General features: G+C 37.3%; 1 protein-coding gene and 1 long non-coding RNA gene across 3 annotated transcripts; both read left to right on the plus strand.

Annotated features, from left to right (window-relative positions):
• Positions 1-5716: 5716 nt before the first annotated feature.
• LOC130432232 (MAM domain-containing glycosylphosphatidylinositol anchor protein 1) lies at positions 5717-146044 on the plus strand. Of its 2 annotated transcripts, none has more exons than XM_056761525.1 (18): positions 5717-6235; positions 7471-7560; positions 44144-44283; positions 56735-56909; positions 88639-88835; positions 89340-89472; positions 98520-98789; positions 100937-101266; positions 102463-102759; positions 107595-107861; positions 109384-109529; positions 118032-118206; positions 119945-119968; positions 120297-120449; positions 120530-120703; positions 127542-127672; positions 136343-136451; positions 141879-146044. In XM_056761525.1, exons 2-18 carry the CDS (start codon positions 7494-7496, stop codon positions 141968-141970), a joined length of 2880 nt encoding a protein of 959 aa, XP_056617503.1. In that variant the 5' UTR covers positions 5717-6235; positions 7471-7493; the 3' UTR covers positions 141971-146044. The 2 variants fall into 2 exon arrangements, with proteins under 2 accessions (XP_056617503.1, XP_056617504.1); XM_056761526.1 differs by having other exon boundaries at positions 120530-120691.
• Positions 146045-233384: 87340 nt separating this feature from the next.
• Positions 233385-235355, plus strand: LOC130432064 (uncharacterized). The gene is made up of 3 exons (XR_008908399.1): positions 233385-233620; positions 234364-234450; positions 234572-235355. It is a non-coding gene; the product is annotated as an uncharacterized LOC130432064 (long non-coding RNA).
• Positions 235356-288358: the final 53003 nt, after the last annotated feature.

Raw genomic sequence — 288358 nt, forward strand, 5'->3', positions numbered from 1 at the left:
AACCAGAGTTTGCATAAAGAGAGATAAGAGGAGTGTGTGAGTGTGTGAGGGATGCAGTCAAAATCTGCATGAATTTTTCATAAAGTGTGAAATGTGTTTCATTAATCTGTATTTTGGCTTTTGAGTGAAGTTCAATTAAATTTGTTTTTCTTACCCGACAGTAATCCAAGCAAAAACAGTTTGCCAACATCAGGGTTTGAAAATAAACTTTATTCAAGATTTGTTATCTGATAAACTTTATCTTATGCTCTTCTCAAGTGATTTTACATTGAGTATATATCTTGTTTTAAAGGAACACTCCAAACAAAAATGAATATTCTGTCATGACTTAAGGTGTCTTTTTTCCTATTTGGCTTTTGTTTGTACAGTGTCTCTGAAATGTTAGAAAAGGCCACTCAAAATGCTTGACGGAAGCGAAAAACGCAAAAAATCGACCCAGTTACAATTTTGTTTATGACGGACGAAAATATTGGAGGCAGTGTGTAAATGTGGTTGACATAACGTTAGGTCCATTTTATTTCTTAACATGGGAGAACTTCGGACGCAAATTTCGGACTCAATGTGCAATGGGCTTTCTTCACCCTCAAGTTTATCCAAACCTCTATTAATTTCTTTGTTCTGATGAACGGCAAGTAAGATATTTAGAAAAATGTTAGCGATTGAAATTTCTGGGACCTCATTGACAACCGTAGTAGGAGAAATTATTGGAGACATATTGAAGCTTTAAAGATGTCATGCAAGATGCATATAATTTCCGTTTTTTTAGCCTAACAAACAAAATAGAAAAAACAACAAATTCAAATATTGCAATTCAATTTTGTCTTGTGTTTTTTGACCAGTTGCCCTATATTTCATAAAATACACAAGAACCAATGATATTCATTGGTATCCATATTTGCATTTAGTCCTTGTTTTGGTTTTTATTTGGCTAATAAGCTCAAAATATGAATTGTTTTTATTTCATATTGCTTACATGTTGCATCAGAAAGATTTTGTAAGTCAAAGACATGTGGGATAGCATGAGGGTTATTGGTTTTTTGGTAAACTAATCCCATAAATAGTCAATGAATAGTTTTGGATTCACCCAACATTCCTCTCGCTTTCTTGGATGTTTTTTTCCTGAGCCAGTCGTTTTTTGCCAGTAATTTACTGTAGATTTAATTACTACTTAATATACTCCAATTAGTACAGTTTTCAATGACTTTAATCGAGACTAAAACACTTTGACTTTTGAGATTCAAAATGAGCAATAAGAGACTGACAATAGCACAACAACACTGCACGAAAACAACTTTCTTTCTAATCATTTTTCTATTCTTTTCTGTAAAAATATAAAAAACATCTTAAATAACAAGACATTTACGTAACAAGAAAAGTGACCCAAGATATTTAGTCTTGTTTTATGATAGAAAATATATCAACTAGGTAAGTTTATGCTTCAAACAAAATTGTACGTTAAATCTACAGTAAGTTACCTGCAAACCTGCTGCGAAATTACAGTTTTACAGTGTGTGATTGCTTTCTTTGAACAACTTTCTATTAAATTGGAAGACACTAAAATGATATAATATCACAGGGAATCATTTTCACATTCAAGTTTGCTGTGATGTCTTTGCAGGGTGGAGTTTTGGAGAGAGGAGGCGCGCGTGTGTGGTTTAAGTTTGCAAATTTACCCCCTAAGGCTAATGTTCTAGAATCTCATTGCGGTTTTCCTTCACCTGTGTGTGTGTGTTTGTGTGTTTTCTGAAGTATCGGAGCAGCACTGCAGACTTCTGTTATTAGATCTTTCAAGGCTCTGTGGATCAATACCCAACTACCAAATGAACGCTTGTTAATGAGAAGAACAAAAAAAACATATATACAGAAATTTGTCAGTGTCTGGTGCAGTGCTTATGGATTTTCAAACCTATGGGATTTTTATACAGACTCATTTTCCCGCTCTCTCATGCTCCCATTCTGTCTCTCTCTTATTTTCTTCTCTCTCTCTCTAAATCCCTTTCTCTTCCATGCTCGCTGTCTGTGTTTCTCTTTTTGCTGTGTATCTCGAGTTTTTGAGATGTGAAAGATTTCCACTTTTACACTTAGCATTTCTTTTCATTTTTTAGGAAAATATCTCTCCGACATCGCTTTAGTAAGTTCAGACAGTTCAAAATATAGTTTCAATGCTCTTTTTATCACTTGGGAGGCAATTTGAAGTTCTTAAACTTTCAGTGTGTGTTCATAGCGTGGTGAATTGTATAATCCGATTCCCCTTTAAGATGTGAAACTGTCCGTTCCTGTCTTTATTTGCTCCTCTTTGCTCACGTTTCTCCCTGCGCTCCTCATATTGCCCTCCTCCTTTCTCTGCACTTGTGTGTCCTTGGAACTGATATCCGAGTGTTTATGTCTCCGACCCCCCTCCCTCATCTAATGAGGATCAGTGTTGTTTTAAACATGAAATCGGAGTCTCGGCTGAGAGCAATCAATACGCGCCCATTACTCCTCTCTGTGATGAAGCAGTCCATCTCTCTCTCTCTCTCTTCTCACAAACCCGTCTCTTGTCTCAGCGTATTTTCTGGTATCGGATATTGGCTTTGAAGGGGTTATGAATTGTTGGCTCCCAAGGGCATCTCTGTGCCTCGCTGTGCCAATTACCCTTCTGAATAATGGCCCCTGCGGAGGCGGCTGACGTGCCCCAGCTGGAGCCTGATGCACACATACGAGAAAAGACGACCAGACCTGATCAGACCTGAAAGGAGACCGCATCAGACCTGGCGTCTGAGCATCACTAATATGAATATAGAGTTAAAGGTAAGGTGTGTGTACCGTAGGGAATTATGATTATTGATAATAAAAGTCTCATCAGGTCTTCCAAAAAGATCCCAAATGTCGCAGTCAGTCAATCTTCACACTTTTCAACCTGTGTTTGTAGAATCCGTTTTTTTTTAACATTTGGAATAGGAACATCTTACCCCAAATACTTATTATTCTGACCCTGTACTATATTCTTTTGTGACACAAAATTTGGCACAGAATATCTAATATGGAATATGAAAGTGAATAACGATTTATGCTCCCAAAAAGGACATAAATCCAACCTATAAAGTTTTCAGAACTCATAGCGTTGTATAATAAACACTGAAGTTTCAGACGTTATTCTGATAATCTTCCTCTTTTGACATCAAGCCACTTGTTCTTTCATGCCGAGTCATTGTCAGTGACATGGCAAGTTTAAATACACACGTGACTGCAAATGATATTTCAGAGAAGAAAACGACACGGTGAATCAATAAACAACTTACATTTCAATCTGTTCCTCACACAAAGCTTTAGTGCGGCTTCAGAAAAATACAGCACACGAGTTTACTTTTAGGATATGTTTATGATAATCCTTTATCAACATTTCTTTGCTCTGCTTAACACAAAGGAAGATATCTGGAAGAATGTTGGTAACCAAACAGATCTCATCCCCCTTTTACTTCCATAGTTGGAGAAAAAATACTATGGGAGTCAATGAGTGGTGAGATCCGTTTGTTTACTGACATTCTTCCAGATATCTTCCTTTGTGTTAAGCAGAACAAAGAAATGTATACAGTTTTGATAAATGTTGACCAAATTATAATTTATGGGTGAATTACCCCTTTAAGTGTCGACATCTGGAAAATCTCAAAACCTTCCTTTTCTTAGATCAGTCCAATATTAATGTTCCAGCTGTGGGCTGTGTGCATTTAGACAAATTCACAACCAATCCTCATACAATAATTTACAATATTTGTAGTTTCATCCAGGTGCTTAGCTTAAATATTGAGCTTTATGACTTTGGTATTTTTTGGTTCTTAAATGCAACATGTAGCTTTAGTATTTGGATAAACATTTATTCATAATTTCCTCCTTTTGTGTTTGCAGCAGAAAGTAAGTCACGTGTATCCGGCACAACGTGAGGGTGAGTAAAAAAGCCAGAAGTCATTTTTTCGTGATCATCCCTTAATGCACTTTATTGGCTGTGCTACAGATAGTATGGTAACTGCAATCTTAATTAATGTCCCGTGAGAAGCATACTAATGTCTGGCTACTACATGAGGAATCTGGAAGAGCTGACATACTCCCACACAGTGCTCGCTGACAGCGTTCCCCTGGTTCACACACACACTTGGACAGAATATTTCTTTGGATTACAGTGAGATCCAGTGAGTCCAAGTTCTGCTTTCATGTGCCATCCACTGGCCCCGGGCAATAGAGGACAGACCCCGTGGGCACAGCGGGCATGTCAGTCGCCAGTCGGGCTGTGCCACTCTTTCACATACATTTACAGTGACGAATAAAAATAAGGATGATGTTCACTTTACAATCCATGCCAAGCAGGGCTGGCCGTTTCCCAACAGGGGATTTAGACCGGATGACGTTTTCTTCCAAAGCGCACCTTGCATTAGAAATTACTTTATAATTTGAGCATTTTTCGACCTCAGAAAGTTTTACATCAGTGCTCATTTCTGTTTTGGACCTGGCCAAGAGATATTCCCAGGGGATTTGAAAGTATATCAGTTCTGTTCAGGTCACACACCATACTGTCCAAAGTCAAACAGAGCTTCTACTGTGTTTCTACTTCATCTATACCCCGTGAGATAAAATGTGAAATTTGTGGCGTAAATTCTTTTTCATAGCCTACTTATGTAACTTTGAGTGCATCTTTATGCTAATGTTTTCCTCAAGCAGATGACACATTGAAAATGCTTTCAATCTTTCAGTTCGGGGGAAATGGATGAAAATGTTGATGACTCATCTTGTCCGCAGGGGCGTATACACATTTTTGTCCAATAAAATGTCCTCAGAATGTCTCCTCCCTCGAGTATAACCGGCTTGAGCAAGAGCCAGCAGCATACATGTGCTTCATCCAGTAATGTCTAATCTATCTGTTTTTATTTAACATGACTGAATCAAGATGTTTCTGCAGCTCATTTGATAGAACATTGTGTTATCATGGGTTCGATCTCCATAGGGAACACGCATATACAGATCAAAGATGTAGGCCTGTAGATTGAATGTATTAAGTCACTGTGGATAAAGGCATCTGCCAAATGCATATAAAAGATAAACAGATTTAAAGTAAAATAAGTTTAAAATAAATAGCTCACCCAAAAAATGTAATTGTCTCATAATAAAACTAAAAAAAAATATTATTTGAAGGGTCTTCAAAATATACTTCACTGTGATAATTTTTTACTTTTCATATCAGGTTGAAATGTCACCTGGCCATGTTTTGTGAGATTTTCCACCAAACAAAGACAATCCACACAAGGGACTTGAATGCTGAGATGTCTTGAGGTAATATATGTATGTGACACTCGAAATGTATGTTATATGTATGCTTATCACGAAAAGGGTCAAAGTTGACGGCGGGCTCTCGCTTGAATTATAATTAGCTCAAACACGCCGCCTAGCGGCCATCAGATCAGTGCACCTTCGGTGACGACAGACATTGTGAGAAACTGATGGAAGGGGAGATAAGAAGAGAGGGAAAGGAGGAGAGAGAGAGGAATAGAGAGGAGGGGTGGCAGAGACATTGTGATTTTCTTTCTTATTTAATTGGTCCTCCGGGATTCGGGGCGAGCCCTCCGCGCGCAGCAGCGGAGCTTTAATTGGCTGGAGATCCACCAAAATACTATTGGAAAAAAGCGCAGAGTTTATACAGTTCAGACACCCGGTCCGTTCTCAAAAACCCACTCATTACCAAGTCAGAACAGGAGAGAGACTCTTCAGAAAGCTGTTCAGAGATCAGACGCGCATCCATCCGCCCCACGGCACGGACTATAAACTGTAGGCATCGGACCATCACCAGAAAGATCTCTGCGCGCAACTCTTCTCCGCCACTGGCAGCGCGCAAAGACGCGCAAGCTCTCCATCGACGAACGCGCAGCTGATAGAAAAGCATCATAGTAGAAGAGTTTAGATCAGTCGAGCAGAGAGATCGAATCGCATTCCGACATTCGCTTTCCACGAAGACGCCTTCGGACGCGTGGACGTGTGCTGGCTTTCTCGAGAGTTTCACGTCAGCTGAAGTTGCCTGTGAGAATGTGGTGGGATTTTGTGCTCGTTTTCTGGACGGAGATGCATCAGGAACACGCATAGGAACTACATGAGCATCTGGAACTCCAGCGCGCTACTGAAAGTCTTGTGTGAACGCTTTTTTCTAAAAGGGAATTAACTATTCAAGTATTTTCTCGCTCGTTTTGAGCAGGCTGAGCCCGCGCATAGGAAGGTAGGCTACACTTTAAATCTGTATTTCGTGAATGAGGTTTGCATCTTCAACGCAAAGACTGCGCAAAGTGTCCACACCCAAATGTCCAAAGCTTTGAAATGTTTTGTTGGAGTAACCTAAGTGATTTTAAGGTGAGGTTTTTAGAGTAGCTACAATTGTTCCTAATGATAAAAACTGCACATTGTAACTATATGCATTAGGCACAGACCCAGGAGAGAACTTTTTCTATCAAATGAGTTTAATGTTTCCTTTTAATCAAGCAAACTGTTTAGACATTTGAAGTAAACAATGATTAAGTGTTCAGAAATTTAAACTTGATTCGTATATCTTTCTAATGTTGGACAGTAAACATTTTGTGACGAATTTGCTATTTGCACGATGAAATGACAAGATCGACTCGTGTTGTATTTCCTGATGAAGTCTATTGATCAAAAACATGTTATTGATATCATGATATCGGTAAATGACCGGTGCAGAATTTGAACCGTTAACCAGCCCAGATCTAAAACCACTATGTCACCGAACAGCACATTATTTGAGATTGTGATTTATGCATATATGGAACTGCGAGAAAAGCACATCTCCAACTCACAGGGTCGCATCCAGACACGTCTCCTTAGCATAAAACTTGTTTCTTACAGTTACTTATTATTACATTTTAACTAGTGTAATGCCATGTTCTAGATTGCGCGTAAAAGTGTTCAATAATACGTGCGCAAAGTGCAGTATTTTTAGTAAGTAGATACTCTTTATTGGCTGTAGCATTAACACAAAAAAGGTATCAGTCGGTGCGTAAAAGTACGTTTCTCTCTCTGGTGAATGCATGCAACCACGATCAATCGGCTCTTTTGCATCGTGCTGTGCGTTTTTCTCGATCTGACCAACTTCAGCTAGAATTAATAAATCATGTATCTGATCGTCCCTAACCCTCCACCAATTTCAGAAATAACCCGCGATTGCTGCATCCAATCCCATCAAACCACAGCACTGCTTCTGTAATCTGCAGATAATCCAAGATTTGGAAAATGAATTGTGTGCCCTTTAACCCCCCATCCGCATGGATGCATTGGTAAAACGCAGGGATAAGAGCGTACCTGAATTTGCGAATAGTGTGTTGTTAGGCGACTTTAATCTCTGATAGAGATGATTATGAAGATGATGGGATGATGTAGGAGTTGTCATTTGCTTTGGTGTCGTGCGCAGGTGTGATTGTGCGTTTTTCTGGTTTCCCGCAGGTAATGAGGGATCGCACCTGAAGATGGAGCTTTTCTGGATTTTATTATTTTCGGTCCTACACCGGTACGCGCGAGCGCAAGGAGTTTACGGTAAGAACTTCACCGAAAGATCCGCGTGCGCTCTGAGACGCACCCTGTACTAGATCAATATGCACACAGACATAGCACTCCATAAAATCATATCTTTATCAAGTAAAATGAATGGTTATAATAAGATGCCTTGGAAATATTAAAGGTCCTAGATGCATTAAATGCATTCCTAATGCAAAGAGTCCTAATGCATGTAGAGTTACTAAAGCAAGGTTTCCAAATGCATTTTCTGCATTGCTAATTCATTTGGTTTTCATAATTAGACACATTTTCTCGATGTATTTCCCGTAATGTGCAGCAATTTATTTGGGAGGTGATACTCATTGCATCACCTCAGAGCTTGCCAAAAATAATTTCTTTGCATAATTAATCTTTTTTCTATCGGTGTACCCTTGCATGTACTGCACTTACTGTCAGATTGTGAAAGGATTTTAAAAGCTAAATTAAATGCATAGTGAGAGAGACGCACTTGTCTCAATTTGTAACACTGAGAGAACATCAAGAGCTTTCTAGAACATTATGCTGTTAAAAACAGGAAAAGCAAATTATGGCTGTTTAGTTTTTGTTTTGAGCGATGAAAGCTAGTTTTAGGGATGCAAAGCACAGTCTATGGTGTACATTTTTTAAAGTGATTTACACTTCTGGAATTATTTTTTAGTTTTTCATCATTTGTTTGACAGGAGAGCTGTAAGTGTGTGAGGTGACTGATGGGAGTGACTGCACAGGATTGAAAGAGCTTGGTCTTTCAAAAATAAAAATTCCGTCGTCATTTATTCATCCTCATGTCGTTTAAGACTTTGAGCACCAAAGAAGATATTTTGAGAGATGTCTAAGTGGTTTCATGCTTATACAATGGAGGTCAAAGGGAGCTAGTGTTGATAGCAAACTGGACCAAAAGGCTCATATGAGATCATTTCTATATAGAACTGGTTAGAAAATGGTTAGAACATGCCAAAATACTTCAAGACAGACGCTTGAAAATAATCTCGCAAGTTCTGCGCAGGATGTGAGTGCGTGAGTGAATGAGTGAGTGTGTGTGCCCTGCGATGGGTTGGCACTCCATCCAGGGTGTATCCTGCCTTGATGCCCGATGACTCCTGAGATAGGCGCAGGCTCCCCTTGACCCGAGGTAGTTCGGATAAGCAGTAGAAAATGGATGGATGTATGGTTCTGCGCAGGAATCATTCACAGCCGGGTGCATGCCGGCTAGAAATATGTTTTGAAACAGTCCAACTCTCTGGGATGTCATTGCAATGTGTACCGGCGTGCTTTTAAGTCAGGCAGACGCTGCAGTCTTAGGTCAGACTCTCGTTGTAAAGCTCAGTTAGTAATTCTGCCAAATTGTTTTCTTTCCAGCATCTCAACTCTCAACTTTATTTATAAAGCATTTTTAAAATATTCATTGTTACAATCTTGCTGTTACAATATGTTACATGAAACATATTGACTATTATAAATTATAAAAGTAAAACGAAAAAAGGGAACACGTCTGTTGTTGGGTGTGATACATTTGAGACAGTGTATATAATAATGTAAATTGCATGGATCTATATCCAATTTAACACCCTATGTCGTATGAAACTTGTATATGATTTATTCTTCTGTGAGACACATAAGAAGATATTTTGAGACATGTCACGGTGGTGTCCATACAATTGAAGTCAAAGGAGTCCATTGTTGTTTAGTTACCAACATTCTTCAAAATATCTTCCTTTGCGTTCTGCAGATGCAAAAAAAGCCATACAGATTTGGAATGACATGAAGATGATGATGATCCCTTTAAGACACGTACATGCATCCGTGGCCGGACGAAGCCTTTTTGGATTGCCTGCGTTTTTCACTTCATGCCCACAACCTCACCAGACTTTTAAAATGAATGTCATGTCACACGTCGCCCCTCCGATCACATCACACTTAGACAATGTTGACTGACCTTTTTAGTCCTTATTACATTTGCTGATGCAGGTGCGCTCAATTTAATTTTGTTGTGAGGGCCTCATAGCCAGGGGTAAAAAGCAGCGGTATGGTAAGAGAGAGAATGCCAGCTCAGTTAATTAAGGGCGTCAAAGCCCCAGAGTTACAGAGACTCCCTTTCAATTCCTCCCACTGCTTCCTTTCTTTGCTTTAGGGGCTGTTAACTCTCTCTGATCGAGACTTTAATCAGTTTGAGGATGTCTCACATTTGCTCTGCGAACAAATTTCACCCCAGAATCAAAAGCAAAAATCAAACAAGAGGTTATTTTGCATAAACAAAATAAAGCCTGTTTTCTAGATCATTTGTATTCTTGCGTTGTGACATTGTGTTCCTGATAATTAAAGAGTAACTATTACAATGTCCTTAAAATTACATATCATACAGTGTGTAATGTTGCTCAATGTAAGTCTGCCAAGTTGTAAAGTCAAAAGTGAATGAACAACAAAGTTATTGGCTTGGGATAAAAAGGAGTCGATTCTGAATCGTCGTTATAATTTCACTTCCGGGTCGTATTTGCCTCATTCGTGCCCGTCAACATTCCAATTGCGACACTGAGACGCTTGTACGCGATAGACCAATCACAGCAGACTAGACCATCTGACCAATCAGATCAGAGTAGGCTGACAGAAATGAGAGGATTAGAGATGAATCGGAACAAATAATTTTTTGAGTCAGTCAAGAAGTAAGGTAAGTAAAGTAAAAAAACGCCTATTGTTATTAGAAAATGAACAGGTTTTTACACCTTGAATGCACGTAAACTTGTTGTTGGACACCAATGTAGGGCCCTAAAAATCACAAACGCCCGGTTTCACAGACAAAAAATATTTACTGTTTAAGCACCGTCATTTTTGTTTCGGTACTACAGACATAATTCGTAGTTATTCCCATTACTGTAATGCAGTCATTTTGTTGTAATGCTAAACAAACTAGTAATAGTAGACGCATACAGGGCTACTTTTTAGTTGCCTATTTTAATGTTCATTATATTTATTACAGCAAAATTGAGTCTTTAAACTTCCTTCTGATTCTCTGTTTTCTCTTTCCACACATTTTCTCCTTTTGATATCGTCATGCTTACGTCTCTTACCCAAATGTGCTCGTATCGCTCCTGACTGTCTTCTCTTTGGATCACGTCTACGCTTCTCCACACGGTTGTATAATCTCGCTTCTGTCTCAACAGACGTCGTCTTTCTGCTTTGTCACTCTTTTCATCCGCTTCTTACTTTTTTCATCTCTCTCGTCCTCCGGCTCTGCTCATTCACTGTAGTATGATGTGTGTGTGTGTGTCACTTAAACGCTATTAACCCGTGGGTCAGTATGTTTACCCTGTGGCTCCCGTAGTTAAAGCGTTGGTGACCCATGCCTGGTCCGGGATCTCCCGGAATTTCCGGATGTCCTCCCGAAGCTGAATGTGGGTAGATTTTTGTCGGTTTAATCTTTAGTGTTATGTCATGACTTGGACACACAGACGTATGGGTTATAATGTCTTCGTGAAGTGCGTGTGCGTGTGGGTGACGTGTGTGTCCACAGGCGCCCGTGACAAAGAGCGAACAGTTGGCGTGCTTTGACTAATGCATGAGAGTTTCTGGGTAAGGGAAAGTCTATAATATACAAGCCATGCATAATACATAAAGCATAAAGTCTATACATGAAAGATATCTTTTGGAGCGTTTCATACTGTGCTTAACCCGGACAACTTTTAACATCGTTTCCTACTTGTAACATTGAAAGGAGTTTAAAGTAGCTTTAAACACCCGAGATCACGGAGCTCTGCTTCTTTTGCTCTCCGTGTCTGTTTCTATCTCGCTTTGAATACGCCAAGGCTGTGCAACCTAATGAAACGTGTTGAATGTTTTCTTATGAGAGCTCTATTTACACTCAGAGCTATCTCACATGGCATAATACGATATGAAAACGCCATGCTTAGAGATGTTAGTGACCGAGACCTCTCTCTATTTTCTCATAAATATCAGTTTATCTGTTCAATAATCCAACAAAACTCATCTCTCTTGCACACGTTTATGGTTGTATGTTGTAGGATTTTTTTTTTACAGATTTTATTCTGTGTTAAGCTGGCAAAGAAGTGATTTGAAATTTATGTGGAGAGATGGTCACAGGTACGATCGATCGATGAAAGATTGCGTATTAAGGTTCTCAATGCGTTGTTTTGATGAATTACACACTGAAACACCGCCTCATATAGCTGACATGAATAGTTCTCACAAAAATGAACAGAACTTGTAATTTAAAGACATTATGCTTGTTGGTTGTATTTCATATGTTGTTCGGTATTTCACTGTCACGACTCTTTCTTCTGTGAAACTCAAAAGAAGATATTTTGAGAAATGCCCATACAATGAAAGTCAATGTGGTCCAGTGTTGTTTGCGTTCTTTGAAATATATTATTTTGTGCTCTGCATACGAAAAAATGTCATACAGGTTTGGAACGACATGAGAATTTACATTTTTTGGTGAACCTATTCTTTTAAATGCTTTTTGTTTGCACAATGCTGTAGTTAAAGCATCTGCCAGCAGGGGTTGACTGCTTACACTAACCAACCAGCCTTCTCGGCTAGGCCACAAGTCCAAAGGAAAAACAAAAACTGACACCCCCGTATCTGTCCATCTCTGTGGGAGTGATACGGTCAACACTCTTGTTGTAGCTCCAACCATCTGACAGCCAGCACAGGGCCGATGGATGCTCGGTGAGATCATGATGAGGTAATGACAACCCACCGAACCAACATATGTACACAAGCTTTGCCTGACGGAGGCTAAAACTTTCTGGAATTGTGTTTTTAGGATTCCTGTCTACATGTCCTTCTTTCCTCCTCTTCATCGTTCACAGGAGCATCGTTCATCTATAATCCATTTGTTCTTTCTGGCATCTGTCAATGCTTCCTCTCCAAACGTCTCTTGCCTTCGGCTGGCTTGTTCCACATGCCGATCAGAGATTTTTTAACTTCTTTCCACATCTCATTCGTCTGTCTCTCTCTTCTTCTCTGTGCTGAACAAACACAGCCTCCTCCGAACAGTTTTGCATTATTAATGCTGTAGCATCAGTACAGCAGAACTGGGCCGTATTCAGGGGTTGGAGATCATTGGAATGTTTGTTTTCTGTTTGTGCCAAGTCTATTATGGCACGTGCGTGTTTAACAGAATGTATGAGCTTGACGCTAAGTTTTGCATGGTGTGGCGATACATCAGAGGTAAAGTTGTCGCATTGTAAGTAGTGAAGCTGTCTGAACTGGACCTGTTGGGGAGTTTTGTGTTTGAAATGCCATGAGAGTTTACTGAGAACTGAGTGCTTGTGTTGTGTCAGGCAGTGCATTCTGACATTTTGTCTCTCTCTCTCTCTCTCTCTCTCTCTCGTGCATGCTGGGAGCATGTTTGTGAGCGCGTTTGTGAGAGCGTGGCTGAGTGATCGTGTTTTTGCACGGAAATTGCAAGGCGCACCAACTCTGTCAGTCCGCAATGGGGGCAGGTGTGTACCTGACCCTGAGGTGACAGTAGAGGAAATGCTTCTCGTCATCGTAGAAAAAGTTGGCTTTGACAACATCGTTTCGGCCTCACGTATCAACAAAGCCGTGGTTGTATTTTTAAACTCCGACACTCTGGTTACTGAGTTGACTGTGAGCGGAATATGGGTGAAAGAAACGTTCTTTCCGGTAACTCCGCTATCTGGTCCGTCAACTAAAGTTACCTTCTCTAATGTACCACCTTTTGTTTGCAATGAAGCCACCCTCAAAAAGCTTCAGAGGTTCGGAAAGATCGCAAGCCCTGTAAAAACGATTCCCCTCGGTTGTAAAAATGCCGAGCTAAAACATGTTCTTTCTTTTAGACGGCAGGAGATACCTGGATGCAGTACTGCTGCTATTGAGGAAGATGTGAATAAAAGTGACGAGGCTGATGAATATGATGTTGATGATGTGTCTGCGGACAGCAGTGTAGAAAAAAATGGTGGTTCACAGGAAATTATTGTTGATGAAAGGGTGGATTGTCACAGTGCACAGACGATGGATTAAGAGATGATGATGAGCAATGGTCTGATGGTGGAAAAATGGATAACAATGAGTTACACACCCTTGAGCAAATTAACTCTTTTCTTGATAAAACAAAAGGAAAAGCTGGTGTTGAGATAAGTGCTCATTTTCCTGATATTGAAAAATGTGTATCTTCTCTAATGGTGGCTAGGAAAAGAAGCAACAACACTGAACTGTCACAACAAAAGCGCTTTCGTCTCAAAAAGCACTTGATTATTATGAGGTCAGGCAGAAAGATGGTTAATGCAAGGGGAAAAATGAAGTAATTATGATGTTTAAGTGGCCTTATTTTCTTCTTTACTGTTTCCTTTTTTCTCTCTCTCTCCTTTATGGAAGTCTTGAGTGTGGGCTCCCTAAACATAAATGGTTTGAGGGATGGAAAAAAAAGGAAGGTATTGTCAGACTTTATAAAGATAAAGAATCTGAGTGTTGTTTTTTGCAAGAGACCCACAGCAGTTTTAGTAATGAAATTGATTGGGGCTTGTGGTGGGAAGGGAAGCGAGTACTTAGTCATGGGACTAACTTTAGTGCTGGTGTGGCTGTACTTTTCTCCCCTGCTCTTAAAGTAAAAGTTTGAATGAAAACTGAAATAGAACCAGGTAGACTGGTAGCTGTTAGTCTTTTTTGTTTGTAAATATCTATGCTCCTAATATTGGAGCAAACCTATTACAGCTTTTTGCAAAGCTTGAGCAATTTTTAAAGCAGCAGAACAATGGGGATTCTGTTGTAGTTGGAGGTGATTGGAACTGCACTTTAGATTTCACCTGTGATAGGAATGGTGAAGAACCTCACATGCCGTCATCTTCTCGTCTGGCCAGTGTTATAAAAAATCTAAAGTTTTCGGATGTGTGGAGAGAACACAACCCGTCAACACTTGCAGTACACTTGGGTGAAATTTAGTAATGGAAGGGTTTCTGGAGCACGGTTGGACAGATTTTATGCATCACACAATATGAACAATAGGGTGGTGCACAGAGCTATAATCCCTACATCTTTTTCTGACCACAAATTCATCACAGTGGAGTGTACTTTAGTGAAAAGGACTTTTATTTTAGTTACTACTGGCATTTCAATAACAAATTATTGGAAGATAAAATTTTCTGTGAGAGCTTCAAGTCTTTCTGGGAAACTTGGAAGAAAAGTGTCTGTATGAAAGTGTTACCCAATTGGCACGGGTTCTCTTCCCGTAAGTTGTCAACGGGCTGTTTTAACTCTGTTACCCAAAAAAGGGGATTTAACCCTTTTAAAGAATTGGAGGCCTGCGGCAATTTTTGTTCCGAGTACAAAATTCTGTCTAAATCTTTGTCAAATAGGCTAAATCATGTATTACATACAATTATTCACAAGGATCAATCTTACTGAGTAAAAGGAAGGTTTTTGTAGACAATTTACATTTAGTTCGAGATGTTTATGACTTTGCTTCTGAAAATAATGTTAATCTTGGTTTTTTGTCTCTAGACCAGGAAAAGGCTTTTGATCGTGTTGACCATTCTTTTCTTTTTGAAACCTTAAAGGCTTTTGGAGACAACTTTATTTTTATGATTAAGCTTCTTTACAATGAGGCCACGTGTATGATAAAAATTGCTGGGGGTCTCAGTGTTCCTGTTAATGTTCACACAGGCATTAAGCAAGGTTGTCCTCTTTCAGGCCAACTCTACAGAACTCTTCTCTTGAACGTTAATAAGTTGAGCCTGTCCGGTTTAACATCCTTTTACAGGTCAGTGCCAAGAACATGGTCACTTTTTAAATTCTCAAGAGATGACAATGGTGTACAGAGTGTTTGGCTGAGGGAAGAACCATTGTTTTTTAACACCTCATTGGACTTGGATATTTTTAAATCAGATTCCCTCAGAGAAGCCTTGTGGTCTGGAAGGATCACCAAAGTTGGACATTTAATGTCAGAGGGAAGATGGATATTTGCTGAGGCTTTAGCCTTAAAACTGGGCATGAAGTCAGTTCGAGTGACAAAGAGACTGATAACTCAAATAAGGGATTTCTTACCAGGGGAGTATAGACTATCTTTAGAGGCATCGGAGGTGGATACTTCTGCTTTTCCAGAACTTACTCTTTAAGCGGACACGGGAGAATGGCAGGAAATGGAGGGTGAACTGCTCTCTTTCACAACACCTCAGCTAGGCTTTTTTGGTGATACGGGACGGAAGGCTCTCTATGTTCTATGTATTAAAGTGACTTATCTTCAAATGCTTGAAAACCTGAGGGAGTCCAAGTGGCAGGACATCTTTGGCTCAGGTGCGTCCCCTAAAGGTTGCTGGAGGACCCTGTACAAACCTCCATTGAGGAAAGGTCTGGAGACCTTCAGTGGAGGATAGTGCACGGTATAATAGCTACAAACAGACACAGAGCACACCTTGATCCACAGGTAGGGGAGGGGTGCCCTTTTTGTGGGTCGCAAGAAACAGTGTTTCACCTTTTTCGTAATTGTGTAAGACTGCAGTTTTTTTTGCTACAAATGGAAGGATACTGTCAAACGCTGGGGGAGGTTTTTACGCCAATCTTTTTTCATTTACGGACCTAAGTACAGAAGGACTAGGATGCTAGCTCATGTTTTACTTAACTTTATATTTGGGCATGCAAAATTAGCAATTTGGTTGTCGCGTAAAAGCAAACTACTGGGCTCAGGATCAACAGATGTTGTTTTGTTTTTTGGGGGACTGATAAAATCCCGCATTAACATAGAGTTTGCTTTTTACAAGTCCATTGACTACTTGGGTAGGTTTAGATTCAAATGGTGTATAAACCAATGTATTTGTGAAATTGATTACGAAGGTGGTTTGCATCTTTTTGTCTGAGAGTTCAATGTTTTTAAAACTAGTTGTAGTGTCAAACTATTTAAGGCTTCTTACTTTCTTTTATTTATTTTTAATATTTAAATAAATGCTTATGTAAATGTACCTGTAAATAAAAGAGATGTTAAAAAGTAAAAAAAGTCTCTCTCTCTCTCTCTCACTCTTTCTCTCTTTCTCTCTTTCTTTTACTAGCTCACTAACTCACTCACTCACACACTCTCGCTCATTTTCTCTCCCTGTGTGTAAAGAATTGTGGAAATACATGCATCTCTCTCTTTCTTTCTCTCTCTCTCTCTCTCTCTCTCTCTCTCTCTCTCTCTCTCTCTCTCTCTCTCTCTCTCTCTCTCTCTCTCTCTCTTTCACTCACTCACTCACTCACTCACTTAAACACTCACTCACTCTCTTTCTCTCTCTGTGTGTAATGAAGTGTGGAAATACTTGCATCTCTCTCTCTCTCTCTCTCTCTCTCTCTCACTCTGTCTTTTTCTCTTTTTCACTCACTCACTCACTCACTCACTCACTCTCTTTCTCTCCCTGTGTGTGAAGAAGTGTGGAAATACATGCATCTCTCTCTCTCTCTCTCTCTCTCTCTCTCTCTCTCAGACGCTCTGGAACACTCACTTACTCACTCACTCGCTAAAATAAATAATAATAAAATAAAATGAAATAAAACGTGATGCATGTAGTGCAAGTGGTTTATAATATATGTAAATATACACAAACTGAAATAGAGTATAGTTTAAACAAAGATTTACAAAAGCAAAATATACATTTAAGTAGCAGAATAAAGGAATATAATAATATAATATTATGTACATGATTTGGAAACATCAGGTCAGGGCAGATTCATTGATTTCTCTTTTGTTGTGAGAGGCAGACACATATTGTGCAGCTTACACACAGAAGTCCTTGTGTTCTCTTAACAGACGCGGCAACCGCCCACCCACCCACTCTCTCTCTCTATCTTTCTCTCTCTCTCTCTCTCTCTCTCTCTCTCTCTCTCTCTCTCTCTCTCTCTCTCTCTCTCTCTCTCTTTCCCTCTCTCTCTCTCTCTCTCTCTATTCGTTCACTTTTTTGTGCTCCTTTTCGCTCTCTTTTAGTCACTTACCCTCTTTCACACTTGGTTTAGTTGCATGATCTGAACCTGTGTTTGACTCCGCCCCCTCTCCTCTACCCCGCTGGTCTCTTCGCATCTCACCTTTGTACTCAAGTTATATTTGTGTCATAACTGTCAGTATCACTGCGAATAAAGCCACAGGTGTTCATCACTGTCAACTTGTTAATGACTCAAGGTTCACAGTGTTAGTAAAGTATTGTTCTTTTGAATTTACCACCAGAACTTTACATGCGCAAAACGGCACCTGTGTCGGCTGCGGATGCAACAGATGCGAACAATGCGAGCTGCATTCCAAATGCGGTTTATCAGAGACGTGAAGCCACGAGAAATGCTTTACTACAGTGAATCTGTCTGGGAGCATTTAACGGTGCAGTTTGTCTACTGAGATCTGTGTATGCGTGTGTGTGATTTTTCACTCATCACTGACTCTGTTGGACAGCCATTTCTCCTCCAACACACACATCTGATTAACAAACATCTGACAACAAGTGTTTGAGCAATGATGAGAGAGATCACATATACACACACTCGCGCGCGGCGCTGTCACAGCAGCAGGATTATTCGGTCTCATTGTGTGACTCATATCTACAGGATCGAAGGTGAATAAAGCAGTCTATGTCTATTTTTGGCAGAATATCTGAGACACAGTCATTCTGGATGTAGTTATCAGGGCATCGCTGTGACTGCTGTTGTGAAGTTCTGCTGAGTTCTGAAACAGCATGACGTGTGTGTGGAGTCAAGCTCAAGGTTGGCAAATGAGAAGAAGTACATTTTTCATGACACCTATCTAGTGTCCTTTTATTACGCATCTCCTTTCTTGCAGCATAAAATACTAAAATGATTCTGTCCACCTTTAGCCCCCAATAGTGACGGTCCTGCAAACGTGCCCATTCTTTCTGTGTGTGTCCTTGGAGAAGTGTGCAGGTGTCCATAATCGTTCCTGCGTCTTTGTCTCCTCCTCTCAGTTTGAGCTTCTTCTTTTCTCGTGTCTCCTGCAGGAGCTTGTCAATACAGGCTCCTCATTGATTATCTATTGTTTGCTGTGATTTGTCCTCGATGAACGAGGGGGATTCATGCCCGCTGCTCGCCAGGCTTGCGCATGTGATCCTGCACCTGCTTTGGGCTCAAGAGACGCAGACCGTCTCCTCCGAGAGCGTAAATCTCTGATCGGTAACTTTGAGAACCGCACGATAGGAGACTTCTGGCTTAACACGTGAGCTTGAGGGAGAAAATGAGGAGGCCTGCATGGTTCATTTTGACCGGGAATAGAATACACATTGTGCACAGCTAGGCACGCTTCACATCATTGCACCTGCTGTCTGCTGTTTGTGCACTCGCTCTTAAAGGCACAGGTCACTTAAAAAGCTACATGACATGACGCAGACTTTTGAAACATTTGCCAGGTTGGTGGGATAAAGTGTCTGAGAGGGATTTGGTATTTTTAAGGCACTTAGAAGCATCCAAAGTACAGTATATACCGTGTTTTTCAGTATCAGGATATGATGTTTGACTTCGCTGATGTGTGTTTGGGATAATACTTGCATCCCAATGTAAAGGCTTCGGACTTCAAAGGTCGTCATCGAGGTTTTTTATTTAATGTTTAATTCCAGATAAGCAATTGTGATATTTTAAGGTAAAAGGGAAACTACAGGGGTTATGTCTTTTGAGGAACATTTTATAATGTCTTTAACTGAAATAAGACAGCCTTGATGACGTATGCAACCTTCGAAGTGTGCGGCCTTCACATTGGAACGCACCCTAACGTAGGGATTTATCGTTTTCACATAATGGAGTAAATCTCTCAAAGCTGTCAACAAAAATGCTCCTTTGTAACAATGCTGGCTGATAGTATTGTACTTGTGTGAGTTTTATTGTCACTTTTATTGTAGTAGATGAAGGAAAAGCTGAAATAGAAGTAGGTGGTTGGTTAAGTGCATTGCATTGTGGGATAGAGTACAGTATTTTGGCAAATGTACTGTTGGTCATGTGACCTCATATTTTTTAAAGACTGAACAAAAAATGCTTAAGCTGTATGCTCACTGAATACTGGAAAAATAAAGTATAGTAGTATGATTATTTGTTTGTGAATAAATGCCAGACAAGGCTTAAGGCTAGTCCCAGACTAAAATGAACGTGTGACCTGTCTTAACTGAATATAACTTGCCGAGAAATATCTTAAAATAAATCAGTGCCATTGTTTTGTCTCGAGATGCACACTTGAAGTGTATTCTTCTAATGCATTTTTATGAAAACGACACAAATATCTTAATTCAATTTAGGCATATTCCGGGTTTAAGCTAAAACGTGTCTGTGAAACCGGGCCATAATCTCACTGTCACATCTCTCAAATTCTCTCATTGTTAGGAAGTGAAGGAAGGGAACAGAGTTATATCTAGAGTGGTTTGACTTTTATCAGGTCAGTAAAATTGCTTTGCCAACAAAGGATGCCTTTCAGGATAAAGTGAGAAAGTATAGAAAGATTTTTTGAGTGGTTTCAGCTGCGTTCAGCTGAAAAAAACTTTATGATGTATTTCAACACATGTGAATTGATTCTGGAACTGACACCCGGTGGATTGACCACTTCTGTTAGTCGGCCTATTATACAGAGATATCCACCGAAATAATCCAAATCAAACACACTGTCACAATGTGCCAACAGAAATTCATGAAAATAATGTGTGAATGTGAGAATATATGAGTCTTTCTACGCACACGCATGCACACACATACACACAGAGAGAGCTCTTAACGTCACGTCTCATAACACTGAGACACCCCATTGCATTTAAGGCTAATCTTCAGTTTAAGTGAGGCTTTAAAGCGCATTCTGACTGCAGGGCATCGGTACGCAGGTCTGCATGCCGCAGGAGCTCTCAAATCCCTTCTTTATTGAGAATTAACTGAACGCTCCTGAAACTTTGTAAGAAGCGGACAGGATTTCCTCCTTAACGCTTTTTCTCTCTTGTAAATGTACAGGAGACTTTGTCAAATATATGGATTAGCAGTCACAGCTGTAAAAATAAACTGCAGGCACCTGTCTGCCCTTAATGTGTGAATTTGAATGTGTAAAAGGTGTGTAGAATAACAGCTTCGATGTATTATATGTATCCTGGATGAAGAATAGATGTCAGATGATATAATGTGCAGTGTTCTCACTTTTTTAATTGCTTTATGTGCTTTTTTCACAAAGAGAATACTACATTAATAATGTTCTTTCTAGATGTTATAAAATAGATTTGGTTCAGTGTAATGTAGGGTGTTATTGGAGAATGAGGGAATTAAAAACTAAAGTTGTTGATTGCAAACTTGCAGCCCGGGCTGTTTTTAACTTCACACGTGAAAAGGATCTTTATAGTTTAAATACTGCCTATTTAATTATTAAAGTCTTGTTCACACTTAAAGATAACTATAATGTTAACTATTAGCTTCTGCATTCCAGGACCAGTTTATTCGCATCTAGTGGTGAGGTTGCGAATTGCAACCAATGGCTCACTTCATCGGTCCCTTTCAAAGCACTACGGTGGCTGACACAGGGCTAAGACATGGTCATGTTTTTGCTTCTTTGATGACAGAGATTACCTTTATAGGTATTTTGTACGTTTAGGGGCACTTTAGAAACAACATAATGAATTCCATGCAAGGGGACCTGCGGTGTACAGTATGTAGTTAAAAATAGTTCATTCTGAGGTAATAAAAACATTACGCTTCATTTTGTTAAGTTTTTTTTACACCTAGTTATTTGTGTTATATTGCATTTCTGTTTATAGATCCTCGTAAAAATTACATCCAGCTCTTTATTTTTGTTCAGATCTCTACACTGCAGTTTTTGTGCGAGCCCTTTAAATTCAAATGGATTTTGTTTTACTGTTCCACAGCCGGAGAAAATATAAAATTGAACCCAACAATATTGTATTTTCTAAAACTTTATAGTTATCGTCCTTTGTTTGAACAGGCCTTTAGGGTTAGAGAGTTGGAGGGATCGAATTTTTTTTTTTTTTTAAGAAAAGGATACAGAAAGTTTAGTAAAGGATAAGTGGACCTCAGGGAAAAAAATAAATCATTAAAAATGTATGATGTGACCCCTTTATATGTGGCTCATTTTTTATGGATGATGGTTTGAGAGACAGAGAGAGAACATAAGCACATTATTGGAGAAATGGAGACTGACGCACAAAGAAAGAGACAAATGAAGTGCAAAAAGGAGAGAGCACAAATGAAAAGATGATCGAAAGACATTCACTGTTTCTTAGTATCTCAGAAAGCTGAGAGAGAGAGACAGATACAGTCATTGAGAGATTAACGTCCCTTACTTAAAATTAACGATTGTACCTAAAATAAACTGATGGTGTTGTGCGTGTTATATAGAAGCTGTGTGATTTTCACGTGCATTTACTCATCTCTCCCCGATGTGCGTACGAGCTTGTACGTGAGTGTAATGTAATTTAAAAGCTCTGAGTGAAGCTAGCTAAATGTAATGTTAGATTAGACACGTGTAATGATATTGCAGCTCACACTTTCTCAGAATGCCGAATGAAACTCCCTCTAATGAATAGCTAGATGATCTCCGTGCATTAACTCTTATGAGCTGCTAAAAGCTGTTATTGCTTTCATCAGACTCTCTGTAGCCGTAAAACACTGAGATGAAAGAGGTTATTGAATTAACTTACGAAAGCTTTTGCTCTTTGGTATGACCATATCTCAGGTTATTTCATTTGACCCTATGCTCTTCGTGCCGGGAGGTTAGACCTACTTCATATACTCAGATACACAACCACACTCGTTCGTAGCTACGTGAGCTCAATTTCACGCATTGATGCATACCGAAAGGTTTTGAACTGCAAATAGAGCAATGCAAGTGTGCTTTGCTATCTGTGCATGAGCTTTCTATGATGGTCAGTTTTCTCACACGGGCAACAGTTTGGAATTGATTTTTAACCGAGCAATTTTTTTTAACTGATGTAGTTGTAGTTGATAGCATAAAGTGCTTATAATGTACGTTTTTTTTGCGTAATGAAGTGCCACTTTAAATGTCAACTAATCGAACACTTTGGATGGATATTATAGGTTTATACTGTGCCGGTATTATCTGAAAGCGATCAAATTCATCCAATCAAGATTTTAACCCAACTAAACCACAAATCAAAGTTCCCATTGGACTTTATTTATTGATAGCCACCCTTCAGGAATCTCTTCTTTTCAGCTCGCAGCGGTTGCGGTATGTTGTCACCAGAGGATAATTGTGTTGTTCTGATGTTGCTCTTCAAAGGTCTAGAGATTAATAGAATATTGTTTCAGATGTTTCTCCTACAACCGTTGACGTATGTAAAGAATAAAGAAGGATAAAATGAATGTGAATGGCATAGCTCAGATCATTTGGTTTTGTAAGAATATGATGAGTTTATGTTGACATCTCTGACTTTTGATTGCATGCCTTGTTGTCTTTATCAATCTGAGCATAGTTTGAAAAAATATTTTTTATGGATAAAATATGATAACATCTGATTCGTGCATGAAACTACCCGTGAAAGCAACACCAACACAATGACGTGTGTGACTGACAGGTTTTTTATAGTTGATTATTTTTCGATGATATGTTCTTCTGAAGTCTCTCTCTCTCTCTCTCTCTCTCTCTCGCTCTGGCTTGTACTGTATATTATCACCCCCAGCTTAATGCATATTTATGGCCTGCTTTCACTCGTCTCGGGTCTCTCTGAATTATAACCCTGTTTATTTGTGAATTAAGTTCTTTACTGTGTGTATTCATCAGTTTCTGTGGGACTCGAGTCACACCTCAGTTTGAGTAATTGCGCTGTCCTGTTTCTGCTAACACGTGTGTGTGTGTGTGCAGCTCGGAGTTAATTGGCAAGTTGTTCTCTGGACGTCGATGTTTTCTCACGCATTAATGAGCAGACATTTGATGGCTGTACCGGTTCAGGTGTTAACATGCATTAGATCAGGTTCTCAACTGGATTTGCTTAAGTCCAAGATTTTACGTTGCACGTCAAATTGCTCACCATACAAGTGTAAATTGTAATCCCTTGACATGAGAAATTGAGAAATGTAAATGTTATTGTGTATTTTATCCAGAACAATAAAGGTCCCCATTTACTTGTATGTATTTATTGGGTAGACTTGCCCTGTCCAATATGGCGGCACTATAAGACTTATTTTCACAGCTTAGTTTTTTTCACTGAAGAGGGTTTTTTTTTTATTTGGAGAAGGTTATATTATGCTTAGTACTGTCAACACTACTGTTTCAAAAGATGAACGTGAATTTGTTTGACATTCACATAAATTGTCACTACCACCTGTATAGCAAAACACATCCTACAGCTAAACATAAATTAACACACCATTCATTTTCATTTTTTACCAACATTGCTTACTTAAAAATGAAATGTAACACCCTTCTGATATTATCCACGGTTCCTTAAAGGTATAGTTCACCCAAAAATGAAAATATGGTCATCATTTACTCCCACAGATTGTTCCTAACAAACTGTTCTGCTAAATACAATGGAAGATGTTTGGAAGAGTGTCAGTAACCAAGCAGATCTTGCCCGCCCATTGACTCCCATGGTATTTATTTTCCCTACTATGGCAGTAAATCTGGTGCGAGATCTGCTCGGCTACTGTAATTCTTCCAAATATCTTCCTTCGTCTCTAGCACAACAAATACATTTGTACAGGTTTGGAGCAATCTGAGGGTGAGTAAATGATGACAGAATTAAATTTTTGGGTGAACTAACCCTTTAAACACATCTGTTCGACACCCTGTGAGGGACATCTAAAAGCCAAGCGCTGACACTTTTGACACTTTTCAAATAAATCTGGTTTGCAGCTGATCCATAGCGTTCCTTCCGTATGTGTGTGTGTTCTGTTTTGACATGGCAATATCCTTTCTGACACTTTCCTAAATAAAGCGTAATAGATATCAGGAAAAGCTGGCTTTCTCCTCATTCTACAGCCACAAACCATTTAGGAATCTGTCAGCGGTAGCATGCTTTAGCACGCCACGTCTGCAGAGGACACGCGAGCCGAGCCCGAACTCACATTAGCACAAAGTGCCTCTGGGTTTTTTCTACAGCTTCAGTAACATGTTCCAGCGAGAGAGAGCGATCAACATCTATAGAATACTAATATAGTTTTCATATCCGCGCTGAAAAGTAACGTGTGGTTTACAAGACAAGATCTGTTGTTGAAACAGACGGGTCAGTCATGTTGTCTGCTGCATTCTGAACTTTATAACTTTTCGAGAAGAAATATGCTGTTGTTGTGATTGAAAGATGTGTATAGCAGACAATGGCAAAGATGAACATGATGGATCGCAGCGTTTTGAGAGTTAGCTTATATGAGGGTGTCAACTTGAAATTCACGGTTTCTAGTTTTATTTATACAGGAATGTCTAAGATAGAAGATAGAATATCAAATTGCATTTTTTATTTCTAATATATTAGGGCTTGTATAGTGGGAATATGTGGTGAATGTTGAATTTCTGCCACACAAACTCTATGATTGAGCGGTGTATAGACACACATTTCTGGAGATCTTTGCTGATTCATTGGTTAAAGTCAGTGCTTATCGATCACATTATACACACATGCCCTGACTGAAGTTAAATTATTCAGAGCTGTTAAATAGGCATTCTTAATTATTCACAAGCTGCTCTGATGTAATTAATATTGTAGAGTTGTGTGACAGCACGGGTTGCATTTCTCTTTTTTCATTCCTTCCTTCTGTCTGTCTGTCCGTCTGTCTCTCTGTTTAACTTTCCTTCTTTTTTAATTTCTTCTTGTCTGTCTGTTTGTCTAACTTTCTGCCTTTCTGCTTGTCTGTCTGTCCATCTGTCTGTCCATTTGACCTATCGCTAAGCCCCGCCCCCATTAGATACTGTTGCTAACTTGTACAAACACAGAGTTCGCCAATGTCTTGCTGTCAGTTTGAAAGCCTTGTCCCCCCTGTTGAAAAATTGATTCTGGTTTTCTGGTTTGTGCTGGTTTAAGATGGTCATGTGTTCTCTTTACACATTTAGTTTAAGGGAGTCCCTGCTCCATGCATCTCTCATCTGTAGGGTCCTTGCCCCTAAAAAACGTTGAAGACCCCTGCATTAATCTAAAAGCACTTCTAATACACTTTGTAGGCGTGTATGTGTGTTTATAGTGGTGTAATGTCTCTGCTGGTTGTCGTGGTGCAGTGCATCTGATTTTTTTTGGAGAAATGATAATAAGCAGCACAAACATGCAGCATGGAGGCCGCCGTTAATGTTTGGGGAATACTCGTATGCCCACAGACTGGCATGCGAATGATGTCATCGTTTTTGGAAAACACAGCCTTCAGAGTTTAGACGGAAACAATAATTGAGTCGTTTTCAAAAACGTGCACTTTGAGACCTCTATTCAAAAGCTTGCATTTCAGTCCCTGAAAACGCCGTTTTTGTGTAAATGAACAGCCAGAACACATAAAACGGTTTCAAACAGGTGTAAACAGTCTCTAACATTTCTTCTTTGTCTATCTGTTCGTCTTACTTTTCTTTTGTTTGTCTGTTTGTTTGTCTGTTGAACTTTCCTTTATCTTCACTTTCTGCTTGTTTATCTGTCTTTTTTTTCTAACTTTCTGTCTTTCTGCTTGTCTGTCTGTCTCTGTTTAACGTTTCTTCAGTCCGTCTTTTCTGCTTGTCTGTCCGTTGAACTTTTTTTCTATTAGTCTTTTTGCTCGTCTGTCTATCTGTCTGTCTAACCTTCCTTCTTTCTGTCTTTTTTCTGTTTGTTTGGTTGTACGTGTAATTGTTTATGTCTTCTATCTTTAACAGCTAAGGGTGTTGTTTAGAGGTGTGTGCTATGATATTGATGTACTTCTTTGACTCTGAAGTGTTATTGAAGTGTGTTTGGTGGTCTTGTGGCAGACTCTTTTCTCTTTTCAGAATGCACGGCTTCTTTGAATGCTAGTTAATGGTCAAACATGCCTTTTCCAACATAATGTTGTAATAACAACGTCTAGATTACGGATGACAGCCGGGCAAACCCTTGAGTAGCTTTGCTGATGTATCCAGGGGTTTTTGGTGAGTTTCCGACTCATTTCTTGAACAGTCGTCTTATCTAGTTTTATTTTGATATCTAATATTTTCATGATTTATGAATAAACTACATTTGGGTTCACAATAGATCTAGCTAACCTCTACACGCCCGAGCCTGTTAGTTGTGACTGCATATTACTCTCTGGATCAAATCAAATTAATTTCTCCTCACTTTATCAAATGAGAACACCTGCTCAATGCGTCTGTACAATAATCATACGTCAAATGATTTCCTCCAACACCGCCAACGGTACTTAAAGAGACAGTTCATTCAACAATGAGGACTTACATTTTCGTCTGTTCTTCACACAAAGCCAGACAATTAAGTGTAACATAATATATCCTATGGATGATTATGACACTTTTTAATGCTTTTAAACATATTTTAAGTATGACGTAATATGTAAAATTGTGCAGGGTTGTTTACATGTGTAGATTTGAGATTTTTGTGTTGCAGATGATAACGTAGTTGAACAAAACTCAAAGACATTGATTCAAACGATATCTAGAGATCAGATTATCATACAGACTCGGCCCCAAAACACCTTAGCAACCGCATAGCAGTTCCCTACCTGTGTGTTAGCGAGAGGTGAGGCTGTCTGAAGACCGACATCATCAGCCCGCTCCACCAGAACGTTGGTGTAAAGTCAAGTCTCCTTTAGTGTTCAACATTTATTTTCCAACACGAGTCGAAGGCTTCACATCAAACAGAAATGGAAGAAAGCAAGTCTAGAAAAATAACAGAAGACTTCAAACACAGGGCCGGTTGTTTCCCTCCGAGTATGAGCAGATAAGACAGGAGATGACACAGCAGAGAACTATATGTGTTTGTGAGCGTAGACATCCTTGATCAATCTGAATATATTTACCATCTGTTTCAGAACTCTTTCAACAGTGTGTCCGGCATCGTAGACTATGTTTGGAATATCAGCTTCTGTACCTTTACAAAAAAACAACCATGATGTTACCACAGTAATCACTGTTTTACTTTCTGTAGTTTGTTTTATAAAGGCATTTTATTTTTATTTTCTAGAGTTAATCTGGTAGTTTACATATTGTAACGTGAAGTTGTTTTGCATTGATAATTTACTTGTTACGAACAATCTCTTTGTTTTGGTTGATTTAGTACATTTATTTAACAGAGACCAATCACTAAATGATGTTTTATTAACAAAGTTCGGGAGGAGCAATGGGCGCCTTAAAGGGGTGGAAGGTTAGGACGATTCTAAGGGCCCAGGCTGATTTAGGGCCCAGAAGAGCAGACCCCCTTTTTATTTTCCTATTTGTAGGGGGCCCAGAAATTTTGGTTTCCATAGGGCCCAGAATAACCAGAATAACCCGGCAGGTTTGCTACGACCAATCTCATCAATCATCCCATCAGCCTGGGAGCAACCCTACAAATAGACAAGCCACCTTTCCTTCACCATCTCTAGCACTCCTTCTCTTTGAATTTTATCGATTCCGATTCCAGTTACGATTCTGCTTATCAATTTCGACTCTTGTCGATTCCCAGTTTCGATTCCACAGTTGAAGTAAAACATTTATATATCAACCTGGATGGTCATCTAGCCTGCTTATTGACTAGTTTGCAAAAAAAACATATATCGTTTTGTGAGAATTTACGCATAGAAACTTTTTTCTGATTTATTACAATTTGTATTATCATTAACCGTCATCATGGTTAAACTGTAGTTACTATAATGAAACTATGGTTATTTGTAGTTCCTGTGCTTTCATGCAAATACTTTAGTTATATACGCAATATATATATATATATATATATACCATAGCAAATATAATATTTAACTATACTTACTGTAGTAAAAATAAAGTTAATTTTCATAAGGGCTTTTATTGAGATATCATCAGATCACGCAACTCATAATATGAACACCGTAATTGAGTATCTGATTCCTATTCCTCGATTCCTAGCCTTTCGATTCCGAATTGAAGATGGTTTTGGATTCCCAACCCTACCCGGGCCCTCTCCCCAGACAAGGGGCAGGCGCTCCAAGTTCGGAGGAACTACTGAGCTCGGCGCCCTCTCCCCGGGACAGCACGCCACATACGCACACTATCCGTTCCTTATTTTCCATACTTATTATCTGCGAGGCGAAGTCGTGAACTATTGAGCAATTCCATGCAACCTTAGTCAACTTTAACTTGAACAAAATATTTTTAACAAAGGTTTTCACCGCACTGATGTAGAAAGGTGTCAAAAAGTTTATAAATGCCCATGTTTTAAAATGAACGGTATAATGGTTTAAAAGTCCTTCCTCCATTTGTTGTCTATTATCACTTCTGATTGGTGCAAAATAATTTTTTAACATGGTATCCTTTTTTCACATTCATAAAGCATGTGTATAGACTGATCTTTTTCTGCAGGACAATATAAATAGTATATATTGGTAATAATTACATTCTCTCATAGATTATATTGACTTTAGATGTCACGTCCATAACGCTTGAATTACCCTAAAAGGCGGTTTTGTGCCAGTGCCTCCTTTTACAGAATGGTTTGTGTATACTACGTTTCATGAGATGATGTTCATTTATTTGGAAAGCATTTATCATACTAGGCTATCAAAAGCAGTTTTCATGGCTTTATTATTCTCTTGAATTGCAGGAATAGCAGCGTTGTGGTGTGCAGTATCTCTATAGTTAACATGATATAGCCTTAGTGTAGAGTTGATAGAAGATTTGGTCAGATCATCTTCACCTGCTCCGTGGCGTTGATGGTGTGTGTGCGCTTGTGTATCTCTGCACCGAATAGACCGGAAATGTCTGAGACAAGGTCAGGGAGAAGAAACGAGTGCACGGTGTTTTTTCTCCCTCGTCCTCTTTTTAGTGCTGCAATGGCCAGAAAATCTTTCCTTCTCTACCCAGGTGTTTTTCCACTGGATCGATGTAGGGCACTATAGAGCCTGTCATTTATCAAAGTTGATCTTACTGGATCTTTCGGCATAGACCCCGTTCCTACAGCAGAAGCCTTCCACCAGCTGCGTAACACACACACACCTTCACCTAGAGTTGTAGGCTTTCCAGGAGTAATGAAGTGCCGTCACACTGCATGTAATTACGCTGAGCGTTCACGCTGTGTTAGACAGTGAAAGCTGGGGTCAAGAGGCCATTGCTACAGGGCTGTGCCAGCTCAGTGCCCGCCGCTCGTGTCCGGATGTGCAATAAAACCGCCACGGTTTGTTTAGCGCTGTTTGAATGGATGATTTCGAAAGTGTGCGTGTGTACAGTTTGAAGGTGTATGAGGGACTCTAAGGGAGCGTGTGCTTGTGTCTGGGGTTTTGTGTTCTCACAAATATAGTAAAACATGTTGTAAACTGATTTTTTGTCATTTAAAATGCTTAAAATGTCGTACTTTAAATCGAACACAGGGTTCTTTGCGTAAATTCGATCCTTTAAGTGTGTGTACTCACAGTCAAGAGTCTCCATAACTTGTGCGTACGCTCCGTTTAGTGCCCATTTTGTGCATATGCAACGGTTGGTTTTCGGGTTCGATCGTTTTCGATCATTATCTTTTGTAAGAAACCCATGGCATAAACCTGACGATTTGATTTATTACATTTATTTTATGTGTTTTTTGCATTAAGTTGAGAATAGAGAATCGTGTAAGGGTGTGCTGTTCCATAGTACATTTAATTAAATTTCACTTGTTGAACTAAAAAACCCTGACACAATTGAAAGATTTGTCAACACAAAGTTGTATTATTGAGCCACGAAACCACGAAAAGGTCTCTTTATGAATTATCTTGAAAAAAGTGTTTGGATTTTAGGAGGAGACACTTGTGGGATTACTCTCAGAAGAACTATTTAAGAAGCGGGACGTTTAAGTTTAAGACTCTCAACGCTGCCTTAGAAAAACAATTGAGACATAAAAGTGACTTTCGTAGTCACTGAGGGCTCCGGAGAGAGAAAGAAAGAGACGGAGAAATGGAAATTCCTTCTGACTTTTTTGTATGACTTGTATCATGAGGAGTTTAGACTTCACCGTGACTCACTTTTTGGAGTTTGATTCTATGAGAAACTGTGAAATGACTGTATAGATGTGTGTACACGTGTGTGTGTGCGTGATCCGCTCCAGTTGCATTGTGGGATGGTGGCATTAGGACTCTGAGCTGAAGTGAAGGTCACACATTTTACATTATCAGTCATTGCCAAATGCTACTGATGCAAGAGCGTGTGTGTCTGTATGTGGGTGAGTGAAAACGTCCAACTGAGTGGTGTGTGTGGGAGTGGAAGATGAGAGAGAGAGTCATTGTACAGCATTTCTTTATATTACCCAGCGGTCTTTTAGAAGCTCCATACAATGCATGCACGCAAGCACAAACACACTTCTGAACTCTAAACAAACACACACATTCACAAATACCCACAGCTTATACGGTGGCAGTCGTGCATGGTATAGTTCTGTTCTGTTCATGGTTTAGTTCTGTTCACATTTTAAATGTTATTATTACCGCCAGGATATATGGGCCCTGATCATTGACAGTTTTTACACCAAACTATCAGCCGATAACCGATCGTGTGAAAAATCGATACCAATTATTGCCTGATATATTGGTTCACCTCTAATGTTTACATATACTTGTTTTCTTTTTTATTGTTTGATCTGTAAGTGTTTTGAAATTTGTTGAAATTATGTTGCTAAACTCAAAACTGATCATTCTGATCAACAGTCTGTGTTGACCATAATAAAATCTCTCACGTGGCAAAGTCATGAGATGGGAGTTTGGACATTGTACAATGACAATGTGCTCCAGATGTGACATGCTCATGTCCGTGCACATTTTCTGCTGTTTGCTGTTGAGCTTTTCTAGGACCAACACTGCTGTTCCAATATTTGAATATTTTTCTTGGTGTGTTATGGATTGTATTTTTAACCAAACAAGCTGTGGAGATTCTCTGGACATCACATAGTCTCCTGTCTAGAAAGTTGAAAAAAAAAACTTCAGTTGTACAAGTGATACTGATTTCATTGTTTCATTATATTAAAATATTCTCCAACTGATGGGTCTTACACTGCAGGTGTTGCTTTAAGGACCCTTGAACTTCCTAGGTTCCCCTCTGACCTCTGCTGTAGTTATGACACCTCCACCTGTCTCGTTCTCTCTCGTGCTGTCTATCTGACAGATGGTGAAAAAACCCAACACTCGTTTTCTTCTCTATATTCTTTCTCACCTCTTTGTGCCTATTAGACTCCAGCCGAGAGAGGGATTGACCAGAGGGCCGAGCATATGCCGCTTACACACACAAACACACACATTTACATACACACGGATGTGCGCACAATGCTGCTAATTTTAACCTGCGGCAGCTGTTCACCTCCTCAACTCCATTGTGATGCAGCTGAGACAGATGTGTGTGTGTGTGTGTGTGTGTGTGCACTGTCAGTGTGGACGAGCAAGTGGGATAGAGAGAGAAAGTTTATTGTAAGTTTATATTAAGCATCTCTTTTTTGATTGTCTATTGTTGTATATAATTCTGTTTATCTGCAGCCAGAACTGATTTCCATTTACACTTGAGAGTTATTCCATTCCATTTTCTACCGCTTATCCGAACTACTTCGGGTCACGGGGAGCCTGTGCCTATCTCAGGAGTCATCGGGCATCAAGGCAGGATACACCCTGGATGGAGTGCCAACCCATCGCAGGGACTTGAGAGTTATTATATAATTTAAATGAATATAAACTATAAATATATATATATATATATAATCTAATTATCATTGATTACTTTTATAAATATTATTATATAATTATGTTCAATGAAACTTTATTTGAAATCCTTGATCCATGAAAAAAAGAAAAACCAGAGAGAGAAAAGTACTCTTACCTGTTATCAGTGATATTCGTCATTTATTTATTTGTTGGGTGGATTGGTGTCTTTTGTTTTGTGTCCATTAAGTTGCAAATTAAAAGAGAAAATCACAATTATAAATTACTTTTATTTGTTCGTTTTTTCATTAGCTGGAATTTCCAAAAACAGGCTTTACAGCACGGTTATTAAATTGTCATATTTTTCATTGAATTTACGGCAGAAATAATTGAATTGTGATATACTCTTACCCTGAAATAAAATTACTAATAAAGTCAAAGAAGATTTTGGCATGTGCTCTAAATCCTGTCTTTGGAGCTTTCTTGTATTCGAGCAGGTGTGCGTCGTCTCTGTGAAATATAATTTTAATAAAGCCGATTTACTTTCAGGGCTGTTTTGGTGTTGGAAGATAAAATAGCAATAATACACACCTGTGACCACACATTATATATTAATGCGGCAAGTTTCTTTCTAATTTTGTCTGGCAAATATAAGCAGCCCACAGTTACGTTAGACTAAAGAATTACTGCCTGAAAAGTGTTTAATGCATTTTACTGTGGTTAAGGGGGTTACGGCCACATGACCTTTTGTGGTTTATGCTTTGAGGTAGCATAAGTGAAATTGTTTTTGTGGTGTGTTTGTGTGTGTGTGCAAATATCAAGCATTTTTCTAATCTTTGTATTTAAGAGTCAGATTTGAGCTGAACGTTTATGGTGATGTCTTAGACAATGTCATATCACCTATTGTAGGTCAGAAAAAAATGTCTTCAATCACACATACATTTATTTAGAACATATAGACTTTTTAATAAATGTACTGTAATATGTTAAATAAATACATGTAAAATGCTGTAGGATACTTCTATAGTATTCCATAGTAAACTATAGTGTACTATAGTAAACCATATTACTACTACTGCGGTTTACTACTATAGTTAACTGTTGTCGTTTACTATACTTAACTATTGTAAATTGTACTGTTGTCTAGTATATTCTATTTATTTTAGCTGAATACATTTACTATAGTATACTGTAGTATTAGACGGTTTATCGGACGCACGTGCCGAAACTGAAGATAATTTCTGTTCTGTATTTGGTTAAACTATAACATTTTTATTCATATTTTATATACAAATATACACTATTTTTGTATATTAAAGGTGGGGTGTCAGATTTCTCTTAGCCGTTGTTGATGTTCAAATCACCCAAACAAACGCACCCCTACCCCCTTTTTGCTTTCGTCCGTCCTGTGCACCTTACTGCTGATTGGCTACAAGGTTGTTTTTGAACTCGGCCTGTATTAACTTAAATAAAAACTACTGAACAGTTATTCAATCTTTGTTGAGGTCTACCGTAGATGAAGTTTGAGCCACAAAACGTTTTTTTATGTTGTTGCCGCTGAAATCGTCTTCAGTCATCTATGGTACTATAGTATCGTACAGTCATTTTTGGAAACTTGGTGAATCTACAGCTTTTGCACACACGCTCACACAATTTCACGAGCAGAGATTTTGTCAGTCTATCCTATTTCGAAAGGGACGCTGACATGCTCCACTCTCAAGAAGAATGTCATTCGATGGCACTGATGCTCTTCATCTTTGTTCCTCTCTCTCCGGCTCTGTCAGTCCGCACAGGAGATCTGAGGTGCCGGGTTTATCTCTCTGCACATTGTCCCTCTGTATCTCTCGTTCCGTTTCTGTTTCTTCTTTCTGTCTTTGGTCTAGGGAAACCTCCAGCTGCCCCACGTTTGATTGACAGCTTTGTGTCTGTAACATTCGCCACCCCGGACGATACATTACGGCTAAATTTGATCAGACGTGCCTTGCAGACGCGAGTCGGGAGAAATGTGTTAAGGTCGACTTAAAAAGCCATTTGTAACCTGGTTTGACATATTTCAGAAAGAAACCGGATGAAAAGTATAAGGCGGAGCTCAATGTTGGTGAGTTTGTATGCATTGCTGCATCAAATGAATCGCCTCGCTTGATGCGGATAGGCCTTTCAAATGCATTTCTCATTCGCTTGTTCATTTGTTGGCCGCACTCAGCGTCGTGTTTGATCAGGCCGCGTCTGACTCAACACAGCCGGTCTGAAAGGTGCCAGTATGGGCCGTCCTGATTACACGTGTTTGCGCGTCTGCCTGTGAGAGATTTGGATGCGTTTGTGTTATTAGGCGTTTGTAGTTGACTCGTTGTGTGTTAACGTTTGTGTAGCTGCAGATGTTTGTGTGTGGGAATGAAAAGCTATTTGATTTGGCAGAACAAGCCTATGTCACTCATTGAGAGAATCTTACGAAAACCAAGATGTGGATTGTGTTTTGCATGAAATAAATGAAAACAACTGAAGCCTGTTGAGAATACGAAGATCATTAATACAACAAATACTACGTTCTGCATTGTTTCCTCCAAAAGTCTCATTACTGTCCTGCATCTTTTTTTTTTAGCATTTCTATTTTTTGGGTGAAATCCCATTAGTGGTTCTCATAAGATTGCCATTGCTTTAATACAGTTGTTAATCTACTTTATTATACTGTTTAAAGTACATACAGTATAAAAAAAATGTAAAGAATAATTACATATTTTTTTTTATTTCTGAAATATTCAAAATATGTTAAATGCATGCAGTATGTTCATGCAAATGCAGATGCTTTTATCCAAAATAACTAACTGTGCGGCGTGCATTTAACATACATTTCAAAGGTTTGTATTTTTGGGGTAATGTTTTTTTTACCTGTTTCAATTAGAAGTCTATGTGTAGTTTGGATAGATATTGCTTTTTTTATGTTTTCAACAACAGATTTCAGTGTTTTATCATTCCGAATGAAAGAAGGACAGTTCCAACATTACCTCCAGGGCTGCGGTCGCTCTCGTCCCTTTCTCTTCACGTTGCTAATTTAATCACTTTCTGTCACTGCTAGTAAAACTGTCACCGTAGTGATCCCCCAAATTTACTTGCGTTCTCATCTTCTGTGTTGTTCCCTCACGAATCCTCACAGCGCCGAGCATCCCTGTTTACTTCTGCACAGCAGTAATGGACAGCCAAGCTCTCTCACAACTGAGATGAATGGCTTTAATACAGCAGGATGAGGCTGGTCGTCATATTACAGATAACATGACATTGCAATTGGCCCTATTTAGTTTTTTATACACTTTCTTGGTCTTAACATTCTAGATTTATCCGTGCGCAGTGTTCATAATTTAGACCACTTATTAATTCTGGTATATAATGCCTTCTTTTACATTCCAATGTCTAGGTATTAAAGGGGGCATTTGACGCGGCTCAAACGAATATTATTGTTTGCTTTAGATGTAATGTAATGTGTATACACGATTTACGGTTAAAAAATGCTGTATTTTCCACATACCGTGCATGTTTGTGTCTACTCTTTGCCCCGCCTCTCTGAAACGCCCTGATATTTTACAAAGCTCATCGCTCTGAAAAGCGAGGTGAGCCATGATTGGCCAGTTAACCGGTGCGTGGTGATTGGTCGAATACTGCATGGAAATGTAACGCCTCTTACCATATTTGGAACATCAGGTTCCAAAGCAACCTCACTTACGGATACATTTGGGTGGTCTAAGAAATATCGTGTTACAAACTGACGTAGATTCGGCGGGGTATTGTTACACAAGGTGTTTCAGGCAGGTCTGGGTGAGCATTCGCTTCTAGATAAAATACATCTTTTGTTCTGACAGTTAAATTTTTGCAATTTTACATGTGTTATACACCAAAGACAAAGAAAAACTTGTACTTCCGGCGAATCACCCCTTTAAATATTCTCCCAGAATATGTGAGTAAAATCGATGGTGAATAGTTTCATGTTTTAAAATATATAATCTCTGCATGGAGGTTTACCAACTGAATTAAAGTATTTTCTGGAGTTTTACACTAGTACGCAATGGTTTCGCTTGTAACATCTTTATGGCTTTTATTACTGTTAGTTGTTGACTTGACTTTGTGTGTACTGTGTCGTTCAGGGGGGTAAAAAATATTTTTTAGGGAGTCCAATTATTTGATGTGAAATATGCCTTAGGAAAGAAAAAGAGCTTTTGAAGGCTTTCAGGCTTTTGAATCACAGGTGCCATCATTTATATTGTCAGTCAATAAATTCTGTCAGGTGTAGTGTTGACAGAGTGTGTGGAGGTACTTATAACATTGACTTGACACACAGTAAACACGAGGCGGTGATACAGTAAAAACAGGGAAATTGACTGGAAAATTAATTGAGTTAAAGATGGGGTAACATGCTATCTCATGCATTCCGACTTCTATGCACTGTTAAACGTGCTTAACATGGTCAACTTGTTAAAAAAACGAATTGGACGTATTACATAGTATTTCTGTGCTCGATACACTCCCCTAGCACTCCAACTTGCTTCGTAAACTCCTGTTTCGTAACAGGGATCCTACTCCTTTTATGGCAATTCTCCTGGAAAAGCAGGCCCAAGCGTCGTCCACCGAGCGAAAGACCACGCCCGCGTGTTAGCGTGAGAGAGAGACCACGCCCACGCGGCAACCAGCCAGCGTGAGAAATAGCAGCAAGCCCATCAATGCCGCTTGACTCGGCTGATGGAAGTTCAGCTGTGTTTGTTTGCTCACTGCATTTCGGTGATGAATGTTACATTAACGGGCGATATAATGCTGGATTTGTAGATCGTTTGAAAAGGATTGATGGTGCTGTCTCAGTACTAAAAGATGCCGGACATGCACGGCACATGGTAAGTCAAACTGAGTCACATGTCTGTGTTTTATTGGCAACCGGCGTACGTAACGTAAACAACATGAATGGATAATGCGATGTTGTGTTGTGTGCTCGTTCCTTAGTTCCGTCCCCCATGCCCGCCTCCAGCAGCTCGTATTTTTCTGGAAATAATCGTACAGCTGTATCTCACTTTTATAAACTTGACCAAACTAAATACTCTTCGAAGAGACCAACATTCTCGTTCCCCGCTTTGCCGTTCACTCCTCTCTCTCTTTCTCTCTGTCTTCCCCCCTCTCTCTTTCTTGCTCTCTCACGCTCATGTTCTTTCTAGGTCTCTCGTTCTTTTTCTGTCTGTCTCTCTCTGTCATTCTCTCTCTCCTGGGACTGTGGGTTAGATGCAGTAGAGATGAAGAAGTGTGTGACTGCAGGAAGTGAGTGAAGCAGTAGATCTGATGAAGCTCCTCACAAGCGCACCAAGAATGATTTATGTGGCGAGCGTGCGCAAACAGGAGGAGAGTCAGAGAGGAGGAGATGCTCTAGAAAACTTTGAGCAACAGTTGGAGTCGGTCTGAAGCGCTGCTGAGATATTCCCAGGGGGCCGTGGGTGCAGGTGGAGCGCATAGCGGCTCGGGTCATCAGTCACAGCAGCCGTCCACACACCTGCTCTCATTTGTTGGTTGTAATCTTCTCCGAGCGATGCATTTTTCATCCTGTTGTTTGGGGACTTTATAAGCACAGGTTATCCCAAGATTAAATATTGTTCTCTCAGTTTGCTCCGGGGAATAAAGAACAAAAACTAATATAAAAGGGAATTACAGTTATGGGTTGAACGATATTTCGAGTGACGTGCTAATGAAATGTAGAGTTTTCATGACCTCATATTTGTTGAAACACTGCATGAAATATTTACACTTTTAAGAATCCAATTGTCATAGAGAAATCAAAACATCATCACATGCTTCCCTTACAGACATTGTTGTGTTTTCTTTTTTCTTTGAAGTTTTATTTCTTCTTCAATTTGTCATGCATTCCTGCTTCAGTTTTCTCTCTAGAGTTTCGGCTCGAATCACCTTCTCTCTTGTTGTGAGCTTGTGTGTGTGTATTCGGATGGCCGTGTTCATTTATTTGTGTGTGTGTGTCTCTTATTGATTTGTTTTTATATTCCATCTCACTATGCCGCTCTCCATTTGTTTTGTTTCTTTCTTCCCCCCTCCCTCCGGCAGTTCCCCTTCGCTGGCTTGAGACTAGTTTGATAACTCACAGAAAGAGAGCGAGAAGTGAGAGAGCCTTGTTTGCTTTAGATTTAGATGGATGGTTGTATGGCCGTATGGATGGATAGACGGGGCTGATGAAAGAGAAAAAAACTGAAGGCAGGAGATTGGTTCTCGTGGAGAGACCACATGCCCGGTTGGCGGTGACCTGGCCATAGGATATTGTACATCACATCTGCTTTACAATGCCTTGTTTTAGATTATTTGCGGCAATTTTTCTAAAATGGATGCAGAGAATATGAGCATTTGCAGAGCAAAAATCTGTTTGTTATTCACTGCAATTTACAGTAGTTTAACCAGCCACTAAATCGTCATGTTTAGTACATACATAACTATTTTTAAGTTCCTACTTTGATATATGGAGTGTCCAACAACAAGTTTATGTAAATATAAGGTGTAAAAACACTATTATTTCTTTATAACAGGCAGTTTTTCTTACCTTACTTCTTGAGTGACTCTCAAATGGTTCGTTTCATCCGTCTAATCCCCTCCTTTCCGCTAGCCTAGTCTGATGTGATTGGACAGATGGTCTAGTCTGCTGTGATTGGTCTACGGCTCACGAGCTACAGTGTTTGGAGGAGAAGAGTGACGTTTTTGCGGGCAGTCCTAGCAAAACGCAGGCAGAGATTATATGTAGTGATGTAAATCTACAGCGGTTCCCGAATCGGACTAGGGACAACACCGGGGGTGATTCATAGTTGACACCTTACAATTTGGCAGACGGCTTACTTTCAAACACAGCAAACTACATTACATTGTTTAAATAAAGTAGCTGTCATGGCACACATGCCTTACATATGGCTTCTTTCGTATCTGATTGATATCAAAGAGATGTTTGATTATAATTTCACGTGATTATGGGGTTTTATTTGGAATGATTCAGAAATGATAGATGGGGCTTTATTTGGGTACCTGGATATTGTACAGCCACATCAAATTAATGACAGCCGGAAAATATCACATAATGTTCATAACCGGACAGAATTGTGTCAATTTTTTTATTGAAATCATGAAAAATGTGAGAAAAAGTGATTGAATGGAATCCAGCAAATCTAGAATTGTAAATTGAACCTTGACATAAGGAAGAAGAACTGAGGTGGAATGAAATTACAAGAAAATGCCAAAAATATCATTTTTTGTTGCAAATTCGACATCTGTGTTGATGGCTGTGCTAGTTGTTTTTTAAATTTTGGCAGGAAACTATTTGTTTGCATATTTTCTGTTGTTGAATTCCTTAAACTCAATTTATTGTAACTGCAACTACCTGTAGTTCGTTCAAGATCTCATGAAACTACAGATCCCAAAGACACACACAAATTTGCTTTGTAAGCCATAGACAACAAAGCATCCCTCTGGTTTTGGAATAGAGCCGGTCTTAAAAACGTCTCATGTATGTTTTCTCTCACATCATTCACTTTTTAAGGTTGTAATTATCGGTGTTGTTGGTCAAAACTCAAATCTTAATCCAGACTACACGGAGGCTGCTACGATCTCTCTGATGTTTCATTCCTATTGGTAGTCGACCCACAGTGGTGTGGTTGCCGAGCGACCGCCGCATGCTGATGTGGAGATGTGTTTGTCTTCAGCCCACGATGCACTGGGTCAGTGTGACAGTGATGGATGTTGACCCGGGTGCAGAGTTAAAGAGCTCATCCCTGACGCCGGGCGTTCTTTCCTGCTGAGAGGGATACTGTGTCGAACAATCTGGGGCTTACACACACGCACTTGCGCGCGCGCGCACGCACACACAAAAACATTCACACCTGCTGCGAAAGGCCAGTGAGATGTGAGGTCCAGCCATCCACACATTATGTGGCGTACCCACAGCTGTTAACACGACGACCTCACACACACGGACGCACACCTCACGCTTAACGGATCAATAATAATCACATCAGAGAGAAATTCGTTGGCTCTGTCTATGAGTGGACCTCTTTATCGACCACACTTTTATATTCTCCTACGCATCTTTATGGACGGTCACGCAGTATCTTTGAGGGTTTTCAATTCGGTGACATAAGGCTATACAAACTATATTGAGTTATTTCAGAATGAATTTGAGATAGTCATTTGTATAATGTTTAAAAAGAAATGCCACGCTTTTTGTTTCTTTAACACAATCAAAATGCAATCCAACATTTTTGGGGGTTAAAAAATGAACATGATTTACAATGGTAAGCTTTTCATGATGAGTTATGATTTGAGCTGTTTTGTGTGAAATGTATTTTGTCCGTTTGACATCATTTGACTACATAACATGAGAAAATAAAAATGACATTTCATGCGGTGTTTAATGTTGCCGTGTTTGAAAGTAAGCCGTCTGCCAAATTGTAAATCCGAAGGTGAATGGATAACAAAGTTAATGGCTTGGAAAAAAGGAAGTCGACTCCTAATCACGCAAACGAGTCGTCCTTAGTCCGATCCGCGAACCGCCACGGATTTACGTCACAACATATAGTCCCCGCCTACATTTTGCGATGACTGCCCGTGAAAACGTCACTTTTCTCCCCTAAACTCTGTTCCTTGTGAGTCTCGTGAGCCGTAGACCAATCACATCAGACTAGACCATCTGACCAATCACATCAGACCAAGCTAGCGGAAAGGAGGAGATTAGACAGGTGAATTGCTCAATGAATCATTTGAGAGTCAGTCAAGAAGTAAGGTGAGAACAACTGCCTATCATAACGAAAGAAAAGTGTTTTTACACCTTCTATGTACATAAACTTGTTCTTGGACACTCCATAAACCAAAGTAGGACCTTAAAAATGCCTAGTTATGTACTCTTTAAACCACGTAAGGGTTGTAAAGTAACCTGCAATAACATGTAGCCAACAGAGATGGCGATAAAGAGGCGAAAAGTACAGGTTGCAGACGAAATATATTCATTTTAGAAATATCCTCAACTTTTTCCCATGACTGTTTTTTAACAATAACTGCTCTAAAAATGGTGTTTTCCAAGCGTTGCATGAAAAAAGGTTGTCTTGGAATGTCACAGAATTACGGCACATGTGCTGAGTAAAGGGTTTTTTAAAAGTGTGCGAGTCTCGTTCTCTTTCGGCGGTTGTTGACAGCGTTTGCACGAGCCTCATCGTGCCTCTAATGAGCGTCATTAATATAAGCTGGAGTCTGGCCTCTGACGTCCGCTCGACAAATGAAACGTCTCTGGTCATTTCCATACGCCACTCGCACTTCCTGTTCCAGGACTCCCTTTCAAATGCTAATGCCTCGGATTTACAGCCGGTGGGCTGTTGTAGTGGATACGTTCCTCTTCGCTATCAAAGCGTTTGCCGGGCAGTGACCGACGGGCTCAACCGTCCGCATCTCTGGCTGGTATTCCCGACGGTCTTGACTTTGAATTCTGCTCGTGGCTGAAGGGAGCAGCAACACATCCAGATAGCAAACTCCACTATGAAAGATGTTAAAGATGGTAGACTGCATTTCTGACTCAAGGAACATGGGAGGTTGTCGTCTCTAATCTGTATCACATATTATTCTGTCATATTTCTTCTAGTTTACACAAAGATTGATGGATAGGATATAGGGTGACCACCTGCTAATAAGCCCAAGGGGGGACAAGGGGTATGTTTCTGAGGGACAATGTGGGACATTGCATGGCGCGGCGGTGCCCCCACCCCTCGGACATTTCTAGCACATACCACCTTACATTGTATATTAATAATGTCCTATTCCCCTAAACATCTGTAATTGCTGATGTATGCTCATGAAAAGGCACCCAATGTGTATTTTTTTTTAATAATATTGTGGAGACACACACAGATGGGATGAACTTAAAAGAGATTCTCTAAAAACAGATTATTATAAAAAATACAAGATACTGCTTTACTGTTTTAATCATGATTGATTTTCTATAAATATTATCTATATAAATATTTATACCTTTTCAAAAAGTATAGTTGCTTTTGTTTTTTTAGTTTGGGAGATAACGAATAGTGAAATGTTGCTCACAATCATGTAAGGATACAGAGCCTGGTTTCACGAAGGCACGGATGAGCAGCATTTTTCTAACAAGCAACAAATAATTTTTTAGATAAGCCCAAAAAAACGCTACCCGCAATTTAGGATTTTTTAACTCGATTTGATAAAAAAACAAGCGGACTTGGCAACTATGTTCCCAGTGTGTGCATGTGCGCGCGCTGTCATGACAACAACGGAACAACCTAGTCAGCAGTTCAACTGAGGGGTGGGTGTGGCAACAGTAGCGTGCTGAACTGTCAAGTAATGTTCGTTTGGCTGCCTGGGGCTCGAGGATATAGAGCGACCAACTTTTTTTTGAGCAAGCATTGATTCTGCGTGACACGGCCTCAATTTGCGGGAAGCATGAATTGGGCTTCAAACGCTGTGCGCGCACGCGCTACGCGGGACGGGTGGTCACCCTAATAGGATATCAGCGGATAAATGAACATTTTCACACAATTAACCATACATGTGCTGCACATGCGTGTGAAAGTGCGAAACCATGCAAACTCTTTTTCTTTTAAATCTTTTTATTAAATATAATATCTCAGACGTGAATCCTCTGAATTGTCACTGAAGGACCCGATCACTCATTTGCTCGGCTCTTGGTCAACCTCGGTGTAGAGGTGCAGAACATCGTGTGCAGTGATGTCTGTATCTGTATATTGATTAATGGTAATTTCTTTTAATGTTTGTTAAAGTAAAAGCGTTTCCTCTGTTCCTCTTTTGAAAGGGATTAAACCTTTGAAATGAAATGGCAGAGGTTAAATGGCCCTGAAGTGCTTGAGAACTTAAAATGAATTAATTCGTGGACGGGCATGTTGAGCAGAAAGATTTGTTGTGCATCATTTCGGTTTTAACAAAACTTCATTGGTGACTCAATCTGAGCTCAGCGTTTATTTCTGTGAAAATTGCCTTTGAGGGATGTGCTTGTGATATGTGAGACAATGTGCCCAATCGATGTGGATGTGTTTTCAGTGCTTCTTGTTTGAAATTTGATGAAAAGGGTTGTTTGTGCTTTTATTCAGATTGAAACATATGTTTTTGTTTAAATCTAACTTGTGGAGATCTTTTTTTGTGAATATGTATACAAGCAAACACAGTCACTACAGAACGTTTGTGAGCATGGTATTGCATACATCCAATATCATATAAATATATTTGATATAAATGCACACGCAAAAGTATGCATACGAAATCTCACTGAAGTACAAATAATGGCCAAATAAATGTTTGGAAATGTAAACTGACATTTTTTATTGACACACTACATTGTGTATATAAATATCTGGCTTTAAAAAAAAATTGGGAGGGGGGATACTAATGCTTGCACAGTATAATGTATATTTCATGTTTTTTCTGTAGAGCCACGTTGGATGTGCACTTTATAAATTAATCCAGGAGTGTTTCTCTTTATTGATTTCATTCTGTCAGTTGTGCTGATGCATATGACACACGATTTCTCAAAACTCTTCGCACGTTGGAAAAAGTATCTCGTAATGTAGTACACTGCCATGATTCTGCCATGGTTTATTCTTATATATATTGTTCTGACCCCAAATTGACATGATGTAAAAATACATGGCTTGTAGATTCCTGAAACTGAATACGATTTGATGACAGTGTTGGACGAAACATGTTCAGGGTTCAGATTTTTGTTGATCTAGTAAAGCTATTTACTCCATAACACTTCACATTGACAACAGTTCATATGTGTGGAATGAAGTGAAAATGTCAGCGAGTAATCTCTCTCTCTCTCTCTCTCTCTCTCTCTCTCTCTCTCTCATTCCATCAGCTCCTGCATACGCTCAGATTGTGCATTCTGGTCAGGCATGTGTGGTGAAGGAGGACAACATCAGTGAAAGAATTTACACCATCAGAGAAGGAGACACATTAGTCCTGCAGTGTCTGGTGAAGGGTCATCCGCGGCCACAGGTGAACACAAACACACATTTCACACCATACGAACCATGGGCGGATGTAAGGCGTTCATCTAAAGCATTCCTCCAGATATTTCAAATGTGGGGCTAAAACAGTCTAACGTTCAATGTCTTCCATAATGATGACGTTATCTTTGATGCCTTTCATAATGTTTTATTCTAGGCTTATTTCATATGGGAGCTTAAATAAATGGATTCTGTGCATTCATTTAAATGTGTAGGATTAAGAATAAGTGTATATGGAAATAATGTAATATCCATATGTAATGTATTTTATACTATTTAATTTTAGACTTATTTAAGTATGTTTGTTGTGGTGGAAATTTTGTGAGTCGCATCTTTTCAATATATGTGACCCCACACCACAAGACCAGTCGTCAATATTTATGGTTGGTTAGGAAAGAACAATATTTTGCAAAAAAATCATAAAAAAAAAAAATCTGTGTGTTTGTTTCTATTAGTGACATGCCAATTATTACAGTTAAATATGCCATTTATTAATTCTTGACTTATGCTTTGATTATGAAGTTTTAGCATTGGGAGAAAACAGGTCTATGCCAGTACTGTTGACCACAATACAATTTTTTTTACTGAGCATCATATGTTTTTAACACATCACATACACAAGATTATGTAAAAACATATGCAAGATTTTACTTGTGATTTGCCAACACTGCCCCTCTTTGTGAGAATACCTGTGGGTAAGATATAAATGTATAAAGTAGACCTATGTCGTGGTGAAAATACTTCATTTTAAACGTAGAATAAATGTTAAAATTACTGTAAATGGAACGAGAATACAGACAAAAAGTAGGAATTCTGACTTGTGAGGGAAATGTTGTGTATTTTTCAAAATAAATGCACTAACTGAATGAAATACGGCATATACGTGCATATGTCTAGCTATGACTGGTTTTGTGGTCCTGGTTCACATATTTGCTTTTTATCATATTCTTTTACTAGTTCACTTAAAAGATATATTCGTATTCGAAACACCACTACCGCAGAAACACCGGTGACCCGTACCTGTCACATATCCTTATTTACTGTCCCTGAGATAAGTGAATGTGTAGCACTCGCGTGTGTTCGTGTATGTTTTATATAAGGTACGAGTGAGTTGATATAACAGTGGGAGGTGTGAATGTGTGACTCCCACAGGCACTCTGTCCACTGCTATCAGATCACTTATTAAAGACCCTCACGCACACACACAGCCCCCCAAATACCTGTCTACATATATTAGCCCTAGATGATGCGCCAGCAAAAATACCCGCTCTAAATTCCATCAGTTTGTCCTCTTGCTGTGCAGAATTGAGTCCTCAGAATTAGGGAGATTCTATTCTGAACCATGATGCTCAGTTTCCATTAAAAATGTCAGGACATTGCAATGAGAACAGACTTAATATAGAAGAATAATATAGAGTGGGAATCTAGTCACGCTGTCTGAATATAAACTAATGAGAACATTACTGAATGTCCCGTCGGCTGGTATCGCCCGCGGTGCCGGAGTTTTCATGGTTCACTAGATAGTGTGCATGTGTCTATGTGTATTTTTGGTTGCGTCTTTATGGCTTATGAATTGAATGTACATAGAATGTTTTGCCCTCCAAATTGATGTGTGGTTGTGTGTATAAAGTATAGAAAGTAACAAACATGATGAGATATAGGGCAAAATATCAATGAGGATATATCAGATTAGTGGTGAAGGTTTGATGCGAGACGGGAAAGCTCATTGGAACCGTATCAAAACGTATATATAGATAGAAACTGGTATGTTCAGCTAACCTTGAACTTCAAAAAAAGTTGGAATATGTTTGTTCAGAGTTCTTTAAGAATAGTGGTTGGATAAAATGTTGATGCTGAACAGACAGCATCAGCGCTTAAAGGGATAGTTCACACCAAAATCATAATTTTTGTCATCCACATGTCATTAACAACTTGCAAATATCCGTTTTGTGGAACACAAAAATGTGAATTGTTTTCATACTGTGAAGGTCAATGGGATCAAACGTTCTTCAAAATATCTTCTGCATAAAGTCAAACAGATTCGGAACGACATGAGGATGGGAAAATGATTCATTCATTTTCGAAAGAACTATCCCTTCAAGGCGATGATAGAAGTTTGGTTCTTTGCATGTGGATGGAGTAAAAGATAAAGGACGTTTTGTTGTGGTTTGCAGATGATTTGTGTAACAACTCACTGCATTTGGGAATCAAACCCACGGCCTTTAAATGATTAGTGCTAAAAGTGATGGTATTGGCAGTAATAGCAGCATAAGGACGATGAGGACACAGTTCGTGTGTTTGTGTGCCGCATCCCACTGGGAGTTTAAAGTTACTCGCTGCATTGGCGTTCTTGAGCTTCACCGAAAACATGATACCCCTCGCCTTTCTACCACATCATATTTTTTCCTCCTTTTTGATTAGCAGAGATGCTGTAAAGGTCAGCCGTCTTCATGACGATGTGTTCTGCTGTCAGAATGCTATCGCAAACACACCATGATCATTACGCTCCTAACCTATTTTCCGTAGTTTTAATTTTAATTACGGACTGCAAGAACTTGACTAGTATACATTCAGGAAACTCGGATACAGTGTACACTCATACAACAGTCAAGATGGAAAGTTCCAAATAAACTGAATGAGTATATTTACTAGAAACTTGGTCACAACGGTTGAGAAATCAATTAGTGAGACTGAGAAGTGTACCCACATTTTTGTACAGGAAGAGTTTGGTTCCAAAATGAGATAATTCAGTTTTTAAGGTTTTTCCAAAATCATGTATCTTTGTTGTGCATTCCAATTAATATGAATCAAACTGCAGTTGGTTTGATTTAAGCCATAATAACACAATAAACGCATGATAACATGTTGAGTTATCTCATTTTTTAACCAAACTATTGATATATATATACTGTATATATATATATATGTTTGTGTTTCATTTGCATGCAGACATACGTATACATATATGCATGTAAATGTGTACAGATGAGCACTGTGATCAAACATATATTTATTATTTATTGAGCTTTATATTTTTAGCTCTGCTGTAAGTAATTAGTTTGCTGTGCAGCATGGTTTGCTTTAGCTGTTACACAGTTTGCATGGCAAAATTCCTAATGGAAGACAATTTTAATTGTAATTAAAAAACAACATTTATTTAACAGCCACGGTGCTACAGTCCTGAATATACAGTAGTGTCCAACAGTGACAATTTACATCTTTGTCCATTATTCACATACTATTAAAGATGTTTGAAAAGGTTTGTATGCATACAGTATACATGTGCTTGTAGTGTAAACTGAGAATTTTTTCCGAGGCTTGGGAAAAAATAACACATGCGCATAGCTTATTAAGTCAAATCTCAGAAGAATTTTTTTATGCATTTTTCTGTATTAGTATAAAACTCATATTTCCTGAAATGCTGTAGTTTGACATTTTTGCCTAATATTTAGTCAAATAAAACTTTAACCTCACATTTTGATGGTTGATCCAACCTGATGGCGAAAAAAAAGCAAATATAGTTCAAATATACCCTCCAGATATCACTTTCGGCCACGATGGATTATATATTTACACCATAGACCTATGAATCTTGTGTGGTTTGGACCGAATGATGTGTTTTGTTCTTAAGATGCTGTTTCAAAAGCCCTTTACTCTGTTCCTTTCTAAATGGATTTTATTGGGTCAAGTAAACACGAAACCAGTCAAATTATCCAGGGCTCCCTTAAGACCAATCGTTGACTTGTTGTTCAGGCATCCCACAGACTGGTTGATTTTGAAAATGTGTTTTTGACATGTTTGGCACATGCCTACTATGTTCGAATGGTCTGATACTTGAATAGAGACTTAAACGAATCAATAGCAATTGCTTCTCATCTCTGTTTCTCTTTGTCGTCTCCAGTCGGGTGTGTGTGCTCGATTTACAGAGGCGGATGATTAAGGACAATGAGTCTGATGGAGTGTATATCTGATTTTGAATCAGGACAGATTGTTGCCCTTCTTTCTGATGATCGTGATGATGTTGTGACGAGAGTGACCAATCTGATCAATTCTCGTTCTTGTTTATTTTTTTACTCAACACATTTGGACTATCTTCGATAGCTTCACCAAAGAGACAATTCTGGTAAAGACATGGAGGTGTTGGTCCATTGCCTGGCAGAGCGCAGTGAAAGAAAATTCATCACGAGTCGGTCTTCTCAGCAAAGCAAACACATCGCGTGTAATGTTTTATGCATTCGGGACAAGTTTAGTATGGAATCTGCTCAATTTTTTATGCTGGCAGACCCTGGGTTTGCACATTGATCCTTCATGCTGGTAAAATTAACCCTCTGTAGTCAGGGAATGAGTAACATGTCAGGTAAATTCAGGTCAATTGCATCAGACATTGCCACGAGAAAAAAGCATTTCTTAGTGGTCGCTCTTTTAAATCTCCAGAGACATATCTTCTCACTTATCAGCTGTGGTTTGATTCATTTTTATATAATTTAAATGTTTCTTTAATTAACTTTTGTTCATTAGTAAAACTCTTTTTTATTATTTGTAATTGCATGAACTTTTTATTTGCTTTTTTTCTTGTTCATTTAAAAAATATAACGATGTCTCAGATGTTTTGTTTTGTATCCTAAATTTAATTGGGAGATAAGAAACAGACAATAATGAGGCAGATTAAAGTAAAACTAACGTAGTTGGCATAATTTAGATTGTTGGATCTTGGATTGAATTTGATGATAAATATTCCAGACTTGTTCTAGAATTGTTAAGACACAACAGAGATTGTGTATTTAAGGTCATCGGGAAGGTCTGATGTAGTTGGAGGTATAGCTGCACCACGCGGCCAACGGTTCACATCCTATATCGTTTCTGTCACACGGACGCTTTCGACTAAATGTGCAGCTTTTAGTAACACAATAGCACCCTAAATGACTTTTCTGAAACAGATCCTGCTCCGCACATTATTTATTCATACCGCTGGTCACTGCAACCTTGGGCTCCGATCAGAGAGCAAAGAACAAAGATGGGCCAAAAAAACAAAAGAGAATGTTGTAGAAGTTGGAGATGATGCATGCGAAGGGGAGGGGGTCGTCTGGGTTCGGTTTCTGTCCTTGATAGTTCAGATGAGAGGAATCGATACAGTTCAGAAAACAGAAAGATCATATGGCAAAAAACATCTCACCACCTTCTGATGAGGATGCACAAGGTCATACGACATAACCCCCAACCAAGAGCGAGAGAAAAGATTGAGGCGTGGATTAGAAGAAGGGCGTTGCTGAAATAACATTATTTATAACACTTATTATGGTTTTATAAGCACACTTTTATATTTTTTTCTTGGAATGTTTCCTATTGAAATAAGAAGTTGCGGAAGAACATGATAAGCTCATCGCATGGGAAATCGAATAGCGATGTTTCGTCTGGTTGTTTTTGCACTTTGCAAGAGTACGCTTTTCCGTAGACTGCCCTTCAAAAGTAGCTGTTTATAAACGAAATGTTATAAATCACAATTATATTAAATGTACAACAGACAAATCTTTTGCTTTTAAAATCTTTTTTTCACAATTTAAAAAAACACCTATTACATCACAGCACCTATGATTCATAATTCCTTTCTTTAAAGAATTCACTTGGGATTACATTTAAAGATTTACATCACCCTATTAATATTCATGAGCAAGTTAATAAGCTTTACAGTGTAGGCCTCGTCCCCATCTTTCAGATCATTCTTACGAGCCCGCTATGAAGAAAGAGAGGAAACAGCATAGAGGTCCAGATGAAGGGTGCGTTGTTGAGAGACACAGAGCAGAAGGAATATTAAAGCAGTGTGGGTAAAGCCCCCAGTGGTGGAGTGTTCCAGAAACTGCGCTTTTTTATTGGCACCTCAGTGTGCGCAGCATCTAAATGCATTACATCAGGCGGCTTCGCGCAGAAGCGCTGTTTAACAGCCTCTGATTGGCCACGAGAGAAAAGGAATTAGAGGAGGAGGGTGAGACGAGGATGTTTTAAATTGTAACAGATGTCTCGCTGTACCTTTGATCGTTTGGGTGCTGGAGAGGCTCTGTCAGAAATGTTTGATGTTTACGGAATGCTACCGTAAAGATTTTTTTATAATGAACGTTTAGGGGTATCCATTTTATATATTCATTATGAAATGTTTTTAATATCGTTGGGTGTTTTTGGTAAAGTTTTCAGCCATTTGTATATTTATACCATATCTGTAAAGGACATCCTGTCGGTTGGTATTTATATGTATTTATTAGATATTTATATAATAAGGATTATGAAATAGGGTATAAATATGACTAAAATTATGTTATGAAAAAATATATATATGTACAATATACAGCCGTGGAAAATTTAGAGACCATTTCAAACGTTCATTTAATCATAATGTCTAGATGTATTGCGGCCTTTCCAGTCCATTGTTTGTTGAATTTCAACAAAATCAAAGCTCAGGAGTGACAAAGCGATCCGCATGACAAGACACATGAAAACGGTTATAAAAAGCCAGGTCAACTTATAAAAAACACATTTTGAACTTTTCCTAAATACATGTAGAAATATAACTGTTGTATCGCTTAAAAGTGAATATGAACTTGTTTTCTTTGCAGTAGTTGAGGTCTGAAAATTACAGAGCATCTTTTCTGTTGTTTTGACCTGTTTCTCCAGTTTTCATTTTCTGCAAATAAATGCAAATAAACAAGAAATATTGTTAGCAGTTTACAGATTGAAACAAAAATGAGCATTTGACCTAAACGCATACCTTGAAATGGTACATTCAGAAAAAGTGAAGTAATTTTGAAAATGTCTCCTAATTTTTTCCCTATATATATATATATATATATACGTACGTAATGCTAAACATAAAAGTCCCTTTGAATAAAAGCTAAACAGTGTCTGAAAGTGAAAGTGGAAACCGAATCGCAATGATTATTGCAGTTTTGCATTTATTCATCATCATTGCGATCCAGTTTCTTCTTCCAGTTATTACTCTCTAAAATTGATCTAAAGGACACTGAATCCCTCCTCTGGTTGTTTGACGTGTTGAACTCAATATTCTGTATAAACGATTGCAGAACATCACTGATGTTACAGATACCTGTGTGATTTTGTCCTTGTGAAAGTAAAGGTTCTGCTTCACCTCTGGTCCCCATAACCTTCCACTCAAACACCAGGAGCTTCCAAACGATCAATGATGAGTTCATTTTTATTGTGTATTGAGAAGCTGTTTAGTCTGAAATTAGACATGAGTGGTGCTGTGCTCAAGGATATTTTGTTGACTCAAGTGTCTCGAACAAACTCTGGAATATCTTTGAATCATTCAGTGATGTAACCTTTAGTGAACCCAGTGACTGGTACTGTGAACAGACTGTGGGCGGGTAGTCTGAGGAACGAGATCATGATGGGTTTGTGTACTGAGGCTCAGAATTCTGTCTCATGAAACTTATTCAGAATTACCACTTTTGATTTGTCGTCTACCTAAAGAAAAGCGAGCATGAATGCTGTGAGATACGTGAAGTTGTGAAGGTCATTGTGTCCACGTCACACCTCTTGTTTCGGTGTGGGATGTTTAATCGAGCTTCCGTTTGTATACACATGGAGAGGTTTAAACCCTCGGCAGTACTTTCAGTTATTTGATAAGGATTGATTTCAGCGATCAGGGATTCAGTTCAGGACGACTGGCAAAATCTGATCTTTCTCTCTTTACTAGTTTTATCTTTACAGCTTTTTTTCATTCCTCTCTCTCTCTCATGGCTTTTCATGTTTTTTCTATCCCATAACTGCCTCTATAAATTAAGTCCTCTGCGAGTGACACCGTTTCAAGCGAAGCATCCGCAAAAAGACATTTATTGCTTAATGCCTGTCAAGCCTGCTTAAATCTGGACGGCGGTGTGCTCTTCAGCATTAGAGCGGGGTTACTGCTACTGTAAGCCTATTTAATGTTCGTCGCTGCGTTTTATAAGTGCAAGTTTTTTAAATCAGTCAAGAGTAATCGCGACGTACATAAACTGAACGTTTTCAGATTATCTTTACACTGTGTATTACTATAAAGCCTTTATCTCTCTCTCAGGTCCATTTTCTGTACGTTTGTATTGGCAAAGCAGTGAAATAAGAGATAATGTACAGTCGGACTAACTGAATGAATGGACTAAATATTGATTTGAGCTGAAAATATGATATTATGAATAAATGAATGAGGCATATATTAATATACACCCAAAGTGCTTTACATTCATATGAGGGGGTCTCTCCTCAACTACCTCCATTGTGCAGCATCCACTTGGATGACAAAGGGCACAACGGCACCAGTGGGCTCACCACACACCAGCTATAGGTGGAGCGGAGAGAGATATAGAGCCAGTTTTGAGGGTGGGGATTATTAGGAGGCCATGATCGAAGGACCTCTGTTTAACGTCTCATCAGAAGCACGAATTATGCGAGAACAAAGAGACCGTTGAGTGAAGTGAGAAACATGAAAATAACGAAATTATATAATATCAGTAGGCTTATACAGGGGAAAAATTTGAAAGAAAAACAAAAAATAGTGGTCAACATTTACTATATGTTATAAGGATAATTTACCTAATACGTAAGTATTAATTATTAAATTAAATGACCAAATTTTACAACAATCTGTTTTGCACAGAAATATCTAAATGAATAGGTTTTAGGAAAATAGGTAACTACATTATTTATTAGAGGAATAGTTTACCCACAAATAAATTCTCATTTCATTTGAAACCTGTATGACTCTTTCTTCTGTATGACACAGAAGAAGATATTTTGAGAAATGCCTTAGTGGTTTTGTGTCTATTCAATGGAAGTGAATGGGGGGGTTCAATAATGGAAAGGACCGGTGGATGAGAAAATGGGCAATTAAAAAAATAATAATTGGTGATCTGACTCTGAATCTCGTTCAAAGAGTTTTTCATAGTAGCAACAATATCTGCACGTTTTACCGTAAATAAGAATATGCAAGTACCCCTCCTTGCTCTCTCTACGATCTGAATTTTCAGTGCAGACAGATAAAGACTGTTACTGTACAGCTAACAGAGACTCATGGGAAATCTCTCCCATGAGCAGACAGCTGCAAAAAGGAGTCTTTGAAGAAAGAGAGGTAGAGCGAGTTGGCGTAGTCTGTTGGGATCTCTGGAACAGTAGAACATGTTGATGTGTGGCAGCTGTTGATGTAAGGAAGGGCAGTGCGGTCCCTTTATCGGTTCATTCGTTACAATACCAATTTCTTCATCCTCTCATGTGTTTCCTGTAGCTGCAACATATCTGCGTCTCTGTCTGCCCGCAACCCTCCTTCCAGATCTCCTCCCTGTCTCATCGCTGTCCTCTTTGCGTCAGTGAGACTTTCAAAAGTTTCAGCACCACTGTGACTTTCAGTTCCTGTAAGAGAGCCGTGTGAGGCCGCTGTAATGATAGCCTATCCAACGCCATCTGTCTTACATCTGCCAGTGGCGGCCCTTTGAGAGCCGTGATGAATCAACGCACTGATGGGCTGCTGAGAAAACAAATAGTAGGTTTTTTTAGAAAGTCACAGCAAACAAAGAGGAAGAAATCACAGGAAAACTGAAAAATGGTGTTGGGGTTTATTAGTCAATCACTGTGTGCAGCCATGTGAAAATAGCTTTTAACGGAAATATTGTTATGGAAATCCAACAGTAACAGAGTGTTACCTTATTTTCCGGATGTAAAATTCACATATAAATGATTTCAGCGGCAACAACAGAAACAAAGGCAATGTTGTCCAAACTTAATAACTGTTGAGTAGTTTTAATTGAATAAAATTAAGAAACAGTCAAATATTCATATTAATTATGATATACACTCACCTAAAGGATTATCAGGAACACCATACTAATACTGTGTTTCACCCCCTTTCGCCTTCAGAACTGCCTTAATTCTACGTGGCATTGATTCAACAAGGTGCTGAAAGCATTCTTTATAAATGTTGGCCCATATTGATAGGATAGCATCTTGCAGTTGATGGAGATTTGTGGGATGCACGAAGCTCCCGTTCCACCACATCCCAAAGATGCTCTATTGGGTTGAGATCTGGTGACTGTGGGGGCCATTTTAGTACAGTGAACTCATTGTCATGTTCAAGAAACCAATTAGAAATGATTCAAGCTTTGTGACATGGTGCATTATCCTGCTGGAAGTAGCCATCAGAGGATGGGTACATGGTGGTCATAAAGGGATGGACATGGTCAGAAACAATGCTCAGGTAGGCCGTGGCATTTAAATGATGCCCAATTGGCACTAAGGGGCCTAAAGTGTGCCAAGAAAACATCCCCCACACCATAACACCACCACCATAATTGCATTAATGAGAAATTGACCAGGTGTTCCTAATAATCCTTTAGGTGAGTGTAAATTAAATATAAAATAAATTGTTATATTACTAGCCAGACTGAAAACCGAAGTTAACCGAAAGATATACTTCCGGCCAGGTGCATACGTCTGATGAAACCATCTACACACCTGTAAATGATTTAACAAAATGTTAAATTTTACAGGTAAATCATTTTAATTATTTGCTGTTAAAAAGTAAAAATATGAATTGCCATACAGTGAAAGTCTGTATAGCATTCAAGAAGATGATCTATGTGATTTCAAAGTAAAATACATTTTATATCTTAAAAAAGGTTACATTTTACAATGAAAAGCAGTAAAAAAGTGTTTCCATAATCTCAATGTGACTTCACATTTTGTGACATTTAAATTGAAAAATTAGCTTTCTTCTTGATGAAATACATTGTATGTATCATACATTCTCCTGTATACAAAAAGAGTGGGATTTTTTAACCTACTCTTGCACTTTATAGTTTTATATAAGGTTTACATTTAAATTACTTTTATTTTGTATTCCTAAGTAATTTATGAAACTAAATACACTGTATAATTTTTATAGGAAAAACAGAGGGATTTTTTTTAATGACTTTTATTTTATATTCCTAAATTACTCAAAAAAAGTACAATATACCGTTTTGCCATCAGCTTTCTGTCCTTTGCCCCTAAAGGAGTGGTTATTCGCATCAAGAACACATTTCTGCCTCGCGCTGTGTTAATTTCTCACACACTACACATGATAAATGATCAGCGCTGCGTCCCAAATCCACAGGCAAATAAACCTGAATAAACACAAAGCTGTCGTTTACACAGGCCCGTGTAATTCCATAATCCCCTTCACGTACATCCTAACCTTTCCTCCGACCCGTGCGCTGCCAACCACAATCGCCTGCTCACCCGCGTGGCACCGTGTTCAGAGGTGACCCCTGCGATAATGCAAGCAGCTTACTGATGTCCAGGGGCTGTGAGGTGTGAGAGATTACAACGGCTTTGGTTTGAGATTTTCACTTGACCTTATACGCTCAATGCAAAGATTGTGTGAAGGAGTCTAAAGAGTGATTGAATGGATGAAAGTGTAATTATGGACACATTCTGACCGCTGTATTTACAGTGAGGTCAGACACATTCAGTTTCCCTTCAGCTCTCTAATCTGCACATTTTTTTTCATTTTTTTGCAGATCTGCATTTTCAAAAGCAAGAACATTTTTATGTTTAATTTTGGTACATGGATAGAAATCTCTATAACCTTTATGAATCTATGTTATTTTATTGTAGCGCTCTGTATTACATGTATTTTTTACTTAAGTGTATTATAAATACAAATATATTTATTGACATATTTAGGGGCGGTTTCCCGGACAGAGATTATCTTAAAACAGGACTAGGCCGTAGTTAAATTTAGATATTTAAACTCTGTCCGGGAAACCGTCCGTTAAAGTTTTAGTCTATTGATTGTTTTAGTATGGTAAAAAACATACATTTTTAAAGCAATAAAGATTTATTTTTGAAAGAAATTTTTAACTTTGGTTTAACAAACAAAGAAATAAGTTATTGGCAAAAAAACATATTTCATGTTTATTTAATATATAAACAAAAAAAATATGATTAATAAATAAAAAATAAGTTATTGCCAAAAAAAGTCAATTACAAATCAACAAAAAACTGTTATTTCAATAACCAAAAAGTCACTTTAATTTATAAACAAAAATATACAAAACATAAATAAAAACTCAGTTATTGAGCAAGTACAAAAAAATCTAGTTGAAAACATTCTTTAACTTCCTGATTTTCAGCGATACATTTTTAATAATAATTTATAATTTTAGCTGTTGAGTCTGATTTTGCGCGAAATGGCAGTTGGATGTCTTTTTACTTCAACCCACGTAAAGATAAATTTGTAGAGTAACCTAGAATTCTATGTTACAAACAGAGATAACTAACTACTGTACTAATGCAAAATGTTTTGTGTTTGACGTTGTTTTATTATATAGTCTCAACTTGAAATAATTATGAAACAAAGAAAACAGTGAAACCTGTTCTATTAAATGTCAAACTCATGAGTCTCTCATTGTCGCCCCCTGTAGGTACGGTGGACCAAAACGGCAGGCAGCGCCTCTGACAAGTTCCAGGAAACATCCATCTTCAATGAGACCTTACAGATCCCTAACATCCAGAGAGTGCAGGGTGGTCGCTACTACTGCAAAGCTGAGAACGGGGTGGGGGTGGCTGCTATCAAGTCCATTCGCGTAGATGTGCAGTGTAAGTGTTAGGGTCACGATCCCTCCCGTTCCCCGACCTGATCTCTCCCTCAGTCCTGACGGAGGTGAATCAGTGTGAACTCTCCAGAGCTTCTCTCCCGCTGTTGGTTTGGTTGAATAATGAGAGTACTTGGGCGTGCAATTTGCGTGGGTGGTTATGGAAAACAGGAGCGGAAACAATGCTCAATTGAGCTGCCAAGACAAATGAGCAAACGCATTAGCTCACCCACCGGTTTTGGGGCAGATTTAATAAGCTGTGATGGATAGACATATGGGTTGCGCTGGACAGATTCGCCTGGAGAGTTCTGGTGAATGAATTGGATGGATCCTGAGATCGAGTTGAAGCGATAGTTCATACGCGGTCACACTCTTGATGTGTGAAGGAAAACCCTGCGGTGCTGCCCAGCACCACTGACCCACTGTCCCACTGAGCCAAGGGTCAGGTCAGCGGCTCCAAGAGCCCACACGAAACACCCAGAGAAACCACACACTCGGAATTCTTTACAAGCACACTTTTCTTTATTTGCTTTCTGCCCTGATAAATTCAGTTCATAAAACATGAGCAGGTGTACATAAACACAGCACAAGAGAGATAACAGAGCAGGAAATGATTAGCATGGGATTCCCTGATAGCACACATACACCTCATCTGCAATACGTCTCTGAGATGTTTTTTTTCAGATGTCATTTAGACATCTAGAAGACGTCTGTAAGATGTTTTTGATTTTAGAATGTTTGCAAAATGGCTCTTACTAAGACGTTTATTAGATGTTTTTAACTCTTTCCCCACCAGCCATTTAAAAAAAAAGTTGCCAGTATATGCCAGCGTTTTTTGACATTTTCACCAAATTTGAATGGCTCCCAGTATATTTTCTGTAAAGAATAAATGGACAAACAATATGTCCAATTAAAGAACAGAGTCTCTTTTAAACAAAAGAAACCATATTCTTCTATCTTCATCTATCCTTTTTATCACTCCTTAGATGTGGGTAGGTTTCACCAAAAATGCATCACTTTGATTAAACAGCTGAGATAATTAAAGTTTTTTTGTCAAAGATTCCGCCCAGATTTCACTCAGAACAATCATTAAAAACCGATAATAAATATACGTTCTAGGTTCTGGGATTCTGTACTTTTCCCCAAAGGTGTGTAACAGCGCCACCTGCTTGTACAACAGCACAAACACTGATTGCCGTAATATCTCGTCTTTGGCGGGGAACCGTTTTTTTTTTTATGACGAGATAACTCGTCAATGGCGTTGAAAGAGTTTATGTTTTCCAGTATTCTAGATTTTAAGCAGACATCTTACAGACGTAGCTGTGCTATCTGGGCAAAAACAAAGCACAAAAGAGAGAGAACAGAGGAGAAAATGTATATATTAGCATAGCATTTGCTGATAGCCAACACGATCTCACGGAAATTCGTGAAATTGTCACAAACCGTGATCTATTCATTCGTGTTTCCTACGATGATATTCATATGTTTTGTTTTGATATGAATTTCCCCCTTTGACGTTAGGTTTAGGGGCGGGGTTAGGGTAGCCATTAAGCATTTCTTTGCCACCTCGTGTAACTAGCATTTTTAGCTAAATCAGCCTTTGCGGCTGTGGTTTTAGGATTTGGAGTGAGGTAAGGTGTTGGTTAGCCAACTTCTAAAGCATTTGCGACTTCTTTTGAAATCAGGTTGGAATATATATAAATGTACATACACACGCGGTCTTTGTAATGAAAAATTGTCGTGCTGGTGACACGGAAATAAGTCGTGCTGAGTGACACGAAAAAGGAGAAATTTGCGTTGATAAACACAAGTTAATAGATTACAATTCGTGACAATATCAAGAATTCCCATGAGACTGGGTTGTGATAGCACACATTCATAGTAAAGATGTCTATTTGATGTCTGCAGGACGTATTTTTTTGATTGCTTGCTCATCTGAAATACGCAAACCGTTTGACAATCCAAAGATGTCTGTCAGATGTTTAGGATTTAGATTGTATATGAAACCGTTGATCCGATTTTTCTACTCAGGAGATGTTTTCCAGATCTCTAGCAGACATCTTACCAGCCCCAGAACAAAACTTTATAAAGTGCTTCTTTTCTCCTCGTGGCAGTTTTAGCCTCCCTGTTGCAACATAACGCAACCTCTCAGACTGTTGTATGCTTAATTTACTCCCCACCATCCTCACATAACAAGACTCTGTCGGCGTTCTCCTTCTCGCCTCTGTGTTCGACCATCGCACGTCTCCCGAGCCCCCCCCCCCCCGCCATCCCTTCGGAGGATGAATGTGTTGTTCCGCAAGGTTCCCCAGGGGTGGATGATAATTGTGTAGCAGGTAAACAGGGCAGTCTGACAGCCGCTGTGAGTGGAAACACTTTTGACGGGTGATGTTTGTTCAATTTTCCCCCACCGGCTCCCCGCGGCTCTCTGGATGACTTTAGGAGAACAACACCGGCAATTAGACTCAGTCAGACCGGAGCGGCGAGGCACGGACCACCCACCCACAAACACACACACAACGCCCCCGTCCAAACCCTATTATAGAGTGGAGCGAGAGAACGACTCGAGCTGTGAGATTTAAAGGTGAGAGGTGCAGAAGGTGTGAGAGATAAAGATAGAAGTATTACAGAAGCAGCATTGAGAGGAAGTAGGCAAAGGCTTGACAATACGACCCACGAGATGACCTTCTTTTGTACGGCTGAATAAAACATCCAGCCTGCTTTTATATCCCTTCGCACACAGGCAGCGCGACACGATTGAGCTATTTAGAATAATTTAGTTTGAAGAGTAATGACAAATCTCTCTCATTTTCTTGTTCCCCCGTTTTTCCCTGCTGTTTAGCAGCTACGGGCACGGCTGGTTTTGATGTGTAGGTCGGGGAAAAAAGAGACTTTGATATCACCAGTCACCAGTTTGCTTGGTTTTTATGTCAGCGTATTTTGTCTATTTAACCTCGTCCTGGCAAAAGCTACAGAGGCAGACAAACTTAGTCAGCATCACAAAGAGAGACCAAGATAGAAACGTAGCACAGATTTTTTAAATTCAGCTTATTGGTGTTCAGTCAATATTTGGTGTCTATCAGAACTAGACCCTGTTAAAACACAAGTCTGGCAGACATCTATTTAATGTCTGCATTTACATCCGCAAGACGTCTTTTATTGTCTGCTCATCTGCAATACGTCTCTAAAACGTCTGCTGTCAGATATCATATAGACACCTAGAAGATGTTAAGCTCTTTCTAAGATGTTAAGCAGATCTTTTTACACCGCAGTTGTTTTCCAGACCTCCAGATCTTTAGCAGACATGTGCTATCTCGGTATCATACCAATGTAATCTCAAGGCTTTTTACATTTTAGCAAATTGGTAGCTAATCCTCATTTGTTCTCGCTTCTATCCTAATGACATTACAGTAGGTTAAGAGATGGACCTTCGTACTTGCTTTTTTTGTAATAATCATGTTTTTGAATGATTTCCACCGTACATAACACCCTATGAATTCTTAGTTTCCGAAACAGGTAGACGTAGCACATGGGAATAATGTGTGTTCTTTCCTCGACACGTCTAAAAATGAAAACTCATTGCGACCAAGAAAGCATAACTCAACGCTGGTGTTGCGTTGGGTGTTGCAGTGGTGCATAAAATCCCTTGTAGAGAGTAAAGAAATCTTCCACTTCAGTTCTTGGATGCGACAGAAGTGTGAGAACCCATGAAACACATGAAGACATTTCTCGGACACACAGACACATGTTCAGCAGGTGGGTCTTTGTGTGGGCATGTCAGTCTTTGACCGAGACACTTTGGCCAGTGAGACAGTGGGTAACTGTGTTCTGGGATCAGCATGCCTCTACTGTAGAGATGGACTTGGTTCAGAGACCCAGTTCTCACCCTTTTAATTTGGTACATTTATGTGATGACAAACTTCAGCTCAGGTAAGACGTTCATGATTATTATAGTGCTTGCACGGCAAACGTTGTGTTGACGTTTCCAAAACGTTTCTGCAATCAACAACACACCTTCTTTAGACTCTACAGGTCTTTGTTATTTTGTGCACTATACATTTTTATAGAAAATGTTTTCATTATAAAATGTTGATGTTGTCATTGTAACATTTACATTACGATATTGTTGATGTTCCTGCGTATGGTTGTGTGATCAGCCATCTGGCCACACCCTAAAACGACACTATTCATGTTTTCTTTGTGAAAGTAAATCTGCACGAAGAATTTCTTAATTGAAAGTATTATACTAGCACAAACATGAATTAATACATTATTTTACACAGTCTTCAGTTCTAAGTGCCACTTTCATAACTACATATCAGCAGCAAAGCCTGGTGGGATAATGAAGACTTCAAAGGGCCAACTGGATAAGGGATGTTTATGTTGAGTGTTTGTTGGAGTATTGAAAGCGTTTGTGTGTGACATTTGGGTGAAATAAGTATATCGCATTGACATACGCGTATTTGCAAACCCTGCTGAAACATCAATAGAACCCTGCACAAGACACAGAAACAGAACATTTTATGGATTTACTATAATGGGTATAGTGGGAATCGTATTGGACTTAATGAAAACTATAATGGTGTCTAGTGCTCTGTTATGGATTCTACATAGGAACCAATGGAACACAATTCAATCTATTGGAATAATGCACAAAACACACAAAAGATATATGTTTGAATGGTTTTAATGAAAAAAGTCAAATGTTCAGCATGTTTTTTAAATGGAAACCATTAGAACGTCTGTGAAGGTTTATATTTCAACACGGTTGCTAGAAGTGTAGGGCAGGTTCAAATACTTTGGAGAATTTGGCCTCGGATAAACCTGATAAAAATTTTGAACATATTAAATGGGTTATATGACACAGTTAAAACAAATATTATGGTTTGTTTTAGATGAATTGCAATGTGTATACATGATTTAAGGTTAAAAACGCTGTGTTTTCCACATACCGTGCATGTTTATATCTCCTCTTTACCCCGCCTCTCTGAAACGCCCTGATTTTTTACAAAGGAATACTGCAAGCGTGTAATGGAAAGTAACGCTTCATACCATATTTGGAACGTCAGGTTCCAAAGCAATTGTATGACAGGTACGCCCACCTCACGTGTGTATACATTTGGGAGGTCTTAGTCAAATCATTCCACGTACTGACGTAGATTTGTGGGGGTGTGGTTACACGAGGTGTTTCAGGTAGGTCTGGTTGAGCATTCACTTTTAGATAGAATGCATCTTTTGTTCTGACACTTTAAACAAAAAATAAATGACGTGTCTAATACATGCATGGGCAACTTATAACACATCCAAAACACGGAAAAACACGTATTCGCACCATATTTAAATAGCAGGCTTTGACCTTTTTGATTAGACTGTGTGTGACATTGTTGTGAAATGTCAGTAAAGAAAGACACTTTCTCTGTTTTTTCTCCATAATCTCATTGTCATCTTGGAGATCTCATTCTGTATGTGATGTTTCTTAACATGTGTACTTGTGAGACTCACTTGTTGAAATGCACTCGGCTATTGCTTATCTGTGGGCTGTTTGCTTTTGCTGGTCGAGTACTCTGATTCTTGTGGAGTGTGTGTGTTTGCGTGAGTGTGTGAGTGTGTGTTTGTGTGTGTGTGAGTGTTGGCTCCAGCCTCAGCCTCCCCGCTCATGCCAGAATCTGGCGTCATAATACAGTCCACAAAAAGCTCCTTGTGCTGAAGACATCCCAGAAACACGGGAGGAGAATAAAAATGAACTACTGACTCACACATTTCAACCAGCGCAGACACAATACACTAAATCTGAGTGCGGTAATTGGCTAAACAAATGACAAGAAATCCCTGTTTCATCACAGGACTTTAGAGAGGTTTCTGTCTCACTCATTTACAGTACACACACAGATGTGTTTCACTGCATTAGTGAAGATTCATAGTCTTTTTTATAGCAAGCCAATGATTTTTTCTATCCTCTTATCTTCCCACAAACATGTTTATTAAACCCGGTTATCATTAAATGTAAGGTGATTATGAAACATTTTAGTATGGAGAAACCAAAAGAAGTTTTATTTTACAATTTTATTTAAGTAAGAATTTGAATGTATAATTTTATTCTTCACAGGTATACTGTAAATTAACCTATGCAGGGTTGTATTTATTTACATTTTTTACATTTTTAGGCATTTGGCAGACGCTTTTATCCAAAGCGACTTTGCATTATCCTATACGTTTTACATAGGCATTTGCAATCCCCTGGGATCGAACCCACAACCTTGCATTGTTAACGAAATGCTCTTACCACTGAGCTACAGGAAAGCTCCAAAATCCAAAATGCTTTGTTGTTTTAACACATTGTTAGGTCATATAGTATATCTACTGTAAATGCGAAAAAATGAAGAGGCTATTACACATTTGATGTATTGTATTAGATGTATTGTGGCCGTTCCAGTCAAGTGTCTGTTGAATTTGAACAAAATCAAACCTCAGGAGTAACGTGAAAGACTGACATCTTGACAAAACACGGAAACTACGATCAAAATCTATGTTATTACAATATTAACTTCTCCTAAATATGTGTAGAAATATTTCTGTTGTATTGCTCAAAATGTAAATGAATATGATTTTGTTTTGTCTTGCAGTATTCTTTGCCGAGCATATTTTGTGCGGTTTCTCAAGTTTTCTTGTTCTGCAAATCAATGCAAATAGAATTTTTATACAATCTTTCTATTTGAAATTTGGAATAAATATTGTTTGTAAACTAAAATGATAAGTTTGCTAATAAATATAAATAGTTAATTCATAAAAACTTTTGAATTTTTATCTTAATTTTTCCGTGGCTGTTTTGATATGGATCATCTTAACGACATAATCAAACGTTACTGCGCCCTTTGGTCACCCCAACTGAACTTCCGGTACACGTTCACAAACAATAAAGTGCCTGTAGATTATTTCTGATAACAATCAAAAGAAACCAAAAAGAAATGTTACTTGACTAAATCTGTCTCTCCAATTTTTAGAATTAATACTGCGATACCAAGCCCAACCGCTAGATGTCAGTGTACCATACGCTTTGGTTAAATGCGACCGAACTACAGGACCCATTTAACTAATAGTTTATTTAATAAAATGAATATACAACAAAATTCAACATATCGTTTATTTAATACAATTATTAGACAGTAAAATAACAATACAAATTAATATTAACATAAATTAAATCAATTATAAATAGTTATATTATTAAACACTAGCCAAACACAAACCAGAAGTTAACTGGGGGTCAGGTGTGCATTCGTCCGATGAAATTATTTATATATATATATATATTTATATACAGTATAGATGTATAATTTCTGGTTAATTTAACCTAATGGTTGGGTTAGTTGTTTTTTTGATCCAGCGCTTGGTCGAAAATGACCTTTTTTAAGAGTGTAGACAAACCACCTCAAGCGCTTCTCTGCTTGAGGTGAAGGTACATTGTATTTGACCTTTGGGGGAATATGATGGTTCGTGGGCTAAATCTGAGTCATTGTGCTTTCTTTAGGTCCAGACAGAAGTGTGTGTGTGCGTCCACGTCTGATTTTCCTAAAGGGCATTTTAGATTGAACCCCAAACCAATTAGCTCACCGTATCTTCTCTGTTTTTGTCACTGTAGCGTTTTTTAAAACATGTCTTATGAAGAGAAGGAATAAGAGAGCAGGACTTTGCAGACCTGCACACAAAAGGCAGTATAACTCTGAGCCGAAAGAGAAACGGTAAATGAATCTGTGACAGCAGGAGGTGAGAGGCGAGGAAAAACTCACTCACTTGGCTTCTCTGTTGAGTAAGAGAGATGGTGATCCTTGATCTGCACTATTGTGACTGTATTCTCATATCTGCCCTTCAGTTCGCTCTTCTCTGACTTTGCGGCCCAGGAGCCTCTTCTCTAGTCAGACAATCGCGAACGAACCTTTTTTCTAATTGGCTGATTTGGGTGATGAAGGATCAGCCTTTTTTTTTTGATGATGTCACCTGAAGGCATGCCACCCCCTCGTGCGGAGCTGCCACGCGGAGCTTCAGCTTCCGCCTGCCGGTAGACAGCAGGCTGCGGGATGAAAGAGAATGCTTCACTCTGCATGAAAATTTCATGCACCTCTAATAAATATCTCCGGGCGGTCTGGAAGCCACAGAGTCTCCTTCGAATGGGTGCTGGCTCGTGCAAGCGTTTTCCCGAGTCTAGGGCATGTTGGAATAGCAAGCTTTGGTTTTCATTAAGATCATTTAGTGTTGAGTGAACATTGGATGTGGAGCGACTTCGAAGTGTTTGTTGAATGAATTTTGCCATAAGACAGGGATAGTTCAACTTTAATCTGTTAATGACTTTTTCTTCCGTGGAACACCAAAGGAGATATTTTGAGAAATGTCTTAGTTGTTTTGTGTCCGTGCAACGGAAGTCAATGGGGTCCAATGTTGTTCTTTTACCAACATTCTTTAAAATATTGTAATCTTACTTTTGTGTTCTGCAGAAGAAAGCCGCACAGGTTTGACATGAGGGTTAGTAAATGATGAAAGGAGAGATTGATGGTAGAAAGTTGTTTAGGTGATGCTGCTTCATCTGAAGTCATTTTAAACAGCTTAATTTGGAAAGAAGGATGTTTGCACATTTTTTCTGAAATACATTGAAAAGATTTTGATAGTCCAAGAGATGAGAGACACAGGAAGTCGGTCAGAGAACAGCATGGCGCCCTGAGAAATGCAATAATGTGAAAATGAATAATGAAGGATGGAAGATTTGCCCTGCGATTTAAAACCTTTCCTTTTTTGCGGTTGTGAGGTGTTAAACGTGTCATTGACATGTAATCTCTCGCTCTTCTCCTTCCAGCTGCTTTTTTGTCGACTATCTCACTAATGTGCTTCTTAAACCTTGCTATTCAGACATGGACTGTGTCTACAAAGCCCCAAAGCCAAAGGAAACGAATGTGACAAGGCCTCAGCATTTCTACTCCTCTGTCTCGCTCTTTCTCAGTAAATCTTCAGGCCGTGTGCTCCTTTGACATTTAAGGGTAACAATAGCAGAAATGGGCCATGCCCGCTAGTGCTCTTGTTGAGAATGGCACTTCATTTATTCGAGGTATGAGTTTGAGTAAGTCTCAGATCTGATCAGTCATGAGAAGGCTTTAAAATTATTTAAAAATAACATGAATTATTCATTTTGCAGATAACTGATAAGTCAAGAAGCTTGTTTCTTGCTGGATGACAAAAGCAAACACAGCCATAATAATAATAAAAAAAAGTGTCATAATTTTCTCACCCTCATGTCATTTCAAGTGTTTTAAAGGCAGGTTGAGTGATCTTCTCCAGAAGTTTTTTTTTGTCATTTTGGCAGAATTTTTTACATCCTGATGGCAAACAAAAAGTATAGTTGTCAGATAATAATTTATAATTATATATCGTCTACGATAGGCATAGGACCAAAAAATGTTCGCCCAATCAGAACGTTCTGGCTAAACGCTGTGACAGGTCATGTGTACATTTTCAGCCACTGTTCACCCTGTTCACGCAGACATTGTACGTCATCAGCGCGCTCACATCCGCTGTGTCAATGTAGGGAGAATGGTGGACAAACAGCAACAATCAAACTTTCCTGCGGAACCGACAACATGTAAATCTACAAAACGAAAGTACGTTTTTGAAAAAGCAGTGAGGGAAAAAAAAGAGAAATGTTTGAGTTCATGTGGTCTTCAATAATTGAGATTTTTGATTGCTGAATTGACAAATGATCTCAGTTTGAGAAACTGTTTTGTTCTCCATTTAATCTCATTGGCTTGGAGAAATAATTGAGGTACAGGATTTTTTAATAATAAAGTAAATGATTTTGTGTTAAAGAGATCATCTATGTTTCTTCAAAAAATAAAACAGAGGCACAAATACATTTGAGATATCTAGGTTCAACAGAAGCAGAAAATAAAATGGGATTTGAATAAATACGTGATGACGTTTAACGAGTGGAAAAGCTTAATATCACGGCAAGGTGTATAACTCCTTTAAAGCCTACTGTGAATGTACCTGTGTATCCTACCCGATTCTTTGATTTTTCTCTTCCTCACACTGAAACCTTATTATCCGGATCCAGTATGGCGTGAGAGATCCGTCCTTCCATAAACTCATTTAGACTCATTGTTATTCGCATACGAGCTACTCTGAGATCCAAATCAACACCTCTCTTTTTTGTCCTTCACAGGCCACGCGTGTGTGCTTTATAAAGATGCGTAATAACTTTCGGTCCGCTTTCATGCGTTCTGGCAGACATGTGTTTTATTGAAAAAATAAATGGGAAGATGTAACCAGAGAGAAGCTCTTGAAAGGAACACACCACCTACTGCCTTATGGGAAAAAAATTGTTTTTCAGAGCTCGGGGCTTCATTCATCAAAAAGGTACAAAATAAAACATAAGAATAAGCCTCTTTCTGTTGGAGAGGTATTCAGAGACTCCAGTCTTCTGTGAGCTTTCAGAGACTTTAATCTATCTATGGTGTTTTTTATAAGCCAGTCATTATCTGGTTGTGGCTTTTGTGTTTGTCAGTCTGTTTTGTGTTAGTTAGGTTGTGCTCTCTGAGCTGTATATGTCTGTGTGAAGCTCTTCTGTTGGTCACTGGTTGTCTGACATGTGGATATAAATAGACGGCAGATGCTGAGAGGGTTCGCTGTCGGTGTAAATGTCAAACATTTTTTAGTCTGTATGTGTAGAGAACATGATAACGCTGTTTCCAACAGATGACACTTGCAGGGTGACACACAGAATTGTTTTTTTTGTGTTGTGATGTAACGGATGAGCTAACACAGCTTCTGTTTTGTTGCATCTTATGAGGTGACAAAGGTGATAAAATAGGGATTATAAATAATAAATATTATACACTTTCTTTTTCTACACACCTCAATAATGGTATTAGCCAATAAACAGATCTTCCTCTTCTCTGCTGTTTTATTTAAAATATTGTGTTATTTATGTATAGTCGCGGAAAAAATTAAGAGACCGATTCAAATGTTCAATTAATCAGCATTTCTAGATGTATTGTGACCTTTCCACTCCAGTGTCTTTTCAATTTTAATCAAATCAAAGACCAAAAGCATGACATAACATCATTAAATACACATGGGCCTACAAATATAACAGTAGTATTGCAAAAAGTAAATGTGAAGTTGATTTCTTTGCAGTATCTTTTCAGTATCTGTATCTCAAGTTTAAATTTTCTGCAAATATATGCAAATAGAAACAATGTTTTGTTTGAAATTTTGGGAGAAATATTGTCAGAATGAAACAGAAATGATAATTTTTCCTAAACACATAGCTATAAATAGTAAATTCAGAAAAACAAAAAATAATTTTGAAATGGTCACAAATATTTTGTTATATATACAGTTAATATATAAAAATATTGTTCATTATCAAACAAATCTGAAGCAATATTTTACAAAGAGTTTCTTTATTTAACTTTAAACAGACTGTAGTATTTCTTAGTGGCAAACGCATTTTTACTTGGTTTTTAAGTAAAGCTAAGAAATATTATGACGTCAAATAAATAAAAAATATTTAATTTCTGTACTTTTTTTGTTTCCAAAACTTACATTGCGATTCTGAAGTTGCTCTTTCAGCTCAGAAAACTTGATTGATTTCTCAGTTGTGTTTCATTTAAATATCTTATTTGTAAGATGTTCCTCCTAAAATTGCTTTCGTTAGCAAAAGTTTCCATGTTATTCGTGATGGATTCAGACCTATTTTGACTCGCACGTTCATATCACACATGATGTTCATTGAAACCTGGTAGACCACATGTCTTTCGGCACATGCATGTTTCTGCATTTATGTGAGAGTTGTGTGGTGTGTTTAAATGCATTTGAATGTGTGCCCGGCCGTTTGTGCGTGTCTCTGCATGTATCTGGTGGTGATGTATTTACCTCCAAGTGCGACGCTCTATCCTGCTTCCTTTAATCCCCTGACTAAATAGGGCAAAGATTTATAACCGTGGTCTGTAATGAGACATTGATTGCGTTGAAAATAGGCCATTTAGTGTCTATGCTGCAGTATATGAGCCTCTTTCTGACGGACTCTTGGGTCCTCGGGGTAGGGGAGTGGTGGACACAGTCAGCTTTGTCTGCTATCAAAAGGACTTGTGTGCCATACACAGGGCGTGTCACACAGGAGAAAATTTCATCTGAAAACCGTTTTTTGATGTTATTCGGGTAGTTATTGAAAATTTTTTTGAATTGAATTATATTTAAGAATTTAAGTTTGATTTGGATTTTCTCATTGGTTTTGTGATTAGGATTTGACCCAGCAGAGTCACAGAGACCTTGATCACTGAACCAGCTCTCTCTCTTTCTCATCTGAAGCATGACAGCAGGATAATGTAGGTCTTAGATTCTCCTCGGCCTTCAGACTTATCTCAGATAGAGCTATTGTGCCACATTTGGGCTAATTAGTGCCGTGTTTATTCCAAACCCCTCGATACCAGGAACGTCGACCTTGGAATTACTTCCAGATATTACACAAAAGAGTCTTCCTCTCTTCCTCTCTTTCCTTCTCATTATTTTAGTCCTGAAGTACCGGCAAGAAAAACTCCCACGTTATGGGTTAGGGCATCTGAATAAAGTTTGTGTGTGTCAGGGTTGTGAGGCATTGAGATCTATATTGACAAATACCTTGAGCAAGACTAAGAAAGCACACAGGATGAAAAATTGTAAATCGGATTAAAAATTCATATGGAAGGAAGTGCAGTAACACGACACAAGGAAACGTTTATTTTAACTATAATAATCGATAAACTATTCTTGCCCATGTTGTCGGACTAATGAAAATGCTCTTTTGTGTCTGTGTTGATTTGATCAAAATGACAATTTCAGCTTTGTTGTTTTTCCAGTCGATTACAAATTTATCATCCTGTTTGCTATGGCCAGTTTAATTCAATTCATGACCCGAAAGACATCCAGTTTTTGGACTTTGGATTGTGCTTAGAGAGATAGTTCACCCAAAAATTATCTTATCATTTACTGACATTCAAGTTGTTCGAATCTGTATAAATATCTTCGCTCGCTATCATGTCAATACTTGAACAAGCTCCTGATTGGTTAACACGTCAAACGCCCAAAACGCTTAATTCGCACCGCAGGATGTCCTATCCCGTCCGTGCAATGACTTAAAATCTAAATCACCCACGCTTAGCGCTTCATTCGTGTTCGGTGGGAACACAACATAAGTCACACATTGTCTTTCTCTCAGAATGTTGGTCTTTTCTCTGTTAATCTGCTGGTTTTCGTTCCATAGACCCTCAGTTAGGAAACAGACTTAAACTGTAATACCTACACACGGACACACTACTGACAGCGTCCGCTCCGGTGTTTCTGTCGTAACATGATTCGTAAATTCTTAATACGTCCTGTAGTGGCATAAATAATGAAGTACTGATCTTCAACTCAACTACATTAACACATGATCCACGCTGCTGAGGACCGGCCTAAATTTAGTCCACATTTGTTTCTGTTCTGAGAGAGAGAAATAGGACAGCTGGAGTCAAAACAGGTATTGGTCAGATGATGTTGAGGCATTGTAAGAGTGGGAAAAGCAATTTCTGTCTTCACAGTGTGGTACGATAGGCCACCATATTTAAACTTCCCACATGAGACTGAGAAAATAGAAGATTTATTACCCGACTCCACTAGAAAATGTCGTTTTAATTGGACAAATGCACAAATCAATGAGAGCTTTATTGGTACAAACTAATAAAATAGCTCATTCCTGGTCGCTCCAACAGGTTATAGCAGCTGCAAGGAATGTTTTTGGGTTAAAAACTAGTTAATCTCTATCGATTACTGCAGGGAAAAATGTAGGCTATTCCCCTAGTTTGTAAACAAAAATAAAAAATAAAATTTAGCTTCAAAGCTCTTCCGTAAAACTGTAAATTCATTCTGTTTGGGTTATTTTATGATGGATAAAAAAACTTGATAAGCACATCTTATTATAAACCACAGGCTGTTTTAGGGCAGATTATTTAATTCAATAAGTGTTTTTAAACACAGTTTACCATTTTACCCAAAATAGTTCACCAAATCTAACTACTGGTAGTTTAATTAAATTTTATTCAAATTGATTTCAATAGCACTTTTCAGTTTTGCATTTCTGTAATCTTATTTTTTATCTTATTTCACTGAACAATAATTGTATTAAATGAACGATTTGTTGAATTTTGTTGCATGTTAATTTGATTAAATAAACAACACGTCATATCTCTGCGTGAGACATTGACATCTAGTGGTTGAGCTTGGTATCGCAGTCTAAATTCAAAATATTGGAGAGAAAAGTTTAGCCAAGGAACGGTTCTTGTCAATTTTTTTGGCTTGTTATCAGAAATAATCTACAATAATCTACTCTATTATTTGCAAATGTGTACCGGAAGTTAAGGTTAGTCCAGGAACGCGTGTATGCGCAGTGACATTTGTTTACGCTGTTGGTTTGAAACCGTCAATAGAATAAATTGTTTATAAAACAACAAGAGACTATTTTCCCAGCTCTCAAGAACAAATGAACAATGTAGAGAGGAAAATAACAAATACAAAATGAAGGCAAAGACAAATACAAAGTATAAACACAGTAAGGTAGTGCAAATAAAATAATGTTGTTTTATAATTAAATTATTATAAACTATTATATACAATACCAAATTAAAAAGCTTCAACGATTTACAACCATATCAAACTTTACTAGTTCGATAACCACACTTAAGTATTCCTTGTTCTTCAAAGCTGTCTTTTATGGACTCAGCAGTTCGGACAAGTTTTATCACTAAAGTTGTTTAGATGACAGCAGGTTCTGTCCACTGTGATGCACGATGTCATTCTCAATCAAGAGCAGAATCACTCTCAGAGATACTTCCCTTTAAAAAAAACATTGACATCTCACACAGACGCTTATTTAAGGTGACGATTTCATCCAGATCCATGCGTCCCCTGCGTTCAGAGTTGCAGCGGAGACACGTGAAGCGTGTTTGTATATTCCAGGACTGAATGTGTTGCGTGCTGATCACTTAAATGTCAGATGCTTTTAGAAACGCTGCCACGTGCGGCTGTGTTTAAGAAAGATCGCTCCCCGGAGACTGACCTTATAGACTCCCGGACACTTCCCGCTCTCTGAGAGCTCACTTTAGGACACAGAAAAACATTGATTTTCACCATCAGGGTAAATGATGGGAGGCTTACTCAAAGAGAAAACACAGATAGCCTGTCATTTTCAGCTCACAATAGTGTCATTGCTGACTCGATAGCAAAGTTTAGGTGCAAACAAAAAATCTGCAGTAATCGGATTTCTGGCTCAATTGGACCGAAAGGCCTTTAAGAAAAACAACATAATTGATCCGATTGAGCTCCATCCGAATGACATTTTGAATGGATTGAACAGGGTGGCGCAGACCTGAAATAATCAGATTGATAGGAGAAAATTCGAACATTATGATGCGGTAAATGTTTTTTGCATGATGCATTGTTGTTGCACGGCTATTATAGATGACTTTTTGACAAATGCTACGAGTCGTCCAGGTATTCAATTTGTACTGTGTGCACATCCTTAATATATCCTGCAGAAAATATTAAGAGTCATTTATTGCCAGTGCCTCTTTGTGTCTTTTAAATATGTCCACCCTGCTGAGCACAGATGGAGATTCTGAACTCCAGGGATATCTGAATTTAACAGTTCCCGAAAAATGATGATAATATTTTGTTGATAATAGCAGTCTGATAACACCAGTGAAGACGTCTCGTCCAAGAACAGTGCAATATGGCAACTCTGGAGTGGATTAGCTGTCACCTGCTGTGCATTGTGGGAGTTTTGCACCCTCTGTGAAACACTCTGCTCCCTTGAAAGGATTTACCTTCCTTTTAATAAGGAATAGAAATATGGCTAGGTGTAGAATTGTAATGGCGCTAAGGTTAACAGGACGTATTTTTGGTCTCGGTGCAGATGGCCGTCGCTGACCGCATGACGTGTGTGCTTGAGAAAATGATCGATGAACACGTTTGTTATTCTAATCCGTTTCCCGAAGCGTTTAACAGCGTAACGCTCTTAATCATCGCTAAAGTGCTTTCAAGTGCTGTAATTCTGCTCCATTGGCCATCAGTGGTTGGTATAAACAGCCCAGCAGGTGTGCAGCACCTGTCAGCATTAATGAGCGGGAGTTCTTTATGCGGCAGGATTTTGTTTTTTGATCCTAATGTAATTATAAGCGCTCCGCGCTTCTGAATTTACTGTAGATTCTCGTTTTTTTTCTCGTTCGTTGTACGAGCCTAAAAAGGGGTTTGCACTTCAAACGGTCTGTTTTAACGATTAATGTTGCTTCAGGGTTTTTTGGTGGCACGCAGGCTTCACAAGCTGAAGCAGACAACTCTTGGTGGGCCGGAATAGAACTAGAACGAAGCCAGGTGGTCCAGAAGAGGGGCGATTGAAAAGCAATGGGGATTTGTGATGTCGACTGTAAAGGAAAGTCATTTCAAGTTATTCTTTTTTGTGAAAGCTGATGGAGACATCAAACTTTGTTTCATAAATAATTGTATCTGTTCGGTACAATGCAGAGTGGAAACTAATATTAAAGGGACAGAATAAATACACCCCAAAATAAAGATTCCGTCATCATGTAGCCTGTTAACTGTCACCCGCTCCGTATATGGGACACCTCAGTTTGCGTCAATATTGTGCATGTAATTTCTTATTGAATCATGACAAACTGTATATCATTGGAAAGGTCTGAGACTCTAGAATACAGATTCCTTTGGTTATTTTTTAAATAATTTATTTAGGGAGAGTAATTGATTCTTTTTTATAAAGAGTGTTCGATTTTCTTGGTACCCTTTGGGACCCGTATTTTTTTAATGTATTTTTAATCAAAGAAATACATACACTTTTTTGATTAATTTTTTACAATAAACCTAACAACATACCTTTAAATTTTTTTGGTTTGTTTGTGATTTTTTTGTTGTCACAATAATCAGCTACTTTACTTTTTTCAATCGAGACCAAATGTAAGTCTGTATTCCAGAATTCATTAGTTACCGCCATTTTGGTTCCAACATGTGTTTCATGTGTAGGCTCAAAAAGGGCTCTGACAATCACCCTAATGTCATACCTAACCTGAATACGACTCTTTTTTTCTGTGGAACACAAATGTCTTAGTGATGTTGTCTTCACACAGTGAATCGGGACCAATATTGTTTGGTTTTCAATGTTCTTGAAAAAATCTTCTTTTATGTTGTGCAGAAGAAAGTTGCACAGATTTAGAATGACATGAGGCTGAGTAAATTTTAACTTCGGGTGAACTATCCCTAGTTTTTGGAATAACTGTAACAGAAAGCCACTCTGTGCCTGTTCACATGACGTGTAGGCCTAGTTAAAGATGTGTGTTTGGAACAGAGCTTTGCTCCCGTCCGCGGTGATTCCACAGCTGTAAAGCTTTGTGCGTGTGTCTGGATGTTTTGTTTTGATGTCTTGGGGTCAAAGTGGTTTATGTGTTAAATCAAGTGTGATGGCACTGTGTGATTCTTACAACGTTCCACCGGTTCTCACAGCCTCTGATCTCTACAGTACTTCTGGAAAACATGAAGCGTTTGAAGCACCGCAGACTCTTTTTGCTTCTGTTCTGAGATTTTTGATGCTGTATCTTGACCTTTGACCTGGTCATATATTATGAACATAGTTTGATTCAACTTTAGTTACACTTTGAATAGAAAAACACAATAGTCTTAAACTAATATTAATCTCAAATCCTAGCTGTCCTATTCTTTATATGCTGTCGACTATGTCCCAACATGCCTAAGCATATGTCAATGATATGTGAAGTATATGTGTATGTGTGATTGAAATATCTCCGACTGATGCAATATAGAAGGAGAATGTCCAAACAGACCACATTTCCATATTTTATATGAAATGTAGGGAATGTAATGATAAGGGATGAAGGGAGGATATGTTTTCAGATGTCTGAGATTGCCTAAGGCCAGTTTTGTGAGCGGGTCGGTTGTGTGAGATGATATCGAGCCCTGGATGCGCTCAATAAAGGCTGTGATCTATTTCACAGCACAGAATCGAGTCTCAAGTATTCATAAGATCTGTTCAACAGCAGCTCGTGAAGGTGGACTACAATCTGGCCAAAATGTGTCTTAGAAGGCAGCAGAAGTGTTAAGACTTTTCAGATCAAATATTGTTTTGCATGTTGATATTTACGTGGGATGAGATTCCTCATGTCATGTTTGGACATCGTCCAGTTCTGTATTGAGAAAGAAAAGCTTTTCATACACACATCCAGTCACTGCGACTCCAGGGACGAATAAAACCGTCTCTCGGCTTTGAGCCGCCGATAACATCAGTCTGAATGTCCATGTGCTCTTTTTTTATCTGAATTGTGTTTTTATCAGTAGGTCCTATAGGCATTTTCCATTCTGTGTGCATGTTATTTTTATACAACAGACCGCCGAGCCAAGATCAGCTTGACCTTTCTCCTGGCTTTTGTTAAGAGAGGAAATATAAAAAAGTTCAGAGCGAATGAATTGACACCTGGACCACCAGCAGGGTGTAGTCGGGCCGGCTCGCTCTATCAATCACATCGGCCTCCGCCGCTTGTTTGTTATTTCAATATCCGCGTCCAAATGTCTGGAAACAGAAAGGTTGAGGGTTGTCAGAGCTGTCCGTAGCTGTGCTTCAATCGTTCGCTGCACAGATTGACTTGTTAGAAGTCTAGACTGCGTCACTCTCCTGTCCTCAGTGCATTGCTATGGCTGGATCTATTCTTTTCCCACTGCTAAACAAACATACTGAGCCATTTTAAAGTTTTGTTGATTTGTGACATTTCCTAAATGAAAGATTGTTGCGATATTAAGCTTGTATCAAGGGAGGAATCCAAATGGATATGAGTTTGTATACATTTGATGGTTCTTGACAATTTTTGATTGAAGAAATGTTAAGCTATGTGTAGAATGGACAGCTCAGATTTGGCTTATTTATTATGGTGTTTTGCTTTCTCCCCTTAGTAAGGGTCTACCCTTTTTTTTGTTATTTGAGTATGAATGAATCACCAATGTAAGCATCACATTGATTACTAATGGCAGCTAAAGTCTGAAGTACTTCGTCAGTTTTACTGTACAAACCAAAATATTTTGTGCACACAGTGACACTGACTGCTGTGGTATATTTTCATGCGTTTGTACAGTACCAAAGTCCACATGAAAACACACTATAGATATATTATAGTACTAAAATTTCTTGAGTATACTACATACATACTATGCAATAATGTAAATCATATACATCCTATAAACATATACATATAGAATAAACATACTACATTATACTGTTTATGCTATTTCTATATTATATTAATGTTATATTATCGTAAATTGCATTGTACAGTAGTTTACTATAGTAGCCTCAATACTACAGTATGCTAGAATTTTTTTACATGGAGGTCTTTTTGACCTAAAGCCCCAGCTTTCAAACTCTAACAAATATCCAGATATTTAGTTGTATTAGCATTTTAAGGCTTGTATTGTCTTCTTCTAAAAATCATTTTTAGGTTGCCATTCAAACACTGTACTGAATATTTAAAAGGAACCTTGGGTGTAGAGAGAAGTATGGCTTAAAAAATTAAAAATTGCATTTACTTTATAAATTTGAAATGCAATTGCAAATACCTATGTAAAATGTATAGGATAAAGCAATGTAAGTCGCTTTGGATAAAAGCGTCTGCCAAATGCCTAAAATGTAAATGTAAAAAGATGGAAATACACCAAATAGCATATATTTTTTTTAAATATTATTTTAGCATTTTTTTAAATACACTATATTTTCACCTTATATTTACGGAAGAACTAATTTGTGTGTCTGTGTTCAGTTCAACCCATTTTTCGTCATCGAAAACGAACATGGTGGCCTGCTAAAATGAGGTTAAAATGAGTATTACATGTAGTTTTTATTAAGAAATGAAAATATTTGATGTGTTTCTAACAACAAATGCTTGTAGTGTAAGTCTATAACAAGGTATCAAGCCATACATTCTTCTAAACTTTGGGTTCCCCTTAACTTGAACAGGGGAAAGTATTGGCATCAACAAAATTGCATTTTCAATTTAAAGAGTTAATTCACGCCAAAATGGTCAAATTTTGCACGCTTTTAGGTTTTTACACAGAAATCAATTGGCATGCCTTCAGAGGACATACTGTATAGGTCATATACTGCCAACTACTTAGGTTATACAGGTTCGGAGCAACACGTAGGCTATTTAAGTAATTGACATTTGTATTTGGTGGGAACTAGTGTTTTATTGTCCTTTTCGTACCATTGATATCAAAATGATGCACATGCTGTCAAGGGAAGAGAGAAAGAAAATCGGAAGGGTTGAACTTTTTAAACAGCACTGCACATTTTTCAGATATAATGGATAGGAAATCTCTCACCGTCAAGGATTTGCCACTAAATGAAAGTGCGTGAGGACGGAAAGGGAGGGCAAGCGGCACGGAATCAAAACAGCAGAGAACAGAAAAGTATTTCCTGCTGGACGCCTTACCGACGTTTGGAGCGCAGCCAGTTGTTGTAAAAGAAAAGCTGCCTCCAGGAAAACCAGTAAATAAAGCAGAAACAGAGGAAAAGAAGATATAAAGGGCTCTTAGAATGAAAGAGGGGCTCTATATCAAGATAATCCACAAATGCTTACATTGCATGTCCTGCTCGCCTCTGCGTATGTGTATGCGTGCAATGAAGCGGCTGTTTTACGAAAGGTCAAACTAACACAACAGCGATGCTCCTCTCTGCCCTGTGCCGCTGCCTTGTTTTTCAGGAAGCTCCAGGAGGGCAGACCCTCGTGCTGGGCACACGCCTCATTGAGGGCCCGCGGGGACCCTATTGATCTCGAAGTGTTAAACCGCCACCTCCCACGCATTCACAGATATTTGCGTCTCGGTCTGTGATGAAAAGACGTATTAGAGACATAAGATCTCTAAAGCAGCTCATTTAAATGCTCCATCTGATAGACAGTCAGTTCCCGCAGGGATCCATGCTGTGACCATTTTACACGCTAAACACACACATTCTGGCTTCTAGTCAAGTTAAATTGATGGTATTTTTGAGAATGATTAAATACACAGATAAACACTTCAAATCTACCTAATGAGAACATTTTAGCCCTGACCAATAGCCAATGATCTTTCAGGGTTAAAATGACACACTTGAACACACAACAAAAAATGTGCTGTTTCTCAATGTTGATACTGAACACATAAGAAAGTTAATTGTTTCTGATGTAAGATGCTGATTGATTTACTCATTTTATACTTGTCTTTTTGCTAATAATAAAAAGGTGACGTACAAAAAAGTTGTTTTCAAGTATTCAACAGTGCTTTATTATTCACTCCTCAGATATATACTGATATACTATAGGTTATAAAACATTGTATACATGGAGTGCAATATATATATATAAATATATATATGTAGGCAAATGTTAAATTATACATGTATGCTACTTGTAGATTGAGATTATTGTATATACACTACATAAAGTATACTTAAAATTAAATTATAATTTGAATTTAATAATACTTAATATAATGAACTTGAAGTATACTTTTATAAAAGTTTTATAATTTCTCTTTTTGTCCTTTGGATTCTCAATGTTAAAGTCCCCGTGAACCGGAAGCTGCGTTTTTACTTCCCTATTCTGACACATTTCCGAGTGAAAAGGAATTTCAAAGGAGGAAAATAAGTGGGCGTGGCTTGCGTCATTTTGGGGCGGATGTGCATTTTCAGATTTTAACTGAAGATTATGACGGTACATGCATTTTAAAAAGAAAATGACCCACATTGATATTTCACGAACAATTTAGAATTGTCATTTTTAATTTCACTGGGACTTTAACTGTTTTTGTGAAAAAAACAGCATCTTTTTTATGTGAATTGTTCATTAGATATGACCGTTGTTGTTTTTCTGTGCTTTTTTTATTGTTAAGACAAAACAGAAATCCTTTTTCAACGTATTGACGTAATCGTCTGAGACACTCCAAGACTAATTTAAAAACTTCTTTCTCTCTTGTGGTTTGGAATTGATCAGGAACAGTTTGCCAAGACAGTTTTAATGGAAAACTTAACCTCTTCAACTCTAAAAATACCTTTCTATTGTTCGCCAACTCACAATTAATGATTGCTGATGTGGCTTGTACGACCATGGATATCATGCAGGCTCGAGAAACTAAAGATCACAGGATGTTCCTTTAATGATGTGCTGCTGGTTAAAATTTACAGAGTTGCCTGTCAATAACAGCTGATCAATGTCTGTAAATAATCAGTAAGATTGGAAAGGTCATCGTGAATAATTAAAGGGATCAAATACCCTCCGGTTACTCACTGATAATCTGATTCCAATTGATTATCTGATTTAATATGCTAACTAGGAACTTCTTGAAGATCAAAGTGACAGTTTATGATATCTGCAGTTGTCAATCAAGTAATGAGAGACATGGTGAGATACTAAAAGAGTGAATCTAACACTCGCCAAATGTCATATGTGAGAATTTTTTATCTTTTCTGTATAAATAAATTAGCTGGGAAATTTAGTAGGATCTACAGATCAGGTTTACATGGACTTGTTAGAATGATGATTTGAATCTTGTAACAGTTTATCATACTGACCTTTCTTTTTATCATTGGTACAGCCAATATACAGACATGCTTATTTAAGCGCAAGGAATTTATCGATTCGGTTACCATCCTACCGACAATTATTTTAACAGCTATCTTTTATATACATCTTATGAAAAAGTTGCTGCATTACATTCTAACAAAAACCATTCATTGCTTTATGTGACCCGGTCTTTGTAATCCAGGCTAAAGTCTCAATCTAATTATGAGATAAGGAGCATTAAAGTTAGTTTTTTTAGCTATAATATACACTATAATTTCAATATTTGAACTCTCTGTAAGTCGCTTTGGATGAAAGCCTCTGCTAATTGACTAAATGTAAATGTAAATTTGACATGGCCTTGATCACTCATAAAGATGTCAATTTTTAAAGCTGGGAAAAAAATAAGAATAATTACTATGTGTTTGTGTAAAGTGTTTCATTCTGTGAACTTGAAGTATACAGCATTTCTCCCAAATTTTAAAAAATATATATTGTTTCTATATGCTTTTATTTGGAGAAAATGAAAACTGACAACAACAGAAAAGATGCTTTGTATTTTTTCAGACCTCAAATAAGTTCATATTCCCTTTCAAGCAATTATTTTACATGGATTTAGGAAGAGTCCATCTAGAAATGCTGATTAACTGAAAATTTGGGCGGTCTCTTAATTCTTTTCCGGGGCTGTATTTTCACAGAATGTTCTTTAAATTATGTAACACAGTAAATCACCAAAAATGGCTTTTCTCGCTGGCAGCGTCACATTATAGTTCTGAATTTTTCTGTTTTCTATTATTTCTTTTCAATTTTTTCAATACTTTTTTTCTGTCTTGACCGGCCACTCTGCCATGCTTTTTCTGTAAAGCTGCTGTGCAACAATGCAACATTGTGAAGGGGTTTATAGAAATAAATTTGATTTGAATTGAATGTTGCTGATGCAAGTGATGAGGAACAATGTATTCAAGGCCTTAGTGATGATCTTGCAACAACGATCTTCCTTTTTGCCGGTTTTGTCTGCTGTCAACAATCTCAAACGGTTTAAGAGTAGTTTAAACCCTAAGCATAAGCAATGCTAATATTAATGGTCGCCCATTGATACATGCAGTCCTTACACCCAAATCATGATGTATCTCTACAACGGCAACATTCTGTCTCCGTGCTGTTCCAGGTTTTTCCAGCAGTAATTGAATGAAGTGTTAACCGATGCGTTAATCACATGCTGTATGTTCTATACATTGATGTTCTACATCCTCCGCAGACTGCCTCTCTGACTGTGCCGAGCAGCTGATGGCAACCAATACGAGCTGGATTTGTGGATATGGTGTCCATTATGTTATTGGGTGTTTAAATATTCCCAGACAGGTCGATAGCTTGTCCGGCAAGACAAATGGCACGGCTGCCGAAATCTTGCTAGAGCAAAAAATAAAACAAGACGAAGTTCTAACTGCAGTCATTACTCTGAAAGGCCAATTAAAAAACAGCATTACTGTACAACACCATCTGCTAGAAGGATGTGTGTGTGTAGTTTGTATTTACGTGTGTCATCGTCCCCTGAAAATCTGGGGCAATTAACAGAACAGTCAGAGCATCGGCAATTATGGCAAGTCTCTTATGTCGGCCCAGAGAGAGCGCCCGCCGCACCTTCGCATTTCTCCTCCAGAATTCTCATCCTGTTTCGAGGTGGCGACACATGAAGTGCCCGGATGGTTAGTGACCCTCTCAACCGGTAGACTTGTGGTCCCCGAATCTTGCCTGGGGTTTTTAATTAAAACGGCACCCTAGTTCAAAGCACTCTGAAGGTTCTTGGTTGTGTGCCAGTGGGGTTGACTAAATATCTCATTTCCCGCTGCGGGCCAGAGACGGGTTTAATTAGTGGATATAAGGCCGAGGAGGCTGCAGGTGTGTTGAGTCTGGGGCTTTTGGATCGGTATGGAGAATGCGGCTCTGAACTCCTCTCCCGAGTTGTTTATTAAAATGGCCTGAAACTGCTGATCTCTGGACAATTTAATCGAAGTCTTATAGTAGTAAACCACGCTGTTTAATATTTCATTTGTTTCTTTTTAACATCGTCAAAGATATATGGATAGCACACGATGACGTTTGCTTAAATCTCTCCCCCCATGGGATTTAATTTGAGAACTATGACTTTTCTGACTTTTTTGTGTGCACATTATATATTTTGTGTAGATGTTTGTGTATACATAGGCACTTGAAAACACGTACCTGAACCATACACATAAAACCTGCTTTGTTATTACCATGATTTAAAACGATTAGGAAACATATAAAAAAATGTACTCATCATTTATTCACCCTCATTTCGTTCAAAACCCATTTATGACTGTTTCTGCTGTGTAACACAAAAGAGGCCAACGTTCCTCAAATTATCTTCTTTTGTGTTGTGCAGAAAAATGAAAGTCATACAGGTTTGAAATGACATGAGGATGAGTAAATAATGTAAGAACTTGAAAGGATTTTTGGGTGAGCCATCCCTTTAATAGAAATGATTGTACTGCCTTTCATTTATGCTGATATGTTTAGGCCTGGTGTATAAAGAGCTTACACACTGAAGCGTTATGTTTTGATTACCTTAGAATGAGCGATTCATATCTATATACACCGCGGGTCCCCTTTCATGGAATTGGCCATGTTGTTTCTACAGTAGACCTAAACCGACAAACTGCTCTACAGTGCATGTTCCGTAAATACATTAACTTCTCCGGCAAAGAAGTGGAAACAAGACGACATCTTAGCCCTGTGTCAGCCTCTGTAGTGCTTCGAAAGGGAGGGGCGAGCGGTGGAGTGAGCCGTTGGTTGCAAATCGCAACCTCACCAGTAGATGCCGCTAAATCTCATACAACAGAACTTTAAATCTAGCGGGTATAAAAATTAGGATGGATTAGGTTTGGGCTATATTTACCAATAAGCACTGGACGAAGGCTGTAGTGAAAGATCACGATGGACGATGACATCGCCCTGCGACGTTTAAAGTGAGGCACGTCTGGCACAAGCTGCGCAGAGATGCATCTTTATTCAGAAAGAGCTGAGCAGTTATCAATTCAGGCATCTGTACAGCGCGAGCTTCCATTTATAAAGGCTGGCTTGGTTGTATTCTTATTCTGATGTTATATTCATTAAAAGAGTTATAAAGTGAGGTGCGTCTCATTTAACAACGCGAGCTGCGCAGACACACATCTTCTTTATACAGTAATAAAGTCAAGCCGGTCTGCGCAAACTGTGCATTCTCTTTCTAAAGTGCGAGCTACACGGTTATGAAGTCAGGTTAGTCTTATCTGTAAAGTGCAAGGTTTTATGCCTCTTATTCTTGGTCATTTTTGTTTACAATGCGCAGCACAGAGCAGCGAGAGTCAATGCGAGCTTAACATCATCATGTCTATCACCCATCGGCAATGGACGATGGCATCATCTATCGGCCCAAACTGGAAATTCTGCACCAGCACACAAAACCATGACAGACAGTGGACACAGTTTATTTTTGACATTTTTGCCAGGGGTGATTGGGGACAGGTGGAGTTTGGAACCCTTCCCTACCTCCAAAGTGGAGTTTGAGAAGCACTGCTCTAGCCTAAACAGTAAAGCAGTGCCAACATTTCCAGGGACTGCATGAACCTGATAAAAATGTTTACCTTGAATTCAGAAGGTTTTGGATAAAAGCGTCTGACAAATGCACAAATGTGAAAAGCCAAAACAACCTTTTATTCAGAACAGAATGAAGGAAGCAGACCTAAAAAAAATCATAAAATTAAATCAGTACACTTTTGTTCAATCTAACTGCCAAATACAGTAATGCTGGGTAGATGATGAGTCTGTAGACTTTAGTCAGCAGAGCTAGATCAGGGATGTTATGATTCTGGGGCTCAATCTACTCAAGGTTCTGTCCACAGGCTGTGGATTTCATTTTGGACACCAGAGCATTTTGTCCTGTGACCCGCAGGCATCTTTAGGATACAGTGAACGGTATGGATTGTGTGCGATGAAAGAAGATGCGGAATCTGTCACTACAAGAATGGCCGTAGCGATCATTTTGACAGCTTATACTAGACTGTACTGAATGTCTTTTTTGCAATGGAATATTTACATTCAAAGCTTCTATTGAGATTATAGAATGAAGCTTTAAATGTCTGTTATCATATATTATAATAATATCTCTCTAAAAAATGTCAAAATACTCAACCACATCCCCAAGTGCCAAGCGAACTCAGATGGGCGTAAATAATACGATCGTTAAAGTAAATCATTTATATTTTTGTATATTTTTTTGCAAAAGCTACGAGACCGTTCCCAAAGGTGTGTGCCTCGCTTTGTGTACGGTGTTCGGCTTTAGGACACCGGCAAGCGGAAGAGCAATGTTCTTTCAGCGCAGTGAAAATGTTGTTTTTGAAAGTCTAAACGGCAACAAATTTATATTGATGAAGAATAGATAAATACATATTGTGAATTTTAGAAATGATAATATCTATCCTTTTAGAATATATATTTCGACTTTTGGACTATTCGCACCCACCACTGGAATCAAATTGGATGAATAAATGGATGTTTTTTGTTAGGATATGTATTAATAAAGATAAAATATAATAAGTAATAAAATATGAACAATATGCATTTCTTTGTATAGTAAATACCTTCATAGACGTATATGGGCAAGCTACGTTTTTGCTTAGCAATAAAATGGCAGATAATAAGTTGCTAGGCAACAGTGGTGGAAATTTTTAATAACGGGAAAGAGTGCTGAAATGATAAATGTCTTTAATGCAAAAGGTCAATTTGATCGCCATGGCAGTTCGAGGTATAAATAACCTTTTGTGTTCTGTAATTTGTGTGTAAAAGTTTTGAGTACGCACCCAAGACTTTCACTCACTACACGTGGTGATGTGACAGTAAAAGTGAGTTGAGTTGTTAGAATAAAATATACATATATTCAAGAAAAGTCAAGGTACTGTAGTTACAAGGGTTTTATTTCACCAAAGTCAAAATGACTGTTTTGGTAGTTCTAGTGTTTAAGGGATACTTTACCTAAAAATACAAATTCTATAATCATTTACTCACCTTCGAATTGTTCCTAAGCTATACACATTTCTTTGTTCTAGAGAACACAGAGAAAGATATTTGGAAGAATGCTTGTAACCAGACAGATTTTGCTTCCCATTGACTCCCATATTAGAAATAATTCCTTTTTTTTCTGTTGAACACAAAAGAAGATATTTAGAAAAATGTAGGACAGAAATCAGTTTTGTGACACTTTTGACTACTATTGTATTTTTCCTAACTATGGTAGCCAATAGGGGGAAAAATCTGTCTGGTTACAAGCATTCTTCCAAATATCTTTTATCTGTGTTCATTAGCACAGATTTGGAACAACTCGAAGGTGCGTTGCATAGCATGCAGGATTCAATTTATAATAACATATTACAAACCTGCCATTGTATTGGCTTTCAGCCTTAACGTGAAAATCATTTTCATAAACATTTTCTGTATCAGTGCATTCAAACTGTTTTGTATACCAAAATGTGAAAGTGATTTACATGCATGCATTCACAGACATCTCCTCGCACGTGCACATTGAGACTGAGTTGAATTATACAGATATTCTGGTTTTCCAGTGAGAACAGAACAAGTGCATTGTGGGTCGGCTGCCCTCAGATTATCCAGTGTGGGGAGAAATCTCATGTTTATAAGATTAAAGATTAAATGCCGTACTCTCACACATTCACGTTCACATAATCATGCAATCCTAGCAGCACTGATGCAATGCAAAAACATGCGTGCGAGCAAAGCAATGCAAACCAGGCGGCGTGCACACGCTCTCGGTTCACGTGTGTGCTTTGAGAACAGCTACAAGGCAAATGTTGACACCTGTAAATGAAGTAATGAGATAAATTAGAGGGAAACCTGAAAACAGGTCTTTACCATCCTACAGTGCATTCTGGGCCGTGCATATGTGCTCATTATATCCGAATGTGCGGCTCGGGCTCCTGTGATGCTCCGTCTCAAGTAGAGTGAAAAGCACTTAATAATTCAGGAGATTCTGGTGGGATCAAACGCAGCGCCTGCTTCTGTTTGCGCTGTTCTGAATGCAGAAGGGGGATGTGTGTTGGTGGGATAGAATTAAGGGTACAGGGGTAGGCAATATTTGTATTCGATTTTATCTTAATTTTTCGCCTTTTGATGATATGATGTAATGTAAGTATATACAGCCACGGAAATAAATTAAATACTTTTCCAAATGTTCATTAAACAGCATTTCTAACTGTATTGTGGCCAGTGTCTGTTCAATTTCATCAAAATCAAACCCCAGGGGTGACATAAAGTAATCCAACAACGATGTCATCACATCATTTTTTTACTTTCCCTAAACACATGTACAAATAGTACTGCTGTATTGTTTAAAATAATTGAATATAAACATGTTTTCTTTGCAGTATTTGAGGTCTGAAAAATCGTTTATTTTGACCCGTTTTCATTTTTGGCAAATAATGCAAAATAGAAACAATATTTTTACTTGACATTTGGTAGAAATATTGTTAGTAGTTCACAAAATACACAAAAAAAATGATTTTACTTAAACACATACCTAAAGAAGTAAATTCCGAATAACTGAAAATATTTTGATAATTCAATTTTCATGGCTGTATGTTGAGGTGCATGCTCAACGGATCTGAAGTTGGCTACTGTGATCAAGATATGTTTAGTTTCACACACGCACGCACGCACACATGTCTGGTTTACTATCTCCGTGGGGACAGGCCATAGGCGTAATGTTTTTTATACTGTACAAACTGTATATTTTATCCCCTAACCCAACCCCTAAACATAACAATCATAGAAAACTTTTAGCAATTTTAGATTTTTTAAAAATATTGTTCAGTACAATTTATAAGCTTTTTTGCACATGGGGACCTCAATTTTGGTCGCCACCGAGATATAAAAACATGTCCACACGCGCACACACACAGGTCTGTATTACTGCACATCAAATCAATGGTTCCGCTCATTGGTGTATTGGGTCAGGTCCGTATGTCACTCATTATTTGCTTCTCTGGCCTCTGGCCGTCACATTAGCTTCACACCAACTAATAGAATTGAGTGATAATTTGACATGGTCATTGTGATGTGGGCTGGAGCACTCGCCGGATTGATCTCCGTGGAAATAGCAGGGAATTCCCTACGGGTCGACCCATTTCCCAGTCAATGCTGCTCTGACTGATATGACACTTTTATTTTTATTGCACCTCACGATAGAATAGACGCATTTCTCCATTTCTCTCTCACACACGCACACAGATAGAAGTGCATGTCCTGGCAGTCTATTAGACAGATGCTTGTTTATTGGAAATCAAAGTGGATTTGGAATCCCTCAGTAGGGAGAGGTCAAAGGTTAGACCTTGTTAGACTGTCACAAAGATTTAACCTTTACCCCTCCCTCCCTTCCTCTCTCTCTCTCTCGCTTTCTTTATAAGTTGTGTAAGGGTACATTTTTCTTTATTAAAGAATTAGTTTATCCGAAATTCTGTCATCATATATCATCCAACCCATGTGTGATGGCAGCCAGTGATATGCGTTTATTCTTTGATATGACAGCACAACCGACAATATGTCAACGACTTTGAGTTATCATCATCATTTAAGGAAGTTTTCTCTGCAATATTTCTCCTATATAAGCAATTACTTCAACAAAATAATAAGGCGACACGATTCATTTCATTTCCATTTTTAACAGATTGACAGCCCGTGATGTGATGTTCATCCACTAAACCTAATGATTTACTCAGATGGTGTTTTCTGCTCACCAATGTAAAGATCTGAACATTTTATGATCATCGTGCCCGTGAGCAGGACTCTATAGCTCACAATGCTTCAGGGTTTCTCCTTCTGTAAATAGGATATGCCAAGATGCTTTAAAGCATCAACACATGATGTTTAGATGTATGTTTGATTGAAGATGACTAGAACTGTACGTACTGTACGGCTTGTGTGAGAAATTTTAAATTTTTCGGAGAATGAATTCAAACACTGACTAACTTTGTTCAGCGGCTTACTGTTCTTGTGAATTCCCTGAATTGTTGAACATAACAGACCAACCTGCGGTTGAGGTATTTATCACATTAAGCTCTGTGGAAATAGATGTTGGTCATATCTGAGACCCTGAGATCAAGACTCCAATTCTGACAACTGCTGTGTCTGAAACCGCTCCCTTGTCACTCCTTCACGATTCCCTACATAGCGAATGACATTTAAGTGACTGTGGTGATTTCGGACACTGACGTATATAGCCTGCGTCTGACAATACTGTCGCAGACGTTCTTCATAGACACAACAATTAGCTTATATTTCACCTGTGTGGTTTTCTGGATCGTTTTTTAAAATATAAAAAATTATTTTCACTTTATTTGTCACGTTTATTGTATTAGTTTAATAGAAAAAGAACAAAACAACTGTCACATTCATTAGCAGTTATGCTCATATATCAATATAATAAAACAATTCATATAGTAAATATAAAACACTTCTGTTTATTACATTAATTTAATCTGCTTATTCTTAAAAAGTGGAAAATAGCTGTCAGCAAGGACAAACATAACACCGTGTCTATACAGGACGCGACAGGCGCGACGCGACATGACAACCTTCTTGTTCTTAATGGGTATTTTGTGCCGCGCCGCATCCAGTGTGGACAAAATTGCGTCTTTTGGCGTGTTGCGCCGGTCTCGTCTGGTTTTGATACGGCGCAAAGGTGTATGAACCTACATTCATGGCATTAACGGTCAGTGACCTCCAGCGGATTATATTCAAGCGGTCGTCTGCTGTTGTATCATGGGAATTAGGGAGCGAGTCGACATCGAGTGCACGCTCAAAATCAGAATGCATTGTGGGTAAAAAAGATTGAACGTATGTAGGGAATTAGTTCACTCATGCCGGACACCCAACATAGTGCACTGTATAGACACAGCTTATGTGTTAAAAGTTAATTTTCCCTCTAGCCTACAGGTTTCTCTATGAAGAAATGACATTTCGTCAGTTTAAGTAAAACATTTTTTTCTCTGTGATCAGATCTGGATAAACCCGTGCTCACTGTGCATCAGACGGTCGGTGATGTGAGAGGGAACTATTACCAGGAGAAAACTGTGTTCTTACGCTGTACGGTGAACTCCAACCCTCCCGCTCGCTTCATCTGGAAACGGGGAAACAGACTAATTGAACAGAGCAAAGACAACGGGGTGGACATCTATGAGCCTCTGTATACACAGGTATCACACGGACGTGCAGACACAGTTTCTGTTTTTTTTAATGAATATTTTCAAAGTGTCATGCGCATGTAAAAGAACAGTTGGAGTAAGGTGGATGGGAAGGACATTGGTGGGTTTACTAATAATAATTAAAATATAGAATTTACCTTATGGACTAATTTTCAGGAAATGGTGTCGTTTGCGGCAACATTACATCTGATATGTTTAAAATGATATTTTTACATAACGCAATGTCTTTTTGCTCACGACAGCATTGTGACTGTGTCATTTTGGAAATACGAAGTTTAGCATAAAGCTTTTTAATGTGATACTAATGTATTGACTGTTTTAAACACCTTATACGTCAAAAGGACATATTCCTCAATTTTCACTCCAAATCTCTACAAGCAGCCAGACCTGCACCCATACCATATTAATTTAGAAACACTTATACTTCCAAATCAGTCCATCAAAATGTCTAAACGAAGAACTATTTCCTGTGTGTTTTATCATCTGTGTGTACAGGGTGAGACCAAGGTGCTAAAACTGAAGAATCTACGTCCTCAAGACTTTGCCGACTACACATGTCAGGTGTCCGTACGGAACGTTTGTGATATTTCCGACAGCTCCGTCACCTTTCGACTGACCAACTCCACCAGTGAGTTCAGTGTTGACCTTTTAATTCGCCTTTTATATTTTATGTCTTCACTTATTCTAGTCTCATTCCCTGTTCTTTCTGCCCTGCCGTCTCTCTCTCGCTGTCAGGGGAGCAGAGACGTTCTGTGCTGAAACGCCGGCAGCAGCCGCATGCATGTCTTTGATCATGTTGGTCTCACAGCCTTTGTTTGTGTGTCAGGTATCTCCATGTGGATCTCTGAAGCAGCTTCACAATCACTCGTCTGTCAAGTGTGTGTGTGATTTTTTGGACACTGTGTGTATAACGAACGCTGCACGATGCGACGCAACACACGGCTTGTCCTAATAGGATTGACGCATCGCGTCGCGTCCAGTGTGGACAAATTAAACAATTATAATGCATTCTATTGTCGCATCGTGCAATGTGTAGACACGGTGAGAGAGGTGCCGTGGTGGTTGGCGTAGAAGTCCGCTGTATTTGACGTGACATTTTACCAAATATTTCTAGAAGATTTCAAAAGTCAGTTTCTATTTAGACACACTTCGTAAAGTCTTGGATCTTCATTTCTGGATGTTTTGTTTGAGGATTCCGCAACAAATTAAACTCACACCAAAGCCAAAAACATGTCTATTAGTGGCAGAGAAAAATTCTGTGCTGGTACAGCGGAAATAACTACAATGTTTAGAGAAGCCCTTATGAATTAGTCATGTCAAAAACATGTTTGTTCGTGTTCAAATTAGCAGCATAAAGAATTCATGAAATGAGTTCAAAGCTTGCAGAGAAAATCTAAAACTGGCCCAAAGTTTTCTGTATTTGTGTTACGTCTCTCTCTCTCTCTCTCTCTTTCTCTCTCTCTCTTTCTCTCTCTCCGGGTGATGAGTTTGAAAGACTCTCGAGTTTCCTCTCCGTCTGCATTCTTCACAAGAAAGACAGGTGTGTGGAATAGTCAATAGAGATGAGTGACAATATCTGAAGTCTTTACCACACGCACACACATACACAGATCTGCTCCATTGGTGTCCTGCCCTGTGGAGAAGCAACACACTGCCGTAAATTGGAATTTGTTTTCTGTGTGGCAGGAGCGCGCTTCTCACGTACACACGCGGCTCCTCGACGGAAGAACAAAAACACTGATTTGTTTTTCTGTTGGTTTTCATTTTCTCTCCACTGAGCAGAAGAGAAGGAAGGGAGTCTGATGAAATTGGAGAGAGCAGACATGTGTGGTTGCGTGCCGCTGTGCCGAAGTTTCAGAAGTTTGTCCATTTGGAGGATATAGAGTGAAGGAGACTGCGTCTGTGTCGAGGATTTGACACTCTGTATAGAATTACAGCTCGAGAGTGATGTGTAACTTCATACCTTGATGCTTACCGCTCGGATCTGTGAAGGTCAATTTCAGCGGGAACGAAATGGCCTTTGTGTTTAATAGATTATGATTCAATTTCTAAATCTTTCGAAAAAATCACATTTATACGTATATGGTGCTTCAGATGCTATAGAAATGGCAGAATGGTTCTTCTAAGATGTTTGCTGAGATATTGAATTGATCATATTTATTCTTATGGGTACAACATCAGCATCTCAGACAATCAGATCTGGAGTCTGAATTTTCAGTTCCGTTACTATTATCCAAACAACAAATAAAGAGTCTCAAAAGGTTCTTCGCAGTGATGCCATACAAGGAACTTTGGGATCCTCAAAGAACAATTTACTCAAAGGTTCCTCTAAGAACCATTTCTTTCTTTCTCTCTCTCTCTCTCTCTCTCTCTCTCTCTCTTTCATTCATTCTTTCTGTCTTTCTTCATGTTTCTTTCTTTCTCTCTCTCTCTCTCTCTCTCTCTCTCTCTCTCTTTCTTTCATTCGTTCTTTCTTTCTCTTTCTTTCTTTCTTTCTTTCTCTTTCTTTCTTTCTCATTCTTTTGCTTTCTCTTTCTTTTTCTCTTTCTTTCTCTTTCTCTCTCTTTCTTTCTATTTCTTTTTCTCTTTCTTTCTTTCTTTCTTTCTTTCTTTCAGACCTTGATCTTTCCTATCCATATTTTTCTTTACATCAACAGTTGCTGGTCTCATACTATTTACAGTCAGCCTGGGAAAGGGAACAAATTGCTCAAGCTTTCTCCAACACATTAGTATTTCATGTTCAGTCGAATGTTTATTTCATATTTCATATAGACATCCAGCACCATCTGCACAGATCGTTCAGTAGGAAACAGCTGATATAACTCAATCCCATCAGGCTCGAGCTCAGAAGAAGCTTTAATTGGATAATTGTACGGCTCAAATGGAGAGAGCTGTAGAAGTTTGGGAGGAGAGACAGAGACAGGGTCTATATTCAGTGGAGGAAACTGAACCTGGCACGCTTTTCTCTCTCTCTCACATTTTTCCTGTCTTTTCCTCTTGGTTGAATCCCGCTACACTTTCATATGATGACCTGTCAGGCGTTTTAGAAACAGGAAAGAAAAGGCACATGGGTTCTGTTACGATACAGAGTGAGCTTCCTACCAAGACAGCATTGTAATGCTTCATAGGAACACTAAGACAGTTTAAGACGTGCTTGACGTGTTTTGAATTTCTGCATAAAAACAGTCACAGTTGGTCACAATGTCACGGTGGAGTTAATGAGTTGCTTTTTATGTCGTTTTGATTCAAAGTAGTTTATCCACTGAGAGATTTTAGAGTTTTGGTAGATGTTTTATTAATCTGTGTCCAGTCATGGATGTTGTTGTTTTGTCTTTTTATTTGTCTGTGATTGGTAGAGGTTGAAAGATTATTGTCTCTATCTTTGAGGCATGGTTGCACAGGATTAGGTTTTTCCCAAAATGGGTTTGACGACACAGACGAGAACAGAACAGGTGGCGTCAGGTGGATTGATTTTTGTATCATAATCCTAAAGCATTATAGGACTTCATTCGACCTCTTAAAGTGCAACGCCTAATCCTCTTGGTCTAAATTCTCTTTCATGCAACACAGCTTGTTTGTATGTTTTGAGCTCACGAAATACATTGGAAATAGATGAATGTGATAGAAATCTACAAGCAATTTGTGATTTTAAATGCGTTAATGAATGTAATATCATATACATCCGTTTTTATATGTTCAGTCATGCTCTGTGCTTTTACATTGATGCATTTGACAATTTACAGATTCAAAAAATGTGATGAAAAATCGGTCAGGAATAGTTGGGATGCAATCTGCCATCTCAAAATCATACCCCAATATCCAAATTATTATAAATTTACGATATATTAAGATTTTTCATGTACATGTGCTCAATTGTGGTGATTTTTAACCAAAGAGTTTGGTCTTTCTTTAAAAGTGCATCTTTCATAAACATCTGAAGTACTGCAAAAAATTTGATCCTGCAATCCCGAAATTGAACTTGATGTTGACAAACCCAGCACAGCTCTGTTTTTCTTTTGGGTTCGCGCTGTTAGGAAACAAACCCGCTTGTCAGAATCCTCATTGTTTGTCAACACTTTCCCCATCAATCCACATTGAAACCGCATCCACTCAGTTAATTATAGTTTGTATACACGCTCATCCCTGACTGGCGCTTCTGTAAATCGTGTGTTTTAACTGAAGAGGTTTGTAATCTCCGTAATCTTCTTCTTTGTCGGAATCCGGAGTTATCAGACGCAGTTTAATGCCGACATTACGATGGTGAATTTTTCACGTCAGATTTACATGAATTGGTGCTTTGTGGTTTAATGTGCAGCACTTAACGTGCTGTAGGGTCAATGTCTTTGTGTTAGGGTGGCTCTAATAAAAGGGTTGGTTAAGCGTTAGTTAGCTGTGTTAAAGTATCTGGCTTTCTCAGCCATTAGCGTGCAGTAATTGCTTGGGTTTAATTGCATAAGCATGGTCCCCACGGTAATAGAGATGCTGGATGTCCAATCTCTCCCTTCTTGTTGCTTTGGTGATTCTCTCTCGGTCTCTCTCTCACGCACGCACACACACACACACACACACACACACACACACACACACACACACACACATATGTGTAAACACAGAGAAACTTACTGCTTGAATGGATACTTACACATTTCTTAGTCCAGTTGTATGCGTGTGAGGAAATAAACAAAAAACAGCATTTACAAAAAAGTAGAGGCTGTAAGGAAATGTAGAAATATGTACATTAATTTTTTGCCATTTTCATTGTCATTTTGTAAAGTCATTTTATTAGAATTTGTTTCTTTTTTATGTTTCTATGTTAGTTTTTCATTTCAGTTTTACTAGTGGTTTCGTAGTATTTCACACTTTTGCTAAACCTGTCTTTCTCTCTTTTTAAAGAAGCCAATCTTATGCCGGTTTTGAGGCTTTGATTTATTTGAGTGTTTAAAAATTAATGTTTGTGTTTCTAATTTAAAAAAAAACGCTTTATATTTCACATATTTCAAGTCTTTTGTTCACCGCTGTCCCTCTATTAACAAGACGACTTTATTTTTTCCGTTCTATATGAAGTCCCTCCATCCAAAACGCACTGATTTGTAAAGCTGACCAGGTCTGTCATGATTCGTTCCCTGCATGTCCCACCCATACCATATCAGCGAGCTTCCGCTTCTCAGGGTGTTATGATTGATTGGTCCCCCTCTCAGTGCACGTGTATTCACAAACTTTGAGCAATAAACAGTAACAATGGCGTCAACTTCACTTTATTACTAAAAACATGATGAACATAGAGAAATATATTTGTAAGAATGCTTATAACGAAACAGATCTTGCCCCCCATTGACTTCCATAGTAGGAAAAATGCCTTAAAACAAAAGAAGATATTTGGAAGAATGTAGCACAGTAAACAGTTCTGGGGCACTTTTGTCTACCATTGTATTTTTTCCTACTATAGTAGAGAATGGGGGGCAAAAGCTGTCTGGTTAAAAGCATTCTTCCAAATATCTTTCTCTGTGTTCATCAGAACAAAGAAATGTATACAGATTTGAAACAATTTGAAGGGGTGTAAATAATGACAGAATTTTCATTTTTGGCTGAAGTATCCATTTAACGACACGTCCAGACTTAGATATGAATAAATATGCATGTTTACTCAATCAACTTTGTTGGCTTTGACGAAAAGGCAAACAAAAAATCTAACCAACCCCCCAAAAAAGAACCTATAGCCTCATTGCCATCCAGATAGGATTTATTTAACGGCATTAATTGAGACAGGTGTTATTAAATCAGACAGGATAAATTGCTTTAATGATGTTATTGTCGTGACTAACATTATTTAGTGCTAATTACTTTTCATCTGTTGCCACGGCAGCAAGGCTCCGATTGCCCTGATAATTTGCTCCGCTGTTGCATTATTTCGGTTTCTCTGTAGCCATCGGTGATTGACGGGTTTGATTGGCATGTGCAACAGAAGTGAATGAAAATCCTTGAAGTGACACTCCAAAGAAGCGAGCGAATGGACATATTGTGAGAGAAGGTTTAGATTAGAGCTAAACCCTAAATATAATCTTCAAATAATAAAACAGACTTGATCAAAGATTTTACAGTTTTGATATGTTTGTTGAAGCATTAACGGCAATCTGAAGCAAACTGAAAATTCATCATATATGTATATTCTGCTTTGTTATGTTTTTGAAATTTTACTGTTTTATCATTTATAAATACTTGAATATTTGGGCTTTCAAACGATTAATCACATCCAAGTTTGTGTTTACCTAATATATGTCTGTGTACCGTGCATATTCATTTTGAATTTATAAAAATATACACATACTATACACAGGAAATATTTAAATATATTTATTTATATTTACTAATAATTGAAATTCTACATCAACGTTTATTAATTGTTATATTTTTCTTAAATATATGGATTTATGTGTATGTGTTCATAAATAAAAAATGAATATATAACGTAGACAAAACATTTTATTCTGCATTAGATTAACAGCCCTATTGAATACATTTACAATTTATAACGGTTTCTATACATTCAAAGGGGGAGGTTCTGTACGTGGCCTGTTATGATGTAAAACTTAATCCAATAGATCATACTGTATAGAAATTTCTTCTCTCCATCTGTATTCTTCTCTGTGATGTCTTTGTAAAGTACAGAAGATCATTGGTTTTATAAGGCGAGTGAATTCTGTAACGCGGCACAACAGAGAACTGTTCTTCTAATGTCTCCTTCATACCACTCCAGGAAATTGAAGCAATAAATTCTTTCCTCATCAGTCTGTCTCTCTGTTTCAGGTCTTATGATCTCTCTTTCTTTTGTAGAAAAAATAAGATTGTTGTATGGGCCAAGAGGCCGAGAGATGAGCGCTTGTAGAGCTATTGGCAGTACAGAAGCCCAAATCTTCTCTCGTCTGCTGTGTGTCGCAGTATAGCCATCAGGATGACTTTATCTACCTGTACCGTCTCTATGAAGAGACGTGATGTTTCAAAACATTCAAGTCATTGTACATAGTTTCTGTAAGAGCTTTGGTTGTGAAGAATTCAGGCCTTATGGATCAGAAATCACTCCAAATCAGAAGAGTTTCAATATTGAGCTCCAGTGTGTATTTTTTGGATATTAATTGCCAGAAATACAAAATAATGCACATAATTGTGTCTTCAGAGGTGTATTAAAGCCTTACATAGTGAAGCGTTATGTTTTTATTACCTTAGAATGAAATATTTCTATCTACATACACCTCGGACCCCCTTACATGGAATTCGCCATGTTGTTTCTACTTTAGCCCTAAACGGACAATCTGCTCTTAAATACGTTATTTCCTTGAGCAAAGATGCGAAACATGACGACATCTTAGTGCTGTTTCAGCAACCGTAGTGCTTCAAAGGGATGGGTGGAGTGAGCCGTTGGTTGCAGTTCCCAACCTCACCTCTAGATGCTGCTAAAAATTTTACACTGGAAACGTTCTTGAGCCTTTTTTTTAATTGGACCGTTGAGACAACAATCATCAATATTTGGGAATTATTCTGGTTTCATGCCGCTTATGGGACAGAAAATGTAAACCACGCCTGAATGTAGGTCTCAGTCATGTTAGCTCACTTTGTCTCTCTGAAGGGAAAGTATATTTTAGAGCAGATCTCTGCTTGTATTTTGAGAAATATAGGTCAGCATTTTAATCATGACCCTGGATTAAACTAAAGCATTTTCGCTTTTCAATAAAACTATCTATATAACTTTAAACGAGAGCAATTGAATGAAAAATTTGCGAAACGGGTGTTTGATAATAAGATTTGTTTTATGAGAATATATCTTGAGTTAAGTACATACCCCACCTGCAAATTGTTTATTTCTTGTTTTAAACATTTTATTAGATGTTTATTTAAAATAGAAAAACATGGCTGCAAGCGTCCTGTGGAAGTATTATACAATTCTGCTTTCCGGGTAAATTCATCTTGTTTAAAGGATGTCAAAAATACTGATTAAAATCATTTTCGCGGCATAAATTTGTTGGAAGTGTTTGTCTCTTTTGCGTTGGAACAATTCAGGTGCTTTATGATGAATTTTTAAAACTCAATTTCAGGCTTGTCACAGGAATAAAATGATTAATGAAAACATTACACTTTGGACTAAAACCACCCAAAACTGACATAAGTGTTTTGTTGATGTTTTTTTGTGAATATTATTTAACAGACTCAGTTCTGGATTAGTTTTAATTGGGCTCACATACGCTGCGTTGAGATTCTTTGGCAGTCATTTTTTTTCTTTCCTTCTTACAACTCTATTCAGTGCTCCAAGGTTTTTTATGGTTCAAATCAGCAGCACATCACCATTGACAATTAATTTGTAGATAAATTATTATTTTCACCGGATGTCACCTTTTCAAGTATTGTATGTTTTTTATTGTTTAAGACACTTCGGGAATGTTTTAATAAAAAAGAGATGTGGCATAGTGAAAAGTGCATTTAAATAATTTAAAATAACAATTTCCTTAAACAAGTCACTTAAAAGTAAACCGTTTAATAACGGTTAAAAAGGGTTTAGAAAGTTCATGCAAGATTCATCGCTTACTGCATTTGCATGCATGTTTGCACTGCCGTCCTGTAAGGCAGTGGTATGAGCATTGCGTTAACAACGCAAGGTTGTGGGTTTGATCCCAGGGGATTGGAAATACCTATGTAAAATGTATAGGATAAAGCAAAGTAAGTTGCTTTCGATAAAAGCGTCTGCCAAATGCCTAAATGTAATGCATGTGTGTGTTGTTCCAACTAAATCTTAGAACGAGACGTATTAATATCTATCCAGCAAATATATATATAGATGTACCTATAATATGGATGTACAATATGTACTTAGTGAAAACAGAATCATTGGAGCGAGTGAGTCTTGACTCTTATTAGATGAACGGACTTATGTGACAATAATCACCAGCATTATGAGACAAATTAAGCAAAGACTTTTTTTATGTGTGAAAGTCATTTCTGCTTTAATTGTTATTTGTTCAGACATGTGAAGATTATTTTTGTCTTATTAGATATCTCTTATTTTGTGAAAGAGGCAAACTAACATCAGAGTCCCTATATATAATACTACCGCATAATGCACGATCTCTTAGAACTGCGGGGGCCGACTCATTTACTTTATGTGCAGAACAAGTACTTTAAAGAACTATATAATACAACATCTTATTATCTTATCATGTTGAGATATAGGTTACAAAACGTTGGTAAACATTTACACATTAATGTTGTTAGAGCTGTATGACTTTGTTTTTGGCTGAACTGTGTCTTTCATCTTACATGTCTCAGCTCATAAGGATCTTGTCTTACTGGTTTAAAACGGAAAATGAGTGAATCAGATACTTTAAGGGCTTCGTCGTGGGACTTCAGTTTTGTGTAGTGTTGAGAATCACAGTCAATTCTTTACCCAGAAGCATGAAAGAGGTGATTTTTCACGAAGTGGTAGGATCAACGAATTGTGATATTGATTCTCTTGACACGTCAAGGCACTTTTAGCTTTGAATTGTTCATAACCGTCCAAGCAAGACCACCTGGACTCTTCATATAACCAGTTCTTTTTTGTTCTTTTAAAGCAAAACTCAATGATCTAGACATAAAAAACAACAGAAAGTCGGCAAATCATAAGTGTCTCTTTTCTTCGATTTTTCCCAGCACCCCCTGCTTTGAAGCTGTCTGTGAATGAGACATACGTGGTGGACCCGGGTCAAGACGTCACGCTGTCATGTGAGGTAACAGCAGGGTTCCCCACACCTACGGTGAGCTGGTCGCGGTACCCCGGGCCTCTCCCCCAGCGGTCTGTGGTAAGAGGGGGATCCCTCACACTTTGGTCCGTGACTGCCGCTGATGCTGGCGTCTTCAATTGTACGGCTGTCAACAATGTCGGAAATCCTGCAAGAAGAACCATCAACCTCATTGTGAGAAGTAAGTGTCCTGGTTTGTGTGTGTCCATGAGATTTTTACAAAAATGTTTAATAAATATAAATTGAATATCCGTCTGAAAACATATGAACTATTTTAATTTCATACCATTTTTATGGCTCGTAGATCATAGTTTGCGACCAGTGAGCGTAAAACAATTCAAATTTTTCACGGAGCTTTTCTATTAGTAGAGTTTTTGTAGTGTTTGCAAAGACCATTTAAAAAGCATTCATTGTTTTCATATTACAGTATATTTGGCACCATAAGTGGTGCATAAATGATTCCTTAAATGCTTATAAATTACATCAGTTTTAACATACAACTATTTGAAATGTAGAATCTGAGGGTGCAAAAAAATCTCAATTTTGAGAAAATCTCCTCTTTAGTTGACCATAAGAGGCCCTGTAGCAGGACGTTGCTAAGAAGAAACATGCAGGTTTATTTTAATGCTCTCTATTGGTTGACCACTGTTATGATGTTATGTAGAGTAGTTGAACCTGAAAACAGAAATTCCAATGTTTACATAGATACCAAACTTGAGTGGAAATTCCCAAAGTGCGGGCAGCAGCAAGTGAGGTTTGTAGGTGCATTTTTGGGCATTTTTATTATCGATTTTGCTGCATCCACTCACAAAAATAAAGCTTTGATATATTTATTGAAGGAAATGTACAACATATCTTAACTTAATATCCTAATGTTTATACGATAATATAGACACAATAATGTATTGTTGGCTACAAATATACCTGTGCTAGTTAAAGGGGTGATATGACACGGCTTAAACGAATATTGTTTTTTTTTTAGATTTAATGCAAAGTGTATATATGATTTAAGGTTCACAAAGGGTGTATTTTCCACATAAAGTGCATGTTTGTATCTCCTCTTTGCCCCGCCTCATTCAGATTTTTAACAAAACTCATCGCTCTGAAAAGTGAGGTGTGCTATGATTGGCCAGATAACCAGTGCGGAGTGATTGGTCAAATACTGCAAGCGTGTGACGGAAATGTTTTGCCTCTTACCATATTTAGAAAATCAGGTCCCAAGGCAATTTTACTGACAGGTACTCCCTGTACCTTGTATACTTTTATACATTTGGGCTGTCTTAGTCAAATCATAACACGAACTGACGCAGATTTGTTGGGGTGTGGTTACACAAGGCGTTTCAGGCAGGTCTGAGTGAGCATTCGCCTTTAGATAGAATGCATCTTTTTTTCCGACACTTTAATTTTTGCAATTTTACATGTCTAATACATGCATGGGCGACTAATAACACACCAAAAAACTGAAAAACACGTAATCGCGCCATATGAACCATTTAAGACTGGTTTTGTGGTCCAGTGTCACATTTGGTTACATATTGGTGTATAGAAGAATGAGTCATCTTTATCTACTATATATCTATACATATATCAATATATACACACACGATTAATTCTCATATATATAGATATGTATGTATATGGATTGATTGACATTTATTTAAATGCCATCTCACACTTGAAAGTTAAACTGTCAATGCAAATTTCTTCACACATGTGCGTGGGTGTATGTGTTTATTTGGCGTGAGGTGGCGGTTGAACTGTAATTAACACCCATGGCAGGTTATGATCATGTGAAACTCTTGTAGCCGAGAGGTTGGTTGAAGCACGGCTGCCATAGCGCCCTGGAGCTATTCTTAGCCTCTTTAATCATTTTTATTTACTCCAATTAATTTGAGAGGAATGGAGGTAATTAGCTGTAGAAGCGTCTTATTTGGATGAGGGTTGGATCCATCTCTGTTGACGGTAATGAGCTCGCATTGTGTCAAACACACACGCAGGTGCCGCGGCCGTGCGAACGCAGCCAGTCGTACAGGTAGAGCAGCCGTCTGTCGGAACGTAGGGATCCGAACATATGGCGCTTACGTTTCTGTACCCACCTGGAGGGTCGTTCTTTCATACAGTCAGAATGTAAACCAGTGGCTGAGCTGTTATGAATTGTGTCTCAGCGCTGATATTTCACAACAGTCTTTGGGTTGTACGGTGGATGCTCTAAACATCTGCAGCTGTGATGTTGTTTTTTTCTGCCCAAAACTTGTTTTGAAATGGGCCCAAATGTTCACCTTTCTTTAGCCCTGATCCTCGTGTCATCTTTTCCCTCTCACCATTCAGGCATGAAGAACTTAACATTCCAGATCACACCAGACTCCAACAAAGACAGCGAGAGCATACAGATGGGTCGAGACCTCAAACTTTCCTGCCACGTTGACGCGCAGCCACAGGATAAGGTGAACTACACCTGGTACAAGAACGGAGCTCCCATCTTCCCCACCGACACGCTCATCGTGCTGCGCAGCGACCCGGACATGCCTCCCGGTACCAGCAGCCTGGAAATCGTGGACATGAAGTTCAGAGATCAAGCCACATACAGCTGCGTAGCGAACTTCCCGGGGAGCAGCTTGCCTGAACTGCGTGTCGATGTCAACATCACGCAGAGCAGTGGTGAGAGAGGGATCGTAATGCTTAATGATACTGTTGTCAAAGAGCATTACATCTGGATGTTTAGTTCTCCATGTGATCATGTTGTTTGCTGTTAAGGAAAATTTGTGCTGCACCGTGAGATTTTTGTTGAGAGGCGTGTTGATCTGTCTGGGGTGTAGGGTCTGCAGAGCCTTTCGGTAAACCCAAATAATGTTGGAATGGTCATTCTGTTGGGTTAATGGTGGTAAACTCAAAATCTCTGGGAAAGCCTGGCGCCCTTACACATTTAAGACCTCTCTGATCTTCTCTCTTATCTCAGCATGAAACCCAGTTCCACTTTTCTCAAATTCTAGAAGTTCCATGCATTTACTTACTGTGTCTGACTGCGGTGCCCAGCACGATTCATCTCTTATTATATTTGTATAAATTTTATAGTCACTATTTCTAGGTATGTATTTTCTAGGCATGAGAAAAGGCAAGGACCAGTTATGATATGTTGAAATATATCATTGAAATATCCGGGGCATGATATGAAAATATTACCATTGTGTGACTTTATGTTGAGTCTTTGGATCTGGCAGAAGGCACATTTCAATTATTATAATAGAAGTAAAATTGTCTGTCGGTTGGCAAATTGGACATTTCTGTCACAAACTAGAGACACAAAAATAGTGTTAAAGTTTAATTAATAGTAAAAGTAAATTTGTTTGTTGTTATTGAGCTGCATTATCGCATTTATCAATATACTTCACCAAGAGTTAAATAATAGTGTTGATGTTAAATTAATCTAAAATAGTCGGCAAATAGAATAAAAGTGATAATGTTAAGTCCCCCAAATCTGTTTGTTTAAACTGCATTATTGAAATTGTATTTTATTTTATGGGAACACTTTAGTTATAAAACTCTTGCAGAAGAATTGTTGCAGAATCTTGCAGAAATTCCTAAATTTAGGGTCTCTGAAGAATATTTAAAATGTTTGAAAACAATATCATTATATCGTCTTTCCAAGCCGAGAAAATAAATTGATAGGACAGCGAGTAAATAGTGATCTGGTACTTTTCTATAAAGCTTTTTACTATCTCCATCTTTTCTTCCATTAATTTGTGGTCCATTGATTGTTCTTCTACATGATAGCTATTGTTCAATATATTTTATCATTTGTGCATGGTCCCAAATCCCCTCTCACGTCTACCTCTCCCTTTTTATCTCTTTTCCAGTCGTTCCTCCCGTTTTGACCGTGCCACTCAGTGGGGGTCTGGTGAATGCCAGTGAGGGCGGTAACGCAGAGCTTGTGTGTTTGGTCGATGGAAAGCCCCGCCCACCCGTTCTATGGTCTCGTGCCAACAAGGACCTACCCATGCCATCCGGCGAGTGGTTGGTGGAGTCGCGAGACGGACGCTTACGTCTGACCAACGTGTCGCGGGACATGATGGGAGCATATCGATGCCAAACCGCACCTTACAACGGCCTGAACATCAAACGCAGACAAGCACAGGTGCAACTCAATGTGGAATGTAAGTTGGCAAATCATTTGTCGCAAAATACTATTGTCAACTTAGTCAACGGACCTTGTACACATCCTAGACCGTTGAGTAAGGGCAATCGATGGCGTGATTAGATTTGATTTGCTTCTGCACGTTCTAATTTGAATCTAATCTCGACTATAATGCGATCCGGCGAGCGAGATTAGATTGAGTCCCAGAGAAAACAACCAAATGGGCCAAATTGCAACAAAGTGACACACGTTTTCCATTAAGACCCAATGGAGCGTTATCAATGAGTTTGATCCCGCTATCTTTAGATGAGGCCTTTTGGGGCCGACAGAGTGTGTTAATGCGCTCAGAGTTTTCATAATGCATTATGATGACTGCGTAGAGTGCGTTTGTAAGTGCCAAACTAAAAAGCCTTGAATTCATTAGTAGCTTCGCAGCGCAAGCCTCACAAAAGACAGGCGGATGACCCTGAAGCACTCAATGCACATCAGCCCTCTTCACACCAGCCATTAGCGGAGCGAACGCTCGACGCTCTCATAATGGAACCTGTGTGTTTATTGTGTTTCTTCAATACACACCATGTGATTACTGGCCGATGCTGAAGTTCATTCACGGTTGATTAGGATTGTCTAGCTGGTGATCAAGAGCTCATGTTATTGTGGTGTGGGATACTAGACAAACACTTGAAGCTGGTAACTGGGTGGCTGGTGGTTCGAAGCCCACGGATCACCGTTTACAGGTGACGCGTGTCATTTATGATTGAGCGTAGGTTTTCATTGGAAAAAGTTCGCAATTAGATCTGAATGTTTTATGCTTTCGCTGACACAAACAACTGGAATGTATTTTTAGAGCATTTATTATTCTATGTTGATGTTAGTTAATGGCATTACAAATGCTCATACGTGTTAACTATTTAACTAGTTGGTAGAAAACTTAAGTAGTTTAATTATTCTGTTCCCAGCTATATAGTTTTAGAGGTGTCACAGTGTACCGGTATTGACGATAACCACAATATTAAAAACCATGATTGTCGATATTGTGTTAATTACATTCATATCGTTATATTGTAAACTATTCGGCATTCGGCACCTAGTTCAAATTTTGCCTTTACACTCACAATGGTTACAGACGGTTTCTCTGCCTCCCTACACTTGTAGTTTGAATGTGATTGACGAAATAAAGATTCAACGCAAAATAAACTAAGTTGAAGATGAATCTGACTGATAGCATCATTTATTGCTTTAAAAAAGATATTATAATATCACGAAAAATATAACCACTGTGATTTTTGCCACGATCTCATTGCAAGCAGGGTAAAATTGTTTTGAAAGAGCTAATTTGTTTTAAACATTACATTCATAATGTCCTCCTGGCGCTGTATCATTAGATATTTTTATGGGATTTTGTTCGTGAGGTGGCAGATTTTTAGGGAATTATTTATCTTTATTGGTGACAGGTGATTTTTATTGGTACAGGTGCTGGTAATTCCTTGTTTTTCCTTTTATCGATCAGAAGCTGTTTGGTTATCATATTGTGTTTGACAGAGGTTGTCTCAGTTTGTCTCTTTCCGTCTGGCAGGTTGTGTAGCATTAAGTAAATGAGTTTGTCTCAAGCGAGCGGAGCATGTCATTGCTCCCTTATTATAACACCCTGTGATGAATTATGATAAACGACGACAACACATTTCTGATTCAATCTGTTATTCAGAGTGCAGTCAATGTCTACAGAGCTCGTGCAATCAGAGAAAAGTATGTGGCCTGTGACACAAATTCGGCAATATCAAAGTATTATGAGATCTGTACCACAAGGCCCAAGAGTGACATCCGTAGGGGATATTTGCACAATATTCCTTGTAAACTATTTAAAAAAAAAGATTATTCGACAAAAGGAAAAAAACAGGGAATCAGGGAATATGGGTTTAAGTGTAATACAGAAAATGCATAGATAAAGCATACATTGACTTTTAACACTTTCCAAACATTACCTCTGATGCACAGTGGCTGATTTGAATATAATATATACAACACGTGTAACACTGTGAACAAATATAAGACTTCTCGGAGAGGATTAATGGCCTGAGAGATCCCAGTATGCTGTGTCGCAACCACATGAGTGATGGCTTCATTAAGACCTCGTATGAACAGGCAAGCCATCACCCTCTCTCCCACACATCTATTCTGTCTTCACAGCCTCAATCCCTTCATTTCTTTCTCCCGTCAATACCGCCGCTTTAACAGGCCCGACTAATGCAGACTATTGCAGGACGGAGGCAGTTTAGATCCCACCGCCGTGCCGCGTCCCACGGCGCATCTGATTTATGAGCCAGGTGGCTGCTGTCTCACAGGAAAGGAAGACAGGGGTACGCTGTCTAACACCTCGGTCTGTTCCTCTGTGTCAGGAGAGACAGACAACATCTGCTTTGATTCTGAACTGCGTTTCACTTCTGGGCATTGCAAGGCTACGACTGAATTTCTTGAAAGCTGTCGGGTACATGCGCAGGTTGTGTTTTATTCCAAAATCAAGAAGTGAGATTTTCGTGAAGAATGTTTTTTGACCAGTATAACGTTATTTGCATAAAAATAAGCACATCTAGCCCAGAATTACCCTTATATGATTATGCACAAACGTTATAGAAGGCTTTTTTGACAGAAAAGTAGAAAAAAATTCTTTAATTTTAAGTTTACAGTTCAGATCGATCCAGTTCGTTTGCGAATCAACAGCACAGTATATAAAACACTCCATCCTACATCTTATTCTTGTAATTTATTTACGTTATTCTCTCCTTGATCAGCGTTTGTTTGGCTCAGTCTTGCGGGTTTGAGAAATTCGTCCTTTCATGTTAGATGGATGATTATGGTTTGTTTATGAGAACTGTTGTGTTGTGAAATTAAAAGAGCCTGGTAAAACCTTCATTATGGCGATAGATGGGAGGAAATCACCTCTTCCCCGTGTCTGACTTTAGATAAACGTTTGTCACAAACGGCGTTGAAATGCAAAGCTGATGATCGGCGTGTCACATCAGGGGAATTTATAACGCTGTACATTATTATTCACAACACCTTTTGTGAAGGATTTCACAGCTCCACTTGTCATTTATTTTACATCTGTCTGATTCTCTCTTTCACTCTTTTCCCTCCTGTCTGTCTTTGTTTCATTAGTACGTACGGATTTACATGTGCGTGTTTTAGATTTGTGCGTAATTTATTGTGTGGCTGGACATGTAACATCTCCAAATTTACAGATGGAAAAAGGATGGTATATTTTTCCTGTAGTTCAGAACCTTAAACCAATGTATATTGTTGATTTTTTTCTACTAATGCACTAGTTCAAGTTTTTATTTATTAAAATGCTTTTTTATTCAAATGCATTTATTGCTTAAGATGGCGTTTTAACATACGAAATGCACTTATATTTGTATATACTTTCTGTACTGTATTCTTGTGGTGACATATTTATTTATTATTTTATTATTATTATTATTATTATTATTATTATTATTATTTTATTTTATTTTATTTTATTTTATTTTATTTTATTTTATTTTATTTTATTTTATTTTATTTTATTTTATTTTATTTTATTTTATTTTATTTTATTTTATTTTATTTTATTTTATTTTATTTTATTTTATTTTATTTTATTTTATTTTATTTTATTTTATTTTATTTTATTTTATTTTATTTTTTTATTTTATTTTATTTTATTTTATTATTTTTTTATTATTAATGTTATTATTCTTTATTATTATTTTCTTTTTATCTTATTCTCTCGCCATCTGTCTTCGTTTCGTCAGGATATTTTAGATTCACATGTAATTTACTGTGTGCTTTGGCTGGACACGTAACTCCAAATGTACTTTTTTCTGTATTTATTTCACATTCAAACAAGAGAATATGAATGAAAATGTTTAATTACATTCTTGTTACATCACAGTTTGAGGTATATTGTTGATCACTCCATCCTGTAATGTAATTTCCTATCATGTCATTTCTTTCATGTTGGGTGTCTAAGCAGACCACAGTAGACTGAAATTAGTCTCCAGCTCCAGCACACTATATAGATTGATTCTGTGCAATTAGCTGAGACAGTGTGGACCCGTCTTATTGATTCAGCCAGGAGCTTGTCATTTGTCATGTGAGCATCGTGGACATGTGCGATGGATTCATGCGTATGTTGTAAGTGGTTTAGGGTGGGTTACGTGGCGCTCCGTTTCCAGTAAAATCTCATGAGTGGGCAGTTAAATTACTGTTCTTTTCCTTAAATTGATTTTTGGCCTGTTAGAGAAGAGAAAAAATGTTATTGGAGCATCTTTCTCTGAAGCAGCGGGAGCGTTTTACAATTGCGGAAAGTCTTCATGTTGTAATGAGTTACTTAGTGCTGTGTTGCTTGCCAAAATTGAAGCGCAGATGTCCAAAACCATTACTATTTGTAATAAATAACTGCAAAATAAAAGTTGTTCATGTACATGCGTAAGAAAAAGGGTGTCAAGCAAATGCATGCAAGTGTAAAACAATGGATCAAGCTGTCTCCATCGGTGGCGACATAAGATTTCCTTTTTTTTACTAATGCACTACATCAACTTTTATTTATTTATTAAAATGCATCTTTTATTCAAATGCATTTATTTCTTAAGATGGCTTTTTACCACATGAAATGCACTTATATTGGTATATACTTTTTGTACAATATTCTTGTGGTGGGTTTCTTTTTATTATTTATCTATTTCATTTTAAGGTTACTTTACTTTACGCATTAAATTATTTAAAGCTGCACGTCTTATCTCTCTGTTTACTATCTATCTCCATGGCAACAACATGTGAACATTAATGTCTCATTCTTTTCTCTCTCCATCACAGATCCTCCTGTTGTGGATCCAGTCTTGCTTGACGTCCGTTCTCCGACCTTCCAGACGGTCAATCTGCGCTGTGTGGTTCTGAAGTCCAATCCCAACCGGATAGCCAGCGTCAGGTGGTACCGTAACGGCGTAGCCATACGAACCCCGCCGGCGGACCCCCAGAGCATCCCTCAGCTCCGCTTTAAACTCGACCCCACTAATAACGGCACATACGAATGTAGAGTGAGCAATGGAGTGGGTACTTCAACCTGCACCTTTAATGTATCTGGTGAGTCTGCAAGCACTACGTGAAAGCCGTAGGGGAAGATGGCCTCCACCTGCATCTTTACCTTGTAGAGGAGCATTAAACTGAAAAATAGATAACTTTTATATGGGAGAATTCATAACCGTGCTTTCTTGCAGACTCTGGTTTACTGGTTTTGATGTAGGAGAGTTTGTAAAACTTTGTTAAAGTTTTCACGCAACTTTATTTCTGTTGTGTATATGGACAAGTACGTTCTCAATTTCATCCCTGCTTGAGAAAACAGATCATACTCTCCTAAGTGCTTGGTCGCCCACTTTAAGACCATCCAGATTGAGCAATACCTTCTGTCAAGTCAACCTAGACCCTTCTTGCTGGTTTTTAAACTGATCAACCACCAAAACCAGCAGCGATGAACTTGAACCAACTAACCAAGCGACTAGTTTTAGATGCATTTTCAGAAAGAATTTTAATATTATTTCCTGGAAATAGAATAGCAATAACAAAGCAATTTACATACTTCATTTAAATACCTCAGTCTGTCACCCCGTTGAGTTTCCAGCTTTGCATTTGTTGATGATGTAGCAGAAATCTGGCAGGAGATACTGTGACACTCTCTGCTACACGTCCTAAAGCTCCAGGTGTTGAAAGGAAAATATCTTGTTAGTTTTTTCTTGTTCTTTAGGGTTTCATCTTTATCTTTGCCAGCATATGGCAGCTGATAGGTTGTAATGTCATCATGTGAGCTATAGGTCATGTTAGCTTACAAATGTTAACAAACACTTATCTTATTGTAACACGTTGCCTTTCTCTTTTTCTGATTGTTATATTGAAGATATATTAAGAGACCTCTACATTAATGATTAAATAACATATAAATAAAAATACCAGAAAACTCCTGAAAATGTTCTAAGCTGTTTAAAGAAGATCCCATCAGTGTTGCCAGATTGGGTGAATAACTGCACAAATGCAACATTTATTCAAATGTGTAAAGTAGGCAAACAGAATTGGAGCCATTTGCAAGGATTTGTTGACCTGGTGTAAAAAATGTATTTACTTTATATTTGCTGGATATAAAATTACATGAATCTTAAACGTATTAACTTACAATAGATATCGCTACTGTCCTTCTGAAACCTTGTATCAGATTTTGTGTGATTTAAATGTTTTGCCATAAATCTTTGTTATTTGTTTATTATAAGTTTATAAATGTCTCTGCGTTCTGCAAATATCTAACCAATTAAAAGCATTTGAAAAGTATTTAATCAATTAAAACAATTTTTTGTAATTTCCTGAAATACTGTGAATTTGGACATCTGAGGTTTCAGCGATGATATACATTTTTGGATACATATAAAATAAAAATGTATTAAATAAACCCACATCAAACCATTCAATCAAATGATTTAGAATGTGTATTAAATGTGATGCTTGTACATTTGGCAGTGAAAGTTTGATTCAATGCTTTCTGTATGGGATACTTGTAATTTATTTATTGAGTATTTGACTTATTTTAATTGCTCTTTTTTGGTTTGTTTTGTTTGTTTAGCTCAGCCTTATGTCGCAGAATTTTACTTCGACACACCAAACCCCATTCGCACCCTGAAGAACAATTATTCCTACATCTTACAGTGGACACAGAAAGAGCCGAGCGCTGTTGACAAAATCATTGGATACTGGATCAATGTCCAGCAGGTAACACACACATACACAACAAGAAGAATGTTAATTCTTTCCTTTCTTTCTTTCTTTCTTTCTTCCCTCCCTCCACCCTTCCTTCCTTCCTTCCTTGCATCTTTCTTTCTTCCTTCCTTCCTTCCTTTCTTCCTTCTCTCTTCCTTCTTTCTTTCTTTCCTTTCTTTCTTTTGGCTAGGTAGGAGGCTGATGAGTGGAATAAGTTTGTTTGTAATAGGAGTCGGGGGAATAGTGTGCCCTGTGTAGGGAGCAGACGCTGGATCGATCACTGCTTGTACTGCATTAACAAGAGTCTCAGAACCCCACCGGACACAATAACACACACACATACACACACACATGGTGGTTGATTTTGTGTTAAATCCCAACGGGCAAAACAGGTCACACCAATCTAATGTGTTCAAGATGCAGTTCAGGCTCCCACGAAACATGACCGGCCAACCACCTCAACCAGACCTTCACCATATTGCACAAATTGTTTTGCACTTCATCCCTGGTGTACAAACCAGCTTGAATTAAAATCCAAGGTTTGTGGAGGTTGAACTGTGATATTTTGAGGTCACAGTCGTCCTCCAACACGACTCGGTCCTTGAACAAGTCTTTTGGAGCAGCTATGACCCAGCAGGACACTTTAGACCAAAGTAAAACTTAATTTTTGAAGCATTAAATATCCTAAATTAGAATTGATATGTTAATTTTTATGCCAGAAAAGATTTCTTTAATGTGTGCTTTTTCTCTTATTACAGTTTGTTTTTTAAAAGGAAGGATAATACCCCAACAATACATTTGAGGCTTTAAAACCTGGCAACCCTACCAAAAATCAAACACTCGCAAAACATTTAAGGCCGAACCAGTGGCGACAGTCAAACGTACCCCGCTGGGAGGGCGACGCTCTTCGCCACGGAAGCCTCGTGTGCTTTGTGACTCTTCATCAGATTTTTGATTCCAACGTCCTGATCATCTATTCATAGAAACCTGGCCCAGAGGGGGGCGGCAGGAACGGAAGAGCGCCAATGAATTATGGAATGAGGCAGGAATCAAAGCGAAATGAGAGGGGGAGATTAGCCACTTGTGTTGGTGTGCATGAATAGCTAATCTTCCCCTCTTTAAAACCTTACCTTAAGTAAGAGTCTACAGGGACCAATGATTTAACTTCCTGACTGCGGCAAGCATTGACGCATTAACTTTTTTGAGTGTGTGTGTGTGCGGTGGAGAGGGAGAAAGATTATGGATGGCTTTCTCTATAGACTCCTGAACTATGTGCATATTTGATCATAGTAGAATAACAATGAATGTCAGCGTGTGGGTTTAAGATTCTGTATTGTAGTTATTTCTATGTGTGAGTGTGTGCGGTCTGGGTTGTGTGTGTTTGCATGTAAGTGTGTGTATGCGTTTGTGAGGGGTGTGAACGGGCTGAACTGCTTTGTTGTGGTAAAGTTGAAAAATGTTTTTAAAGATGTTACTCTCAGAAATGTAGGAGAAGAAAAGGAAAAAAGATGGAGCGAAAGAGAGATAGAGGGGAGTAATGACCTGAAGAAAGCAGTTTCATCGTACAAAAAGAGTTTTACACTGGAACTTCATGACTCCTCATTACTCATCTCTTGTGTTTCCGCCGTATCAAGATATACAATGACGAATACAGTTAATGAACTGTTTAACAAGCAGACGCACACATATGGAACAAATATAGACATACACAGAGAGAAAGATGTGATGTACGGGTGAGATGAAGAAGCGTGGAGTTTACAAATGAAAGAGATTTTGTTTCAGGTTGAACATAATAGTACATATGGGTCATTCTATAACTGCGTGTACATGCGGATTGTTTTTTTATACATAAGCATCAATATAAATTTACAGTACTTATTTTTAAATCAAAAAATGACCGCTTAGCTGTCCAATTTTGTAAAGTTGTTCATTCGACTCTGTATTTAAGCATAAAATAACTTCAAAACTCAATTTTTTCTTCAGTAAGATAAGTTAAACAGGACATTTGGGTGTTTTTCAAAAAAAAAATATTTACATTGTGATATTTCTTATTTTATACATGTGCAAGAAGCGACTTTCAACTCTGTTGCCCAGTAGGTAAACCTTTAAAAAAAAAAAAAAATTGCATATTGTGATGTCATAGAAGTGTGTGAATGAAAGACTAGGAAGTATGTCCTCTTTCTTTTCCCAAATATTTGGTTAAAATGGCAAACATGTGTCAAGTGAATAAATGAAGAGATCTTTTCCAAAACGCTATAAATCCATTTGAATACTTTTCATGAAAATGTCATTTTTTTACCTAGACCCATACATTTTGTTAACATTCAATTTATCCTGTTAAAATGGTCTGTTGGCTCAGTCTGAACATGTTAAACAATGATTGTTAAATGAAACAACAATATTGTCGATTATAAATTCAAAGTTTATTTTTTTCAAAACGCTACAAATCCATCCTTTTTTTTCCAAAAAGTTTGGTTTATTTGCAACATATGGCATCAGGGACTCATACTATAAATTCATATAAATGCAAATGCATGAAATAAAAAACAGCCAAATAAAATAAATAGTAACAAACGAAATAGTAAAATAAAATTAATATTTTCAATTTCATGTATCAATATTTTCCACCACAAACAACAAATAAAAAAATAACACGCATACAAATACCACTAACGAGGGAATTCTGATTGGTCGAGAGGACATATCGTATTTAGGCTAAAAACAGGTTCGACATTTATAGCGTTTTGGAAAGAAACGCATCTTGCTGTACATTTTAAACAAGGAAATATAGCGATTTGGCATGAAACATTGATGGAGCAGTGAATAGGTTTAGTTCTTCAAATGTACTGTTCCTCAAATTAGAAATGTTAGAAATGATAAAAGACTGTTTAAGTAAAACTTGTGTGTATGTAAGTGTATTTCTAAACATAACATTCGCTCTGGCGTTCTTGGCTTCCGTGTTGAGTGTAGGCCTAACATGTTTTAAAATGTTAATATTCACTCTGTTACTCAGTAAATATAAGGGTAAAGGTTAAACAAATCCAAAACCAGGTATTCTGAAATTGTTTAACAGAATAAGTATTTGAGTATAAGGGTTTAATATGAGGTCATGCTTGTTTTTTGAGGGGAAATAAACATCACATTTTCACGTTTTCAACATGTCATGCCAGATGTAACCGCGATTATAAAATGACCCATATACACACAATATACAAAAATAATTAAAAACAGCATCTTTTATATATTTCTTCACACCTAGGAGAGGTGAGATACTCACACACAACTATTACAAAATAACATTTGCAGAAGCTGAAGAAGAACAGGTCACATTAAAGAGTTTGTAGACGATTTTGTGGTTTAATGTGTGATGTTAGTTTGAAGATGACTGATATCTAATGTGGTGACATTAGATATCAACCAGGGCTGTAGTCAAGTCAACTTTTGTCGAGTCCAAGACTAAGACTAGTCGAGAAAGAGTCAGGATCGAGTCTAAAGAGGTTCGAGTCCAAGTCAAGTTCAAAGAGGTTGGAGTCCAAGTCAAGACCGAGTCCATATGAGACCGTCCAGACAAAGTATATTTGAATACTCAAATCAGTCATTTAGTATAATTGACACACATACCTAATGAAAGTGAAGAGTCCAACTAAAGCAAACATATATGCTTCATCAATGGTTTTGTTTGGAAGGTGAAAATACCATCGGACTCAACTAGAACATTTGGCGAGTCCAATGACCGAGTCCGGGACAACTCCTTTTTCAGATACCAACGAGTCCAAGACAAGCCAAGACTACCGAAAAACGTCTCGAGTCCGGACTCAAGTACTACAGCACTGTTTGGAACTGTTGTTTACGTATCTAAATGCTCATTTTAGGGAAAGGCGCTTGTGCTCTTTCATAGATAGTTTTCTCGTCAGACTTGCACATAAAAGGATCCCAGAAAGCCTTTTTTCTCTGATCTTTTCCGGCAGAAGAACGTTCAGAGACCGCGAGAAACACAAGCTTTATTTCCGAGGCCGCGCGCTTGTTTACCGCTGCGCGAAACCGCTTCCCTGTAGAATAAAGCACTCTGACACAGTCGAGGAGAAATCTTTCATTACACATAATTATTTTGGGCCCATTTTTACACCTCAACAACTGATCTATCTTCAGACACATTGTTTAAATTTGCTTACATGTAACAAGCGCAGTTTCGACTTTTTAATATAATTCCTGGCATATGTTACACAGCCGCCCGAGACACAAACAGCTGTCTGCATCAGAACTCTGCACCAATGGCAGACCTCAGATCGGAGGGGTGAGAGAAACCGAGCGCTTGAATGCATTTACAGGTTTTTTATTGAGTCGTACCTGCAGGGGGATCCAGCGCAGTTCACAGGACTCTGCTCTCACACACCTGTGATATAAAGAGAGGGTGAGATCTTACAGCTGTATGCGTTTCTCGGTATGTGCGCGTCTGTAGTTTATAAAGCCCCTTGCGGTTTGCAGTAACCTTTGTAGTTTTGGTATTCTCTTAGTTCTACATGTTTAATAGTTCATGCCCGTAGTGCATATAGGCCTACAACACTATGGAAGAATGGTTGTTGGAGTCGAGACCAGACGCCCAAAGATCTAACTGCAGACTAAGACCAAGACTGAAGCATTCAAGTCCTGCATCCAGACAGAGACCAAGTCTGAAAACCATTTTAAAGACCAGAAACGACTAGTTCTACAGAAATTGACATTGGTGTGGAGATCGTTTTTTCTTGGGCATCTGAGTTGCTAGGGTCCTAAAAAGATCTCCGACATTCCCTCCCTCTGGACCGCCGTGTTTCTTATACAAGAAAATGAAAAGATTTGAATTAGGAATATTAAGGAATTCAAAAATGCATATTGTCCCCCAGTGAAAATGCGCAGAATTCTGTTTTAACGCCTTAAAACTTATTAAAAGCAGCTGAGAGTATCAAACACATATTGGTTGTTAAAATCATAATCCAATTCACCCAGATATTTGATAAGTGAACAGTCAAGGGCCAGAGATGTGAAGGACTTGTGAATAATAAGCAGACATCTGTGGACTGCGCACACAGACACACGCTCACAATTTTCTTGTAAGGTGTGCATAGCAAGTGTGAGAGAGGGTGAGAGAATGGCCAGAGAGGAGCAAATAACTGTGGAAAAAGACATTCGGAGGTGAAAAGATTGTGGGAGGGTTAAAGCACAGGAGCTGTGTGTGTGGGCGTGTGTGTGAGAGAGAGAGAGAGAGAGAGAGAAAACTAAATAGAAACTAGACTAATATTCTTTAAGACCAACAGTCAACAGATGTTGTAAAAAGCACCGATGTAATGGTGGTGACACCCAGAAGTGGACTAGGACAAACAATCGGCCCTGGCATTTTTTGGCCCACATCGGCCCTCCACCATTTCTGTTGACACGGGGGCTGGGTGCGAAAGGGGGTTTGCATGGTAAAGTCTGTCGACGAGGTGGGGGGGTTGTGGCATGCATACGTATCTTCTGCATTAGTATTGCGTGCATTCGTATTTGTAATACGTCCCTCTGATAGCAGCCCACCGGGAAAACGGCAGGTACGCCAGATGGCCAGTCCGCCCCTGGTGACACCGTAGCTTTAAACAAACCCAGTTAAATCGCTCATGATGTCTCTTATGAAGTTCATTTCAAGTTGAGTATCAGCCATGTTCTCGTACCGTCAACTTTTCTTACCCACGTTCTTTTTCCCTACCACCTCAGAAAAAAACGCTCCCGTCTGTGAGGTGATTTAGATGAAGGGAGATACACAGCAAATTCCTGTTAACAGAGAAGAGCAGCCAAGCGGAGACAATTTATCTGTGACTTTTACAAGCTGTGTATGTGTGTGTGTTAGGTATGGCTGTTAACTCTTGGCGTGCGCTCTGTTGGCTCAAATTAATTTAGTGTTGGAGACGTGGCGACACACCTCGCCGTATTAGCACGGTGAATGGGTCAGTAACAGCGGTTACTGTGGCACTTAATTAGACAGATAACTAATGCGTTTCATCTACCCATCACGGTTAACATAGATACACTTCTGCATCTGTATGGATGGAAGAATATAAGGAAGAAAATGAAGGAACGCTTACACTCGTGGAGGAGTTACTCGTGTGTGTCGTGTTCAGAGAGAATCGCTTCAGGTTTACTTGCTGCTCAGGTCTCCACGCAGAGCTGAAGATCATTTCTCATAGCATTATGCACTGATGTCACAGGGCTGCTTTCCGTTATTCTACGTGGAAAAGCCGGGACAGCCACAATGCCGAGGGCGCACACATCCTTAGGGACGCAGGAGCCCCTCACTTCACATACATTTCTTCACAGTTAATCGTATGAAATATACAGGGGTTATATACGTATACAGGGAAAATATACGTGTTCACGCTAGTGGCAAGGAAAGGATTGCAGTCTGTTTTTAGCATTCACACAACGCTTTTATTCCAAGCAATTTGCAGTGGATTAATTTCTATTATGAGTGTGTTTTCTAGGAATCGAACCCATAACATTTGTGCTGCGTGTTTGTACGACCAAACAGCAGATGTGCTTTGAGAACAGTCTCTATTTTTAACATTCCGTTCGGTTTGACTCGCGGCGCAGAAGTTACACACTTCACCTTTGAAGTTCTTTATTAGACGTAACAGCCCAACAGCGTTTACCGGGTATTACACACAGCTCTATCCTCTGCACTAAAAGCTTTTTTTACAAAGCGAATAAAAATCAAGGGTATATCACAGAAGCCTGGCAAACAAATGCATGATAAAGGATCTACAGAAACTTTTCAAACCCCGCGGCGTTCTGAGGCGATGCGAGCCGTCCCAGGGGAACGCTCGGAGGAGAGAGTGACAAGTTGCACTGTTTGCTAAGTGTTCTTAGTCAGCACGCTTGCGTTTTGCTTTGAGATCAGACTTAACCTTTTTTTGAGACAGGGGGCCTACAGAAGCTGACCTGGCACTCGGTAAATCAGTGATTTTGCTGTTTTGTAGGGAAAGGGATGTAGTACTGAATGTGACATGCTTCCGGCCTCAAGTGATTTCTCTGTCCCCACTGTAAAATGAAAGTGCAGAAAATGTTTTCTGAATTTCAACATCATTTCCTGGTGCATTTGAGAAGACACATTAAAGAAATAAAACCACTGATGTTTAGTTAGATTTAAAGATTAGATTACGTATTTAAGTTTAAGGTATATGTTGAGCATTTATTTAAAGTTTGTTTAGTTTAGTTCTTTTCTTCAGTTTTTGTGTAAGTTTATGTTGTTTAACTTTTTGAGTTTCTGTGGTCTCTATCGTTTTTAATATGGTAGGATATTGTCAGGATTTTAGTCATATGATCTGGATGTGTGTATTAAAAAACTTTATAGATACACAAGACTAAGTATAAATAAGCATATTAATTTTTTTATATTAAAGAGGATCAATTGATTTATGTGGTGATAAAGACCTGACCCACAGCATTTCTGAGTTTTTTGTAGGATGTTTATTCCAGCAAAACCTGAACCAACAACTGTCGTTTGACCCTAAAAGTCAAAGTAGGAGAACTCAAATAGTGCTAAAGTAAAAATGAAAGACAACTGAGAACTCCATGAGCTTAATATACTACTGTATATGTTTTTTATATTTTTATTTTTATTTTTTTTATTAGACATTTGGCAGACTCTTTTATCCAAAGTGACTTACATTGCTTTATCCTATACATTTTACATAGGTATTTGCAATCCCCTGGGATCAAACCCACAACCTTGCATTGTTAACGCAGTGCTCTTACCACTGAGCTACAGGAAAGCTGTATATGTGTGATTTTGTTACAAACCAGTTGAAAAGCATCGTTTGAGCTGATTTAAATTCAATGTTAACGGTGTTTTATGATTAGTTTCCCATAAATGTCAGAGCATAATGATTATTTAAATGATTAAAAATGCACCTTTTATTTTTGTGATTTATAAAATATTCATGTGTTGTGTGTAGTTACAGTGCCCCACAGATGATAACACAAATGGCATTTAATGTATTAAAATGACAATTAAAGCAATTTTGTCAACTTATTAAAAGGCATGTATCAGCGTAACTCGCATACTAATACAGTATTTACAGTTTTTAAGAAGAAAAAAAAACGTGCAACACCACACACCAGAAAAATGTGACAGGAAGTTTTTTAAAGTTTTACAAAAATGATCAGATCTGTCCGACACACCAACAACTTCCACTTTTTTGCAATCTATAAAATCTCACAGAAAATCATTTAAAAGTTCTTTCTGGTTATTTGCACAGTGATTTCAGATGAATACAACCTCCGGTATGCAAGAACATTTTTCTTGTGGCTGAATAAACCTTTTAAATCTTTACGGAAAATTTGATGGTGTGCAAATTGACATCCCAAGCTTGCTTTTGGTGTTGTTATCGAGGCCTCCTTTCTTCAGTCCATTGCGTAGTTATGGGATAGACATACTTAATGAAGACACATACTGTAAATGCACAATGAAATATTTAGTCTCAATCATTTCTTTTTCTGTTTTTGCAGAGCGGTCTGAAGATTGTGTCCAAGCAGATCAATACTAAAGAGCCAGTGAAGGGTGTCCTGATGTCCTACACATTGACGGATCTGCGCATTCCAGTGTCATATGAGGTCAGCCTGGCTCCCATAACCTCCTTCGTGACTGGAGATTCGGTCACACGCATGATCCAGTACTCAGAACGTAAGTCACCATAATTATGTCATCATAATTCAGTAATATGCAAACCGAATGACTAATTCTACAAACATGCTAGTACACCGTGTTACTTAATTTTGCTATTTTATGTGATATCCAGTAATATTTTAATGTATATATATAATACTATTTTATTTTATATAATGTATTTAGGAATTTAATATATTTATGATTTTTATTTATTTAATATATTATATTCATTCATTAGAATATATTTGACATACTATTTAAATATATACATACAATTGTGTTATAACATATTACATTTAACCGGATTTACATGCATTAGTGCTCCAGGGATACTACGTATTATTTTTTTTACATACATTCTTTATATGGCAAGTATTTTGATGTATAAGTTTCATAGGGCCATCACAAAGCATTGTTCCGTGCTAATATAACATATAACTTATAATACATGTGCACAATAAGGAGTGAGCCGTAGTCTCTATTTCTTATATTTTTATATATTTCTTATATATTGTTTTAACAATTTATTTATTATGCACAGGCCGGAGAGCATTACAATTTCATTGTATACCTGATGTACATTGACAATAAAGATTTTTATTCTTATTCTTATTCTAATCAAGTTTAGCACTCCTGTTTACCAGATAAAATCTTTACGAGGAGATCTTCAGGATTGATATCTGATATTTTGTCGTATTAATGCGCCGTGCTGTTGATGTACAACCACAGTTGTGCGTAAAGGATAATGTAGAAGCCTCATTAATTTTACTGGTACCAGGCAACAGAGAGTAATTGCCGGAGAGAATAAGCGTATCATCTCCATAAGTTATCTGATATGAGTTTTCTCCATCCAAGGTCAACAGACACAACTTAACTTTGTTCGGATGAAGTCAAATAGAGAAGATGCCCGATTCTTCTCCTTCAGCTTTCGGATTTCTTCTCAGATCTGAACTATAGAGCCGAAACTCTAGGGCTGGGGATCAAAAGCAGTCTGACTTTCTACACATTTGGTTCAGCCTAAAGATACACATTAGAAGATTTGTTGTAACGTATGGTACATTCAACAAAATAACATTAAATTATTCACATTGTTTCATTTGTAGTTGTAATCTATATTTAGATATGGCACTTAAGTAATCTTTCGTAGTAAAAACATCTATAGTATCAACAGATTTGGGATGAGGTTTCGCTTCAGGGAATTGAGATGTGTGGCCGTCATCATGTGGCAAGTTTGCTGATGGCCGCAGAACACCAGAAACACAAAAAGATGTTGAGTCGAGATCTCAGAAAGAGCTGATAACGTCTAATCCCATCGGATAGTCTATCATCAATTTCCCAATCTCAGCATTTTCACAAAACCACCAGAAATAGGTCCAGCCTCCAGATTAAGTGCTGGAAGATGTGCATGAGAATCCATTCTGCTGTAACGGCGATATACCATTGAATATTCAAATTTTTTGATAATTTATCTCATTACAGCGTTACATCTTTAAGACAGGTGATGTCTCAATAACATCTGATTTAATAATAACCTTATATTCACAATAGCGGAACTGATGGTTTCTCTCATTGAAATTCGTAGCAAACATCTACTGCAAATATTGAGTGATAGTCAAAAATATTGAAATATCGCTGAGGTTATGTTGCCCATCCCTGTTTGATGTTTATAATGTGATGGATTTGTTGTGTTGAATGTGATGAGTGTATAGATCCCGATGTCACTCTTTATGTTCTGGTTTCTTTTCGCATGCAGCCTACACTTACCCGAGACCTTCAGGTGAGACAGTCCTGTACTTTTACTTTCCATCTGTTCTCTACCTCACGCTCTTTCTCTCTCCTCCAAATCCTCCCTCTGCCTTTCAGTTCTCCTGGCAGCGCAGGCGCAGCGCTGTGCCAAATCAGTAACAAAAAAAAAGAATTAAAACCGACTTGAGAGGTTTAAGGAGGAGAACATTGAGAATGTTTCAAACCACCACGGCGTTCTTCTCCATTCATTCACTCTCTCTCTGTCTCTGCTCGCATTGAAAATAAATATATCAGCCGTTTAAAGTGTTAGTGTCGACTCTAGGATGTCTTACTTTCTTTGATGGGTTTCTCACATCTAGATCACGTGTGCGGGTTCGAGGACGTGCGGATATGTGGATTCACTCAAGACCGCAGCGACGTGTTCGACTGGACCAGACAGAACCATCTCACCCAGAACCCCAAACGTTCGGTTAACACAGGGCCTGATAAAGACAGAAGTGGGACAAAAGAGGGTAAACGCACACACATGTTGCTTATCCGCCATGCACTGGGCACACACGCACCCTAACATACGTTCTGGGCTGTTTTTAAGGTTTTTACATGTACATCGAGACGTCACGGCCACGTCAGGCGGGCGATCGAGCTCGGCTCCTCTCTCCGCTCTACAACGTGACGGCAGCGCGAGGGCCGACGGGGTCCACCAGGGCACCATACTGTGTGTCGTTCTACTATCACATGAACGGAAAACATATCGGTGAGTCCCCAGGTATAATTCATTGTCAACTAGGGACTTCAAACATTCAGTTCATACGAAATTATTACAATCAGAATTTTACAGTAGTTTTTGAGCAGAACAATGGTTTATTAAAGACCAGGACACCAATGCACTCGCGAACATGAAGTGTACATGTTATATGTTTGAAACATACTTAAAAGTATATACCATATTTTCTAAGGTTTCCATCGGAAAGCATGCTCTTGTAGTGTTGGGCTGAAGCTGTCTGTACTTTATGTGCAACATTCAACAGAAGGTCAATGACGGAAAGAAGGGAAAGAGACTATATTTAATGTTTCTGGACTTTGGCAATGTGAAGGCTCTTTTTACCATGCCAATAAAGCTATTTGAGTCCTTTGAGAGAGAGAGAGAGAGAGAGAGAGAGGGGAAAAGAAAGACAGTGATGATGTCATTCACACATCTATTACTTATGTATTGTGACTGTTAAAACATGAAGTTATGTTTCGAAGTGACATCCGTCCGTTCAAGGTGCTGCAGGACAGCGTGATGTATGCATGTCTGACACGTTTAAGCCGCCACTCAATAGTATTTTTAGAGAGAAGTGATTTGATCTTTCTTAAACAGACACACTTCTACGACAGCAATAATGGTTTCCGTCAACACCTCTTAAACCTCTACTAACACATTTTTACTATGTTGCCAGATGCTCCAAATAGGATATTTTATCAAATTTTACCTTTCGAGCTAAAGTAAAAAATCCCCCAAATATACACACAATGTGGTGTCGGTTGTTTTCCTGTAATTCCCCATAGAATACAGTTTAGGGATGACCTTAGAGGTAAATGATTCATAAAGTTTTTTTGTATTACAAAAGTGCACTCCCACACGCAGTGATTTATATCTCTATATTATATGGAGCCGAAAAGATCTGTGGCTGCTTTGAAAACTTTTAGCTCGCAGACGTGTCAATTCTGTAATTTCTGGTTACTTCAAGAACTGCATCGCCGAACTACTGCAGCTATAGTTTTAACAGCAACCATTTCTGTTTTCTCCATTTTCAGTTAGACAAATAAAGAACCGAACAAGCTTTTATTCCCACATTTTCTTCTAACTTAATCAGCGCATGAACTACGCCTTAATCCTGCCCCCTCCTTCTCCTCTTCTACATCCTCTTCGTCACTTTATCTCCTCTTTATGTGTGTGTCTCGCCCGTCTCTCCTGCTGTAATGAGACGGGCCTGTCTAATTATTTGCCTCGTGTCGCAGGTTGGTGTCGTGGCAGGGGGCGTCTGGTGAACACAGACAACTCTTCAATCTGTTCGCCTTTCCGCAAGCATTTAGATTCTCTGCTGCAGGCTTGAGCTGTATATTTCAAAGGAGATGTTTTATTAATTCCATTGCTATTTAGACGTTGGTGGGGACAGTGGGTCCTTAATGAAAATTAAAATTGAAAGACGAATCGCATTAATCACAATCACAATCACCCTAGGGTGCACTCTCTCTCTTTCTTTGTCTCTCTCACACACACGGACCTTTTGAACTGAAACTGGGAGTGTCTGCCGCAGATCTCTCACATGTGTCTCATTGTCTGAGAGTGTGTCTGGTTTTCAAAGACATTCAATATCATTGTAGCCGGTTTTGCTGCATATCTTTTTGCTAAAACAGTTGTTCTAGTACATACAAGTTTACATTAAAATTCGATTGTAGCATGTATTCCTCATGGAGAATGCAATCCCATAATGCATATTGGTGAACTCTGGTATGTTTCTTATGCGTGTAGGGTTCTCAGTGTGATTGTGTTCAATAATCTGTTAATCATCGTCTCTGTATTGGCATGTGGGCGGCGTGGTGTGTACAGATGCTCAAATGAGAGGGAGTAACAGCTGGCTTGGCTCTCATTACACGAGACGTCCCGCCACGAGACAGACGTCCCTGTTAGCGATCTTAATGTGTAGGACTGCGTTAGCTACCCTACGCCGTCCGTAAATTACATCCTCATTAACGATATGAGACGTTCGACTTTTATTTGCGCCACTGTGCCTACATTGCATTCAATTACATCTCAATTAGCAACTGGAGAGATTAGCTCTGCGTTGGCTACGTCACATCAGCATGAGGTAATGCCGTGCTAAAAAAGCTCATTCAGTATTTGGTCTAGCACTTGTCACAGATGGATGTCTTCTACATCTTGTTACAGTCAAACTAACTTATGCATGGTTTTGAATTGTGTGTGGTTAGTTGAAACTGGTCATTATTGAGCAAGTTACTTGTTCTGGTGGTTGATTGTAGTTGATCAGATTTGACCACCTTATGTTCTGAATCTACAGGATGATTGAAAAGTTCTAAAGAACTATTTATGTTTAATTATTTATGTTTTAAGTATATTGTTGTGGATAAAAGTGCCTGCAGTATGCATAAATGTCATGTAAAATTTGATATATCTTAACACTGTAAATCATTTTTGTTGGCTTAGGTTTTTAAGTATAATTTTAAGTACAAAAAATTGACCGAACAAGTCTATTTTTTATTTTATTTTAATGTCTTTAGTTCACTTTAAAATAAGCCTCCATTGACTTTCTTCAGTAGGAATAAAATTACTATGGAAAGTCCTTTTTTTATTTTCAAGTGAACTACTACTCGATTTCAACATTTCTATTTCAATTTTAGGAGATTTACCAAATCTACGATTTTAATACATAATACACGTTAATACTTTTTTATTTCACTTATTTTCTCATTTACTTATTTTTGTTTGACTTACATTAACTGAACCACTTGACAACATTTAAAATATTAAGTTAAAATGACCTATAAAACTATTTAATTGAACAGAAAAACTGCAAAAAAACATTTTACATTGCATTTATTTTAATTGGTATTTTGAGGTAAATAAAGAAGGTTTTAAAAACTTCAACACAACAGGTGCATTTATCAGGATGACATCCAAAAAGTGTAATTAAAAAAAAAGTTTACACTTTTGTTAATGCACTTACTTAATTTAAAATATATCTTCTTTAGCAGTGTGTGAAGACATGCGATAGAAACATTTCGTGCTTTGCTCACACTTAGACAACATTTGTACAGTAACTGTTTTTTTGCGCCTGTGACACATTACATTCACAGAGAGAGTGTGAAAACAAAGCAGGTGTGGGAATCAGAGTCTTTAACTCTGTGGCATGTTAGTTTGTTTACCTTTAACAGTTACATGCAGGGGCCAAAAATGTGTGATTTATAGTTATTTTCGGCAAAAAATGTCCATGTCCCAATTGCACACTAATGCAATGCATGGAAAATGAAATGTCACGTTTTTTGCGGTTTAAGACAAATCTTTGGTTTAATATGTGAGCGATTGATTTCTTTTCCGGACACATACAGCGTCATGTTTGAGCTGGTTTATTGACTATTTGGTTATTAAAATATTTGAGTACAGTCTCATATTGAACAGTGGGATCGTATCACCGCATGTGTAAGCGAGGCGTATCTTTGTTTAATCGTTTTACAGAAAAGCTTTGCGTTTCTTCACCGGATCAATAAATCTTTACTAGCAGTGATACGGAGAAATTCCCTCACTAGATATCCAAGTGCAGAAGTCTATTAGACACTTCAATAAGAGCAATGCTGTAGCATGTTCTGTTCGCTGTGTTAGAAGTTTATTAGGCTTGTGGTTCATTACGGAGAGATTCAGTTGCCAGTGGATTTAATACAGCGCCGGTCAATCACAGCACCCCGGGTACCGGTTCATTACATCCTTCACTCATTACACACAGTGACCCTGCTGACTGTAAGCAGACCACAGCATCGACTTGAAAAGATACTTTGTCACGGTTTAGTGATGCACGTAAACACACGCGTTTGTTTTGGGGGTGCATTTAAAGTATGCACGGCCCATTTTGTTTGGGCTATTATTTGCATTAATTTTTACACTCTTCTGTGGATGGCAATGATTCTGATTGGCCAATCTTAGCATAATATGAGCAAATATTTTCATATAGTCAATAAACTGCAAACATTTAAGTATATATTTCTCACAAATGTTAACAGATTTTCTTTATATCACTTTATATTTGATTTTGTCTTGTTTTTCAGTAGAGATATGTACATACACCAAATGCAAAAAATGTTGAGTTCTAAGAAGCAAATAGAGAATTTATCTTACGAGGTGTATACCCATATATTATATTATTTTATAATGCGTTTTCTGTATAAACTGGTATTTATGGAAGATAAAGCTATTTACTCATGATTAAAGAAAAAACTAATTCTCTTCAAATTCTCCATGTTTTATTATCTGTTTAACAATTTGTCGTCTTGCATTTATTTTGCTTCCTAAGAAAATTTTCCAGAGTTAAAGATATTTAAATATTCTTAAGGGAAAGCCAGACAAGCGATTAAAAAATGTGTAAAAACTGTTTTTAATAGTGATTTGTGTAATACGATTCCTTATTTATTGACTTTGTAGAAACGAGAATGAAAAAACATACCGTACTTGTGTATGTATACTGCTCCAAAACAGCTTGAACCACAGGCTAAGATTGCCTTCCGCTGTCCAGCGTGTGCTCATTATGAGGATGAATGAATGTTTGGACGCGTTCAACCTGTGTCAAGGTTAGCCGAGGTCCTCTGATGTTTAGATCCATCGCTTCTTTCCCAGTGAGTCCACACAGATCTGAGCTTTGGCCCTTATTTAGAACATCTCCCTATATTTACACACATAACTGATACTGTCAAGAGTTGGTTATTTTTAGTGTCTTGATTTTAACTACCTCGCATGTTTCTCACAAAAGATAACAAACAGTTTAACGTGAGTGTTTGTAATCACCTTAAAATGCACGAGGACACAATTTCTTTTTATGTATTAGCCAGCAGGCCCCTCTTCAGACTGATTGGGGTCATTGATATGTGACAGACGCTTTCAGCCGGGGCGGCGAGCTAATCGTGACATTTCAATACAACACTGCTTTCAGGGACAGTTCACCCGAGAAAAAAATACAGTCATCATTTACTCTACCTCGAGTCGTTTCAAATCTGTTTACATTTCTTTGTTTTGAGGAACTCGGAGAAAGATATTTGAAGGAATGGTTGTAACAAAACAGTTCCAGGCCACCATTGACCATAGTAGGACAACGGTATCCCAGGATTGTTAGCTTTCCCACAGAACAAAGACATTTATAAAGCATTTTTTCCTACTATGGTAGTCAATGGAGCATTCTTCCAAATATCTTTCTCTGTGTTCATCAGAACAAGAAATATATACCGATTTGAAACAACTCAAGGGTGAGTAAATGATGAAAGAATTTTCATTTTTGGGTGAAGTGTCCCTTTAAAGGTTCACTTATTCACTCTGAATCACTTTGATTCTTTGACTGTACTGTGTACAGATATTGTAAATATTATGATTAATGCATTCATATAAAATGGCATTGCCATAATGTTAAAATACAGTTTTAACATGGTACCGTCATAAAAAATAAGCACAAACTGTACCATTTTACATTTGTTAGTTTTACTTTAGTGCCCATATTAAAATTGTACATTACCACATGCTTACTGGCTCAAAATTAACTATTACCTGCCAAAGCAATTTGTATAATTGTAAAGGGATAATTACCCCAAAACTAAAACTAAATGTTATTCACCCTCAAGCCATTCAAAATATGTTCTTTCCTCTGATGAACACGAAAGAAGATGTTTTGAGAAATGTCTCAGTGGTTTTGTGTCCTTATAAAGGAAGTCAATGGGGTCCAGTGTTGTTTGGTTATCAATGTTATTCAAAATATCATCAAATGTGTTCCACAGAAGAAAGAAAGGACATGAGGGGGAAGTAATGATTATACAAAAAAAACATATTTGGGTGAAATACCCCAAAAAGGTTCCAATATGAAATAAATTACAATTATTAGCTTTCATAAAAAATAAAGATTTAAAGCCCTATTTATCTGTGTCTGTATTTATAGAGAATGTTGAGCATATCCGCTGGTCATCTGTCGGTCAGATGAGTAAAGATGAGTTAATTAGGATGTGTTTTGTACTGTTAACAAGGCACTTTTCTCACCCCACCATCTGTTTTGTTAAAACGCTTGTTCTACATTTGTTTCCTATTTTTTTTCTGCACTTTGTGAATAAATAAAGAGCATCCGAGCGCTGCTCTGCCGCACCGTCGGGTCTACTTTTGTCTTTTGCGTGCATCGATTGTGCAGGAAAAGTTGGGAAGCAATGGGTGTGTATTATTGTTCAGTCGCTTTATGCCTGGGCTTAATCTGAGGCTTCACAAACGTTCATCCTCACTTGATTTCTCTCTCTCTCCCAGAGTGCATGTGAATTATATATTAGCTTCCCTTAAGCACAAAGTCAGAGCAATAATTTAACGCATGACTCATAGAGGTGCCACTTGGCCTCATTGCCTTCCATCAAAAGCTTTTCTCATCTCATATGACTGCGTGTGTGTTTAATGTCTAAGCTAATCACAGTGTAGATGTTTCTGTGTTCTTGTCTATGGAGCGCTGCGAGATGTTTTCTCCTACATTAGTCTCGGACGGCACATCCGCGGACCACCTAATGCCAATCAAGAGCTTTCTTAAATCACAAGCGCCAATCTAATTTGCCGGCTTTTCTGTCCTCATGATAGACGGTTGTGGTTAACAAGGTATCAGTCTGTAGAATAATTAATCAGTGGATTTAAGAAAGTTTGGGAGGTTCACGCTATTGAATCTTTAATTCTGAGTTTGTCCCCGTCAGAAGGAGTAGTGAAGTGAAGCATGCCTGCAGTCAGAAGACGTCCTCTTTTGTCAAAGGTGGTCATATAGCTGGAGGAAAGAGTGCAGGTCACAGAAATACGATGTTCTTCTGATCTTTGCTCTGTCTGCCTGCAGGAACGCTTAATGTTCTGATGAGAGTGAAGAGTATAGCCACTGTGGATTCTGCCATCTGGACACTCTCTGGACACCAAGGACCCGAATGGAGGAAAGCGGATGCTGTGATCTATCCGAGCGGACCCTTCCAGGTATGACTGCAGTATTGTGCAGGTGTGTGTTTTTTAGTATGCTTGAAAGATTTGTGTGAGTGCGTTTAAGTTTGACAGAAATATATAAGTTCGATCAGGGCTGTGTTTAAGGGGTCATGATTCTGGTGGGTGGTTGGGTGCACATTAGGAATATTAAAACTTAAGACAGGTTATGATTATCACATTTTTATCGCATTATTATTGCAGCCGAAAGAACTCACATTGACAATACTATTAAAAGAGACCGAGAGAGTGTCAGTGACCAATTGGGCTCTTAAAGCAAAATGTAAAATTTACATCTGCTGCTGTATATGTATTTGAAATTGACCAGGTAAGGCCACGATAAAGATAGAAATCATAGTATAAGATGGCGTATCACAGACAGTTTCTGCCAGTGTCTAATTAATCTTGAGGACCTATACAGTAGTATTGCATAAGTCGTATTTTCGATGAGTAAATACAAATTTTTGATCAAATTTATAAAAGAGATACAGCTGTTCGATTATTTCAGGAAAAACACGAACTGCTGGAGGCGGGACTAGTGTTGAGAATTGGATGGAACCACAGCACGAACAAGCAACACATCATCGCATTAATCCCTTCGTGTTTTGTACATTATGCCCGTGCACATTGCCAACCAAAACACTGACGCATCACTTAGTTTGACTTACCTCGTGCAGTTCATGTCCGGCATCTTTTAGCACTGGGACCGCAAAATTTATCAGTTTCAAACGATCACCAAAACCAGCGTTATATGCACCGTGAGATATTCCATCACTGAAATGCAGCGAACAAACAGACAGACCTAAACTTCACGATCGCAAGAGTAAAGAGCTGCAGCGTGAATAGGATCCCTGTGACGACACAGGGAACCAGAATTATATAAAACTTTCTGAAACAAGTTGGAGTGCTGTGAGAGTGTATCAAGCACAGAAACACTACGTCATACGTTCAACTCGTTTTTTGACAAGATGTCCATGTAAAGCATGAGAAGCCAGCACGTTTAACAGTGTAAAGAAGTCAGAATGCATGACATAGTATGAGACCCGATCTTTAAATTAATGGCTGATGCTCCTTATCTCACAGATCACATATTCGAGCACCCCTAGTATATATATATATGGTTTATATCTAATGCATTTAATAATTTTGCAGTTGTAGCTCTTAAATGTAAAACATGATTTATGTGCCAATGTTTTATGTGGTCGACATGATACATTCTCTTTGAAGCTAGACAGAGCAAATACATAAATACATGTGATGCATGTGGAATATCGGCAGAAATATCTAGATGTTTTTTTTTTGTAGATATAACAGCTAGTCCTGTTGGGCAGGTGTAATGTGTCTTCGTGTGCGTGCGTGTGTGTGGTTGGAATGATTGAGGAAGCGCTGAGTCATGCTCTGTCTCTCTCTTCTCTTGACCCGTGTTTCTGCTGAGTCGAACTCTGAGCACAGCAGCTGGTGAGACCAAAAGACGTTTTACTGCTCATCACAGAGGAGAAAAGGTGCTGGAGACAGAAAATTACAAATTGGAAGAGATTGGAGACCTACAAAAGGGAGGACTGTTAAATTGAGAAAAATCAAAAAATGGACCTCAACTAGAACTGAGATGAAAATGAAAATAGAGCTAATTCAAAAAGCAAAGCTACCATCCAAGAGCAATACATAAAATGCCATATTCGCAACCTCCCACTCAGCTTTTATTACATCGGCAGAAAAGAAAAAATATACAGAGATTAAGATATAAATTACTATTACAATTTGATGAAAGATTACGATTTTTTTACTTGCTGTGATTTTTTGAGAAGCATGCACAAATGAATCATGCACAATAAGCACGCTTATCAAAGTCAATATATGAGATCTGGTTTGCTTTCCTGAATCGCGTTCCTGGTCTTATTGTGAAGGATTCATCCTTGCATGTTATCCCAAATAAAACAATGTTTGTTTTTTAATCTTTCATCAAAATGTAATAACCTGCTCAGTCTCTGAATCAGCTTTTGTTTTCGACTGACGTCATCAAACCCTCTTATTTTCAACCCATCCTCTAGCCACCTGGCTTTTCATGATCCAGTCCGATCCAAAGAACACGAAGCCCCGCCCTCTGATTAAATATCACCTTTGTTTTTTCTTGACAATGTGAGGTAATTTTTCAACTCTTATTTAAAGTCTCGCCCTTTTTTTTGTATCTGTGCCATCTCTCGTTCATTTCTCTCAGTAATCCAGCGTGTTTGACACATTGGAGAGGTAAATAGATCTACACCTCTCCTCTCTTTCTCATCCAGGCCCCAGTTGGCCGCCATCAATCGATGCTAAAGACCAATCCAGACGTTGCTGGTCGACGGGATTTGACAGGTCCTGCGGACAGCTGCGTTTCTTCGCTGTCTGTTTGTATGCTCTCTTCTCATCTTCTCTCTTTTGCTCCGTTGACTCTCTCCGTGTAGATTGACCAACTGCTGGGTCTTGCCGAGTTGAATTAGATTCCTTTTCCCACAGAACCGGAGAGGAAAAGCAACATAGACTTTGCATCGTTGCATGGGGCGTCTCACCCATCGCAAAGCCGGATGGATCATGCGGTTTCTGTCGAGCGTTACTTTATTTAAAAGCTTTACTCAACTGGGTGAATGCATTACACCGGCAATGGGTTTGAGGTTAATCCGAGCGAGACTGCTTGTTATGGAGTTTCCACAGAGATCTTCACAGAGTTTGGAAGAAGCTGGTTAATATAGTTGAGAAGTGGGAACTGGTTCTTATTAAGGATCTTTTCCATTTATTGAAAAAAATACTTATAATCTTGATGCTGCTGGAAGTGAAATCAGAAGCAGATTAATTTATTTACTTATTTTGTTGAGAAAATCTGAACTTTTCCCAAAACTAGGTTGTGTTGTAATGTTTTGCTTCATTTAACCCTTGTGTCTTGGTGGACCACGGTTCGTTGGCAGGATAAAAGTAGGAAAAACCCAGATGAGAACACACAAACACACATGATATTAATGAGAGAAATCAAACAATGCATCAGCTCTGATTGGCTCACTTTCTGAGTCGTGATAATCGAATCCACGTCCTCATTTAACAAGATATTAAGATGCAGATCATCTTGTGTTTAGGTCTTTTCAACTTTGCAAGTTAAAGAGCACCCTAACTTTATTACATTTAGACAATACACATCCAGCAGTCAGTGGAGGTCAAGGTTTTCTCTGAAAACTGAAAATAGTTTCATAAGAAAAATATTTTGTTTAAAGCATCTCTTACAGTTAAAGGTTAATTCATTTCCATTAACTTTCATTTTTGTGTTTTGTTTGAATAATTTTTTATATGTACAGTATACAGTGAAATGGGAAATGAATGCGTGTATTTTCTGTTTCTGTTTGATCGTGCTTACGATCAGTTATCTGTGTTTTTTATCGAGCTCTTAAATGCCTCCTGTCTTTGATTATGCTGTTTAACAACACTGTTAAAGCTTAATCACAATCTCATTGGATTCAAATTGAAATACTGTTTTACAGAACACAGTCAACAGTTTTATGTTGTTCAAGTTGTTGTTGACCATTTTTATACGTCTATAAAATTATGTTATATTTTACTTGTATTCATTTGAAATTGTAAAAGCGTGTTACATTAAATTGATTCGTTTTAGTACATCCAGTGTATTTGTGTCATGAAATACGCTGTGTGGAAGAACCCAAGTGCAAAGCAGCGTAGGGGTTAGCAAAAACACATGATAAAGAAAAGACCCACGATGGGGCTCAACACGAAAACGAAAAAAAAAGGATCAAACTAAAAACTAAACAAACTAAACAAACAAGGTCAATAATCAAAATATTAAGTCCAAACACGAATAGGGGAAGTCCAACAGGAACACAGAATATCAAGAAACACGAACCGGAAATATAATTCTATGGAATGCTCTCGAATTGTTCACTAACATTGAACCCTAATGACTTTATAAGAATAGAGGTGACTTTTGCAGTGGTGGGGCCTAAACTTTGGAATAGTCTGCCTTTATATGTTAGAAAGGCCCAAACATTCACTATTTTATAGTCCTGTTTAAAAACATTTTTATGGTTTGGCATTTAACTGTGTATGAGAGCTTGGCCATATTGCGTTATGGACATGACAATGCACAGAGAATGAAACTGTTACGAATATATTGAACAATCTGTTTATATTTTACAGAACCCTTGTTGATAGAGTCTAAACATAAAAAAATATCAGTCTTCGAAAAAAAAAGTAAAAAAATAAAAATAAAAAGGATGCGGTTTTTGGGAGACGATAAACTTTGTAGGATTTCTGTGAAATAGAATGCACAATCCTGAAGCAATGATACCCTATGAATGGAGAAGGGATGCTTCTTTATAGAACTTTAAATAGTTACTTTATTCTCATGTGTCCATGTATGAGGAACATGTAGCGTTATGGATGTGACAATCCTAAAAATGGCACTTACCTGACTATGAAAAATCATGCACTAAAAATAAAACAAATGCTTTACAAATTTGAAAAGATATTTGATATGGGTATCTGAACCTCCGAATGTTAAAATCTGTGCTGTAACCATAGTAAAAATTTTCATGGTAAGGTTTACATTTCCCAGAATTTCCCAGCTGCTACTTTTATTTTCATTTTCATATTTATTTATTTTACTTTTATCTTATCTTACTTACTAACTTTTTAATAGTTTGTCTTGATATTCTTATATTGTATTGCTTATGCTTGTACAGCACTTTGGCAAACACTAAGTTCGACTTGTCTTGACTCCCATTGTATGGAAACGAACATTTCTCAAACAATGTTTTGTGATCCATAGAAGAAAGATTCACATATAGGTTTTGAATGACATGAGGTTTAAAAAATGATGACCAACTTTTTATTTTGGGGTGAACAATGCCTCAAAATCAATGAGCAAATTTTTTAAACTGCAGACATGAACGATACCTCAAATCATGACACTTTTCTAGGTGATCACATTTTCCGCCGTAAAAGTAAAAGTCTAAATTCTACAGTTACCTTTACATACATCTAAAGTCTATGCATATGTTAATAGAAAAAGGTCACGGGAGTCAGAAATGCTCAGTGCGGCCATGTGATAGATGCCAGCAGGGAAACTAGAAGAGGACAAAAGCGCAGGAGCTTTACAAAAGAAGAGTTCAGGGACCGAGGGAGGGCTGCTAATTAGCTTTGCTTAATGATGATTTTCTGAAAAGATGGAGCCGGAGAGAAGCAGAGAAAAGCGTCCATTCTGTCGAGCGCTGATCCACTTTCACACAGCGCTTTAAGCTCTTTCTGAATTCCCCATCATCTCTTCTCTTTATCCTCTTTATCGGCACTTCCTCGACTCTCTGCTCATGCTCTCAGCTCTTTGTTGTGTTTGTTATCCATTAACCTCTCATCTCTCTATGCTTCAAATTTCCCATCATGCTCGGCTCTCGTGTTTCTGCTGGTGCGGCTCTTCAGTCACGATGTGCAAAAATACATGTTTTCAAAATCTGGGTTGTGTGAACGATTAGTCGACTACTCTGTTTTCCTGTCCGTGAGAACGATAAATCGCAGAAGAGCAATTATTTCAATCATGTCTTATAGATATTCATGAGATTAAATGCAGAGTTTTATTTCGTCAAGAAAAAGAGTCAGAAATCTCACAATGTCTCCAATAGAGTTTTCTCTATAAATCTCACAATATCACGACGATGTCTCAAACTCAGCTCAGATTTCAATATGAACTCAAACATTTCTCATCAAATTTACCCAAATCCAGATTATTTATCATCTACAATATACATTCATTTTACACTTCCATACTTGTATTTGAACCGCAGTCAACTATTTTGATTTTAATTTCGTCTAAGCAAAACTTCTCTGTTTGTGTTCTGTAATAAAGTCACAAGACCTTGGAAGGACACAATGGTAAATAAATAATGACAGATTTTTTATTTGGCTTTACCTCCCCTCGGTTTCTGTCTGTCGACATCACGCTCCTATCTCTCCCTGCGATGTAATGAATGTAGAAGTGGAGAGGCGTCTGGATGCCTGTGCCACTCAGACGCCACACATAATTGTTTCTCTCTGCGTCTCTTCTGGCGTGTAAGCTCATGTATGAGAGGTGAATAGTCTGTCATGCCCGTAATGAGCTCAGCCCACTAAACTGAACTGTGCTCCACCCGTTCCAGCGAGCCATTTGCATTCACTAACAGAGAAAACACACGCGCCGCCTCGCCTACCAATTACAACCAACACCTTCCATGGCAGTCAGCTCATCTCTGTGTTTGTGTGTTGATGTTTGTGCGTGTGTTGATGTTTGTGTGTCACAGTGACCTTGCGATTGAAAGTGTGGTTAAATATGTTTACTTGAGCGTTCGTTTGTGAGCGGATAATGAACATATATATTCAGGTAAGCAGGTATGGTCGCAGTACTTGATATTGCCTTGATGTCATGTCGCTCTGCGTCCACTGTGCCCCCCGCAGCCAATTAGCACAGAAAGAGAGAGTTTTACACACGCCGACAAATTAAATTACCCATCTGCTTCTTCCCTTGAATCCGTACTTCTCCTCTCGTGTTGTTTATTCAGAGGAGTGACTCGTTCTGCTGGGCATATAGAGAGAGACTGGGGTAATGATGTATGTGTGTGTTTATGAAAACACTAGGGTCATGAGGGTGTATACTAAGCTAAGTATTCTGTCTTCACTTGGGATCAAGAATGTAAACCTTGGATGTGCCTTGGTTGTTGTTTTAACTTAAGGGTCTCGCACCATATATATACCATCTGAAACAACAGGATTAAGCGCCATATACAGCTCATGTTCACAATTTGATTTGAATTTAAACTTGAATTGAATTTCAAAGGATTGTAAATTGGAATTTAAATTGGAATAAGGTTGGTTATTTATGTTATAGTGCAGACAATATGGGTATTTATAAAACCATACGTTATATTAATAATCATCATTTATTGGCTAAATACTTGTAAAATATTAAATGTTTTGATTATTATATATAATAAATAATTTAATATAGTAAAAACTGTATATCATTTATGATTATTTGTATTAATATAATAATAATATTAAAAAACACAACAACTACTATTTTGCTATTAGTGTTATTATAATAATATTAATTTAATTAATTATTAATACAAAAAACACTTTGTATTCCAGAATGCTCTAGTTTAACCCCATATTGGAAAACACACATATATATATATCTGTAGTCAATAATTTATAAGAACTATATATAATTATGGATTTATTTTTAATATTTAATGTTGTTGTTTTGCTTTATATGAACTGTTTAATAGATGGGTTCATTGTTTTCGATTGACCTGTTGACGTCATACCCTGAACCCCATTAGGAATTCATTGAACGCTGCAGATGAAGAATTGGGGGGGGTTCAGACAAAAAGTTTGCTAAAACTTTATTTAAGTGTAATACAATCAGAGATTTAAGGATTCTTACAATTCCTGCGCACATTAATAATATCTCCAAGTGTCCAATTCAGTCAAACGTTCAGCACAACTTATTCTAAAAGTTTCCAAATGTGCCAAATTGATTTAGATGAATTGCTAAGGTGCAGTGGGTAAAACTGAATGTGTGTCCAATAGCTCTGTGCACATTTGCTTATACATTTAAATGAATTGTGTGTTAGTCAAGCAGCTGGAGCTTGGAGGTGGTGCTGAGTGTATGTGTGTGTATAAAGGTGTGTTTTTTCGATGGGGAGGGGGGTAATTCTGTAAACTCCCCTTCGACTGAATGTAGGCTTTGACATGAATCTGATTAGGTCTCTGCGGTGAGCTTTAGATTCAGTGTAATTAAGCTGTCAATCAAACACAGAGAGGAAATAAACACCAGCGACGAGTAAAGATGGAACCATATTATTATGATTTAATGGACCGCTTTGCAATTATTTTCTCAATTACACATACAGTATAGTATATGATTTGTTAGTACGAGATAGTACAAGACATATAAGTCTGTTACATTCATGTATTTGGTTATTTTACAGTGCTGAATTCAGCAACAATGCTCAGCTATGACAGGTGTGCACCATTCTAAGTTATCAATTGAGATTCAAAAGGAATTCAATTAAAGTGTTAAAAATTGCAATTGTAGTTTTTAATATTATAATATAATTTTTCAGTATGAATTATGTAACATGAAGTATTTCCATATTTATAATCATCACTGCAACCAAGTGCACTGTTTATGTCATTTATCTATCTTATAAATATATCCTAAATAAGTTTCAGAAATTTTCCGTACACCCCTGATTTCAGTATTTATTTACAGTTTATTAAATCACCGTAGAATAATGAGGTGGACATTTATGTGCATTGATTTATTGATTGTAGGGAAAAAATTGGCATAATAAACTATGATTAATGATAAATCATAATTAATACATAATTGATGTGTTGTGTTTGGACCAACCATCTTCTGTTAAAAATGCAATAAATGTATTGTCTTGTGTAAACTCCCACAGTTTGATTTAAATCGTGAAGTGAATAAGAATCTCACCCATCACTGGTTGTGACATCTCACAAGCGCGCTGTGTTTCAGCATTTCAGTCCATCTGTGTGCTTTTGATGGACACAAATGAAATGAAAATTGACTAATGTCTGTTTTAATGTGGGTTTTAGCGAGAGAGCCGTCTAACTCCAGTGTGTCTTTGTCAGGTGATATTTGAAGGTATCCGTGGAAACGGTTTTGAGGGAGACATCGCCATCGATGACGTTTCGGTTACCAAGGGAAAATGCAAGCAACAGGACAACGTGGACAAAACAGGTCTGTAGCATCTTTAGTGCATTTTTACGGAAAGAAAAAGAAGAGCCCATAATCCTCCAGTAATGAATTTCATTATGTCTTTTGATGTAGAGACAGCTTCACTGGCAGTCTGAGTTCAGGTCATACTGTGTTTCAGAGACAAAGAGTCTGTAAATTATGAAGCAGCAGTGAGAACATTAAAAGTGAGACTAGACTGAGCAAAGAAAGAAGGTGAAATATATTTCTGTGGTGTTGAATGAATACATTCTTCAAAGGTTCCATTTTTGTGTTTAAAAAAGAAAAAACACTCAAACGGGTCTGTTGTGATGTGAGGGTGAGTAATGATGACAGAACTCAATTTTTTTGGGTGAAGTATTGCTATAACTCCATTAAAACAGAGATGATTTGGAAATGAAATGACAGAAAGTGAGATCTGCCAAGACTGAGAGCTTGCTTGATCCATGCCAGCGGTGTTGGTGTTAACGTAGAGTTCTGTCCTGTCGAGTGCTAAAGGCATTTGTAGTGTGCTACAAGGCCCCGGGCTCAGGGCCCGACTCTTCTGGCTTCTCCTCACCTCATGCAGCCCTCTGATGGCCCGAATCTTCTCCTCAATGCTTGTCCTGGCACAGGATGTGTGTGCACGGAGACAGGAAAAGGCCCATTGCCATACAGGGCGGTGAGACAGGGCAGCTTTCCAGAATACCATCCTACCTTCTCCACACAGCTCCACATAGATATGAGAATGAGAATTAGGTTGGAAAATTGAAAAGTTGGTCATAAAAATGTTACAATGCTACAAGAAAACTGTCCTTCATTCTCTTGATGCAAACTCTGATTCTTTTAATGGAGTTTGAAGAAATTGACATACATTTTTTAAGATTTACCCATATTTTACACTGTGAGTTTCGATACTGACCGTTTGTCATTAACGGAAGATAGAAAGTGTTTCCTCTGTCTGATAGATCGATGAACCACAGTACTGATGCCGTTATCTTCTGTGAATGAAAACGCTATTTTTATTCATGTAGCCTGTTAACTCTCACCCGTCCCGTATATGGGACACCTAAGTTCGTGTCAATATTGTGTGTGTAATTTCTAATCGAGTCATGACAAACTATATATCATAGGAAAGGTCTGAGACTCTAGAATACAGATTTCTTTGGTGTTTTTTTAAATAATCTAGAGTGTGCTTCGATTTTTTGTTATCCTTTCTTTTTTCAAACGAGACCAACCGTAAGTCTGTATTCCAAAGAATTCATGAGTTACCGCCATTTTAGTTCCAACATGCGTTTTCATGTGTAGGCTCAAAAAGGCCTCCGACAGTAAACAGGTTTTAAATGAAGTTTCCTACAAGAATGTGATGATGAAATCTTTATTTATTATGAGAGCTGTCAGGGAACCTCAACAACATTCCAAGATGTTCCAGAACGCAGTTAAAAATGCTTTTGTAACTAAAACACTCACACGTCCTTTATAAATAACCTTGAAGATTTAAACTCTCTCTGGTTCAGAAAATAAAAAATACATCTCAAACCTGACCCTTTGTACAGAATTACACTCATTAAAGCTCAATAAAAGCATCTTGAGAGACAAATCAATAGTGTTGTTTATAAAACCTCAGTGAAATATTTCAGCATTTTTACATTTTCATTAAAAGCAAGATTCTATCATCATTTACTCATCGTCATGTTTACTAAGATTGCACGAACACATTATGTTTTTATCTATTTACATTTAACAGTTATTTCTTGCACAATTAATGTGAAAGTGGACTATCGGTCGCTAACATTCTGCTCAACATCTCTTCTTTCCGCTCAAGGTTTTAAATCCCTTTTCTAAGGCCACAGTGATTTGAGTTTGATGAATTAAAGGCTGACCTTCTTGCTCTGAATGTTAAAAATGGCAAAAGCTTTATTCTTTCTCTATGAATTTTACAAAGGACGACAAGATCATATCTGGATTATATATTTTATCCACAAAGAAAGTAATAAAATAAAATATTTGAAAGAATAGAGCCTTATTTTAAGGACAGCTTATTTTATTAACAATTAAGCCCCTTACTGCTAATTTCTTTTAAATTTAATTGAACAAATATCATTGATTTTTGAAACGATATTCTTATTCGATTTGTGTACTTTTTAGACATAGTAGTTTGATGCATTACTTTTATTTTAATTTAGAGAAAAAAGAAAAAAACAATCACAGTATTAATAATATTATAATAAGAATGCATTATTAAGAATTGTTGGTTTTACTAAAGTAAATCAAATTAATTGTCAATAAAATGTTAGTGCCAACTATTAAGTTATAAACTTAAGTTATACATTTTTAAGTTTTGAAGTAAATGCGATCTGTACTGTAAGAGATCCTACTAACTTTGTTTGTAGCGGTACAAATAAGCAATTCAATTCAAGATCTTGTGTAATTCTCTCTCTCCCATTTTAAATGCATAGATGACTTTAGCCGTTCATAAATTAACTTTGCGAAACGGCTCTGTTGTGCTTTGTTTCAACATTTTTGCCAGCTCAAAATTCGAAGTCAATCCATTCCTAGTCAACTCAGATAATAGTAAGAGTTTGGCTCTGATAATTTAGTTTTTATGACCTATGACAGACAGTGAGAGAAATCTGTTGGAAAATAGTTTATACACATGTCAGTGTTATCATAGGTTATATTCATATTCACAGTCGCTCAACAGAAAGTTTACATTTCAGTACATCTGTTTGTGCCACGTTTTTAAAGATACATTACTATTCTTTGCATGTAGTGTGGCATCATTTAACAAAATGTGTGTAGTTGAACAATTGAACAAGATGTGCACTTTTTTCTTGTTAAATGATGAGCTTGTTGCTATAAACAGACCACGGCCAGTGCTAGAGCTTATAGGAAACAATCGGATGAAAACTGGGTGGCTGTCATGACACGACATGAGCCTTGACTCATCTGTTCATCTGTTTCCTCTCTTGTCTTTTTTGGACATGTTCTTATTTGTAAACCAGTCCCTCACAGCTACCAAAGCTCAGGTGTGATGTTTTAAAAATCTTAAACACCCCAGAAACCTGTCAAGGTGAAATGAAAAGGAAGAAAGCTCCACTCTTTTTTAAAGTTTTAATGCAACCTTGCCAAGTATCTGGCAGCGCACCGTCTCTCCTCCAGTTTCTGTTCCCGGGCAGTCATGAACGCTGTTATATCACATACACACAGGGCAAGTGCTGCCCACACGGTAAAACCTGTTCGTGCCGCCCACAGGTGCTGAACTGTGCTTACCCAAAGGAAAGTGAAGCGTGAACTGCGTGCGGTGCTCCGCGGGGCACAAGCAAAAAGCCAAATTAATGATTAAGATCAATCACTGTGAAAGCTCACAGAGAACCGAATAGATCGCTGATAGCTGTTGTTGGTTCTAGGAATGTGTATGTTTGTGTGTGTGCGTTGTTAGCTGGCAGGCTTTGTCTTTTACCCATGAGGCTTTGCACGGGATGTGCATTCATCAATGAAACGCTTCTCTTGGCTTTGATTCTTTTTTGTCTCATGCTTGTAATTCAGCACCTCTGAATTCTTTAAATAAACTTCAAAAAATTGCTTAAACTTAAAAACCTTGGTTAATGAGGTCACTTCCTAGCCCTAGACTACGATGTCATTAAGGAATTGGGTTTATTTAGTGTAACCACAAGTTGACCACAAAATATTCACAGAACGTTTCAATGTTATTTCTTTTTTAACTATTAGTTCAATACTGTGGTATGTAAATACAATATTTGTACTCCAGAGTCGCAGTGACTCTCCTCTTTTCTCCTCCATTTCTCCTCTTTGGCTTTTTCGGCTCGGGGTGCTGCCCATGGGAGCTCAACCATGAGCTGTTCTTTAGAGATGAATGATGATTGGCTCTGACGTCCCATGTGTTACCGCGTCCCCATAAATCACACCCTGACTGGGATTTGGCTGTAGGGCGGAGAGGTAGAATAGGAAGAATGGAGAGAGAGGGGGAGAGTGAGAGAAACTATGTGCAGACTTTGAAACAGAGGTGACGGAGTGACGGAACTGGGGGGCCGCAACCCACAACTCTGAAATGGTTTTGCAGACCGCTTTTATATATCTGATCACGCGTATGCACTGACCTACAAAATCTCTTGACCACAGCCTGTCATAGAGTCAGAAAATAATGGAAGTGAATGAGAGGAAACAATAACAGTGATTGTGTTTAGATGTACAGTATATGCAATACCTTCTCATATCTCAAATATTCACAATAACCAAAAGTTTGTTTGTATTTGCACATGTTCACGCAAGACTATTTCTAGTGGATAAAGTACAGACAGTTGTGAAATGTCACATTAATGGAGGAAGAAAGAGACTTATGCCATATTGCAATTCCAAAGTCCATTTGTGTTGTTGATGGATTTAATACGTATATTAATGAGGTACGAATTATATATTTGGTTTAAAATAAACAAGAAAAAAGATTAAACAAGACTGTTACGTTTCCCAAATTCACAATAAGGTACGATTTCATGTGAAATGTCAGTTTGGCTTTTGACTTCAGCCTATGTAAAGTAACCTGTAATTTTAGCTTTCAAACAGAGGTGGCGGTAGAGAGGCGAACACCCAATTTTTTTTATATTTATTTTCAAATTACCCTCTCTTTCTTTAAACAGAGATTACACTATCAGTGCTATTTACTTGAAAAACATCTTTAGTTACACAGGCGCACATGTAGTCTGTCTACACACATACACAACCCTTAGCCAGCAGATCCGTACACCCACTCTCGAAATTACCCACCTCCTTCAAAGGTCCTTGAGAAAGATGTCACGGCTCACCCAATCTGGTTCTTTATTGAAAAGGAAGAATAAAAAGCTTTATTATGAATTTATTGATTTCCTGCTAGCCGGGGAAACTCTTGATATAAATTCCTATTGATTTTTTAAAATACCTGCTCTTTATTTATGAAACTTATTTTGTTGGCAGCTTGCATGCATAATGAAATGCGTGTGTGTGTGTTTATGATAGCAGTCACTGTTGTATTAATGTTTAAATAACACTGCAAGCATGTCCTTTTCCTAGCAAGTTATTACTCAGCATTACCTCTGAGATATAATGACTTGTAATTGTCCTCACGCAGGTCATTCGTCTTCCGTAGCTCATAGATTTTAGCGCTTACGGGCCCTAGTTTAGTCACACGATGATGGCATTCGCTGTAACCTCATCCATCTGATCTGTTATTTTGTCCTAAGGTCCTTTTGCTCAAACAGAAACACAAACCATTTACAACAGCTGTTTCTACACAACCAGTCTGAAAAAAAGGTTTTGACCCCATAGTAATTATATTGATCAATTTATAAGTGTTTTTAACAAGATGGGTCAAAGTGTGAAGGAACCAATGAATGATGCACATGAAGGACACTTATTTCACGTTGACCTGTAATTTCTCTCTTGCGTTTATATTTACAGCAGTGCTCTCCGGGGCCGACCGCAGTCTCCGCCATCTTCCTCCGAGTGTCCAGCTCATCTGCACCTTCTGCCTGACACTCCTGCTCAGATGATACCGAGACCCCCGCACAGATACGCCTGCGTAGGACGCCCCCGTGGCAGCAATAAGAACTGCCCCAACATGTGACCACGCTTCCTGCCTCTGCCTTCCTCATCCTCATTTCCTACTGTGTTTCCCATGCCGTCGCTTATCCTCACGTCCCTTATGTTACCATACACATGTGCTTTATGAAACTTTAGGTTTCTTTGAATTCACTTGATCTTTATGTCCAGTTGTTCCTTTGAGCACGGCTGATGTATGTTTTATATAAGCATAATCTCAGTTAATGTCAAGCATTTACATCTCTCCACTGACTTCACCCCTGTGTCCCTCGTGTATGTATCTGACACTGCAAAGTGTCAACTCTGTTACCAAAGATGATGGAGGGCTTACAGGAAGAACAGACACAAGAACGCCCTTTTTTTTTCCAAATGAGCTACTCTTTCCTCAGACTGAAGTGCATGGAGATGTGATTTCTGTGGAATAAGCCGAGTTGGAAGACACAAAAAATGGTCACGAAGTTTGTTGATACTGACAGTTGGAACCGTATCTGTAAATTCACATGTATGGGAAATGTTAAATAAGCATCAAGGTGCAAAAGCCCAACTGGCCTCCAGTTTCTGGGACTATGACAATGTGAAACTAACGAAGCACAAATTTATATCTTTTTTGTAGTAATTTCAGTTCCTTTATGTGGTATTTTGTCGGTCTGGATTTGCTGTATCACTTCATGTCCTTTGGCTTTGTTTAAAGAAACCGTGCCACTGCTCCATCGCTGATCTCCCCAAGACAAGGTGATTCCCAAAATGACACAATGGGAACTTTGGAACAGACTGAAATCCGTTCCATCAATCGACAACATACATAAAGCACCTGAAGAAACTGTGGGAATGATCACTTTGAGCTTCAATCAAACTGCCGGGAGAGTGTCGACTCACTGTGTGGGTCTTCTCATTTAGCAATAGGTCCATACCTTTGACTAGATGTGGAATGTTCTCTTCTTCATTGATATGGGCACATGGACTCCAGGATTAAAAGAAGGACACCTCTGGGTAGTCAAACAGCACTTGGCATTGATGATCAAGAATGTAGTTTTGTGTAGCATTAGATAGAAATCGCATGATTGCAAGCTTTTCACAGATAGACATCGACAAACTTCATATTTTGGTTTGGAGGTTTTGACATGACAACAAATTGTGTTGAACGTGAAAAGAGTTTTGGCACAAAAGAGATCGTGTTAAAGTATCTTCGATAACGTTGCGTTCCATTCAACTAAGGAATTTCACTATTTTTTAGCTTCCAACTTGAAAAAAAGGTGTATTCGTATTCGATTTGAAGGGCTTGGAACTTGGAAACTCCAGCAGGAATCCTCAACTTGCCAAGGTGACATCATGCAAACATGGTGATAACCAGGTTAATTTACAAAGTTGATTAAATTAGTGGAAATACTTAAAGAATGAAATTTAAATTCATGACATTTATTTAATGTTATAAGTAAAAGTACATGAATATCAAAACATAAGTGATTTTCTCTGTTGATAATTGTACAACATCATACAGCGTTGTTTATTCTCTTGGATTTTTTTTTGACAATCAAACACCTTCCTAATACTGTACATCATCTCCGGACTGACTTTAACGTCAAGCGCAGTAGATATAAAGTGAATGGAACGCAGCGTAAGATGCAGACGCCAACAGTTTAGGATTCAGATGCAATATAAAGTTATGAGGGATTTTACAAGTTTAGCCATAGGCTACTTTTCAAAACTTCATCACAGTCAACACCATTGAAGGACATTGTTACAGTTTAGTAGCAAAATGTGATGCCTGACATTTAGGGGGTGTGTTTGATTCTCTTTGAAAGTTAGCGATTTCCTCCACTTCATCATATCTATCATCAATACAGGATTGTGTGAAGGATGAAGACACAAAATTATAGTAAATACTTATCGTATAAGAAGAATGGAAGGAACCATTTGTGCCTCTGGTTGAGTGTCCTTTATCAACTTTGCATAAGCTTTGATGTTCTCATGCAATCTTCTACACTATATAAATATGTATTTCAATTGCTTTGTTCTAGTATAACTCACGCTAAGTAGCTCCATCTCCAGTAAAGCTTTAAGGTAAGTCTGTTTACAAACATAAAACGTGCAAAATAATTTCTCGGCTTGTAAAATTCGCTCACGTTCATATTTAACCAGTTAATATTTAACCTACGGAGTAATGTGGCGTACGTCTATCACTGTTGAAGAGATTATCGTAGACTCGCTCCTCAGGTATTTCCATGGTTAACAGGTCCAGAGCCTGGAATGAATTCAACCACAATCCAGGTTCTTTATAGAGGAAAAAAACACTCCCACGGCTGTAATACTGTTCCGGTGTATGTTACCATAAACGCCCAGAATTCTTGCACAATGCCTTCATTACATGTCATTTAATCTGCTATTATTTATAATCCATCCTAATGCAGGACATAGTCAATAAGATTTAACGCAAGAAAGACGATGACGGTGAATAAATGAATATGAGGTTGTGACCTTTTATGTTGCAGGATAATGTACATTTTGTATTCAAGATGATTTTTTTGTTTTACATTTTAATGTGTATTTGGTGACACATGGTTATTGCTCATTATCTCTACAACCTTTGTGTTGGTTTTCTGTATTGCACTACATACTTTAATTTTAGATCAATAGTTTTCTCAGCATATCTACAGGTTGAAGACCAAGGCAGGATCAACATATTGTGTAACATACAAAATGATGATAAAAAACTCTTCTGGTGATGAGCAGATAAATGTCAATGAATGTCTCATTGCAATACATTAAATATGGCATTCATTTTGATTATAAAGATCACGGGTCAATGATAGCTCACGTTATTATTATTTCATTTTTTGTTATGATGTTGGACACATTTTGTTTTATATTGTCCCTTATTTAATGTTTTTACCCACCAAATGTTTTGTAATCAGGTTCATGTCCACAATTATGATGACACATGTACATCCTACTGCCACATGTCATCCTAAACAGTCCCATGGTTAATTTATTTGTCTTATTTGTTGACAGTAGCCTGTATGAGTGAATCTCATGAAAATGTCCGAGTCATATTTCACCCTAATAACTACAGAAATTGTTTGACATAAAGAAAGTGACGTTTTTTAAAGATTTGACTACAGATTTTTGTTATGGCTTCTTTAAATAACGAGCACATTTAAGATATCATTTTAGTATGTTGTGTAATTCACAGTGGTCATTCTCATTATTACGTTTGAATGTTGTTACAATAAAAACAATATTTTTTTAGAGATGCACCACTAATGGTGGAGTCAATAATCGGTATTGGTTGCATTTTTCGACATAATCGGCTATCGACCCATAGTTAAAAAACAGCCGATGTTCAGGGACGTTATATCCTGTACATACTGTAGAAAATGTTAAGAAACATCACAAGTTTGATGTTGAATATTAAAATTCATTATATGAATTAATAACATTTAGAAAGTTAATAAAGATTAATTTAATCTTCAAAATCGGTATCGGCAGATATCACTCTGAATAATCGGCTATTGGTGGAGATATTTACAATGGGTGCATATTTTCTACATCACAGTAGGATAAATTTGCATTATGTTCAAAATGAGAATGAATTTTCTTTGGCAAATCTAGTTTCTAATTTGTGGCTCTTGAAATGGGGTGAAATGTGACATGTTCTGGACAGGTTTCATGAGATAATAATGTAATAAAACCACATGATTCCTTGCTCCGACCTGAAGTTTATCCGTGAAAGTCACCAACACACATTGACAGACACATGCATTCATCTCACTGTTGAAGAATGTCTCTGTATGTTGAATGGAGAATTCTAGTAGTGGGCAGTGGAGCTGTGAGCGTCTCTGCTGTCGTATGCAAAGCGTTCAGACCAGAGAGAAAGACTTTCTGTTCTTTTCTTTGTATGTATATTTGTTTGTTGGTTTTTAGATATACCGGTGCACAAGTGAGAGAGAAGCTTGTAGTGCTGGATGTTGTATATTCTCTGTCATGTAATGAACTATTTTAGAGGAAAAATATATTTGAAATATGACTCCAAGATGTATAAATAAATAACCATTAAAAGATCTTCTTTTTGTTTTGTTGTCCGGAGCATGTTGCATTTCCTAAAGCTTTGCACGCTTGAAACCGCTCGCATTGCTATTATTATACAGAGTTATGAGCAAACACAACATTGTTACAGCATGAAATAAATCTGATGTTTGAAAGCATCACACTGCATCTGTTAAGCAAACGCAGACAGCCTTGTGAAAAGATTCACATTGACACCATGAGTACCTAGCAAAGGAAAATCATTACTGAGGAAATACAGATTTGCAGATGGGTTATTAAAATCCATATGTAGCCTACACATTTTTGTGTCCTTGCATCTTGAATAAGATAGTTATAAAGGCATGATTCTTTTCTTTCCTCTAATTAAATTCTAATAAGACCAGGTGAACTATGTGATTTGCATTACAGTATGTTCATTTTTTACAAATCCGAGGAATTAAAATAAATAAACCACCAAGTCACGCCATGAGGAATCGAATATTCTTAGTGTTTTGAAAGAGTTCATTGCACTATGAAATCAAACTACAAGTTCAGAGCTTCTCAGTCCAAAATGATCATTGAATCCAAACTAGATATTATTATATGACCTCCTGTAATATGCTATGTAAGTTTAAGTAAAATGCATGATAAAGATTCTTGATAATTTCTCATGCGTACACTGTAAAAAATTTAAGCATGCACAAAAAAAGCCTATAGGTTTTTCTTTTTCACTTCACCTTTGAGCAAGTAAAGGGTAGGCCGATCCATACTAAATTAACTAAATCATTTTTAAAAAGTACAATTTGTTTAACCAACTTGGTTTACTAGGCAACTAGCAGATTTTAAAGTTTACTTTACCCTGCTTTAAAGTCCAGCCATCTCGGGAGCTTACATTATTTAATTTAATTTTCTCACATTATTTTTATTATGTTATATACAACACAGAACATTGATCAAGTAACTGCTCGAAAAGTTTGTGTTGAAGAAACCTTTAGTGGTAGCAAGAAGCATGCACTTCAACACTCAACACATTACCTCGATCATGGTGGTGACAACAACAACAAAAACATCATCAACAACAGCATTAAAAAGTCGGCAAAAACATTTGTATTTTTTAAGAAACTGCTTAAAAACCTATTGAACATGGCACAATGCATGCTGGGAACTTTTTACTTGTTCAGTTTACACAGTTTGACAAGTTCGAAAACCTTTTTGGACAAAAACTTTTATACAAGTTTTTAAGTCTATATTAGAAGTCCTGTAAACAAAACACATAATTAAAAGCAACAATTTTAGACAAATCTTACACAATACACAAAAATGTATCGTTCAAGTAACTTTTTTACCTTTGGTATGAGACCATTTTATTGTTTTTACATTGATAGAAAAACATAATAGAAATTTGGAACAAAGAGTGAATGAATTTTAATTTCTTGGCAATAGTTTTCAAGCACAATATCTAAAGAATGAAAAATGCTGCTCTATTAAGTTTTGTTTTGTTTATATATTATCTCTCACATTTGGACACTCATTCGATCCTTGATTCTGCCTCTTTTACCCCTCCTGCCCCCCAAACACATGCCCTCATCATCAATTCCATCACTGACACCCCAATGACATGTACGTTTATTGTAAGACATCATGCTCAGACTCTTAATACCGGTCATGACAGAAGGAGTTGCCCACTCAAAATATTATGTCTTGTCACTAAGAAAAGAAGTAAAATAGATATTGTGCTCGTCTTGTTACACTTGACAGAATTCCAATTGAGGAGTATAATTGCTGGTTGGTATGCTGCATCAAGGCTGTGAAGAAACCAAAGAAGAGTCGATACACCTCAGTGGATACAACATCTCAGAGCTGGTTATTAAAGTGCTGGAAACCCAACGGCCGAACCTCGAAACAATCACGTCTAATTTAGATCGGCAAGAGAAACGCTCAAATTACAGCTCACGCCCCCAAAACAACATCCAACTGTCACGCGCAAATTAGCTAATGACTGATTCCTTCATTTCCATGCTAATCTGTCAAGTCACCCTGGAAACCACCAGACCAATTCCTTTTAGTGCCATGGCAGAATATTGGAAAAGCACTCAACTAATTACTCAAATCACTTGTTTATTCAAACCTGATGGTTTGTATTCAACTATACTTTTCTATTTCAGTTAATGTGCAGTTTAATTTGTAAGCCAGTCACATATTAACTTACTGAGATCATAAACTCTGTGGCTTTTTCAGAAAATTGCTCCATTTGTCTGAGCACTCATATACCTTCTTAAAGGGACAGATCACACAAAAAGAAAATTCATCATATTCTCACCCTCACGTCATTCCAAACATGAATGTCTTTCTTTCTTATGTAGAACACAACAGTAGATATTGTGAAGAGTGTTGATAACCAAACAACACTGACACCCCTTGACTTCCACTGTATGGACACAAAAACACATTTCTTAAAAATATTTGAGACATACAAAAGCACAAATAATTCTTTTAAATAATTAAATAATTCAAAATAATTCAGGAATTTTCTATTTGCTATGAATTTTTCCCTTGTTTCTTTTCCCTTGTTTTCTGTCTCTGGTCTAAGATGTGACCCTGGACCACAAACCTGGCATGAAGGTCAATTTTGTTTAAATTGGGAAAAAATCTGAACGGTGAATCAATAAGCTTTCCATTAAAGTATGGTTTGTTAGGATATGACAATATTTGTAATCTGAATGTGCAAAAATCAAAATATTGAGAAAATGGCTGTTGAAGTTGTTAATCAGAGGCGTTGTAGCAGGCAGTTGCGAAGAAGAAACAGGTTTGTTTTAACGCTCTTTGTTGGCTCACGGCTGTAATGATGCTGTGGAGAGTAGATGAACCCAAAAGCTGCAATTCTACGCTTTACATATGTACCAAACTTGAGTGGGTCATTCCCATAGAGCGGCGGCGAGTGAAATTTGTAGCCGTGTTCCCAGACATTTTTGTTGCATCCATTCACAAAAATAATTGTAATGTTTTACAGTAAGAAATTTCCCAAATATCTTCATTGAACAGGATCTTTACTGAATTTTGGCATAAAAGATAAAACCAAATATATCCGTTCCCCTTGTAATTAGTTTTTCGGTACAGGGTCACATGTGTATTTTCTATAAATTGCTTGCAAGTTGCAACAATGCAAAATTTGGTGAAAAGCGCTAAAGAATTGAATTTAAAGGGAAAATGAAAAAAAGTTTCCTGTTTGACAGCCAACAGTTATTTTCCAATTCAATTCTGTTCCACTGATGGCACAAAAACTGAACTTCAAAAGGTTGCAATAATAAATATATCTGAACAAATGAGAAACTGAAAAATACTCTTGACTCGAGGGGAGAGACCTACGTTTCAACTTATTTTTCAGTCATTACGTCCTTGAAACTCATCCAGCCGTTGATTTCCTTATAACAACCTGTTGATGGAACGTCTGCAAATCTCAATATCTGTTGGTTGGATTCAGTGTCCACAAGGCTGTGTGGTTTTTAAATGACAATGCTGAGTTTAAAAGACAAATTGACTGTCATTCACTTCAGGTTGATGAAAGTGTCTTTATCTCTCTATTGACTCTCTCTATTCCGTATGGAATTGTGCTTCTCCTGTAAAACACAGAACATGTTTTCTTTTGCCGTTTTCTTTTGTGAAATCAAGTGTTGTAAAAGTATTTGTACTGTACGTTCAAGTACACTATTCAAAAACTGTACATCGAAAGGTTCTTTGAATAAAAGAACCATTATTGGTTCCCCAAAGAACCATACCATTTCTTTCCAACTTTGTATAATCTAAAGAACCCTTTTCCACAAAAAAGTGGAAATCTTTTAATCTTATCGAAGTTCATCTTCGAAATGAAAGAGACGTTTCTCTCGATCCCTCTGGCTCCCTCAAGCAGGAGAACCGCTCTCAGGTTTCTCTCAGAACTTTATTAACAAAGATTTACTCCTGCGAGTCTTTGGCGGACCTGACTTGCATCTCAAACACTTTCGCTCATTCCCATGCCGCCTCTAAATGCCCCGCTGCAATCCTCCGTGCAGCTCAATTTCACCAACAAATGCATCTAACAGAGCCCGGTTAGGCGGACACTGGTGAGCCCAGGCCCTAAATTGAAGAGGAATTGGGTTTCTAACAAGACTCCAGAGCTCTGGTTAGCTTTGACAAGCCCCTCTGAAAACACAAGCATAAAAGTGCTCCACGGCTGACATGCACATTAAGACGGGCCACTGTGCTCTACAGAGGAGAACCGACCTCTCGGGAAAGGAATTGGGAGAGAAGCCAACCTAGAATGTTCAAAGTTATGCTTCGTTCTTAACACGACAGGCTTTTTGTCAAAGCAATTTCTGTCGGTTTGGGGATGCGCTGATATGTTTCCGCCACGACAAGATGTTTACGCAGTTGTCCCTAATCAAACATCATCTTTGGTTAAACATTCTCATTATGTAGCAGACACTCCTATCCAAATCGATTAAAATAACAAGCAGTTTGTCATTTCGGAGCCAGCGACATTAGCAATAAATGTTTGTAGGGCCCATTCACAACAATAACAATGACTATGATTATTATATATACAAAAATAAAAAAGCATTATAGGAAATACGTTTATTTTATGTGAAGCAATTTACACAAATTGTAAAGCTGTGAAAGCAATGAAATTTACTATTTAAATTATGTAAATGCAGGTACAAATTAAGTTAATCTGATTAACTCAAATTTTTCTTTTAGAATTCAACAAGAATTTTAAGTGAATATTAAAAATATAATTGGTTAGTTGAATACTTTTTTTCATTTAAAAAATAAATAAATAATACATTTTTGAGAAATTAACTGTTGGATTTTAATAAAAAATTTAATACGTCCCACTAAACATCAATTAAACGATTTTGGTAGATTTTATTAAGTTAATATAACTTTTTATTTTTGTGATTTTTACTAAGCACATTAATTATTTTTAGAATGGAGCAGAGTCCAAAATAAGTAATATAACAATATTGAAACAGAGGAATAAATTCATTGGGAACGCTTTCAGAGTAATTTTTTTTCGGTTAATAAATGAAAAGACATTAAAACCAATTCAAGTCCATTAATATAGCTGTAGTTTGTTTTTCGTTATTGTTTTTGGTATGAACAAAACTTAACACTGGATTTCAAGAGTAAACAAAAACTGGACCAAAAGTGTATATGCATTTTTTTGTTAGTTATCACATAAGTCCAACTGGAAAGTGATATTGTTGATGTAGAAACATCTTAGTTTAGTAGAGAATAGTGCTCCCAACAAAACTTGTTTTTCTTTAAAGCAATTTGATTAGAGAAGGAAAAAATTGGGAACATCTAGAGTTTTTCCTTATAAATTGACAGTTCTTCATTTTACAATATAATGCACAGCACTTGGGGAACAGACAAAAATGACCACAACCACTGAATCCGAGGCACTCAAAATAATACAAATTCACAACCATATTCCCATGATCCATCTTTAAAAACTGTAAGTTCATGTGCATAATTCACATTTTTTAAACACTATATAAGTGTCTCTTATGTAACTTGTTCCGTTTAAAATGATTTATCTAAATACAGATACGAGCTATCACCTGGCACACGAATACCCACGCTATCAGGCTCTTTACCCAAACGCGGATCAGTAAGTCAATCCATTAGCAGCCGGGGAATGAGGCAGGGTTACTTGTTAAGAGGTCATGTGATGGGGCTGAGAGCTTCTCTTCACTCGAACCCTCGACCTCGCACTGCATTATCTCTCCGGGACAGAGATCCCTCTTGGTATTCAACTTCTATTTTGAAACAATACACCAGAACATAAAGCACTTCAGAGATGACCTGGTAAATTTGACTCCATAAAAATGTGTCTGACTCTGGACAGAAGTATGTTTATATGTCATTATTTGGCAGGTGCTTTCATGCAAAGCGACACCATAAATAAGGACAGCAATTAGTATGATCACAAGATCAGATATTACAACATGAAGTCTCTAGGACAGTATGACACACACTTGAGTCAAAGTCAAAGTCTGCTTTAATGTCAATTCTGCCACATGTACATAGAGGATTGAAATTACTTTACTCTAAGAACCATGGTGCATAGAAATAACACTAACACAGAATAAAAAAATATATAAAAAATACAGATAAATGCCGATTATATGTAAAATACAACTTTACAAGCAGATAAGATTAGAGAGATAAATGTGTCGCTGTAAATGTAGTTTGAAAATTGAACATTTTAAAGAGTATTTGTGCGTCTTCTTTATTTTTCTATGCTCACTCTTAAAAATAAAGGAGCTTAAAAGGTTCTTTACAGCAATGCCATAGAAGAACCATTTTTGATCCACAAGAATTTTAAAGAACCCTCTCTTTCTTACTTTTATTATAATCAGATGTTAAAGGTTCTTTATGGAACCAAAAGGTTCTTTGATCCCAAAGATTAAACTTTTGGTTCCATGAAGAACCATTAACATCTGAAGAACCTTTCTGTTTCACAAAAGGTACTTTCTGGCGAAAAGAGCTTTTACAGATTATAAAATGGTAAAAAAGAGATGGTTCTTTGTGGAACCAAAATTGGTTCTCCTATGGCATCGCTGTGAAGAACCTTTTAAGCACCTTTATTTTTAAGAGTGTGAATGATCACGTGAACCGAGTGAATATATTGCATTAAATATTAGCATCTTTTCAACAAGCCACACGATTTGATGTACCATTCATGCCTGCAGCACAAAAGATGATGGGTACACACTGCAAAGTTTAGGTTCAAGGTTTGCCCAAATCGCAGCCTATGTGCAAAAGTCTTGTCTCAGCGTCACAAACAAATTGAGTAAAAAGTGAAAATCTAAATCCAGCTCTCAAATTGGCAACAGGGTTCCCTGCATTGAAAAACATGGCGGGCGTTAGAACAAATTTTGCATCTGTTTTGTATAATGTAGAATAGACAGTGTGACAGTAATCACAGACACAAGGCTGCTGTGATGTGCCAGCGTGGCTTTTGGTCTCTCGGGGAGACTCCTGTATTAGAGATTTGGAGATGAAGTCACGCACGCATCGAGTCCTCGCGACAGAAAGGAGGTTGAGAAACAAACTGAGAACTAGAGGCGGAGGAAAAACACCTTCCTGTTTAATTTGCGGACCCTCTAAAACAAAAGTGCAGCCTAATGAATTGGAAATGGTATTATTCACTGGAGAACACAGGCAAACACAGTGGAGCATGGGATCGCGCTACATGGAAATTACTTTTATCACTTCGGGAAAGACACACCAGCGCTCGAGTGTAAATGAGATTTCAGACGTGAGACGCTTTAAATATGATGAGATGGGGAGAGCATTTATAAATAAATAAACTAGCGTGGAGCTCTTTTGATTCGTGAGGTCTGATAACTCACCAAACTCCAAAACATGATCATGTGGGCTAAACACCTATTCTGATAAAAATCAACATAGCCGCTCAAAACCAACTGAACTTTAATAACTGACATATCTCAATTTGATTATTAAAAAAATTATAATCATGAATTAAGAGTGAGTGAATACACAGTGGTGGAAAACCATTATAACCGAACATTGAGCTTATCATACAGACAAACAAGCCAAACTCAACACAAACCAGACAATTTAGATTTATTTGTTAATCTTGTTCCATAACATAACAGAAAATAAAAAGAGATTAACAGTTTGTTACTGTAGGTCAGTAGAGGTTGTGGGTCCGATTCCAGGGAACGCAGGTACTGATGAGACAAGTATAGACTAAATGCACTGTAAGAAATTTTGGATAAAATCGTCTGACAAATGCATGAATGTAAATGTGTTACTTGTGTTATATGTGTTACACTTACAGCTTTTACATGTTAATACAATTTCCATGGATCAATGTCATTTTCCACTTGTTTTTTCTGTTTTATTATAAAATGTATGATGTTTTTTGTCTTTTACATTTTTTTATTTTAAGGGCAACTCTTTACAATATAGTCATTTAATTGAAAAAAAAAATGTTTTTATTAATTTAGATAAATTTGCTAGTAAGTGAAATAAGCTTACTTAAATTGAATGAAATTAATTTTCAGTGTTGCTTTAAGTTAAATTAACTTAATATTTAGTACAAAACCACTTGTAAAAGTAAGTTTACAATTTTCAAATAAACTTTGTAAGTCCTGAAAAAGTTTTTGGGCCAAAAAATGTTGTGTCAACTAACCTTTTTAAGTTGAAAATACTTAACTGAGTCCAAGCAAAAAGATAATATTTTTATTAAGTTGAGTTAAAAAAAATTATCAGTGTAAAAGCAACAATTGGGACTCATGGATAAAATACTTCTACACATTGTGGTTAACCTGTGCTTCCCAAACTTGCTACAATGGGCTACCCCTCCAAACTATACCTTATGTGTACCCCATCTCTCCAGACTCAAACACACAGTATATTAAATAAAACAATTATTGTTAATTGTATATTATTTTGTATGATATTTAACAATAATATATATTTTATTGCTAATAATATTTTATTAATATTATTTAAAATAGGGATTCTGGAAGACGATTGTGGCACTGTCTAGGTGAATTGTAGGATTGATGGCGATGCGAGAAAAGCGTTGAGTTGACTCAAGGCTTCATTGTTGTGCGTTTTTCTTTATTGAAAAGTATTCTCAGTCCTTATGAAAATTAAAGGGATATATTTGGATAGCCAGGTTTGGAAATACTTGATGGAGAGTAATTCATGACAGAATTTTCATTTTTGGGTGGCGTTTCCCTTTAACCATCGTTTTACCATGGTATTTGTAGTTAAATCAGAGTAAACACAAATTTCTCATTGTCTCACAATAGTAACCATATTAACCATGATATTTCAAGAAAAACCATAGCAAACACAAATTGAACATTGTCTCACTAGCTAAGGTAGTCAGTTGTCCTAAGACGGAGGTACAGTTGTTTGTAAATGGTTATCGCTCGATACACACTCACCTTGACCGCGGGTTGGGAACTATTGTCCATATATTACCTCATACATCATTGTTTATCATGGCCATACATGCTCCTTAAATCATAGCTGTGAGAGAAACAGTGGGGGTGAGTGAACAAGAGTTTGCTAAAATAATGAAAAAATAATCACACTAGATGATAGAGAGGTGTGTGTGTGTTTGAAAGTCTAACCTTTCTGCGGATCTTTAAATGTCACATACGATGTGAAGTGGTGGATGACGGTCTCTTCAACACATCTCTCAGAGGACTGCTTCTGTTTTTTAACCGTACACCCAAGACCTTCTAAACCAACCGTGTTGATGTAAAGTCCCATCACCTCTCCGGGTACCATCTCCAAATCTGATGAAAGATAGATGACACTTACACGAGTCCTTATATGTACATTTATTTTTATGATATTCGCATTTCTAATAGATTACCAAAACATTATTTGCTTACTTGATTTATACAGAACTTATTTTACTTGGTTTTTAAAACATTATAAGACTTACTGAACGTGTTTACAAATAAGTTGATGCTTTATCCAGGACGTACAACTTTATTTCAACATATTTCATGTTCAGGTTCATGACTGCAATATTACGCCTGATTGATTTTTAACATCAGACTTTGATCCTCAGAACAGCATCAGCAGGTTTCAAACTTTGCTCTAGGAAAGAAACGGGTGTTTGAAGAATGCCAGATGAGAGCAGTTCTCAGAAATGCAGAGAGTCTGTGGACTGATTAGATTTTGATTGATAAATTGTGGGAAAACAAGAAGCAGCTGCTTCATGCGGAGGTGTAAAGTGAACGTTCGCGCTATTTTTTTCCCTACCTACCACTATTTATTGTTTTCGCTTTGGTTTCTGCTGATTGCTCTTCGTCCATGCCGTAAAAATGCAATTAAAGATTGTGAGACTGATAGAGCTGGGTGGTAAATAAAAAAGCTATTTGCTTTGAAACGCTGCTCTGTTTTTCCGGCGGTAAATTCTTTCTTGTTTCTAGCAGGATAGCACGCGGCATCTGTTCTGTTGAGAACGTAAAGTTTAATGTTCTCACAGGTGAATTAGCTAAGCATTTGTGCCACTTCAGCATGTGGTATTTCTTAATGCTAAATCCGACGTTTATGTGCTGGCTATAGAATTGTGTCATGAATATTTAAGTTGTTGTTGTTTTGGGTAAATATGTCTCCGTATACAACATGCTGTATTTTTTTAGTGTTATTTAATGTTCCTTTAGATCAGTTTATTGAGTTCTTGGAGAACGCACAAAAATGTAGAGCTTAAAATACCCTTAGTTGCTTTGGATAAAAGCTTTTGTCAAATGCATAAAGGTAAATGAACTGACAAAATTAAAGCTTTGCTGTTACTGTCCTCGAAAAATGAAGTATTTAAAAGGGATGTTTTTGTACATTATCTAATAACCATGGCAGCTGTAGCCAGCTCACACAATACTTTGCAGAGAATCTTCATGTATGGTCTACCTTGCTCTGTTTTTGTATTCCTCATTTATATGTTGCTCAAAAAAACAAACACACACATCTGCTAAACGAATGAATGCATAATATAAAAATTTGAGACACCATTAGTAAGTGTTATATAAGCTAATTGCCATATAAATTACATTTGTGGAATGTGCTGCATTAAACTAAATTACATTCTGACATCCATTAGAGTTATGAATTAGCAAACGCACAGCATTTGATTTATTTATACATATTGTTATCGTGAGTCATTTATTTTAAAGAACATGGGAAGAAATTATCACATCACACAAACCCGCTGCGTTTGGGCACATTTCAATAAATGCCACGGAAATATAAAAAAGAAAGTATACTTTCAGTCTACTTAAAATTACGCTTAAGTACAGTATACTTGACTTATACTGACAAGACAAGGCATATTTGCCATATTCTTCTACTCAATATATTGAGCAATTAGAATTTAAAGAAAACTTAAGTATGTTTGCATGGTAAAAACTCATATTTTTTTACTAAAATCGGTGCAAAGGATTGAACTAAACTCAGTTATTTTATGTGAAAAATGTACGCATTTATATGTACGCAAATATAATTTGTCAATTAAATACTTATTTTTTCATTAAATTAACTTCAATAACATTTTAGAGAAATTAACTGTGGATGTTCTACTGAAAAAAATCAGTTAAAGGGGTCATATGGCGCGGATACGTGTTTTTCTGTTTCTTTTGTTTGTTATAAGTTGCCCATGCATGTATAAGACATTTAAAATTGCAAATATTAAAGTGTTGGAACAAAAAATAAAGTAGGCCTATTTCTCAAAGCAAGTGTTCACCCAGAACCCCACAAATCTACGTCAGTTCGTGGTATAATTTGACTAAGACCTCCCAAATGTAAACTCAAGTAAATTGGTACCTGTCAGTACAATTGAAGAGGAACCTGATCCAAATATGGTAAGAGGTGTTACATTGCTGTCACACGCTTGCAGTATACGACCAATCACTACGCACTGGTTAACTGGCCAATCATAGCACACCTCGCTTTTCAGAACGATTAGCTTGTTAAAAAATCTGTGCATTTTAGAGAAACGGGGCAAAAATACAGCGATTTTAAAACTTAAATCGTTTATACAAATTGCATTATATCTAAAACAAAATAAATGTCACATGACCCCTTTAAATGATTTTTAAAGATTTTATGAAGTTTATGTTTATTTTTGTGATATTTACTAAGGTATAAGAATTATTTTGTAAATCTTTTGTACAGTGTATATCTATGAGGATTGTTACATAATAACCCAATGTTTTATAGAACTTTCAGGTTTTGCCATTAATAGCTCTTTTCTTTTTTTTAGCTTGAAAGAAAACCAATTAGAAACCCGCCTTTATGATTTCTGCCAGTACTTATGTGCACCCTGATGTCCCAAATGCTTAACAATCGCAAGATTGATTTTCCTTTTGCACCCACAAAAAGTGACCCAAGCTAGTTCTGGTAGACATTTATCAGCATTTTTATCTTTCTTTCTTTTTATCTTACATAATCTGCCAGCGTGATCGGGTAACACATTTAACAAGCTTTCTGTAACGTAGATCTAAGCTCAGTCTCAGTTTAGTTCTGGATCTAATGAATTATAGAGAATAATAATGATGGGTGGAGGAATGCCAGAGAGAAATTTTGCAGAAGCGAGCTAAGTTAGTCAAACTTTGACATCAGTGAAAACTGTTTATATGGTTTCCACCCAGGAGATTATATGTAGAAGTTAAAAATTAAATAATAAAGATAAAAAATCATCTTAATTTTGTACTATTGATATAGCACAAAAGTTCTTAAGATAGAGGTCTTAAAAGTAGGAGGTCAAGTGATATTGGGAAACCTGATGTGGCATTAAAAGCCGGATGGGATGTTATAGTGGTGTGTGATGATACTGTAGCATTGGATTGGATTTCTATCAGTTGACCGAGGTAACGCTGACAGCCGTAGTCCCCAGACACTTTGTAAATAGAGAAGCTTTGGACGCATGTCAAAGCTCAATAACAGAGACAGGCGGATACTTCCCAGGACAGCGGCTAAATGCCAGAAAATCGAGGAAGGACCCCCTTGACCCAAACTCAAAAACTAAGTGAGCCAAGGCTGTTAGTTTAACTCGCCACACAAAATCTTGAATATTGGAAAATGTCCTTCTTTCGGATTTCTAGGGTTAGACGTCAACCTTCACCCCATAATGTCTTCATGTATTTCAAGAGGACTTTAGTGGATGAGATAAACACAATGATGTGGAACCTTTTCATAACAATGGGCCCATACTTAAGATGCTCTCTAAGCATGTGAAGAATGAGCACGATGAAATCACATTTATTGTACACATGCGTGCAACTACACACAAGAAAAGATAGGAACTTTGCTGTATGAGAACCATGTTCTGTGCTGTATACTGTAGGTCTATTAGCTGAACACAGTGATGCCAGATCGACTCTAGCATTTCTGTTCTTTTACCTCAGAAGAAATAAGTTAAACTAGAGTTGCTTCAGCATTTTGGTCCCATTCAAGAAGATAACATGCTGGAAAAGAGATCATATACGCAAGGGTGAATTATGAAAGAATTTTCATATTTTATGAGAAAATGTTCATTATTTTATAACTAGTATAACAGTAGCTGCTCAGTTTCCTGTAAATGCGTTGGGTTCTCTCATTTCTCTTCGTCTGACCACATGACAGTTGGCTTTAATCAGCGTAATCTGAATTTTAATTCCCTTTCCCATTAACCTTCTGCTATCATTTGTTTTACCATTACAGACTCGCTTAATTGCTTTCAGGACTAAATTAGAGTTTATTTCCAAATCATAGCCAAGATAGCTTTCGTTAATTAGCGGTTTGGTATTTTTCTCACATCGCACAGATTGGCCCAGAGGTTTGTTGTATAGCCTGAAGTGGGCAATCTGAGAGAGGGATTTACTCGGCTAAACTCTTAGATGACACCATCTAAAGTTGACATTTTCACAGAGACGCTGAAGAGGACTTCATAGCACATTATACTCAACCAGAACTAGATGCTTTTAAAGGCAAAGTTCACCCAACAGCAATGACGTTCTCTCCCTCATCTTTTCCATAAAAGTGAATTTAAAAAGTATCACTTACCTGAACAATGTCCATATGAGTCAAGCACAAAACTTTCAATAATCTGTAGACATACTGAGTCATTATTTATTGATCGTTTTTGTCTCTGTCATAAACTTCAAACTGCCCTTCAAAATAAAAGTTTAATATTGAATGTTTTATAGTCTTGTCTATCCTCTCAAAAATATCAGCAGCAATAATGTGCAGGTAGCTGAGAAGAAAGACTTTAATCCCACAAAATAAAAAGTCTAATCGAATTTGTACTCCCCCTGAAGTGGTTTCCGTGTGCTGTGTGGTCTTAACTGATGTTTAATCAATCAGACTCGCAATTTATACTTTATTTTTGGTGAGGATATTGGATTATAAATTGGTTCTTGGATGCAGATGATACTTATACAAAATTCAAGTTGAATTTTCAATGGGTTTAATGTCATTTCTTGTAGCTGTACTTTGTCCAACTCGGATGAAGTAATATTACTTTCTGACTCCTCATGAATTGATCAAGAACGTCTGCTTCAGAGAGACCCAATACAGATTAAATTGAAGTAAACCATAACAACATTTACCCCCCCGTTGACTTCCATTGTACAAACACAAAACCACTGCCACGTTTTTCAAAATACCTTCTTTTGTGTTCCACAGAAGAAACAGTCGTACGCAGGTTTTAAATGACATGAGGGCGAATAAATGATGTTAGAATCTTTATTTTTGGGTGAACTATCCCTTAAAGGAAAAGCAGCATATATGGGAAAACCAATAGAGTTTAATGAAACAGTATGAATCTTATGAAGCCGGCTGAGAGAATGCCTGAGGTGTGCAGAGCTGTAATCTAGGTTATGAGTGGTTACAATGAAAAATCTTAAATAGTTTTGTAGAAATTGTTTAGAAGATAGATTTGTTTAACGTTTTTGTTCCTACAGTGCCAACCCAGTATCACGCCATGTACACCAGTATAAATCATGAATTATAAAAACGTTAGAAAATCGCCCCGTTCTGCTAACATTACACCACCTTCATACATGCGTGTCAGTGTCAAGCTTTACCACTTCTAGGCTTGAACATGACACGCATGTATGTAACATAAGCAGATTTTCTAATCTTATTATAATTCATGATGTGTACTGGTGTATATGGAATTTTGTGTACGCATTTTAGCACGTAACCCGACCCCACCCCTAAACCTAAACCTAACAGTTTGTATATTATATTATATAAAACACAACACATAATAGGCAGATACGGCTACAGATGCTATTTATTCAAAAAGCGCAATTATTCCAAGCGTTCCGACTATTCTCTGTCCGGCGTAAAAACCAGTTCCGGTTCTGTACAATGTAAATGTATTCTTTCCTGGAACGCAGTCGCTGGTGATTAAAAACTTGTGTGCTCACGCAATGTATGGCTATAAAAGACTCGGAATCCATGCGACCTGTTCGTATTGTTTTTATACAGTTTTTTCTGTGTGTTTTAATAAACGCCCATGCTCTTAAATATCTTTTATATAAATACAAATAATACGTATTTATAAAATTGTTTTAGTTTTACAAGTGCAATGAACTGAATGTGTCATGTTCACACCTAGTGGAGGCAAAGCATGTGACGCATTTTCGAGTGGACCAGCATGTTTGTTACACACTTTGACAGTAAATAATTTACATTCAAAAATACTTTCATTGCTTTAGTAAAAATGAGTGATAATAAAAAATTGGTATGTGTCCAAAACATACCTCTGGGTTAATGAGAAAGAGAGTTTTTTAAAATTCACAAATTAAGAGTGAAAACTTGAAAGACAAAGAGCAAGAGTGAATTAGAGGAACGGAGAGAGAGAGAGAGCAAATACCAAAAAAATATCTCAATTTAAAACTGTATTTAGAGGTTTCTCAGGTCAGTTAACAACACAACATAATTCTGTTTTTCATCTCCTCTCACAGAATTACAGCTTTTGAATCTGTGTTTTTCTCTGACCTTTAAAACCCTTTTTGCTCCTTCAGTTTGGTAAAACACAGCCATTAAAAATAAAACTGATAAAACTGATAATGGATCCAAATATGGAACTGCTTTTCCTCAAAGTGGAGTCAGTTTAACCATCACAATACCATTTTGTAATGCATAAGCATCTGGCACTTACCATTCCAAACACACTCAGACTCTAAAAAGTACTGGGTTATTTTCAACCAGTGTTGGGTCAAACGGGATGAACCCAGAGGCCTCATTTATAAAATGCTGCGTCGATTTTATGATCTTTTCTCAAAGTGCGTACATCACGTGTGATTCATGGAACGTTCGCATCTCTTTCAGATGTGAAATCGGAAATGACATTTCAAAGTCCAAATCCTTTGCGAACGGCAGGAATAGGATATATTTACAAAAACATGAAGCATTTGAACAATCACATTTACTTGCGTCCGCGCAGACCCTGATGTGGGGTACTTTTTCCCCATTTTAAGACCATTTTATAAATATGAATTTTAACCCCAGTCACTGGGTTAAATTAACCCAGAAAATGTTTATAATCAAAACCCAGTGGTTGGTCCATCATTTTTTTTAAAGTGTAGGCTGTTTCCCAAATGTTTAAATGCTGGCTTAAAATGCAGCATACAAATGTAGAAAGAAGTGTTGCATTTTCAGTGTACCACTTTTCTGAACAAACAGTGAGCTTACCAGTGCAATGTTCAAAACAGAAAAGATGTTTTGAAGAAAGTTGGTAACCGAACAGCACTTGACCCCATTCACTTCCATTGTAACCAATGCAGGTGATTGGGGGTCAGTTAACAACATTCTTCAAAATATCTTCTTTTGTATTCTGCAGAAGAAAGTAAACGTCATACAGGTTTGAAATGTCAAGAATTTGAGTAAATTACAGAATTAGTATTTTAGGGTGAACTTTAAATTTATTCTAGAGCAATGTTGAAAGCCATTGTTGAAAGCCAATCTGTTTGATGAAAGCCAATTTGAAACCATCTTCATCAGAAAAAGCACCGTCTATTAGAAAAAGGCAACATCACACATTCTGAACTCAAGACACCTGCAGACTGCACAGCCTCAACATACTATAAATCCTATACTCTCGAGATATCCTGCGTACTGTAACTTATAAAATAAATGTATAAGTATGAAACACATTGAAACATGCAGCATGTAAATGTAAAAGACTGCTGTGGTGGAGTCTTTATGTCTACCTCATCACATGTTTGTGTGTGTTTATGAGAAATCACCGGCACAGACTGATAAAAGGATGTATAGAGGACATGCCGAGTGTGATTGAATGACAGTTTATGCTGCTATGATAAGCCTCATTTATAATGGCTCCCTAAATGGGGCCCCTGGGCCCTTCCGCCATCAAAAGAGTCCCCATCAGTACAGACTGACTGATGAGAAGATGAGCCGAGCCGACATCATCCTCTTCATTTTAGATTTATGATACGGTGAAGTCTGACGGTTTTCCGGCTCCTCTGATGAAGGCGAGCCACATAGCTGATATTCATGAAAGGAGCTCAGAATTTCAATTCACAGAACAAAAGCATCGGTAGCGGAAACAGAATTAATTTATTTACACGTGTACGTCAGTCTTGCAGACTATGCAATATAAAGTACGGGCTGCGTTGAACTGTTCTCTCATTCGAATGCAACGCCTGAAACTCATTTCAGTGAATCAGTAAGTGAGGCGGTCTGTAGCAAAACGCTTGTTTACAGCAAAATGAATTCTCATGTTCATTAGTTTGTTTTCAATTTGTTATTGTAAATTAGCTGTCACACTAATGGAGATCTTCATTGTTGTCGTGCGAGATAAATACTGCTGCGATTGTAAAATTAAATAGCATCATCTGAAAGTATTCCTGAATATTAAACAGTAAATATTGCCTCTTTAAATACCTTCAATGTAGTTCATTAAGTAAATGATGACAGACTTTTTGTTTTGGGGTGAACTGTTCCTTTAAGTTCACATAAGAAAAACCACAAATGAGATCTCAATAACATTTCCATTATTTTCTGTATTTCTGTCATCTCAAACCTGCATGACTTTCTTTCTTCTGCATAACACAAAAGAAGATATTTTGAAGAATGTTTTTAACAGCCCCCCCATTCTCTTGATTGGTTTTGTAATCCATAAAACCGTAGGGAATAGGGAGCTGTGCTGTTTTGTTACCAACACTGTTCAAAATATCTTCTTTTGTGTTCTGCAGAAGAAAGAATATATTCTAAAAAAGGTCGGTGCCCATTGACTTCTGTTGAATGGACACAAAACCAATGCAAGTAAATGGGGAGCAACAGTTTTTGGATACCAACATTCTTCACAATATGGTGCTCTGCAAAAGAAAGAAAGTCATATAGGTTTAAAATCACAAGACTGTGAATAAATTATGACAGAAATGTTTTATTTTGGGTTGAACTACCCCTTTGAGGACAACATTTTGGGCTGTTTTATAAAAATATTGGTGTTTTATACACAGCTCCTATTGTTGGCATAATGATTTACATGAATGATTCAGATTTAGTTTAACAAATAGAGAACTGTGGTAATTGCAATGCACAAGCTTTCTTGACCTTTTCTGCTTTAATCTCATTGTGAGGCTTTGCTCTGTTGGATGTCATTTCTGAGATCAAAGTGGAAGGATGTGTTTTTAAAAGCACCAATTAGCTGACTCTTTTGTTTTGGACAATCTATGCATTTCAGTTGGCAAATAAGATTTGCTTACTACTTTATTTATTCTGCTTCTCATTCTCACTTCAAAGTTCATGTCTTGAGTAGTAATTGTACGCCCAAGGCTTGAAACATACTGCATATGTAAGCGCAAGCACTTCCAGCAAGCATGCTTGATTTTATGCGAAACAAACGCAAAAGATGATAATAATATACATTGCACTCTCTACACTGCTATGAGATGCTGTAGACCACAGATCCAGTTTGGAGAGAATCTCTGCCCGTTTATTTAAATGTGTAATACAAATATGAATAATAAGACAATAGATATGAATAATGGCAATGGAAGGTGACTCTATCGCCCCCTAAAGTCTGTTTCCTAGTGCAAAGTTTTTTACCTCCGTTTCTCTGATCAAACAGCCCGAGAGCTGTTAGTTAGAATCTAATGCAGTGTCTCTCTAACTTTATTTCTCTTTTCTCATTTGTGGACGCCCCACAAAGGTTGTTCGTTAGAAGGCGAACGTTTGTCCCCGGCGTGCACGATAATCCGTCCGTATTTCACGCCTGCTATCCGTATCTGCCACGAGTCCACCCGTGCTGATTGAGTTGGTGTGCTTAATCAGATCAGAGCCGCTTGTTTACAATGTGTGTTTAATTGAGATAAAAGTGATGGATGTCCTCAATATGTGTGTGTGAGTGAGACCTGTAAGCCAGACGTGTTGTGAAGTGTCTCTTGTCTTTCTGTTAAGGAGTCTGATGATCTACATTAACAGAGGCAGCGGGCGTTCGGAACCCTGCAGAGCGGATTCTCTGTCTGTCTGGTAATAAGAGAGAGTCTTAAGATGACACTTGATGAGGTAAAGATTGCTTTCATTTTTCGTTGTTTGTGTTTCTCAAATGTGCAAACAAAACAGAACGGAGCAACAGAACAGACAATAGAAGGGAACTTCAGAATGTGCTTTTCTACATTAAAAAAAAGAATAGAAAAGGTCAAAATAGAGCAGAACGAATGATAATAGATCTGATTAAAAAAAAGGAAAGATAAGGAAAGGAAAGGAAAAGATAGACAGACAGACAGACAGACAGACACAGACAGACAGACAGACAGACAGACAGACAGATAGAATAGAATAAGATATAGAATAGAATAGAATAGAATAGAGAAGAGATTAGAATAAAATAGAATAGAATAGAATCGAAAATGTAAAAACAGAGCAGAACGAATGGAAAATTGATTAGAAAAAAGGAAAAGGAAAGGAATCGATAGATAGAAAGAAAGAAAGATAGATAGATAGATAGATAGATAGATACATGGATAGATAGATTGAATAGAATAGAATAGAATAGAATACACAAACAGAACGTAATGGACCGAAACAGACCAGAAGAGAACAGAACAGAACTGAATAGAACAGAAAACAATAGAACTAAAAACAAAAGAAGATAGAATAAAATAAACCAGAATAGAATATGTTTGATAACTCTGCTCTTAGCGAGTGTTCTTCTGCCCACTATCCCTTGTGATTTAATTTCTTTTCCTACTCAGAATGCATAACCATCAGTCAACCTTGAGCCTTTATTAGAATATTAAAAGAGAAGGATTAGATTGGGACACAGATAAAGCACAAATGACACCACAGAAATGAATGATGGGTAAGGCGAGTATTAGAGGCAGAAAGAGAGAGAGAAAAAACCAGCATGATGTTTATCGAAAGATGAACTCAGAATCACGGTCACGTGACCTTTTTTAATGACGCCGGGAAACAGATGAAGAACTTCCTGCCAAACGTCCTGCAGCTCAGTTTTGCTTTCCCTCATTACAGAAAGCTCTAAGGGCCGCTATGTAGCGCTGGGGTTGACCTGTTTAATTTCTTTGTGTCTTGAGCTCAGTGCTCCATGTCAAGCAGGGGCAGTGTTTGGGCTCCTGGGGGCCAATAACTCCACATGCAAGCTTAGAGAAACTGAAAGACTGGAAACACGGATGGAGCGGGGTGTAATTAGTTACCAGAATCTCCAACGCTTCTGTTTGGGATTGTGTGTCTGTTTATCTACACGAGATATGCAAGTTAAATCCTGGCCCTTCTTACAGTAGATCATTCTTTTTTAGTCATGTAATGTTAGCCAACCCGGTGATTAGAAATATTTCAAACTGATAGCTAATAATCTAATGTGCACACACATTCTCACATTCATCTACAATAGCGTGTCCCATTCGTTTCTTATTTCTCCGTCTAACATGTAAAATTCCCATCGACAGCTTTAATGAAACTTTAATGGTCGCTGAGACGTGTTGGCCTCAGAACTTGTATTATACAGGAGACCGTAAGAAATTTAAAGAACATTTGGAGAGAGAGAGCGAAGCCCAGCTGCGATGGGATACCCAGTCGAGATCTTCTCCGATATTCAGCATTTCACAGGGCAGGTCAGTGTCAAACCGCTTCAACGGCCGGGTGCGTGTGTTTTTACAGCAAGGGCTCAGTAGGAATCTGCTTTAATGAAACGCTTAACACATGCAAGATTTTGCAGGGAATAATTGAATGATGAATATTGATGGGTCAAGCATTCCACAAGCACGAATCACACCGCTGGAGTCAGAGTGCAAAGATATGGTATAAAGTCTATTTAAAGGCTTTTCATTGAGTCTGATTAGAATTATCTTTTGGGCAAAGCCACTTTTAAAAGCCAAAGTCATTCTGAATCATTAATTATAGTGAACGGACAGCTTATTTGCATAAAGTGACACATGCATTTACAGCGGATTAAATATGATGCAAGGCTTTTGAAGAACAAGGGGTTTTCTGCCTGTTTTCAACACACAATTTAAAACTTTACTTGCATTTTTTTTTTTTGCAACAATTAAAACAAACTTGTACTCTCTAGGTTCAAACAAAGAAATCTTTTTCAATTGACACCCCCAAACATGAGAAATTTTACTTTTTTTATTTACCGTGTCTGTTATGTTTATCCAGGTATTGATTCTTGCCAGTATTGGTGATTGGTTTAATATACAAATGGTGTGTTGTTTTCACCCATGGTCAGGTCAAAAATAATAAACCTAACCCCTGGGTTATAATAACCTGGAACGCTACCCAACAGTAGACTGTTAACCTTTGCTGTAGCTTTGCAGGAGGTTTGCCAGTAACTTACTGTAGATTTAATTACTTTCTTATTAGTACTGTTTTCACATAGAGTTAAACTTTACTTTAATCAGAATTAAAACACGTTTAGATTCAATATGAGCATTAAGAGACTGGTCTCATTACTGGCATTTGTACAGCAATACTGCAAAGATAATTGAAAGATATTTAAAACTTCTTAAATTAAGATACATTTACATAACAAGAAAAATATATTTAGTATTGTTTCATGAAAGAAAATATAAGAAATAGGTAAGTTTATGTTCAGAACTAAATTGTAAATTAAATCTACAGAAAGGTACTGGCAAACCTGCTGCAAAACTACAGCAAAGTTTTAAAATGGAGATTGTCCTGATTTGACCAAAACATGGGTTTAATCCAAAAACAGTTTCATTAAAGGTCCAAATGTTTCATCATTTTGGAGGCTCTTTTGACAGAAATGCAGTATAATATACATAAGGTGTATAAAGACCTTTCAAGCTGAAGCGTTACGTTGTTTTTATTATCTTAGTATGAGCTATTTCTATCTACACACATGGTCCTCTTACATGGAATTCGCCATGTTCTTTCTACAGCAGACCTAAATGGACAACCTGCTCTACGTTTTTTCTGTCGGCAAGAAAACGTGATGACATCTTTGTTCTGTTTTAGCCGCAGTAGTGCTTCGAAAGTAAGGAGCCATTGGTTGCAATTTGCAACCTCACCACCAGATGCCGCTTAATTTCATACAATGTGTGTTACGTTTATGTTTATTTCTTTTAAATTGAAAAGTAAAGTAAAATATTTATACATATAATAAGCTGCGCAACCGTGCCATTGCCTTTCTTTGATGATGTTGCAGGGCATTCCAATGAAGCAATTTTTTGTCATTGAAGTCACATTCAACGGATCCTGTGCTCAGGGAGTAGGGAGCAGTGAACACCGCGGATCGAGGTACTTTATCAAATGAAACGCAGCTAAAATGTAGTAAAAATAACACATAATGTGTTAAATAGCAAAACACAAACAATGTGTTAACCACCAACACCTCCTTTTTCAGAAGAATGCAGATTGGACCCCTGACCTGTACACTGATAGAACGGGGCACCAGCAGTCAGCTTTTCGGCAGCCGGAGTGACCCGCAGTCTTCCGGTAGCCGTCTCATCTTCATTACAGACGGCGCTCGGTCGAGACAGTGGCGTGGGTAGAAGGGGAGGCTTTTTAATTGGCCGGGTTGATAGAGGGAAGCGTTCCTGTTGGCTGTGTATGCGAGACATGGATCTGATGCAGTCCCAAGTGAGCACGAGAGGCCAGGAGCTTTTAAATCTCAGAGCAATTTAAGAGCCAACAAAAGCGAGCGCCGTCGGATAACACAAGACTTGCCTCTGCCTACCCAGATGCCTATTAGTTGCCATTTCTCTCTCCGTTTGCTTCCCTCCATCTTTCTCTGACTCGCTCACATTCTGCTATTCTCTCTCTCTCTCTCTCTCTCTCGAAAGCAATGCGAGCCGTGGAAGAATAATTCACAAATGCTCGAGAAGCAGATATATTCACAGCCTCAATCATTCTCGGCTGGCGTCGTGCGTGCGCAAGCTCTTTTCCGCCCATCCGTTTCTCACGCTCGTTCGCTGGTTAATTCGTGGTGTGGCTCACAGGATGCACCTTGACCTGATTGATGAAGTGTCTGCTCAGAATGAACCTGATGGATGACTGTCTGGGTCCTTACTCTAAGAAAAAAAGACAAACACGGTGATGGCTCACGGGCAAAGAATTGAGCTGGTGGTTGTGTGGACTGCCAATTCAACAGTATACTATCTTAAATCAAACCCAATTTCTTGCATTCGTTGTCAGCGTTAAATGGATTCTTTGAACTTAATCTTCCATAAACAAGGAAAATTATTGTTTCTTGCAGATGAGACTGAGCCATGAGCAATTAAAATGAATATTAAATAAAACGTGCGAACATTAATACCATCAATGCTAAATCACAATTTTTTCTACATTATACCATTAATTTTGTATATTTGTGCATGAATTCATTTAGTAGATGCCTTAAAGGAGACTTATGTTTACAACCGCTCAATTTATATCCATGCTACATTGAGTTTCATTCATCCAACATCCATCACGTTACTTTTGTAATTCACTTGAGAAACTTGGAAGGAATGGCAATGTTTAAAATTCAACTCCTCTCGGCACCTTCGCCTTTCTCTTGCGGCACGACAGACAGCGAGCGATATGTTGTCTCTGCTTTTCCTTCACCAGCGGCACCGGCGACATTGAAATTCCTCTCGTTGGGCGTCTTGGTTTGCTGTCACAAGCCATTTGTACCGAGGGAATGGAAAACAGCAATCAAACACAGAGCAGGCAGCGTTGCAAATTAAACCCAGCAAATGTATATGGATGTGAAACAAGAGAAGCATTAAAAGGCACCGGTGCTGCGCGAGAGAAGCCGTGAAACTAGGACCCTTCATTTAAAGAATTCAATGAACAATCCCACCAACTTACCTCCCCACTGGGAGAGGGACAGCCGTTACCTTGACAACCACAGTGGAGTGTTTGTGGAATAGCTGGAGAGATGGGACTTTGGTTATTAAAGGGCCACTTCTCGTGTCCGATTTGAAATACAGAACAATAATGCACTAGGCAGAGAACGCTGTGCAATAACTACTATATAGAACTCTAAAAATCCAATAAATAACACAATCCAATCAAAGACAAACAAGCGGTGTATAGAGAGCTCACATCCTGGCCGACAGACTGTGTGTAATATATATTAAACCAAAGAGGCAGAATCTTTACTGTTGGGCTGTTTTCACTGGGTTTATGTTGCATATACCGGAAAGGCTAACAGAGAGATTTGTGCACCGCAAACTACTGCTATACAAATGTATATGTAAAGAAAATATCCAAGTGTTTAATGCTATAAGGTGCATTTACAAAACAATTTGTTTTCACATTTATAAACATTTTCGTGCCTCAAGGAATTCAGGATTTTATTCTAATTTCATTATACATGATGGAAATTAAACTACGAAAAAAAGTTAGTACAGTAAGTGTATATTTACATGTCATATAGGAAAATAGAATAAGATAGTAACTAGTAATAAATAAAAATATAACTGAACAAAAAAACTACAGTTTAATCCTAGGATGCAACATCGATGACCTAAAAAAGAAATTAATTAATTAATTAAATTTTCATGTTCAGAATTCAAAGATTCAATTGTCATTTCATAACACGAAATAATAACATGAACAAACAAAAAAATAAAAATAAAAAAATAAGGGGGCTAATAAATCTAATAAAAAACAGTAAAATCTTGGTTAGGACTAGACAGTCCATTATACACATTAATAAATAAAAAATAAATAAAATAAAAATCTGCATGTCTAAAGCTAGGGTGCAAATAAAAACAGCAATGTACTAAAAACTAGGCGAAATTAAAATATATGTTTTTTTGCGTATACTCTCGGCTGCCATTATGTCAACATGATCTCCGTTCACATGGATCCATGAAAACGACCAATACAAAGCAGTGAATATAACAGTCAAGATGCTGAAATCATCAAGCATTTTGGGGGGATGGACAATAGGTTTGCATATAATTACAAGTGACCTTGGGCTATTAAATGGCAAAATATCAGAAAAATATAGACTGGGAGTCATGCCAGCACAAACAAAGTCGAGTCATTCTTGTGTGCATTGCGCACAGCGTCAGCATTTTCATGATACAATAACAGTATAATTTTCAAAATGCATCTAAATGAACGCACCCCAAAAATAACCAAAAATGAAACACATTCCTAGAGTCGACCATTTAAGCAGCAGTTCTCTATAGGCCACATTGACTTTATGTTATTTAAAACACTTTTAGAAACATTACAATGTAAGCAGTCATATCTTTTAATTTATCTCTAAAACACATTCTAGTGAAGCATTATGGGATATGTCACGCCCATCATTGTCAGTTTCACACACATGCACAGTATTCGTGAACCTAGATAGAGTCTGTGCTGATTCATATTTGTAGCGACATGATTCATGCACAAAACTAACATCCTCATAAAGGTTTAAAATTCAATGCTTGATATCTGTGTTGTTTTGGCTCAGCAATTGTATTGATTTACTAATGCAACAGATAAATTAGCAATAATAAATGTTATTCATAATGTTTTCTCCCAGTTGAGCACTCATACACTAATATGTGTTCAAAACTGTATAATTCCAGCATAATTGCCTAATTACAGCAGTGTGGAAATTCGTGGAATGGCAAATGTGCGCTTCTCCGGCACAGCTGCACCGGTGTGTGCTCGTGTACACAACTCACTTACAGTACGCTCAAAGTAAATCTCAACACTTTATGTAGGAAGTTTTAACTAATATTTATACTTCAAAGTGTACTATTTCTATGCTACTTGGGACTTAATGGGCCCACTTTTTTGTTTATAAAAGTGTACTTTTCACAAGCATGACAGTAGTAATCTTTGAGAACACAACCAGTTTTTATTTAGTTTTAATTTATACTGCATCTAAATTATACTAAAAGTGAATTTATGTACTGATAGTTCAATATTAGCAAATTCTTTAGTTGTGCAAGTACACTCTGAAGTATACTCTTAGTAAACAAATAGTTTAGTGGTTGTATGCTTAAGTATAGATAAGTTTAAGTCTTCTTTAACTGAACCTAACTTCGTGTCGATATATTATTTTGTCACTTCAAGTATACTACTAGGTATTAGTATTTTGATGCACATTTTGTACTTGCCTTTAAATGTATTTTTTAGGTATGTCTCAATCGAAAGATAAAATATACTTTTCTGTGAATATAAGTACACATACAAGAAATACATAAAAAGTATGTTCTAGTTTAAAATAGTATACTTACAGCACACTTGAACAAGCTTCACTTTCTAAGGGTGTAGATAAATTCCAAACATTGTACATCCTCTTCATAAAATATATTAATGCCATTTTGATGTATCCTATACTGTAAATGTTGGTAACATGCACTAACATAGACAGAGTTTACTGTCACGTGGGCGAAAAACAACCCCAACATGATTTATTTTTGCTGTGACAGATAACATCTCCACTGTAACCATTGATCTGCCGATCTATCCTATATCAAAGCCTAAACCCTTGTGATTGGCTATAAACCCGAGAACAGGAAACAATGTTGCATTTGCAGGAAATCAATGGTTCTCTGGAGTCTACTTACATGATGTCAGCTAAAGAAATCTGATCACACTGTAACCTCAACCGTACCTGAGGAAACGCTGCAGAAAACACAAACCCTCCTGTTCTCTGGTTCATGCTTCAGTGGCTGAGTGATTCATTTAAGACATTGACTGAGTCTTCCGTCGACACACCAGGATTTCTCACACCACAATCGCCCACTTTTTTAGAGATAATGACAAAGCAGTGCCACGCGCTCTACCTTTAGTAACTCATGTCTAGACAAGATCTTGTGAGCATTTTGCTTTATCAACTCTTGTGGCTGCTTCACACTGTCTAAAGATGACAAAATATTATAACGTTTGCAGGTATGCTGGGAAACATAAATGTCATTTGCACAAATGTACTTGACAAACAGAAACTACCACATGGGGTAATGCAGTGATCCAAAAAATACAGATACAGGTACATTTAAAATTTTGAAATTACTACATAAATAGGAACATTTGTGCAAAATATATATAAACAATAATTTACATTCTAAACTATAAGTATGTGATTAAGTTCACAAAGAAAATGTTTTCTTGCAGTATAAAAACTACTTAACTAGTACTTTAGTTTACTGAAGGTGTACTTCAATCGCCCTAAGTAGCCTAAACTTTATTTAAGGACACTTGCACAATGTACTTAAGTGCTATAATGTCACACTTTGTTTGTACTTAGAATAGTAAAAATATTGTTTTTCTTCTTATATCATGGTGTCTCCAATTTTTTAGATCTCTTTGGAAGTCCTTAAAATATTTTTGTATATTGAGTACAAAATAAATAGGGCACTTTGATTACATTCAAATGTATTTTACTGCACTTTTTTTCGAACTGGGGTAGGATAGTTGCAGTACAAAACAAAAAAGGTAGTTTTAAACTAATGTACTCAAAGTTTACTTTAATTAACTTAAAAGTGAGCCAATGTTATCTCAAGTAGTAGTGAAATAGGTATACTACTATATTTGTTTATACTACTTGCTATATCAATAAAAAAATATACATAAACTTTACTTAAGCAAATTAATTTTAAGTATTTTTTTTTCTCAGAAAATAGACAAAATTCTACTCTTATTAATGTTTGGATGTCCATTTTATAATGACCCAACTGACTGTAATGGTGGACAGATTGGGGGCCGGATTCACAAAACATTCTTAAAGGGACAGTTCACACAAAAATGAAAATTCTTTCATCATTTACTCATTACCTCAGTTTGTTTCAAACCCGTTTTAATGTATTTGTTCTTCTAAACAGCAGATCTTGTCCTTCATATACTGTCTTTATAGGGAAAATAAATACTATGGGAGTCAATGGGGGAGTGCTCATTCTTTCAAATATCTTCCTTTTTGTTTAGCAGAACAAATACATTTATACAGGTTTGGAACAATCTAATGAAGACATAATTTCATTTTTGGGTGAAGAAAATTCATCTTAACTGCCATATTTTTCTTAAATTCTAATTTAAGAGAAAAGTTGGGAATGTTATATATTCCCAGACAAAAACTGTTAATAGTTTTTTATATAAGATTAATATGTACAGTTTCCTCACGAGCAGGTGAGTGTAATCATTAACAAAGCATATCATTTCATTACTATGAAAATCATTTTTTTTATCAAATATTTAAGAACTTTTTAAAGAAATGTTTTAGAATCACACTTAGGAACTTTCCTACGAGCTTCCTATAATTTATCTTGAGAACAATCGTATATTTTTTCTTAAGAACCCTTTCGTGAATCCAGCCCCCTGACTCAGATGCTCATGATGTGTACCTTAATGGATTTAATTCACAGTGATGTGTTTTGGTGTGATCATTTGCCGGCTGATTGTGAGGAGCTTAAGACCCCCACTGTCAAGTGTGTCACATAACTGAACAAACAGCGGCATGAGAAAAGCTGACGAGAGACGTTGAAGCAGATCATTACAGTTCTAACAGGCACTTCAAGACTACTCGGACACACCATTCCAAGATCTTGAGTTATTCAAACAGGTTCCAGATTGATTAAACACACCGCGATCATATCTTCAGAGGTGACCTCTAACACACCGGATGTGTTCGGTTTCATTTCTCTAGGCGTTATGTGGAATACTATGTTCAACAAAGTTTGCTCGGTTTTCAAATCATTGTTTAGTCATCGGGTCACAGATGGGCTGTGGAGGGTGTCAGACGGCATGTCAGGGTTTTGTTTATCATTTCCAACCTTATTTGCAATTTCCATCCATTTACAATCTCTCCCCAGCGAACGCGAACACAAACACAGTTTTGAATGAATCCACAATGGATAATTTTCCGGCTGGTTGGCTAGAGGTCGGCGGCGTGTAAGAGAGCAGGTCTCGACTCCACCGGGTAATGCGAGCGCCGAGCCCGGATTACTTTGCCTTATTTACCTGCGGCTAACAATGTCGTAAATAAAACAAGGATGTTCTATCAATCAGGGCACGCAAGCTTGATCTATGTTAATAGACGCCCGCGTGTGTGCCTACCCTCCGAGGTACGTCAATGTCACACTTCCATTATAATGTGTTAATGGGCCTTGCCACAAACGCTAACACTCATGTGTGAGAAATGATGCATGGCCTGATGTCATTACAGAGCAAATTGTTCTCCATCTATAAATAACATCATGCACCTCAAATCCCCTCTGAACGAAAGAGCAAAACCTGTGATACTCATACCCAGCCTCAATATTTGCCTGCATCCATCCGTTCATTCATATCCATGTGTAAACGGATCCAAAATTCACAAATGACGAAGTTCTTGCTCTCATTACAGTCTTCACCCTCGGGTGGAAGAGATGAAACTTTTGGCCCCGAGGTTAATCCTGTGCTAATGCATTCTTGAAATAAGTGTAATTACAGTCACCGTTTGACAAAGTGACCGTATTATCATTTATTCATCGGGCAGGGAGAGAGATCCACAGTTTGTCTCTCACTATCCCATCCATTAGCCCTCGTGACCGAATGGATTATGGTTCAGATATTGACCAGTGTATATTTAAATCCCATTGTGGCCGGTTAAAGTACTGCTTGGCTCAAGGAAAATGCATTCATTTATTTCAGTTCAATTTAAATGCATTTCTACAGGACAAATTTGCATAGTTGCAAAGTTATATTTGTGCGGACAGTAAAGACAAAAGATTAAACGGTTTTACAATAGAAAACAGGAAAATGGTGAAATATACAAAATGCATTATTGCATTGTTAATGATACTAGTGAACACAACTTACTGCCAGCATAAATTTCATCTATATTAGTATAGTATCGCATGACGTGTTTACTTTACTGTCTCTTACATCTTAAAGCATCTGTTTAAAATCAGGATAAAAAACTGCATAACAGACTGAACAATTGTATAAACATGCAGAAGTGTTTTAATGACTGCAATATACCGCTGTGAAGGGAAAGCCAGGTAAATACTGGTCTCTTTACAGTCTCAAAATGCCTCTCAGGCACACCATACAGTTTCCGCTAAATGCCGTTCATCGACAGTCACGATCCTGGACCACCGATCAACAGTGTTTAACAGGAGACTGTGAAAGAAGTGCCGTTTCTACGGTAACGCCTCTCAAACCTCCACCGCCAGCTGAGAAGAGAAGATAGAGGTGTAGTTCTGCAACAGTCCCCGCTGACCGCCCATTCAGGGACAGGGGAAAATGCTGATGAAAGCCGTGCTGATAAAGAGAAGTACAGAGCACTTGAGAGAATGACATTGTACACATTTACGTCAGAAGACGAGTTCATTACGATCTTTATCAGACACTTGCATTTGGTGCCGCAGAAGGAACTCAAAAGGGTCGATAGCGACCAATCGCTGTATTCACAAACTTGCATGATGAGACACAGGGTTTTGAGTAAAGGTTTACTGTAAAGAAGAGAGAGGACAATGTTATTTCCCAGATAAAACACTATAAACGTCACAGAAATGTAAAAAGATGGTTGTAATGGGAATTGTATTGGGTTTAATGGAATCTACAGTATGATGATCTCAATGGGTCTCTGCTGGGGTTCTGTGGAAGGATGTTATCTAGAAGATGGGAAACGATAAACGGCTTTAAATCCTTCCTATCAATATGGAAGTTAACCTTGATTTTATTTGTAGTAAAACCATAGTAACCACAAATGCATTATGGTCTTACCAAAGTAGCCATAGTTTAACCATGGAATTCATATCACTGTAAAAAAACATCTAGTAGGATTTACTTCATTTTTTGTGTTTATATGCGCAGGTTTTGCACACGGTTTTCTTTGTATATTTTACTTGAGTTGTCTTTTCACATTGTTGAATTGAATGCAGTCAGGCAGCTGGATTTGGATTACGCTGTGGAAGAGTTTTCTTCCAAGGAAATCATGAAAGAGACCTCTCGGCTAATTTAAAACCAACATTTTTATAACATCGAATGCTTTGGTGATTGATATTGCGTAATTTGTGAAGCATGGACTGTTAAATGCTCATCTTCTTAATTCAGAAATGATTATGCAAGGAATATGACTATCCCCAAATATGAGTTGGAGAGGTCAGAAGCTTTTAGGTGTTGAGTACTGCGAAATATGAATAAACTAATTTGTGTTGTTTTTTGTGCATTTTACACAGAAGACATTTTTTTCTATTGCTGAACTACTTTTCTGTTGTTTTTCTATGTAAACACTCTCTCGTTGGACGTGTTTAACTGTTATGCCCACGTCTCGCACTGCTTGCAGCGTCTCTCACATTAGCGCCATGGTTTTAAAGAAACAATACAGAGTTATTCGACCTTAAAATAAATCTCTCTAACATTATGGGAGCGGTAGGACAACCTCTAACTGGACGAATTTTACTGGCGCTGCAACCTAAGCAGCCCTCTATCGGCTGAAATCACACTTGTAACTTTGGTGTGCGGGTATGTTCACAAGCCCCGCCCACCATCTGCTTTACGGCATACGTCATATTTTACTCATAGTCTGGGTGATCTTGTTCAACTCAAAAGGAAAAGCGAGTGAGTGATCGGATCTGAGCCCGAAAACCAATTAATATCTGATGGATATATACTTGGTGGCGCAAGCTGCAAAACAACTGGTTGCAAAACGAATGGAGACCTAGCCTTCCTGCCACTGGTTTTGCAAGTCTTTTATGTAAATTTTCTCTTTTCTTAGTTATTAGGGTGTGCTCAGGTTGTTTATTGGCGCACTAACGAAACTGGTTCACAATTTATAACATTAGGAAGACTAGAGATAATGTAATGTTGCTGGGTATCAACATCTTACGTAGCATGATCATGCCTCATCACGAATTGAGTGTTATGCTTGTAAACAATGACTACTAAAATAGTGCTTTTGTACATGGACAGTTTATGAAGTGACACGATGTAACAGCGAATTTACGTGTATTGCTCTACCCACGGGGAAGCTTATACAGTATTCACGACACTGAACTTAACAGGCAATTGCGCTTATCAACCAAACGGGGGATCCATAAGCAAAAGTTATCTATTGTTGCTTTAAGACGTTGTGTCAAGTTGAAATAATTGAAATTTTTACACAGCGAAGCCCATCAATGTGGACCAATCAGAAGGCAACGAAGGCGGGACAAGTCTGTTATCAAAACATTGCCACGAGACCTTCGCGGATGCGCTGCGCTTTTTCAAACCATTTATCAAGATTGTAAATATAAACCTCAGCAAGCGACAGACTTTATTAAAAAGCTCAAGGGGGTATAACAGCAGAGTGTTAAAGAGGGTTGAAGGACCCATCAGACTGTTTAATACTTTGACACACAACTCCACACATACTCTACGAGGTGATAACAAGGAGCAGGTTTATTCCAGTGTAAATGTCAACAGGCCAATTTAAGTTCCCGCTACAGTGTGTTTTTCCACACCTGTCATGCCGTGCCAAACACACTGTTACTCCCGAGTTAACACGACGTGAAATTGCTCATACATGATTAAGGGCTAAATGAGAGTTTCAACTATGATAGGACCCAGGAGGAAGAAGATTATCTTTAGAGTTAAGAGAACAATATGAAGCTAGAATGTGATTATTAACAAACTAAAGTGAAGCGGACATATCCATTACTAGTCATTTGTGCAGCGATATAAATTATGCAGCGTTTTATGGTGAGAATAACAATCAATCGTCCATTAGATCAACAAGCTTAGAAATCTAAATAAGAGACGTTTTACTAAATGTTGCAAAACTACTTTTAAATCAAGAAAGCGTTATTGCAAACTTCTGTTTTCCTGTACTACACTTAAGCATACAGACAGAAAAGTACATACTTTTACTTGATGTACTTCAAGATATACTCCACATCTTAAAGTACAGTTACAAATATATATATAAGTATACAAATGAATACCAAAATATGAACATAGTAGTATACTTAAAGTGCAAATAAATATATAAATGACATACTATATCATTGTATATCCTATTACACGGTATCTACACCGGACGCGGCGCGATGCGGAAACTAAAATAAAACGCATTAAAACTTTTTCATTCATTTGATTTAAATGTTTCCAGACTGGATGAGTCACGACACGACAATCCCATTGGAACAAGCCGTGAGTCACGCCGTGTTATGATGTTAAGTTTTCTTAATGAATACATACAAGTATACTTTATAGTTAAAGCTGTATCAACACTAATAAACCAGTAATTTACTGAAAGCATACTTCAAAGTGTACTACACTAAAGAAATGGGATTGAACTAGTTCAAATCAGTCTATCTGTTTGTTTACTTGTGTACTTGCAGTACAAACAAATTACGACATTGTGAACTAGTTGTTTACTGAAGTAATTATTTACTATGGTGATCTAAATGATACTATAATAAAGAAAAACAATTGACCAATTTAGTCCCAAGTGGTATTGAAATACCACTCCCAAGTAGTGCGCTTAAAAGTATACAACTACTAGATTAATATAAGTATACTACAGTCCAGACCAGATTTTTCGCTTAATGGAAAAAGCATGTGATGTCCATCTCAATGGTTCAAGTGATAGTCAAGTGATAGTCACCCAAAATTCCCAATTTTTTACTCACCCTCAGGTAGTTCCACACCAAACCTAAACACAAAAGAAAGAAATTTTTTAAAAAATGTGAGTAACCAAACAGATCTCTTTCCCTACTGATTTTCCCTCATATTTATTTTCCCTACTATGGCATAAAATGTGGGATGAGATCTGTTTGGTTACTGACATTCTTGCAAATATATTTTTCTTTGTTCATCACAACAAAGAAATTCATACAGGTTTGGAATAAGGACAGAACTTTCATTTATGGTTGGACTATCAATTTATGCATACTTAATGAAGTATACTTCAAATATTTTGAATGGCTCATCTGAGTATATTTATTTTTTCTAAGGGATGTTTTCAGTGCAAAAGGAGGAAATAATTATAGATAATTAATATTAATGCTTGAGTCTTTAGGGGTTAAGTGAAGTCTCTGTGGCTGAGGACATACCTGATGTTTTTGGCATCAAAATGCAGAAAGGTAAATTCAGTCTGTATACAATCTATTAAAATAAATTCATTATTAACCCCGTCTTCATTAAATTGACCCCTGGAGATCATATGGATAATATCACGCTGTAAAAGCGGAGTTGGCTTCCGTTTTAAAGTATATTTGAACCACACAAGCTCTTACCTGAATAATGTTCGTGCTACACGCACTCTGCTTCCCTGGCCGCCAGATAATAGGGAAGTAAATTCAACTTCCAACTTTGTGACGCTGCCAGAAAAGTCATCTAAAGATCACATTTCGTTCAATGCTCATTAAAACCAGCTAATTAAAACCCAAGGATCTTTATCAGAATGCACCGTTTCACAACCTACACGCAGTGGCTCTTGTTTTAATTGCATTTTCTATGCTAATTCCAAATATAATCCAAACATTTATTAGCAGGGACTCCCTTCATTTCATGGGGGGTTGCTCTTGCTTATTCAGGGAGAGATGTGTGGAGGATAGAGTGCTTGAGAAGTGTGGAGGATGTGTCTCTTTGGGTGTTAACACTTGATCTAATTATCAGTTATCTCTGATGCTCAGTCTTATATACTCAGTTTCCGGATATCAAACTAAATGGGAGCAGTCTTGTACATGAGACGCTCAGTCAAGACGCTGAGACGTTCACATCGTGAACTCTGAGGCTAATCCTTACAAACAAAACAAGCACGCTTTTTATTCTAATTATTATTATTAAGCTGAAAATAAGAAAGTATACTTTTATGTACTATATACGTTAAAGTACACTTAAGCTTGCTTGACAGATACTGATAGAACAAAATCTTAGTATATTTGGCCTGTACTCAATCTTTTAATTGACATGTCTTTTAAATCTACATAAACAACATTTAAAGGTTGATTTTAAATGTTTAAACAATTCCTATTTTGGGAAAAAATATATATACTATGATGCGAAGTATACTGAAAGAAGTAGCCTACTTGCAGTACAAGTATTATACTGTACTTGTAGTATAAACTAAACTTGAACTAAAATACTATACAAATGGTAGTTTATTGAGAATATACAGTACACACACTAAAAATGTGCTGCGAGTATTAGTCAAGTACTTGTATACTAGGTATACTTGTAGCATACTAAATTTATACAACTTTATTTGTGTGCTCAAAGTATACAGCAGTTACTTTTAAAGCATACATTTATAGTATAGAAGTACACTTACTTGTATGGTACTAATAATCAATACAGATATACTTACTATATAACTTACAAATATACTGAAATAAAATGTACATGAAGTAGTTTTGTAAGTTAATTTGTAAGGGAATGCACAAAAATGCTGGGTCTCATTTCAAAGGCTGCATGTGCTAGAGGTCGCATTTGTCGACCGCATAAATCATTGAGGTTGTTTCATTTCAGCTAAAAAACATGATTAAGCTAACAATTATTTTCTTAAGATGTAATCATTGTAGTTTCATTCTTAGCCTGAAATGTATCGGTTGCTCTCCTGAAATAAATCCTTGATGACGTATACGGCCGACAAATGCGACTCAGGAGGACGCAGACTTCGAATCAAGACGCAGCTAAAGTTCTAAAGTCATCTTCTGATTGGTTGAATCCTACAGGATTTCTGGGAGACATAAGGACATCAACATTTTCACACCAATAAACATGATGTTGAAGAAATCAAACTGTGATTGTTTGCTTAACTTAGCAATCAGGTGGATTGTAAGGTGGACCAGACCTTCCAGCAGGTTTGACTACTTGGAGTAAATTGGAGTAAAAAAAAAGGATTAATTAATCCTAAAAAGAGTAATTAATTTGATGGTGAAAAGCGAGCAAAGATTTTTGTGGAAATAAGGTGGAAAACGTTTTTACATTTTCATGAAAGATTATAGAACCGGTGACAGAATCAAATAGATTTTAAAGACAGGGTCTTTAATTGAAAAGCCTGACATTTTTCTCTATCAGAGAGAATAAAAGCCTCAGAAACTTCTGAACAATCTCAGCAGCAGGTATTATAATAAAAGATTAGTGTGTCGACTTGCCCCACAACAAGAGAGAACTGCCTTCCTTCCCACAATGTAAATGTCTGAAATATGTGAAAAAATGTGCGTCCTTAATCAATACACTCCTGGCAACACTGTTGAGATACATTCATTAGGCCTTACGCTAAACGTCCCTTTCAGAAGTTGAAAAATGAAGAGAACTCCATTAAAATAAATTCATTATTTCTCCTGTCTTCGTTAATTTGACCCTTGGAGATCATATGGATAATATTGTTCTCTAAAAGGCGAGTTGGCTCAAAACTTGAGGAGTAATTGAACTGCAAAAGCTCGAAGCTGAATAACCAAACATTTCAAAGACGAATGATGGGAAAGTCAGCCAGATGACAAATACCTCTGACCTGAACACTAAATACACATCAGGAGCCTTTTCAGTAGGTGAGAGGAGACTTTGTTTGCATTCACTTTCATTTCAGGGGTCTGATAAGGGTTCACAAAAATTTGGCTTGGAATTACCTGAGAGGTCTAAAAGGTTTTAGTTGTTTCAGAGGCAATGACACAATACCACACAGGATTTGACAAACTTATTCAAGCTCATGACATGACAGAGAGAAGTATCCTTAAAAGCATGTCAATACACATTAAACAAAACTCTTTTAAAGGTATAGTTCACCCCAAAGTATAAATATCATGAGGGTGAATACATGAAAAAAGAATGTCATTTTTTGGTGAACTATTCATTTAATGTCTCAATATACTGTATGAAAAATATTTCTGTTGTTAATAATAACCATTCAGATTATAGCTATAAAAATATCTCATGTGGTCAATAAGCAATAGTGTTTCTTGATTGTTGGTTGAGACCCCATCATAAATAAAACAACTTGTCAACAAGGATAGTTATTATAGAGTTATTAAGAGTTATTATTGTTTTGATTTTAGTATTAATTAGCTAAATTAGCTTTTATTTTCAGATTTCTAGTTTTTGTGTTGATTTCAGTTCAAGTTATAGCAATTTTTGTATATCTTTTTTCATTTTATAATTTATTGGTTTTTTTTACGTCGCTATAAGATGAATACAGTTTTAATTTAATTATTTATTATTTACATTTTGTTTTATTATATAAATGTTAGTGCTTTAAACTTGTTTCAGTTTATTTTTGAGGCAACATTTCAATTTTTCCTTTAGTTTAAGTTTTTCCTATAATATTTGATTTAAATGGACAGCACAGGAACGTTTTCAACGTTTTAAGTTTAGTTAACTAAAATAACCCTAGAAAGCATGCATAAATCACCTTTAACATTCACAGTTCTGTTGGTTATATGACATATATTTTTACAGTCTATACAAGAAATAAATTGCCTTTCAGAACTTTTTTAAAACCTTTAAAAGAAACCAAAATGGTTAATATATGGCATCATAATTTTTTTTGGTCACACTCATTTTAAGGTTCGGTTCAAGCTATTAACACATCTTTAACTACATCTTTAACTAAACCTTTTACCTCTATAAACTCCTAACTTGTTGCTTATTAATAGTTAGTAACATAGTTGTTAGCTTTAGGTATTAGATAGGATTAGGGATGTAGAACATGGTCATGCAAAATATCTGCTCATAATAGGCATGCTAAGAAATAACTTAATAGTGAGAATTGGTCCCTTAACTTTGTTTGCAAAAGGAACATAGTTCATTTTCTTTTTGTTCATTTTAGGACCCATTAATCATCGAGTTTTGTTCTTTTAAGAGGATTCAAACGTAAAAAGACACTCAATGTCTGAGTTTTCTTTATTTGAAGTTTCTTTCAAGCTCACGTAAATGAAAGTGAAAATCATTTTCCTATCTAATTATTTTAAAAGTACTCCTGAAGAAAACGGTTGGCCCTTGTCACCTTTTAATAGAAAATTAAGAGCTTCCTTTTTATAATATTCACAACTATTGTTCAGAATAATTGTCTTGTTTATTGTACTGCTTTGTGACCTTTCCTGCCGCTGCAATGATTTCACATTTACAGGAGTTAGAGACAGTGATGTAACCGCAGTGGTCTGAATCAGTCTAAAGAAATCAGACAAATGGGATGAAAAAAGTTCCCTTTCTTGTCTACACCATAAAAGGCTTCAGAATTTGCCTTTCACTAAACGCATTTTCTCATTTCAGGTTAACATTTTTAGCTCGATCAATCTATCTCTAGTTTTCCTCAAAGCGTAATGTTGGAGGGTCTCAGACTGGACCACATGCCTAAATCCTCGCTCTTCCAGTGTGGGATTGAAGCATCATTACCAGACAGACAATCACAAAGCGAGCTCCACCTCCAATCACTCCAGCGACGCTGAGCAGAAGCGCTAGAGGAGAAATACACTTCTTTACTCGAGAGCGTGCAGCCCATTTCCCCAAAGCTCTCACAGAGCCGGTTTTTATATGCAATCGAGTCAGAATCTGCTCTGTCGGGGAGAGGAGTGCCCCCCTGTGTTTCTTTCTCTAGCGAGAAGTCAGAAACATTCAGCCCATTCCAGATCCATCTCATTTTCATTCTTTCCTGCGTATTCCCTTATTTGTATTCATGAATATATTTTCATTGACAGCTGACACATCTAATTATCTTAATAGGCAACATGTACTGTTATATATGTTCAAGAATTAAGGCTTCAAACTTGTGTAGTGGAGGCTCCTCTGAGATCACACATGTGTTATGGCTCAAAGGTCTGTCCTCTCAGTTAACTTAAAGAGTTGTGACCACATACAAATACAATTAAAATTCTCATGTGGGGAATTAGATATTTCAAAATTCATGTGAATAATGTATGTGAATTTAATAAGCTTGACTGAATATTTGCGCCTTCAAACGTGTTGTTCTATTAAATTAATGTTCTATTAAAGGGATTGTTCACCCAAAAATAAAAAAAGATAGTCATTAATTTTCACCTTCATGTTGTCAAGCATGTTTATGAATCTTTCTTTTCTGTGGAACACAAAACAAGATATTTTGAGAAATGTCTCAGTGGTCCTGTGTCAATACAAAGGATGTCAAAAGGGAAGACATATTTTTTGTATGCAAACCCCAGAAGCGACTTAGCATTTTAGGACTTCCAGTTCCATCGCTCCAAAGTCAATGGTTTTTTTGAAATGGGTTTTTGGTAAATCGCCCTAATAAGGTCTATGGTTAACAAAACCTCTAAATATTTTCAGGTTTTATTCTATGACATAAAACACACCAATTATAGCCCGCTTGGGATTTTTAAAGCCTTGTTGTGTTTTAAAAACGGAGGTTGCTAACAAGTTGATAAAAGCAACTACTTCCGGGGGCGTTAGACGTCATCATGCATATAAAGCTCACAAATAATGCAACATGGGCAAAGATCTCTTAAAATGTTGATACGGATTAATTCATGGCGCAATTACTTTCCAAAGAACACATTTTTTATAAAGTTTGAAAGAGTTGTTGGTGGCTTGATGAGGGTGACGTTGATATTGAGCGACCTTAAGCGTACTTGGTTTATAGCATTGCTTTTTATTTCCGCTGATTGTATTTCGCTTTAAAAGTACCAAATGTGGCGTTCATTTGTGAAGATTATCTTGATAGACAAAACGTTTAAATATCATAAAACTTTTTAATCACAGAGCTTATTTTTTGCGATCTTAAAGTTGATAAATGTCTCAGTGGTCTTGTGTCGATACAATGGAAGTCAATAGGGAGGCTCAATAAATGCTTTCGGTCGAGGGAACCAGCGCAGCACTTACATCCCGTGGGTTAACCTATAAAAATACGTCATCTCTGAGGTTCTGGATAGGAATCAATGTTTTTTGGTTATCAATGTTCTGTAAAACATTGTTTGTGTTCTGCAGATGGAAGAAAGTCATACAGGTTTGGAATGACATGAGGGTGATTCATATTTTTTAGGTCATATATCCCTTCACATAGTTTTTTTTTTATTTTTCAAAAAATAGCAGAATTTAAAATGGGGAAAACATCACAGATTTGGTCTCGGATGCTTAAAATCTACTGTAAAAATGTCACTATGACTACGAACTAACAAAGTGATGCTGTTTTTAATAAGCACTTCCATGATGATTTTAAATTGCTTATCATTACATCAAGTAAACATGGGTAACATTTCTCCTGTGTTTTCTCAAATATATACAACGTGGAGTAATTGAACTGAAGATAAAGAACAGTTGGTTTGCATGCAGTACTTATCAAGATGCTCCGTATATAAAGACACACTTAGGGGTCGTTCACACGCAATTTATTCTGCACTGTTTTATAACGTCTGCTAATGTTTTGTGCCAAGAGCGCTGTTTAAATTATGCCGTGTCAAACCGGGAGACATCTCGAGACCTTTGCATTTTGTTTCATTCCCCATCCAGCTTTGAAAAAAATGATGTCCTGTGTGAACGACTCCTTAAACTCATCCAATGAAGTATAGCATGAAGTCTGCAGGACTGTTTCTATCGTGAGCACAGAGATGGCTCTCGCTGCTTATTTTGTCCCTTTCAAACAAGAGAAAGACAAGAACTTTGGTTTTGGTGTGAGGCCAGGAAAAGTCTGGTCTGTAGACTGGCTCAGTGTTTTTCTCCTGTGGTCTGATTAATTCTCCTCCTATTTGGAAGATTACCAGATTACCTTAGAGATAACCAGGTGGCATTTTTTGTTGGTTGGCATTTGGCCCAGCCATATGTAGCTCTTAGAGCATCTTCCAGAGAATGATAGAATGTGTCCCCCTACAGTACAGTATCTTTCTGGAGGATGACATCAGCGTCTAGGTAAACAGAAAATCCCAGTGTTGGGAATGCAGGCTGATGTGCATCATCTATTGGAACAAGATTGATTCCCCGTGTATTTTAAAGTCAAGGACATGGTCTGTATCCACTTGGACAGCTTTTTCTGGCTCAAGTCACTTGCCAAGACAGTATGTGTCCTTCAGAAGCTAAAGGGATGGATTTACATCTCACCTAAATATACAATCCAAAAAATTAATTACTTTTAACCTTGAAGCATCTCAGGATCATGTGATGATAACCCGTTTAAAAAACAAGTTTATGCATGTGTGCTTTTAGTATACTTCTTTTAAACTAAAACTAAGAATGTGAACTTTCAGTCTACTGTACCTTTTATGTACATCTCAGAAATATAATTAAAACACTGTTTGGCCTAAACTGCATTCAAACTCCATCTTTTGATAGATATACTAAAAAGCATAATCAGGCTTTTTTGGAGCTACTAAACTACTAGTGTTCTTAGTTTACTACCGCTACACTTAGCCTACATATAAAGTGAGCCAATACAGTCTGAAGTAGCATTGAAATACACATACTATTGTTCAAATGCAGTACACTTATATTAGTAAACTTACAGTACTACATAATACTTATAATAATAATACAGTATACTTATTTTGTAAGGGCTGTTATCTTAGAAGTCGTCTTGAAGAAATAAGAGAAAAAATAACAGCGATGCTGTAGATCTGGGGAACATTACCGACACATTCAAAATATAGAAACCGGTTTTATGCTCTGCAAGGAGAAAAAATAGAACATTATTTATACCTCAATGCCCTCAAACTTTACAGATTTAGCTCCGGATGCGGACTTTAATAGAATCCACCACTGACACCTTCCACCCCACAAGTGTCAAAATCTAGCAAACAAAACATCTACAAACTCTAGTTTATGCCACAATTCTTGATTTAAAATGATGTGAGGTGTCACCTCACAACCAGCGCTGAGTGGACCCTCGCAAACCTTACACCTTGTTACCACCTTGTTATCACCTCACAGCGCCTGCAGCCTGCAGCCTCCCCACGTCTGCGCTGCTGTCTCTATCACAGCTACTGAGAGACTGAGCCTGGAGCAGATGGAACAGTTTGTGTGTGTGTGTGTGTCTCAACATGTCCATTTCAGTCCAGCAGACACACAGTGTCATCTAAAGATTGAGAAGAGAAGCTCTAATACACATAACTCTAATGACTCATTTTGTCTCTTATGATGGTAAGGAAGCTCTATAGAGGAGTTCAGTGGCAACAACATGTACAAACGTTACTGTTGAGCAGTTTTAATTGAATTCTATACAATGAAATATACCATGAAATATTAATATAAATGAATATTGATATACACTAAATATAAAATAAATTGTTAAATCGTAACCAAACAAAGACTGGAAGTTAACTTCCGATGAAGCAGTCTATACAGTATGGATATTAACACGTTATTAATGTTATTTTTGTTTCATCCTTATCCACTTTCGGTTTTAAAATTTGATACTTTTAAACGATAGATTAAAGTTTAAAAAATAAAAGTTTGAAATCAGTGATAGAATGTTCAGCATTTAAATTGTAACTGTGTAATATTTTCATTACAAGTTTCTAAAAAAAAACGTTTTATTTGGGAGTATTTCTGTGTCGCAAATGAAATAAGCACATATTTGGTATTACAGTACATCAAAATGTTAGCTTTAAAGACACTAGGTCTTAAAGACAGAATAAAACAGTTTTAAAACACTAAATAAAAACATTTTATTTACAGTATTTCACTTTAAAATTCCTTAAAGGGACAGTTCACCCAAAAATAAAAATTCTGTCATCACTCACTCACTCTCAAGTTGTTGTAAATCTTCATAAAATTCTTTCCGCTAATGAACACAGAGGAAGATTTTTGAAAGAATCCTAGAAAACAAACAGTTCTTGACCACCATTGATCCCCCAGTAGGAACCATTACAATAGTGCATCAGAACGGTTTGCTTTTCAAAATTCTTCAACAAAACAAAGATATTTTTCCTAGTAAAATGAAGGTGACGAAATGAAGACAGAATGAAGACAGAATTTTCATTTTTGTCGGAACTGTTCCTTTAAATCTCTCCTGCAGTCGATGTTGCAAATGTTGTCTTTCCATATTAAAATAAATGACATTAATTAATTTGCTTATTTCGAGCTCATCAGGACAGCGTTTATTTCTTCCCAAGACTGACTAGGCAGCGAGTCGTCTGTCTTCAGTCTTGACTCTATCTGTATCTCAATAAAACGTGGTGTTTTTATTTCAGCAGTTTTTACAGGAAGTGAGGTGGTGGAGTGGGTATGTTAATCTGCCGAGGTAATTAGTACCTCACGCCCAGAAGACATTTAACTTTTTGGGTAAATGAATTATGCACTTTGTACATACCAAAATATCCTCTAATTTATAAGAAAATACACTAACGAGGCCTGAATCGTGTTTTCGTTGCAAAAACGTGTAAAATAAAATATTGGAAAGTAAGTCAAGTGTGTCACGGCTGGTTCTAAGGTTTTATTTTCCTGAGGTCCTCTCTGCACTCTGCACATATGAACATGATGTAACGCATTGTTTAATATTTATGAAGTTCTGGCACATTGGGCAGCGCTATGTTAATATTAAAGCAATAGTTCACACAGAAATGGAAAGTCTGCCTGTATTTATTCACCCTCGCGTTGTTTGTTTTGTTGAACACAAAAGAAAAACTGTTTATGAATCTTTTACAAAGATCTTGACCATACAATGAAAATTGATAGTGACGGTCTTGTAGCATGACCACATAAGGTGACCTTCTGTCATCATTTGTTCTGATGAACCCAGAGAAAGATATTTGGAATAATGCTTATAACCAAACAGATTGTGCCCACCTTCGACTCCCATAGTGAGAAAAAATATTTTATCATTTTTTGGTTCTGTTGAACATGAAAGAAGACATTTTAAAGAATGTAGGACACCAAACAGTGCCGGGGCACTTTTGTTACCATTGCTTTTTCCTACTATGGGTGTCAATGGGGGGCAAAATCTACCTGGTTATAAGCATTCTTCCAAATATCTTTCTCTGTGTTCATTAGAACAAAGAAATGTATCCAGATTTGGAACAACTTGAGGGTGAGTAAATGATGACAGAATTTAAATGTTTGGGTGAAGTGTCCCTTTAAGAATCTGTGACATGTCACATGACCTAAAACTAAAATGACCAATTTTCGCATTGGTAAGATGCTTTTACTCAAAGTGTATTATAGTGTTTACATTTTTAACAGTACCTAAACAATGATCATTTCTTTGTTTTCTATTCTGAATGTTCCCATCGTGATGTCAATAGGCGAGATTTGTTTTCTCACATTTCCTTTGAATGTCATCATTTTCTTTTCCCACAATCGTTCCAGCATGTATTAGACTCCTACTACCATACACAAACACAACGCAATAAATCACGACTTCTGTTCTAATAGTGAAGTATAATTGCCTAATATTGTTTGCTGAATCGATGCTCCAGTAGAGCTGGTGGGAAAGTGTGGACACATGAACAAGCAGGACAGGTCCACGCTTAGCAGGACAGCTAAAAGTCGGACCACCAAAAATGAGTGCGGTTTCAAAGAAATCCTAATAAGCTGCGGTAACTGCTTTAATGGCAGGACAGACCTCATCCTACGGGTGTCTTGGATATGATGTAATATGCAGGACACATTGTGAAACATATGGAGGATGTGTTTAAAGAGCAACATGCTCGACTCAGGCAGGCGCATTTATTTATGCACTTACTGTATTATATTCCATCAAGTCAACCACCAAAAGTCTAGCTTCATGGATTCAAAAAAAAGTGTTTGTACCTGACAGATATTGCTGAAAAACACTGTGCTGAGCAGTTGGTCCCTGTGAGGGTCTGCATAAAGAGTAGAAAAAAGGTTAATCAGACAACTGACAAATAAGAAACTCTTAACCGTGGACTACTTTGCAAGTGGTTGGTTAAAATCAGCAGAATAATGAAAGTTGCCAATACAACAAAACTGAAGTAAAAGCAACAGCGGTGTAACAGATTAGACGTTGATTCACATTATGATGCGGATGTTCTATTTAATGCAGCAGTGCAGATGGCAGATGGGCTTCTCTCATAAAAATGCATTCTCCAAGTTCTTCAGTTTTGTTGACATTGACAAATTCCACCTGAAATCAGGTCTGGACACCATTGTTCTGGTATCTTCTCAAAAACATTCACATGCCGTATAACATAAGTAGGTTGGCACTCCTTGTGGAATTCCGAGCAGGCACTAAAGCTGGAATGAAGGGTGAACGCTCCATCCTCGAGATTTCTAGGGATACGTTCTAAACTTAGACAATCTGTTTACAATTCCAGTCAGCGCAAAAATGACACAGGGATCGACACGGGGGCCAGAAAGCGTGTCTTATTCTTGTGTGTCATTTGCCAGAGTCAATGGTCAGGTTTATTTATGTGGTAGCGCTCAATTCATCTTGGTGCTGTTTACTGTAGGGCGGCCCTGGACACAGTCGCAATGCGAGATACGGGCAGAGGTGCAGAGCCTCGCCATCACGCTGTTTATACACCGGGGGGGGTTCTGTCACTCACACTCAATGCAAATACTGAGATGAGACTCAATTTAACAAAGGGGAGAGGATAGAGCCAAATCAAGTTTATTTTAGAAAGGAGAGTGATGTGCGTGTCATTCATGCAGAAAAGGCTCTTTTACTATCTGCCTGTAAAAGAAGAGCATTTCAATAGTCAGGTCCCTTTTTACATTCAAACATTTCTGGGCCGTATAAGATTTATAAGCCGTTTGTAGTTCAATGGGGAAAAAGGAAGTTTTTAATGTTATATTATACTTGTTTTTATCAGGGCATAAGCTTCTAGGAAAATTAAATAAAATCTTTGTTTTTAGTATGAACATCTTGTCTTAAAGGTCCAGATCACCCAAGGATAAAAAATCTATTATCATCTACTCACTGTCATTCCCAACCGGTTTGAATTTCTATCATCTGCAGAACGCAAAAGAAGATGTTAAGTTGGTAACTATGCAACAACAGTACCCTTCAGTTGACTTCCATTGGTTTTGTGTCCATACTATAGAAGCGAATGGTTACCGCCATATTCGATTACCAACATTCTTCAACATATCTTCTTTTGTGTTCTGCGGAAGAAAGTCATGGCTTGAATGTCCATGAGGGTGTGTAAGTGATGACAGAATTTTTATTTATGGGTAACCTATCCCTTTAAGGATATCCACAACAAGCGGGCTCCAAAATTCGCGTTTATTAACATATAAAATTAAATGTAAGCATTCAAAACGTACACTCTCTTCCTTTAACCAATAAGAATCAGATATGTGTGTGACATCATTCTGCACTTGATATTCTCATCCGATTTCAGGCTTTATGGGAAAACTAAACCTTGCGGGTAATTGGATTATACATTTTTTTAAATTGAAACTCATATAATTCAAAACCCAACATTTCCAGGCCTATCTTTCTGTTTCAGTTGATTCGAAATTCAAAGCAACAAATAAACTTATGCATGTTTTGCCTCTTATCTTCACTGGGACTTTAAAGCACCAGCACACTGATATTTAAGTATAAAACCCGAAAAAATATTCTTCTGTCGACTCAGCCGGTAAAATGCTTTCTGGGTTTAAATAAAAAAAGATTTTCTTGTACTTCTATTACTTTCAATACAAAAAGATTGATATAATGCAAATCTATGAATAATATAATCTAGTAAAAATATTTTATTTAATTTAATATTCTTTCTATACTGAAAAATGTACAAATATTAAACGTGACAACTCGCATGGAAACAGGTTCTTCTATGTTACTTTTTGTAGATGTGAGGCGTAATGAAAGCTGAGAGGTAAGGCCTGTCCTCCATCCACTGCTTGAGGTATTATGTGGAGGAGATCCATGCTGACACAAGCTGCCCACTACAGAGACACACTGAGACCGGTCTGTTCAACAGCGGATGGGCGTCTCAGTCGGGTGCCTGATTAGAAATATGGTTAATTTTCAGCGAAATCTGCCACTCTCCTGCACAACCAAAACACACAGTAACAGGACGACCCCAACAGCTGAGTAATGGATGTTATACTGTGTATTGAATGTAGATAATGGGAAGATCCAGAGACAGAAGGTACATCTCTTGAGCATTGCTTTCATGTTTCATCATTCAAGGAGTAACGTGTGTTCCCGAAGCTCAATTTGTAGACCATTGCGTTACCAACGCAAAGGTCATGGGTTTCATCCGCAGGGAACACACATATTGTAGTACAAACAGTGCAGTGCTTTGGATAAAAACGTCTGCCAAATGTGTAAATGTTTAATAATAAAGGATAACCTACGATCCCCACAACCTACGATCACTCTCTCCTTCCCGCTTATCCTCTGCAGTCTCTGCTACTCTCCCACCCGCTAAACAGTTCTCTCTCCTTGATGCTAACACTGCCACCAACACCCTTTGCTCCACACTAACCTCCTGCTTAGACATCTTATGCCCTCTTAGATCTAGACCATCTCGTGCATCTCCTTCTGCCCCCTGGTTATCTGAAGTTCTCCGTGAGCATCGCGCATCTCTCAGGTCTGCTGAGAGAAAGTGGCGCAAATCAAAAGAACCCACTGACCTCTCTCTCTACCAGTCTATTCTCTCTTCCTTCTCTGCGGATGTCTCCTCTGCGAAAACCCAATACTACCACACTAAAATCAACAACTCTCCTGACCCTCGTACTCTCTTTAAAACCTTTTCTGCTCTCCTCTGCCCGCCTTCCCCCTCACCTCCATCGGACTTAACAGCTGACGATTTCGCATCGTTCTTTTTAAAGAAAACGAGCACCATCAGCAATCAATTCTCTGCGCCACCGCCTCTTGACCACAGTCAATCCCCTGACACATGCTTGTTCCCCTCGTTCTCTCTCCTATCTGAAGAGGAAGTTTCCAAGGTAATTTCTTCCAAACACCCGACTACCTGCCCTCTAGATCCCATCCCCACACATCTCCTCCAGGCCATCTCTCCATCGGTTGTTCCCTCTCTGACTCACATTATCAACTCGTCTCTCACCACTGGCACATTCCCTACACTCTTCAAAGAGGCCCGTATTACCCCACTACTAAAGAAGCCTACTCTTAATCCTGCACTGTTAGAAAACTATAGACCGGTATCCCTACTCCCCTTCGCTGCTAAAACTCTAGAACGTGTTGTTTGTAACCAGCTCTCATCTTTCCTCTCCCAGAACAACCTCCTGGACAGCAACCAGTCTGGGTTCAAGAGCGGTCATTCCACTGAGACTGCGCTGCTCTCTGTTATTGAAGCCCTGAGACTGGAAAGAGCCTCCTCTAACTCATCTGTTCTTATCCTACTGGATCTATCTGCCGCCTTTGACACCGTTAACCATCACATCCTCCTGTCCACCCTCAAGGCGATGGGGGTCTCTGGAATGGTGCTACAATGGTTCAGGTCTTACCTCTCGGGTAGGTCCTTTAGAGTATCTTGGAGAGGTGAGGTGTCGGAGTCACATCATCTCGACACAGGTGTGCCTCAGGGCTCAGTGCTTGGTCCGTTGCTATTCTCTGTATACATGACATCCCTTGGCTCTGTCATTAGGAAACATGGCTTTTCCTATCACTGCTATGCGGATGATACACAACTCTACATGTCTTTTCGCCCTGACGATCCGACTGTCTCTGCACGCATCTCAGCTTGCCTAGCCGACATCTCGCTCTGGATGAACGCCCATCACCTGCAGCTGAACCTTCCAAAAACAGAACTGCTTGTAATCCCGGCTGACACGAAGACTCATCACAACCTTTCCATTCAACTGGGCTCATCAACCATCACACCTTCCAGAAAAGCAAGAAACCTGGGAGTGGTAATCGATGATCAGCTCAACTTCACAGATCAAGTTGCCAACACCGCCCGGTCCTGTAGATTCATCCTCTACAATATCAGAAAAATTAGACCCTTCCTATCAGAGCATGCTACACAGATCCTTGTCCAGGCTCTTGTCCTGGCCAGACTGGACTACTGCAATGCACTACTGGGAGGACTTCCAGCTTGCACAACCAAACCTCTACAGATGATCCAGAATGCTGCGGCAAGAGTTATCTTTAATGAACCAAAGAGAGCACACGTCACTCCTCTACTCATTAAGCTACATTGGCTTCCCGTAGTCGCTCGCATCAAATTCAAGACTCTGCTCCTGGCCTACAAGACCACTACTGGTTCGGCACCACCTTATCTTAAATCGCTAATGCAGACATATGTACCCACCAGATCCCTACGCTCTGCAAACGAACGACGTCTTGTGGTGCCATCCCATAAAGGTAAAAAATCTCTCTCGCGCACCTTCTCCGGATCTGTTCCACCTATGTGGAATGATCTGCCCGCTGCTACAAGATCTGCAGATTCTGTAGCCATCTTTAAGAAACGCCTGAAAACACATCTCTTCCGCCAACATCTGACTGATCTGTTCTGACTCTTTTCTTCTCCACTCTTTTCTTCTCTACTCTTTTTCTTCTCTACTCAACTAAAAAAAAAAAAAAAAAAAAAAAAAAAAAAAAAAAAAAAAAAAATAAAAAAAAAAATGTATGAATGAGTGAATGGTTACGTATACTGTGTTAGGCTATATGAGACTAGTCTTCATTTTAATTGCACTTATGCTTTTGTTGTACTTATGCTGTCCTAATTGCTCCCATTACCTACCCCACTTGTAAGTCGCTTTGGATAAAAGCGTCTGCTAAATGACTAAATGTAAATGTAAATGTAAATGTAAATAACTGGTGTGAACTGGACTTCATGTTATATCGTGTTATGTTTTGTTGGTCCTAGAGCAACACATGGACTCATGCACACATTTCGACACGGTTTATGAAGACTGAATCAATGTCAACTGTTGATGTCAGCTGTTGCTAGTCTCTCATTTGTGACCATCTGCTGCCCAACACCACCCACATGTCCGGCAAAACCAGAACCATCATATCATTCAAAACCAGTATGACTCCGTGGAACACGAAAGAAGATCATTTGAGAGATGTCTCCGTGGTTTTGTGTCTATAGGACAATGGAAATCAATGGTGGTCAGGTGTTGTTTTGTCAGCATTCGTTAAAAATATCTACTTTTGTGTTCTGCAGAAGAAAGAAAGTCATACAGGTTTGTGGTGTATCTTGATTTAAGGATGAACTATCCCTTTAAAAGGAACAGTTACACCCATATGAAAACTATCATTCATATTTTAATGAACAAAGCTATGTAAACATTCTTGTACAGAAAGAAAACGGCTTTGGCATGACATCATTTTGGGTTAATACATGGGCCATCCATGTCACCGGAAACCCTGAAACGGGAAGTAGACGCTGAAAGAGGCGAAGAGGAGCAGAGGGTTAAAGAAGTGTCTTTCCAAACACGATTCCCCAGCCTTTCTTAATTACATTGTGCAGTACAACGTGAAAAGGTGTCAGATAGCCAGAGAAACAGACCTGCCCTAATGAATGAAAACAGATGGACTGGCCTGCGAGAGAGAGAGAGAGAGAGAGAGAGACTGCCAAGAGAATTGGGGAGGCGTAGAGAATGAGGGAACACGGAGATCCACATACAACATGAGAATAAAAATGAGGCAAAATACACCGAAATGAAAATAAGGGGATGGCAGAGAGAAAGAAAAATGTAGAATATGTTGAACCTCATGAGAATATCCCAACAGAATAATAAAGCGATACCAGATCCCTGAGCCTTGAGGCAAGAGTACCACCTCAAAAACATGGCAGGAGAAAAACAAAACGATGAGAGTGATGGAGTGGATGAGGAACCGGAGACCGAGGCTGTAAGTCTGAGAATGACAGAAGAAAAGAAGCCGGAGAGGAGGAGACACGAGGGGCGTCCGTGATGTGAATTAGCCTGAGTTGAGTGAGCTCGGGGATTAGGACAGCCGGAGAAATGAAGCTGCTGTGTAGATGAGGATGTCGTTTTTTGACAGCATGATCCTTGGTGGGTCACCTCCCTAAACACAAAGACAGACACAATTGGGGGTGCTATTGATTTTTTAAGGATTTGAAAGGGTAGCTCTGGAGAAGTACTTTATACCACTCACATATTAGTGGTGTTTTCTTCATGAACGCCTCTGTGGTTTTGTACAAATCTTTAAAGTTAACAAATCGTTCTCGTTTTCTTTTCGACGCACAGAGTGGTAGTTTTCATTCTCTGTCTTGTGAAGCGTGTGACTGTTTCTTTAGCTTTTTGCTTCCTTCAGAAATGAACAAGTATCAATAGCGTGTGGGGTGTGAAGGTCTATTCATTGTTTGGACCCAAAGGAGTCAAGGTTTGTTCAGGTAGCTCTGTTGGTTGATGCCGTACTGTAATACATTTCTGTCGCCACAAGGCTGTTCTATATATTATATAATGTTTGGGCATGTTCTAAAATGGACTTCCTTTAGCAAAAAATAACCTGAAATTAAAATCGTGATGACACTCAGAGCTTAAAGTTGCACTATTCAAACCCAAGGTCAGGTTAGCTCTATTCCTTACAAGTTATATTTTATTTTTAAGATATAAAACTTTGAGGCCATTTTAAGCAAAGCATTTTTAGGCCAGTACAGAAACCATTTAAAAAAAGTAGATTAACAATTTACAGTTGATGAATAAATATCATTGTTCATTTTCACAATGTGCATTATTTCAAGACAACTTTAAAGAACACATTTTCATTCAAGAACAAATACCTTTCCTTCATAAAACACGTAAAAAGATTACTGTTATTGATTAAAAGTAAACATGACCTTGTTTTCTTTGCTGTATTTGAGGTCTGAACAAATACAGAGCACCTTTTCTGTTGTTTTCACCTCTGTCTCAAGTTTCATTTTCTGCAAATTCAAAAAAAATTATGGAAATTTAGGAGAAATATAGCTCGTAACTCACTGAATTAAACAAAATGATAATTTTAGGTAAAAACACCTATAAATTGTACAATTAGAAAAACTGAAAACAACTTTAAAATAGTTTCTTAAAGGGGTCGTATGACACAGCTAAAGGGAATATGATCGTTTGTTTTAAAAGTGATGCAATGTGTCTACACGATTTAAGGTTCGAAAACGCTGCATTTTCCACATACCGTGCATGTTTTTATCTCCTCTTAGCTCCGCCTCTCCTTCAACGAGCAGATTTTTTACAAAGCTTATCGCTCTGAAAAGCGAGGTGCGCTATGATTGGCTAGTTAACCAGTGCGTAGTGATTGGTCGAATACTGCAAACATGTGACGGAAATGTAACGCCTGTTACCATAGTTGAAACATCCGGTTCCAGAGCAATTGTACTGACAGGTACGCCCACGTTACTTGCGTATACATTTGGGTGGTCTTAGTCAAATCATTTTCACAAACTGATATAGATTTGTGGGTGTGGTTACACGAGGGGTTTCAGGAAGGTCTGAGTGAGCATACGCTTTTAGATAGGATGCATATTTTCATCCGACACTTTAATTTTTGCAATTTTACCGCCTTAATACATGCATGGGCAGCTTTTAACACACCAAAGACACAGAAAAACATGTATTTGGGCCATATGACGCCTTTAATATTTTCCTCATCTATACAGTATATATGTATTTTTCTTGACGCTAAAATATGACAACGTTTGATTTATATACAGTATATATATATATATACATATATATACATATAATGTATGACTCTAAAATATATACAATACTATAATACTATAGCATTTTATATATATATATTTTTTTTAAATCACAGAAACATTGCGTCTTAACTTTCCCATCACCAGTGAGATTCATATTTTTTGTGCACATTGGGATATTCTGCACATTGGGATACAGCTCAGGTAAAGGCAAAAAGAACGTTCTCACCTGCTCCAGGAACCAATCAGTGAATGATTGAAGTGATCTGTGCCTAATACAACCCTGAACCATCAGAGGAGACTGAACCAAATGACCCATTTACTTCTGAACAGAAGCCTATCACAGTTCTCAGCTCAACAGCACCATCAGGTACAGAGAACAGAGGGACGTCTAGAGGAGAAGACACAAGCTGGATGTTAAACAGGATCACAGTTTAGTTAGATACAGTCATATACTATATTGTTATGAACAGTTATGATTCCTGAGTGTGCTTCACTGGTTACTCATGATCATTCTTTAAACTAAATAATATAAAACCAAACTCAACATTACAACAGCTATCACAGAAGTAGAAAGCAAAACTGTAACCTTCATCTTAGCTTGAAAATCAGACTGCCCACAGTACATTTACTTCGAATATACACAGCCTTGTTTAAAGGAAATATAGATCAGAGATTTCCAATCTGTGTTCCCTGGTGGGCTGTAGCGGTATTGGGAGAAAGCCTAGACTTTACAGTAGTCAAAATGATAAAATATTCAATAAAACAGAGTTATGAATTTGAAAGCCATAGTGAACTGACTATCTAGCATTTGTTACACAATCCAATGTCATATGTATGACTGTTTACATCATCTTACATTCACCCGAATACAATTTGCACGTTTCATTGTTTTTCATATTTCGCATTAAACCATTGCAATTTAATGTTAAAGTAACAATTGTGTTGATCATCCATTCATACATACATATAATCTCTTTAAAAAAGTATGTTTTAGGTGAACCTAACCCCTCTTAATGTTTGGGAATAGATAAGTACGAATCACCTGTTGAATACGTTTTACCGCACCAAAACATATGCACCAACCTGAACCTCGTAAAGTTACTTGCATCCCTCGTTACAAGTATTGTGCACAGCCTGAGCTGTCCAAGGCTATCGTGCCTAATAAACCATAAAGTGAATGTAAACCAGCGAATCATTAGGCGGTATTTCACACCAGCCCCTTCATTTGGCTTCAATATACAGCTCGAGAAACATTATTACAAACAAACAAAGACGAGAAACAAATAGAATGGCAGAGGGTGCTTGGCAGTAATGAGAGTGTTGGGTATGAAGCCGGGCCTCTTGGGCAGCACTGCTGATTCAAACAGACTCCATACATCCTTCTCTGTGCTTCATTTGTTCAGCTCATTAAATATTGAGCAAGTGGCAGATTTGTGTGATTGCCAATAAAATGGCTCCCTCAGACTGTGAAATGGCTGTAAGTATGCAAAGCACCACCCGCGCTTTCTGGCTTTGTCTTTCCGACGCAATAACGTGCATTCTTCCAGGGAAGTTATTTTATACTTTACGGCTGCATTTTCACTTTTAACTGTACTCATCTCTGCCTGTCAATTTGCTGGAGTATACGTTGGCATTTGTATATAATGTGTCTTGAAAAATGAAAAATGAGCATTGATTGAACAAACACACCGCTGTTTGTACTGTAGTATGCAGCACATACATCTTTATGACCACACTGTATATGAATCACAGAACGTTGCATACTGGGAATGGATGACATCATAAATAATGAGCAACTCTGTGCACAGCCATCATCCGGCGTTTTCGTCCAACACATTCGTATGAGGAAGGAAACATAATAAACGGAGCTATGCAACCTGCATTATTAATGAAGGCAACTAACAGACCAATGAACAAAAAAATATGAAGATGCAAAGGATGGAATCGCATATCACATGAAATCGCAAACGCTTTTCCATACACAGTGCTTTTGCCTCTTATTCAGTGGGGTAATTTAAATGTAAATAGTTATTTTACTTAAATGTCGTAGTAGTAAAGATATTAGTAGTAAAGATATTAGCAACATTTACTCTCTACTTGACTACATTTTTGAATAAGTATGACTCTTTACTCCACTACATTTGTAATGACCAATGCAATGACACATTATATTTTGCATGGCACGTAATTTTATCTGCAGAAGTTTATTTCTGCTACAGAAGAAGGAAAATTGCCATTTAAAGAGCATTGAAGGTATTTTAACTTACTGAAACGTAAACATGGCTTCTCGATGTGAATGCGGGTGAATTATCAGGTAGTTGACATCGCCGGAGTTTTATGTGGGAAGAGGACATGACTGCAGTCGGCGATAAGGCCAAAACCAGCATGTCTAGTGCTAAAGGCTTAGACTTATGTAGTTTTACTTACCATTATTTTATTTATCAGTTTTCCTAAAGAGAGCTTTTTGAAGGATTTTGGTTTCCGGATGAGCACTTGAGCTTAACTGAGACTTGGGTGTTTGTAATGGATGTAGGCTATGGTGTCGACCTCGATTTGTTGCAATTTTGAGGTGTTCAATTTGATTGCGCTCCTCACGCATCAAAAGTTTCTTGTTTTTCACTGAAATGTCTCTTAAGTGTTGAAGACTACATGCAGATACTCTAAGACTTTTACTCAAGGAGGTTTGGAATTCGTGACTTGTGACTTGTAACTTGTAATGGAGTCATTTTCACTGCAAGGTATTTGTACTTTTACTCAAGTATAGTTTTCAGGTACTCTTCAAACCTCATCTCCTATTATTTGCAGAATGATTGGAAGGTTTTCCAACATTGTTTTGGGGCTAGACAGAAATCAAAAAACGTGTAAAATCACTCTTACTCTACTTATTCTTCAACTCTGGGTGACAAAAAGAAAAATCACACTTGTTATTATCATACAAAGATCTGAGAGAACTGGTAAACAGTCAAGTCATCAAATTAAAATTAATTTGCATTGAAGTCGTCTACTTATAAGATGTCATGTTACATTTAATTACATTTAGAAGATGCTTTAATCCAAAGCAATTTACAAAAGTAAAGAAAACTATTAATTATTATTTAAATTAATAATATTACACATATTATATAATTAAATAATTATATTATAATTATTTATATAAATATTATTATTATATACATGTTAAAGTGTCAGGTTTTATTTTTACCTTCAAATAAATTTAACCAAGTAAGTTTAAGCATTTTTTTCTACTGGAACAAATGTTTTGAGGTTTTATCTTCACTAAGCAGACAGCCACTGATGGTCAGATTCGGGGTCTATCAACATCATATCCGGGCCGGTTTCTGTTTGATTTTCGGTCTCCTCCAACAGCCTTTTCCTTTGGATTGTTCAAGCTCTATTTTGCCAGTGCTTTACAGTAATGACCACTCTAGGCGTTTGACCACTTTTCAAAAGCGCAGGAAATAGCTGCACTTACGTATAGAGCTAAACTCTCTTACCGCATATCTGACCCTCGACAGAAGCAGGACCAGATGAATAAAAATAGCTCCGTCTGGACACAACAGTGTGAGAACATTCATTTTGTGAAGGCCTTTTTCAACTCAATATTCTTCTTGACACAAACACACATGAACTAAAACACAATGTCAGGAGAACTTACGCACAAGATGTAACAAGTCTTGGGTTTGATTTTTAAAGCAAAAGATGTATGTAAATCTTTACGCTTTTGCAGCGAAACAATACACACTCTTTATTGGCTTCGCTGACTTTCAGTATTGTTTTTTATCAGATCGGTCTTTTAGTAAGTGGAGGGATCTCATGACAGCACTGGGAAATCTCCGTCTGGCCAGCGAGTCCTTCAAACTCCAATTTGTCACTCACAAGAGCATTTGAGAGAAGCAGCTATTGTTCATTTGGACATGTTGGACTGTACGGAGAGAGAAGCTACAACTACATCAAACCTCCAGATGAGGATCAAAGCGTCTGTCTGGTTAAATCACCACAAGAGACAAAGAGCCCAGCGATTTAGCACTTTCAAACTGTTGAAACTTTTTGTTTCCCTTAAACATGAATTCCAAAATTTGTCTCTTTGATGATGTGAAAATTACCCGCTAGACAGGGTTTTGAAAACCTTCTCCTTTCATTCACCCAAAATTACACCTCTCTCATAATTTACTCACCATCATCCATCTCTGATATTATGCACCTTTTAAAATATACTTTTACATTCTAATAATTTCATATTTAATCTCCAAATTAATGTAGCAACATCAGATTTCTTCAATTACATCTTTTTGTGAATGAAAGCCAACATTTCATTATTTTATCAATAATTATAGCCGTTCAACAGTGAAGTACAGTTTAACTGAGAGCTCTTATGTCTAAAAGGTGGAAATATGCAGAACTATACAGAAATGTGATTATCGAATAGATAAATATTTTAACGCGTCAATCCAAAAAAGATCCCTACTTTATATACATACATATATGTCCAAAATACTTATGGCCACACATCTGTTACTTCAAATCACTGATTTTTACATGTTTTAAATCTTCTTGTTATGTTTCGTCACACCTGGACATTATCGACATTTCATTCTGTGACTCTCCATATGACATATACTGTGTCTGAAATAATATAATAGCTCTAAAAGACCACATTCTAAGCTGCATTAAGATTAAAAACAGCGCATCAGATGTTGTCTAGAAGTTTATCGGTTCGTACGTCTGCGTTTAATAACGTAAATGCAAAATCCCTTTGAGAAATGAGAGAATACGCCCAGTGATTAAAGTGATTAAATATACGTCTGGTCCTTACTGTCATTTCAGAAGACTTTACTACGTCACTATCTAAGTCATTAAGACTTTCTTTAATGGTATTTTTATTAAGACAGTGACAGAAAAGGTGAACTATTCCTTTAAGCATGACTTCTGTTCGTAGGCCTTTGTCTGTGTATGTGTCACTGCTTCGGTTTTATGGAGCTTTTGGTGTTCCAGAACATTCCACCGTTGGTGTTCATCTTTTCAGTACACTTTTTAAATACCAAATGTGTCATGCGTGCGTAGGGTGGAAATTTGAGCGAGCCATTCTGCCCTTTCATTAGCTCTACACCATGCAGACAGAACAAAACTCAAATCTCCATTCAGTCCTGGAAAACCAATGAACCGAGAACAACCTTTTCACGACTTTTTTTCACAAACTTTGAGAGTGATTTTAGGGAGATAACAAGGGGCAAGTTGTCATAATTTTTAGTATATCCCGAAATCAAAACCATACACACTGTAGGTCTACAAAAAATATCAATTTATTGAGCACAAGGATCTTTTGTGAAACAATAGTGGGGCATGTTGTCACAGTATAGTATGTGACAATAAATAGCCTATTACAAGGTTTTTACAATAAAATAATCATGAACGCAATGTAACGACATAAATGTTACTAGTTATATGCAAAAACATCAATCTTCTGTAAACAAACAATTTACTAAAATTTAGTTAAAATTTTACATCGATCTAGTTAAAATTGATGCAAAGAATAATATGTAATTATATTATATTAATTATAAATTATTATATTGAGAAGCAGTCATGCATAATATTATTATTATTATTATTATTATTTTGCTTATATATATTAATAAAGGTAATCATCTATTCAACAACATTGGTCTTATGAAAAATCTTTTGCACTGTGCCATAATATAATTTAACTGCAGGGTTAAAAACCTCATATATAGTTGAAGTGCACACAGGAAATCACATTAGATGCATGTAAACATCAGCTGTAAACAGTGATCAGTCTCAGCTCTGAGAATCTCCGGCCATAACCTCCCTAAACATCTTACACACCATCCCATCATCATTCCTCCCAAACCACCGATCACTTTGTAAAAAAAATCATTGAATTGGTTTTCTTATGACCTTAACGTTGTGTCCGCAACATCTGAGCCAGTTTGATATTGAAATGAGCTGCCTCTCCAAATCCCATCCAAGAAGAGAGAAACAAAGAACATAGAGAAACAAACCATGTGTATCAGCGGGCGGCGCGATGGGCTGAAGATACCATGGCAGATTTAATCGTAAGATCAGACAACCTTGTAAAACAAGCAAACTAGAGGAGAACCGTCTGAGTACAATGGAGACACCAAAACAACATGCCGTGAGTACAAACAAATGTCCCTGATTTCAGCGCCTAACACAAGGGTCCGCAACAACACAACAGAAGCATCAACACTGTGACACACCACAGAAAACAAACACAAAAAACATGAATTTTCGTATTTCAGACTACATGTCTTTAAACAATTTACAGTTCCTTGAGTGGCAACACAATCTATACGATGTTTGGTCATTATTTCGATCAGAAAACACACTTAACATCTTAACTAGACAAAGTGAGTTTATGTTTAAAACAATAAAAAGGTCAGCCAAGAGGTCAGAAAAATCAACTTAATTTACTTCTCAAAAAGAACTTTATTTTTGCACCAGTGCTTATTTTGTCTTTTTAAGCATAAATTCACTTATTTTGATCACTTCTTTCAAAAAACAAGACTTAACATCTATAAGGTTCATGTTGTTTCTCAAGCAAACGTATCTTGAATCAAGATAAAAAAAAGGATAGCAAGAAATTATTTTTTTTGGAGTGCAGGTTAACGTTAACAAACTATATGGTGTAAGTTTTCACAATACTAAAAACATCTAACTTTCTGAGTCTTGAGCAACACAAACTGCTTTGTATTGAATTTATAAAATGAAAACCCTCACACACAATTCCAACTAAATTTAAAACAATTAAATATCAAATACTTTCCTGTCAAAGTCTGTTGTTGCTGTATGTCAAGTAAACACATTTCTATTTCCTTTGGAAATAAATATGTTATGCCGGACACTATAACAGAACATCAAAGTCTCTTTCAAGCTCTAGAAAAGCTCAGGGAAATCTCGTACTCGCTGACCGACTATAACATTTCATTTGTCTTGTGTCTTTCAGGGCAAAAGATTTCCTCACATTATTCTGTGTTAAAGGAACAAGACCTTTTGGATCAATACTCTCTCTCTCTCTCTCTCTCTCTTTCTCTCTTCTACTCTTGGTCTCAGTGCAGACAGAACTCATTGCATTACATAATGTCTCTTCACAGAAACTCAAAACTGAATGGCATGACCAACGATACAAAATGTCAATTTTACACCGTTTAAACTGAAGTAGATATTTTTTTGAACGGCCAGAAAAGCGTAACATGCATCCACATGAGAGTGAAACACACAAGAAATGTGGCTTTGTGATCTGTATAAGCAGGACGGATTAAAGTCTAGACCTCATAAGGTCCAGGCATGACATATTTGTACACATAACGCTGCATCACCAGAATGCAAGTCAATGACACATTTATAGAGATAATTCACCCAAAGATGACAATTCTGTCATCACTTGCTCAGGTGTAATGAAGGTTTGTGTGTGTGTGCTGTTGTTTATCTGCCGTGGAGGTGCAGGGTCACATTTATGCTCTGCTCTCAATAAAAGTCCAGATATTGGAGAGATCAGGAACAGGCCAGCATGTCATCACACCGCAATATTACTACAGCTCAAATCTGAGCAGGAAAACCTCTCTCTCTCGATGTCTGTAGGCCTCTACAGTCTCCTCATTCATATATTTTTATAAAACAAAAACAAGGATCTTTATAAAGCAAGAAAAAGGATGCTTTATTCGCATTTACCAAACAAAATGATGTATTAAGTGGTTTTACAATATAATTGCAGTAATATAGAGCTATCATTATGTTCATTATATAGACTGGATAAATTCATCTGTGAGAGCTATGAAAAACATCCTACATTTGTATTACATAGAAAACTTTTGTAATGGATGGCAGCATTATAATGAGATAAATTGATCGTGCTCAGTAAACAACATGGGAACTGTTTGAAGCCACAAGAGCGTGACTTTGGAGTAAAGGAAGGTTGTTTGTATTTTGTTGGCTCACATCAATGCTTGAAGAGCGAGAGACGACAGCCATAATTCACCATAGCCTGAAGCAACACCAGGGCCACGGCAGATTATTTTTACCCTGTCACCACGGCTCAGTGTGTCACCTTAATGTCTAAGACAATGCATGTGTTCTTGTCAAATTGTTTCGAAGATTAGAGAATAATGGACTTACACAGTTTACTCACATTAATGTTGTTTCAAATCTGTATTCTGTACATTCATTTATGTTGAGATTTGATATTAGACTTGATGTCAAAACATTAGTGCCCTCTGCTTCTTTCTTTCTCACTCTCTAACAATCTGCATCTTTTTATCTTTGAAGTTGTTTACATTGTTACCTTTTAAGGATGAACCGCTTTGTTGTTTTCCAGACCTTTCACTTCAGATAAAAGAGTTGAATGTGAACGCGTTTAATGAGCAAACAATTTTTATTTTTTGCACAGCACAGCACATAAGTCACATTAAATATTTCATGCTGTTTATTATTTGAAAGACAGTCTGAAAACGGCAACACATTTCTTGAGAAGTACATATTGAGAAATGTATCATTTAGATCTTTTTTTTCTTCAAAACATTCAGAAACCAATAAGCACATTTACTTAAGTTATCACAAACAATAAGGTTTTCAAATGAAAACACATAATTGACTTTCAAAAGGTTCTTTCAGAACAGAATTGAAAACTGTCGAATTTAACCAAATTCAAGTTTTCCAGAAGCCCGTAATTCATTGTGTTTATGTCAGAAATGAGCATAGGAACCGGATCGGTTCCACCTATGTGGAATGATCTGCACGCTGCTACAAGATCTGCAGATTCTGTAGCCATCTTTAAGAAACGTCTGAAAACACATCTCTTCTGTCAAAACCTGACTGATCAGTTCTGACTTCTATTACTTCTCTACTCTTAAAAAAAAAAACTCTAACTTAGCTCTGTATAATGTGTTAGGTTATATGAGACCAGTCTTCTTTTTTGATTGCACTTTTTGTTATACTTATGCTGTCCCAATTGCTTCCATTGCTTACTCCATCAGTAAGTCGCTTTGGATAAAAGCATCTGCTAAATGACTGAATGTAAATGTAAATATAATGCTCTATAATGGAGCTTATGTACATGAAGTCAGCTTACAAGGGCTTGGAATAAATTCAGTGAATGTACCTTGCGACTACAAATTTGTTGAATTCCATCTGGTTTATCTTTTGACCCACATGTCTGCGTTGATTCCGGCCACCTGAGGCTCCTCCTGCCTGAAGTCAGATGTTTAGTTCTGGGTTAAAGCGGGGTCGCTGTGTCTGGGTCGTGTGGAGTTTGTGTCTGGCTCTCTCATGACTGGCTGAGGGAAGAGATGAGAGGTAGAGAACAATTTGTCAGTAATTGTTCAACAGGGCAAAGTAGATAACACAGAGTTCTAACAGTGCTTTACAAAACAATGGCAACAAACAATTAATCTGAAAACCAAACTCCAACTAAACAAACCTTAAGAGGGAAATAAGGTTACTCAACAGCAATGTGAAAGATTAAGAATGTATTGTGTTGTTTAAACATGGCTAAGAACTTTGTTTTCTTTTAAGATCTGCAGACATCTGTTTTGAGATTTTGTCCAGTTTGTCTCATTTCAATTTTCTGCAAATAAATGCAAAAAGTGATATAATTATAGAGAATATGGGAGAAATGTTATCAATACACAAAATGGAGCAGAGTTAAAAATGTAACTTAAACAATGAGTATACAGAAAAAAACATTTATGCTTTGGAGTGGTCTCTTATTTTGTCCTTGATGTATATTGTTCCTACGTTTATGTTCACTTGAACAAAATGTTCTTCATGGTATGATGGAATAAATGCTTAAAATGCACTTAAAAAAACTGTGCCAACATACTACTTTCTTACTACCAAATAAAAAAAAAAAAACATTTTTAAATAGACCAACTGGTAAACAAAAAGCAGTCGTTAAGAATCTTCTTCAACACCGTTTAAAAAGCATCTCAGGGTTAGACCTAAAGATGCTAGTGGACAAAAATGACAAAATATAATTTTCCTTTCAAATCAATGACTACATTAAAAATGCTAAATTTGAGGATTTATTTTGAATTGTATTAGCCAAAACATAATTACAAATGTTATTTTATACTTTCCTATATATATTTTATAGTCATGTAATTTTATTGTTTTGAAGAATTATCTATTAAAGGTCTAATGTGTAATTCTTCGGAGGATCTATTGACAGAAATACAGTGTTATGTTGGTTGACATTCGTAACCTCGACACTAGATGACGCTAAATTTAATATACTGGACCTTTAAAGATTTGAAAAAAAATACATCAATAAAGAATAAGTGATCTAAAAACAATTCACACTTACAATACATTACACTGAATGAGCATGTGATTTCACCGGGAAGGAAACCCATGACCTTGGCTTCCCTAATGGCATGAAAGCTTAGCTGTTGTAAATCAAAGTTGTGCTTTCTTGTGTATACGCCATCAGAGAGAGCTTTGAAATGTCCTCCATGGCAATAATGCTATTTGCGTGTATGAGGTGTTCTTATCAGATTGAAAAACAAAGTTTTTTCATGTTCTCTGTAGGGCCAATGAAATCCCATGACCATCAGAAATCAAAAGCCCAGGAAACATCACGATGAATAGATGAGAACAATTTATAATCAAAGAAATTGTCGCCTCAATAAAGGCGATCTGACCCACACACGCTCTCCTGCCCACCAAAGACATGCTAAACAGAGAGGCGAGGCGAGCTGCCAATGTAATTAATTTTACACAATAAGAGATTACTATCTCAATGTCACATCAGTCGCTTGTGAAGTATGTTGCTTGGCAGGCACCTTGACCGCGTCCAGAATCACAGAACTGTTCCCTGCTGTTTTAAACCGAACAGTTTATCAACAAATAAAACAGATTTTCAGACCCATGTTTAAAAGAGCAATGTGGAGATTTTAGCGGCTTCTAGTGGTAAGGTTGCAAATTGCAACCAATGGCTCACTCCAACCCTCCCTTCCTTTCGAAGCACTACGGTGGCTGACACAGGACTAAGATGTCATCACGATTTTACCTCTTTGCAAAAGGAGATAAAATCTTTACAAAGCGCGCTCTGTACAGCAGTTTGTTCAAAATGTTCCAATGTCTCATCCAATCAGAATTTTCTCACAAATACAAACCAACACAAGATGACAGTCACAGGCCGATGCCGTCTTCTCAAGCTAAACGCATTCACATTCAGCACACACTTCTGACGCGTCTTGTACAAAAAGATGAAATCTCTCACACTGAGGGAAGTCAGCCACGGCGACTGACGCAGAGGAGAGAGAGGCACAGAGATGACACATGGACGGATTTTTCCCAGCTCGCCCTGCGAAGACGAGAGAACATTTATGACACATTCCTGAAGGTACGACACACGATCAATGGTAAATACCAGAGAGTCAAAAAAACGGCGCTGCACTTTTTCTCCGTACGGGATGAAACCCTTGACTCAACCACAGGGAACGTGTCGGAAACCTTATGCGGTTGATACGCACGTTTCTAATGTCAGCAGTCAATATTTTACCTTAAAAGTCGGAAACATACCTCATTTTCAGTTCAAAGTATGTTTCATTAAACATTTTTGTGACGCCTTGCATCATCTGAAGCTCAGATTTATCAAGCAAAGCATTCGCTCAGTGGTCGGGAATCGTACGGCGTGATATCATTTACCATTTCAAGAACTTCAAAGAGCAAAACTATTCATGAGATGTTCACTTTTTCTGAATTTTTTGGAAATGTGAAGGTGCAGGAGACAGATCCCCCCGCTTGAATGTAATAACCTGACCAACCGAATAAGCGGCACTCTGCGAAAAGCTATGATGTGAAATGAGAAACAAGGGCACTTGTATAATGTGAATAATCTTTAGTATCTTTGCTTAAGGTGAGCGAGTTTCCCTTCCTTGGCGGAAACACAGACAGGGGTCGAGCGGCCTCAACGTGGCTAATGCTCTCGGATGGTTGGGGGGGTTCCTGCCTGCGCTGCCAACAGCTTTCAGACCTTCCCATAGCTTATTAATAAAGACACTTGGCAACCGGCATCGGATCCAAAGCATCTGCCCGTTCAGAACGCAGGGCCCGACGTCAGAATATATCATTCTTATATGCAAAATGACCTTGGGCTGCCCACATACATACAGCCATATCTAATGCACGCTATCTCAGGACATCGCAGATAGAAAGCAAACTGCAAATCAATTCGAATTTCGCCACAGGTTTCCTGGCGGCCATTATAAAACAATGTCACCTTCAGAGGGAACACGGAGAGCTATGGCGCTCCGTCGAGAAGTATTGTCAATATTCAGAGTGCTTTTACTCACCTGCTTGCGCTGCAGGTTCCAGAATTGTTTTTCTGATGGGACCGAACGCAGGCCCGGATCATAACCATGCAGGCACGAACGCTATATTGCCAATTCATAAGCATGGGACAGTAATGAAATGTCAGTTTGTGGCAATTGATCCTTCTTTGCTCTCCATCTCGCTACTCTCCAGCATCCTGCGACGATATCCGAGCACTTTTTCCCCTCCACGTCCCTTACCGCAGCAGAGCTCAAGGTTACACAGACTAGATTCTCATTTCAGGATGAACTTAAGCCTCTTTATCTTTTTGTTTGTTTTGCTGGAAATCTCATGTCTGCTCGAGAGGGTAAAGGGTGTCTCTTCTCTTAAACATTCCCAGACCCCTGCTTTACAATCTCTTGGCTGAGTTTCCCCCGGATATTCGGAGAACACTTCGATATCTGTGAGTGTTAGAATGTAAAGCTCAGGCAATATTGGGGTTTTGCAGCCTGTTTTTCTCGATACCATTAACCCACACAACACCACAACAGATCTCAGGATTTCCATGTTTATGAACACCAAGAAAATGTGTGGAAAAAAGTTATTGTAGTGGTTACCGATGTTGCTTACACTCATTTATATGGGTATACAGTAATGACAAAAATATATATTGCTTATCTTTCCTTTATTTCATAATAAATTGATTTGGTATGTCATAAGTCTTGAGAAGAATTTAAAGGGACAGTTCACCGAAAAATGAAATTTCTCTAGTTGTTCCAAACCTGTATACATTTCTTTGGCAGTCAATGAGGTCCAAGAACTGTTTGGTTATAAGCACATCCTTCTGTGTGTTCTGTGTTGTACAGATTTGGAACAACTCAAAGGTGAGTATATGTTGACAGAATTTTTGGGTGAACTATCCCTTTAAGAGGCCTTGGCCCAGAAAAATAACTACAAAGCTTTACAACAAGAGAGGATCAACAAATATTATTAACAGATAAAAAAGCACTCATTTATGTGAGCTTTCAATTTTCTATACATTGTTTATACAGTAAAAATAATTCATGCTGCTTAACTATCTCATAAATAAACAGTAATGAACTTAATCTTTTTTTTAAATCATTTAAAATATTTTTTGAATTTTCCAGTTGTTAATTTCTATAATTGACATATTTTACTTCAGTTTATTTAATAAGAAATAAATATTTAGTTGACAAATTTTATAATTAATATTTGCTTAATATTTTTGGTAAATTCTTATATAAATATTTGAGTTACTCAGATTTGTCAGTTTTACTCACTATACACAATTTAGGCAGTATATTTCACTGATTTCACAGCTTTAAATTGTACAAATTTTTGGTTTGTAAATTGATTCACTTAAAATGAAGCTAATTTAAAGTCTGCCTTGCAAAGCAGCGCTTCACTCACTGCTCTCTGTGTGGGGACCCCTCTGGGAGTTGTGTGAACTTAATTTAAACAGTATATTTCACTAATTTCACAGCTTTAAAATGTAATCAATTTTTGTGAGTAAATTGATTCACGTAAAATTACCATTACATTTTGTGTATGTTAAGATCCAACATCCTTAAACCACTTTGGTTTGGGTTTTTGCCAGTTAATTTTGAATAATAAATACATTACTAGTTTTGTGTTTTGCCCATTTTATACCATGGGCCTACACCTCATATTTTTATGGTTCAATCCAATTTAAGGGAGCATTAAAAGCAAAAAAAATACAAATATACAGACATCGCCTATGGCCACTACTGTGCACAAAAAGTAATTTAATAAGGGATGAAATCAAATTAATGATGAAAATAAATATTGTAAAGAACATTTCACCCTCAAAGTAAAATAATGTTTTGAGTGGTTAACTAACCTTCATGTTATTTAAAACCAGCTTACTGCTTTTCTGCAGAAAAAAAAAGAATACAATTTATAAATAGTCCTAGTTTAATAAGCCTCATAAATATAACAAAGCCTATAACAATGATAAATGTAGCCTGTGCCAAAGCTGTGTGAAAATCAGAATATTGTAATTCACATGTTTTATTGATCATATCATTTTCATTTGTGAGCCATTCCCTTCATTAAAAAAACTTTCTATACTTAACACCAAACAATGTTACAAACTTTTTCATAATCTTGGCAATGCTTATTATGATAATTAACGTAATATTTTTTACACCTAAATTCCACATTTTCTAGTTAACCATGTTTTTATTCTGCGTGCACGCTGCATTATGACCATAACTCCGTGAGCTTCCTTCCTACTGCAGCTTTTTGAAAATAAACACAGAGACGATTCAAACGTTATGAAGCTAATTTAAAGTCTGGCTCGCATAGCAGCGCTTCAATTACGCCGTCCTTGTGATTGACAGGGTGATCTCCCTCACTGCTCTCTGTGTGGGGACCCCTCTGGGAGTTGTGACTTATACGGGGATGAGACTCTCGTCTGTGCCGACTCTTCATCAGATAAAGCTAGACGACGAGAAGTGCGTCTCATTTAAATGTGTGAAACGAGCACAGAGGAGCACAGCTAAGAACAGCTCTGATACATCCATCTCTGATTAAATTAAATTCCTAATTGCATGTATAAACACACGAGCAAGGTGAAGTTTAGTCATTTTGAACAAAACATATCTCACAGCATCTGATGTATAGGTTCAGAATCAAGTCTTATGAGAAAAATAGGCATACCCTTTTATAGATAGGCTGCATGCTAAACGCCTGCAAAAATCTGATGTGTATTTGTAAATGTATGTATACATCATATAAACACTATAATGAAGATAAAGCGCTCCAGTGTGTGATGTGTAGTAAGATGTGGTTGTATTCAACACGCTGGATTTTACAAATCTACTCTAGTTTTGAGCTACAGCAGAAATGATATGGATTAGGGGACATTATGATTTAAGGCCCGTATCAATCACTCGCCAGGGCCTAACAGGGCTTTTTGGACCAGTCGCAAATGCACACAAGCCATTAGACAAACAACAGAACAAATTACCATTTGGTTTATTATGTTTACTTTCTACAAGGAAGAAGAGCCAAGCAATTACATTATTAAACTTCTTATTTTCTGTACACACTACAAAGTGTTTTTCTTGCCTTTGCTGGAATCAGGAAATATTTACACGGTTTACAAGTAATGATTTAATGTTTACAGAGTCTTGTATTTTTAACAGAGCTGGTGAAGCAATAATAATAATTTCAAATCCATCAGGAAGCGTTTCAGTGACTGATCCGGTTGAAATGTTGCGCAGAGGGAAGACTCCAAATTCCATTATTTTATTTAAAGGAACAGTTCAAATAACATTTTAGCATAATTTTCTTACCCTCATGCCGATCCAAACCATAATATATCTGTGAAACACATGTCAGATCTTTATTCCACAGATGGTGATAGTGATGTACGAAACAGCCAAAGGAAAACACACACAGCACACACATCAGCAAATGTCATAAAATGTATTTGTGTACGATATTTCAAGTCTTTTAGTCTTTCAAGCCATTTAACAACTTTTGAAACCGGTAAGTGAGTTACCGTTTCCATTTTTTGACAAAATGTTCCTTTAAGAGATAACCAAAAGCCAATCAGAGCAGTCGGCCTCCCTTCAGAAAGCACATTAAACGCAGACATATAACACGGGACATTTTATAAGTGCTCAACCTCAGTCCCTAGCGTGCTGTCAAAACTACTGTATGTATCCTGGTCGTGATAAAGCATAAAGATCACCAGAAAGCACAAACGTTAAAAGTTTCTAACGTTCTTACAGACTTTAAAAAGGACGCCATGACTCTAGTCCCGGTGGTCCGGCAGCAATATGTTTTAAATGAGGTGTTTGTGTTAAAGGGGCCCATGTCGTGTTCTTTTAATGGTCTGGAAGCCACACTCCAATATGGTGAAGCATTATTATAGCCTTAAATCAGTGGCCAGAAGCTGAGCTGTGTGGGAATCCATTAATCTTGTCCTGGACGTTTCTATGAATCCATTACGCACACACATTTACATACAGATACATAAACTCCAGATATTTGAAAGTATTTCGTGAGCAATGTGGTCCGGCTTGGTCATAAGGACCGAAAAGCATGAGCACGGCCTCTGGATCGTAGCGGCCACAAAAATGAAAAGGGATTTCTCAGAACGGCACGCTCCAATCTGATTGGCTGGTTTCACACAATTTCCGGACGCGCGGATTTTTATCGGCCTGCCAGGGAGCCGTCATGTTTATCTATCAGGCTGTCTGAAGAAAGCCAGCAGGAGCTCTAAACACGACGATAGAAATTTTAATTCTCTTTAAATTACGATTCAGGTTCATTCTCCAAACAGAAGTAATGCCGTTTGATGGTGAAGGTCCTGCGCGCTCTTCTCCTCCCTTCGGAATCATAATACAGTCATTAATGTTGGGATTAAGGTCATCTCTTCGGTCACCGGCTCACTGTAATTACTCACCTCGGTTAGAAAGCACATATATGAGGAGGAATTATATCGTGCGTGTGTGAAAGTGGGAATATGCTTTAACCCTTTCCATGGAACAGTCAGCATCACAAGTCCTGAATGCCGTGGAATTCTGATATTTTAATATTATTTGACTGTTCATACAAATTATGCTGAATTGTTTGCATCATTACTGCAATTCTGCTGGGATTAAAACATTGAAATAGATGTTGAGATGTGCACATTTAATTCCTTGTCAGAGTTAAGGCCATTGCACATCGTGTCCGAAATTTGCGTCCGAAATTTCCGCACATTAAAAAATTAATTCGACCTCGCCTTGTGTCAATCACATTCAATCACTGCCTACAATATTTTCGTCCGTCATAAAAAATTTTTGTCTGCATTCAATTTTCTGTAGTAAAAAGCATTGCGAGAGGCATTTGACCATTCATTTTAGGTTGTCACTTTCATGATTTTATAAATCTTGCTGGAATTATGATGCAAAGCATAACAAAAACAGTCAACTTTTTACTGCTTAATTCTTGAAAGTCTTAAAAATAAATAAATAACCGAGATGAATTCATTTCGGTTCATTGGGCAACGTCCACAAGACACAACAGAGAGATTAGAGAGATACAAACTTTCACATATACTTTCAACAGAACATAGAGGACAATTTTACAGTACCTATAGGAGACACAAAAATGTAGTTGAATTTACCTATCAATTTTGTCCATGCTGTTCAAGCGTCCAGTCCTAAATGTTAATTCCGTTTAGCTATGCTTTTCAAAATCTAACTGTTAAATCAATAACCAAACAAAACCATAGATTACTCACATATTCAAACATGGATTTTTACTTCAATTTGTGGCTGATTTCTACAGTAAGCACTGAAACTCATGGTCACGGTCATTCTTAAACATCAAGATATAGTTTGTCAATAAAATGCTTTGTGCATCTTGAGTAATGGCGTTCAGTGCATGTCACGGGGTGTCATTATGTTGTTAGTCTAAAATTGCTTGTGATGTACTAGACACATACGGGGACATGATGTTTAAGCTATTAGTACTGTTTAATGGAGCATTCTGCCTATTTAAAGGTTATTCATTGTTCTGTTTACAAAAGTAAATGTTACAATTTCTTCACCATATTGGAGCTTTTTTATTAGACCACACACAATTATGAGGTTTGGCATTTAACAATGTTAACAAAAAGGGAACCTTAACTATTTTCACATTTTTGGAACAAACATTTATATGGCAGCAGTGCTGTACATTATATATAGAAAATTGGTTACATTTATTATTATGAATGGGTCGAAAAGGTCTAAAAGCTCAAATGTTTTGTCATATTTAAACTAGATATACTTGAAAACATGTTTTGAAGTTAACACTTACTTTATATCTTGGTAATTTAAAATGATTATTATACTGTATGTTGCAATGAATAAATGTCAGATTCCTGAGTTCCTGACTCCTGATGTACATTATACAACAATGAACCAAACTAAGCCTGAATTTGAAGTCTTGATGTCACATTGCACTCAAAACACGTTCAGACACTACAAACCAACTACCGTACGTTAAACAAATTGCATCCCTGCTTCATCATCTTCACGCAAACAGAACTAGACAAATAAATGAACGCCAGTCATGTATTTCATTCTGCAAATTGTTTTTCTGGTCCTTTTGCAAACCTCATTATCAAAACAATTGTATTTGCATGCTAATGACATTCTCTCCCGACATGCTGTGTATTTAAACGTGATTAGAATGATATTCATTAAGAGAGGTTAGAAAGATGTCACAGCGGCATCTCTCTCTCTCTCTTGTGAACCTGTTTTAACCTCTCCATCTCTTCTTCCAGATCTGTAAAATTATTTGATTATTAAATCATGCCAGCTTATGACTAACTAATCAAAATACATTTTCAATTTTCCAATGTAGTCTTACTTAATTTTTTCTTTTATGTACACAAAAACAAACAACTACATATACTGTTTTTATACTTTTGCGGGAGTTTTTCTTTTATTTCTTGATCTTTTTACACCAAGTAAATTCTATTTCATATTTTGTGTCAAATGTTTGTACAAACTACTTAAAAAAAAACAATGCACAAATTATGCGGAATTTTAAAGAAAAAATTAAGTAAATCTTACTAGTTGTTTTTTACAGTTTACTTCAATATTAAAAATTGAAGACGACAGCACCTTTTTTAAAGTATACTGATTTTTGTATCCATTTTAATTTCATAATTCTTTATTTCAATATTTTCTCTTATAAGTGAGCGCTTTGATTTTTAAGTGGCCTACTTAAGAAATAGCTAGAATAAATCAAGTTAAATTACCTTAATTATCTAAGCATGTATCATGATAAACTTAAAAAATCAAAAGCGTAAATACTCATTTGAGCATTGGTGTTAACTTCTTGATCTTTTTCAACTTAAAATAGTTAAGTAAAGATCTTTTATACAATTTTAAGTGGGTTGAAAATATATTTGTGAATTTAGAATTCCGAGATTTCTTCTATAATTTTAACAAAAACATATTGGTCAAAACAACAAGAACACAATTGTATCAAGTAAAGTTTACTCAATTAATTTCATGAAATCAACTACGTCATAATCTTTTTCACGGTGTAGGTTTTAATGTAAAAATGACTATGTGATTCGAAAAATGACCTTCATACATGTTAAAAACATACATTTCTGACACTGGTTGTATTTATATCTAGCATAAACGGCAGCAAACTCATATGCTCATATTAGCACACATCTTACAGTTCATATCCTACCATCCATCACCATCCACGAACTCCAGCTTACGGTTTGTTGAAATATTATTTTGCTTCAGTAATGAGTTTGTGTGTGTGGTCTCAAAGGCGCACGGGCCATCCATTCAACTTGCTTCTAATTGTTTCTTTCACACCTTTATTTAGATGTAGAGCGGAGCATGAATACAGATAGATCATTGCTGCTGCCAAGCTCAGCTCCTTCCACACGCACACAAAGCGAGACTGGGTAAACCTCTAATGCATCTCTGAGGACAAACCTTGGCTAATTTAGAAAGCAGGAGTCATGCTGTCAGATGTTGTGTGGTACATAAGGGACGACTGTGTTCATTGGCTCCTAGTACTGAAATCTCTGGTGTACTGTCTTATGTATACTGTGGAGTCTGGAGTTTGACCGTACAGTTAAAAAGCGTGAAATGTTCATATATATGCACAGTATCACAGATTTTATTTAATAGGCTTTACATACTGAAGTCATATGAATGACTCATGGACCAGCCTTTGTGTTGGAGTGGATCTTTGATACTTGAAAATGCTATGTGGTCAGCTCCAGGGATATAGAGGATTTCATTTATGTAATTATATCTAAGGTGTTCAATGCTTCAGTGGGTTTGAGCGAAGACGTTTTGTTTCACACATCTACTCGCTGTCATCACAGTTATCTTTAGTACTGTTATTACACAGAGACGCTGTCAAAATCACTGTTACTATTCGTCTAACAACAGAGGCTGTCATTGCTCTTTATACATCATGGTTTTTCTAATATCTCTTCACTGTGTGCTGCATATAGACTCAATGCCATTTACTAAAGTAGTTATGATCATTACAATTTCAGACAATGTACAGTACAATGTCTTGTTAGTGAGCAATATCTCAGCTGGTCAATAGTGCCCGGGCATAGTTATTGATTTACACGTCATTGATCAATTTACAGTAATGACATAATTCTGTGCCTCCCGACACTATACTCCACGCTTTTAAAGGGGTCATTTGGCGCGGAAGCGTGTTTTCTGTGTCTTTGGTGTGTTATAAGTTACCCATGCATGTATTAAACACGTAAAATTGCAAAAATTAAAGTGTCGGAACAAAAGATGCATTCAATCTAAAAGCAAATGCTCACCAGGACCTGCCTGAGACGCCTCATGTAACCACACCCCGGCGAATGTACGTCACTTCGTAATATGACTTGATTGAGACTTTGCTACGGACTAACGTCGTGTTTGTGGTGTGTTTTTGATCTGCAACTATAGACATGCGCGCAACGTGAAAGACAACATAAGTCCTGATAATCAGCAATAATGTCCCAACTAGAGGCATCAAATGTGGTGTTTATAATGGGGCTTACTGACGTGGCGTAACACTGGTTGATTAAGAAGGGGCAACAAAGCGCTCCCGTTGTTTATTATGTTACTATTCCCTGCTGTAATGCGAGCTTGTTTCTATCTCACACAAACTCTGTGATGTATATGGTTGTTTGTTTATATTCTTTATAATGTCGTATATAAAAGGTAAAACAGTTAGCTATAGTTTAAACTATTTAACATATTTTTTTAAATAAACCCTTACCAATCCTTTACATCCTTTACATCAGATTCGGGCTCGAATTTATATAAGGAAGTACCGATGACATTTTATCACATGTCAGTTTAATTGCTTTGGAACCTGATGTTCCAAATATGGTAAGAGGCGTTACATTTACGTGAAACATTCTTGTATCCATTGGGTCCATTTTGCAGTATTTTTTGGAGGATCTTTTCACAGAAATGCATTAGAACTGCGTCTTCAGAGGTGTATAAAGGCCTTTCCTAATTAAGTGTTGTTTTTATTACCTTAGAATGAGCCTTTTCTATTTACATACTGTCAGCCCGCTTGGATGAAATTCACCTTGGACAAACTGCTCTACAGAGTTTCATAAATCTGTCATATCTTTCGGCAAAGAAGCCTAAACACGGCAAACAAACCCGTCTTTGTTCTGTGAGAGTCGCAGGGAGGGTGGACGGAGCCGTTGGTTGTAATTGTCAACCTCACCACTAGATGCCGCTAAAAGATGTCTCTTTCTTTAACTCAAGTAAAAAACGTATTGACTTCTTCTAAATGTAAAAAATACTTGTAAATAAACATTTAACTACAATATACATCATATATCTTATACTCCACTACCTAAAGAAATTATGTTTTAATGTGCTTAAGCATTAAAGGCAAAACACTTGTGTGAGTACAAAGAATAATATACTATGCTTCACATTGTAGTGAATAAAACATTTTCCAAAGTATTATTTATAATTTATAAATGTACTACAGAGTAAAACACTTGTTCAAAAGCCTTCCAAAAAATGCATCTCTCCAGTTCAGATGACTGACTGCAGTATAAGTCATCTTTGGCAATGACTGTCTGGTTGGACGAATGTTGGGTGACCAAACTGCAGATGCTCCTGAATATTCAAAGCTCAGTTTCTCGGTTTCAGAATCTACCTCTTGATGTCTTCTGTCAACAGAAGAACTCTAGATGTCTTTTAATACAGCATCTTATCTATCATGGAAGATGATTAGCCACTAAGGTCACAGGTCATGAACTCTACTGATGAGATGCATAATAGAGTTATATGTGATTACTGTGCGCTCTCTCTCTGATTTAAAACCTGAGATCTGCATTGATAAGTGCTCATACATATTCAGGCTCTTGAATGGAAATAAAAATTCTGAAATTAGTAATTTATCTGAAACACACCGAATGTGATTAAGAAACGATAGAGACACATATAGAAACACATTTTTTGCAAGCATTAAAATAGGCCTTGAAATCTTAAAACTATGAATGAATATAAATGGACCTATGGTTATAATGCCTTAGTCCAAAATTTGCAATATCAACCAGCCTTTTAAAGGTTCCACCCTCAAATCCATTTCAAACTGTAGTAAAGGTGTTTTTTTTATTAATCCCCGTCAAAAACAAAATGCAATTAAAGAAATGACTGTTTGCACAATTTCGAAAATTAGAGTACAAGCCTATATATAAAAAAGTTTGTAAGATCATAAGAAAGATTTTAGGTAAGTGACCCTAGACTTTTAAATAGTAGTGTACATACAAAAGTATGGCCTTGTGCAATAAATAAATAAACATAATAAATCAATAACATAATAAAAGGCACTTAAAAGACAATGGTGATCCAGTCTCTCTCTGTTGTAAGTGGGCAGGCTGATTCCTCCTCACCTTATCAAACCTGTTATTGAGGGAAATTTCAGCGGTGTATGACATTATAATATCCACACACGCTCACACCAGACAAACAAACAAACAGTTCCTCTATTTATTATAATGATTTGCCCGTAGTTTTCTTCCGAAGGATAGGTTACCGCCCTCTGTTCAATCAGGGATTATGATCTCAAAAACACATACAGCACATAACCTCATATCTGACTGCACCCATAAATCGGTCATCTGTACCACAACCCGATAAAATCTGGCCTGAAATGACATGCAATCGCCCATGAGGTGGACTGTGTTCTCTTAACTGATGGTTTTACTGTATCTCTTCCCTGCTCTTTATTTCAAGTGTGCAAGGTCGGAATAATGCAAGTTTAGTATTATTGTCCCTTCAGCTAACTTTGTTATTAATGTATCCAAAGTGAGTACTACAGTTGAATTTTAATAAGCACAGAGCGTGTCAATATATACATTTACACTGACACACGCAGACACTAAAGAGACCTCATATTTGTTGCGTTTACTTAGTATTTGCATATTGCGGAACCGGTGCAAACGGCATCATTTCAAACAGAGCCATAGGGCTGGTTTAGGTCTATTCCAAAAGGTCTAGTTGAAAAGTCACGTTGTAAATGTGGAAGAGAAGACACTTGAAAAAAGTATAAAGAACAACAACAGTCTGCGAGAAGCTCTCGAGTAATAAGGATACCGGCGGCTACAGGACAGAGAGGGCACAATAAGAGACTTGGAGTGCCCACCTCCCAATCTGAGTTTGCCGCTCGCCTGTCATTATCCACATGAGCGCTCACATTCAGCAGACTGATTGGTAATTGTTGGGTGTTCAGTTCGTGTCACCGGCGAGCATCCGCACATAATTATAGGCTGTCAATGCAGAGGCTGGTTTAAACATTCAAGAGCCAAGCTGTCCGACAGTGCCTGTATTCAAATGAGACTTATACAAACAAACAAGTGTTTGCCTTCCTTCTTTACGCGTGTTGTTTTATTAATTGAAGATTGGCGGACAAATATTGTGTTTCTCAACACGCCCAATTCTGCTTTCCAGTCAGGTTGAACTCTTTCACATTCATACGGATTTGTGCGTCTAGTGCAGGGGTCGGATCTTCTGCCTCCCTACTGTGGCTCCCTGCAGACTTTATAATATCCTGTTTAAGCCTGGTATTAAGATGCGTTTTGGTCGATCGGATGACAAGTGGACGAAAGAGGCACATACCCATTTAAACCTGTTGCAGGCTGCGACGATACCTCAAGTAACTTGTATAATTTGAATACAAAAAATCATCGAGGCAAGCAATTTAACTACAGTACACACGGAGCACCGCGTTTCTCCACGGACCATGATTACTGACGCAGGGTCCGCAAAACTCTGGACATGTTATGTAAACACAGAAGACGCTGCAAAATAGAAAAATCTAATTTGAAATATAATAAATTAAGCAAATTTATTAAAAAAATAACCATCAATTATCTGTTTGTCTCTATCCCAATATTGAAATGATATGAGTGCAAGAAAGACATTTTAAACACAAATACCTAATGAGGTCGTGTATTCCTGTCATCAATCGACTGTTCCATCGGATGCATGTGGTGGCCTGAAGTTAACTTCGGGTCTTTGTTTGGTATAAAATGTATGGTTCCGTTTTTATTCATATTCATTTATAGTGACATTCTATTGTATATTAATTGTATCACATCAAATTTTTATGAAAGTTATGCACTGCAATTTCGAAGCAGGTTTGCCAATAACTTACTGTAGATTTAATTAACAATTAAAAAAAAGTTGTGTCTACATTTTTGTTCATAAAACAAGACCACATTTCTAGGGTCACTTTTCTTGTTATTTAAATGTATCGTAATTTAACTACAGCAAAGATTCTTTGCGGAGGTCTATCGGAAGTTAACTTTTGGCCACTTAACCTGAATTCATGTTGTTGCCACTGAAACTGTCTCTGGAATAATAATAAAGAAATATAAAGAAACATGTTACGTCTAAAACCTACTCATAAGTATGTCGGAAGAGAGAATGTGTCAGATTTGAGAGTCATGAAGGGATTATGTTGGTTTTCCAGATCCTCCCGACAGTTTACGCTCAGCCCACCCTCACAAAGGGCTGCCCTTGGCTAAAAGGGAGTGATTTTATCATGACTCACTGAGTATTAAAGCAGGATTAAACCTGTTTGAAGATAAAGTGTTTGACAGCTACCAGGAGAGCCAGTCAGCAGAGAGTGTGTGATTGAGTAAAATACACTCACGGTAATGAAGTGCAGGTCACAAAGGTGTCAGGAAGAAAATAACCCACAGACTACCTGTTCATAAAAACAACTTAAACCATCCTAAATTGGTTTGCAGGTCTTCTAGATGAGATGCTCAGAATCCTTATAAAACCAGCCAAAGAGACCAAGAAAACCAACAAATCGGTGTTAGATAATCCACACAAAGCAGAAAAACAGGAACACTTTTATAGTTCTTTTTCATACTTTCATATTCGGCGGGATACAGCGATACATAATGCAACACAATGGGGTCTCTTGACCCTGCATGTAAAAACCCCAACACTTCTGGTGCAAGACGATGATAGTCTGCACGTGTACACAGATCAGACTTAGATAATAAAAGCAGCTAGAATTCATTAATGTCCACTAAATCAAACTCATGCAGACTGGATTTCAAAATAAACGATTGTTTATGATCTAAAGTCAATTTTGGTCCATTTTCTGTCACAAAAATGCAATAATGTTTGCATTATCTTCAATTGTGGCCTTTCTCAGCAAATATTGACATAAATAATAAAAGATCAAAAGGAATAATTTCGTAACACAATAATGCACATCAGCAATCCAGCAGCGTAACGATTTCCTTCCTGTCTCTGTTTTATAATCATGACAGCAAACAAATGCAGAATGTATATCGCATTATCACCTGCCTTTCAATGGTATTAATTTTTACACATGGTTACCTTTCCTAAAATTGCTTTCAGATTTGATAAATCGCTTTGCGAGTGTCCTTTAATCCATTTGCATTGATGCCTGCTGATATTTTAGACTTGCATGCAGGATATGAACACGTAAACCCTGTCAGGATGTGTTATTTGAGACGGCAGAAAGATAAAATGTTTGGTAGGCTATGTTAGTAAACTTTTTTATACAGGCAAAATCAATGCAAAGTATAGATGCAGTACAGATTGTCCATGCAGATTATTCCATCCAAAAATGAAAATTCTGTCACCATTTACTCACCTGATTGATCAAACCCGGGAAAAATGCTGACACAAAGGAAGCTATTTGGAAGAACATCAGTAACCAAACAGACCTCATCCTCCATTGACCCCCATAGTATTTATTTTCCCTACTATGGCAGTAAATGGGGGGTGAGATCCATTTGGCTACTTACATTCTTCCAAATATCTTCATTTGTGTATAGCAAAGAAATGCATACAGGTTTAAAACAACCTGAGCGTAAGTAAATGATACCAGTATTTTTATATTTGGGTGAACTATCACTTTAAGAACGCGCTGAGCTACTGGACTCTTATTATAGCCCTTAAAGGAGACCTCAAGTTTGTTATGGTGTCCCGTTCCCTGCATGTATGTGAGAAATTGAGCCGTTCAGATTTCGCTCCGGTTGTGATGTCTAAAGCGGATTTTAGTATAACGTTACCGCCCCTTAATCTACACAGCTCCGCTCACCTCGCTCCGCCATTGTTGTTTTCACAAGCGTGAGCGGTGTACTTGCCGCCATGGCTAAAGTTTGTGGACAACATGCAATGAACTCGCTGCACAGAGTCCAAATTCCTCAGAAACCATAAGTAAAACCCTGCTTGTTTGCCCTACTATTTATCAACAGTCTGAATTGACGTCAATGTAACGTATATATAGGAGGATAACGTTAGCATATGATAGCGAAGGGTATGATATGTCAGTCACGGGCTAAATAGAACATTCAAAGCCAGTGTTAAACTTGCTGTAAATAAGTGCAGATGGACACTTAGAGTTTAGCTGTATGAATGTTTATACATTATGTGCGTTAATATGTTCAGCTGCTTTGTTTGTTATGCTAATGAACAGGGGTGAGCACTGCTGGTTAGTTTCATTTTGAACCTCTCAAATCATTCTTGCTTAGGCTGAAAAATCATTCACAGCTTACTAGTTATGCTTTCACGTTGTGTGTAACGTTATAACTAGTCAACAACAAACGCCTATATCCACGTTATTCCTCTGAGATCTGCAGGTGCGCAATCCGTGGATTTTAGACAAGCATAAACGCACAACGTGAACGCTGTTTGCTATGACAGATTTTTTTCTCTCCGGGCGAATAATTTGAGACGTTTAAGACGAAACAAACCACAGAGTAATTCAATAAACATAATTTAGCTAATTCATTGCCATGGCAGTACTAGGCGTGTGTTGAATAGCCGGACAGACGGGTTTCGCTGTAACTCATCATTTAAAGAGACATACACCAAAACAGGTTGCCTTGAACAGAGCTGTTTTTGACGAGGCGAGAAGGGTTTTGTTTACACAGCCATTGAGTGTTTTTAAGCAAAATACGTTCCAGACATTTCATGAAGACCCTAATAAATCATACCTACTTGTTACAAGTGCTCGTATGAGGAGACCTTTAATGCTACGATGCTAAACAGCGACCGCCAGTCTTCATGTGATATAAGTCATTGAGGCAAATCTAAATAATACTTGTGACTTTAAATGTGTGAAATCAAATCAGATTTGGACCAATCATTCAAAACCAATAAACACAGGGTAAGTACATTATCAGGGAGGCAGACCCACATCTCTATGCATGGCAACTTTAATCTTAGCGAGCAATAAGTCAAGCGTGTGATGGGGTATAATGAGAGGGGATGCAGAGAGGGAGAGATTATTTATCTGTTATTGTGCTTAATCAAACTCTTATGCAACTTTAACAAGCAGATAATTAACCCCAAGCAGCTGAAAATAACTCAGAGGTGCATTATTAATGCAAGACATATTACAGTCATTAGCGCCGTGTGAAGGTTTCTACAGTAAACGCATTGCAGCAGGTGAGTATCTCAAACCACAGCAATGGGGAGAAGAACAAACAGGGGGACCTCCAGAGAAGAAGCTGTTTGTGAACACCACGGATATATCGGCAGCAAGTCAACCTTTTGCACGTATATGACATTTTTTTGACTTGCACGAATAAAACAGAGTATGGATATGCAAGGAATACAGACAGATAGTGTATGTCATACAAATGATGCTGATGACAGACGTGTGGTGACAAATTTAGACTGGTTGATTTAAGTGTTAATGCATCTATACGATACGTGTTTCATCTAGAACAGTCATCCTCAATTAGCGGACCGAGGGCCAGATCCGACCTTTTCTTGGTTGCATCCGGACCGCGAGGAATAGGAACCATTTCAATTATCAGACTTCTATTAAGAGGGCATTCCCCTAAACCCACAGAGCCTACAATACATACAGACTGTGGATATCAAAATATATATAAATGGACTGATAAAAATCATATATTTAATACAGTAACCTATATCCAACTGGACTAAATTGATTACATTTTTATTTAAAAAAAACATTGCCCAGATCTCCATTCGGAAGGAAATATGAAGACCGGACCTCTTTAATTTAATTGAATACCCTGATCTAGAACGAGATCAGCAGATGTTGGTGTGGTTTGATCTGTATCTCTCTCAAGCAATGTGAAAGAAATTGTTTCTCAGACATAACACTGATTATAGATATACGTTGAGGGTTCACATATGATCGACTAACAGATAGACAGAGACTGAATGTAGTGTATATGAATATGTCATGAATATACAGTATGAATGTGAGTATTTATAATCATAAACATTAAAAAAACTAAAGAATAAATGTGCACAGAGAACTAAATGTGATCTTTGTGTAAAGGGTCAATAGGAATTTAATTAGAATTATGTTTAACTGTCCGTGAAGTACACTTCAATTATAGACGTTTCAGCAGCAACAACATGTGGCCCGAACTTAACTTCCGGTAGACCCCTGCAAATAATCAATGACTGTTAAGTAGTCTTAATGCTATTTAATACAATTAATAAATATTATAAATAAATATTAAAAATAAATTAATATTATTATAAATGCATTTGAAACTAAATTAGTATTGGAATATAATTTACTTAACTTTACTTATAAGTATATAAAAGTGTGGTTACTTTTGTATGGGTGAATGGGTAGTTGGCAAATATATCGAACATGTGTCCTATTATGTGACAGTAAAAAAATTGAGAACAAACTATTAAAAATATATTATTAAATTCAATAAATATTTGTATTATTATATAAAATGGCATTAGAGAGAATTAGAATTGTTGTTATTTTTTGCTGTCACAACAGCATTATTTGTCATTTACCCATATAGTGCCATCCATTGTAAAGTAATTAAATTAGAGTAACTAATTCATTTTAACTAGTTACACCCAACACTGGCCGTACGTTACATTTAGTAAAATCCAAGGTTAGAATAAACCTCAGGACAGGAGAGTTGCCCTGAAGGAATGGATTCCAACAGTTCAAAAGAAATACTGTCACGTAGAGAAAAATCATCTCAGTGCATTTGTGTTACCTCTGTGTTTAGATTTTTATGCACAACAGTCTTACATTCTCCTTGCATCATCTGTGAATCATCATCTGCTGGCATTCATATCTCTGAGCGTTTCACCTCGTGCATCTGCTTACTGTTCATTGTCATTTAATTTTCTGAAAACATTTCATAGACACAATTGGGCCCGATTTAGTTGGTTAGAGCTTCTATTGATCAGCTGAAACGTCTATAATAATTGCTGGACTGACGTGTGTTATGTACATATAAAAAAATAAAATCAATATTTGAGAGAAAATAAACCAAACAAGTTTAACAATCCACTTTAAAAATCACAATATAAAAAATGGAATGGATTGAAAGCAGAAAAATACACTTTCAAAAAGGAAATAAAAATCAGGCAATAACTAGCAGCTATAGCAGGTTTTGCATTTATAACAATTTACCAGAGTGCTCTTATTGGCCTGATAGCCAGAGAAACCTATATAAGAGATATCTGCTCATAATGCTTTGGCTCGAACCACTTTCACATAAAAAGGTTTTAGTTGGCCATGTGTGCAAGCTCAGGCCTGGACACGAGTGCGTCTGGATGTTATTAATATAAGGATTGTCCCCTCGACTGCAATAGCCCAGAAAATGAAAGAATTTTTATCATCTAACATCAGGTCGGTAGATGACAACCGAGGGAGGTAATATGCTATACTCCTGTCGTTGCATTTATGGTATCCAGGACTTTATTGTTTTAAAGGAATTGTTGTGGGTTAGGTTGTAAGAATGGGAGAGGACTTTGCTATCGCTCTATAATTGTGTTTTAAGATATGATACTTGTGTTTGAACAGACAAAAAAGAATTTAGATCTCAAACGAATGTCAAAAGTGAAATCAGAATGGCTAGCTTACATGTAAAGCAACCAATGACAATTTGTTAAATCCAATTTGAGGGCGGGATTATCTAAAATGAAACTTTTAGGAAACCGCTTAAAAGAAAAAACGTTACAGAAAACGTGAATGCAAAGATGTTGTTTTCACGATTTATATCTGTAATTTTAAAAACTAGAACTAAAGCAGCTCATGGATTTTTATTTAACCCAACAATAAAAGTATTCACCACATAATAGATGTCACTAACCTGCACTGTAAAAATTGTTTTTACAGAACTTTACAGGTTTTTTATATAAAACATTTTTCACGTATAATGTCCAAAGAAAACTGTGATTTTACCAAATTTTTGTTTAACAGGTCTTTCTGTATGTTTTAAATATGTTCCAAAACTATCACATTACAGCATAAATTTACTCGAAATAAAAAATTATGATTATGGGAAAATCAGTAAATATTACGTTAATATCTGTTAATTTATTTCTGGCGCCCCTGCAGCTGGGCCATTTTTTATGGGATTTTATGGGATACAATCTATTTTGAAAGACTCAACCAAATAACAGAAATAGACAGCAAATTTACACAAAAACTGTGAAAACCATGTAATTTTATGGGATATTTTTTATTTTACCGAATATTTATAGCATCCCAGCTGCCAATTTTTTTTATTTTTACAGGATTTCTTTATAAAGTGTGCCAAACATTGGCAAATCTCGCAATTTATTTTTATTGAAAAATCGCTTGCTGTTTCAACCCTACGGCTGATATTTCTGCTACATCTAATAATAAATTATCAGGCAGAATTTGTTTTTTTAGGCCAAATCACAAAATACAATTGTAATCTTTTCATAAAGACAGATCCTTCTGGCATCTGAACATCAGAAAGTCTCAAAATGATCCTCTCGCATTCATGTTTGATATGGCTTGTCATTAAAACAGAACATAACACAGAAGCATCACACTGAAGTAAAACTCAAGGGCAGTTCCGCCTCCTCTTACTGAGGCTTGTGATTGGCTGGCGCGCCTGTCCATCATCTCAGATTAACAGGAGAGTTTATATAACGATAGTCTCCACGTCTCACGAGCTGGCTCGCTCACCCAGTAAAGGGCCATCAATTAAGGAGATAAGACATTAATAATTCATCACAGATTGAATTGGAACAGTTAAAGACATTATCAGGGGATCAGGAGAGCAAAGAAATTGAGCGATTTATGCAATGAGATGCAAACAGGCTGAATATCTTACAGTGAGTGTCAGAGAGCAATTCATAATGCAACAAAAGTACACATCACAGTTTCGGCATAGCTGCAATCTTAAATTTCTGATTATAAATGATCGTGTCAGAATCGATTTGAGTCACTCTTAAGGATTTAATAATCAGCGTGTAGGCCAAGAAAGAAAATGTTATAAACTGTCTTTTATAAACGACTTCACCAAATGTAAACACTGGTCTAGACGCAATTTTGGTGTATTTATATTACTTTTAAAATCTCACACATGCAATTAAATGTTTGTTTAACATTTTGATTCAGTTGTAAAGGTTCTGTTGGTTGTATTTTGTTCAAACATGTGTGTAATGTTTTAAAACTGAAAAAAAGTTTGAAAACATAAGAATAAGATCACACAAATTCATAGAAAGTAGCCACATCTTTAAATAGCTACGAATTGCCGTGGGATTGTGTTTCTTTTCTAGGTATTCTGCAATGATAGTCACAGTGTTTCAATTTGGCCTTCATCACACATCTCACGGTCAGAAACTTGCCAGTCAGTCAATTACGGCGGATGTCAGAGTGAGTGTCGGGGATTTACGTCTGCAATCGTTGACACAGGCGCATAAATTCCACATTTCACTTTTAAGGCTCTGTTATGTCTTCACGGATCCCCAGACATCTCTCGACCTTTCTCGAGGAAAACTGTCAACAGAATCTAGCTGAACTCTGTCGTTTGAAGCTACTGCACCAGTTAAACACATACGGTGGAGGCAAACCGTGCATTTCTCTCTCACACAAGCACACGGATAAACATGCGTTGAAAGCCTGGTTGCCTAGGGCTTTCTGATTGGCGAAAGGTCAGTTTTTGAGTGCGAAGGCGCGTGTGAATAGGAAAATATAAATTAGGAGTCTGAAGCTGTGAATGCGATGGAGGGGTGTTGCCAGCGGGACCGCGACTCTCTCACCTTTAGCTCCCAAATACGGAGCCCTCTGCACGCCGGCCATTCCAGACCAGCGCTGCACAGCTGTCATACAATTCTGTTTCCCTTTCCATCTGTTAAACTCCACTCACCTGGAGAGCCATAGAGAAAAACCAGCAGGAAGTGGGATTCTGTGGAGAACAGCCAAATAGCTCGAAGGTTTTTAAGTGGTTTCTTTTTTTAAATTAGCATTCTCTCAACGGTGGTAAATTTTATTACAAGTGGTCATGGTTTTAACCAGCAAACTTCTATTCCAATATAATTGACCTCTCTGAGATTTACAGGGCCGTTTCGAAACTTCTGTCAATTTATTCCGATGTTGGTTGTAACTAGTTACTAACTAATTAGTTACTGTAATTGAATTACTTTTCCCGTGAGTAATTATTCTGTAGTTTAATTACAGTTACTTCTGATGTAATTGAACTAAATACTGTGTTATATATTCAATAGTGGAAATGACATCAAAATTATAGGTCTAACTTTAAAAATGTATGCTTTAATGTATCCTTCTCACATTTGTGTACTTTGGTCAGTTAATACTAATTATTTATGTATATTTTTTTAATTAATTGAAGAAGCCGTTTTAATGTCTATCCTTGAATCAATCCTAATCAAGGTTGATGTATGATATAACAAGTATTTAAATACTTTTTGGAGAGAGTAATTTGAGCAGCAATGTAATTAGTAACTAGTAATTCATTACTTATTCAGAGTTACTTACCCAACACTGATTTATTCACACTTGATATCCGCCACTTAGCTCTAAAAGGAACACTTCAACCGAACATTGAATGTTTTACCCCTGACTCAGCCTTACGTCATGCTTTTATTTCTATGAAAGACAAAGGGAGTTAAGGCAGAAGGTCAAACTCTCTTTTCAGTAAAAAGTAAGTATATGGTTATCATTTGGACTAAAAGCACTATAAAACTAGTGTACGGTTGTGGCTGTAATATCTACTGAGGCCTTGTGTGAGTAACGGACTTTAATAGGACTTTTTGGAGTATAAAATCACGATCGACTTTCATTGAATCTAAATGAGTCAGAGCATTTCTACATAGGACATCCACCTCTTTGATTCTGAACAAGGATTAGTGCTGTCAATCCTGTTTTCCATGTCCCCACCTACAAAATCAGGCCAATAGCAGATTTTTATTCTACTCTTAAGCTTTGCACGTTTACAAGCTATTAAATCGCAGCTATAAATGCATTTCCTGCTGCTGGTTTACGTATGCACACTCAGTTCTCACTTACTCCAAACGCAGCCAAATTCTTCTGTCAAAATCCTTTCCTTTCCAAACAGTCGGCACCTTCACGGCATACCGCAGTGAGATCTGGACAGAACGATGCTAAAGAGGACTCGCGCAGAGAGCTGGTTCAGAGCCAATCATAGTCAGCGGGTGCAGACGCAGGCAAGAAAAGATACACCCCCAGACGTCCAGACAGGCTGGGATGACATCAGCATAAAATGTAATTTACCACATGCCTAAGAAGTGCATAACTAAAAACACAGATGCTGTTGTCCTGTGTACAAGCCATTACGCTTCAAGTTATGTTTGTAGCATGTAGCGATGTTCAGAATGGAATACTAACATGCTGCAGTGCATACTGCTTTGTATACTATTTTTGCCATAAATAGCATGTGAAACAGAAAAAAATATGCGATGGTAATACAATAGTTGTATATAACATTGTTACAAATTGGGCCGTGAGACAATAGAATGCATTAGAACCAATTATCATTTTAATTGTGTCCACACTGGATGCAGCACAACACGAAACAACAAACCCATTAATACATTTTATATAATACTTAATAAAATAGGAATATAATGCAATATAATAATCAATTTAAAAAAACTTCACCCTCAAGGGATCCTGACTGAATATGTTTTTCTTCATGAAGAATAATGCAGTTGGAGTTATAAAACCATACCAAGCGGTCGAATGAAAGTGACTGTGTGTTGGCTCAAAAAAAGTGCATCCATCGATCAAAGAACTGCTCGACACAGCTTTGTGGTCAACAACGGTCTCTTGAAGTGAATCTGTTCATTTGTTTAAGAGAAATATCCATATTGACAACGCTATTCACGTTGATGTCTAGCTTCCGTCATCTCACGAATGCCCATTAACCAGAGGCTTGTTTTTCCGGGAAAGATGACCCAGTAAGTACTGGTGACAAATGCTACATTTTTAGTTTAGTTCAAATAGGATAGCATCTACTCTGGCGGGAACTTTTGTCACCGTCATTTGCCGGAAAAACAAGCCTCTTCACGTCACGTGCATTCGAGAGATGACGGAGGCTAGACATCAATTTTAATAGTGCTGTCAATATGGAAATTTCTCTTAAACAAATGCATCGATTCACGATGGTTAATCCAAGATAACAACCGCTCAAAGCCAATAACACACGTTGGATGCAGCAATTCATTTTAACATGTTTTTTTAAATAATATACATGACAATATATTTACAAATGGCCTGTTCGTGACATTTGACGTAACTTAAAAAATGCAACCTTATTGTAAAGTGTTACCATTTAAATAAAAGTTACACTCTAAAAAATGCTGGGTTATTTGTTTAACCCAACAGCTGGGTTGAGCCTGTTGGGTCATTTTGTTGGGTTATTTTCTCAGTGTTGGGTCATTTTTTGAGTAACCCAAACGCTGGGTTACCAGTCTGGTCCAATTGAGTGACAGTTGAGAGAGTAAACCCCTCCCACTCCTCGACGCATCAGACAAACTTTACCTTCGCGGGCATTTTGATCCACTTTATCTCGGAAAGCTGTTATTCGGAGAATAAAAGGTATGTTTTACGAGTTTTTAATGTATAAAACTATTACTGTAAAAAAAATGCAAGAGTATGCAAAATTCGGCTGTTCGCATTAGGTTTGAAAGTAACGTTACAATCTAGCTTCGTTAGCTTTGGATAGCTAGTCTGTAACGTTATGCCCACGTTGTTCTAATTTACAGCTTTTTAATCATTTAAACTTCCTTTTTGGTGAACATTTCCTCTGAAATGTGTGACTTGTGTGAGTCATTTAGTTCAGTAACTTACGCAACTTGATATTAGTTTAAGGTAGACAAGAGAGCGTCGTGTCAAAAGCAAACATCCAGCTCATTTTTTTTTATAAATACCGCTAATGTTCGGTGACGGAACTTAGATTTAAGAGTCTTTTAGACGAGAATGTTGTTGTTAAGAACTCAAATACGTGATTTATATATAAACATAACGCCTCTTTGAGATTTTGTTAAGACGCTGTCGGAGGTGTGAGCTTCAGGCTGTCAGCGGTCGTGTCTCCGTGGAGAGCAGCTCTATCTCGGCCATTGCCTCGGGAGTAGCCGCTCTTATAACGTTAGTGGTTAACAATGCGATATAGTTAATTTTGGGTATATGAGACGAACAATTGTTGCTCTTTTTAGACTTCTACTTATTCCCGAGGGGGTCGAATTAGTGAAGGGTTGTTTTAACGTTTATAATATTTTTTTTTAAGACTGTATTTCGCTTTCTGTACTATATCCCACTCTTCTTTTTTCCCCCACTGACAGGTTGCAGAATAACAGCTAATATTAATGGGTCATTCTATTCAAGAGAATGTCAACTGGAACGTGGATGTTTTCATAACAGGCTTAAAGGTAAACATTATTTAGGTAAAATGTTAATGTACTTCTTTATATGTTTATTATAATCCATTGTGCTCTGGGTAGGCCAGTTTCCTTACATTCTTCTCTTGTCTCTTTTCTTGTCTCTTTATAGATGAACAAATTGATAAAGAAACCCTCCTGCTGGACATCCACTTCCAAAAGTGCACACCACACTGTTGTCTACAACTCTCAGGAAAAGAATCCTCTTCAGTAAGACTGCTCCGTGGATATATCAGGTTAAGCAGTGCTGAAACCGAAAGAACTAACACTATTTAAAATGTTTTGTGAGTTTATATGAAGAGGAAAGTTACGGTGTCCCTTTTTCACATCCATAACGCTTGTTTATTTCTTTTTTTATAGAAAACTTGTGCATAGACTTATATTTTATCATATAAATGCGGTTCTATCAACAAGGGTTTAGTAAAATACTTTTTATAGTGTTTTGAAGTGTTAAGTTGTCTAACTATTTATATTTACTTGTGCCACTTTAATAACCTTGTTAAATGTATATGTTAAAATCTAAACTAATGTAATTTATTGAAGTTAATTTTCTTTAAATATGTATAAACATACATTTCATCAAAGTGTTTTATATGCCATTTTATTGTTCATTGAGCATAACATATTGCATGTTTTTATGAATTCCTTTTGTCTTGCATTTTGATCCTTAATAAAACTATTGATTCTTACTGATGCCTCGAGTATTTCTCTGTGATTTTGTTATTATTATTTTTAAACATTTCGGGTTTGTTTTAAACCATCAATGTAATTTTTAAGCAAAAGTTGATTTAAATAAAACAACCCAGCATGTTGGGTCAAAGATTTAACCCAACTGGCTGGGTTAAAATAACCCAACGCTGGGTTTGTCCATATTTGACCCAATGTTGGGTTACCAAAATAACCCAAATTGGGTTGTTTTAACCCAGCCTTTTTTTAGAGTGTATGTTTGGTAGTAGTAATGTTCTTAGTTGATCATTTATTATTCTCAATGACCTCACAAAAGTCTCTCCAGAATATAATAAACCTCCAGGATGTAATAAACACCTGCGAGATGACAGATTCAAAAACTACTTAAAAGAAAAGAGCCGGCCTACACAGATTTCACATTAACATTCTGCTCTCATCACCTCAATAATGAGAACACATCATCAATACAGCAGCATAGATTCTGTAATTATAACACATTGTGAGGAAGAGCATTTTGTGAATATCAGGCTGATCGAATTACTGTGTTTGGATTCTTATTATATAAAATTGGCAGGTCGTTCCCGACACCTCCCACATAAAAAAAATATGTCAATACCATACAGTCCAATCTGAATAGTTTATGAGGGCACCTTGGCCCTTATTAAAATGCTTTGTGGAATTAAGGTCATCTTCAGCTACTGTGAAAAGAAGCCAAAGCATTCAATACGAAACAACCACCATAGTTTTGCTCCCTTTGACTACTAAAGTCATCTTATGACTCGTTAGTAAAAAAAATTAATTGATTTTTAAAATAATTTTACTGATGATTACAAGTATTTTAAGAGAACAAAAAACATTCTGGACCCAAGCAGTCCTTGTGATTTTAAGTTAATTTAGAATCTCTTCACAACAGTTTTTGGATATTAAATAAGGAATCATGTACAGGCAAGTGTTGAGACAGCCGATGTATAAATTGACTTACGTTTAAGGAAACTTTTAGGAAAATGAGACAAGGACTTTTTACCATCAGTTGAAAACAGATAAACCTTATTTAGCGGTGACTACAAATGATAATATTACGGCAACATCCCGTCTGCAATGATACAAACAATAACAGCACCATGGCACGAGTCAGCTTTGTTCGGGCCGTGTTTGATGAAGACTCCAGCTATCCCACAGAGCTAGTGAACACTGTAGTAAGAGGCAGTGATATAGAGTGGTTAAGATCCATGTATCATTAACTGCTTGAGTGCGTTATTAATTTGTCTTTAGCTCTTGTGCACCACATAACGTGAATATTAAACAAGGAGGAGAGTAAGGAAAAAAGAGAGTGAAACAGAGCAAAGTGAACGAGAGTGAATTAGAAAGTGTACGAGCGAGTGAGAAAGAGAATTGAATTTCAAAACGTCTTAATTAGAAATATTAAAACATTGTCCAATCCATCAATACGTCAATTTTTTTTGTCATAACAGGTTGTCTTCAATAACCCCACACAAAGACCTCTATTGACGGTTTCACGCCTGGAAGAAATTAACTTAAACCAGTCTGTGTTTGTTTATCGGTCTGGCTTGTCGCTAATAATATAACTATATTTTAATTTACTTATAGATGACCCTGGACAACAAAACCAGTCTTCTGGGTAATTTTTTCGAAATTGAGTTTCGAATCTGAAAGCTGTATAAATAAGCTTTCTATTGATATACGCGTTGTTGAAAAGGACAATATCTGGCTGAGATATAACCGTTCAAAACTCAGGAATCTGAGAGTACAAAAAGGTAAAAATGTTTAGAAAATTACCTTTGAAGTTGTAAATCTGAGGCACTGTAGAAGGCCATCCACTCACAAAAATAAAGATTTTATATATTTAGGATAGGCAATTTACTTAATATCTTCATGGAACATGACCTTGACTTAATATCCTAATGATTTATGGCATAAAAGAAAAATCTATCATTTTGACCCATACAATGTATTTTTGTCTTTTACTAAAAATGTTCCCGTGCTACTTAAGACTGGTTTTGTGATTCAGGGTCACATAATAATAGTAGTTTATATAATATTTTATTGTGTAATAAATTATTAAATAAATAATTTTTTGTATTTTATTGTAGTTTTTATACAAAAATATATGAATTTGATCAAATTTGGTGAATGGGTCACAATTAAGTTTAGCCAAGTACCGGTCTTTCATATCCCAAAATAATACAGACATACTTTGACTTCCACACATTGTGTAAGCGACATACAACAGTAATGCGGTATATTACAAATTCCTATAATCACAAAAATACTCACCGGTATTCAGTATGAACCGGTATATCGCCCAGCACTAGTTTTAACTTAACCATGTGACCCCTTTTAATGGTTTATAAGGGTAGGTCTCAGATAAAACGAAGCAAAGGTCCAGATTTGCCCCGCGGTCCATCAACTGAGGATGACTGGTCTATATCAACTCAAGTCAAAAGAAGATAAAGGGAGCAAGAGAGTGAGATTTAATGAGAGAAAGAGAATGAGTGAGAAAGAGAGAGAATACGAGCGAGCCAGAGAGAGAGAATGAGAGATTGAGTATGCAAGAAAATTCAGTGAAAACAGAGTTTAGATAAAATCACATGGGTCGGTTCTGACAGAGCTGTACATGTTTGTAACACCTTTAAATGGCAGATAAATGACACACAAACACTCACATCATCATCCTCTTTGCACTCCAGTCATTCATTCACACTGATGCTCATGTTTAGAACAGTGCTGCAATAGCACCTCCACTCCAACGCCTACAAAGCTTAGCCTAAACTATGGTCTCCCAGCTGAGCTGTTTGCGGTTTCGCGGGCCAACCAGTAAACTACAATCTAGCCTTGAGCCCTATGGGTTCTTTACAGCACCACCTTGTGATCAAATCTCACAACACCGGCAGGTGAAGGCTATCTGAAATCGCAGTGGTTGGTGACTATTTCTGCTGTTCAGCCTGTATTAAAAGGATCAGGGTCAATTCCCTGGAAAGCTTGAATCCATTTGAATCCAGGGAATATGAGACACGTCTCTTATAGCATGAAAGCTGGGTCACAAGGTTAACTTGGATCACAAGCTCTCTTCTGATTGGTCCCCATGTCAATTACAGCAGCTCCCCTGATACCGTTGCCTCTGAGGTCTATCCTCATTGATGGAGACATTACACAAGTCTTTTTCTATGTGACGGAGGGGGGTGACTGCTCGACTCTACACAGTTATCACCATCTCTGTCTTCTTTACCTTTGATTTTAGTTTCATTAGTCTACCCGTTCATTCCACATTAATTATCCCGCATGATAACAGGAGCATCTGCATCGATGGCTTCTGCCTCTCTGTCCTAATGAGCAATCACAACATCGTCTGCCATGCTGCCGTGTTTAATTGTCGCGGGTAAGCGTTCCGCTTTTCAAGTGCCTTTCATGATCGAAACAGCTTTCAAACGAAAGAGGAACAAATTTGGAAACGAATCCGAATGCTGTATATTATGAAAACTGTGCTTTGACATATATTGTCTCATATGTATCACAGTTACAGTACAATGCATTTTATAACTTTAAAACTACAAAAATGGTAGAAATATACAGGGATCTGTAATGGTTTACAAAACAAGTTTGTGACCCTGGATCAAAAAAAACAGTCTTAAGTAGCAAGGGAACATTTTTAGTAAAAGCCAAAAAATATAGTGTAAGGGTCAAAATTATAGATTTTTCTTTTATGCCAAAAATCATAATTATATAAAGTAAAGATCATGTTCCATTAAGATTCTTTGTAAATGTCCTTCCCTTAATATATAAAAACGTCATTTTTGAGAGTGGATGGTCTGCTACAGCGCCTCTGATGGACAACTTTAAAGGCTTTGCACCCTTAGTTTCTAGAGTTATAAATGTCTGTATCTCTGCCACCTATTGTCCTATCCTTAACAACTAATACATCAATATAAAGCTTAATTATTCAGCTTTCAGATGATGTAAAAATCTTAATTTCGAAAAATTGGCCCAGTCTGGTTTTGTTGTCACATTTCTAGCATTCATATGAAGTCCCCCAAAAGAAGTATACTTCAAGTCCATCATCAAGTACACATAAGCAAAGTTTTACTGTATACTGTAGTATAAAACCAAAGTGGGAATTTACAGGCCCACGTTTTATTCAAGAAAGTTTATTTTTCGGTGTAACAGTAGTAAACCGAGTGAATTATCCTTTTTTTTACTACAACTATACAGTGCTATAGGTTAAGTTATAGGTATACTAGTTTACAATCTAAATATTTGTAGAATACTTGTATGCTACTGAATCAAAAGCAGAGAATTCTAGTAGAATGTTTGATCTAGATTAAAAGTGTAATCGAGTAAAGCCAAGTTAAGTGTCATTTTAATTGTAGAGTGTTCTAAAAGTATACTTATCTTAGTATACTAAAAAGGCTGATAAACATAGGGGTCGCATCATTAGAATCCCTACTCGCTCAAAGAAACTTTAAAGTCAATGTGACATTACAATTGACCCATTTTCCTTTCCATTTTTCTTTTTTGTGTCCAAATCATGAGCATATTTTAAAAAAGGTATCTGTAATCTTTCATCACAACGTAATAATATCGTCTTAATCTCTGGTTCATTCTGTTAGCCTATGTCACGCCCACTTATCCTGATTCAATAAAATCCTACTAAATAACGTCCCAACCTTATGTCTTTTGAAAATCTCATTTCCGTCTGAAATTGGTTGTGAATTCCAAATCACATCCACCTCAAAGCGTGTTACATTAACCACTACGTCTCTCTTTTAACCTGCAAAATGTAAAACTAAAGTACACCGAGTTTCCAGTGTAAAAAAAAGAAAAAAAAAGGGAAAAAACACAATTCTCCACAAAGCAGAATGTGAGCTATTTAAATCTGTGTTACCATCAGATTATTTACGATGAGTGAAGTCAGACAGATGCACGCAGGATCCTCCAAAGGCCTGACACTACGGTTATCAGTTCTCACCTTCCGTCTTGTTTTCTCACCATGACGGCCACTGGAATCAGATCTCTCTTTCTGGCCAATCGGAGTTACGCTGCTGATGAGATCAGTGGTGGCCAATTTAGTCAGGGTCAACACTCATTGCAACCCATTTAATTTTAATTGGTCTAAAATGTAATCTATTTCGTAATGTCAAATCCAATGTTTGTCACTCTCTCTCTCTCTCTCTCTCTCTCTCTCTCTCTCTCTCTCTCTCTCTCGCGTGCTCTCTGTAGCTGATAAGGCAAATGGCTTTCATATAGTCAACGTGCTGGCTGGTTGATTTATTGCATTATATTCAAAAGTGTGTTTGAGATATTGTTAATTGGTGGTGTTTGAATAACAGTGAAGAGGTTGGGAAGTAAGGGCTCCTGGAGTTTTGTAATTCTGTCCTCCGGCCTTTTAATAATGTGCAAGAGATTGCTTGGAGCAGAAGTGGAAGGAAATGCTTTAGTGGCTAGGTAAGTGATTATTTTTTCTTTTTCCTGATTATTTCAATTGCGGTGCTCTAAAATAGAAATCGAACAAAGGAAAAAGTCTTTCCAGGGCAATAATCATCATTATTACTGCTAATAGTGCTAATTATTACTGACAAAAAGTTTCTTCTACGGCATTGTAAAGCACCTTAATTTTTAGTTAGACAGTTAGTCTTATACAAATTTGTGATATGTTGAAGAAAATGACAAAACGTTTGTTCAGTCTGCATTTAGTGAAGGTCAAAGCGGCAAAGAGTGTTTGCGATGCACAGACAGCTGAAGCCCTGATGCATGTCTAAAGGGTCTTTACTACAAAAGTTCCCTGTTGTGCCGTCCAGGATTAAGTGTTCATTAGTATTACTTGATCTCAGTGGAAACCCTCCAAAATGGCAATTCTGAAAGGTAATTGGCATCGCAAAGTACAATGGTTTCACAATGTTGTTTGTTTGCACTTTAAGGATAAGAATTCGTCAGGAGAGGTTGTATCTTAGGCTATTGAATTAACAGCACTTTGTGGCCAATCAGAGTTTTAAATAAACACTAAAAGACCTTCACAATAATGCTCTCAAATTTTCTTCAACTTTGTTCAAGTCCAATTTTATTATCTCCTTTAATTTGCAGAATTCATTTGTTTCTTGCATTGAGACGCATTGGCGCCCCAATGCTTTTGTCCATATAGTGGATTCATGTTGAAGACATGAACGTGCAAACATAAATAGACTTTAAAGTAAACACATCTTTGGAAATATTTACTGGAGAAAGTAGTGAAAACAAGCTGCAGTATGTCATCGCTTAACATCCTCTGAGCTTACGATCGGCCTGTCTTGATGTTAACACATTATCGCCAAAAAATGGGTTTTTTGCTTACACAACCCTACTGCTATGCTTCACTGACAGAATACTTGAATCCAATACCGAATTGAACATTTTATACATTTGGTGGCAATCTATGCGCGTCTACTTTAAAGGGGAGTACAGAACCATAGTAAAGGGCCATTTAAACCTCCAGGACTGAGCTACTTATTTCCTACTTTAAAACACAAACCACAAAAAGAAAAACAAGATTAATTGGCATCTTTTACCTCTCTATATGTCTCACTAACTTTCTGTCTGGTCTCTGTCACCTCTGTGCAATCAGTTGAGGCCGGTTTCCATTTAGCCGCCATTTTTAATTTGCTCTCCTTATTGACTCTGTCCCAGTTTGCAATTAAAGCCTCTGGCTGCCTCTGGTTTCCTGTCAGTCTCAAGCACTTCCTGGTACCCCTAATGATAGCTGACAGTAAGAAAGACTCCAGGAGCTGCTCTGGGTATGAGCAAATGATGCACAGCCACACGGATGAGTAGCAGAAGCACAAACGTCTTAATTTTCAAAGTATTGACTGTTTCACACAATATTTGTGTTTGCTATTTATTGTTGTGCATATTGGAGGACTGTATTGACACCCGAGCAACATGCTTACAGTAAACGATTTAAAAAAACTGTACACTTAGGACCCTATTATTTCCGCAATGCGGAAAATGTGTACGGAATCGCAAAATCCAGGTATAAAAACAAACAACACACAAAAAAACTGAGAATGTACCAGTAAGATACTGGTTATTTACTTGGTTGTACATTATACCATATTTTGAACTATTTTTTTCCTTTATGGTTTAAAGCATTAACTGAGGGGTTTTTAATATCGTCTTTAAGTGAAAACTATACTGAATTATTTGTGGGCAAATATATTAACATGGTATAGTAAAAGACGAAGAACAAATGTCAAGAAAAATTTCCGAAAGAGCTGAATTTGAATGAAAAAGGCCCTACACAGTAAGGGCATATACTTTGTAAAACCCACTTTGCAAATATTTATTTTAAAACAATATAAAACAAATTTCAGTCCCAAAGTGACAATACGTGTCGTTTTGAAAAACATTTTGAGCTCTCAGTCTGTAAAAAAATCCTTTCCATAATATACAAGCATTATAATTTTAACTATATTGAGAAAATGTATTAACATAAATAAAATTGTTGTCAGAAACACAAAACTGTAGTCAAAACTATAGAAAGATCTACATCTCAAAACATACGAATGCTGTAACGAACACACACATTTCTAACATCAAATTTCTATTTATAGCCTTCTGTTGTAATGCCTACACGAATTCTACCTTCTTTTTATAAAGTATGTGATATTCTTTGATAACATGGCATAAGTTTGATTTGATCCAGATTGTTTCAGAAATACAGCCGCAAAGAACTCCTTGAATCATAATTTGTGATCCAGACCTTTTTTGATCCTGCTGACTGGCCAACCTCCAACGAAAGATAATTCACAATTTTTACGATCTGTCAAGACAGATAGAGAGACACCCGGCCTGGGATCTGACCAATCCACACTTCATGCCACCAAACCGTGGCCGCCAGAGAGATGAGCCTCTAAATATATATCTCTGCTCCTCCTGTTGCAAACTGGGCTTCTGTCACACCTGTCTGCAGGTAGGCCGGTCCTCTAAGGTTATTTGTTATCCAAATCACCAGCGTCTGTCACAATCTGCTCTGTGGGACCCTCGGGTGAAGAGGTGGTGGAGCAGAGAGGGATGATGGGATTGAAGTGGGAATTAGAGAGGTGTTGGCAGAGAAAGTGAGCGAGAGAGAAAAAGAGGGGGATGAAGCAAACAAAAGGTGCAAAAGGAAATGAGGGAAGTTCAAGAATAAGCGGTTGAAGTAGTTTGGCGATAAAAGCTAACAGAAAGGACGTCATGTGAAACAGAACGAGACTTGAGATATGTGTTCGCTTCCACTGCCCAGCAGAGCAGAACCAGGGTTGTAAATCCTGAATATAGGCCAACACACCTTCATAAATCCCCTGTTATCTCCCAACAACATGTTCACAGTAGAAACATTCAATGAGGTGCAATGACGTGTTGTATGGCATAGATCCATAAATTGGGAGCTTTATGCTACAATTACAACAGCTACTATTATTTATCAATATAAAATGTACCAAAATAAATTGTAACAAAAAATGTATTGTAGAAAGGTTCAATAAAAGGAAGGAAGGAGACGGGAACCCGGAAGACAATTCAACATTTAATAAAGTAATAACAGCCGGCGGCCCCTCTGCTTGCGCTCCTTAACATTTCAGTCAGGGGCTACAGTGCTAGTAGTAAAATAAGTTAGTATGGAGCCTTGGCCATACTGTATATGGTTAAATTAAAACATTTAATTTACTGGAGCAATTTGTAACCCTTCCCTGCCCGGAAGAGCACAGCCCAGGCAGTAAATCCTGAAAATAGGCCACAGCAGCATCGTGAATCCCACGGTCTCCTAATGGATGCTTCACCGTCCTCAGTGTCTGAACACAGTGTGACACACGCAATCCTAGCACATCATCAGAGTACAGAACACACAACAATGCCCGCGCCATTTAAATCACTTCACACGCTCAGATAACCCAAAACTAAAGCTTTTAAATCTGGATTCACCTAATTGCACAGAATGTGCATGCTTTATAAATTTTGACTTTTATGAGTTTTTAAAGGACAGACACAGTTTTAGCATTTTTATGGTTTTGTAAAATTTAGCATAAGTTCCTAAGTAGCACCATCATATTACCATCACAGGACGGATTATACAGACAACAATATACAAAGCTAAGGCACGACACACCTACGATGATAACCATAAACTCAGAGTAAAATTGACAGTGTTAAAAAAGTGTACAGATTAACACTCACAGTGTATATATAATCCACTCTCTAAAAGTGTGGATTATATTTACACTCTGAGAGTTAATTTGAATATTATTACAGTGGCGATTCTGCTGTGTGTGATGTTTTAAAATCCTAAATTTAAGAAAATTCAGAAGAAATGAAGAAAATCATTGATCACTTTATGGGGCAGAGAGTGCAATTTCAAAAAAAGTGCAGATTGGAGTGGTGGAAATTTCTTTAGGAGATATTGCACATTAAGAAACACAAGCGCAATATCTAATTTCCATAATGATTACACAATCTACCTAGAGCAGCGCAGTATAGCTCATGCAGGGTTAAAGACATGCTTTTTTGGGCGGTAAATAAAGCGGCAAATACCAGGACAAGTGCAAACCTTAAATTGCGTTGCGTGATTAATTTCAATACTCTCTCTTCCCATAAAGTTAGCATCTGAAGGGGAAAGTGCTACAAATGCATATGCAAAAAGGTCAGTCGCAGAAATAGCTGTCCACACCTTTTCAGCGCTTATTTTCAATGCGTGTCTTAAGTTAAATACAGACAATTGTTTTTTACGCGAAAAGAGGCGTTTGTGCTGCCACAAGCTATAAGTAAATCTGGCCCTAAAATATTTTTTTTCAAGCTGATGGAAGATAAACATTGCCAGCCAATCAAATCATGTATCGGATTGAAAGACAAAATTGCTGTTTTTTGCTTTCAAACACCATTCCATTAATAATACTCAATTCTGATTGGTCAGCCATAGAAGCCTTTTAAAATATTATGAGATTTGCATAAAACATTTACTAGATTGTAACTTAAGATGTTTACAAGCAAACCAAGCATATCTTTTCAGGATAGACAGAAACTCAAGGACACATGTATGGTAATGGTTTAGTGTTTTCTATTTAGAAGTAAACAAGACTTTTTGCCATATTTTTGTATATTTTACAGTTTTTCAGCCTGTCTATTATTGTGGCACCACTCTTTTTTAATGCCAAAGCAAATAAATCAAACTAAGGTAAGCCACTGTCTAAAGCATGTCAAACAATCAAGTGGTTCTATGCCAGAATCAACTGCAAAAAAGTCAAGGGTTGAAAGTCTGACAACACAACAGAAAAGTGAACAAAAAAGATTTTGAGACAGGAAATGAAAACTAATGACAATGTGTAGGTGAACAGCTAAAGGTCTTCAGGCTTTGGTGTTTGAGAGCTCCGACATTCTATGGCGTACAGGGATATTCGACTGACTGACAGAAGCCTTTTTTCTTGAACTCTACTCATCTACACAGCTCTCTCTTCACATTCTGATAGATGATTCACTGTCATCTTTAATTTATTTCCCTCTAATCTGTAGCTCATATGACCTTCTTTCTTTTTCCTGCAATCCATGAGGAAATCTCCCTCTCTTTCTGTCTGCCTAACTCTGTAAAGCATTTTCTCCGAGTGCCTGTGAAGATTCAGAATGATTCGCACAGACCGATTCGCAGAGCTTTGTGACACATCGGCTCTGACAGGTAAGAGATCCCTGGCCTTCAATACATTAGTAGAGAGGTTAGATGAGTTAAAACCTCCTGCTGATGCAAAAACCCTTCAAGGTCACTTTATCTATGAAGTCAAAACGTACTTACATCCTAGAAAAACTATTCTGTGAGAACAAAGGAGCAACAATAATAATAAACCCAACGTTGAGGATGGAAGATGCTGGGCTCTGGCTCCGATTATACAAACTAATAATAAGGTCTAAATGTAGTTTTATTCTGAAAAGCACTTGTGTAATACAAATAATTGGTTACTTGTATAAGCGTTAAATACCTAATTTTTCTACTGACCTTGTGCTGTTCTTTTCCAAGCAAATCTTTAATTAATTAACTCATCTAAAACAGGAAAGTTATTTAACTTTATAGAGGGTATGCACTGACGTCATGTTTTCACGTGAACATGCAGGGACACGCCCCCTTGAGTGCCAGGAAACGTTCCCTTGAGTGGCAAAACAAGCAGCAAAATGGGTGCTTTCGATAGGAGAAACCGGGATTAAAACACGATTAAAAACTCTGAAATCTGAGAGTACAAAAAATCAAATATTGAGAAAATCGCATTTGAAGTTATTAATCAGGGGCACTTTTGCAGGCCATCTACAAAATAAAGTTTTTATATATTTAAGGTAGGAAATTTACAAAATGTATTAATGAAACATGATCTTGACTTAATATCTTAATGATTTTTGCAGAAAAGAAAAATCTATAATTTGACCCATAAAATGTATTTTCTGTCTTTTTTTAAAAATGTTCCTGTGCTACTTAAGACTGGTTTTGTAATCTAGGGTCACAAATGAATGTATAACCTAAATAAAGTGTATTAAGTGTTTATATTTATTCCGAAATTTGTAGTGATGACAATTTTAGAGAGAGACGTCAAGCAGTGAAAAGTAAATGAAAGTAAACTGTTAAATATTAGTTCAGTGCAGACAAGAATAACAGTCCACCAGTGTCTTAATCTTTATTTGTGTTAAATACAACAAACAAACACATTACAGCTGTTGCTTTACGACTTGATGTCACTGCAAGTGCTGCTCTCTGTAGGCTTAAGTGCACTCATCACATCACAGGGACACAAAGCATATCTTGCCATCTTGCCAGTAATATATAACTTCACAAAAGCTCCCGTCTATAATTCGTATAGTAATGATTCCAACAATACTGTCTCTCGTTTCTGCAATGGTATAGTTGTGATGTGAACTCTCTGTGATGTGAACTATATCAGAACATTTTATTTTCTTGTCTTTATTTGTCAACAAGACAAAACAAATGTATAAACAATCAAAATGAAGGTAAATTGTTAAGTCAAAAGATCTTTTGTTGTGTTGAGATCATGAGGAAGATCTAAAAACTAAAAACATTAAGGCGTTTTGTTTCAATATCTCACTCAATTCTGGTGTTCGTGTGAAGAACAAATCAATGAGAGTTTACTTATTTTGTAACCATGTGACTTGTAATTGAGATAAAAAGTGTTTTCATTGCGAAATATGCCTATCACACTGCCTGAAAAAACGTCTCATGCGATCAAAACGTCTCAGCAATATGCAAGTTTCTGCGAAATTGAAGCGTTTCCATTGGGCGTATTTTCGATACGCTATATCGATTTGCACATGTTGAAGGGTAATGGAAACACAGCTTGTGTGGATAAAATACAAATAAGTGACAAAGTGTTCCGAAACGTTTGACCGGTAGTGTAAGTCATATAAATCATCAGACACCCTGCTCTCTGGCCATTGATAAACCTATAAACACTAGGCAATATAATTCAACAATTTGTCAAAGAATATAACTTTTTGCATGGTGCAAAACACAACGACGGCAACAGTTCTCTTCAGCAAGTTAACGTCTCCACGCTGGCTAAATCTTTAAGAGAGTAATTACGCTGTAAAAAAGCATCTGAACTTGCTTGTAACATTTACAGCTGGAACTCTCCTTGGCTTATCATCAGTATTTAAACTAACTAAGTGTTCCGGCCTATTAATCATTCATGGAAAGCTAATTCCGGTTACATAACACTAACTTGTTAATGATGAATAAAACATTTATTTGTGTACCCAGTACGCCTTCCCTCATGCTAATTGAAATGAGGTGACAGCTCATGCAAGGTGAATCTCAATGAGCAGTTGAACGGCTGTCGGTTCATGAACTGGAGATCCTGAGATGTCCACTGGAGGTGGAAACTCCCGTTTGATTGATCACTTATTCTGTGGCACTCCGTACATGACCTTTTTACGCATACAGCAAAAGAACACCAAAGCCACGGCAAGACCTCAGATCCATCTCGCCGCGCTCTCTCTGTATCTCTCTGGAGGTTGTGAGGAGAGGATGATCCCGCTTTGATTGTTATGTGGCTCCGGGCAGTCCTGCGGCGAATGGAGAAATTCAGCTGGAATCTGAAGTAAATAATCCCGTTTGGGAAAAGACGAGAGAGTTCTGGAAAGAGACAGTGGAGAGCCAATAGAAGCAATGCATTGGAAAAGGATGTAGATAGAGGACAATAAAGACCCCCAACAGATGCCGCATGCAAGTGCACAATACACAACTGGAGCAGAGGAGGAATCTCAGCCAGGTGAATGAGATACGAGTGAAAATTCAATTCACCAATTCAACTGACTCCCTATCCTCCAAAAAAACCCATTAGAAGCAAACTGTGAATAGTGAGGACAAATTAAAAATACTTTCTAAGTCTGCATGTATAAAACCAAGTAGTGCCAACTGCATAGCAACCGACTTGAACCACTAGCTTCGCAGTAGAAAGTTTTTCATACGCATTTTTCAGCAAAGTAAAAAATCTAGTTAGACGTTTCCAGAGCTGTCGGCCCTCATCCTGCGCTCTGCCTTTCCCTTCCCAATCTGATCCTAAATAAGTGCTGACACCTATAAAATATGCATGTGCTTTTTCCACAATCACTGCTCAGCATGTCAGCCCTCACTTCCTCCCCTCACAATAAACCTGTGGCTGTCACCACGGTTACAAACTCTGCGGTCACAATGAGCACTAACAAATCTGACTTTGTGCTGAATCAAATCATCACACTTGCTTTGATAGATAGTCAACGAAAATGTGTTCAGCAAGCAATTACTGACCCTGGGAAATTTGTGAATATCCTTTTGTGATTAACATTTTACATTTTCACAGTCAAACGTTAAAAATGGCTTTTTAAAAGGTTGTAATGGAGAAATAGTTTCATTATGTCAAATAGTTTAAAAATATCAAAAGACCACTTTGGACGCAAAACCATGTTGTCCAGAAGAACTTCCTGTTTCAGTTTTTTCACACTGCACAATCTTTTGTAAAAGAACATTTATACCGACATCAAAATTCTTAAAAATGAAAAAACTGTGCTTTTGGACCAGTGTTTAGATCTTGTAAAGTATGCTATTTGGAAAAAATGATATATTTGACCCGACAAGCTTAGTTTAGGTGATCAAGATAATACCAAACTGCAGTATTCATGATTTCGAAAGTACTTCGAACCTAAAAGATTATTAAAAACAAAAAGTTACATTTTAGTTGAAACTCATGTAGTAATCATGGTAATTGTATAAAGGACATAAAGCAGGTTCATTTTAAGTTAATAAGTGAATACAGGGCTCAACAATAAGGACTCCGCGATGGCTGGGGACCAGCATGGGAGACCCTCAGGCCAGTTGATGGATATGTCACTTATAATTTGGAAAAATTGGGAACACTTCTTTGTTACCGTATATAAGATCCATACATATCTTTAAGAGGCAGCAACATAATAAACATTTCGGTTTAAATGTTCCTCAAACAACGAAGACAAAAACACTCAATGCCCCTGACTGATTAACTTTAAAAAGGGTTAATCTACATTTAATTTATACAGTGAAGACCATAACATGTTATTTAACATTATTTAATTGTTGTACCTGATAACTACTATTAGACCAAACTGAAATACCTGAAAAATTATTTGTATTTGTACATTTGCTTTATTACATTTATTTGTGCTACATACTTTGATCAGTTCACTGATTAGTTGTCTTCAACAATACATTAGATTTCTAAGAGTAAGAATCTTCATTTTTATGGTAATAAAATCTTAATTAATAAGATATAAGTAACTAGACAATGTCATTTATTTATTACACTTTTGTTTTCAAAAACTAACTATGCTCACGTAAACTCTCATCCATGAAAAAGCTGCAGGTCTCCCATATACATGATTGTCAGCACTAAATCTCCCCTCCGCTGGAGACCTCAGAGCTGTCTTTATCATATTACCCCTACACTACTACCACCTGCTAACATTATTAACAGAGGTCTCAGAAAAAAAGAGAGCGAGTCAGACAACCAATGCTAAGATGATAAATGATATAATTTTCTAATTTACAGCAGGGCTCTGTGAGATAACGCGGATAGTACAACGGATTTTCTCACATCTTTAAAAGTATCTAATGACCACACGCAAATTCCACTTCCATTTGAACTCTAAACCTGTGACCCAAATGATTTATTTTATTCATTTTGTTTTTTGTGACCTGTTGAAAATCTGGGACCTCATTACTTTAACAGTTTTCATGATCCCATTAGCAGCTAAAATAGTCTATTTGAATAGGGATGGAATAATTTGCACGGAAGCACATTTTCCCTGCAGGTTGCCTTTAGTATGAGGTACATTACAACAGGGCTAAAGCTCTTTAGGAAAAAAAACGGATGGCTTCGAATCCGCTCCGAAATTTGAGGCAGTGTCTAAATGTGATTGACACAACGTGAGGTCGTACTTTTAGTTGAGTTCGCACCTTTATGATTGCCAAGGAAACTTTGCTTTATTATTTTATTTTCATTTAAATGTTATCATGCATATTTGAGGGTTTTGATGATGAAAAAACTTGATTTGGAATCCCCCAAATTCCATGATCATCACCAGCAACATTACTGTGATATCACTCAAATTAAGCCTCTTCTGTAACAACAAAAGATACATATTTCACATATTTCCGATCTAGCTCAGCCTGATAAACACAATGAGTTCTACTTATGACCGCCTCACAAAGGATGAGAGCTGATGTTGTCGGGACGCGAGCGTTCGCCGTGTGTTAAATTGGATCTCTGAAAGGCGTCTACGGACCTGCGGCGGGCGACTCTAATGGGCGTCAGAAATGGATCTGCCTCTTAGGCGTGCGATAGCGGGCGACCATCCATAAAGACCCTGTCAGCCGAGCACAGAGCTCATTTACACCTTTGCGTATTCCCATTATCTGCAGGCCAACGAGCCGGCGCGAGACGCACCCTCACAACGGCCCCACCAGGACGCAGGTGTTTACCAGCGTGTCACTGCACCGGAGGGTTAAGAGGCCTGCCGATGTCATGTGCTGTTCTGTTATCATGACTTGATGCAAAGAGAAACATACTCCAGAACAACAAATCTTCTGTACGATATTGCTAAGCAGTGGCAGATGTGAAATCACATTTACATAAGTTTGGGATTTAAGGCCCTTTCTTAAATAGACTATCCCGCTCTAGTTTCTACTGAGAAATAGAGGTGAAGAGTGGGATATCCTTAATAAATCCTTCAGCTTCTCTCCACTGTTTCAACTGGAATAAGGCAGTAATTCCTACCCTTAGACTTTTTTTGATGACAACTGTCTTATTTTTGTAAACTAATACAAAATTCAAATTCAAAATTTCGTTCCAGATGTTTTACACCGATAACAATATGGAAACAACAATAAACATCCCAAACTGAATGTATACGTTTTATCTGTTTGTTTCAGACAACAGCATACATGTTTGTATTCCCTGAGTGTTAGTGTGTGTACATATCCATCATTGTATTATACAGAAAAAGATCCTTGTGAAATAAATCAATAAGATCAAACGCTGACAGACTATTTTGTCTTGTAAATTAATCTCATTTTACATCTAGACCCACTGCTGTCACATTCAGGTCTGAACTGGGTCTACTAATGAGAGGAAAAAAAAAAGCACACGCGACTCTTCTTGAATGACCAGAGTGATGGTTGGCCGGTGGTACAATATTTCATACTGAGACCCAAGGATTCAAAACATTTATTGAGATTTCAATATGAACTCAAACATGTAATTTGGATAAAAAGGTTGCTTATCTGAACTAACGGTATATCAAGTCATAAACATGCATCCACCTCTGCGGTCCTAAAGGGATACTTCACCCAGAAATAAAAATTCTGTCATCATTTACTCACCTTTGAGTTTTTCCAAATCGGTATACATCTCTTAGTTCTGATGAACACAGATATTTGGAAGAATAATTATATCCAAACAGATGTTGCCCCTATGGACTCCCATTCCATAGTAGGAAAAATACTTTATATTTTTTTTCAAAAGACAACATTTTGAAGGATGTAGTACAGCAAATAGTTCTTGGGCACTTTTGACTACAATTGTATTCTTTTCGTACTATGGTAGTCAATGGGGGGCATAATCTATTTGGTCATAAGCATTCTTTCAAATACCTTCTCTGCGTTCATCAGAGCAAAGAAATGTATACAGATTTGGAACAACTCGAAGGTAAATGATTATATAGTTTTCATTTTTGGGTGAAAAAGACTTTAATGTCAACAAAGGTGTGGCCAATTTCATACAAGGTGTTAAAACAGATCAATTGAATTGATAATTGTCAAAGACTTTTTACAATGCCCTTTAAACAATAAACATCCTTCTGTGTACCCCCTAAAAACAACAGTCATACAAGCTACGCTGTGCTATCGAAGCTTTCGCATATTGTATATAAATAAGCATCACACTGAAATATATACAATATAGAAATATATCACTTTCATATCAAAAACGCATTCCACAAATTTTGAATCATGAATAAAAAACTTACTGAGTAAGGAGAAGACCATCAAATGGAAATTTCAATAATTTAAGACGTTCTCAACGAGAGATCCATTTTCCTACCGAGTTTAGCCCCAACTCTGATAAAACACCTGAAGAGGCCAATGAGTGACTTCAGGAACAGAAGCGTTCAATTTAATGTTGTGCTGCGCAGATTGTCATATCGCATTAAATAGTGAGTGGTTTTTTGGGGACGCGGGAAAAGCGTTGACGTGAGCAGGGAGGATTAAGCTGCGGTGAAAAGACTCAACAACATGTGGTTTGAGTTAAGAATTAGTTTTGTACATCAACTTTAAACATGATAAAAGAGAGTCAGAACATTTAATCTTTTCCTAATAGAGAATGTGAAGCTGACGTCACGCCCCGTGTCGCATGTTGCAGTGGCGCCACCATCTTGGGAGGATAATACTCCACTTCTATTACTGTTTTGATTCGTACCGTTACTTGTTTGTTTGATATGTGGTGAAATCGAAAGTGAAAGAACCTTGGGATTTCCTGAACGACTATTTCAGTTTTTAACACAACAAGACTGACCTACCATAGTTATATATCCTAATCTAACAAGAAAAACAATACACTGCATTGAACGCACTAGCAGCCATCCTACCAAGATGGCGCATCATTCAATGTGGCGTGACATTGATTAACAAGGTCTATACCAATATCTGATGCTCTCAGACACCTACTATAAATGTAATGTAATTTCCTGTCTAACATGAATGTAAGTGGCTAGTGAAAGTAGTCGGGCACCTTTCTGATGAAGGTTTCCTTCAGATTGAGTCATTTATGTTAATTACCCCAAACCTCTTCATTCATGTCATCTTCCAATTTGTTTTCTAGAAGCCCCTCAGGTCACACAATCCTAACAATGGATTATGTATTAGCTTCATTAGTCCACTGATAAACGGATATATACTTGCTCTCCCGAATCAGTTTTCCAGGAAGCTATCTTGATTTCTCTACCAAAAACCTCCGGATGATTCCTCTGCGCGCTAGTCCACACTTCTCTTTAACCACCCTTGACTTTATCGCCCACATGCTCTCGGTTGCGTGCTGATAAGAGTGATGTGTACTCGGAGCATTGTTGTTTTGCGGTAGTCTTGGTGGTAAAGTATCACTCAAACAAAAATGGACTCGGTCTTATGGGTTCAGAGCTGACAAATTGAACAAGGCTCTTCTTGTCATATCTCTCTTGCTCTCTCTCTACTGGGATTATAAAAGTTGATTTTTTTCTCCATCTCTTTGTTTCTCCTTCATCCAAGAGGCCAGTCTGTAGGACAAACAGACGATGCTGTCAGGGAACGAGCGCTCGCTGCAGTATTAAAGCTGAGCAATTAGGCACCTGAAACCTCATGCTAATGCAAGCATGACACAATTACACAAATGAGGCATTTGCACATTAGAAAGCAGAAAGTTGCTCTTCCCTCCCCATTTATTCATCTGCTAAATGAATGAGAGCGCCAGGATACAGTATAGAGGTGGATCAGAGCGAGGGAAAGTGTGGAGGACGGTCCAGCGCTGCTCTTTTTCATTTTAATTGGCACTTGAAGAAATGGCCTGTTACTCAAGCCAGTAAGTCTCATAGAGCATGACACATCACCGGCTCTGAATACAGAGGAGCTCGAAGCTTCGACCATCTATAGGAACTACTGTGGAACTTATTCCAAAATAAGTCTTGAATAGAAACAGTTCATAAATTCAGTTATTTACTCACCGTCAGGTTGTTTAAAACCAAACCAACGTCTTACAATGTGGTGATAATAATCTTGCACAAAGACACATTACATGTCATTCAACAACCCCTGCTTTTGAACGGTCTTCTTTCTCCAGACTCATAAACACTGGGTCGGAACTTTCGCTTACGTAACGCGTGACCTTTCCAACATGATTACAGAGTACCTGAAGACAAGGATGCGCTACATGGCAGCACCCCGAGGCAGTGAAAGCCATATATTTATGTTTAAAAAGTATATACATTTTTCTTCTTTTTCGAAAATGACCAATCGTTTCGTTAGACAACACCCTTATTCATCAGCTTGTGTCGTGTAGAGCCTTTTGAAGCTGCAATGAAACTAATTTGGACCTTAACCAACAGCCCCCGTTTAAGTTCATTATAAGGATAGGAACTAAAGCTTTCCTCAAAGTCCATAATTTGTTTTCGACAGAAGAGATAAACACACGGACATGTATGACATGTGGTTGAGTGAATTATCATGAAATTTAAAATGTATAGTGAACTACTCCTTTAACAAAACTTGATTTATAGAACAGTTTGTCCATTAAGGGCTACTTTCGTGACGAAATCAATGCAGGGGGATCTGTGGTGTATGTAAATAGCAATATCTCATGTAATAAAAACATAATACTTCATTATGTAAGGTCTTTATACACCTCTAAACACATAGTTTTGTATGTATTTTTTATTGCATTTCTGTCAGTATATCCTCCAAAGAATAACGCACTGCACCTTTAAGTGAAAAACTCTGCAAACATTCTTTATATCAATTATAAGGGGAGTCGATACAGAACATCCGCTTTTGTGACCCCATGTGTGCAATATGTTTTGTCTTTCCACAGCCTGCCATGTAACCGGTAGGGTACCCTCTCTCAATCTCAACCAATCAGGATAAAACCGATCTGTTGTGCGATTTAGAGGCTAGGGCCGGAAAATTGGCCGGAATGTCTCGCAGGTCGTTCACGCCGCACCATTTAACAGCGAGTACCGCCGGAGTCATGTTCAACAAAACAAATCAAATGTTTATTCTGTTTTCAAGCGTTGTCCAGTGGAGTGGAGATGTCCTTTTGAGAGGAAGTGCTGGGTAATTGCACCTCTCAATGTTCCCCGGCTCTCTGAGGTTCAGAGGGAGTGATGAGATTGTCCACAGCATTGTTTCCTGGTGCTGTTATTGTATTGACCCGTGGATAGATAAACGAGATGAGGGAAGCCTTATTTTTGTTTTATATTCCATCCTGCTATGGCACCCATCTCCTGGTGTCTCTTCAATTGCCCTATCACATGGGCAATATCAGGCTTTATAGTAATTATGTGTTTATTATTTTTTTCCGGAGTGAACAAAACTGTATATTTTATTCTGTGAAAATATAACATTTTATATCTTTAACATTTACAAAGCCCATGTCAAAGATTAAAGTCAGTGTATAGCAAGCCAACCTCTGGGATCTTTGTGTAAATTAAAAAAATAATACGTAGTGTCAATAAAGGCTTTAATTTCATTATTTTAAAGCATAAAAATAAGTAATGTATCTTCAATCTTTCGCTTAACCTATAATATACAAATCAACAAACATGACCTTTTTTGTCATTTTCTGGTTATGAATTGGATGTTCAAAATCTCATAATTTACTTTAAGACTTTAGCCTAGATTTCACTGATATGGTCGCATATATTTTCATCATTCTGTAGGATATGGTCCTAATTCTGCTGGCCTGCGTCATGGCGTGATCATTACATGTCCAAACATCTGCTTTCTTTTGCAGGAAAGGAAAATCCAGAGGCACATAGAAAGACGCTTCCAAACCAGTCATGCAGCCCACTGGGTCTGATAGCCCACTTTATCACTGGCGGTTGGCAACGTCACCATAGATTGTTTCCTGGAAAGAGAACAAGCGCAGGCAGAGAGAACACAGGCCTCCATCTGTGAGCAAGGTCAGCGTGGATCTGATAATTGTAGGATTAGATCCCTCTCTTTTGTTTGGTTTATTCTGCTGTTGGCCTGCTGTGTACACATACCAGCACGTTCTGCATGCTGTTGACATTAAGTATTAAATTATGTCATATGTTTGTACATTGCATTAGTGTTAAAGGTGACATCTAGCCATGTCCTGCACACACACACACACACACAACTAAAGGAGCAATTAACTTCACAAAAATATGACAAATATATTTTTACAATTAGTAATCAATTATTTTGTTATGATTCATGTTATTATATTCATAGTTTTATTATTTATTTTATAATTGTATTAATTTTAATTTAAAAGCAAGTTTAATAATCATTTTATTTTTATTGTTTATTAAATATGGATAAAGTAAAGAAATATTTACTCATTATGTCATTCCAAACCTTTTGTTATTAAAGTAGACGTCTATAATTGTATCTAAAATTTCTTGGGTAATACAACAATATATATTTCTTTTTAGCATAAGCATTTTATTACGATTAAAAAAAAAAATCTTAATAATATGCTTACACTAAAAAAAGAAAAAACAAATTGTTGTATTACCCATGAAATATTAGACAAAATAATAGACGTCCACATTAGCATAAGCATATTATTACGTGTTAAAAATATGTAAAAACTCATAATAATATACTTATACTAAAAAAAAAAAAAGGTTTGCTGTATTACCCATGAAATATTAGACAAAATATTAGACAAAATAACAGACGTCTACTTTAGCATAAGCATATTATTACGTGTTAAAAATATGTAAAAACTCATAATAATATGCTTATACTAAAAAAAAAAAAGGTTTGCTGTATTACCCATGAAATATTAGACAAAATATTAGACAAAATAACAGACGTCTACTTTAGCATACTTAAGCATATTATTACGAGTAAAAATTCCAAGAAGATTTGTATCATCAGTGTTGCGTATTTGCTTTTTTCTGTTTTTCAAGATCATAAGTTTGGAAGGTATAAATTATTCTAAATGTTTTCAAACCACCATGTGTCTTGTTGATATATAGAAACAACACCAGCTTTCTACGCTGTAAGTAGGTTTTGATCACCACCTGTTTTCCTCTGAGAGGAATTCCTAGATGAAAATTATTTTTATGTTCCTGGGTCACATTGACCTCGTTTGAGATACAAAAGGTAGATATCTCATATTTTGGTTGTTACAGCAACCTTTTGTGCCCCACCTCCAATTTTATATGTGATGACAAACTTTTTTAGCTTGTGTACAATTATAGGCTCTCTTAGGTCGTATAGCGTAACAAGGTTAAAAGCAGGTTGGCTCTATGATGGATCGACCACCTTTTAAAGTCTGAGGAATTTGGCTGGAAATAAAACCTTTTAGTTTCACTTGGGCAATGGAAAGCCTATCTGTCTTGTAGGCTTTCCACCTGCACTGAGCAAAAGCCTGCAATTAATCAAGAAAGATCTTACCTCGTTTATTTGCTGGAAATGCCAGTGACTGTATGCTTACATCTGCTCGTGTTCATTTCTAATAATAAAATCAAATATTTATTTAGAAACTGTAGTCAATCTACTTTGGTTTCCCAAACGCTAACATGATGTCATATCATGTGATTGTAGCTCTTTCTTCGCTGTTTAGGAACTAAATGGATTTGTGTCCGACGTGCCAAAATTTCATCTGCCTGTCTAAATAAACTCCAGAATGATTCCCAGAGCATGCGGTCTAATATCATCAAAGCATTTAAAAACTCATCAAGAAGCACTCAGCCTATCTTACAGCCAGTCGATTAATGTTAAGCAGTCGATGTGTTAATGCCTAATTGATTCCAGTGTTGTTTAGTGAGAGAGGGCGAATGAGAACATGACACAGTGAGCTCTGCGCACACGTAAACCTGTTAGAAACCTTATGGCGTTAAAGGCTAAATGTCTCCAAGCGACATCTGAGGATGGGCTGTGTTCACAACTGCTTAGAGAATACTGAGAGAATACTCTATCCTGCCTACAATTTTTTTGAAATACTAACGTAAAGTTAACATACAAGATGAAAAAAGCGTTTAGACAGTATACTTGTTGTCACATGACCTCATATACATGTTGCATGTTGGATATACGCTTAACGACACATTTTTAGACCAACACAAATATTTTAGGGATTTTGTCAAAAAGATTTTTTGTTGTGATTTATGTGGCAAAAAAACAAACAAAACAACTAAATTATATTTATTCACATTTTAATATCCATCTTTGAGGTGTTACATTAACCTAATCTCAAAACTCAGAAATAGACGAAGCCCTTCAACCATTTTAACTTGTTGATAACATGTAACTAAAAAAACAATTGCTTTAGTATTTTTTCAGAAGTACTTTGTGTGGTGGTTTAATAAATTTGTTAACCAATGTATATACGGACTTTGTGCATATTTTTTATGTTATTTCCGTAAAATTCATTATGATAGCCCAATTAAATTGAAGAAATATAAACAGATATTGGCTATACAGTAAATTTACTGTTGTAAAAGTACAGCAATTTTTAACATTTTAGTTACCCTTTCAACTTTTCATTTATGAAACTTTCAGTGTCTTTTTCCAAAAACCTGAACTTTATTTTAGGTTTAAATTGGTGTCCTGCTTCACTGGCTTTCTTTGCTGTAAATATCGTTACCTGAATTAAAAATAGCGTGACACTTTTTAATGCTGTTCATTAATATATTCAAGTACCCCTTCAACACAAATTATTCGAAATACTTTTAATGTTTCAGAGTAAAAGTCTAACTGCTCACAGCATCGTTCGTAATTGACACTCGTGTGAAATAGGCCATGCAGGTATGAGAAGAATGCCTTATTCTAGCGGTAGCCGACGGAACATTTAAATGTAGTGTTTGCATGTGTTCTCCAAGGAAATCTCTCATTGTGCTTGTGTTCGACTGCGACCCGCAGCCCTCGGCTGCCCTTTAATGATGAACAGCGCCAGACTCTGTTCAGAGACACAGACGTTAATTTGCTCCAGCCTGCCCTTCACAACACAGAGCCGTTCATTTACACACACAGACTGGATCAGGGGCGAGAGAGGAGGAGCACCTGTCCTCCCCAATTACATCTTCCACCAGGAGAAGAAGATCCTGTTGATTTCTAAAACTCACTAAAACCGATAAAATAAACCGAGTCAGTGACTCAGGGGCTGAGCGGTGCAATAGCAAATAGCTTCACATAAACCCAGCGCTCTGTTTTACTTTTATTGTGATTCTCTATGCATGCTTTGCATTTAAATTTCCCCGGGTATCATTTACAATTGGTTAAAGATCAGATGTGCAGGAACAGGCATGGGGCTAAAGTTTCATGAGGGGTCCGACTTAGAGGAATATTTGTGTTCATAACAATAAAGTTTTATTAAACTAGTACATACAGTATGACTAGAACATATTTCAGAAATGTTCTGAAGGTAAACAGTCGCTTAATGTGAGGATTAAAGTAAAAATCTAATTTTGTGTATTACAGAGGAAAGAAAACAAAACGATTGATGAGACGACACTAATCAACTAGATTTCTCTTATTTTGAGGATGTTTTTGTTTTTAAATAGTGCTGTATAAACCAACAGGTTCTCATGTATGTTCAATGTTATGTGATTTTTGCAGTCTCTCATGAGACTGATGATGGACATCATGGTAATTTAGCAATTGAGCTTCAAATCTGTGCCTGATGGCTTCTAGTTTTCATTAAGAGGCGCTCAAAAGGCATCCGTTCTAATCCAGCCAATGGTCCATCAAGCGAGAATGAGAGAGGTTCAGGAAGTATGCTTCACTAATATATATATATTTTTTTATTAAATTTGGTAAAAGTGTTGATATGACCAAAATCATAAAAGTAAATATGTACAGCCATGGGAAAAATGGACCATTTCAAATATATTTTTAAGTATTTCAAAATACATTTGTAAGTATGTGCTTAGGTTAAATTATCTTTTTTGTTACATTTTGTAAAATACTTAAAATATTTCTCCCAAATTTCCAATAAAAATATTGTTTCTATTTGCATTTAATCGCAGAAAATAAAAAAGGTGAAAACAACAGAAAAGATGCTCTGTACTTTTTCAGACCTCAAATAATGTAAAGAAAACAAGTTCATATTCACTTTTGAGGAACACAACAGTAATATGTGTACATGTTTTTAGAAAAAAAAACATTTTAAGTGATTTTTATCTCATTTGTGACTGGTAATGCTGTTAGTCTTTCACATTGCTGTTGAATGAATTTATATCACTTCTGAGGTTTGATTTTGTTGAAATTCAACAGACACTTGACTGGAATGGCCACAATGCATCTAGAGATGATGACTAAATGAAAATTTGAAATGCTCTCTAATTTTTTTTTTTTTTTGCTGTATATACTAGTGTGGAAATACGAAAATTTAACTACAAAAGGTTTATATTATAATAACAGTATTTGGCATGGCTATATTTTGAAAAAATATTGAATTATATATATATAATATATCAAATAACACGTACTTCATCTCATTGATTTTCTAATATATTGATTTCTAAGATATGGCTTTGGCCCTTTAATAGCGCAAAGTGTGTGGCATGAGTTACTTGCCCATAGTTTATATAATTTGATTTGTGACATAAGCCAGAGAGTTCAGTATTAAAGTCAAGACATAAATGACTCCATTATTATATAACAGTCAATCTATCATTCAAGCCAAAGTGTCCAACAGGGATTGTTATCAAAAGGCAAAAAGACGATGCGTGCCACATCCAGTGTTACAACATTACATTAGTTTAAGATTACTGGCTTGATAAGAAATTCAAATGAAACCATTAAAAGTCTCCGCTGGTCTTGCGCTGACAGAGGTCTCATTTGTCTCTCATCTCCACCCGGCGAGCTCCCTTTATTTACTTTCTCTCGCCCACTAGATCTATAAACCCGCTTCTCTACCTCTGTTGTGAATACCAGTTTGTCGTAGCTGACATCTGAAAGCTATTAATCACGAGTGCTTATCTTGTCACGCGTGTGCAAAATAGTTGTTTTCTGTGTCTGAATTATCTCTCCAGCAACAGTACTGACAGTATCCTTAGCAGAATTCAACATAAGGGTTTTATTTTCAGATAGGAAGACATGGAGAGCTGTAAATTTACAGCAATTCATTAAAAACATGGGAATACATTGTCGAATTTTAGCTGTTGGAGTTCAGTGTCACTTTGTTTATGGTCTTATTTCTTTTCTGGACACACTGTAAGAACAGAACAAATCTTTCTGATTGATGCCATGGGATCCGGATGTGTGCACACACATGGAAAAGACTTGTCCGGATGGAACTGCCCTGGATCTAGAGGACTTGGAAAACGGCATTGATCAATTTCCTGATGTGAATCCAGGGTTCTTCTTTCATTGCTGGTTGGGTAAGTGGGCACTGGTTTTCACTTTTTGCCCGTCTGCCTCACTGGCGTAAGTAACATACTTTTCCATTATTATTTTTAGAGGCAGCCTCATGGAATACAGAAGTTATATTTAGTCCTTTGACCCATTATACAAACTCAATGAGTGGAATACACATTTGTAGGCCTTTGGGATTTTCTTTACGGCATGACAAAATACAAATAAATAAACCTTATTATTTTTTAGAAACATTTACATCATTATTCAACAATCCTATTTATCCAGATGCAAAACATCAAAATAATGCTTATTTTGTACATTTTGCACTATATAACAGGAATTCACATTTAGCTTGTTTTTTTATGGACAATAATAGCATTTTAAACACTGTATTACTAACAGAATGTGACAGGTTTATCTAAAAAAGCGATTTGATGATTTTTTCCCATCAGTATTTGATTGGATTGTATTATTATTGGACCTCCATCAGTAACTGTCACACAAAGAAAACATATGGAGGTTTGCGCAGACCTCCAAAACAATAAATGAGTGTCTGTCATCTTGAGATTGCATCTGTTGATTCTAGTTGTATAATAATAATGAGATCTGGTCTCAGAAAACTGAAAACTTTCCGCAAGTTTTGTCCAAGAAGTTTACATGTGCATAGACGGCAGATTGTGGTCTCGTAAACATTTTGAGGTTTTTGATTCCATATGTCCTACAAAAGCTTTTGATAAATGGTGCTATTAAACTATAGTTTTAAGTCCTGAATATGACACTAGGTCAACACATTGAGCTTTTTATTTCAAAGATGAGATTCATGATGTGACCCGTTAATTTAAAGTTTAAAGAGAGATTTCCACAAGAAACGATTCTTAGCTTTTAGGTTTTTGAAGGATGAAAGTGTCTTTGATTTACTCCTGCATATTGGCAAATAGAGGACAGGGAATTGTGTAGCAGTTGTAATGAGTTTTGGCTGGTGATGTCTTTTACTAGGCAGATTTTGTGCACTCATCAGTTAATTACTTTCACATTTAATGAAGTTTTAATTGGTTTTGGAAGCAACAAAATTATTGCACTGCACATATCTGCTGATTTATAAAGACAGTTACAAATGAGTTAATGTGCAGTATAAATATGAGATTACTGAAGCCCTGCTGTGGTCGCATGGGCAACCTTATTTTGCATTGCCTTATCGTCCACTTTAGCTTTTATGTGAAGGGTGCAACAATTCCTACGTCTCTTTAAAAGCATAATATTGCTTTTAATATTATAAGGTATAGTTAGTTCTGGTTCAAAACGTTGTTACCTTTTTAGGACATCATCTTAAATGAAATAGGTTTTAATAATTGACTGATTTAGAACACTACATAGACAGCATTGTAGTGCAGTGCACAAATAGTGATTCTACAGAGACTGACATTACAAAGCAACGTTATCAATGAGAAAAAAATAGGCATACTTCAAGTTCATTTCATTAAGTATATATTCATATAAGGATATTAATATCAATACATTAGTAGTATAATTCATTGTTACTTGAGACTAAATTTGTCCACTTTTTACTTCATAAATGTACATTTGTAACTACACCCCCATACACACTTTGAAGTATGCTGTCAGTAAACTAGGTCGTTTTTATCCTGCAAGTACGTAGTATTCTTAAAATAACGTATCATAATCCTTATAGTTTATTATATTTACAATGGAATATATACATAAACTAATTGTTATTTAAGTGGATTTGTGAGTGTAAGTCAAACATACTCAAGTGGAATTTAAGCATATTTGTGTGAAGTACATAAAAACTAGACTGAAAGTAAAATAAGTATTGTGTAGCACACTTGAATCATTTTCTTTAGGCCAGTAAGCAAAAAATACAGCGTACCATATGCACTGTCTCTATTTTTCATGCACAAAGTTTCAAATTGAAACAAGCAACTCTGAAGTCAATGTTAATGTGACCCCTGTTTTTTAGGTACTGTTTACCTAGTGTATTGTTATATAAGATTTGATTTGGTCTTTATCTCATGTCCGGGCAATAAATACCCCGCTCTGTGCTTGCAGACTCTTTCTATTGCCCTTTTCTCTGACTCATCAGAGTACAATAGCTTGTTAGTGAAATAGCCCTTATCTTCCTCCTGGAGGGATTTCAGGATGTGTTTAGTGTATCATGTCTGACTTTAATTATGAGCAGAGCCCTCTCTCTTCACATTTAAAACTGTTAATTACAGTGTAAGCGTCACAAAGGCAGCAGACTCTTAGTAATCTTTTCTTTTTATAAGTCCCTTCTGTAGACAGCTTATTCCTTAATGATCACTTTTCAAAACCCAGATTGGAGTTTGTTGACTACAGAGAGCAGAACGACACACAGTTGATATTGAAGAGCATAATTAAACCGTCCTTTGGCTTCGGAGTGACAAAGACGACACAGTCCTGCGTGCCGACATGCCGGGGATAGAACGGTAATTGTATTCCCGTCCTTGATGCAGTTATATTAGATTTTGTTTTCGAATGCTGAGACCAGGACAGGTCTTAATAACATTCAGAAATAGACGCATACAGCACACATCTAAATCTAGTGAGCTGGCTTGAAGTTTACTTTTTATTTTATTTTATTTTAATTTATATTAATACTAATAAATTAATTGTATTAAATTAAAACTACTCACAGTTCTTTGCGTAGGTCTACCAGAAGTTTTGGCCACAAAACATTTTTTTATGTTGTTGTCCCCAGGTTTCAGACTTCTCATTCACAAAGCAATGAAATAGGCCTTTCTACTTAGGCAAGAAATACCAATAATTTGTCTTGAAAGGTACAATCAGTGAAAACGGTCTGGTCTGCACTCATTTTTTTTTTTTTCGATGCGCTTTTCAATACAGGTTTTTTTTTATCCTTGCATAAGCATGCACTAGTTTGTCAAACTCTAGACAAGGTCTGAGTAGAGATATAAGTGAAAGTATATCTGATGTGTGTTTGGTACATGCGAGTCTGCAGCTCATTTCCAGCTAACAGGAAAAATGTCCACATATTCTGCCTGTTAGTCAAAAGTAAGAAAGTGTTCAGCTTACACTATGCTCTCTGAGGGGCCGTTTAAATAACCGTTTGGTATGTTCTGCAAAGGTGTTTCACTTAAAATATGTGCACAAAGTATCTTGAGGCACTTGAGCTTTAGTTATTTTTTGTGATTCTGTTATGTGCTTTTAAAAAAAACGTTGTTGCTTTATTTTCTTTTTGTTCAGTTTTTATTCATTTTCAGGTTTCTGTGCAATAGAAGTGAATGGGTACTGCCGTTGTTCAGTTACCACATTCTTGACAACATTCAGGTTTGAAATGACAAGAGGTAAATGATGACAGCAATTTAATTCCAGGGGAACTACCCCTGTAACTACAAATAGCATGGTAAAACTGGTTACTACAGTAAGACAATGGCAAATGTTTGGTTACTATTGTTAACTATAAACAAAACCAAAAGGCTATGTACAGTTAAACCATTACTTACTAATATCATTTGCAACTTTCTCAGTTTAAAAAAAGTGCAATTTAACACCGAGAGAGAAAGATATTTAGAAGAAAGTTAGTAATTTTCGGTTATGGGACATCAGTGACTACCCTAATAGGAAAAATTACATGGAAGTCAAAGGTTCCCCAGAACTATTTGTTTTCCTTAATTCTTCAAAATATCTCATTTTGTGTTCAACAGAACAGAAAAAACATTGTTTCTTTTCTACAATGGATGATGTCCCAGAACTGAAAATTGCTAACATTCTTGCAAATATCTTCTCCGTGTTCATCGGAACAAAGAAATGAATGCAGGGTTAACAACTTGAGGATGAATAAATGCCAGAATTTGCCAGAATTTTGGGGTGAAGTGTCCCTTTAACATATAAAAAATACTCAACTGTGCTATTTTAAGACACCATAGACAGTTGTAGAAAAACAGATTTTAAGCGTATCAGGTACAAAATTAATTTGTGACAGTAGAACACTTTACTGTAAGTGCATTATGGACATATACTTGAATAAGTGTACTTAGTGCTCTTTTACACCTGGATGACTTCAGAAAATACAAACATAATGTCCTTGCTCAGTGTCCAGCAACATTAAATGGAAATGTATTATATAACACGCCTACAATTTGAATCCAGTGTCTTTTACAGTATACACATCCATGTTACAATCTGATGGTACGAAAATCAACTTTCCGTAGACAACATGTCCATCACACCACACTGCATCAAGCTGCTTCTGACAGCGAGTGTTCTCTAAGGAATCAGATACCGTCAGCTAGAGCCCAGCAACGCCAGAACGCCAATTACCTCAAGTGCACACAGCCGTACAAAGACACATATCGATCACACAGTTAAGATGTCAGATGTAGCCTGAGCCTCCCTGAGGCTTTCCTTAACAACTGTGTTTTTTCTTGGGCTGTTTATTCATTGGTTTGCATCCCGGGATGAGGACATTGTGCATGTTGTTTGGTAAATGGCGTAGGTTAGCAACACAATCAATAAACCGGTGGATTTGATTCCACGAGCCTCTCTTCTTTCTCTTGAGAAAATCAAATTGGATTCAGAGAGACGTTGCAGCGTTAGGATATTGAGAGCTGATCAAATCTCTCTGCGTGCCGCTTTTCCCATCGATCGGATTCTACGAGGCCTCGAACCGGATGTCATCCCATTAGACGGAAAGCCGCACATTCTTGAGCGAGGGAAGCTGGGAAATATGAACTAGGGACCTTTAGCGTGATAAATCTGATGGACCACTTTCTAGCTGTCATTCTTGGGCCGCGTTATCCTTTAGTTATGAGCTTCATATCTCCAGGAGGCAAAACAACGGTCTGTTTTTAATTAAGCCCTGCGCTTCGATATCAATGCAATCCCGCACTTCTAAGACAGTGAATTTCCGAGCAGGGCCGTTTATACTGACGTTCCCTATGGAAACAAAATGGAACGCAGCTCTAGACAGAAACAATTTACACGATGGTGCAGCAGGTTTAATTAAAATTCTAGACGATTTCCCCTTGATGTATATTTACTGGCCTCTCGCAAAGTAACCGAACACATGTCCCTCAAACAGAACATGGGGGCGCTAACGTTTCGTTTATGAAACGAATTGCTTTCTACGAAGCTACAAAAAATGTAGCGCCAACGTAATAAAGGAATCGTTTTGGATGTTTTGTATGATTCATCAATTTGAGAAGTTGTCAGTATTGAGTGCATTTCGATTCCGCTATATAAGTTCTCTCAGTCTCTATTCATCTTTTCTATCCACGGCTCAGCTGCCCTTGTAACTTTATTGTGCCTCTGAGGTTGGTGGGGTGCTGTAATAAGGCTTGTTCTCTGGAGACTTCTGTGCTTCAGACTTTAATGAGAGAACCGGAGTCGAGCTTCAGCTTCATTACGCCAAGCCGTCACGCCTCTGCCCATGTTTCCGCCCACTCTCCCGGCCAGCGGGGGCGACGCAGTGCTGCCCGTCCGAGACGTCAACGTTCAGCCATCGCTGGTATGCGTCCCACGGGTGGTGAACGCAGCTGCGAACGCCCTGCATTAATGTTTATATACGAAGCCTCGGGGGTAATTGCCTAGCTGTGATTTGTAGGGTTAAATGCTAGGCTTTCAGATTGAAAGGGAGGCAGTTAACCAGCAGCGCTCCATGGCGTATCATAGCAGTTTTGTTTACACCATATGCTTAAGATTTCATGAGTGACTGAACTTCTAAATAAAGTGCTTCAGTTTATGGGCTGTTTTTTTTAGAGGATGGCCTCGGTGGAAATACGCAGACGGTAATATTTTGAGGCAAAGTGTGATTTTTAGATTAAAATTATCCTCATTAAAATCTTCCCCCTGGTTCAAAATCAAAGGGAGGAAATTTTGTGTCAAAATTTGTAGTAGTATGTCACTTCACTCGAGCGCGTTTACCTAACAGCCCCAGGCCAGAAATGTTTATTGCTTACTTCAAATGAAGCTTGTCTGTGATCTTAGTGAACGTTCGGAAAACCGCCATCGGGCGCCGCCTGTCAAAATTACGTAATTCTTTACAGAGAGGAACTTTCCATGCGAACAGACTAGCAGAACTAGTAGAAATGTAGACTTCAAAGTCGACCTCTTCAGTTGTTTGAAAAGTGCCGTCATTTACAAGGTTATGTTTTAATTTCAAGACGTTAAAGCGTGTTGAAATGTGCAGATTTGTTCGTTGTGTTAAGGTAATTTCGGGTCAATTAGGGCGAAACATCTAGAGTGGCTCCTCCCCCTTTAAAATAGCTAGTGTTTAGTTTACTACATCGCCTGGAATCAGATGTGAAGCTTAAGTGCCTTATGATGTCATGATGTCAACCATCGAATATTTTATTGCATACAAGCAGGTTTCAGATAAGATAAACATTTACGTTTATGCATTTGGAATACACTTTTATACATTGTTCATTTTACCTAAACATATGCATAGATATACATAAGGTTAAAGCTTTAAAGGCTATACTATTTATACTAAAAGTCAAACACTTAAATTATAATTTCAATGCTGAAATTAAAAAATAAAACATGTTCTCATAGAAAGCATCAACAGCGTTGAAATGCAGACACTGACATTTCTGAACACAGTTTAAGACACTGTTGAAACTCTACAGGAGAAACAACTGAGATCTCTTTGATGGGGGGAAAAAACGAGAAAAGGAGACAGATCCAGATTACTCCTTGCTTACGGTGGGAGCAACATGATATTATGGAAATGTTTTACTATTTTTATCAGCATTGTATTATGTGTTGGGGCGACCGATATTGGATTAATGAGGTGGTCAGTACCTACCGGTAATGATAAATAACCAATCATTTTTAATGGTTTATTTCAAATAAAAAAAAACACACAAATTAAAATAGCAATCAAGTGTATTACATCAATAAACACGTTGCTTTAACCACTGAACTGTTTGTTATTTTCAAAACCACAATGGGTCAAAAATGGACTGTTGAGTTATAAATTACCCCATGCAGGGTTATTTTAACCCTTTGTTGGGTCAAATATAAACATTATCTGGGTTCATGTAAAGTAACAGTTGGGTTTGTCCATTTTTTGACCCAACAATGGGTTGAAATACCCCAACATTTCTACACACAATTGACTACCGTAAACAATTGGCATGAAATTGTGTTGGTTTGTAAATTAAATAATAATACAGTCGAAATCTCTCATTTGTTGGGTGGTTGGTCTGACAGTGAGTCTGTGAGCTTGTGGACAGAAAAACACATCCAACTTTCAGTGTCCGGCTGAATCACTGTGTGACATGATTTATGTCCTGAGAAGACCATTTTAACTAGCCAGCCACAACATTTGACCACACTGGTTACTGTCCTCTTTTTCTGCTCTATACTATGTGTCTATATATAGTGAACGTTCTTCGAAGGCAGCATGTACTGTGTGTTGTGTTATTACTTTTCATTGTATAAAAATATTGAATTCTGTAGGTCAACCGGTAGAGTTTAGCAATTGCATCACCAAGATCTTTGGTTGAGAAAAACAAGAGCTAACAGGAGCTATCTTAACTGTGTTTCACGGCTTTTCAGATGAATATTGTTTGTTTTACATTCAAGTAGGAAAAAAAAATCTTAAAATGTTTCTTTAATAATGTGGCATACATCATTGTATACTGTTTAAGCTGTGCAATTTGCTCGTTGAATCAACATTATACTCAGGGCCAGCGCCAAGGGGGACACTCGTACGTAAAATAGCATCCTGAATGAGTTGTTAGTGTGCCCTTGTACAGATGTGGTTGTTTTTTGTATTAATGATGCTGATTGTGTGCCCTCCCACTTGGAGTTGTAAGTGTGCCCTCCCACCCTGTCAGTCGTGGTCTGGCGCCGACTCTGATTATACTGTACACAGGGAGTTCGCCAACGCACATTGCGATCAGAACGACAAACAAATTACTCCTTCGAACCGATTCATTGAAACTGTTGAAACTTTTCAGTCACTCATGTAAAAATCAGTAAATTATGCAAAGCTCATTAACCACAAGATAACACAGGATGTGAATGAGCTTGGCAAATTAAATAAGACTGACAAGTTTAGTTGGCAATTGTGGGCAGAAAAGTTAGTTGAAAAAGATAAAAAGCTTTATATGATATAAAAATATTTCTGTTTGGTTGAACAAAAGTCATGTTTTATATAACTTGATAATTGTATTGTATAATTGTATAATTTTCATCTATTTGTTATGTTTTAATATGTAAAGTGTTTGGTTAAGCCACTTAAAGGTACGGTAGGCCTCATAACTATAAAAAGTCATCATATACTTTTATTTGCAGGTTAGAAAAAACTCTCTGAAACAACTTCCAACTACCAAAACAACTTCAGCAGGACAGCAGGAAACCTTCAGGAGGACGAGCGCTTCAGTGAGACCGGAGATGTGTAGGATTGTCAGCATGGGTATGTTCACCTGCGGGCGCATCAGTGGGTGTCGTTGCCCTGGCCGCACACAAACTCGAAGCCTGAATATTTATGAGAAGTGTTCAGAGAAAAAGAAAGATGCAGCGAACGAAAGTGAGGCAGACAGCTGTCGTCTCTCTTTTCCTGAGACATATCTGGACTTAATAGAGCAGTGGTGACAGACACAGCACACACACGGCGAGAGGAACCAAGTGTACGGTCGTGTCTGGAACAGAGTACAACTAACACTGACGGGACACTATGTTTAGTAAAACACCGGCCATTGGACATCTGTTGTTTCTCCTAGAATTCATAATGAAATAAATGGAGAGCTAATAGAGATTTTTGATCAAATTAATAAAAGAAAACGTGTGTCTCCAGACTTTTCTTTCAACAAGCACCTTAAACTGATAAACTAATAAAAAATATTCATCCAATTATGACCACCATGGTGCATATAATATAAAAAACCATGGGTACAGTTAGCTTTGACATATATGTGAACATAAGAGAATGAATCCTGCTTAAAAATCTTAACAGAAATAACAAGACATTGGCCCAATTTTGTCTCACTTGTTTTCAAGTTTTAAACAACTACAGGAATTTTCCCTACTTTTGAAAAATCAGACCATCCTAGTTTCCACGCCGTTGGACCACAGCACCGGAACTGTAAAGTTTTTCAGGCTTGTGTGTAACCGTATGTGCTGGCGTGTGTGCGAGTGCAAGCTGCTCCCTGCTGTTTTGAGCACCCCAGATGCCATAACACACTTCAGAAATGAGAGCGTTGTGTTCCTTCTAGTTGGAGAGGAGGCTGCCCGGGAAAGCCAGCAGCATCTGGACAATGCATTCTCCAGGGTCCACTGCCTAGCAACATCCTCCTACCCTACCACGGTAACGAGCATCCCAAATGCAGAGTGACCAGGAGTAATAGTTGCCAGTGCAGATGGCCACAGAGAGTTGTGAAAATAGGAGGAAGACTTTGTGAGTGTAATGCACATCATATGCGAGAATATAAATATGTCATCGAATATACGATTACAGCTGTCACAATCCACATTTAAACAAAGACCACAGACGTGCATCGTCTTTTTGACAGACAGATCTTAAGCCACACGATCATAGAGGCATGAAATTGATTTTTTTCTGCATAGCCACGCGTGTTTCTATACACACTTGTTGTCTTTTCAATAGACGATACGAAAGAGCAAAATTAAGCAGAGCACATTGTCCTAATGTAGATGCTATATACTGTAGTTAGTGACCCAAAAAGACCATTTCAGTCGAACTTAAAACGTATATAAAAATCCAAACTGAAGTGTTTTCTGCAGAGAGTTGCTTTGGCAGTAATTTTTTAGCAGCTGTGTCAAGGTGATATTAAACGGTTGTATGTTATATAACGCAGTGACATTCATACATTTTTAAGCATATCTTGAATGTCCCAATACTTCTATATATAGCTTTTCATCGGTCAGTCTTCATTACAGTTAAAAAGGAAGACAGCAGGATGTTAAATCGCCCCCTAATGTAGCATTGCTTTAGATTAAGTGCACTGAAAAAACGGCGCTGTTAAAAAGTAATTGGTGTGATATATTCTACACGGAATTCTGTTTCAGAGCCAAACGTGATATTAATAGTCAACGTTCATCTTTTTTACCATGGTGTTGATTGTTTTGCTAAAGGTGATAAGAGCAGGACTCTGTAACTTACTTAACAAAAAATGTCAAGCCCCCCAAGTAATTGCTGTACAAGAACACTTGTTTTGTTGAATAGTGATGAACCGGCATTATTTGTAAAATAATTGGTTTAAGAAGTTTTGATAAAAAAATAATGCAAATGTTGAGAGGCCTTTTACTTCACAGTTGGGGTAAAAAGCACCTGGGAATGTAGTGTTATGGTGAAATAAAATACTTAAAAAGGCAAGATATTGAGTAATTTAGTTTTTAACTAGACCTCCAAAATAATCATTTTAACTAATGGAGTGCACTGAAGCTGCTGTAACAGTCTGTTTTTATCAAATAAGCGACTCCAAATTGCAGCAACAGTACAGATATATTTCACAGATGAATCTGCATTATGGAGCAGTCAACCTGGGCCAGCTTCACAGCAAATCTCTTCCTTCAGATCTGTTTCCTCAATTATACAAAACTATTCATTGCTTTGCATCTTTTGGATGAAAAAGGATGCAGTTTTATTGTAATTAAATTAAACTCAATGTCTTCTCTGGTAAAATAATAAGTCTTATAATTTCAGTACATAAATCAACATTTACAAACATTATTAAATGTTGCATCAAATAACCTTCAAATCAAACTTTTTAGGATGCCCACACATTTGTTTTGTTCATTTTGAAGAATGTAGGACAGCAAACAGTTCTGGGGCACTTTGACTACCATTGTATTTTTTACTACTATGGGAGTCAATTGGGGGGCAAAGTCTGTCTGTTTTCAAGCATTCTTCTTCCAAATATCTTTCTCTGTGTTCATCAGAACAAAAACAATATATAGATTTGCAATGACTTGTAGGTGAGTAAATGATGAAAGAATTTGTATTTTTTGGGTGAAGTATCCCTTTAAGGAAAATATTTTTCTCATTAAAAGTTAGCGTTACCATTATCCATTAAGCCAGTCCAGGTTTTTTATACACTAGCTCCTCTACAATAATAATGGCATACAAATGCATTTCTGTGTGCGGAAAAGGTTTGCATCCAAAAAAAAACTGTTGCATCTATAAGAACATACATTTGCCCTCACTATCGTTCTGATGTTCACGATTCCACATTTTTTTAATAAGGGACTTACATTAATTAAAATCTTAATGAGCGTAATGCATGCCCAACCATCTTCACACAAGAGCTCTCAGCTTATCCTCAAACCCTCTCAAGACGCACATTGAGATTGTCGAGGAATGCCAAGAGTGTCATTCTCACCGTTCTTGAAACACGAACCCCATTAGACTACACATGTGTAAATGCGTTTTTAGGGGCATTTAGTTATTGCTAATTATTTTTAATTGTCATTGTGTATAAAGTAATTCAGTTTGACACATTCCAAGTCCACCAGAGGTCGGTGGTTTTTGCATATGTGTGGTTATGAGTTGCCTTTGAATTTAGTAAACATGCAATTGCAAACCCATTGATGAATCATGCAGTCATGCAGACATAATGAATGTGTGCACTTCAGATATCACTTAAGGGGAATTATTTCACACGGGGGGGCCTTTTGTGCATGCATGAATGAGTCTTGTGTACTATCGAAGCTCGCAATTCGTTGCCATGTTCTTGTGCCTCCAGCTCATTTGATATTATATGTGTAAATGAGTATTTTGCCATTTGGACGGTGTGGTTAATTTTTATCTGTTGACAGGAGCTCCAGCGAGGACCCAGTTGGATAGCTGTGGAAACACAATAATCTAATGGACTATCCCGAGGCCAGAATACTGATACCACAAGGCCTCGGAAACATCATCGTTTGTCACGGTGTCAGTAATTACAAATAAGTGAATGCAACAGAGAGCTCGCATTGCTCTGCAATGGAACCTCTTAACATGCTTTTTCCTCCAGCTTGTTGTCATATTATGATGCGGTAATGCTGGGCCATTATTTCAAGGTCTCATAAAAACACTACATCACTGCGAAGAGGCTACAGACAGTCACCGCTGGGTCAAGCAAGCCCGCTGTCTCCTACGCTTTGATTACATTTGGAGAGTTTTATGGCGGTGGTTTTCAACTGGAGGGTCGGGAGGCAAAAAAACGGATTGTGGATCGGTTCTGATGGGGTCACGGAGAGAGGTGAAAAAACAAAGATAAACTGGTGATAAAGGGATTGGGACGTCATGTCGTTCTCAAGACTACCGTGAGTAAGAAGTGGTTTATTCAAGTGTGCTATTGCTATTAGTATATTTATTTTAAACTTAAACGCTCAAACGATCTGCTTTTTGTGTACTTCTCATGAGTAAACCTATAAAAGTACACTTGACATAAAATTCTTAAGTATATTTGCTAGAAAAAACTACTTAAAGTACAGTTAAACCTATATAAATAAATGCCAAAATAGGAACATAGTAGTTGCAGTAAACCAGTAGTTTCCTGAGTGTACACTTCAAAGTGTACTTTAAGAAAAAGGATTGACTAATAAATGATCATTATTCCTATTCACTTATGTACTCCAGTTTATCAGTGTTACGCTATAGTCAAAAGTATACTTTTATAAACTAAAAAGTGGGCCAGATTTGTATGACAAGTATGCTACTAGAACACTTATAATAGTATCCTCACCACAGAAAGTGTATTTAAAATATACGTGAACTTCACTTAAGTAGTAATATTAACTATGTGTGTTTAATTTCGTAAAGATATACATCCTAAAGAATGTAAGCATGTTAGGACAAACATGGTTTGTACAGAGAATATTTTTGCTAATTCAATACTTTTTGTTAAAGTACACTTAGAAGTGCATACTCGGGAAACTTGATTACTGCAACTTGTAAAAGTTCTTCAATAGTTGTTTCAATCAAACTGTTGGTTTAAATTAAACTAATAATGAAGTATTTAATGAACCTAGAAAATGGCCTCATTTGACCTAACCGTGGGTTAAAACAACCCAGCTTTTGTCTGTATAAAAATATGAATTTATGTCTACACAGTTCACAGTAATGTTTTGTTTGTTTGTTTGATTTGCCAGCATTTTTCTTTTCCTAATACTGTACACGTGACATTCTGGAGTGGTAGAGTAGACGTCTAAATTACTGAAAGTGTTGAATTACTGAAGACAGAATGAAGCAGTAGATTGGTTTCAGCTGAAAGGACATGGTTTTGGATCAGAGCTTCTGTTGTCCTCTGAAACAGATCGCCTGCACAGCATCTCTGAGCACCTCATTCATCAAACTTTGTCTATGGGGTGGGAAAAAGAAGTCTATGCATCACGTATTACAATGTTCAGAAGGGGAACTGTTGACCTTGATAACGTCCAAAATTTGCCTCGTGTTTGTCCTCGTTGTTATCAGTCACCAGAAATAGAGATTTTATATAATTGTTATATATTTGTTTGTGTCGAATGTCATTTCTGAAAGTAGTTTTTGTTAAGATATTTTATTACATGGCTCGTTGGAATGCTTGATTCTGATTGGCCAGTCGCGGCATTTGCAGGTTCATTATTCTCAAATTACAACCTCTCAAAACTAACAATACACGTAACCCGATGCAGCGAATCATTTTGACATGTTTTTTTGACAGTTAAATATAAATATGTCTTTTAATAACATATGACATTATATTTAAAATGAAAAAAGCAAATTGCCAGTTTGTGAGATTCGCGCGTCAATTCTTACATTAAAACCGAAAGTAAACATAAAAATCTGCATTCGGTGAAAACGAGCTAATAAAATATTTCAAGTTGACATTGCATGTCCAGTATTTTCTCATTTGCCAATGTATGAGCAGCCGGCTGTTATCGTGCAGCCTGTACATTATCCCTTATTTACTGTTCCTTATAGCAGTTTCTATTACATCAGCGTGACAAAGTTACTAAATGGATCACATGCTTAATGGCAGAGGATTTTTTACAAAAAGTTAACTTTAAAAGTGACATAAAGCTGTTCATATATTCTTACAGTAAAACATAATTCATATTAATTACCCATCTTGCAAAATAGTTACGAACTCTGTGTGATTTCTTCTCTAAGAAGCAGCTCCTGTGTGGCATATGGCATCCATACATGGGATTGTTTGTGTTGCTTTACGGCATGTGGCCCAGAAACATTTGCCAGGCTTTGCGTGTAGGAGATTTCTTTCTCCATTTCATTACAGAGGACTAGTCGAGTTGATCAAGCCAACCGCATGTGGCTGGATAGGAATTGAAAAACATTGCTGGTAAATAAACAAACGCACATTATTCATAAGAAAACAGCCTCGCTACAACACAGAACAACGATTTTGCAAACACACTCGCTCCCAAATTTACATTGAATGTTTGGGTCCCATTAGGCACCTGTGCTGCAGTCTGCAGCTGGAAAACAGACGCAGCCCTCTTTACCACGATGCCCCGAACTGCAATGGATATTGATGACCCTTTGCCTACGTGGAGCCTGGAGCCCTGGCACAGGCAAATCACAGTGATCTATGCAAGCCATAGATTATCAGTCACCACACAGAAATGATTTATTGTGGTATGTGTGTGTGCGAGCATGTGTAAGCCTAACTCGCCAGAAATGAGAAAGCCTTAAAATATCTACGGTTCCACACTAAGGTATACACTTTATTTGTGTGACTTCTACATAATGCTTTCAAAATGCTTTGTTGTAAAACTTGTCTTGGGCTAATGGAATTCCACCGTTTGGTAATTGTGATGAATTGCAATTGAGTACATGTTCATTTTCTGTAGTTTCAATATGACATCCTGTGGGGCGTTGCCAAACTTGTAAATTGAAGGGTAATCTATTCTTACATTAACATTTTTAACCCAACCCTGAATTTTACACAAGACTTCTAGCTGAGATGTAACATCCAGTTTACTTCTTGGGTAACACTTTAAAAATAAAGGGGCAGTCGTTGCATAATGGTTAGAGAGTCGGACTTGTGACCAGAAGGTTGCTGGTTTGATTCTCAGGGCCGGTGGGTAGCGACTGAAATGCCCTTGAGCAATGCACCTTACCCCTAATTGCTCTACTGGCACTGCGGTGATAGCTGCCCGCTGCTCCGGGTGTACGTGTGTTCACGACTTGATGTGCATGTGTTCACTACTCTCTTGATGGGTTTAATGAAGAGGTCACATTTCGGGTATTGGTCACCATATCTGACTAATAGGTTCACTTTTCACTTCAATACGGTTGCATGTTGAAATATAGCAGCATCTAGTGGTGAAGTTGCGGATCGCAACCAATGGCTCACTAACCTGCTAATTCCCTCCTTTTCGAAGAACTAAGGTTGCCGCAACAGCATTAAGACACGTGTTTGCTTCTTTGCCGAAGGAGATAATGTATTTCTCTGCAACAACAGGCACATTTGACTCTCCAAAATGAATAAAAATCAACCCCTGTGAATTTAATCATCAGAGATTGTAATACATATAAAAAGGTCTACAAAACTGCATCGAGTCATTTAGATTTTTATCTGGAACATGTTTATTTTTATATTTGTAATTCAATACACAGTAAACCTTTAAAATGTGCTCCGAACGACATGTTGCGGAAATTACATTTTTGCTAATTTTCCAGCTAATTGGCAGCTAGCAAGGTCTACTACATTGGTTTTAACTCTTGGCATCTTAATATACATGAATTAAACGGTAATATAAATTTAATTGTAAAATGAAGTTCAAAGTACAAAATTACTTAACTGAATGGTAAAGACAAACATTAACTGACACAGAAAATATGATATTTACCTTATATTTTTGGGATCTTGTGAGTGAGGTTGGGAGGTAGCCTAATGTGATAAAATGTCATAATAAAAGCTTTTTCTCATTGTTGCGGTTAGGACTCAAAAGTGTGGGACAGGCCCGTTTAGTTAAAGAAATCCTAAAAATGACCTGTAAACAATACAAAGAAATTTGAGATGCTGTAAATTAAAATACATATTAAACAATTCCATTTGAAATCATTTTAAAAGAGTTGTGGGACATGAACAAAATGGTGTTTGGACCTATGCTGGATCATTTTATATTAAATCACATTAATCATTAATTATATTTTTTGTCAGGTGTCTACTGACACTGTGAATAGATTTATAAAGCGTGATATTTTGACATAAATGCAAAAATTCACTGATGTTGCTTTGTGTTTATTTCAGTGTTGCTGAAACTGAAAGAATATGATCCTCATCAATGCATTGGAAGCAGATGGTAAATGTGTGTCATATACGGTATGAACCCACGCATAACCTAAAAGCTTCATGTTGTAATTTTAGACACAGATACTATATTATACAACAAATAAATCAAAGCACTGCATATGAATATACATTTTACTATCATTACTATACATTTCATATAAATATTAATTATACGAAATTTAAAAAAGAAAAAACATTGCCCAAAGCTTTTATCCAAAGCGCCTTACAAGTAGGAGAGCATATAAACATTTAGTCAACACGCTAAACTATACCGTTAGTTTACAAGCCCATAGGGGGATTTAAGCTGGAGTAAGCAACGGAGAGAATGAAAAACATTTTTGGACTGACAGACAGACAGTTATTGGTTGGTCAAATAAATGCGCAACAGTTATGTTTTGAGCTGTTTTTTTATTATCCAGGAATATATTATACAATTATACATATATTAAAATATATATAATCCTTATTTATGTCATTTATTCCATAGCAATGTATTACTGCTGCACTGGACAGAGAAACAAAATAAACTTTCTTGTGGCATAAAGTAAATAGGTGAATTTTGTATATGCATATACAAACGTATTATTATGAGATGTTATAATGAGATGTGATCACTTCTGGATTGTGTTTTCTTTTCCCTTTTGTCGTTTTTTTATACGTTTTTTGAGGAGGAAAGGATGCCACATAACCCGTTAATGTATTTAAGCTTTGTTTATGGGTTTAATCCCCCACACATACAGATTGAAAACATGTAGCTTTAATACAACTTAAATCGGCGTCTGCTAAACGGATAAATACATAAAATATAGATACAAAACAATTTTATTGCACACAATGCACACATCAATCCCTCAACCGTTCTCCTCTCTTTCAAAAGCATTTACTGCTGTATGCAAGATTATATGGTTGGTTGCATATTTCGGTTGTATTTTCACGGGCAGAATGGGCACGGAATTCATTTTTGCATCACAAAGCATCAGTCCAGAACAACACCACCTCAGTGTAGAGTTCAATCTATATGTAATACGGTATGACCCATTATACACTAGTGGTTTAGTGTTTTACTGATTATTCAATTTCACACCACCTACCTATCTACAGTGTGGAAATGAGAGTGTCATAATAATGTATTAGGACAGTGTCGATATATTCATACATCAAATGGCTATTTATGCCTAAATCAGCCAGCTCTTTCATGCTCTATATTAACCAAGTATGTCGGAGCGGTAAAATCAGCGACTGACCTATTAACAAGTAATGGGCTGTACAAAAGCAGTTTTCTGCAGGATGAACACCTATAAAGTCAAGAGTACGACTTAATTGAGGGCTTCTCCTGATGAATGTCCAGCTCTTATCAGCCTGCAGATGTTACACGTTGCTGAGACTTCATTGTTCTTGGTTGTGTTAGTAATTAAGTCCTTGGAGGAGCTGTAAATAAAAGTGGGAAACGCTGAGGTCAGGACGTTTTTTTGGGGTGTCTCTCAGCAGGAATGATATGTGCCTTTTTGATTGTGTGTAATATTATATTAACGTTACTTAGTCCTCTCTCAGCGGGAGGAATTGTCGGATCTAGAGGAAGCCAAACAAAATCCTTGTCTAAAGTTTTCTTGATAACTTTGTCATTACAGCTGCAACCTGCCCTTTAAAATCACACAGATAATATTACATTTCACATTTATATCCCATAAACTCACAAAACAGATGATCCGCATATCAAATGAAAGCTCTCACTCTTTTATTTCACTGATCTAACAGTTTAGAGTAACTAACAATAGAACATATAAAATGGTCTGTAAAATTGACTAATTTAATAAATGTTCTCTAATGTGTGTAGGTTTAGGGCACTCTTCTAAATTGAGGAAAATAGGCAAAATATGCACCAGTGCCTAATAGATTAATAGACTCTATAGGTACTCAAGATAAATATGAGATTGGCAGAAACCCCTTGTGTTAATCCCGTTTCAATTCTATTTTTAAATCTTTAAGGGGCCCAAATTTCTTATGGTGGGCCCTGGAACTCCAACCCCTCTCAATTCAAGCACTGGACCAAACCCAAAATGATTTCCTCCAAAACTGCCAGTTGATCAGCTTCTCAACTTCTGTATCACCAAATGTGACTTTTGTACAAACAGTCAAACTTATATATAAGTATATTTCTCTTTCGTCATATTTCAAGAACTCTGTTACTTTTCACAAGGTTTAACATTTAGAGTTTTACGCCCTGTCAAATGACTGTCATCATTTACGCCCTACATTTTGTTCAAAACCTGTGTGATTTTTTGTAATTGCGAGCCTGACTGATCTAGATTCATTTCTGTATCAGTCTTCATGTTTGATTTGAGTTGTTTGGATAAGTGAACTGCGCATTTGCGAGTGTCGGGTAAATACTGTAATCGTATCTCACGAGAGCCCGTCTCTGTCCTGCTCTTGCACACAAAGCTTTTATTTACTCATACTTCAGTCTCAACAGTTAAGCCTCAACACAAACGCTGTAACAATACGCTGTGCTGTTTCCTCTGCTCTGGTTTGTCATTATGTTGTTCAGAGAACTCGTGGGATTTGTCAGCGCCGCTACAGAGATGCTTTATTTTTGTCAAAATTCACATTCAAAAGTGGAAAGTTATATAACCCTTGGGATTTTTCAGATCACGAATAAGTCCAAAAACATCTTCGGCAGAATATTTATCGAGTGAAACAAACGTTGTGTTCCCACAATCTTTGTGCCGGTGACTGATCAGATATGTTTTGAAATTAGACAAGAGCATCTCAGGTGTGCAGGCTTGTGATAGCACTGCATATCGCTTAAGATGCTCTAATAATTATTCAATTAGTTCTTTGTTAGCAAGATACAGCAAACAAAGAAATAAATGATCTTTTAAACAAGTGGTGCAGAACTGTGTACATTGTGATTTCCTTCTCTAAATGTCTCTATTGTGAAGACCCGTAAGAAGCGTTCAAATTCTTATGTAAGGGATAATGGATGGGCAGAAGATTGCTATCTCCGAAAAAAAGCCCCGACAGTGTGATCAGGACCCGACGCGAAGGGTCTGGTATCAAACTGAAGGTGCTTATTTCACGATAACAGCCGGCTGCTTGTACATTATCCTGCTTATTACCAGGCTACTTGCCACATGAGAAAAAAACTGGACGTGAAATGTGAAATATTTGATTAGCTCATTTTTACCGAATCCAGACTTTCCGCAAGGAAATTTGGTTTAATAATTTGTAAACATAATGTCATTTATGTTATTAAAAGCTATATTTATATTCAATTTGTGGAAAAAAAACCTGTCAAAATGATATTCTGATACAGTGTGTTATTAGCGTTGAGAGGTTGTTATCTGGGATTACTACACGCTTTGAAATGCTTGATTCTGATTGGCCAGTCGCCATATTTGCAGGTTCGTTATTCCCAGATAACAACCTCTCAAAACTTAATATAACTGTAACCTGTTCTACAGAAAACAATTGTAACAATATGAAGGTTGGTAAATAATATTATGTGACATGCTTTTAAATAATTATTTTAGGTTTCATTTCACTATGAGCTTTAGATTGTCATTATGTTTTCTGTAAAGTGTATTCCATTTGGACAGAAAACTGTTTATTTTGTGATTTATTAGAGTACCGAAATATTGCTTTCATATTTTTCAATATTCTCACATTTTCAATACAGGTTAGACAACATCTGCTGTGACTTTGATTGCAATACAGATGAATGAATTCTTCAGTGCTCAAATTGACGGTGCATAAAAAACAAATGTGAGTCAGATAAGAATCTTTAATATGTGAACGTCTCTCATCTCACACAAAGTGTTGACTACGTATTTGGTTATTTCTTTTTTCCATATTTATTGCTACTTGTTATTTTATTCATATTGATAGCTCTGTAGTTCTGCCCTTTCACAAATTTCCTTTTTTCTTTTGGGAGATGCCTTTTTTCCAATCCGATTTACGGTGCATTTATACACTTTCTACAAAACTATGAATTAATATTATGGAAAGTGCATTATGTAAGAATCAAAATATGTTTAATACATAAAAATTATTATATTTCAGCATCTTTAAAAAAGCACCTGTAGTGATGTAATGGACACCGTGGGTTTGGCATGCTGTCACAGGAACTCCGCACCTATCTGGACCGATCCCATTCAGCATCCCCCCGCCATCAAGGCTCTAAATCTACAGTGAGTATATATAGCCAAGAAAAATATTACACCCATGCAGGGTCTGCTGAAGCTGCTGACAGATAAATGGCAGGTTCATTGTCACTTCATGTTGACGAGGTCTACAGTTGTCAGTCAAATCACTTGTGAAGAGCTCACATCTCCATTAGAGTGATGTGTTATCAAATGCATTTCAGCTCTCAATATTTCCCAAGATTCCCAACAGTGGTTATTTTTCTCCAATACAGATTGAGCTGTTAAGGTTTGGTGATGGATTTGAATGATGTGTATGTGCTATGTCACTTTAATTGAGAGCTAGGGCCAAACACTTATTAAAAGCAAATTTTTTAAATGTATCTTAATTTACTGTTCAAAATGATTTAACAATAATAGCAATTATTTTATTGTTTATCTTTTTTACATAGAATAATTATAGAAATATTGATTGATATTGACATAAAAATTTAATTAAAAATGATAATAAAATGAAAGAAATTATTAAGGCTATTAAACAATTAAATTGCAATGAACCGCATCCAGAATAAAAGTTTGTGTTTACATAATACATATCAGTGTACTGAGCATATTCCTTTTGTATTTAAAAAAATATATAAAAATGTATAAACAATTATGCATAATTACTATTATTGATAAATATCAATAAATGCATGTAAATATTTCCCCAAAATGTATACATTTATAATGTATCTGAATATGTTTATAAATACAAAATTAATATGCACAGTACACAGACATATATTATGTATAAACAAACTTTTATTCTGGATCTGATCAATCATTATGAATCAATTGGCAGCCTTTTTTATCAAGAAACTTATTATCAATATATAAATATAAAAATAAAAATAGATAAATACATTTATTATTAACATTTATAAATGCCTATACAATAAAATATTTATTTAAGCATATAAACATATATTATATAAACAAAATAATTATTTTGGATGGGGTTAATCTTTTGACAGCCCTAACAATGATTTTCAAATGTATTCAATTGTATAACTATTGTACAGTTGTTATTTTACAGTACAGTATTATTTTTCAATATCATTATATAGCGGTACTTTGGTAATATTGTACTGTGAAACAATCGTGACCAAACTTAAAACTAAATTGTTTATAATCCTCAAAAGTGAAGGTGGTAATATTACCAGCAACACCCAGAACATTGACTTCCGTGTTGTAATCACTGTCATCATATCCCTCCGACAGTACCCACTCGTTGTAAATATAGCAACACAAATAAATCATTATGGGCAAAATTTGCAAACAGCGAGGCCATCATGCAGTCAGTGTAACAGACACCGATAATCAACCCCAGCATGATGAAACACCCCAAAATAATGAGGGTCTCTGAGTCTGTGCATCTACCTCCTCTGCTGATGATGTCGACATGTCCGACCGATCACGCCTCGCGCACACAGTCTGCAAAGGCCAAGATGTCATTAAGACTGAATTTCACCCTCTGACATTTACAGTTAAGGTTTAATCCAGCACAAAAGCAGAAACTGACGATACATGCCGGGTTTTCTACAGGATAACTGTATTCTCTGACTGTTTCTATGAGGTTTGCATTAGTGTTTTATTGATGCATATTTGTATATTGCATGTTTGTATAATAATAACCCATAAGAAATAAAAGAATAATTTACGCCCAGACATTGATGAGATGTCTTTCATATGACTTCCGCCAAATTTGCAACCACCTTGCACGGGTTAACAACACTTCTTGAGAAAATGCTAACATCAGGTTCATGACTAAACCCAAAATCTAAAACAGGAGGAAGGAAAGAAAGAAAAAGGCGATCTTCAGGCCAGAAAGGGGTTAATCTCTCTGCCATAAATCTGTCCCCTTCTTCATTAAAATGACAAATAAAAGCGTAAGACGAGCGGGTGTGGAGATCTGTCTTTCCGATGTAATTCCTTTTTTATTGGGAGGTTTAGTTTCTCTAGTCCGGGCTGCTCATTAGCTGGCTGAAGCACTGGAGCGAGATCTCAGACTAATCAAATAATTGGTCTGAGGAGATAGCTGTCTCTCTGACAGATACACTCCTCACTGGGGCTCAGAGGGGTCTAGCGGAGAACACGCCGATAAGGATGACAGGAACCGGTTGGCAGTTTGTTCCATCGTGTCAGAGAGTGACCGTAGATGCCAGCATGCTGGACAGAGATGGCAGAACAGATATCTGTCAAGAATCATGATGTGATCAAGAGATAAAGACATGTAGGCAGGGATGAACTGAGACTGAGAACATTGAGAGTCAATGTCAAACAATTGCTTGATATGTTATCCACAGTTGTTGATACGCATTGATTTTAAGAACATCTTGACATGTCTGAACTTATACACTCCAATTAAACTAGAAAACATTTTCTAGTAAATGCATAGTTGCTAAGTTGTTTATGCAAATCATAAATTGAGACCTTAAAGGAACAGTTCACTCACAAATGAACATTCTGTGTTAATTTAATCACCCTCATGTTGTTCCAAATCTGTATACTGTAAATGTCTTTGTTCTGATGAACACAGAGAAAGAAATTTGGACAAATGCTTGTAACCAAACAGATCTTGACCTTCATTGACTACCATGGTAGGACAAATTACTTTATAAATAGGGATGCACCGATACCATTTTTTACCGATTTTTTACCTTTTCAGAACACAGTGAGACATAGAATAGCTTCATAATTACAAACTCTTCCTTAAACACATAACGAAAAAATAAATAATTGTATTTGTGCATGTCACAAACTTTCAAAGCAAATTTCAGTCAGTTATGTCACATGAGTTATCGGCCTACGGTATTGGTGCATTTTTACGAGTAGAACATGAGCTTTGCATCACTATTTATAAACGTTTTTTTGTTTAACACAAAAGAAGATATTTTGAAGAATTTAGGAAAGCAAACTCTCCCTTTAAAGCTGTTTTCATCAGCCTAACCCAGACCCAAGGATCATTTTCTATGGAAATCTGTTGGTATGAAAACTGATATTGCATGGTTCCTTTAACATGGCAAAATAAGCATAATTTAATAACAGTAATGTTAGCGATGCATAATAAAAAAAATCCCTTTTATTTTTTATCATTTTTCTTGAAATTTTGCTTAGTGGCTTGTTGCTGTAGCATTTATGTAACGTTGCTGTAACGCTTAACTTATGTAACATTTTAAGATGAAAGATATTAACATAAAATGAATTACAGCAAAAGATTAAATATATAGACAGAAACTTCAAAATAAAGTATTTTGGTATTTTCAGAATAGCACAATAATTTTACTCTTTTATGTTAGTTACATGGTACATAAAATTTAATCCAATATAATAAAAAGTTAGAAGATTTGAAGACATAAAATCATGACCTTGATGTATTTAAATATAAAATAAACACAGCTTTTCTATATTCTTTGTTTTTCAGTATCTGTGGGAGCTGAAGAGATTTGAGCAACAGTTCAATGTTGACTACATTGAGTTTTAAGGAAATGATGAACAAATGAAGATTTGGTACATCTATGTACAATAATGTTATGCAATGCTTAAAAGTTGTTACATTTAGTTTTAAAACAAACACACATTTTCAATATTCTAGGTATATTTTGCTGCATTTACAAAATGTTTTTCTCCTACTTACCATATATATGCAAAGACAAAGGTTGGGTTGATTTCTCTCAAAAGAGTAAACACTGTGAATTTAAATCGTGACCAGACCAACATCACGCCACTGTCTCTGTAATCCCTGTTTGTCCAACCAATTGAAAATTGTTAGAAATGACACAATTCACCTTTAGTTTGGTTTTGACAGCTAGCCCACAAATCAAGCGGCTCACCAGGAAAAGTTCTAGTACGCCCTGCGGCCACAGCATCCCTTAAAGTCGTGAGAGAAACGAGAGGAAGTGACATCGTGAGGTGATGTGCTGCACCACATGTGGCTGACACAGAGGAGGAATGTGATAAGATGGGACAGGGTGACAAGAGAAGAGGGTTTGAAGCCACTGGCAGCTGTGAAAGGTTGAGTACCATCGGACAGACGTTCTTGACTGTCGTCGTGCTCTTCAACGATGCTAAACAGCTCACAGATATGAACTGTCACTCACAGAGTCTCGTGCTGGTTCAGCTTTACGCCGCAGCGTGAGACACTTTGACATCCCGCGGTGCTTAATTACCAGAGAGAATGAGTGAGGTCACCTTTCACTTCTCTATACCTCCAGGCCATGTATCGTTTCAAACACGTGGGGCGAATCATGAGCTGTCGGGAAAGCTTTACTCGCTCTCTTTATATGCTTCACGTTTTATATGAGCATGACTTAAAATAGTATTTACAACTGACACATCCTAAAAGAAACCCAACTGTGTTAGTATATATATAACATTATAAATAGCACATGTGAATTGTCAATTTTACAGTAACGCCGTGAAAAAATGAAGAGGCCATTCCAAATGTTAATTTAATCATCATTTCTAGATGTGTTGTGGTCATTGCAGCTGGACTGTTTGTTGAATTTCAACAAAGTCAAACCTCAGGAGTGACATTAAGTCATCCAACAGCAAAATGAAAGACTGACAGCATGACAAGACACGTGAGAACTGTAATAAAAATCCAGGTTCCATTCCATTCCATTTTCTACCGCTTATCCGAACTACCTCGGGTCAAGGGGAGCCTGTGCCTATCTCAGGAGTCATCGGGCATCAAGGCAGGATACACCCTGGATGGAGTGAAAAATCCAGGTTATCAAATTAAAATAATAATTTTAAACTTCCAAAATCTACAAATATTACTGTGAATCTGAACTTGTGTTCTTTGCAGTATTTGTCGTCTGAAAAAATACAGAGCATCTTTTCGTTTTTTACCTGTTTCTCCACTTTTCCTTTTCTGCAAATGCAAATCTAACAACATTTTTATTTGAAGTTTGGATGAAATATTGTTATCAGTTCACAAAATGAACCCAAATTAATCATTTTATCCAAATACATACTCTACCTATACTAAAATATTTTTATTCAGTCTCTTAAAGAAATAGTTTAGCCAAAAACTCCAATTTGCTGTTTATTTACTCACCCTCAGGCCATCTGAGATATAGGTGACATTTTGTCTTGAGTGGAACCATAAAGAAGATCCGCAGTCCTCTTTGCTTCATATAATGGGAGTCTATAGGGTCCACCGTTCTAAGAGTTCCTAAAGCACATAATTGGAAAAAGCGTATCCTGGCAACATGTTGTCGTTTCGTGAAGTGAATAGTTTGATATTTTCGTGAAACCAAATGTCATTTATAATAATATTAGCCATAATATGCAGCCTCTGCACACAATCGCAATCTTCTTCTTTTAGTATTTGGTGGCAGATGGCATACCAGCATCTGCTACGTTTAGCGCCACCTGCAGAAAGAAAGTGTTAAGGCTGTACAGTATGGCTAATATTGTTAAAAATGACGTTCAAATTTATGAAAATATCGGCGAGTCACTTTACGAATCAACAACATGTCGCCAGGAGACACTTTTTGGAATTTTGTGTTTTAGGAACTTTAAGACAGGTGGACCCCATAGACCCCCATTATATGAAGCAGAGAGGGCTGTGGATTTACCAAACAATCTTCTTTATGGTTCTACTCAATACAAAATGTCACCTGCATCTCAGATGGCCTGAGGGTGAGTAAATAAACGGCAAATTGGAGTTTTAGGCTGAACTATCCCTTTAATACACGTGTGTAAACCACTTGTTTTGCACATGTGATTCAGTCTTTTATGTAGGGGAATATTGGACATTTTATCCCCCCAGTTTCATCGATGCCATCTTCAGGGACCATCGCTTTTGCTTATATAATACCTATAGATCAACTTTGCATGAAAATTGTTCACGTGATTAGCTTGCTAGCATGAGACAACAGCTCGAATTCAAAACCTCTCAATCCCACAAGCCATCTACAGACAATATCACATGCTATTTATTCATTCCTAATGACCTCTTTCAATGTATAATGGAGAAATGCACATAAGAAGCCATATCTCTCTATCTCTCTCTCTCTAGCACAATGCATGTGAAATTCTCTCTAGTGTGGTAACACACATTCAGCCCTTGTATGTGACGATGTGGCATTTCTTCATTTCTTCTGTAAGACTAGTACAGTGAGGGACCGTCATTCTACTGTATAAACGTCTACTAAGCACGTCTTCCTTCCCCT

This window comes from Triplophysa dalaica, chromosome 11, assembly GCF_015846415.1.
Source record: "Triplophysa dalaica isolate WHDGS20190420 chromosome 11, ASM1584641v1, whole genome shotgun sequence".
In the NCBI taxonomy this organism is placed as follows: Eukaryota; Metazoa; Chordata; class Actinopteri; order Cypriniformes; family Nemacheilidae; genus Triplophysa; species Triplophysa dalaica.

Bases quoted from the DNA above. Each gene is read 5' to 3' on its own strand.
- LOC130432232 (XM_056761525.1), top strand. From the start codon at position 7,494: ATGGAGCTTTTCTGGATTTTATTATTTTCGGTCCTACACCGGTACGCG. The intron at 7,561-44,143 runs GTAAGAACTTCA...TCATTCCATCAG, and splicing joins GCGAGCGCAAGGAGTTTACG to CTCCTGCATACGCTCAGATT. The intron at 107,862-109,383 runs GTGAGTCTGCAA...TTGTTTGTTTAG, and splicing joins CTGCACCTTTAATGTATCTG to CTCAGCCTTATGTCGCAGAA.